The sequence below is a fragment of the Pleurodeles waltl genome, chromosome 6, assembly GCF_031143425.1.
Source record: "Pleurodeles waltl isolate 20211129_DDA chromosome 6, aPleWal1.hap1.20221129, whole genome shotgun sequence".
Taxonomy (NCBI): Eukaryota; Metazoa; Chordata; class Amphibia; order Caudata; family Salamandridae; genus Pleurodeles; species Pleurodeles waltl.
Window position 1 is genome coordinate 56,706,745 of NC_090445.1, and position 288,358 is coordinate 56,995,102.

Below are 288,358 nucleotides of genomic sequence, written 5' to 3' on the forward strand. Positions count from 1 at the left end.
GGTCCCAGTCACTGCTCTGAGGGACACTGGGGCTAGTCACACCCTGATGGTAGAAAGGCTAGTTTACCCTGGGCAGCACCCCAGCCAGGTATGTAGGGTGACCCTAGCCCACGGGCAGGACTTTTTCTGACCTATGGCCCTGGTATTCCTGGAGTGGGGTGGGGAGGTGACCCAGAGGAGGGTCATAGTTAGTCCCCAGATGCCCATAGACTGCATTCAGAATGAGTTACCCTAAATGGCAGGAGAACTGGGTGGGGCAGCGCCTAAGGGAGCCTTGCGAGTTCAGTTGTCTGGAAGTACCACTTCCCAAAGGGTACAGGAGCCCAGAAGTAGGGGCAGAGTGAGGGAGGACTCACCCCTATCCTCTGTTCAGCCTAAGGGTGCAGACCCTGGGTTGAAGAACCATTTTCAGAATACTACTACTGAACTGTTGGGATGTCGAGTGGAGAAGGGGTGCAAGACACCTGGGGGATATTGCCCTTACTCTGAGAAACCACAGAGGTCATAGACCACTGGATGGCCTATGGCACGGCTTTTGACACTGACAGCTGTCCATGGGCCTTGTTGGCGCCTGTTCTTGTGTACAGAGATTTCCTTGGGTTGGGGGTAGAAGTCTGATCCAAGGGATGGAATGGCCCACATCCCTTTGTTGGCCATGGTGGTACTATCTCCCTACTGGGATGCATCTGTGAGCGAATTAAGGTTAGGTGCTGCACCGATGTGGTCCACAGGTGAGGAGAAGGGTTCCCTATGGGTTAGCTCAGTGGCTCCCGAGAGCATAGACAGAGGGATCCAACTGGGTTCAGAAAGGCATACAACTGGCAAGACCCCGTGCAGTAGTGGGCCATTGTCCATGCTCTATCGCCCTAAGCAGGGAAGTGCAGCAAAGTATTGATTAGTCTACCCTGACGTTAGCCTGGAAAGGGGTTGTGTTAAAAAATGGCTCTCTGATAAGAGTCACCCCCAACATTTTGCCTTTTACCTTTCACTTTTTGCTGAATCTTTTTGTTGGCCTTAGGACTCTGAGCACTTTACTACTACTGACCAGCGCTAAAGCGCATGTATGTCTCCCCTAACATTGGTGTATCTGCAAATGGCATATTTATTTACTTGTAACTCCCTAATAAAGTGCTATACCATATACCCAGAACCTCTAAATTAAATACTACTAGTGAGCCTGCAGCATTAAGTTGACTTTTAAACATGTCTCAGTCTGCAGAGACTGTGGGGCATATGTGCCCAAAATTGGTGTAGTGTAACTCTGCAATTCTTTTTGAGGCACTGCCCTACGCCATTTTGAAAGGGCAAGAATGCACTGTATTTCTGATACACATTGCATTCCTGTCATTTCAGATGGTGCGCAATCTGGTGCCTAGCACCAATGCAGGCACCCTTACACTATAGTGCAAGGGTGGCTGTGTTGTTGGCAAGATTGTTTTTGTGCAGGAAGAGACACCTTGCTGCACAAAAACAATCTGTGGAGGGGGCACTCGGTGTTCAGGTGTAAGTGTCAGAAATAAAGATAAATGATATTTGATGCATTCTCAGGTTTACAGATCCTTGTAAATCTGGGAAAGCTTCAAAACCCATGGGTATTGCATGGGAAAACCTCACTGGTTATTGTACCGCTCACAGGCTTTACTGACATGGAAGCTTTAAAGGGTCCCTGCTCATTAACTGGGACATGGGGATATTCGGTGTATGTCGATTCCCCCAGGGGAAGGAAGGATTTGTAACATTGGTCCCTACGAAGGCCAGGTCGAGGACGGGCTGCAAATAAAGAATAGGGGTGTCAGCAAGATGTGGAGAAAGGGCAGGGAGATCCCCTCTCTAGGATTCTTCTGCTTGGGGAAAAGAGATAAGTGAGAAAGGAAATAGGCATTGTTGTTGTCTTGACCTTTCCGGTGTCGGACTTCAAAAGCAAAGGGCTGTAGGGATAGGAAACATCGGAATTTGCGTGAATTATTACCCTTGTTGAGACTCATCCAGGTTAAGGGAGCATTGTCTTTTTACAAGATGAGTTGGTTTCTTTCTAAGTAGTATCGCAGTTTCTCAACGGCCCACTTAATAGCACGCATTCTTTATCAATGACTGGGTATCTTTGCTCTTGGGGAAAAATTTTGCTCTTCTGAAAATCATTTTCTACTGATGAATAAAATGGGTATTTCCACTCCCTGGGGTTTCTTTTTGGACAAAACCACCCCTATCCACACATTGGATGTATCTGTCTGAAGGATCAATAGTTTATAATAGTTAGGGGAGGTAAGAATAGGGCCAGTGATAAGGGCTTATTTGAGTGTCTCAAAAGCTCTTGGGGAAATAATTTTGCTCTTGGGGAAATAATTTTCTACTGATGAATAAAATGGGTACTTCCACTCCATGGGGTTTCTTTTTGGACAAAAACCACCCCTAGCCACACATTGGATGTATCTGTCTGGAGGATTAATGGTTTATAAGAGTTAGGGGAGGTAAGAATAGGGCCAGTGATAAGGGCTTGTTTGAGTGTCTCAAAAGCTTTTATGTACTCTAGGGGAGGGATTTTCAAAATGGGTTTTTGGAATTCCCTATTTTAAGAGATTCATTAAAGGTTCTGCTATCTCGGAATACAAGGGTATGAACTTTCAATAGTAACTAAGAATCCTTAAAAAGGCCCTTACTTCTCTATTTGTCTTCGGTAGGGGCGCTTCCATTATAGCTCGTACCTTTTCTTCCTGAGGCTCGATCAAACCATTCCATACGGTATAACCTAATTATTTGACTTTACTGAATCCAAACCTGAATTTCTTTGCATTTATGTGCAGATTTGCCTGCTTTAACTCAGCAAAATTGTTTGGAGATGAAAGAGACGCTCCTCCTAGGCCAGATGACTACGCCTGATGTTTTTGTAACCATGCATTCATTAGCCATTGAAAAGTGGATGGAGCACCGTGAAGGCCAAAAGGCAACAATGTAAACTCAAAGAGCCCATCTGGTGTGGAAAAGACTGTCTTTGGTTGTTTTTCTTTTCTGAGAGGAGCCTGCCAGTACCCTTTTGTGAGATCAATGGTGGTAATGTACCTAGTGTCCCCGAGCTTTTCTATCAATTCGTCAACCTTGGGAAAGGAGTACGTATCGAATTCTGAAATACTGTATATGGCTTGAAAGTCAATGCAAAACCCAATGGAGCCATCAGGTTTTGGAAAAACATGATGGGTGAAGACCATTTGCTTTGAGACGGCCTCTTGACACCCATTAATTGCACAGCCGTGATCTCTTTCCTGATAGTTTCCCTTCGAGCTGGAGGAATTCTATGTGGTCTTTGTTTAATAACAACTCCCAGTTGGGTTTGAATGGCATGTTCTGCTAGGTGGGTGCATATGTGGAGGTCCGAAAACAGGGAAGAAAAGGTTTGGAGAGTCTCAAAAAGGGTTTTGTTTTGTTCTTCAGAAAAAGCCTCATTAATGACTAATTGATTGAGCGCCCCATTTGATGGTGTTACCGAATGTGACCTTGGACCTTGGAAGGTGAACTAACCACTTCTTTAGAAGATTTACCTGATATGTTTGTTGCTTTCTAGAAGTCAATGGCAATCAATATGAAACTTTGCCTATTTTAGCCACTATTTTATAGGGTCCCTTCCATCCAGCCCTGAACGTTTGAGTAGAGAAGGGCGTGAGGACCAATACCCAATCATTGACCTTCTATTCACGTCCTTATTTTCTTTATCATACACACCCTTTTGTTTGTTTTATGTTTTCTCTAGGTTGGTAAACGGCAGCCTACGCAGTTGACCTATCCGAGCCCTCAAGTCTTTGGCATAATCTAGTAACTCTCGGGCTTTGTCTTGGTTGTCTTTTTCATAGGCTTCCTTGGTTATCTCCAGTAGACTCTGTGGTTGTCTACCATATAGGAGTTCAAAAGGGGGACACCTTATGCTACTCTGAACCTGTCTTTTGCTAACATAGAGTGGCAAAGGTAGCAACTGATCCCAGTTGCGACCGTCCCCAGATAACATTTTCTTCAGGGTAAGTTTGAGGGGTACCATTACATCTTTCCACAAGATATTGTTTGGGGGTAGTAGACTGATGTTTTAATGTGGGAAAGATTCAGGATTTGGCAAACCTGTTTCATGTGATGAGACATAAATGGGGTTCCTTGATCAGTGAGTATTTCTTTGGGGAATCCCACCCTGGAAAATATCTCCGCTAGAACCTGCACGATATTTCTGGTAGTAACTGTTCTTAGCGGAATGGCTTCTTGATATCTCGTGGCGTAGCCTATAGGAACCGACATGTGCTAGTTCCCCTTTTTGGATCGGGGTAGAGGCCCAATAAAATCCATCCCTACTTGGTCAAAGTGTTTCCCTATAATGGGTAAAGGCTGTAGGGAGATTGGAGGTGAACTATTGGGTTTTCTTGTTGGCAAACTTCGCACTCTAAACAATATTTCTTGATAGTGGTGAAGATACCCGGCAATTAAAAATGGTGTAGAACAGTTGTAGGAAGTTGGCTCTATATGTACTATTTCAAAGTAAGAAATAGCATGCACAGAGTCCAAGGGTTCCCCTTAGAGGTAAGTTAGTGGCAAAAAGAGATAATTCTAATGCTCTATTTTGTGGTAGTGTGGTCGAGCAGTAGGCTTATCAGAGGGTAGTGTTAAGCATTTGTTGTACACACACAGGCAATAAATGAGGAACAAACACTCAGAGACAATTCCAGGCCAATAGGTTTTTGTATAGAAAAATATATTTTCTTAGTTTATTTTAAGAACCACAGGTTCAAGATTTACAAGTAATACTTTAAATGAAAGGTATTTCACTTATTAACTTTAGGAACTTTGAATTAGCAAAATATCATATACAGTTTTCACACAAATGGCAAATAGCTACTTTAAAACTGGACACTGCAATTGTCAACAGTTCCTGGGGGAGGTAAGTGTTTGTTAGTTTTGCAGGTAAGTAAACCACCTACGGGGTTCAAAGTTGGGTCCAAGGTAGCCCACCGTCGGGGTTTCAGAGCAACCCCAAAGTTACCACACCAGCAGCTCAGGGCTGGTCAGGTGCAGAGGTCAAAGTGGTGCCCAAAACGCATAGGCTTCAATGTAGAAGGGGGTGCCCCGGTTCCAGTCTGCCAGCAGGTAAGTACCCGCGTCTTCGGAGGGCAGACCAGGGGGGTTTTGTAGGGCACCGGGGGGACACAAGTCAGCACAGAAAGTACACCCTCAGCGGCAAGGGGGCGGCCTGGTGCAGTGTGCAAACAAGCATCAGGTTCGCAATAGGTTTCAATGGGAGACCAAGGGGTCTCTTCAGCGTTGCAGGCAGGCAAGGGGGGGGCTCCTCGGGTAGCCACCACCTGGGCAAGGTAGAGGGCCACCTGGGGGTCACTCCTGCACTGGAGGTCGGATCCTTCTGGTCCTGGGGGCTGCGGGTGCAGTGTCTTTACCAGGTGTCGGGTCTTTGAAGCAGGCAGTCGCGGTCAGGGGGAGCCTTGGAATTCCCTCTGCAGGCGTCGCTGTGGGGGCCCAGGGGGGTCAACTCTGCCTACTCACGGTCTCGTAGTCGCCGGGGAGTACTCCCTGTGGTGTTTGTTCTCCACAAGTCGAGCCGGGGGCGTCGGGTGCAGAGTGCAAAGTCTCACGCTTCCGGCGGGAAACGTGTGTTGTTTCAAAGTTGCTTCTTTGTTGCAAAGTTGCAGTCTTTGGGGAACAGAGCCGCTGTCCTCAGGAGTTCTTGGTCCTTCTAGATGCAGGGTAGTCCTCTGAGGCTTCAGAGGTCGCTGGGCCCTGTGGAAAGCGTCGCTGGAGCAGTGTCTTTAGAAGTGGGGAGACAGGCCGGTAGAGCTGGGGCCAAAGCAGTTGGTGTCTCCGTCTTCTCTGCAGGTTTTCAGCTCAGCAGTCCTTCCTCTTCTTAGGTTGCAGGAATCTAGTTTCCTAGGTTCTGGGGAGCCCCTAAATACTGAACTTAGGGGTGTGTTTAGGTCTGGGAGGGCAGTAGCCAATGGCTACTGTCCTTGAGGGTGGCTACACCCTCTTTGTGCCTCCTCCCTGAGGGGAGGGGGGCACATCCCTATTCCTATTGGGGGAATCCTCTAAAATCAAGATGGAGGATTTCTAAAGGCAGGGGTCACCTCAGCTCAGGACACCTTAGGGGCTGTCCTGACTGGTGGGTGACTCCTCCTTGTTTTTCTCATTATCTCTCCTGGACTTGCCGCCAAAAGTGGGGGCTGTGTCCAGGGGGCGGGCATCTCCACTAGCTGGAGTGCCCTGGGGCATTGTAACACAAAGCCTGAGCCTTTTAGGCTCACTGCCAGGTGTTACAGTTCCTGCAGGGGGGAGGTGTGAGGCACATCCACCCAGAGCAGGCTTTTGTTTCTGTCCTCAGAGAGCACAAAGACCCTCACCACATGGGGTCAGAAACTCGTCTCTCAGCAGCAGGCTGGCACAGACCAGTCAGTCCTGCACTGAACAATTGGGTAAAATACAGGGGGCATCTCTAAAATGCCCTCTGTGTGCATTTTTTAAAATAAATCCAACACTGGCATCAGTGTGGGTTTATTATTCTGAGACGTTTGATACCAAACTTCCCAGTATTCAGTGTAGCCATTATGGAGCTGTGGAGTTCGTTTTTGACAGACTCCCAGACCATATACTCTTATGGCTACCCTGCACTTACAATGTCTAAGGTTTTGCTTAGACACCGTCGGGGCATAGTGCTCATGCACCTATGCCCTCACCTGTGGTATAGTGCACCCTGCCTTAGGGCTGTAAGGCCTCCTAGAAGGGTGACTTACCTATGCCACAGGCAGTGTGAGGTTGGCATGGCACCCTGAGGGGAGTGCCATGTCGACTTAGTCATTTTCTCCCCACCAGCACACACAGGCTGGCAAGCAGTGTGTCTGTGCTGAGTGAGGGGTCCCTTGGGTGGCATAAGACATGCTGCAGCCCTTAGAGACCTTCACTGGCATCAGGGCTCTTGGTACCAGGGGTACCAGTTACAAGGGACTTACCTGGGTGCCAGGGTTGTGCCAATTGTGGAGACAATGGTACATTTTAGGTGAAAGAACACTGGTGCTGGGGCCTGGTTAGCAGGGTCCCAGCACACTTCTCAGTCAAGTCAGCATCAGTATCAGGCAAAAAGTGGGGGGTAACTGCAACAGGGAGCCATTTCCTTACACAAGCCCCCCGCAACCCACAGGCCAGGAGACTCAGCCAAAGCTGGGAGAGTCTTCCTAGTCTGTCAGGCGAGGAAGAGTAGAGGAAATAGGCTGGTTTGTTGCAGGGCCTACTCTGCCTTACATCCTCATGTTCAGGTCATTCCCTCTGGGGAACTGACCCACTTCCACAGTGATAGGACCTAGTCTGAATTGCCTCTTGTCTGTGCCTTTAATGTCTTTACCCATTCTCTCTATTTTGGGGTTAGAGGTATCCACCTCTGCTAATCTTATCTTAGCCAGTGTCGCCCCTAGCTTACCCAAAGAGGTTACCCAGAGCTGGAGTAACCCCACCATGACCAACAGGGTCAGGGGGTCTAACTTGCTATTTGGCATGGGGTCAGACCACCATGCCAATGATAGTGCAGCCATAAAGGCTAACACCCAGCAGAGGCAACTGACAGCTGTCAGTGCCCAGAACCACACCTTTAGCTCTTCACCTACAAGGGAAGGGGCTAAGTTACAGGCTTCTTTGGGTTCAGGGTGCCTGTCTGCTTTGTTAGAGTGGGGGGTTACTACATCTTGTAGTAAACACCCTTCTTCCACTCTTTCTTCTGTTAACTGAGGAGCCACCCACTCAGTGTTAACAGTTGCCTGACTAGCCAGGACTTCTTGTGGGTCAGGTTGGACTTTACCAGTGCCATTTTTGGAGTTCTCCCCTACTGGAGCAGAATCTCCTTGGCTTGCTGGAACCTTGGCTAAAGGTTGTCCACCTTTCCTACTCTGTTTTCCTTTCTTTTTCTTTTGGGGCCTACTTGCAGTTAGTGCAGGGGTAGCACCTCCAGAATCCTTGGGAGATGACTGGCAATGGACCAGTTCCACTCTTGGGCTCTGACTAACCTCTGGGTAGTCATTTCCAAGGAGACAATCAAGGGGGAGGTCTGTACTGACTACCACCCTTCTCCAGCTAAAAGTCCCTCCCACTTCTATGGGCACAAAAGCCACAGGCCTCTCAGTGACCCTGTCTGGGCTAACTCTTACTCTGGCAGTCTCACCTGGGATGTACTGGTTTGAGAACACCAGCGTGCCATGCACAATAGTGTGACTGGCACAAGTGTCTCTCAGGGCAGTGGCTGGGATTCCATTCACCAGTAGGTGGTTGAAGTGTCTACTTCCCTCTGGAATCTCCAACACACCTGTTGGGCCCTTTTTCCAGTTGAAGGCTATGAATACCTCCTCATCTGAGGAGTCATCACCAATGGCTACACTGGTCACCCCTGGGATTTTGCTAGGGGGTTTGTTTTTGGGACAAGAAGTGTCCTTGGTGTGGTGCCCTGTCTGTCTACAGGTTTGGCACCATGCCTTAGTGGCATCCCAGTTCTTACCCTGGTACCCACCTTTTTTTTGGGTCGTGTCTTGGGGCCCACCCACCCGCTCTGGTTTTTGGGGGCCTACAGAGGCCCCCAAAAACTATTTCTAGTGTCACCCACTTTCTCCTGGGGAGGCTTTGTGACCCCTTTCTTTTGGTCACCCCCAGTGGAAGTTTTGGTTACCCTAGTCTTGACCCAGTGGTCTCCCAATTCTTGGGGAGAAATTGGACCTAGGTCTACCAGATACTGATGCAACTTTTCATTGAAGCAGTTACTTAAAATGTGTTCTTTCATAAACAAATTATAAAGCCCAACATAGTCATGTACTTCATTTACAGTTACCCAACCATCCAGTGTTTTCACTGAGTAGTCTACAAAATCAACTCAGGTCTGGCTCGAGGATTTTTGAGCCCCCCTGCACCTAATTCTATACTCCTCAGTGGAGAATCCAAAGCCCTCAATCAGGGTAGCTTTCATGAGGTCATAGGATTCTGCATCTTTTCCAGAGAGTGTAAGGAGTCTATCCCTATACTTTCCAGTGAACATTTCCCAAAGGAGAGCACCCCAGTGAGATCTGTTTACTTTTCTGGTTGCACAAGCCCTCTCAAAAGCTGTGAACCATTTGGTGATGTCATCACCATCTTCATATTTAGTTACAATCCCTTTTGGGGTTTTCAATGTCAGGAGAATCTCTGACCCTATTTATGTTGCTGCCACCATTGATGGGACCTAGGCCCATCTCTTGTCTTTCCCTTTCTATGGCTAGGAGCTGTCTCTCTAAAGCCAATCTTTTGACCATCCTGGCTAACAGGAGGTCATCTTCATTGAGGCTGCCCTCAATGCTTCCAGAGTTGCTGGACTCTCCTGTGAGAGAAGCAGCATCTCTGGCTATCTCATTTGGAGTCAGGGTTTGAGAGACCCTGGGCTCCCTATCTAGGACTGGAGGTGGGAAATCCTCTATGTCACTAGGGTCCCCCTCTGTGAGGCCATCATCAGAGGGGTTGTTTTTAGCAAACTCTGCCAAAAGCTCCTGGAGCTGTACTTTGGTAGGGTTTAAACCAGTTTTAATCTTTTTGAGTTTGCAGAGAGACCTGAACTCTGACATCCTAAGATGCAGGTAAGGGGTGAGGTTGAGTTCCATCACTATCTCTTCTGCATTAGACATTATCTTTGTAAAAGTTGGAATACTTTTTAAGAATCTAAAACTATCTCTAGAACTTAATTCAAACTTTTACAAAAGTTTTAAACTCTAAAGGAAATGCTAACAGGGACTAACACAAGACCCTAGCAGGACTTTTAAAAATTTAGAAAAATAGCTAAAATTTCAAAAATCAGTTTCTAATGACAATTTTTGGAATTTAGTTGTGTGATCAGGTATTGGCTGAGTAGTCCAGAAAATGCAAAGTATGGACCCCACGGCTGATCCACCAATGTAGGAAGTTGCCTCTGTATGTACTATTTCAAAGTAAGAAATAGCATGCACAGAGTCCAAGGGTTCCCCTTAGAGGTAAGATAGTGGCAAAAAGAGATAATTCTAATGCTCTATTTTGTGGTAGTGTGGTCGAGCAGTAGGCTTATCAGAGGGTAGTGTTAAGCATTTGTTGTACACACACAGGCAATAAATGAGGAACACACACTCAGAGACAATTCCAGGCCAATAGGTTTTTGTATAGAAACATATCTTTTCTTAGTTTATTTTAAGAACCATAGGTTCAAGATTTACAAGTAATACTTTAATTGAAAGGTATTTCACTTAGGCACTTTAGGAACTTTGAATTAGCAAAATATCATATACAGTTTTCACACAAATGGCAAATAGCTATTTTAAAGCTGGACACAGTGCAATTTTCAACAGTTCCTGGAGGAGGTAAGTGTTTGTTAGTTTTGCAGGTAAGTAAACTACCTACGGGGTTCAAAGTTGGGTCCAAGGTAGCCCACCGTTGGGGGTTCAGAGCAACCCCAAAGTTACCACACCAGCAGCTCAGGGCTGGTCAGGTGCAGAGGTCAAAGTGGTGCCCAAAACGCATAGGCTTCAATGGAGTAGGGGGTGCCCCGGTTCCAGTCTGCCAGCAGGTAAAGTACCAGCGTCTTCGGAGGGCAGACCAGGGGGGTTTGTAGGGCACCGGGGGGGACACAAGTCAGCACAGAAAGTACACCCTCAGCGGCACAGGGGCGGCCAGGTGCAGTGTGCAAACAAGCGTCAGGTTCGCAATAGGTTTCAATGGAAGACCAAGGGGTCTCTTCAGCGATGCAGGCAGGCAAGGGGGGGGGCTCCTCGGGGTAGCCGCCACCTGGGCAAGGGAGATGGCCACCTGGGGGTCGCTCCTGCACTGGAGGTCGGATCCTTCAGGTCCTGGGGGCTGCGGGTGCAGTGTCTTTGTCAGGCGTCAGGTCTTTGAAGCAGGCAGTCGCGGTCAGGGGCAGCCTCGGGATTCCCTCTGCAGGCGTCGCTGTGGGGGCTCAGGGGGGTCAACTCTGGCTAATCACGGTCTCGTAGTCGCTGGGGAGTCCTCCCTGTGGTGTTTGTTCTCCACAAGTCAAGCCGGGGGCGTTGGGTGCAGAGTGCAAAGTCTCATGCTTCCGGCGGGAAACGTGTGTTGTTTCAAAGTTGCTTCTTTGTTGCAAAGTTGCAGTCTTTGGGGAACAGAGCCGCTGTCCTCAGGAGTTCTTGGTCCTTCTAGATGCAGGGTAGTCCTCTGAGGCTTCAGAGGTCGCTGGACCCTGTGGAAAGCGTCTCTGGAGCAGTGTCTTTAGAAGTGGGGATACAGGCCGGTAGAGCTGGGGCCAAAGCAGTTGGTGTCTCCGTCTTCTCTGCAGGTTTTCAGCTCAGCAGTCCTTCTTCTTCTTAGGTTGCAGGAATCTAGTTTCCTAGGTTCTGGGGAGCCCCTAAATACTGAATTTAGGGGTGTGTTTAGGTGTGGGAGGGCAGTAGCCAATGGCTACTGTCTTTGAGGGTGGCTATACCCTCTTTGTGCCTCCTCCCTGAGGGGAGGGGGGCACATCCCTATTCCTATTGGGGGAATCCTCTAAAATCAAGATGGAGGATTTCTAAAGGCAGGGGTCACCTCAGGCCAGGACACCTTAGGGGCTTTCCTGACTGGTGGGTGACTCCTCCTTGTTTTTCTCATTATCTCTCCTGGACTTGCAGCCAAAAGTGGGGGCTGTGTCCAGGGTGCGGGAATCTCCACTAGCTGGAGTGCCCTGGGGCATTGTAGCACGAAGCCTGAGCCTTTGAGGCTCACTGCTAGGTGTTACAGTTCCTGCAGGGGGGAGCGGTGAAGCACCTCCACCCAGAACAGGCTTTTGTTTCTGTCCTCAGAGAGCACAAAGGCCCTCACCACATGGGGTCAGAAACTCGTCTCTCAGCAGCAGGCTGGCACAGACCAGTCAGTCCTGCACTGAACAATTGGGTAAAATACAGGGGGCATCTCTAAGATGACCTCTGTGTGCATTTTTTTAATAAATCCAACACTGGCATCAGTGTGGGTTTATTATTCTGAGAAGTTTGATACCAAACTTCCCAGTATTCAGGGTAGCCATTATGGAGCTGTGGAGTTCGTTTCTGACAGACTCCCAGACCATATACTCTTATGGCTACCCTGCACTTACAATGTCTAAGGTTTTGCTTAGACACCGTAGGGGCATAGTGCTCATGCACCTATGCCCTCACCTGTGGTATAGTGCACCCTGCCTTAGGGCTGTAAGGCCTGCTAGAGGGGTGACTTATCTATGCCACAGGCTGTGTGAGGTTGGCATGGCACCCTGAGAGGAGTGCCATGTCAACTTAGTCATTTTCTCCCCACCAGCACACACAAGCTGGCAAGCAGTCTGTCTGTGCTGAGTGAGGGGTCCCTAGGGTGGCATAAGACATGCTGCAGCCCTTAGAGACATTCCCTGGCATCAGGACCCTTCGTACCAGGTGTACCAGGTACAAGGGACTTACCTGGGTGCCAGGGTTGTGCCAATTGTGGAGAAAATGGTTCATTTTAGGTGAAAGAACACTGGTGCTGGGGCCTGGTTAGCAGGGTCCCAGCACACTTCTCAGTCAAGTCAGCATCAGTATCAGGCAAAAAGTGGGGGGTAACTGCGACGGGAGCCATTTCCTTACAACAGTGTTTCCCAACCTGTGGTCCAGGGACCCCTGGAGGTCCGCAAAACCTCCTCAGAGGGTCCGCGACTGCTTCAAAAGTAAATATTACTAACAGATTATGTCCCCTGCTTTCAGTAATGACTCAGTGGTGGGGTCCCCGGATTCCAATAAGATTCAGTGGGGGTCCCAGGGCTTCCATAATGATAAAGTGTGGGTCCACAGAGGTCAAAAGCTTAGGAACCACTGATGTAGAACCATTTGGGTTAGTTTTTTAACCCCAGTATGTCCAGCCAACAAATGACAATGGGCAAAAAAAGGATCTGCTCCTGGAACTCCTGGGGAACTAAGATTTGTAGATCTTTAGTATCTTTCTCTACTCAATACAATAATCAATTTTTTATACAAAAGTGAGGTAAGAAGAGGTGGGGTGAAGCTGATTGGCTTGAGCGCTTTGGCAGGCATTACTCAATGTGGTGTCATTAACTTGGGCATGTCGAAACTTTGATCCCCGTTGGAAAACCAGACCATTCTTATAGAATAGTTTTAGATTAAACATGAACACACGCACATATGCAATACAAAATGCACACATCAAAACACTCATCAACAAGATAATATGTAAAAAATACAGAACAACCTTGGACATTTCGAATGGTTTCTTCTGCTTAAATTTAGCACCTAAAAGTCAGGACATTAGTGTTTTTCCATTTGGCTCACAAAAACGCTTTTGTCGTTTGCCATGGGGCTATAAGAACAGCCAAGGGTTGTTTTCAACCCGTGTGACATCAATATTACATGACATTGATCCTAAGGCGTTGTCCTATGTGGATGTCATCTATTTCATAGCTGACAACCTCATCATTCCTCTTGCCAGGGGTGATCGGATTGTATTATGATTTGCCTCCCTAGGCTACAAATTCAATTTTAGGAAAAAACTTGTCTTTCTCAGTGTCTTGTTTTTGGGATATCAGCTGATGAAAGCAAGAGCTTGGCCCTGCACTTTCTGAAAAATGTGCTCAACTTAACCACCAAAGACAATCAAGAAACTGCAGTCATTGCTTTGGTTCTTTAACTTTGGCAGAACATACATTCCTGATTATGCACAATATATAAAACCACTTTATGACTTAATTTGTCCAGCTTTTTCAAGCAGACATTGGACAGTTGAACACATGCACATCCTTCGAGGACTGCAGCAAGACACGGTATAAGCAAAACATTTGCACACATGTGAGAACAAAACAAACTTGGTCATCAGAATAATTGCTTCTGCCATTGGTTCACCTATGTCACTTTCAATGACGGTGATACCGTGCCCATAGAATACAAATCCCATTTATACTCAAAAGCAGAACAACATTTTGCAACCACACAAAAAATTCTGACTGCTGTACAGATGGCTGTCATTAAGGAGAGCTCACTTGCCCAAGGGCACGCATTACTGTTGTAACCCCGGTGCCAGCCTTACAGGCAGTCACCAAAGCTAGTGTTCCTAATGATAAAGCATTACATCCAAGCTGGATTCAATGGGCAAACTCCCTGACTGGCACTGATGTTGATTATATTTTTGACCCAAAATTACAAACACAAGAATTTCTCAAATATGAACAGGAGTACCCCACACCTACCAACATCATGTCACTTGATCAATTCCAAACTATCATTTTCACGGAGGGTTCAGCACAGCCAGTTGTTGGTGCTAAACATCAATACTCAGCCGCTGGCATAGCCATGAGCGGGGTGATGAGTGATGGTGTTTTCCACCCTCAGAATACCTACACGCAGACCCGAGGGGACTACACAGCACAGCTGGCAAAGCTTAAGGCTCTTATCTTGGCACTGGAACATACATATCCTAAGCAGCCCCACACTAATTGTGTATGATTTGTATTAATGTGTCCAGTCCTACAATGATTATCTTAATCACTAGCGTGTAAACGGGTTTAGAGACTCTGAAGGGAACACCATCAAACACAGAACTCTGTTGGGAAATGTAGCTGATCTCCAGACTACCAGATGCTCATGTAGTACATACACTGGGCCATCAATGTGTAGGAATACAGGTTGTAGGAAACACTTTGGCTGCCGAAGCTGCCAAATATGCAGTAGCTACAGCCTCTGTTGCTGCAATAACTCATTTTCACACGAGGTTGGACAATGAGACATTAGCTGCCGTAAAAGCTTTGGCTGACGGGCAGCCTTTGCCAAACGCATACCCTGCAAAATATCTCCACCATATCAGTGCACAGAATGTTGCATTCGGAACATTTCCAGGGGTGGATGATTGAGTGATCCCTAACCAAGACCAAAGATTAGATCTCATCAAAGGAGTGCATGAGGGTATCACTTCTGCTCATGCAGGTGTGGCAGCCACTGTTTCTCTTTTACAAAAATGCTTTTGGTGGCCAGGTCTGTACAAACAGACCAAGCAATATGTCCTTTGCTGTGACATTTGCCAGCAAATAAAGGAATCTAACATCAAACCTCCACTGCAGACATCCCTCTTAGTGTCCAGCAAGCCACTACAATGTGTGTACCTGGACAATTGCAGTCCCTTCCCTTACAACCTGATGATGCGTAAAGTACATCTTAGTTGCTGTTCACTCTTGTTCTAGATTCCTGTGGGTATGGCCACAATGGCCAGCTGACGCTCAAACTGTTATTAAAGATTTGCTGGACTTTATTGGTACATATGTGGTTGCAGCATTCCACTCGGACCAGGGCCCTGCTTTTGCCTTTAGGGCATTCAGGGACACCATGGGGACGATCGCATTGAACTCCATTACTCCTCCTCATATCATTCTAAAGGTAATTCTGTTGTGGAGAGGAGGAACCGAGACCTAAAGCAGTCCTTAACAGTGAGAGTATTAGGTTCAGGCTGTCGTTGGCTTCATCACCACTATGGGGTCCAGAGAGCACTGAATAATCTGCCAAGACAGTCCTTGGGAGGTCAAACCCCGTATGCGGTCCTATTTAGGATACCTATGTATGCCCCAGATCTTGATGGTACTGGTGTGGTGGTGGCAGATACACTGTTTGACATGAATAAACATGTTGCTGTTTTTCAGGAGCTACAACAATTTAGTGATGACAATTCATCCACCTGTGCCGCCACCTTGGGAATAAGGGATTCACCAGCAACATCTACAGGCTGGATTCCAAAAGTTGGGGATTTGGCTTGGGAAAAGATTGTTGTAAGGAAATAATTTGGCCCATCTTACATAGCACTAGTTCCAGTCCTGGGAATACCCAGTACCAGAACTGTCATTCTACCACCACTGCCTGGTTCCAAAGGGAACAGATTTGTCTCCATTGACAACATTCAATTGTACCACGTGGCCGAACCTGCACAGCAGAGCCAGAGGTCTCTTGGGTAGTACAGCCTCCCCTCTCACTACCCAAGAGGACATACCTCTACAAGCATTTAACGTTTCTGCAACTACCTGTAAAAGTAATAATGCTAGAATTGCCTCCTCGAGCATGGGGAGGGCGGAGAATGGGCTTCTGCTGATTCCTGTTACAACGTCTTCGACAAAAACTGTCTGAGATGTGGAACTATAGTACTCCATTTCAACACAGATAGACGGCACCGTCTACTATTAACCTCCCCAAGACGTAGGTCCATCCACCAGCTCTGCACTGGCTCCTGGGTTTGCACAGACTGCTTCTGCTTACTTCATCGACATTGATGACTTTTCTTCAACTTCATCAAATTCTGGAACAGAAACTGTTTCAAAGACACGTAAGCTGTACATATGGCTTAAGATAACTATTTTGTTTATCCATGGTATTATCTGTGGACATTATTGACATTGCCTACCTTTCTGCTATGGATTGTTTTTTTCATTGTTTTCTTTCTTTTGATAAATGGATATTATCTTCCTGAACACTCTGCCATTGAGCAGGTGGATGTGGTTTTAACACCTTACCTTTCTTCCCCTAAAGTTCGAAGGGACTTGTCCCTTGTGAACATTTCAGCAGTCCCTATTCCAGATGATTTAGTTTGGGATAAAGTTCCCTTTGACATAAACAGTCCTACTGAGGTCATTCAAATTCTGTACGTGTTTAAAATATAATTGAGTGATATAATTACACCTGGTGTGGTTTTTGATGACTGGGCGTTAAAACAGTTGAATCTATGCTTCCTGAGCTTGATTATTACACTGTATTTGAAAGTTAAGATGTGTATATGAGCACAGCAAATTATGGGGAATTATGGGGAAGTGTTCTGTTATCATCAATGGGGACATTACTTTCTGCACCAAGACAGTAAACCTAGGATAGTTCACAATTACACACAATTGGAACATTGTTCAACTCCGCCTGTGGGGAGTTCCAAAACATATGTAGAAAAGTTTGCCTATTTTACTGGGCATGACACTAGAAATGCAGAGTCATATTATTTCAAATTACCACCATCCAAGATATGGAAAATACTGCTAACTGACACAAAATTAATCCACTCAGATTCCCTTGTTTCCCAGCTCTGCTGTTGACGGCCTTGATGTTTGGAAAAACACTATTGATTTGAAGAGTGTATGGGGAACAAAATGTTGGGACATACAGGGTAGGGAAGCTTTGTTTAGAGCCTGACTTATTCCCTTACAAATAATATTTTTAAATGAAACTGTTCAGCAAACATCCTGCCTGGGATTAGCAAAAATAAAGGAAATGAACGTGCCCGGTATCCCCACACAAGCTAAATTTGACAATTGGCAAACTTTCCTAAATGTCACTGAAGAAGTACTAAATGCTTGGGTTCAGAATGGTATATTTAATTCCTTACTTTCCAGTCCCAGTGAGTGGGTATTGTGGCCAAAGGATACAAATGGATGCCAGGCACGTTTTGTTAATTCCGCAGGGGGTTTCAGGACTAGCCAGCCAGACTCTCGCTTTGTCTCGATTGAGCACTCAGGTGCCGTCACTACATACATTGTGGGTAAATTATGCCAACAATGGTTACGTACTTCCACCTTAGCAGAAAGTAAGGAACATCTAAGTCTCCTGTCAGAAGAAGTAGACGTACAAGATTTCTTGTTGGGTCAAGAAAGCCATGCTCAAAATGTTTCCTGTATGCCATACACAATTAAATTTGGAACCTTTCCAAAATCGAAGCTGCTGCACATTTAAGGCAGATAGATGGAAAGGCTTTAGCTGTTGTGGATAATGGCATGAACACTCTGTCCAACATAATTTACACCCTACATAATATTGTGATTGATATCATTCAGAATGGGATGTCCTTTTTACAACATGGATATAGTCAGCTGTGTTCCACCATGCAGATTGGACATTGCAGGTTCTGAAAAAACATTGATAGTAGCAATGTAGTTGCCACTTTTAATTTGTCCAGAGAACAACAGATAATGGCTTAGATGAAAACTAGTTACGCTATGCTTAACATCGAAAAGCTAGAAAAGCTGCCTTTCACTGTGGCAGAAATACCATCAGCTGTATGGTTAGTACATGGAGTAATAATCTGCCCACGCTATAGGCAGACATGAGCGACTGGGAGACAGTTACATCCACGAAGAGTGGGAGTTGCTTTTTAGATGTCTGAGCGGTGAAACTGAGGTCTTTCTTAGTGGAAGCAAATGTGAGACTACTGTTAGTCATTCAATGATCTGTAAGCAGGTGTCCTTGCACGGCCTTTGCAACTCTAAGGCCGTGAACTTGGCATGCTTTCTGAAGGGTACTCCTTTCCCTTTGATTCGTCCAGTATTTCATATACTTTCAAATTGAAATTATGTGGTTCCGAACGATCAAAGCTGCTGTGGCATGGAGTCTGGAATTGCCTATACAATTTCGGTTTCTCAAATTGTATCTTGTGGCCATGTTTTATTTCCCCATACAAGAGATGAAAGTAGCATGCATGTGGCCCTACATTTTTTGTTCTAATGTCAAAAACAAGTAGCACTGACATTAGCCAAGCAGACGTTCATCTCCAGCTAGCAAGATCATCTGCTGAGATACAGTCCCTATTATATGCCAACTTCGCCAAGCACTTTGGAGAATTGTTTGGCAGAATTTCCAACGCATCTGACACTGCAGGGATTGTTCACTTTTTTAAGGCTGTTGGTTCTGGATTTGTCAGCACCTTCCAGGCCGTTTTTGGATTCCTACCTTCAGCCATACATTCACTCTTTTTGAGTGTTTTTGGTGGATTTCCGATTACTTTGACGTTAATTGGCGGAATTCTGTTGCTGCTATTTTTGACACACAATGGCTGCCCTATCTCAGCAAATCAGAGTGATGAATCTACCACCAGCCCAACAGTATCGTGAACGCATGATGCAGTACTTCAGAGCTACCTCGGTAGAAGAGCTGGAGCGCGATTGGTCATTGCCATTCAGACCAATCTTATGGTGTGTGCAGCAGGTATTGCATTGCATCTGATGCCTCTTCAAATGCGCACCAATAGTGTGTCTTGCCAAACAGCCCGTGACACCTGTGGACAAGGAACTGTTAATGCTCCCAATTAGGGTTCATTCACAGTCATGCCCCTTGATGCTGAGATTGATTCGCGAGGCAAATTATGAGCTACCGCTTGTGAACCTCTTGGCTTCAATGACATCTGGCACAATGGATGGTGCTGCCTACGCAGGTCATTCTGTGTCTGAGGCTTCTGCACACTATTGCTCTGTGGATCCTTCTGCCAACCCACTGATCAATCTGACACCTGCCGAAGTGGAGTCCTTTCTGGTATCAATCTCCTTTAATGACATTGGAGACCTTCTGCAAGATCCCAATTATTGTTGAATTGGACCATTGGCTGTCTAAAAATATAAATTGTGACACCAAATTGCCTTCTCAATTCAGTCTTTCTCTTGGCCTGCTTTGCTTGCCACTTTCAAAATTATATAAATCTTATATGTGCAATTTGAATCTGCTTTTTTAATATGTTTTAATATGTTTTTAGGTTTTTAGTTTAGAGCATTTTTAGACTTGGACTCTTGCATCCTCGCTTGGCATCTTTGCTTAGCACCCTTGTTTCAGCATTGGGGAGTGTGTTGTAGGTCCATTTTAGTTCCCTGCCTGGGCATAGGAGTTAGCTTAGCTCTTAACTTGTAGGCCTGATGCCCTTTTTACATAGTCCCCTTTAACCCACATACCATGCTTTGTTGTATTCCATTTATTTATTTATTTCCTTCTAGCACTGCTTGCAGGTGCTTGCATTTTAGAGAAATGTTTTTATTTCATTATCAGCTGCCATTCAGAAAAAGTGTCAGTATCAGGGATGTCCCTTTTAGATTGGCATCATATTCTTTCGACCTTGCGTTGACAAGAACAGAGGGTGAACATGTCAGGTATTTGTTATGATATTGCAGACACAAGTTTGCACACACAATCTAATGTTTAGGTACATACCCGCATCAGGATTCCTGCACAAGCAATAGCATGTTTTTATAAATCCACCTCACAAGACCAAGTCCTTGGGGGGGTTCCACCAGGATATGCCATCTAGACTCCACGTCGCTTTGCAGCAGACCTCAGCCTTTCAGTCTACAATTCCTGATCTTGAGACTTAGAGCCAGATCTCGTCCCAAGATAACAGGGGCTTGAGGGCGTTTCTCATGGACACTGTACGGGAGATTAAGGCCCTCATTACAACCCAGTAAGCGGGATTTACCACCGTGCAGAAGACCACCAACACACCGCCGCAGGTGCAGAATTCCACCACAGCTATTACGACCCACAACTTGGAATCCACCAAAATCCAGACACCCACAAAAGTCTGCCACACCAAAGGTCAGTGATAAACTGGCGTAACAAAACCTCCACCGTCATGCCAACAGGAATACGCCCACACTATCACGACCCACGAATCCACGCAGCGTTCTTTCAACAGCGGTATTCCATTGGCAGTACACACCGCCACGCTCAAAATACACACACATTTACAAAACACTACCACATTGGACAATTCCAAATATTCACACCTGATGCACATACACACACCACTCCCACACACCCAATACAATATAAAACACACACCCACATTACCCACAAACCCTTACTACCCAAAATCTTGAAGGAGCAGAGAGACAGAAAAGCAAAGACCACACCAGCAGACAGAGGCACACAACACCATCACTCATACACATCCACACACAAAACAACACACACCCCTAAAGATAGCCCCACACATCACAACACACACCACCCCACACATCACCCACACGACCCCATGGCACCGCAAAGACACTCCAGGTTTTCTGAGGAGGAGCTCAGGGTCATGGTGGAGGAAATCATCTGGGTAGAGCCACAGCTATTTGGATGACAGGTGCAGCACACCACTGTTAGAAATGGGGTTTTTGGTTGGCAGTCAGGTTGCCCTCTGTCCAAGCAAGAACCATCACTCTAGTCAGGGTAAGTCACACACAATCCAAATTCTCCTGTGCCCACCCTCTGGTAGCTTGGCACGAGCAGTCAGGCTTAACTTAGAAGGCAATGTGTAAAGCATTTGTGCAACAAATCATACAATAACACAATAAAGCATCACAAAAATACACCACACAGTGTTTAGAAAAATATATAATATTTATCTGGGTATTTGCAGGTCAAAACGATCAAAGATGCAATAGGAATTTGTGAAGATATCACTAAAAAGTGATATGAAGTGTCTTAAGTCTTTAAAAAGTAAACAAAGTCTCCTTCAAGCACAAAGTACCTGGTTTGGAGTGGAAAATCTCCGCAGAGGCCTGCAGAAGAGGAGATGCGTGGAAAAATGGTGTGTGCGTCGGTTACACACCTTCGCACACTGACTTGCGTCGTTATTTTTCACGCGGGGAGACGTGTGTCGTTCTACGGGAGGAAAAATGGTGTGTGCGTTGGTTGCGCCCCGTCACACACGGACTTGCGTCGTTATTTTTCACTTGGGGAAGACGTGCGTCGTTTTCCGGCATGCAGACCGTCTCCTTCTATGGATCGCAGGATTACCAGATGTCCAAGGGTCTGCGCGTGGATTCCTCAGCTTGTTATCCGGCTGCGCGTCGTTCCGGGATGCTGTGCGTGGAATTGTCTTTCTCACAGCAGGCGTCGCGTTGATTTCCTCTCTGGAAGTCGGGCAGCGTTGTCTGCACACGAGCAGTCCAAATGAAAAAGAGAAGTCTTTTTGGTCCTGAGACTTCAGGGAACAGGAGGCAAGCTCTATCCAAGCCCTAGGAGAGCACTTTTGCAGCCAGACAAGAGTTCAGCAAGACAGCAGGCCAACAGCAAGGCAGCAGTCCTTTGTAGAAAGCAGACAGGTGAGTCCTTTGAGCAGCCAGGTAGTCCTTCTTGGCAGGATGCAGGTTCTGGTTCAGGTTTCTTCTCCAGCAAGTGTCTGATGAGGTAGGGCAGAGGCCCTGTTTTATACTAAATTGTGCCTTTGAAGTGGGGGTGACTTCAAAGAGTGGCTAAGATTCAATCCTGGGTCCCAGTAGGGGGTGTGGCAGTCCTTTGTGTGAGGGCAGGCCCTCCACCCTCCCAGCCCAGGAAGACCCATTAAGAATGCAGATGTATGCAAGTGAGGCTGAGTACCCTGTGTTTGGGGTGTGTGTGGGTGAATGCACAAGGAGCTGTCAACTAAACCTAGCCAGACGTGGATTGTAAGGCACAGAAAGATTTAAGTGCAAAGAAATGCTCACTTTCTAAAAGTGGCATTTCTAGAATAGTAATATTAAATCCGACGTCACCAGTCAGCAGGAATTTGTGTTACCATTCTGGCCATACTAAATATGACCTTCCTGCTCCTTTCAGATCAGAGGCTGCCACTTCAACAATGTATGAGGGCAGCCCCAATGTTAGCCTATGAAGGGGGCAGGCCTCACAGTAGTGTAAAAACAAATTTAGGAGTTTTACACTACAAGGACATATAAACTACACAGGTACATGTCCTGCCTTTTACCCACACAGCACCCTGCTCTAGGGGTTACCTAGGGCACACATTAGGGGTGACTTATATGTAGAAAAAGGGGAGTTTTAGGCTTGGCAAATACTTTTAAATGCCAAGTCGAAGTGGCAGTGAAACTGCACACACAGGCCTTGCAATAGCAGGCCTGAGACAAGGTTAAGGGGCCACTGAAGTGGGTGGCACAACCAGTGCTGCAAGCCCACTAGTAGTGTTTAATCTACAGGCCCTAGGCACATATAGTGCACTCTACTAGGGACTTACAAGTAAAATTAAATAGCCAATCATGGATAAACCAATCAATAGTACAATTTACACAGAGAGCATAGGCACTTTAGCACTGGTTAGCAGTGTTAAAGTGCCCAGAGTTCAAAAGCCAACAACAACAGGTTAGAACAAATAGGAGGAAGGAGGCAAAAAGTTTGGGGATGACCCTGTCAAAAAGCCAGGTCCAACAACCACCATAGCTAGGAAGATGGAGCTATGGCGCAGAATTGCGGACAGGGTCAACGCAGTGGGACAACACCCAAGAACACGTGATGACATCAGGAAGAGGTGGAACGACCTACGGGGGAAGGTACGTTCCGTGGTCTCAAGACACCAGATAGCAGTTCAGAGGTCTGGCGGCGGACCCCCACTTCCTCCCCCAGAACTAACAAAATGGGAGGAGCAGGTCTTGGCTATACTGCATCCTGAGGGCCTCGCAGGAGTAGCTAGAGGAATGGACTCTGGTAAGTCAAATCTTTAACTACTTCAGCCCCCACCCTACCTGCATGCTATCACATATCCCCACCCTCCCCCTCACCCCCATCACTCCAACTCCTCACATATGTCCCACTATCACAAACCACACATCCCAACAACAAGCCCTACATGCAACAACAAAGCATGGACACCCATCACCAATGCATGGGCACTGCACATACCCAAACCACCCTAAACAATTAACACACAATGTCCTACACAAGAATGCAAGCACTGGGGTACTGGGTCACCCACCCATTGCACACCATGGCACACATAGATGCAATAATCATGCCTTTACACCCCTGCAGGACCCCTACCAAGCTTCACCAGACAGGAGGTTCCAGACATGTCCACTCCCCCCACAGAAGAGGCCCACAGTGATGACAGCAGCTCTGTCCGACTGGATCCAGATGACCAGCCCGGCCCATCTGGGACCTCAGGACAGTCGGTTCCCCTCACACTAGCACAAGCCACAACAGAGCCTCCCCCCTCTGGAAACACCAGCACAGCACCCACCCAGCGGGCCCTTACCTCTGTCCCCAGGACATGTCAAGCAGCAGTGTGTCCACCTCTACAGGGAACCCAGGCTAACCCACCACCCCAACAACAGCAGGAACCTGGGGGCAGTGGCAGTGGGCACACAGTTCAGGGGACAGAGGCCCAGGAACACAGGGGAACTGGGAGGGCTGCTGTGTGACAGGGGGAGGACAGGACCAGGGAACACGCTCTCCACATGCCTTTTCCAACATCATGGGAGCCTACCACCATTCCTAGGAGACAAAGGCAACAGTACTGGCCAAGTTTCAGGAGACTCAGTGGCTGCAGGAAGAACAGTATTTGGGGCTCAGGGAGGAACTCAAAAACATCAATACCGCCCTGGGCACCATTGTAGGGGTGCTGAAGGAACCGCCAACACCAGGAGGGACACTGTGGCACAACAAGGGGCCCCTGACACTAGCCTGGATGATGAACTGCCCACCACCTCCGCCGGCGATAGTGGACAGGAGGCACCGCCACAGGACCATGACACCAGCACCCCACTCCCTGCAGATGGAGAACCACCCCGCAAATGATCCCTGAGATCCAGGACAAAGACAGAGAACAATACGAAGACCCCCGCCAAGAAATGGGACCACTCTGATTGTCATCCTTTTGTCCCACTTTGTCACCCTGTCCATCCATCAACTGCCTCAGCTCCACTTCCTATGCCCCTTTGGACAATGCACCTGTGAGACTAATAGACTGGACTCTGCCATGGACATTCCTCCACCATCACCCCTGACAATTTTACAACCCCCTCCACTATTTAGCACTTAAATAAACACCCGTAAATCACAAAACTATCTGGAGTCAGTCTGTGCTTTCGAAAATGTGTATTTGCAATAACTGTGGAAAAATGCTATATCCATTGTATTGTCAACATACCTATGTCACACAGCTCTAGTTCATGAGGAAACAAAGCAGATGTAACACAGTGGGACCCAAATCTGTGAAATTGAAAGGGAAAGTGACAACTCAGGGTCCGTACACTGGGTGAAAGTGACAGACAGATGAGATGTAGAACAAGGGTATCAGATGTAGCATGCATTGATGTCTTCTTACCTGTGTCTCATTGGAAGTATTGATGAGTCACCGTGTTTCTGTTGTCGATATCCTCTTTGTCTGCTTCCTCATCTTCACTGTCCACAGGCTCCACAGCTGTCACAAGACCTCCAGCTGGACCAACCTCCGGCAGAAAAGGCACCTGTTGTTGCAAAGCCAAGTTGTGAAGCATACAGCAGGCCATGATGATCTGGCACACCTTCTTTGGTGAGTAGAATAGGGAACCACCTGTCATATGGAGGCACCTGAACCTGGCCTTTAGGAGGCCGGAGGTCCTCTCTATAACCCTCCTAGTTCGCCCATGATCCTTATTGTAGCGTTCCTCTGCCCTTGTCCTGGGATTCCTCACTGGGGTCAGTAGCCATGACAGGTTCGGGTAACCAGAGTCACCTGCAAATGTCGAGGGACAACTGTTAGACACACACTAACTTTTAGGGACATCCCCAGACCCAGACACCTAGTCACACTGTATTGAGTCCATGTCCTCACCTAATAGCCACACACAGTGCCTCTGGAGTTGCTCCATCACATAAGGGATGCTGCTATTCCTCAGAATGTAGGCGTCATGCACTGAGCCAAAAAACTTGGCATTCATATGGGAGATGTATTGGTCGGCCAAACACACCATCTGCACATTCATCGAATGGTAACTCTTCCGGTTTCTGTACACCTGTTCACTCCTGCGGGGGGTACCAAGGCCACATGTGTCCCATCAATGGCACCTGTGATGTTGGGGATATGTCCCAGGGCATAGAAGTCACCTTTCACTGTAGGCAAATCCTCCACCTGAGGGAACACGATGTAGCTGCGCATGTGTTTCAGCAGGGCAGACAACACTCTCGACAACACGTTGGGAGAACATAGGCTGGGACATCCCTGATGCTATGGCCACTGTCGTCTGAAAAGACCCACTTGCCAGGAAATTGAGTACTGACAGCACCTGCACTAGAGGGGGGATACCTGTGGGATGGCGGATAGCTGACATCAGGTCCGGCTCCAACTGGGCACACAGTTCATGGATTGTGGCATGGTCCAGTCTGCAGGTGACAATTACATGTCGCTCTTCCATTGTCAACAGGTCCACCAGTGGTCTGTACACCGGAGGATGCTGCCATCTCCTCACCTGCCCCAGCGGACGTGCTCTATGGAGGAGAACAGCGAGCAGAGAGTCAGCCAACACTGAGGTACGAAAACACAACTTTATTCCACACATTTTTTAATCCGCTACATGCCTGTCTTAGTGTGTATGCAAGGACTAGATATGTGTGATACATTTAAAAATATTGCCATGTGGCCCCCTGAAATGGCGGCTGCCTGACCTGTAATGATGGACAAGGGGATATGAGGTAACTGTGCTGGCGTTGTACACCGTTGCGGTAGGCGGTCGAAGACCGCGGCGCAATCCTGCATTGGTTAACATTGGACCCTGCCAATGACGATGTACGCCGGTGGTGACGGTACGCATCGCCGCAGACGTGACCGACATTTTCTATCTGTTCACTCACTTAATACCTGATCTTCGACAGGAGAGGACCTACACTGCAAGTGCTGCTGTGACCTCTGGAAGAGACAATGGCTCATGTGTCTGGGGAAAGGGCCCCTGCCTTCAGCATGGAGGAGTTAGAGAAACTAGTGGATGGGGTCGTCCCCCAGTACACGGTCCTCCAGACAAACAGGTAAGTACACTGTGAGCATGCTGTATGGGCAATGCCTGTGTGGAGTGTTGTGGATGGAAGATGGGGGGGAGAATGAGGCGTGCATGAAACAACGGTGAGTGGATGTGCGTCATGGCAAGGGTAGGGAGGCGGCCCAATGACTGTGACGGTCCGGACGGTTATATCTTCTCCTTTTCCCCTGTACTATTCCTGTAGGTCAGCACCTACCAGAATAAGGTTATTTGGTGTGCCATCGCCAAGGAAGTCCGGATCCTGGGGGTCCACCACAGACGGAGCACCCACTGCTGGAAAAAATGGGAAGACATTCGCTGCTGGAGCAAGAAGACGGTGGAGGCCCAGCTGGGGATGGCCTCCCAATGTGGGAGGGGTGCCCGTCGCACCATGACCCCCCTGATGTCCCGGATCCTTGCGGTGGCGTATCTGGAGTTGGATGAGTGCTTGAGGGCATCACAGCAGCCACAAGGGGGTAGTACACTCTCATTCAGCTGACTCAGAGCACATTGGCAGTGTCTGGGTGCGGAGGTGGGTTGTGGGTTCCCCTAGGCCAGGGCGAGTTTAGTAGGCAAGGTCCCTTCGTAAGGCAGGCCATGTGGCACCCCACCCCAGAGCCAAGTACACCTAGTCAGGCTCCTGTGACTTCCATGTGTGCAGCAATTGGGCATAGGCCTTGTACCCCATGTCCCTGTGATTAATTATGGAACTCAAAGTGCACGGCGTAGTGCAGAGTGCTTCTGTGTCTGTAGTGTCCGCCAACAGTAGCGGTATTGCATGCACTGAACATGTCTTTCTTCTGTCTTTCCCCCCCTTTTTGTGGTCTCCCTGTTCTTGTGTGCAATGGCATCATCAGGTGGAGGAGCAGTGGCACCGGAGCAGGAGGGAGCATGCACACAGCTCAACACACAAGGGAAGGTCTGGCAAACATAATCACCACACATCCCACAGGCACTCACACAAGCATCATACACATGCGCACATAACAACATCCACTGCTTCCACTGTGTCCCCCTCCTCCTTGTCTCCCTCCTCCTTCCCTGTCTCTTCTCCACTCACACCTGCATGCACTACATCTTCAGCCACTACGCCATCACCAGCACACCCATCTCCACACACCGCTCATGTGCACTCACCACCCCCTCTACCATTCACACATCCCCTGTGTCCTCTCCCAGTGTTTCTGTGAGCCCACCTCCCAAGGTACAGACGAAGTCATATACTCAGCCTCCAGCCCATGCACCTTCACCCAAAGTCAGAAAGCGTACACCTCCTACAACCACTACCTCTTCCTCCACTCCCATACCCCCTCCATCTACCCCTCCCAGTGTGTCCAAAAAACGTTTCCTGTTCTTCCTTGACCTCATGCCCTCACCTCCCCACCCCTTCAGTCCCCTAGGGCCCGCCTTTCCAGGTCCCAACCCATCTCCTCAGCCACCACATCTGCAGGGACAGTGGTGCCAGCAGTAACCGGCTTCTGGTGTGCGCCAAGCAGCAGGGCAGCCAGTGTGCCAAGGAGCCAGACCACAGACAGTCCTCCACCTCAGAAGCATAAGAAGTTGCCCACTGCCCGGAGGGAGATGGGCAAAACACCTGCCACCAAGGGCTCTCCCAGGAGTACAGTTGGGAGTGGGAAGATAGCTGCGCCACCATCCAAGGTGGGCAAAGGGCACAGAAAGAAAGGCCAGTCGCCGCAAACCTGCACGGCAGAAAAGACCGCCACCAGCACCGCTGCCAAGGACTCCGCCACCACCAGCACTGCTGCCAAGGACACCTCCAGCACCGCTGCCAAGGACACCGCCACCACCAGCACCACTTCACAGAACACCGCTACCACCAGCACGCTCACTGAGCCACCCACCAGCACCGCAGGCCAATGAGCGCCACAAGCTCCGACACTACTAAGGCCGCCACGAGCAGGATGAAGCACTCTGGGCACAAAGCCCCCTCCAGAACCAGTGGAGTATCCCATCCACTACCTCAGTCCTTGGCAGGATGAAGCACTCTGGGCACAAAGCCCCCTCCAGAACCAGTGGAGAAAGGCATCCACTACCTTAGTCCTTGGCAGATTGAAGCACTCTGGGCACAAAGCTCGCTCCAGAACCAGGGGAGTATCCCATCCACTACCTCAGTCCTTGGCAGGATGAAGCACTCTGGGCACAAAGCCCCCTTCAGAACCAGTGGAGAATGGCATCCACTACCTCAGTCCTTGGCAGGATGAAGCACTCTGGGCACAAAGCCCCCTCCAGAACCAGTGGAGTATCCCATCCACTCCCTCAGTCCTTGGCAGGATGAAGCACTCTGGGCACAAAGCCCCCTCCAGAACCAGTGAGACTGTTATCCACTTGAGAGACTGTGGCTTTGCACTCCCCAGGATGAAGCAGTGGGCAAACAACCCACTGGAGTGACTTGAGAGACTGTGGCTTTGCACTCCCCAGGATAAAGCAGTGGGCAAACCACCCACTTGAGACACTTGAGAGACTGTGGCTTTGCACTCCCCAGGATAAAGCAGTGGGCAGACCACCCACTGAAAAGACTTGTGAGACTGTGGCTTTGCACTCCCCAGGATACAGCAGTGGGCAAACCACCCACTGTAAAGGCTTGTGAGACTGTGGCTTTGCACTCCCCAGGATAAAGCAGTGGGCAAAACACCCACTTGAGACACTTGTGAGACTATAGCTTTGCACTCCCCAGGATACATCAATGGGCACGGAGGCCCCTGGTGGATCTGCCGTTGTGCACTCATCCGGCTGAGGTGCTCCCCCTTCCCTTCCCACTGAGGTGCCTGTTGTATTTCTATCTGATGCCCCAGCAGTGTTCTCTCCGTTTTGATCAGGTATCTTGTGTGGGCCTCGCCAATGCATTTTTGAGCCTAGTGGTCCACGGACTATATAGGTGCAGTACATGGACTTGAAATCTTGGTGTGTATATTTGTAAATAGTGTATATATATATATATTTTTGAGTACTGGATTTCAATTGATTACAATCATTACAATCATTTCCTTTAGTCTTTGCATTCTTCCAGGGGGCTTTGAGGGTGTAAATGTAATGTTGCAGCATGTATTTGTGTGTATGTTGTTGTGTGTGAGGGTGGGGGTGTTGCATGTGTGCGTCACTCTCTTTTCCCTCTCCCCTCCCCTATGTCGTAGGTGCAGTACTCACCGTGGTCTTCGCTGCCGGCGTTCGTGCTCCTGGTAGAGGAACAGGAAGACAAAGGCAGGTAGTATATGGAGTTCGGGCTCCATGGCGTCCTGGTTCCTCGTGGGATGTGTAGAGGTGAGCGTTTCCCCTTCCAAGTCCTGTTTCCGCCGTGTTTTTGTTTGCGGTGAATCCGCCCCGGAAAAGGTGGCGGATTGGCCTGTTGTAATTCTGTGGGCGGTACATTGTCCTCAGCCTGTCTGTTGGCGGTTACCGCCGCGGTGTTTGTTTGTACCGCCATGGCGGTCGGAGTGTTAAAGTGGCTGTCTATGTTGGCGGTTTCCGCCATGGTCGTGATTCCATTTTTTTACCGCCGGCCTGTTGGCGGATTTACCGCCGCTTTAACACCGACCGCCAGGGTTTGACCGCCTAAGTGTATCATGCCCACCTCTCGCTTTACGGTAGAGATTAGGCCTTTTTATTAGAAATCGTATATTTCATATTTATTGCAATATGATGGGGTTTTCATATTTATCACTCTTATCCTCACCATTCTGCTTCTGTTATTTCTCATTGTCATAATCATTGTAGGACATGCATTTTATCGTAGATTGTAGTCTTTTCAATAAATGTATTGAAAACCATCTTTCATCTTCTTCATTGCCTGTGTGTGTAAGAGACTTATTACTAACGAGAGAAATGGATAAAGAGTTTTTACAACTGGACTTCCCTGGGAGGTCTCCAGAGTCCACACACTAGGCTTCCAGAAATCACCTTTACTATTCAGGTTTTGGTGAGGTGGTGCTAGAGAGCCGGGAGGTTTGGGTTGACAGCTTCCGAATGGTGTAGGAGTGACTCAGTCGCCTACAAGTAGAAGGGTTGCTGCCCCAAATCCAACAGTCTTGCTGAGGGGAAGAGTCATTCATGACAATGTCATTGGCCCTCTCCAATTGTAAACAGTCTTTAGCAATGCTCTGGTTTAACTCCACTTTAGGACTGGTCCACATCCTAATCCAACACGAAAAAGGAGCAAATGCCACTGAGATGTATCCCACTCCCATTTCCTCACATGACAATAAAGGAGGATGTTGTTTGAGGGATGGTAAGAAGGATTCTCAGAAACTTATTCTCCACTACCCATCTCCTCATATCCTCAGATACCCGTCCCATAAGAGACAATAGCTATACATTTAGCTGCATATACCTTCATTATATCTTGAACTGGTTTGGCCCCCAACCTTTTTGCAAAATCCAGAAATGCTGTTACCGCTCTTGATACATCAATTTATTTTTGCTCTTCTCTGAGGGACCCAAGAGCTCTTAACATCAAACATGACACCCAAATACAAAAATATGGATATCCTGGTTATTTCACTACCATCCCCATAATGGGTTTTCAACTTTCTGGATCTGCGGCCCAATGCCAATATATGAGATTTAGTAAAATTGGTGTTCAGATCCAGTGAGTTCACAAAAACACTAAAAGAACTGAGCAATCTTTGAAGTCCTATAGCAGTCCTCGCTAAGAGCACGGCGACATCCGCATACATGAGTGCCGGTATTAACTTTGAACCCGCACAGCGTATAGCCTTACTTGGAGAGTGTAATGCTAGACCCAAGTTGCTGATATACAATGACATCTGGGTCAGCATCCGAGTGGCCAAAAAGGTACATGGGAGTGGCCCCAAGAAGAATGATTCAGGTTCTCACCAACAGATTGAGGGGGAGGTCAGTGGAGGCCCAGACAAATCTCAGGTTAAATGGGCAGGAAAGGGTTCCCATGTCCCTTCTAAGAAGATGGAGGGAGGTTCTTGTGGGCGGTGGGCCAAGGCACCCCATTTCCAACCCAGCTGCTTAGATTGTTCCCAGGTAGGACACAGGCAAGGGGACTTTGTCAGTCCAAAGAAACTGCCCACTGGTAGGAACTCTACAGGAGTGGCTTACGTGGACCTAGAGGATGGTAGTCCCCAGGGGCAGGAGATTGAGCACACCCTAATCTCACTTAGCTGGGAAATAGACTCAGAGGGTGAGATGGTGAACCCCAAGGGTGGGAGTCGTCACTTCCACAAGGTAGAAGTGGATGGGGTTCCAGTCACTGCTCTGAGGGACACCGAGGCTAGCCACACCATGATAGCAGAAAGGGTAGTTTACCCAGAGAAGCACACCAACCAGATATGTAGGATGACCCCACCCCATGGGCAGGACTTTTTCTGACCTATGGCCCTGGTGTCCCTGGAGTGGGGTGGGGAGGTGACCCAGTAGAGGGTCATAGTTAGTCCCCATATGCCCAGAGACTGCATTCTAGGGAATGAATTACCCCTGGTGGCAGGAGAACTGGGAAGGGCAGCCCCTAAGGGCATCCTGACAGGTCAGTTGTCTGGAAGTACCACTTCCCAAAGGGAACAGGAGCCCAGACATAGGGGCATAAGGAGGGAGGACTCACCCCTATCCCCTCTTCACTTAAGGGTACAAACCCTGGGTTGAAGAACCATTTTCAAAATACTACCTCTGAGCAGGTGGGCGGTAGATTGGAGGAGGGGTGAAAGACACCTAGGGCTACTGCCCTCACTCTGAGAAACCACAGAGGTCAGGTGCCTGGCTCTTGACACTGATAGCTGTCAGTGGCCTCTGTTCGTGCCTGTCCTTGTGGACAGAGATTTCCCTGGGTTGGGATAGAAGTCTGATCCAAGGGGGGGAATGGTCCACATCACTTTGTTGGCCATAATTGTATTGTCTGCCTACTGGGATGCATCTGTGAGCAAATTAAGGTTAGGTGCTGCACAGATGTGGTCCACAGGTGAGGAGAAGGGTTCCCTCGGGGTCAGATCAGTGGCTCGCGAGAGCATAGAAAGAGAGATCCAAAAGGGTTCAGAAAGGCATACAACTGGCCAATCCCCATGCAGTAGTGGGCCACTGTCCATGTTCTATCACCCTAAGCTGGGAATGTCATCAAAGTATTGATTAGTCTACCCTTACTTTAGGTTGGAAGGGGTTGCATTAAAAATGGCTTTCTCAGAAGGGTCACCCCAAACATTTTGCCTTTTACTTTTCACTTTTTGATGAATCTTTTTGTTGGCCTTAGAACCTTGAGCACTTAACTACTGCTGACCAGTGCTAAAGTGCATGTATGTCTCCTCTAAACATGGCAACATTGGTGTATCCGCAAATGGCATATTTATTTATTTAAACTCCCTTATAAAGTGGTAATCCATATACCCAGGGTCTGTAACTTAAATACTACAGACCCTGGGTATGCAGCACTGATTTGCCTCCCACTTAAGCAGCCTTTTAAACATGTCTCAGCTTTGGCAGTGCGGAGCCTGCGGGGCATACTTACACAAAACTGGTGTAGCGCAGCTCTGTAAGTCTATTTTGCAACGCTGTCCTATGCCAAATTGAAAGGACAGGAATGCACTGTATTTATGAGATACGTTGCATTCCTGTCCTTTCAGTCGGTGCAAAATTTGGTGGCTAGCACCAATGCAGGCACACTTGCACTACAGTGCAAGTGTGTCTGTGTTGTTGGCAGAATTGTTTTTGTGCAGAAAGAGACACTTTACTGCATAAAAACAATCAGTGGAGGAGGCACTCGCTATTGAGGCGTAAGTGTCAGAAATAAAGATATCTTTCATTGCTACGCCTCCCCTGGCGAGTGCACGGTTTTGACACATTCCCAGTTTTACAGATCCTTGTAAATCTGGGAAAGCCTCAAAACCTATGGGTGTTTGAATGCCCTCCATATGCAGTTGAAGGCAACGTAGGAACTTGCACTGTGTTGCTTTACACCATACCTACAAGGCTTTGAAAAGCCATGCAAAGTGGCTTTGTGTGGCCTTGTAGATATGGGTCTGCAATCAGCAACACCGGAGCGTCAAAACAAATGATGACCCGGCAACACAAGGGGCTTGTAAATATTCCCCTTTATGTGCAGTTACACTGCCACTTCAACTTGGTATTTATAACCCCTTGCCAAGCCTGAAACTCCCATTTTATTACATATACATAACCCTAAGGTAGGCCCCAGGTACCCCATGGGGCAGGATAGTGCGTAACTAAAAGGTAAGACATGTACTTTTAAGTTTTACATGTCCTGGTAGTAAAAAAGGTGCAAAGTTGTGTTTCACTACTGTGGGGTCTACTCCTCTTGTAGGTCAGAATTGGGACTTCCTTAATGTACATTTAAGTTGTAATTCCTGATCAGAAAGGAGTAATGTAATGCTTAGCGGGATTGGACTAACACGGGCGGCAGTTTGATGGTGGTACAGGATTGTTTTATTGTTCCCTTAGTTTTCAAATATAAGGACAACAATACCTTAGTCTTTCTTCTTCTGTGGATCGTCCGTAGGGTCACCGGCACCAGGTATGGACTTCAAAAGAAGAAAGAATACCACTGGTAAGAGTCTGTGTGTAATAAAGTGAATCCACACCAGATGAAGATATGTGGTAGGAGGTATTTATTACAGCCTCAACCAACAGCCAGCATATCAACTGTCATGCAGAGAACCCTGCATGACAGAACCTCAGAACAAGCTGGTTCCATGCCCAGTGTTCTGGCATGGAGCCATGTTACATCATTACACTTCTTCCTCTTTACATTAGAACAGAAGTAACATGAGAACAAAAAACACATTTGAACAGAAAGAAAAAGAGGGTAGAAAGAACTACACAAAATCACGCAAATGTAAAGGAAACCTGCGTGTTCTGACACTCCTACGAGTATTATCAGACCTTAAATCAATGTCAGAGGGAAAACGATAAGAAGTATCATCTCTCCTGTCGGCCACACCACACCCCCCAAAATGTGCTACACGACTATGATTCCAGATGCGACCATCATCCGTCTTGACAGCATTTTTAAACAGCTTAATGATAGTTTTTGGAGAGGTATATTTTGACCAATTTTGACACCCAACAGGAGCTTTGACCTTTACTTTATCTCCAACCTCAAAATTTGTAACTTTCGCATTATTCCTTTTATCAACATAAATCTTCCTTTTGCTTTGCAGAGACACTTCTTTGTCTCTCCATTCCCCAATACCATTGTTTTTCAAACCCTTCCCAGCAACCATCCAGCCAGGACACAAACAAGTATTTGGAGACCTTCCCCTGAGCAGTTCAAAAGGAGTCTTCCCCGTTGATGCATGAGGAGTGTACCTGTAAGCTGTTATACGACCCTGCAGTTCTTTTCTCCAATCTAAACAGTTTACCTTTGCTAATTGTATACTCTCCTTTAAAGTCCTGTTAAATCTCTCCAAAGCACCATTCGCCTCTGGATGATATAACGCAATTTTTTTATGTACAATTCCACATTTTACAAAATACTCCTCCATCTGAGCAGAACAGAACTGCGGACCATTGTCAGAAAGAATAGAGTTAGGAAAACTCTCGCGTTTGAACACAGATTCTAAAAAACAGATCACAGATTGAGAAGTGATCTCTCTCACCAAACTCACCTCCACCCATCGTGAATACAAATCCAGCAACACCAACAGGTAAGGAGTCTGATGTTCTCCATGCAATGGCCCCACAATATCGATAGCTAATTCATCCCATGGACTTTTTGGTAAACTTCTACAAACCATAGGTGAACATCTTGGTTTGAGCACCTTATCACTAGCTTGACAAGGTGTACACTCCCAAACAGTACGTTCCACCATCAAATCTAATCCAGGCCACCAGAAATCCTGACGGATGCGCTCTTTGGTTTTAGAAATGCCCATATGCCCTTCATGAGCCATGTTCACGATGACTTCTCTCAAACTCAATGGGGGAATCATTCTTGTGCCCCTCATTAGAACACCATCAACAACAGCTAACTCATTTGCAACTAACGACCAAGGTTTAACCAGACTTCGAGACTTATGCTGTTCCAAAAGAGACATCACAGAACACAATTCACTATCCTTTTGCAACTCATCCCTCCATTCATCTTCCTTTACAGCCCCCAGCGTAACATCACAAACTCTTATGCCACACTCAGCATCACATTGATCATTTTCATCCTGAGATTTATCATTCTCTCCCACCTCCACCAATCTCGACAGACAGTCTGCCGTTACATTTGTCTTTCCTGGAATGTATTCAAACATGAAGTTATACTCCTGTAAGGAAATGACCCATCTCCTGATCCTCGAGGAAATTGAGTCCAAACCCTTCTTCTCAAAAATTTCTTTCAGGGGTTTATGATCAGACCTGACTACGAAAGAAGATCCCCACACAAATTTTCTGAACTTGTTTATGGCCCAGAAAATTGCCAACGCTTCCTTCTCTATAACAGAATAACCTATCTCTGCCCCTTTCAAGCATCTTGAAGCACAAGCTATTAGCACCTCTTGGCCCTTCCTGATCTGAAAAAGAAGAGCACCCAGCCCCTTTATACTCGCATCAGTAACAATGAAAGTGGGATTCCCAGGTACAAAAGCTTGTAAGTTTGGTGCATTCCTGAGATAATTTTTTACTTGTTTAAATTCTGTACCACACTCTTCCGTCCAAACAAACTCTGCATTCTTACACATCAACTTCCTTAGATTTACTGTCTTATCTGCAAAATTTCGTATAAATTTGTTATAAAATTCTGCCATACCTAAGAATGAAGAAACCTCATCTTTTGTACACGGTTCTTTTAACATTTCGATAGTGTCCACCAAATCCTTTTTAGGACTCACCCCCTGCCGTGAAATATGATGACCCAAATAGTCCAGTTCAGTGACTCCAAATTTACATTTGCTTCGCCTAAGAGATAACCCAGCATCAAGCATCCTTTTAAGCACAGCATGCACCCTCTCATCATGTTCTCTCACGTCTCTCCCACATATTAATACATCATCCTGGTAGCACTTTACGCCTGAAATGCCTTTAAAAAAAGATCTTCCATAATCCTCTGGAATACTGAGGCCGCAGAAACCAGCCCAAACGGCATACGCAAAAACTTGGAGGCCCCCATTGGCGTAATAAAAGCCGTTAATTCTTGACACTCTTTACTCAACGGAACCTGATGGTATGCTGATGCCATATCCAGAGTGGTAAAATAACAAGCACCATCCAACAATGATACTAATTCCTCAATATTGGGAAGTGGGAACTTGTCAACCACCACTTCTTTATTTAAGGCACGAAGATCCACACATAGACGGATTTCATTATTTGGTTTACGTGCCACAACAATGGGAGCTAACCACTCCGTTGCCTCTACAGGCTGTATAACACCAGTGGACAACAATTTATCTATCTCTTTTTGTACAGCGTCTTGGACACAAATGGGAATGCGTCTAACTTTTGCCACAACTGGTACTGCACCCTGTTTCAACTTAATATGGTGATTGTACCCCTTTAAACACCCCAAGGTGTCACTGAACAATTCACCAAAAGCTCTCACAAACTTGTTTTCGTCACCCTCAATAGATTGTACCTGAACAGATGGATGTGCATTAGGATTGAGAATGACACCTAAACGTGCTTGATGACTCCAGCTCAACAAATTATCACCCCTCTCAGCAACATAAATCCTAGCATCAGTGAACCTACCATTGTACTCAATGCAGTCATCAAAATAACCTAATAACTTAATTGGCAACCCACCATAACCTGTAGGTTTAATATTAGGTTTGAACAGTTTCTTCCTTCCTTGAAAATTCTTCATAAAAAGATCCTTTGAGAGAATGTTCCACCTCACTCTCACTAACTTGAAAACTGACTTCCTTTATTTCTGATCTAGAATCTCTCCTATTCCTCATCCTACAATTTTTTCCAAAATGTCCTCTTTTTCCGCAAACATTACAAGTAATCCTATTAGCAGGACACTCACTTGCATTAGCCATGTGTCCAAATCTTCCACATCTGTAGCAATTTCCTTGAAAAGGTGTTGCAAACCTCCTATTCCCCTGTGTCTTTCCTGCGCTATTTTCTATTACACCACCTTTCTCACGGACACCCTCATACTTTTTTTTCTTCTCATCTTTTTGTATGACTTGACACTCCACTTCTTGTGCTTTTACACTGACCTTGTCTTCTTTATGTGCTTTACTTAGTTCTCCAACACACTTTAACATATGCTCTACCCTTTTTGCAATACTAACAACCTCATCCAACGGTGGCTCGTCCTTTAGCCAGAGTTCTTCCCTCACTTTATCACTGCAACACCTCAGCACAAACTGATCTCTAATCCTTTCTTCTACCAACGCCCCAAATTTACAACTTGAAGCCAACTTCCGTAAAGCCGTAATATATTCTTCAACACTCTCCTCTTTCCCTTGCTCCCGCAAACCAAAATGGTACCTTTCCATAATAGTACTAATCTTTGGCAAGTAATGTAAATCTAGTTGTCTTGCACATATTTCATATTCATTCAACCCCCTCTGATCAGCTTGCGACAATGGAGGTAGATTTTCCAACACTTCCTGTCCTTCACCCCCTAAACAATGTAACAAAAGTGCCTGCTTCCTTTCACCACTCAAATTCGTACCACACACCCTGGCATAATTCTCAAAAATCTTTTTCCATTTCTTCCACTTAATAACCGGTTCTCCTGGATCTGACAAGAAAAACGGCGGCGCCGTAACATTCTGCATACTCACGAGAGGTGTAAAACACTTCTTCCCCACAATATATTCCAAACCCTACTAGTTACTAAAAGTACTTAAAGTCCAAAAGGTGTGCCAGTCACCGTATGTCCCAGCACGATGCCGCTATATCAAACACGGGTCTTCAGGTGTGTTTGTCACCGCAGAGACGACCTTTTCAGTTTAATTCATTTTACAACGCCCAATACTTGTATTCCACAAGTGCAATAAAGTTTCCAAAGAAATGTATATTCCCGTGACCACAAACCAATATAGTGATCCTTATCCAGTCTCCGTCTAAGTTTCAACTTCCAATAGACCGTTGATGTTCTTCTTCGATGTCCTCCAACAATTGTGCTGTAAAAAAAAAAATGTTTTTGAAAAATAAAAAAAAATCCTTCTTCCTCATCTAAGATGGCCGCCACGAAACATTTGGTCCGTTTTCTTCAGGCAGTTGGGCTTGCTTTCTCTTTGAGCAATCTCGGATCGTTTTCCTCACTCAAAATGGCCGCAACCAAACATCCAGTCTATTTTCTTTAGTCAATCTGGCTTGTTTTTCTCCTTTCACCACACTCAAGATGGCCGCCAACAATTCCCACAGCTTTCAGTCCTTTTTCAATTGCTCACTGACCTTCTGACGTCGTGAAGCATACATCTTCAGCCACTACGCCATCACCAGCACACCCATCTCCACACACCGCTCATGTGCACTCACCACCCCCTCTACCATTCACACATCCCCTGTGTCCTCTCCCAGTGTTTCTGTGAGCCCACCTCCCAAGGTACACAAACGAAGTCATATACTCAGCCTCCAGCCCATGCACCTTCACCCAAAGTCAGAAAGCGTACACCTCCTACAACCACTACCTCTTCCTCCACTCCCATACCCCCTCCATCTACCCCTCCCAGTGTGTCCAAAAAACGTTTCCTGTTCTTCCTTGACCTCATGCCCTCACCTCCCCACCCCTTCAGTCCCCTAGGGCCCGCCTTTCCAGGTCCCAACCCATCTCCTCAGCCACCACATCTGCAGGGACAGTGGTGCCAGCAGTAACCGGCTTCTGGTGTGCGCCAAGCAGCAGGGCAGCCAGTGTGCCAAGGAGCCAGACCACAGACAGTCCTCCACCTCAGAAGCATAAGAAGTTGCCCACTGCCCGGAGGGAGATGGGCAAAACACCTGCCACCAAGGGCTCTCCCAGGAGTACAGTTGGGAGTGGGAAGATAGCTGCGCCACCATCCAAGGTGGGCAAAGGGCACAGAAAGAAAGGCCAGTCGCCGCAAACCTGCACGGCAGAAAAGACCGCCACCAGCACCGCTGCCAAGGACTCCGCCACCACCAGCACTGCTGCCAAGGACACCTCCAGCACCGCTGCCAAGGACACCGCCACCACCAGCACCGCTTCACAGAACACCGCTACCACCAGCACGCTCACTGAGCCACCCACCAGCACCGCAGGCCAATGAGCGCCACAAGCTCCGACACTACTAAGGCCGCCACGAGCAGGATGAAGCACTCTGGGCACAAAGCCCCCTCCAGAACCAGTGGAGTATCCCATCCACTACCTCAGTCCTTGGCAGGATGAAGCACTCTGGGCACAAAGCCCCCTCCAGAACCAGTGGAGAAAGGCATCCACTACCTTAGTCCTTGGCAGATTGAAGCACTCTGGGCACAAAGCTCGCTCCAGAACCAGGGGAGTATCCCATCCACTACCTCAGTCCTTGGCAGGATGAAGCACTCTGGGCACAAAGCCCCCTTCAGAACCAGTGGAGAATGGCATCCACTACCTCAGTCCTTGGCAGGATGAAGCACTCTGGGCACAAAGCCCCCTCCAGAACCAGTGGAGTATCCCATCCACTCCCTCAGTCCTTGGCAGGATGAAGCACTCTGGGCACAAAGCCCCCTCCAGAACCAGTGGAGACTGTTATCCACTTGAGAGACTGTGGCTTTGCACTCCCCAGGATGAAGCAGTGGGCAAACAACCCACTGGAGTGACTTGAGAGACTGTGGCTTTGCACTCCCCAGGATAAAGCAGTGGGCAAACCACCCACTTGAGACACTTGAGAGACTGTGGCTTTGCACTCCCCAGGATAAAGCAGTGGGCAGACCACCCACTGAAAAGACTTGTGAGACTGTGGCTTTGCACTCCCCAGGATACAGCAGTGGGCAAACCACCCACTGTAAAGGCTTGTGAGACTGTGGCTTTGCACTCCCCAGGATAAAGCAGTGGGCAAAACACCCACTTGAGACACTTGTGAGACTATAGCTTTGCACTCCCCAGGATACATCAATGGGCACGGAGGCCCCTGGTGGATCTGCCGTTGTGCACTCATCCGGCTGAGGTGCTCCCCCTTCCCTTCCCACTGAGGTGCCTGTTGTATTTCTATCTGATGCCCCAGCAGTGTTCTCTCCGTTTTGATCAGGTATCTTGTGTGGGCCTCGCCAATGCATTTTTGAGCCTAGTGGTCCACGGACTATATAGGTGCAGTACATGGACTTGAAATCTTGGTGTGTATATTTGTAAATAGTGTATATATATATATATTTTTGAGTACTGGATTTCAATTGATTACATTCATTACAATCATTTCCTTTAGTCTTTGCATTCTTCCAGGGGGCTTTGAGGGTGTAAATGTAATGTTGCAGCATGTATTTGTGTGTATGTTGTTGTGTGTGAGGGTGGGGGTGTTGCATGTGTGCGTCACTCTCTTTTCCCTCTCCCCTCCCCTATGTCGTAGGTGCAGTACTCACCGTGGTCTTCGCTGCCGGCGTTCGTGCTCCTGGTAGAGGAACAGGAAGACAAAGGCAGGTAGTATATGGAGTTCGGGCTCCATGGCGTCCTGGTTCCTCGTGGGATGTGTAGAGGTGAGCGTTTCCCCTTCCAAGTCCTGTTTCCGCCGTGTTTTTGTTTGCGGTGAATCCGCCCCGGAAAAGGTGGCGGATTGGCCTGTTGTAATTCTGTGGGCGGTACATTGTCCTCAGCCTGTCTGTTGGCGGTTACCGCCGCGGTGTTTGTTTGTACCGCCATGGCGGTCGGAGTGTTAAAGTGGCTGTCTATGTTGGCGGTTTCCGCCATGGTCGTGATTCCATTTTTTTACCGCCGGCCTGTTGGCGGATTTACCGCCGCTTTAACACCGACCGCCAGGGTTTGACCGCCTAAGTGTATCATGCCCACCTCTCGCTTTACGGTAGAGATTAGGCCTTTTTATTAGAAATCGTATATTTCATATTTATTGCAATATGATGGGGTTTTCATATTTATCACTCTTATCCTCACCATTCTGCTTCTGTTATTTCTCATTGTCATAATCATTGTAGGACATGCATTTTATCGTAGATTGTAGTCTTTTCAATAAATGTATTGAAAACCATCTTTCATCTTCTTCATTGCCTGTGTGTGTAAGAGACTTATTACTAACGAGAGAAATGGATAAAGAGTTTTTACAACTGGACTTCCCTGGGAGGTCTCCAGAGTCCACACACTAGGCTTCCAGAAATCACCTTTACTATTCAGGTTTTGGTGAGGTGGTGCTAGAGAGCCGGGAGGTTTGGGTTGACAGCTTCCGAATGGTGTAGGAGTGACTCAGTCGCCTACAAGTAGAAGGGTTGCTGCCCCAAATCCAACAGTCTTGCTGAGGGGAAGAGTCATTCATGACAATGTCATTGGCCCTCTCCAATTGTAAACAGTCTTTAGCAATGCTCTGGTTTAACTCCACTTTAGGACTGGTCCACATCCTAATCCAACACGAAAAAGGAGCAAATGCCACTGAGATGTAACCCAAGAGCTCTTAACATCAAACATGACACCCAAATACAAAAATATGGATATCCTGGTTATTTCACTACCATCCCCATAATGGGTTTTCAACTTTCTGGATCTGCGGCCCAATGCCAATATATGAGATTTAGTAAAATTGGTGTTCAGATCCAGTGAGTTCACAAAAACACTAAAAGAACTGAGCAATCTTTGAAGTCCTATAGCAGTCCTCGCTAAGAGCACGGCGACATCCGCATACATGAGTGCCGGTATTAACTTTGAACCCGCACAGCGTATAGCCTTACTTGGAGAGTGTAATGCTAGACCCAAGTTGCTGATATACAATGACATCTGGGTCAGCATCCGAGTGGCCAAAAAGGTACATGGGAGTGGCCCCAAGAAGAATGATTCAGGTTCTCCCCAACAGATTGAGGGGGAGGTCAGTGGAGGCCCAGACAAATCTCAGGTTAAATGGGCAGGAAAGGGTTCCCATGTCCCTTCTAAGAAGATGGAGGGAGGTTCTTGTGGGCGGTGGGCCAAGGCACCCCATTTCCAACCCAGCTGCTTAGATTGTTCCCAGGTAGGACACAGGCAAGGGGACTTTGTCAGTCCAAAGAAACTGCCCACTGGTAGGAACTCTACAGGAGTGGCCTACGTGGACCTAGAGGATGGTAGTCCCCAGGGGCAGGAGATTGAGCACACCCTAATCTCACTTAGCTGGGAAATAGACTCAGAGGGTGAGATGGTGAACCCCAAGGGTGGGAGTCGTCACTTCCACAAGGTAGAAGTGGATGGGGTTCCAGTCACTGCTCTGAGGGACACCGAGGCTAGCCACACCATGATAGCAGAAAGGGTAGTTTACCCAGAGAAGCACACCAACCAGATATGTAGGATGACCCCACCCCATGGGCAGGACTTTTTCTGACCTATGGCCCTGGTGTCCCTGGAGTGGGGTGGGGAGGTGACCCAGTAGAGGGTCATAGTTAGTCCCCATATGCCCAGAGACTGCATTCTAGGGAATGAATTACCCCTGGTGGCAGGAGAACTGGGAAGGGCAGCCCCTAAGGGCATCCTGACAGGTCAGTTGTCTGGAAGTACCACTTCCCAAAGGGAACAGGAGCCCAGACATAGGGGCATAAGGAGGGAGGACTCACCCCTATCCCCTCTTCACTTAAGGGTACAAACCCTGGGTTGAAGAACCATTTTCAAAATACTACCTCTGAGCAGGTGGGCGGTAGATTGGAGGAGGGGTGAAAGACACCTAGGGCTACTGCCCTCACTCTGAGAAACCACAGAGGTCAGGTGCCTGGCTCTTGACACTGATAGCTGTCAGTGGCCTCTGTTCGTGCCTGTCCTTGTGGACAGAGATTTCCCTGGGTTGGGATAGAAGTCTGATCCAAGGGGGGGAATGGTCCACATCACTTTGTTGGCCATAATTGTATTGTCTGCCTACTGGGATGCATCTGTGAGCAAATTAAGGTTAGGTGCTGCACAGATGTGGTCCACAGGTGAGGAGAAGGGTTCCCTCGGGGTCAGATCAGTGGCTCGCGAGACCATAGAAAGAGAGATCCAAAAGGGTTCAGAAAGGCATACAACTGGCCAATCCCCATGCAGTAGTGGGCCACTGTCCATGTTCTATCACCCTAAGCTGGGAATGTCATCAAAGTATTGATTAGTCTACCCTTACTTTAGGTTGGAAGGGGTTGCATTAAAAATGGCTTTCTCAGAAGGGTCACCCCAAACATTTTGCCTTTTACTTTTCACTTTTTGATGAATCTTTTTGTTGGCCTTAGAACCTTGAGCACTTAACTACTGCTGACCAGTGCTAAAGTGCATGTATGTCTCCTCTAAACATGGCAACATTGGTGTATCCGCAAATGGCATATTTATTTATTTAAACTCCCTTATAAAGTGGTAATCCATATACCCAGGGTCTGTAACTTAAATACTACAGACCCTGGGTATGCAGCACTGATTTGCCTCCCACTTAAGCAGCCTTTTAAACATGTCTCAGCTTTGGCAGTGCGGAGCCTGCGGGGCATACTTACACAAAACTGGTGTAGCGCAGCTCTGTAAGTCTATTTTGCAACGCTGTCCTATGCCAAATTGAAAGGACAGGAATGCACTGTATTTATGAGATACGTTGCATTCCTGTCCTTTCAGTCGGTGCAAAATTTGGTGGCTAGCACCAATGCAGGCACACTTGCACTACAGTGCAAGTGTGTCTGTGTTGTTGGCAGAATTGTTTTTGTGCAGAAAGAGACACTTTACTGCATAAAAACAATCAGTGGAGGAGGCACTCGCTATTGAGGCGTAAGTGTCAGAAATAAAGATATCTTTCATTGCTACGCCTCCCCTGGCGAGTGCACGGTTTTGACACATTCCCAGTTTTACAGATCCTTGTAAATCTGGGAAAGCCTCAAAACCTATGGGTGTTTGAATGCCCTCCATATGCAGTTGAAGGCAACGTAGGAACTTGCACTGTGTTGCTTTACACCATACCTACAAGGCTTTGAAAAGCCATGCAAAGTGGCTTTGTGTGGCCTTGTAGATATGGGTCTGCAATCAGCAACACCGGAGCGTCAAAACAAATGATGACCCGGCAACACAAGGGGCTTGTAAATATTCCCCTTTATGTGCAGTTACACTGCCACTTCAACTTGGTATTTATAACCCCTTGCCAAGCCTGAAACTCCCATTTTATTACATATACATAACCCTAAGGTAGGCCCCAGGTACCCCATGGGGCAGGATAGTGCGTAACTAAAAGGTAAGACATGTACTTTTAAGTTTTACATGTCCTGGTAGTAAAAAAGGTGCAAAGTTGTGTTTCACTACTGTGGGGTCTACTCCTCTTGTAGGTCAGAATTGGGACTTCCTTAATGTACATTTAAGTTGTAATTCCTGATCAGAAAGGAGTAATGTAATGCTTAGCGGGATTGGACTAACACGGGCGGCAGTTTGATGGTGGTACAGGATTGTTTTATTGTTCCCTTAGTTTTCAAATATAAGGACAACAATACCTTAGTCTTTCTTCTTCTGTGGATCGTCCGTAGGGTCACCGGCACCAGGTATGGACTTCAAAAGAAGAAAGAATACCACTGGTAAGAGTCTGTGTGTAATAAAGTGAATCCACACCAGATGAAGATATGTGGTAGGAGGTATTTATTACAGCCTCAACCAACAGCCAGCATATCAACTGTCATGCAGAGAACCCTGCATGACAGAACCTCAGAACAAGCTGGTTCCATGCCCAGTGTTCTGGCATGGAGCCATGTTACATCATTACACTTCTTCCTCTTTACATTAGAACAGAAGTAACATGAGAACAAAAAACACATTTGAACAGAAAGAAAAAGAGGGTAGAAAGAACTACACAAAATCACGCAAATGTAAAGGAAACCTGCGTGTTCTGACACTCCTACGAGTATTATCAGACCTTAAATCAATGTCAGAGGGAAAACGATAAGAAGTATCATCTCTCCTGTCGGCCACACCACACCCCCCAAAATGTGCTACACGACTATGATTCCAGATGCGACCATCATCCGTCTTGACAGCATTTTTAAACAGCTTAATGATAGTTTTTGGAGAGGTATATTTTGACCAATTTTGACACCCAACAGGAGCTTTGACCTTTACTTTATCTCCAACCTCAAAATTTGTAACTTTCGCATTATTCCTTTTATCAACATAAATCTTCCTTTTGCTTTGCAGAGACACTTCTTTGTCTCTCCATTCCCCAATACCATTGTTTTTCAAACCCTTCCCAGCAACCATCCAGCCAGGACACAAACAAGTATTTGGAGACCTTCCCCTGAGCAGTTCAAAAGGAGTCTTCCCCGTTGATGCATGAGGAGTGTACCTGTAAGCTGTTATACGACCCTGCAGTTCTTTTCTCCAATCTAAACAGTTTACCTTTGCTAATTGTATACTCTCCTTTAAAGTCCTGTTAAATCTCTCCAAAGCACCATTCGCCTCTGGATGATATAACGCAATTTTTTTATGTACAATTCCACATTTTACAAAATACTCCTCCATCTGAGCAGAACAGAACTGCGGACCATTGTCAGAAAGAATAGAGTTAGGAAAACTCTCGCGTTTGAACACAGATTCTAAAAAACTGATCACAGATTGAGAAGTGATCTCTCTCACCAAACTCACCTCCACCCATCGTGAATACAAATCCAGCAACACCAACAGGTAAGGAGTCTGATGTTCTCCATGCAATGGCCCCACAATATCGATAGCTAATTCATCCCATGGACTTTTTGGTAAACTTCTACAAACCATAGGTGAACATCTTGGTTTGAGCACCTTATCACTAGCTTGACAAGGTGTACACTCCCAAACAGTACGTTCCACCATCAAATCTAATCCAGGCCACCAGAAATCCTGACGGATGCGCTCTTTGGTTTTAGAAATGCCCATATGCCCTTCATGAGCCATGTTCACGATGACTTCTCTCAAACTCAATGGGGGAATCATTCTTGTGCCCCTCATTAGAACACCATCAACAACAGCTAACTCATTTGCAACTAACGACCAAGGTTTAACCAGACTTCGAGACTTATGCTGTTCCAAAAGAGACATCACAGAACACAATTCACTATCCTTTTGCAACTCATCCCTCCATTCATCTTCCTTTACAGCCCCCAGCGTAACATCACAAACTCTTATGCCACACTCAGCATCACATTGATCATTTTCATCCTGAGATTTATCATTCTCTCCCACCTCCACCAATCTCGACAGACAGTCTGCCGTTACATTTGTCTTTCCTGGAATGTATTCAAACATGAAGTTATACTCCTGTAAGGAAATGACCCATCTCCTGATCCTCGAGGAAATTGAGTCCAAACCCTTCTTCTCAAAAATTTCTTTCAGGGGTTTATGATCAGACCTGACTACGAAAGAAGATCCCCACACAAATTTTCTGAACTTGTTTATGGCCCAGAAAATTGCCAACGCTTCCTTCTCTATAACAGAATAACCTATCTCTGCCCCTTTCAAGCATCTTGAAGCACAAGCTATTAGCACCTCTTGGCCCTTCCTGATCTGAAAAAGAAGACCACCCAGCCCCTTTATACTCGCATCAGTAACAATGAAAGTGGGATTCCCAGGTACAAAAGCTTGTAAGTTTGGTGCATTCCTGAGATAATTTTTTACTTGTTTAAATTCTGTACCACACTCTTCCGTCCAAACAAACTCTGCATACTTACACATCAACTTCCTTAGATTTACTGTCTTATCTGCAAAATTTCGTATAAATTTGTTATAAAATTCTGCCATACCTAAGAATGAAGAAACCTCATCTTTTGTACACGGTTCTTTTAACATTTCGATAGTGTCCACCAAATCCTTTTTAGGACTCACCCCCTGCCGTGAAATATGATGACCCAAATAGTCCAGTTCAGTGACTCCAAATTTACATTTGCTTCGCCTAAGAGATAACCCAGCATCAAGCATCCTTTTAAGCACAGCATGCACCCTCTCATCATGTTCTCTCACGTCTCTCCCACATATTAATACATCATCCTGGTAGCACTTTACGCCTGAAATGCCTTTAAAAAAAGATCTTCCATAATCCTCTGGAATACTGAGGCCGCAGAAACCAGCCCAAACGGCATACGCAAAAACTTGGAGGCCCCCATTGGCGTAATAAAAGCCGTTAATTCTTGACACTCTTTACTCAACGGAACCTGATGGTATGCTGATGCCATATCCAGAGTGGTAAAATAACAAGCACCATCCAACAATGATACTAATTCCTCAATATTGGGAAGTGGGAACTTGTCAACCACCACTTCTTTATTTAAGGCACGAAGATCCACACATAGACGGATTTCATTATTTGGTTTACGTGCCACAACAATGGGAGCTAACCACTCCGTTGCCTCTACAGGCTGTATAACACCAGTGGACAACAATTTATCTATCTCTTTTTGTACAGCGTCTTGGACACAAATGGGAATGCGTCTAACTTTTGCCACAACTGGTACTGCACCCTGTTTCAACTTAATATGGTGATTGTACCCCTTTAAACACCCCAAGGTGTCACTGAACAATTCACCAAAAGCTCTCACAAACTTGTTTTCGTCACCCTCAATAGATTGTACCTGAACAGATGGATGTGCATTAGGATTGAGAATGACACCCAAACGTGCTTGATGACTCCAGCTCAACAAATTATCACCCCTCTCAGCAACATAAATCCTAGCATCAGTGAACCTACCATTGTACTCAATGCAGTCATCAAAATAACCTAATAACTTAATTGGCAACCCACCATAACCTGTAGGTTTAATATTAGGTTTGAACAGTTTCTTCCTTCCTTGAAAATTCTTCATAAAAAGATCCTTTGAGAGAATGTTCCACCTCACTCTCACTAACTTGAAAACTGACTTCCTTTATTTCTGATCTAGAATCTCTCCTATTCCTCATCCTACAATTTTTTCCAAAATGTCCTCTTTTTCCGCAAACATTACAAGTAATCCTATTAGCAGGACACTCACTTGCATTAGCCATGTGTCCAAATCTTCCACATCTGTAGCAATTTCCTTGAAAAGGTGTTGCAAACCTCCTATTCCCCTGTGTCTTTCCTGCGCTATTTTCTATTACACCACCTTTCTCACGGACACCCTCATACTTTTTTTTCTTCTCATCTTTTTGTATGACTTGACACTCCACTTCTTGTGCTTTTACACTGACCTTGTCTTCTTTATGTGCTTTACTTAGTTCTCCAACACACTTTAACATATGCTCTACCCTTTTTGCAATACTAACAACCTCATCCAACGGTGGCTCGTCCTTTAGCCAGAGTTCTTCCCTCACTTTATCACTGCAACACCTCAGCACAAACTGATCTCTAATCCTTTCTTCTACCAACGCCCCAAATTTACAACTTGAAGCCAACTTCCGTAAAGCCGTAATATATTCTTCAACACTCTCCTCTTTCCCTTGCTCCCGCAAACCAAAATGGTACCTTTCCATAATAGTACTAATCTTTGGCAAGTAATGTAAATCTAGTTGTCTTGCACATATTTCATATTCATTCAACCCCCTCTGATCAGCTTGCGACAATGGAGGTAGATTTTCCAACACTTCCTGTCCTTCACCCCCTAAACAATGTAACAAAAGTGCCTGCTTCCTTTCACCACTCAAATTCGTACCACACACCCTGGCATAATTCTCAAAAATCTTTTTCCATTTCTTCCACTTAATAACCGGTTCTCCTGGATCTGACAAGAAAAACGGCGGCGCCGTAACATTCTGCATACTCACGAGAGGTGTAAAACACTTCTTCCCCACAATATATTCCAAACCCTACTAGTTACTAAAAGTACTTAAAGTCCAAAAGGTGTGCCAGTCACCGTATGTCCCAGCACGATGCCGCTATATCAAACACGGGTCTTCAGGTGTGTTTGTCACCGCAGAGACGACCTTTTCAGTTTAATTCATTTTACAACGCCCAATACTTGTATTCCACAAGTGCAATAAAGTTTCCAAAGAAATGTATATTCCCGTGACCACAAACCAATATAGTGATCCTTATCCAGTCTCCGTCTAAGTTTCAACTTCCAATAGACCGTTGATGTTCTTCTTCGATGTCCTCCAACAATTGTGCTGTAAAAAAAAAAATGTTTTTGAAAAATAAAAAAAAATCCTTCTTCCTCATCTAAGATGGCCGCCACGAAACATTTGGTCCGTTTTCTTCAGGCAGTTGGGCTTGCTTTCTCTTTGAGCAATCTCGGATCGTTTTCCTCACTCAAAATGGCCGCAACCAAACATCCAGTCTATTTTCTTTAGTCAATCTGGCTTGTTTTTCTCCTTTCACCACACTCAAGATGGCCGCCAACAATTCCCACAGCTTTCAGTCCTTTTTCAATTGCTCACTGACCTTCTGACGTCGTGAAGCATACATCTTCAGCCACTACGCCATCACCAGCACACCCATCTCCACACACCGCTCATGTGCACTCACCACCCCCTCTACCATTCACACATCCCCTGTGTCCTCTCCCAGTGTTTCTGTGAGCCCACCTCCCAAGGTACACAAACGAAGTCATATACTCAGCCTCCAGCCCATGCACCTTCACCCAAAGTCAGAAAGCGTACACCTCCTACAACCACTACCTCTTCCTCCACTCCCATACCCCCTCCATCTACCCCTCCCAGTGTGTCCAAAAAACGTTTCCTGTTCTTCCTTGACCTCATGCCCTCACCTCCCCACCCCTTCAGTCCCCTAGGGCCCGCCTTTCCAGGTCCCAACCCATCTCCTCAGCCACCACATCTGCAGGGACAGTGGTGCCAGCAGTAACCGGCTTCTGGTGTGCGCCAAGCAGCAGGGCAGCCAGTGTGCCAAGGAGCCAGACCACAGACAGTCCTCCACCTCAGAAGCATAAGAAGTTGCCCACTGCCCGGAGGGAGATGGGCAAAACACCTGCCACCAAGGGCTCTCCCAGGAGTACAGTTGGGAGTGGGAAGATAGCTGCGCCACCATCCAAGGTGGGCAAAGGGCACAGAAAGAAAGGCCAGTCGCCGCAAACCTGCACGGCAGAAAAGACCGCCACCAGCACCGCTGCCAAGGACTCCGCCACCACCAGCACTGCTGCCAAGGACACCTCCAGCACCGCTGCCAAGGACACCGCCACCACCAGCACCGCTTCACAGAACACCGCTACCACCAGCACGCTCACTGAGCCACCCACCAGCACCGCAGGCCAATGAGCGCCACAAGCTCCGACACTACTAAGGCCGCCACGAGCAGGATGAAGCACTCTGGGCACAAAGCCCCCTCCAGAACCAGTGGAGTATCCCATCCACTACCTCAGTCCTTGGCAGGATGAAGCACTCTGGGCACAAAGCCCCCTCCAGAACCAGTGGAGAAAGGCATCCACTACCTTAGTCCTTGGCAGATTGAAGCACTCTGGGCACAAAGCTCGCTCCAGAACCAGGGGAGTATCCCATCCACTACCTCAGTCTTTGGCAGGATGAAGCACTCTGGGCACAAAGCCCCCTTCAGAACCAGTGGAGAATGGCATCCACTACCTCAGTCCTTGGCAGGATGAAGCACTCTGGGCACAAAGCCCCCTCCAGAACCAGTGGAGTATCACATCCACTCCCTCAGTCCTTGGCAGGATGAAGCACTCTGGGCACAAAGCCCCCTCCAGAACCAGTGGAGACTGTTATCCACTTGAGAGACTGTGGCTTTGCACTCCCCAGGATGAAGCAGTGGGCAAACAACCCACTGGAGTGACTTGAGAGACTGTGGCTTTGCACTCCCCAGGATAAAGCAGTGGGCAAACCACCCACTTGAGACACTTGAGAGACTGTGGCTTTGCACTCCCCAGGATAAAGCAGTGGGCAGACCACCCACTGAAAAGACTTGTGAGACTGTGGCTTTGCACTCCCCAGGATACAGCAGTGGGCAAACCACCCACTGTAAAGGCTTGTGAGACTGTGGCTTTGCACTCCCCAGGATAAAGCAGTGGGCAAAACACCCACTTGAGACACTTGTGAGACTATAGCTTTGCACTCCCCAGGATACATCAATGGGCACGGAGGCCCCTGGTGGATCTGCCGTTGTGCACTCATCCGGCTGAGGTGCTCCCCCTTCCCTTCCCACTGAGGTGCCTGTTGTATTTCTATCTGATGCCCCAGCAGTGTTCTCTCCGTTTTGATCAGGTATCTTGTGTGGGCCTCGCCAATGCATTTTTGAGCCTAGTGGTCCACGGACTATATAGGTGCAGTACATGGACTTGAAATCTTGGTGTGTATATTTGTAAATAGTGTATATATATATATATTTTTGAGTACTGGATTTCAATTGATTACAATCATTACAATCATTTCCTTTAGTCTTTGCATTCTTCCAGGGGGCTTTGAGGGTGTAAATGTAATGTTGCAGCATGTATTTGTGTGTATGTTGTTGTGTGTGAGGGTGGGGGTGTTGCATGTGTGCGTCACTCTCTTTTCCCTCTCCCCTCCCCTATGTCGTAGGTGCAGTACTCACCGTGGTCTTCGCTGCCGGCGTTCGTGCTCCTGGTAGAGGAACAGGAAGACAAAGGCAGGTAGTATATGGAGTTCGGGCTCCATGGCGTCCTGGTTCCTCGTGGGATGTGTAGAGGTGAGCGTTTCCCCTTCCAAGTCCTGTTTCCGCCGTGTTTTTGTTTGCGGTGAATCCGCCCCGGAAAAGGTGGCGGATTGGCCTGTTGTAATTCTGTGGGCGGTACATTGTCCTCAGCCTGTCTGTTGGCGGTTACCGCCGCGGTGTTTGTTTGTACCGCCATGGCGGTCGGAGTGTTAAAGTGGCTGTCTATGTTGGCGGTTTCCGCCATGGTCGTGATTCCATTTTTTTACCGCCGGCCTGTTGGCGGATTTACCGCCGCTTTAACACCGACCGCCAGGGTTTGACCGCCTAAGTGTATCATGCCCACCTCTCGCTTTACGGTAGAGATTAGGCCTTTTTATTAGAAATCGTATATTTCATATTTATTGCAATATGATGGGGTTTTCATATTTATCACTCTTATCCTCACCATTCTGCTTCTGTTATTTCTCATTGTCATAATCATTGTAGGACATGCATTTTATCGTAGATTGTAGTCTTTTCAATAAATGTATTGAAAACCATCTTTCATCTTCTTCATTGCCTGTGTGTGTAAGAGACTTATTACTAACGAGAGAAATGGATAAAGAGTTTTTACAACTGGACTTCCCTGGGAGGTCTCCAGAGTCCACACACTAGGCTTCCAGAAATCACCTTTACTATTCAGGTTTTGGTGAGGTGGTGCTAGAGAGCCGGGAGGTTTGGGTTGACAGCTTCCGAATGGTGTAGGAGTGACTCAGTCGCCTACAAGTAGAAGGGTTGCTGCCCCAAATCCAACAGTCTTGCTGAGGGGAAGAGTCATTCATGACAATGTCATTGGCCCTCTCCAATTGTAAACAGTCTTTAGCAATGCTCTGGTTTAACTCCACTTTAGGACTGGTCCACATCCTAATCCAACACGAAAAAGGAGCAAATGCCACTGAGATGTAACCCAAGAGCTCTTAACATCAAACATGACACCCAAATACAAAAATATGGATATCCTGGTTATTTCACTACCATCCCCATAATGGGTTTTCAACTTTCTGGATCTGCGGCCCAATGCCAATATATGAGATTTAGTAAAATTGGTGTTCAGATCCAGTGAGTTCACAAAAACACTAAAAGAACTGAGCAATCTTTGAAGTCCTATAGCAGTCCTCGCTAAGAGCACGGCGACATCCGCATACATGAGTGCCGGTATTAACTTTGAACCCGCACAGCGTATAGCCTTACTTGGAGAGTGTAATGCTAGACCCAAGTTGCTGATATACAATGACATCTGGGTCAGCATCCGAGTGGCCAAAAAGGTACATGGGAGTGGCCCCAAGAAGAATGATTCAGGTTCTCCCCAACAGATTGAGGGGGAGGTCAGTGGAGGCCCAGACAAATCTCAGGTTAAATGGGCAGGAAAGGGTTCCCATGTCCCTTCTAAGAAGATGGAGGGAGGTTCTTGTGGGCGGTGGGCCAAGGCACCCCATTTCCAACCCAGCTGCTTAGATTGTTCCCAGGTAGGACACAGGCAAGGGGACTTTGTCAGTCCAAAGAAACTGCCCACTGGTAGGAACTCTACAGGAGTGGCTTACGTGGACCTAGAGGATGGTAGTCCCCAGGGGCAGGAGATTGAGCACACCCTAATCTCACTTAGCTGGGAAATAGACTCAGAGGGTGAGATGGTGAACCCCAAGGGTGGGAGTCGTCACTTCCACAAGGTAGAAGTGGATGGGGTTCCAGTCACTGCTCTGAGGGACACCGAGGCTAGCCACACCATGATAGCAGAAAGGGTAGTTTACCCAGAGAAGCACACCAACCAGATATGTAGGATGACCCCACCCCATGGGCAGGACTTTTTCTGACCTATGGCCCTGGTGTCCCTGGAGTGGGGTGGGGAGGTGACCCAGTAGAGGGTCATAGTTAGTCCCCATATGCCCAGAGACTGCATTCTAGGGAATGAATTACCCCTGGTGGCAGGAGAACTGGGAAGGGCAGCCCCTAAGGGCATCCTGACAGGTCAGTTGTCTGGAAGTACCACTTCCCAAAGGGAACAGGAGCCCAGACATAGGGGCATAAGGAGGGAGGACTCACCCCTATCCCCTCTTCACTTAAGGGTACAAACCCTGGGTTGAAGAACCATTTTCAAAATACTACCTCTGAGCAGGTGGGCGGTAGATTGGAGGAGGGGTGAAAGACACCTAGGGCTACTGCCCTCACTCTGAGAAACCACAGAGGTCAGGTGCCTGGCTCTTGACACTGATAGCTGTCAGTGGCCTCTGTTCGTGCCTGTCCTTGTGGACAGAGATTTCCCTGGGTTGGGATAGAAGTCTGATCCAAGGGGGGGAATGGTCCACATCACTTTGTTGGCCATAATTGTATTGTCTGCCTACTGGGATGCATCTGTGAGCAAATTAAGGTTAGGTGCTGCACAGATGTGGTCCACAGGTGAGGAGAAGGGTTCCCTCGGGGTCAGATCAGTGGCTCGCGAGAGCATAGAAAGAGAGATCCAAAAGGGTTCAGAAAGGCATACAACTGGCCAATCCCCATGCAGTAGTGGGCCACTGTCCATGTTCTATCACCCTAAGCTGGGAATGTCATCAAAGTATTGATTAGTCTACCCTTACTTTAGGTTGGAAGGGGTTGCATTAAAAATGGCTTTCTCAGAAGGGTCACCCCAAACATTTTGCCTTTTACTTTTCACTTTTTGATGAATCTTTTTGTTGGCCTTAGAACCTTGAGCACTTAACTACTGCTGACCAGTGCTAAAGTGCATGTATGTCTCCTCTAAACATGGCAACATTGGTGTATCCGCAAATGGCATATTTATTTATTTAAACTCCCTTATAAAGTGGTAATCCATATACCCAGGGTCTGTAACTTAAATACTACAGACCCTGGGTATGCAGCACTGATTTGCCTCCCACTTAAGCAGCCTTTTAAACATGTCTCAGCTTTGGCAGTGCGGAGCCTGCGGGGCATACTTACACAAAACTGGTGTAGCGCAGCTCTGTAAGTCTATTTTGCAACGCTGTCCTATGCCAAATTGAAAGGACAGGAATGCACTGTATTTATGAGATACGTTGCATTCCTGTCCTTTCAGTCGGTGCAAAATTTGGTGGCTAGCACCAATGCAGGCACACTTGCACTACAGTGCAAGTGTGTCTGTGTTGTTGGCAGAATTGTTTTTGTGCAGAAAGAGACACTTTACTGCATAAAAACAATCAGTGGAGGAGGCACTCGCTATTGAGGCGTAAGTGTCAGAAATAAAGATATCTTTCATTGCTACGCCTCCCCTGGCGAGTGCACGGTTTTGACACATTCCCAGTTTTACAGATCCTTGTAAATCTGGGAAAGCCTCAAAACCTATGGGTGTTTGAATGCCCTCCATATGCAGTTGAAGGCAACGTAGGAACTTGCACTGTGTTGCTTTACACCATACCTACAAGGCTTTGAAAAGCCATGCAAAGTGGCTTTGTGTGGCCTTGTAGATATGGGTCTGCAATCAGCAACACCGGAGCGTCAAAACAAATGATGACCCGGCAACACAAGGGGCTTGTAAATATTCCCCTTTATGTGCAGTTACACTGCCACTTCAACTTGGTATTTATAACCCCTTGCCAAGCCTGAAACTCCCATTTTATTACATATACATAACCCTAAGGTAGGCCCCAGGTACCCCATGGGGCAGGATAGTGCGTAACTAAAAGGTAAGACATGTACTTTTAAGTTTTACATGTCCTGGTAGTAAAAAAGGTGCAAAGTTGTGTTTCACTACTGTGGGGTCTACTCCTCTTGTAGGTCAGAATTGGGACTTCCTTAATGTACATTTAAGTTGTAATTCCTGATCAGAAAGGAGTAATGTAATGCTTAGCGGGATTGGACTAACACGGGCGGCAGTTTGATGGTGGTACAGGATTGTTTTATTGTTCCCTTAGTTTTCAAATATAAGGACAACAATACCTTAGTCTTTCTTCTTCTGTGGATCGTCCGTAGGGTCACCGGCACCAGGTATGGACTTCAAAAGAAGAAAGAATACCACTGGTAAGAGTCTGTGTGTAATAAAGTGAATCCACACCAGATGAAGATATGTGGTAGGAGGTATTTATTACAGCCTCAACCAACAGCCAGCATATCAACTGTCATGCAGAGAACCCTGCATGACAGAACCTCAGAACAAGCTGGTTCCATGCCCAGTGTTCTGGCATGGAGCCATGTTACATCATTACACTTCTTCCTCTTTACATTAGAACAGAAGTAACATGAGAACAAAAAACACATTTGAACAGAAAGAAAAAGAGGGTAGAAAGAACTACACAAAATCACGCAAATGTAAAGGAAACCTGCGTGTTCTGACACTCCTACGAGTATTATCAGACCTTAAATCAATGTCAGAGGGAAAACGATAAGAAGTATCATCTCTCCTGTCGGCCACACCACACCCCCCAAAATGTGCTACACGACTATGATTCCAGATGCGACCATCATCCGTCTTGACAGCATTTTTAAACAGCTTAATGATAGTTTTTGGAGAGGTATATTTTGACCAATTTTGACACCCAACAGGAGCTTTGACCTTTACTTTATCTCCAACCTCAAAATTTGTAACTTTCGCATTATTCCTTTTATCAACATAAATCTTCCTTTTGCTTTGCAGAGACACTTCTTTGTCTCTCCATTCCCCAATACCATTGTTTTTCAAACCCTTCCCAGCAACCATCCAGCCAGGACACAAACAAGTATTTGGAGACCTTCCCCTGAGCAGTTCAAAAGGAGTCTTCCCCGTTGATGCATGAGGAGTGTACCTGTAAGCTGTTATACGACCCTGCAGTTCTTTTCTCCAATCTAAACAGTTTACCTTTGCTAATTGTATACTCTCCTTTAAAGTCCTGTTAAATCTCTCCAAAGCACCATTCGCCTCTGGATGATATAACGCAATTTTTTTATGTACAATTCCACATTTTACAAAATACTCCTCCATCTGAGCAGAACAGAACTGCGGACCATTGTCAGAAAGAATAGAGTTAGGAAAACTCTCGCGTTTGAACACAGATTCTAAAAAACTGATCACAGATTGAGAAGTGATCTCTCTCACCAAACTCACCTCCACCCATCGTGAATACAAATCCAGCAACACCAACAGGTAAGGAGTCTGATGTTCTCCATGCAATGGCCCCACAATATCGATAGCTAATTCATCCCATGGACTTTTTGGTAAACTTCTACAAACCATAGGTGAACATCTTGGTTTGAGCACCTTATCACTAGCTTGACAAGGTGTACACTCCCAAACAGTACGTTCCACCATCAAATCTAATCCAGGCCACCAGAAATCCTGACGGATGCGCTCTTTGGTTTTAGAAATGCCCATATGCCCTTCATGAGCCATGTTCACGATGACTTCTCTCAAACTCAATGGGGGAATCATTCTTGTGCCCCTCATTAGAACACCATCAACAACAGCTAACTCATTTGCAACTAACGACCAAGGTTTAACCAGACTTCGAGACTTATGCTGTTCCAAAAGAGACATCACAGAACACAATTCACTATCCTTTTGCAACTCATCCCTCCATTCATCTTCCTTTACAGCCCCCAGCGTAACATCACAAACTCTTATGCCACACTCAGCATCACATTGATCATTTTCATCCTGAGATTTATCATTCTCTCCCACCTCCACCAATCTCGACAGACAGTCTGCCGTTACATTTGTCTTTCCTGGAATGTATTCAAACATGAAGTTATACTCCTGTAAGGAAATGACCCATCTCCTGATCCTCGAGGAAATTGAGTCCAAACCCTTCTTCTCAAAAATTTCTTTCAGGGGTTTATGATCAGACCTGACTACGAAAGAAGATCCCCACACAAATTTTCTGAACTTGTTTATGGCCCAGAAAATTGCCAACGCTTCCTTCTCTATAACAGAATAACCTATCTCTGCCCCTTTCAAGCATCTTGAAGCACAAGCTATTAGCACCTCTTGGCCCTTCCTGATCTGAAAAAGAAGAGCACCCAGCCCCTTTATACTCGCATCAGTAACAATGAAAGTGGGATTCCCAGGTACAAAAGCTTGTAAGTTTGGTGCATTCCTGAGATAATTTTTTACTTGTTTAAATTCTGTACCACACTCTTCCGTCCAAACAAACTCTGCATTCTTACACATCAACTTCCTTAGATTTACTGTCTTATCTGCAAAATTTCGTATAAATTTGTTATAAAATTCTGCCATACCTAAGAATGAAGAAACCTCATCTTTTGTACACGGTTCTTTTAACATTTCGATAGTGTCCACCAAATCCTTTTTAGGACTCACCCCCTGCCGTGAAATATGATGACCCAAATAGTCCAGTTCAGTGACTCCAAATTTACATTTGCTTCGCCTAAGAGATAACCCAGCATCAAGCATCCTTTTAAGCACAGCATGCACCCTCTCATCATGTTCTCTCACGTCTCTCCCACATATTAATACATCATCCTGGTAGCACTTTACGCCTGAAATGCCTTTAAAAAAAGATCTTCCATAATCCTCTGGAATACTGAGGCCGCAGAAACCAGCCCAAACGGCATACGCAAAAACTTGGAGGCCCCCATTGGCGTAATAAAAGCCGTTAATTCTTGACACTCTTTACTCAACGGAACCTGATGGTATGCTGATGCCATATCCAGAGTGGTAAAATAACAAGCACCATCCAACAATGATACTAATTCCTCAATATTGGGAAGTGGGAACTTGTCAACCACCACTTCTTTATTTAAGGCACGAAGATCCACACATAGACGGATTTCATTATTTGGTTTACGTGCCACAACAATGGGAGCTAACCACTCCGTTGCCTCTACAGGCTGTATAACACCAGTGGACAACAATTTATCTATCTCTTTTTGTACAGCGTCTTGGACACAAATGGGAATGCGTCTAACTTTTGCCACAACTGGTACTGCACCCTGTTTCAACTTAATATGGTGATTGTACCCCTTTAAACACCCCAAGGTGTCACTGAACAATTCACCAAAAGCTCTCACAAACTTGTTTTCGTCACCCTCAATAGATTGTACCTGAACAGATGGATGTGCATTAGGATTGAGAATGACACCCAAACGTGCTTGATGACTCCAGCTCAACAAATTATCACCCCTCTCAGCAACATAAATCCTAGCATCAGTGAACCTACCATTGTACTCAATGCAGTCATCAAAATAACCTAATAACTTAATTGGCAACCCACCATAACCTGTAGGTTTAATATTAGGTTTGAACAGTTTCTTCCTTCCTTGAAAATTCTTCATAAAAAGATCCTTTGAGAGAATGTTCCACCTCACTCTCACTAACTTGAAAACTGACTTCCTTTATTTCTGATCTAGAATCTCTCCTATTCCTCATCCTACAATTTTTTCCAAAATGTCCTCTTTTTCCACAAACATTACAAGTAATCCTATTAGCAGGACACTCACTTGCATTAGCCATGTGTCCAAATCTTCCACATCTGTAGCAATTTCCTTGAAAAGGTGTTGCAAACCTCCTATTCCCCTGTGTCTTTCCTGCGCTATTTTCTATTACACCACCTTTCTCACGGACACCCTCATACTTTTTTTTCTTCTCATCTTTTTGTATGACTTGACACTCCACTTCTTGTGCATTTACACTGACCTTGTCTTCTTTATGTGCTTTACTTAGTTCTCCAACACACTTTAACATATGCTCTACCCTTTTTGCAATACTAACAACCTCATCCAACGGTGGCTCGTCCTTTAGCCAGAGTTCTTCCCTCACTTTATCACTGCAACACCTCAGCACAAACTGATCTCTAATCCTTTCTTCTACCAACGCCCCAAATTTACAACTTGAAGCCAACTTCCGTAAAGCCGTAATATATTCTTCAACACTCTCCTCTTTCCCTTGCTCCCGCAAACCAAAATGGTACCTTTCCATAATAGTACTAATCTTTGGCAAGTAATGTAAATCTAGTTGTCTTGCACATATTTCATATTCATTCAACCCCCTCTGATCAACTTGCGACAATGGAGGTAGATTTTCCAACACTTCCTGTCCTTCACCCCCTAAACAATGTAACAAAAGTGCCTGCTTCCTTTCACCACTCAAATTCGTACCACACACCCTGGCATAATTCTCAAAAATCTTTTTCCATTTCTTCCACTTAATAACCGGTTCTCCTGGATCTGACAAGAAAAACGGCGGCGCCGTAACATTCTGCATACTCACGAGAGGTGTAAAACACTTCTTCCCCACAATATATTCCAAACCCTACTAGTTACTAAAAGTACTTAAAGTCCAAAAGGTGTGCCAGTCACCGTATGTCCCAGCACGATGCCGCTATATCAAACACGGGTCTTCAGGTGTGTTTGTCACCGCAGAGACGACCTTTTCAGTTTAATTCATTTTACAACGCCCAATACTTGTATTCCACAAGTGCAATAAAGTTTCCAAAGAAATGTATATTCCCGTGACCACAAACCAATATAGTGATCCTTATCCAGTCTCCGTCTAAGTTTCAACTTCCAATAGACCGTCGATGTTCTTCTTCGATGTCCTCCAACAATTGTGCTGTAAAAAAAAAAAAAATTTTGAAAAATAAAAAAAAATCCTTCTTCCTCATCTAAGATGGCCGCCACGAAACATTTGGTCCGTTTTCTTCAGGCAGTTGGGCTTGCTTTCTCTTTGAGCAATCTCGGATCGTTTTCCTCACTCAAAATGGCCGCAACCAAACATCCAGTCTATTTTCTTTAGTCAATCTGGCTTGTTTTTCTCCTTTCACCACACTCAAGATGGCCGCCAACAATTCCCACAGCTTTCAGTCCTTTTTCAATTGCTCACTGACCTTCTGACGTCGTGAAGCATACATCTTCAGCCACTACGCCATCACCAGCACACCCATCTCCACACACCGCTCATGTGCACTCACCACCCCCTCTACCATTCACACATCCCCTGTGTCCTCTCCCAGTGTTTCTGTGAGCCCACCTCCCAAGGTACACAAACGAAGTCATATACTCAGCCTCCAGCCCATGCACCTTCACCCAAAGTCAGAAAGCGTACACCTCCTACAACCACTACCTCTTCCTCCACTCCCATACCCCCTCCATCTACCCCTCCCAGTGTGTCCAAAAAACGTTTCCTGTTCTTCCTTGACCTCATGCCCTCACCTCCCCACCCCTTCAGTCCCCTAGGGCCCGCCTTTCCAGGTCCCAACCCATCTCCTCAGCCACCACATCTGCAGGGACAGTGGTGCCAGCAGTAACCGGCTTCTGGTGTGCGCCAAGCAGCAGGGCAGCCAGTGTGCCAAGGAGCCAGACCACAGACAGTCCTCCACCTCAGAAGCATAAGAAGTTGCCCACTGCCCGGAGGGAGATGGGCAAAACACCTGCCACCAAGGGCTCTCCCAGGAGTACAGTTGGGAGTGGGAAGATAGCTGCGCCACCATCCAAGGTGGGCAAAGGGCACAGAAAGAAAGGCCAGTCGCCGCAAACCTGCACGGCAGAAAAGACCGCCACCAGCACCGCTGCCAAGGACTCCGCCACCACCAGCACTGCTGCCAAGGACACCTCCAGCACCGCTGCCAAGGACACCGCCACCACCAGCACCGCTTCACAGAACACCGCTACCACCAGCACGCTCACTGAGCCACCCACCAGCACCGCAGGCCAATGAGCGCCACAAGCTCCGACACTACTAAGGCCGCCACGAGCAGGATGAAGCACTCTGGGCACAAAGCCCCCTCCAGAACCAGTGGAGTATCCCATCCACTACCTCAGTCCTTGGCAGGATGAAGCACTCTGGGCACAAAGCCCCCTCCAGAACCAGTGGAGAAAGGCATCCACTACCTTAGTCCTTGGCAGATTGAAGCACTCTGGGCACAAAGCTCGCTCCAGAACCAGGGGAGTATCCCATCCACTACCTCAGTCTTTGGCAGGATGAAGCACTCTGGGCACAAAGCCCCCTTCAGAACCAGTGGAGAATGGCATCCACTACCTCAGTCCTTGGCAGGATGAAGCACTCTGGGCACAAAGCCCCCTCCAGAACCAGTGGAGTATCACATCCACTCCCTCAGTCCTTGGCAGGATGAAGCACTCTGGGCACAAAGCCCCCTCCAGAACCAGTGGAGACTGTTATCCACTTGAGAGACTGTGGCTTTGCACTCCCCAGGATGAAGCAGTGGGCAAACAACCCACTGGAGTGACTTGAGAGACTGTGGCTTTGCACTCCCCAGGATAAAGCAGTGGGCAAACCACCCACTTGAGACACTTGAGAGACTGTGGCTTTGCACTCCCCAGGATAAAGCAGTGGGCAGACCACCCACTGAAAAGACTTGTGAGACTGTGGCTTTGCACTCCCCAGGATACAGCAGTGGGCAAACCACCCACTGTAAAGGCTTGTGAGACTGTGGCTTTGCACTCCCCAGGATAAAGCAGTGGGCAAAACACCCACTTGAGACACTTGTGAGACTATAGCTTTGCACTCCCCAGGATACATCAATGGGCACGGAGGCCCCTGGTGGATCTGCCGTTGTGCACTCATCCGGCTGAGGTGCTCCCCCTTCCCTTCCCACTGAGGTGCCTGTTGTATTTCTATCTGATGCCCCAGCAGTGTTCTCTCCGTTTTGATCAGGTATCTTGTGTGGGCCTCGCCAATGCATTTTTGAGCCTAGTGGTCCACGGACTATATAGGTGCAGTACATGGACTTGAAATCTTGGTGTGTATATTTGTAAATAGTGTATATATATATATATTTTTGAGTACTGGATTTCAATTGATTACAATCATTACAATCATTTCCTTTAGTCTTTGCATTCTTCCAGGGGGCTTTGAGGGTGTAAATGTAATGTTGCAGCATGTATTTGTGTGTATGTTGTTGTGTGTGAGGGTGGGGGTGTTGCATGTGTGCGTCACTCTCTTTTCCCTCTCCCCTCCCCTATGTCGTAGGTGCAGTACTCACCGTGGTCTTCGCTGCCGGCGTTCGTGCTCCTGGTAGAGGAACAGGAAGACAAAGGCAGGTAGTATATGGAGTTCGGGCTCCATGGCGTCCTGGTTCCTCGTGGGATGTGTAGAGGTGAGCGTTTCCCCTTCCAAGTCCTGTTTCCGCCGTGTTTTTGTTTGCGGTGAATCCGCCCCGGAAAAGGTGGCGGATTGGCCTGTTGTAATTCTGTGGGCGGTACATTGTCCTCAGCCTGTCTGTTGGCGGTTACCGCCGCGGTGTTTGTTTGTACCGCCATGGCGGTCGGAGTGTTAAAGTGGCTGTCTATGTTGGCGGTTTCCGCCATGGTCGTGATTCCATTTTTTTACCGCCGGCCTGTTGGCGGATTTACCGCCGCTTTAACACCGACCGCCAGGGTTTGACCGCCTAAGTGTATCATGCCCACCTCTCGCTTTACGGTAGAGATTAGGCCTTTTTATTAGAAATCGTATATTTCATATTTATTGCAATATGATGGGGTTTTCATATTTATCACTCTTATCCTCACCATTCTGCTTCTGTTATTTCTCATTGTCATAATCATTGTAGGACATGCATTTTATCGTAGATTGTAGTCTTTTCAATAAATGTATTGAAAACCATCTTTCATCTTCTTCATTGCCTGTGTGTGTAAGAGACTTATTACTAACGAGAGAAATGGATAAAGAGTTTTTACAACTGGACTTCCCTGGGAGGTCTCCAGAGTCCACACACTAGGCTTCCAGAAATCACCTTTACTATTCAGGTTTTGGTGAGGTGGTGCTAGAGAGCCGGGAGGTTTGGGTTGACAGCTTCCGAATGGTGTAGGAGTGACTCAGTCGCCTACAAGTAGAAGGGTTGCTGCCCCAAATCCAACAGTCTTGCTGAGGGGAAGAGTCATTCATGACAATGTCATTGGCCCTCTCCAATTGTAAACAGTCTTTAGCAATGCTCTGGTTTAACTCCACTTTAGGACTGGTCCACATCCTAATCCAACACGAAAAAGGAGCAAATGCCACTGAGATGTAACCCAAGAGCTCTTAACATCAAACATGACACCCAAATACAAAAATATGGATATCCTGGTTATTTCACTACCATCCCCATAATGGGTTTTCAACTTTCTGGATCTGCGGCCCAATGCCAATATATGAGATTTAGTAAAATTGGTGTTCAGATCCAGTGAGTTCACAAAAACACTAAAAGAACTGAGCAATCTTTGAAGTCCTATAGCAGTCCTCGCTAAGAGCACGGCGACATCCGCATACATGAGTGCCGGTATTAACTTTGAACCCGCACAGCGTATAGCCTTACTTGGAGAGTGTAATGCTAGACCCAAGTTGCTGATATACAATGACATCTGGGTCAGCATCCGAGTGGCCAAAAAGGTACATGGGAGTGGCCCCAAGAAGAATGATTCAGGTTCTCCCCAACAGATTGAGGGGGAGGTCAGTGGAGGCCCAGACAAATCTCAGGTTAAATGGGCAGGAAAGGGTTCCCATGTCCCTTCTAAGAAGATGGAGGGAGGTTCTTGTGGGCGGTGGGCCAAGGCACCCCATTTCCAACCCAGCTGCTTAGATTGTTCCCAGGTAGGACACAGGCAAGGGGACTTTGTCAGTCCAAAGAAACTGCCCACTGGTAGGAACTCTACAGGAGTGGCTTACGTGGACCTAGAGGATGGTAGTCCCCAGGGGCAGGAGATTGAGCACACCCTAATCTCACTTAGCTGGGAAATAGACTCAGAGGGTGAGATGGTGAACCCCAAGGGTGGGAGTCGTCACTTCCACAAGGTAGAAGTGGATGGGGTTCCAGTCACTGCTCTGAGGGACACCGAGGCTAGCCACACCATGATAGCAGAAAGGGTAGTTTACCCAGAGAAGCACACCAACCAGATATGTAGGATGACCCCACCCCATGGGCAGGACTTTTTCTGACCTATGGCCCTGGTGTCCCTGGAGTGGGGTGGGGAGGTGACCCAGTAGAGGGTCATAGTTAGTCCCCATATGCCCAGAGACTGCATTCTAGGGAATGAATTACCCCTGGTGGCAGGAGAACTGGGAAGGGCAGCCCCTAAGGGCATCCTGACAGGTCAGTTGTCTGGAAGTACCACTTCCCAAAGGGAACAGGAGCCCAGACATAGGGGCATAAGGAGGGAGGACTCACCCCTATCCCCTCTTCACTTAAGGGTACAAACCCTGGGTTGAAGAACCATTTTCAAAATACTACCTCTGAGCAGGTGGGCGGTAGATTGGAGGAGGGGTGAAAGACACCTAGGGCTACTGCCCTCACTCTGAGAAACCACAGAGGTCAGGTGCCTGGCTCTTGACACTGATAGCTGTCAGTGGCCTCTGTTCGTGCCTGTCCTTGTGGACAGAGATTTCCCTGGGTTGGGATAGAAGTCTGATCCAAGGGGGGGAATGGTCCACATCACTTTGTTGGCCATAATTGTATTGTCTGCCTACTGGGATGCATCTGTGAGCAAATTAAGGTTAGGTGCTGCACAGATGTGGTCCACAGGTGAGGAGAAGGGTTCCCTCGGGGTCAGATCAGTGGCTCGCGAGAGCATAGAAAGAGAGATCCAAAAGGGTTCAGAAAGGCATACAACTGGCCAATCCCCATGCAGTAGTGGGCCACTGTCCATGTTCTATCACCCTAAGCTGGGAATGTCATCAAAGTATTGATTAGTCTACCCTTACTTTAGGTTGGAAGGGGTTGCATTAAAAATGGCTTTCTCAGAAGGGTCACCCCAAACATTTTGCCTTTTATTTTTCACTTTTTGATGAATCTTTTTGTTGGCCTTAGAACCTTGAGCACTTAACTACTGCTGACCAGTGCTAAAGTGCATGTATGTCTCCTCTAAACATGGCAACATTGGTGTATCCGCAAATGGCATATTTATTTATTTAAACTCCCTTATAAAGTGGTAATCCATATACCCAGGGTCTGTAACTTAAATACTACAGACCCTGGGTATGCAGCACTGATTTGCCTCCCACTTAAGCAGCCTTTTAAACATGTCTCAGCTTTGGCAGTGCGGAGCCTGCGGGGCATACTTACACAAAACTGGTGTAGCGCAGCTCTGTAAGTCTATTTTGCAACGCTGTCCTATGCCAAATTGAAAGGACAGGAATGCACTGTATTTATGAGATACGTTGCATTCCTGTCCTTTCAGTCGGTGCAAAATTTGGTGGCTAGCACCAATGCAGGCACACTTGCACTACAGTGCAAGTGTGTCTGTGTTGTTGGCAGAATTGTTTTTGTGCAGAAAGAGACACTTTACTGCATAAAAACAATCAGTGGAGGAGGCACTCGCTATTGAGGCGTAAGTGTCAGAAATAAAGATATCTTTCATTGCTACGCCTCCCCTGGCGAGTGCACGGTTTTGACACATTCCCAGTTTTACAGATCCTTGTAAATCTGGGAAAGCCTCAAAACCTATGGGTGTTTGAATGCCCTCCATATGCAGTTGAAGGCAACGTAGGAACTTGCACTGTGTTGCTTTACACCATACCTACAAGGCTTTGAAAAGCCATGCAAAGTGGCTTTGTGTGGCCTTGTAGATATGGGTCTGCAATCAGCAACACCGGAGCGTCAAAACAAATGATGACCCGGCAACACAAGGGGCTTGTAAATATTCCCCTTTATGTGCAGTTACACTGCCACTTCAACTTGGTATTTATAACCCCTTGCCAAGCCTGAAACTCCCATTTTATTACATATACATAACCCTAAGGTAGGCCCCAGGTACCCCATGGGGCAGGATAGTGCGTAACTAAAAGGTAAGACATGTACTTTTAAGTTTTACATGTCCTGGTAGTAAAAAAGGTGCAAAGTTGTGTTTCACTACTGTGGGGTCTACTCCTCTTGTAGGTCAGAATTGGGACTTCCTTAATGTACATTTAAGTTGTAATTCCTGATCAGAAAGGAGTAATGTAATGCTTAGCGGGATTGGACTAACACGGGCGGCAGTTTGATGGTGGTACAGGATTGTTTTATTGTTCCCTTAGTTTTCAAATATAAGGACAACAATACCTTAGTCTTTCTTCTTCTGTGGATCGTCCGTAGGGTCACCGGCACCAGGTATGGACTTCAAAAGAAGAAAGAATACCACTGGTAAGAGTCTGTGTGTAATAAAGTGAATCCACACCAGATGAAGATATGTGGTAGGAGGTATTTATTACAGCCTCAACCAACAGCCAGCATATCAACTGTCATGCAGAGAACCCTGCATGACAGAACCTCAGAACAAGCTGGTTCCATGCCCAGTGTTCTGGCATGGAGCCATGTTACATCATTACACTTCTTCCTCTTTACATTAGAACAGAAGTAACATGAGAACAAAAAACACATTTGAACAGAAAGAAAAAGAGGGTAGAAAGAACTACACAAAATCACGCAAATGTAAAGGAAACCTGCGTGTTCTGACACTCCTACGAGTATTATCAGACCTTAAATCAATGTCAGAGGGAAAACGATAAGAAGTATCATCTCTCCTGTCGGCCACACCACACCCCCCAAAATGTGCTACACGACTATGATTCCAGATGCGACCATCATCCGTCTTGACAGCATTTTTAAACAGCTTAATGATAGTTTTTGGAGAGGTATATTTTGACCAATTTTGACACCCAACAGGAGCTTTGACCTTTACTTTATCTCCAACCTCAAAATTTGTAACTTTCGCATTATTCCTTTTATCAACATAAATCTTCCTTTTGCTTTGCAGAGACACTTCTTTGTCTCTCCATTCCCCAATACCATTGTTTTTCAAACCCTTCCCAGCAACCATCCAGCCAGGACACAAACAAGTATTTGGAGACCTTCCCCTGAGCAGTTCAAAAGGAGTCTTCCCCGTTGATGCATGAGGAGTGTACCTGTAAGCTGTTATACGACCCTGCAGTTCTTTTCTCCAATCTAAACAGTTTACCTTTGCTAATTGTATACTCTCCTTTAAAGTCCTGTTAAATCTCTCCAAAGCACCATTCGCCTCTGGATGATATAACGCAATTTTTTTATGTACAATTCCACATTTTACAAAATACTCCTCCATCTGAGCAGAACAGAACTGCGGACCATTGTCAGAAAGAATAGAGTTAGGAAAACTCTCGCGTTTGAACACAGATTCTAAAAAACTGATCACAGATTGAGAAGTGATCTCTCTCACCAAACTCACCTCCACCCATCGTGAATACAAATCCAGCAACACCAACAGGTAAGGAGTCTGATGTTCTCCATGCAATGGCCCCACAATATCGATAGCTAATTCATCCCATGGACTTTTTGGTAAACTTCTACAAACCATAGGTGAACATCTTGGTTTGAGCACCTTATCACTAGCTTGACAAGGTGTACACTCCCAAACAGTACGTTCCACCATCAAATCTAATCCAGGCCACCAGAAATCCTGACGGATGCGCTCTTTGGTTTTAGAAATGCCCATATGCCCTTCATGAGCCATGTTCACGATGACTTCTCTCAAACTCAATGGGGGAATCATTCTTGTGCCCCTCATTAGAACACCATCAACAACAGCTAACTCATTTGCAACTAACGACCAAGGTTTAACCAGACTTCGAGACTTATGCTGTTCCAAAAGAGACATCACAGAACACAATTCACTATCCTTTTGCAACTCATCCCTCCATTCATCTTCCTTTACAGCCCCCAGCGTAACATCACAAACTCTTATGCCACACTCAGCATCACATTGATCATTTTCATCCTGAGATTTATCATTCTCTCCCACCTCCACCAATCTCGACAGACAGTCTGCCGTTACATTTGTCTTTCCTGGAATGTATTCAAACATGAAGTTATACTCCTGTAAGGAAATGACCCATCTCCTGATCCTCGAGGAAATTGAGTCCAAACCCTTCTTCTCAAAAATTTCTTTCAGGGGTTTATGATCAGACCTGACTACGAAAGAAGATCCCCACACAAATTTTCTGAACTTGTTTATGGCCCAGAAAATTGCCAACGCTTCCTTCTCTATAACAGAATAACCTATCTCTGCCCCTTTCAAGCATCTTGAAGCACAAGCTATTAGCACCTCTTGGCCCTTCCTGATCTGAAAAAGAAGAGCACCCAGCCCCTTTATACTCGCATCAGTAACAATGAAAGTGGGATTCCCAGGTACAAAAGCTTGTAAGTTTGGTGCATTCCTGAGATAATTTTTTACTTGTTTAAATTCTGTACCACACTCTTCCGTCCAAACAAACTCTGCATTCTTACACATCAACTTCCTTAGATTTACTGTCTTATCTGCAAAATTTCGTATAAATTTGTTATAAAATTCTGCCATACCTAAGAATGAAGAAACCTCATCTTTTGTACACGGTTCTTTTAACATTTCGATAGTGTCCACCAAATCCTTTTTAGGACTCACCCCCTGCCGTGAAATATGATGACCCAAATAGTCCAGTTCAGTGACTCCAAATTTACATTTGCTTCGCCTAAGAGATAACCCAGCATCAAGCATCCTTTTAAGCACAGCATGCACCCTCTCATCATGTTCTCTCACGTCTCTCCCACATATTAATACATCATCCTGGTAGCACTTTACGCCTGAAATGCCTTTAAAAAAAGATCTTCCATAATCCTCTGGAATACTGAGGCCGCAGAAACCAGCCCAAACGGCATACGCAAAAACTTGGAGGCCCCCATTGGCGTAATAAAAGCCGTTAATTCTTGACACTCTTTACTCAACGGAACCTGATGGTATGCTGATGCCATATCCAGAGTGGTAAAATAACAAGCACCATCCAACAATGATACTAATTCCTCAATATTGGGAAGTGGGAACTTGTCAACCACCACTTCTTTATTTAAGGCACGAAGATCCACACATAGACGGATTTCATTATTTGGTTTACGTGCCACAACAATGGGAGCTAACCACTCCGTTGCCTCTACAGGCTGTATAACACCAGTGGACAACAATTTATCTATCTCTTTTTGTACAGCGTCTTGGACACAAATGGGAATGCGTCTAACTTTTGCCACAACTGGTACTGCACCCTGTTTCAACTTAATATGGTGATTGTACCCCTTTAAACACCCCAAGGTGTCACTGAACAATTCACCAAAAGCTCTCACAAACTTGTTTTCGTCACCCTCAATAGATTGTACCTGAACAGATGGATGTGCATTAGGATTGAGAATGACACCCAAACGTGCTTGATGACTCCAGCTCAACAAATTATCACCCCTCTCAGCAACATAAATCCTAGCATCAGTGAACCTACCATTGTACTCAATGCAGTCATCAAAATAACCTAATAACTTAATTGGCAACCCACCATAACCTGTAGGTTTAATATTAGGTTTGAACAGTTTCTTCCTTCCTTGAAAATTCTTCATAAAAAGATCCTTTGAGAGAATGTTCCACCTCACTCTCACTAACTTGAAAACTGACTTCCTTTATTTCTGATCTAGAATCTCTCCTATTCCTCATCCTACAATTTTTTCCAAAATGTCCTCTTTTTCCGCAAACATTACAAGTAATCCTATTAGCAGGACACTCACTTGCATTAGCCATGTGTCCAAATCTTCCACATCTGTAGCAATTTCCTTGAAAAGGTGTTGCAAACCTCCTATTCCCCTGTGTCTTTCCTGCGCTATTTTCTATTACACCACCTTTCTCACGGACACCCTCATACTTTTTTTTCTTCTCATCTTTTTGTATGACTTGACACTCCACTTCTTGTGCATTTACACTGACCTTGTCTTCTTTATGTGCTTTACTTAGTTCTCCAACACACTTTAACATATGCTCTACCCTTTTTGCAATACTAACAACCTCATCCAACGGTGGCTCGTCCTTTAGCCAGAGTTCTTCCCTCACTTTATCACTGCAACACCTCAGCACAAACTGATCTCTAATCCTTTCTTCTACCAACGCCCCAAATTTACAACTTGAAGCCAACTTCCGTAAAGCCGTAATATATTCTTCAACACTCTCCTCTTTCCCTTGCTCCCGCAAACCAAAATGGTACCTTTCCATAATAGTACTAATCTTTGGCAAGTAATGTAAATCTAGTTGTCTTGCACATATTTCATATTCATTCAACCCCCTCTGATCAGCTTGCGACAATGGAGGTAGATTTTCCAACACTTCCTGTCCTTCACCCCCTAAACAATGTAACAAAAGTGCCTGCTTCCTTTCACCACTCAAATTCGTACCACACACCCTGGCATAATTCTCAAAAATCTTTTTCCATTTCTTCCACTTAATAACCGGTTCTCCTGGATCTGACAAGAAAAACGGCGGCGCCGTAACATTCTGCATACTCACGAGAGGTGTAAAACACTTCTTCCCCACAATATATTCCAAACCCTACTAGTTACTAAAAGTACTTAAAGTCCAAAAGGTGTGCCAGTCACCGTATGTCCCAGCACGATGCCGCTATATCAAACACGGGTCTTCAGGTGTGTTTGTCACCGCAGAGACGACCTTTTCAGTTTAATTCATTTTACAACGCCCAATACTTGTATTCCACAAGTGCAATAAAGTTTCCAAAGAAATGTATATTCCCGTGACCACAAACCAATATAGTGATCCTTATCCAGTCTCCGTCTAAGTTTCAACTTCCAATAGACCGTCGATGTTCTTCTTCGATGTCCTCCAACAATTGTGCTGTAAAAAAAAAAAAAATTTTGAAAAATAAAAAAAAATCCTTCTTCCTCATCTAAGATGGCCGCCACGAAACATTTGGTCCGTTTTCTTCAGGCAGTTGGGCTTGCTTTCTCTTTGAGCAATCTCGGATCGTTTTCCTCACTCAAAATGGCCGCAACCAAACATCCAGTCTATTTTCTTTAGTCAATCTGGCTTGTTTTTCTCCTTTCACCACACTCAAGATGGCCGCCAACAATTCCCACAGCTTTCAGTCCTTTTTCAATTGCTCACTGACCTTCTGACGTCGTGAAGCATACAGAGACCACTTTGATCCTCAGTAAATGCTCAAACAGCTTTCCACAAAGCCCCTACAACCGCAATTTCACACTTTTCTCCGCTAGAACATGCTGCAAGACGCTCAATCCTCTCCCAGCACGTCTCTGTAAGTTATCTCCGTTTTTCTCTTAAATAATCCAAGCTCTTCCTTCTTTGTTGTTGTTGAGGCTGTCCCTTCCTCTGGGTTCCTTTCTCCGCCCAAGCGTCGCCAGTGTAATAAAGTGAATCCACACCAGATGAAGATATGTGGTAGGAGGTATTTATTACAGCCTCAACCAACAGCCAGCATATCAACTGTCATGCAGAGAACCCTGCATGACAGAACCTCAGAACAAGCTGGTTCCATGCCCAGTGTTCTGGCATGGAGCCATGTTACATCATTACACTGTGTATGTTTTTTTATTTTTATTTTTACAAACCATCTTTATTAGTTTTATATAGAACAACTTAGAACCCAACAGGTCACGATTGCAATTAGCAGAATGAACTGCACGGGTCTAAAGCATATAACCCTGATATATGTTCAGGAACCATCATGATTGTCAAAGACAAGGCGTACATCCTCCTTATAATGAAACAATGCCAGCTGCACAGTCTTCCCAAGTCTCCATCCACCTCCCCCACACTCTTTTATACTTAGCTGGACAGCCCCTCACTTTGTAAACCAATTTCTCTTGCTGGGCGCACCAGTCTACCGCTCTGCGCCACTTCGCCAGCGTGGGGACGGTCTCCATCTTCCAATTCACTGCAATGTCTCTTTTGGCCACTAAGCAGGCTGTCCCCACTAATGAGCAGTCCGCTCTGTTGGAACCTACCCCCTCAAGGACTCCCAGTAAAATAGGTAGCGGAGCAACCTCAACTTCCACCTGTATAACTCTGGAGATCTCTTTTACCACCGCCCACCAGTAAGTGGCTACGTGGGGGCAAGTCCACACCATGTGAAAAAAGTCTGCACTGGGGCTTGTACAACGAGGGCAGTTAGCCTGGGGCCAGAGGCCCGCTCTATGCAACTTGTCAGGAGTGAGGTATGCCGTGTGGAGAAAGTAGGTCTGCACCACCTGGAGACGGGAGGTCATAGTCGGTATCCGTGGGGCCATCAACGCATCCCTCCAGTCCCCATCCTCCATGGGACCCACCCACCGCTCCCATCGCTCTCGGAGCTTGTCAAGCAACTGAGTTGTGTTAGTGACTAATGAACGATAGATACGCAACACCCCCACTTTACCCAGAGTGCCCATCATTATCTTGGCCTCAACAGGGTTAAACTCAGGAAGAACCGTCCCTGCCTGAATGTGCACCTGTAAGGCATGTCTGAGATATTTATGGAACTGGGACTGATTCAGCGCAAACCGCTGCTGAAGCTCCTGGAAGGACCGCATGTGGGAACCCCCCCAGAAAACACCCAGCAGTGAAATACCTATGAGGTCCCATTTATGGAATCCCTGGAGCGCCGTGACCTCCCCAGCCACAGCCCCTGCCACAACTGCGTCTGTTGAGTGAGGCGGTGCCACCCCCGTCACCCGCAGTGCAGCCCCCACCCTGCCAGCACCACCCTAGTCACTTCTGGGATTTTATGTGGGGGGGTCACCGTACAGCATCCCCAGCAGGCCAGGAAAGCCCAACGTCAAGAGTTCCAACTGATAAGAGGGATCCAACCAACCCCCCCAACCAGTCATTAACAACCAATAGATGCATCACAAGGTGGTAAAGATAAAGGTTAGACATCCACAGACCCCCCTCGTAGACATCACCGTCACAGGTACGGAGAGCCAGCCGGGGGCGTGAGCTGTGCCAGAGGAATTGCTGCGCAACCGCCTCCATCTCCCTGAACCACCACCTGGGGATACAGTAGGGAAAGTTCTGAAGCATATAAAGGAACTGGGGAAGCACCATTATTTTATACAGCACAATCCGGACCAGGATATTGAGAGGCAGTGACCGCCAACGCTGGAGGTCCTCCCTGACTCTCCGAGTTAAGGGCCCCATATTAAGAGACCATGCCAGCTCGGGTAATAGCGCTATGTGCACCCCGAGATACCGGAAACTATTGGGTCGGATGGGAATAGCATGCTGCCAATCATAGCAGTCCCTGGTGGGGCTCAGCGGAACCAAGAAAGATTTACTGGGGTTAATTATTAGACCTGAAGCCTCAGCAAACAGCCCCAAGAGCTGCATCACCCGAGGTCCACTGCTGGCCGGATTAGCTAAGAACACGAGTACATCTTCTGCGTATAACGCGATGCGGTCCTCCCTTCCTGTGGGCCAAAGCCAACTGTCAATCAGGGGGTCCTCCCTTATTAGCTTCGCCAAGAATTCCATCGCTAGCGGGGACAGGGGGCAGCTCTGGCGGGTTCCCCTGCAGATGGGAATCTGATCCAACACTGCCCCGTTCACCTGCACCCGGGCTGTGGGATTAGAGTAGAGGAGCTCCACCAGTGCACGGAACCGCGGACCAAACCCAGCACTCGTCAACACCCCCGAAGGTAGGACCAGTCCACCCTGTCAAACGCCTTTTTGAAATCCACGAGAAGTAGCGCCAATGGAGAGGTCAAGAGGGCCCGGTTGGCCAAAGCCACGTGCAGTTGCCTAATAAAGTGCTTGGTACTCCTTGCTGGCATAAAGCCACACTGATCCCGGTGTATCAGTAAGGTCAACACTCTCCTCAACCTAGCGGCCAGAAGTGTATACAGTATCTTGATCTCGGTATTCAGAAGCGAGATGGGACGATACGCCAGTACAACTCCTCGAGGGGAGATTTGTCTTAGGAATCACCACAATGGTGGCCTGGTCGAGCTCTGGGGGAAACCCCCGGTCTTCTCCACCTCTTCAAACATGGCAAGCAAATGAGGAGCAAGGGTATCACAAAACTTGCTGTAGAACTCCGCCGGGTACCCATTGGGGCCTGGGGTCTTACCCGCGGCCAACTCGGATATAGCGGTCCCAATTTCCTCGAGGCCTATGGACTCATCAAGGTACTGCATGTCCACCACTGAAATTCTTGGGAGGGACACCTCCTGTAGCAAAGGGGCCTCCTTCTCCACCTGGGGTCTGGGAGCTCCTCATATAGCCTTGCATAATAGGCGGAGAAACTCTGCACAATCTCACAAGGCGACCGGGAAACCGCTCCCGACTCGTCAACGATCTCCGGAACAACTCTGCCTGCCATCGGGCCCATTGCAAGCCAATGCAAAAGCTTTCCGTTTTTATCCCGCCATCTGTATACACGGGCTGCGGAGGCCCGCCACATGTGCTTCGCCGTCTCAAGAGTGGCGTGCCTAATCTCCTGCCTGACCAAAGCAAGCTGATTCGTGACAGCGCATTTTGTGGTATTGGTAAGTTGGCCCTCCAGACGTACCGCCTGGGCCTCCAGCGCCGACACTTTCTGGTTAGGCAATGCCTGGCATGTCCCCTAAGAGTGGCCTTGCAAGCAGCCCAGATTCTACCCGGAGACGGGACCGATCCAAGATTAAAAGAAAAGTAGTCTGAGAGCCGGTCCCCAGTGGCCTGAGGGTAATCGCTATCCTGAAGATACCAGGCATTGAGCCGCCACAGTGGGCGCCTGACAGCATCAATATCATCTAACCGAAGCAGGAGTGGAGCATAGTCCGAGACCCCATGGGGGAGCATCTCCACCCCAGTAACTTCAAGGACCGGCACAAGAAAGAGGCCTATCCTGGCATGGGTGTGGTGCGCCGCCGATGTATGAGTGTATTGTCGCAGATGGGGATGTCATACCCGTCACACATCACAGAGACCAAGGCCCTCCACCCATATGAGCTACCCCGACACTCTGGTAGTCTGAATCAAGGATAAAGGCCCTCGAGGTTCCCAGGCCCCCAGGTTCATTACAGAGTTCAAATCTCCCCCCAAAATGGTTATCCCCAGGGGTAGCCCAGCCACCATGTCCCTGAGGGTCATAAGAAAACACTGCAGCGCCCCCGGAGGAGCATAGACACTGAGGATATTGATGGTGTGCCCCCGAGCAGTCCGGAGACCACCACGTACCGGCCCTGCGGATCCGACCAGGAGTCAGCAATCACCATTGGTAAGGAACGGTGCAGTAAGATGGCCACCCCGCGAGCCCCTTGAGAAACCTGTGTGGTAGACCCTCTCATATCCCCACTCATGAGCATAGGGCATCGAGTACCAAGAAGGTGGGTCTCCTGGAATAAGACCACAGACGGAGCAAATCGAAGGAGGGTACAAAAAAATGCTGGTCGTAATTTTATTCAGGAGCCCGTTAACGTTCCAGGAGAGGACCCACTTGGCCAGCTCTGGCATGAGTAGGAAATCAGAAGCAGTGTGTGCTGTGCGCCCGTCTGACATCCCCCTCGTGACCCACTAAACCAACCCTGGAAAGCATAACACATACTCAACCATAAAAGACTACAGCTGAACAACCCCCTGAACCCCATCAACTGCCCCCTCCCCAGACTTCCACCCCAGAAGAATCTGCTGCCCCAAACTGTAGAAACAGAGTGTCAATCGTTGGTATGGAGTGGTGGACCCCTCCATTGAGTCGGAGTTCTGCAATGCGGCCTTCCACCGCCCTATGCCTCGTGCACAGAGGGGAGCGCTCATCCATGCCCTCCCAGCTATGCAGGGTTCGTACAGGTCAGTTTCAGGAGAGCAAGGGAGATTGGCACATCTGGAGCTGGCCTCTTCTCCTCCGGACCGTCCGATGTACTCCCACTCCGGGAGGGGGCCAGGTCCGGCCATCCATCCTCCGCCGAACCGCTGCGCAGGCCGCTCTTCCTTCTCCGGCGGGACTGGGTATGCCTGCGCCCCCGACACTCCAGGGGAGCCAGTGGAGCCAGTTGCTGGGAGGCCACCCCCCGCCCGGGGGGGCCCTTCCGGTCACCCAGTGGTCCTCAGTAAGCCACTCCCACATGTCCTCCGGTGAGTCAAAAAAGAAGGATTTTCTGTCCATAAGGACCTTGAGGCGCGTGGGAAAGAGGAGCATGTACGTCAGTTGCATTGCCCGCAGCTTCTGCTTGACTCCCTCGTACGAGCGGCGCCTGGCCTGCACCTCGGTATAGTCAGGAAATATTAGGATTCTGTGGGTATCCTAGCGAAGGTCCAGGCGGGCTCTCGCCTCTTGAAGAATGACGTCTCGGTCTTTAAAGTTGAGGAGCCTTGCAATCATTGGCTGCCGGAGCCCACCCTGTGGGGGCTGGGGCACCAGAGGCCTGTGGGCACGCTCTATGACAAATCAGGGTGAGAGCCGCTGATCCGGGACCCCCGATCTAACCGAGCACTCCAGGAAGTCAGCCACGGAGCTCGCCTCCACACCTTCCGGGAATCCCACGAAACGCAGATTGTTGTGCCTGGAGCGGTTTTCAGTGTCTTCTGCCCTATGGTGCAGTTCAACCGTGCAAGCCTGCAACTGGGCGACCCTGGCCTTGAGCTCCGCGATCTCGTCCTCCGCCTGAGAGACCCGATCCTCAACGTCTTTAATGCAGCCCACTGCATTACGCAGATCCTGTCTCAACAGGCCCACATCCTTCCTTACTTCACCAACCTTGGTCTCTACTGCCGGCTGCGAGGATTGGATGGCCTGGAGGATCGTATTCACCCCCTCTGCTGCGGGGCCCTCCAACCCCGGATCCCCTGCCACTCGGGAGGCCGCCTGCTTGGCGAATTGATCAATGCGAAGCTGCAACGCCGGAGGCTGCTTACTTGCTTTGTCCCTCCCCAGGTGGGTTCTAGTCTGGGGCTTTGCTGACACCACCAGACCCCCCTCCAACAATCCAGTCACAAAAGGGCCCCATGGAGGATCCTCAGCAGCACACTGTTGACTCTGGGGAGCACCCTCGGTGGGCAAGCGGGGGCCCGACCGCCACAGCACCCAGGCCCACTCCGGCTCCTCCGCACAATGCACAGTTCTGCCCACGTCTGACCTCGGTCCGGGTCTCACCGGCCACCAGGGGCTCCCTCCTTAAAGCGCCTTCTCTTGCTGTCTTCGTTCTCCCCTGGGGCCCAGTCATCCCACCACAGGCCACTCCGCTGCTCGAGGGCCCCAGCCTCCAAATTGTGGGCCCCTCTGGGCCGCCGCTGACTGCAGACAGCCCAAACACCCGCGGCAGGCGGGATTAAGTGGACGGGGGTCAGTGGGCCCACCTCCAGAAGTCAACCGGGATCCATCTCAGGGTGCACCTGGCCCACTCGGCCCGTTCAGGCCGCACCCTCCTATGCCCAACTGGGAGCAACCCCCTCAGCCGCAGCGCCGGCCATCACCTGCCACCCCAGCCCTCTCCACCAGGTTGGGCCCACTGTAACCGCCAGTCGTGGGCCCCACCGGCCACAATCCTTCCACGGGGCAGGCAACGCCCCCGGCCTCAGGCGCACCGCTGCCCGCTCAGCACACCGCTCCTGGTGGCCGCCGGAGCCCGTCGGCAGCCCCCCTCATTCGTCCAGGCCACAAAGTAGGCCGCCAGCACTGGCCTCACTCGGCAGAGCCTATCCCAGGCTTCGCCGCAGGTTCAGTAGAAAGCCGAGCCCCCCAGCCGCCACCGCACACTCCCCCACACGCAGGGGCCCTGGTGAGGGCAAATCGAGCACAGGAACGGCGGGGCTCCTCAAAGCGGATGACGGAGGGGTCTGGAGCACTCTCAGAGTTCGACTGCCATCTTGACTCCCGTAGCCACGCCCCCTGTATATGTTTAATTGTATTATTCCTACTAGTGAGAAAACAAGCCCCATAGTTTCTCCGCTATGCGTGATCTCAGTATCCTTATTCCTCAAGTGTGACTTCATGCAGATAGGATGTCCTCAGCTAGTGGTCCTGAATCCGACCACTCACTTAGTGCTATCTCAAGTGTCTGAATCAAAAAGCACTCTCAGATACCTTCCCGTTTCACACACCGCTTGCTCCCTACACAGCTTCTTCGAGTGAAATTATAAGGAAGAGAGAGAAAGAAAAAACCCTCAGTGCAAAAGTTGGTATTTTAAAGCCCGCCTCCCTTTTCTACTCTCCCAAAATGAAACAGCCCAAGGAGACAGCCCCGTATCTGGGAATGCCACACTCTTCCTGGAGTGTGGTGAGATGTTGCACCTTTTTGGTGACCCTCACATATGCTCCGGATTCCCACTTTGTTTGGGCTGTGTCTCTTTTCCTCCGATATCACCTCAGGTTTAGTAGCTCCAGCTGGTTTGCTTGGGCAAGCTCTACGAAGTCCTTCACAAAAACCGGGCTCGGTATCCCTCTGTTCAACATCTGGGTCCTTCAAAAGCACAACTTCTCTTCTGGGCAGGTTCTTCTGTTCCTCTCTGTCTACCGTCTAAGCCCACCCCTTTACTTCCTGGTTTCTCCTCTTTGAGTGGGGAGACAGATCCTCATTGGTTATTATATCGCTCACGAGGTGTACTGACACAGAAGCTATAAAGGGTCACTGTTCATTAATTGAGATGTGGGGATATTTAGTGTATGTCGATTCCACCAGGGGAAGGGAAGGATTTGAAACATCTGTCACATCAGAGACCAGGTTGAGGACAGGCTGCAAATAAAGAATAGCGGTGTCAGGAGGATGTGGAGAAAGGGCAGGGAGATGCCAGGGCATATTCAGTATGTCCTCCTCATTCTTCCCTATCCCAGGTGGCGGTTCCTGACAAGTACCTACATCACGTTTCATATAATTAGAGTGGTAATGATAAATCCTCTTTATTGCAAAATTCGGCTTCAACATTATCATTTTAGAAATGCCAGTTTGATAAAGTGGGCATTTCTTTGCTCTTAAAGATCTGTGTGCCTGCAGCCTGTCTCCAATACACATCTGCGGTGGGGGACAGCTACACTGTGTACATTCTCTCTAGAAAGCCACAAACACAGGAAGGTTAGGTGTGTCTCAGCACTCATCTGCTTTTATCTGCATTCTGATGGCTTTTCCTGGGCAGGAAGGGTGGGGGGGAGCTGACACTTACACTTGAATAGCGAGTGCCTGTCCCCCACACAAATGGCTGAATACACCTACTGCTAGTCTTGAATCAGGGCTGAGGAAGAAAGGACCTATATGCACTTCAAAGACCCTTTTTGAAGTCACCCCACTTTAAAATCACATTTGGGCTTAGGAACTGGGGGACCCATTTACAAGAATCTGATGCATCGGCCCAGATTTCTTGTGCTGACCTACGATCCCGTAACAACTCCATAGAGAGCTCTATGGCGCACTTTTTCACAGATGCGTCAGAAATTCTGATGCATCTGTTGGTGCTAAATTCCTGCATTGCTGGAGTAGCATAGAAACAATTATGTTACTCCAGCAACGTGAGGAGGCCCCCATAGAGAAAAGTCCAGAGTCAATTTTACCCCTGCTCTGATCAGGCGGTAAATTCAGACGCAATGAAGTCACAGAATGATGCAGTAACATGTTGTAAATTTCACTGCATCAATTCTGAGTGGCTTTTCCTGTGGGAACGCCTACCCTACATACATTATACCTGACACAGGTATAATGTGACACAAGGGTTTACAAACTGACACATTGGGCCCAATGCTTCAGTATGTAAATCTGGAGCAGTGTAAAGCACTGCTAGCCCTACCACTGTGTAAAAATAAATTATGCAACAGTGGCACAAAGGCCTTGTAAATGAGGCATTGGGTCTCTGACCCTACCGCATTGAGTACACTACTGGACCAAGGAAGAAATCTGCCTGGAGTAAGGACTGCTGTGGTACAAGGACTGCTTTCCTCCTTGATGAATTACCCTGCTTCCTGCTGATCTCTGCCCAACTGAGGAAGGGCTGGACCCTCTCATCTGACCCAGAGTGACTCCAAGGGTTTGCTGGTTTGTCCCCTGTTCACCTGCAGTCTCAGGGGCATTAAAAATGGCCTGCGACTCTGCTCTTGCTCCTGGACTCTGTCATCTTTGAATACTACCCTTGCCTAAAGTGCCAGTCCAGTCCTGCCAGTCCTGGGCCTTGGAAGTGGGTTTGAAGCTGCCTGTTGTGCAAGAATCAAAGCGTCAGAGCCTTTGCGCCTCTTGGAACCAACACTGTACCTTCTGATTCATTGCTGATTCGATGATGTGGGAAACTGGCACTTTGTTGTAGTATCCCCCCTACTTTTTGCCTGGTTTCTGGATACAATTTTGGACTGGAGTACACTGGGACCCTGCTAACCAAGTTCCCAGTGCCAGTGTTCTTTCCCTAAAATTGCAGAAGTCATTTGCAACACCTTTAGCTGCCAATGTAAGTCCCTATTAAATGGCACTTAGATACCTGGGGCATGGGGTACTAAGGGTAGGCCCCTGAGAGCAGCAGCATGGATTGTGCCACCCTCTAGGGCCATGCATCCAGATGCACCCAGCACTGCCATAGTAGGCTCAGTGCCCTGGTGCAATCCTGTAATGCAAACTTGACATGACACAATGCCTGTGTGCTCTGTCCATTATACACTGCATACCATATAGGTAAGTCACCCCTGTGGCAGGCCCTTCAGCGCTAAGGCATGGTGCACTATATTGTATGTGAGGGCATAGCTGCATGAGCAATATGTCCCCACTGTGTCCTTGCCAAACCTGGGACATAGTGAGTAAACAGAACAGCCATTTTAAATGCATGTGCTGCACACTGGTTAGTATGAATTTCACAGCTACATGATGGCTACTCTGAACCCTGGGTTGTTTGGTATCAAACAACTCAGAATGATAAATCCAAACTGGTACCAGTACTGGATTTATTATAAAATGTACCCGGGGTCACCTTTAAGGTGGCCCTTGCAAAAGCTAACTACACTGGCATAGTTGCTGGCCGGTCCCATCCAGCCTGCCACCTCCAGACAAAAGCCTGAACCCCTGGGGTGAAAGCTCCTGCTCTCTTGGATTCAGAACAATGCCCTTCCTGCGTGAAGGTGCTAACACCTCCTCCCTCAGGAAGGTGCACTGCCCTGCTGGTGAACTTCAAAGGGCTTACCACCTTTGAAACTCGACCTCCAGGCCTGCTGCTAGCATCAAATGGTAACTCCCATGCAACCCCCCACTTTTGGCAGGAGCAACTGCGGGAAACTCTTACAAAGAGTAGGAGAAGTGGCACAACCTGGAATGCACCACCCCTAAGGTGTTGGCTGAGAGCTGGGCACTCCATTTCATTTTCCTCCATCTTGGATGGAAGGAAAATAGCCAATCAGGGTGGGGAAGCGACTGTTTCCACAGGAAGTGGTCACTGTAGTGGGTGTAGCCACCAAAAGGTAGGTGACCCATTGGTCACTACCAGGTTCCCCCTAAAACGCCCGCTAAATACAGTATTTAGTGGGCACCCCTAAATCAGGAAATCAGTTTTGACGGACAAAAGAAGACCAGCACTAAGAAGATCCAAGGCACGAGAACAAAGAAAAGGGGCCAACCCTCCCTGCTGCACCCAGAAGCTGACAATCGCAACTGAGGAGCTGCTGGACAACTGCAAAACACAGTAAAGAACCCAAGAGGACCTCCAGCCTTTGAAAATTGCCAAATAACTCCCTCTAGAGTAGAGGTACCACTCTACAACAACAAGAAACCAGCAAGCCAGTGAGGGTCACTTCACTAACCAGCCAATAACTCCCGAATCGGAAGTCGCAGCTGGACCCAACCACTCATCGACAACCTCAAGGTCAAACCCTGCAAGTGTGCCAAGTTTGGTGGCACTGCACCCTCCAGCGGTCAAACCGTATCAATACCCTGGTTACTGGTCAGGTAACGCCGGACACTGAGAAAACCAGCCCACCTGGGGCCAAAAAAGGACCAGGAGGAAGCCCCAGTAAAGGGACTTCAGGAACAGCCCCGACCTCCCACCAGAATGTCCCTGTTATCCTGCAAACGACCCTTGAACTGACTTACCTACAGCTCCAGAGGGCATCCTTGCGCACAGCTCCTGGCTCCCCGATTCGCTCTGCACCCTGCAGCGAAGAACCTGCTGTGCCCTAAGGGTCTCCACCCCTTGTGACCTTGACATTCTAAGGGGACCTCAAGGAACCATCTTCAAACTTACCTGTGCAGTGCTCTTCCAAGTGGTCCCCCGCAGAGGCCCTGCACAAGCTCCAGAGTCCTTTTATTGCTGCTCCCGCTGGAACTGGGAGCTGCTCGAACTACTCCAGCTGGCACAGTGTGCCCACCGATGACCTCGACCAACCTGCAAAAGGAGATCTTGGTAAACCAAATCTTCCATTGATTTCCATGGTGCGTAATTACACACAAAAAGAGTATTTTTATTAAACTTAACAAATCCATATCTCAAAACGTACTTAACAAATTTTTACAATTTTGGTCTTAAAAATTACATAAAAATCAGAAGTATTTTTATAAATTGGTCTCGAGTTATACCTCTGAGTGTGTGAGTTGCATGATTGATACTACGAGTACTACAAATGATTTGCACTTCTCCAAGATTGGCCTAACTGCTCAACCAAGCTACCTTAAAAATTAAAGCATTAGGTGATCTAGTTTTTAACCCTCTAAACCAGTGGTTCCCAACCTCTGGTCCGCGAAGCCTCTTCAGGGGGTCCGCGAAGCCTCCTCAGGGGGTCCGCGACTGCTTCAAAAAGTAAATAATGTTAACAGATTAAGGGGGTCATTACAACCCTGCCGGTCAAAGACCGCCAGGGCTGTTTTGGCGATTGCACCGCCATCAGGCTGGCGGTGCAATCTTGGGTATTTTGACCGCCGCGGTCGCACCGCCGGGGCCGGTGGTTTCCCACCACATTTGCCCCGGCGGTGATAATCCGCATGGGCAGCGCTGCTTGCAGTGCTGCCCAGGGGATTACGAGTCCCTGACCGCCAGCCTTTTCCTGGCGGTTTGAACAGCCAGGAAAAGGCTGGTGGTATGGGGAGTCACAGGGCCCCTGGGGGCCACATGCAGCTTTTCACTGTCTGCTATGCAGACAGTGAAAAGCCCGATGGGTGCAACTGCACCCGTCGCACGGACGCAACACCGCCGGCTCCATTTGGAGCCGGCTCCTGAGTTGCGGCCGAGATCCCCGCTGGGCGGCGGGCGGAAACCAGGTGGGATCTCATAATGACCGTGGCGGGAGTGCGCCTGCATTGGCGGGCGCCCGGCGGTCAGATCTGAAGCCGCCCGCCAAGGTCATAATGAGGGCCTAAGTGTATATAAATAAAGTGGCAAAATGTACAATTGAACACTTTAAAATGTACTGTAAATGTCAAGGAATTTTAAATTGGAGGCTAACAATTAGATTAGTATCCTCAGATTGATTCGTTAGAGCAGTGCAGGAGCACCAAACAGAACATAGTATGGGCTATGTGTGGCTTCAATTGAATTAAAAAAGATCCAGCCTTCATATTAACATGTTTTTTTAATTTATATTTGTTTGTAATTTAAATTGAATGTGTAATCATTTGTGTATGTGTTTGATCAGTGGTTGTTTGTGCACTTTTTGTGTATTGTTTTGCGCTTCAGATCATTAATGATGTTTCGGGCTGGGGTCCACGGATTCCAATAATGATTCATTGGGGGTCCCCAGGTTCCAGTAATGATAAAAATGGGGGTCCACAGAAGTCAAAAGGTTGGGAGCCACTGCTCTAAACCAATGTGTGGTTGCCTGGACCCCCTACACAGTTTGCCTAGCTTTGCACACTACATAGAGGGCCAGCCTCCTACAGATGACGTGGGACCCTACTGAGAGCTTCGACGGCGACACATTGCATTCAAGTCAAGTCAAAATAACTTTATTCGGCGTATTGCCATAAAAGTACACATACATACATAAAAATACAGTACTTATTGCATAATTCAATGGCAAGACTCTTCAATCTGCAAGTCTATGAAACCTAAGCATACCACTTAGGCCCACTAAATCAATATATAATAATAAATACTTATAAAATCGTATACAACAGTAAAACAGTATTTGAATTCCCTTAATAAATAGTCACGTTGCTAATTCATATCGATTCCTAATGGTGATAGCGGATTTGATAAATCTTAAAATAGAGCTGCACATTTGTTTGGACAAAAGGCTTTGAATGCCAATCAATCCTTCTTCATAAGAAAGGGTGTGCAAATTACGCAAAATAGGTAATAAAAAGGTTTCCCTAGGAGCTGAGTAGAGTGTACAAAATAAAATAAAGTGACAAGTACTTTGTTTCGAAGAATTGTCACAAGGGCATGGCGGTAATGTTTTTTCCCACACACATTTTGTCGGAAACGCCACTTTAAAATGAATCAGGTTAAATCTAAAAAGTACAAGTAAAGAATATAGGGAAGGGATCGGAAACCAAACAAAATAAGGTTCTATCGAATTCGATGATGAAATTTGTACATATAAATCAAAAGAACTCAATTTCTCTGCCACTTGATATCTAAGATTCGTAACATACTCTTTATAACGGAATTTAACAATTTCTTTCGCATTGGCGGGCAAGAGCTCTGGTTTGAAATACATAAACTCCAAGTCTAAATTTCGAAAACAGTTATGAACAAAATTTAACCATGGAATTTTGTTGTGGTTTGCTAACGAAATACAGTCTTTTACACAATCATGTGTTAAATTAGCTGCCGGATTTGACCATACTTTTATCCATAACAGAAGGGGGGCAATATCTATCAAATCTGTAATGTAGTGGATTCCCAACTCCTCATGGCATATAATATTCGATACGTTCTTGGGTACCATAAGTAGCCAGTGGAGAAATATATTATCTGCCCGTTGTAATATACTTGAACTGGTATATCCCCAAATGCCACCCCCATAAATCGCCACCGAAACACATTTGGATTTATAGAGCATGATGATCTGGTGAACCGGTCTATGCCCTAATCTACGGGCAAAGGAAAAGATTGCTTCAACATTTCTTTCCATTTGTTGGAGCTTAAAATTCAAATGGAATTTCCATGACAGAGTGGAACTTAGGTGTAAACCTAAATAGCAAAAGTATTTTACCTTTGTTAAGGTGTTCCCCCCCATTATAAAACATTTGGGGGGTCATTCTGACCCCAGCGGTCATGGACCGCCGGGGCCAGGGTTGGCGGGAGCACCGCCAACAAGCTGGCGGTGCCCCGCAGGGCATTCTGACCGCGGCGGTTCGGCCGCGGTCAGAAGTGGAAAACCGGCGGTCTCCCGCCGGTTTTCCGCTGCCCTTTTGAATCCGCCATGGCGGCGCCATGTGGATTCTGACAGCCCATACCGCCATCCTGTTCCTGGCGGTTCGCCCGCCAGGAACAGGATGGCGGTATGGGTTGTCGTGGGACCCCTGCAGTGCCCATGCCAATGGCATGGGCACTGCAGGGGCCCCCGTAAGAGGGCCCCACTTTGTATTTCAGTGTCTGCTTTGCAGACACTGAAATACGCGACGGGTGCCACTGCACCCGTCGCACCTTCCCACTCCGCCGGCTCAATTCTGAGCCGGCGTCCTCGTGGGAAGGGTGTTTTGCACTGGGCTGGCGGGCGGCCTTTTGGCGGTCGCCCGCCAGCCCAGTGCAAAACCCAAAATACCCTCATCGGTCTTTCGACTGCGGAGCGGTATTTTGGAGGGGGAAGTCTGGCGGGCGGCCTCCGCCGCCCGCCAGACTTAGAAGGACCCCCTTGGTGTGTGTGTTTTTAGGACCGCAAATCATAACATGTGACTTTTTAAAATTAACTTTCAAATCAAGCTCTTGTGTGTGCGTTAAAAAAAGATCCAAAAGGGTCTGTAGACCGTTGGCCGTGCAGGCAATTAAAATGGCGTCGTCAGCATACAATAAAATCGGCAATTGTCTAAGACTCATCCTTGGGAAATCCTTACCATTTTGAGCTAAATAGCTATATAAGCCATTTATGTACAACAGAAATAAAAAAGGTGCCAAAGTGCAGCCCTGTCTAACACCCCGATTGGATGCAAGGGGATGGGATCTTTCGCCGTGTTGTCCAAACTGAATTATGATAGTAAGGCCAGAGTATAAACGTTTAATCAGATCCAACAAATCTTGCTCAACCCCCATTGTGTCCATTATTTTCCACAATTTTACTCTGTTCACCATATCAAATGCACTGGAGAGATCTATAAAGGCTAAGTGGATAGATTCCCTTTTTGCAATAACATATTTGCTAAGGGTAAGGTGTAAGTTTAGGGCCTGATCCACTGTGCCTAATCCAGGCCTGAACCCATATTGAATTGGCGATAGAATGTTTGTCCTTGCCACCCACTCCTCAAGCCGGTTCAAAATGACGCTCCCCAGAATCTTTGCCGTGGAGTCAATGAGAGAAATGGGTCTATAGCAAAAGGGGTCAAGCCTATTACCCTTTTTAGATATAGGAACAATTATTGCCATTAGCCATGAGAAAGGGATAGAACTTTGAATAGCACAATTCAAAACATTTGTGATTAGTGGAACCCACAAATCAGGTAAAGATTTAAATAACTCCACTGGAACCCCGGCGGGGCCAGGGGCTTTCCTTAATTTCATTTTATTTATTGCTGTGGTGATCTCATATGTCTCAAGTAAAATTCCACTCTTAATTGGAATGGAAGTAGTCAGACGTAAGTGGCCACATACCTCCACACCATAATTAGGGTTATTTGCAGACTGAAATACAGATGAAAAGTGTTCTACCCAGTCCCCCTCTGGTATCAGACAGTAATCCTCCCTATTTGCCTGTCCTGAGAAATATGGGTGATTAACCACCTTCCAAAATTGAGAGGGGTCCCTCAATTCCGTGGCTGCCATGAGATCTTCCCATGCGCTAGTGCGTATTTCATTCTTCCTCTCCTCAAGACCTTACTTATATCGGCCCCTAGCCTGTTTAACTAATTCACGACTAAATGGAATAGTTTTAATAGCTGTTTTTAAGTCTCATTGGGCAGCCGTACAGGCCGAATTAAACCAACGTTGAGGTTTTACGCCTTTGAGATGTTCGGCACACGTCAGTGCCTCAGAAATAGCACAGCTTAAAGACTCAAAAGCAGTTATAAGATGGACGCAAGTGGATTGCAGAGACAAACAAGTATTAATGTGGACCTTATTTTGTGTTATAAGGTCCTCATGAAAAGTGTTAGGGTTTACTCTCTCCCATCTCATACGGGGGCCAGAATTTCTTTTAAAAGCCACTTTCCCCTTACGTACTATCCTAGGTGAAATTACCCTAGTTTTAAGAGCTAATTTTATGCTCAAGGGATTGTGGTCACTGGAGCAGTGGGATTTGATTTTAAAATCCACAATTGAACGTGAAAGTGAAGAGCAAATAAGGATAAAATCAATAATGCTACCATTCGTGCTCCCTGTATAGGTGGGTATTTCCCTTGTCCGACTATTTGTCATATCCCTTGCAAAAACAAGATCAAATTTATGGATGAGGGTATTCGAGGCATTACCTAAATTAGAGTGGATAAAGTGAGTAAGTGACTCTCTACCTTCTGTGGAAGCACCACATAAATAAGGTAATTCATAATTACACAATTGAACATTAAAATCTCCAACCCAAATCATCTCATCAGAGTTCGACGCAAATGCAGGACCTGACTGCGAGGCTCAGCACCGATGCATTGACCCAACTCTCTGGATCAGAACCACCGCATTGCCTCTGCATCACTCCACGATGTTGACGCTTACTCCATCTATGGTATCTTTTAGCGGGTTCTGCGTGAGTCCTGTAGCCCACTTGCCCTCCATCGCAGTCGGCCTAAACTTTTGCATTACCCCGAACTAGCACAGCCTCAAGTGAGCTTTCAACACTATTGACTTCTTAGCACTATTAAACTGATTGGATTTTTGTCGTTTTGGCCTTGTTTTACTCAGATAAATAATGTCTATTTTTCGAAACCTGTGTGGTGTATTTTTGTTGTGTTTTTATTGTTACTGTGCATGTTGCACAAATACTTTACACATTGCCTCTTTAGATAAGCCTGCCTGTTTTGTGCCAAACTACCAGAGGGTAAGCACATGTTATCTCTAAGTGTGTATTCAGCGTACCCTGACTAGAAGTGGAGCTTCCTACTTGTACAGGGTGTATACTCTGACAACCAGAAACCCTAGTTGTAAAAGTTGTAGATACTCTGTAACAGAAGTTACAAAAATAATGATCCTTGTGGAAGAAACCTATCTGTTAAATATTGCATGGCTCTAGCAAATGAGCATCCCTGAACTACTTATGCTGGTGTTTGTTTCTGATGTCTTGTGCTTGATGTATCGCTCGATGAAGACTCTGTAGCATGTCATCTGTGTGGGCACTTATCTCATCCACCCAAGGCGCTTTTGGCTACTACCAGTCCTCAGATGCTTGAATATTAGATCTTGCAAAGTTGCTTAAAGAGGAAGGTTTGTCAAGTATCTGCAAGATTTTTAAAATGTATAAACTACTGTAACAAGGTTGAATGTGGTGGCACTTGCACTTTACATCCCCTCATTTTGGGTTGTTGACACTGTGTATCTCTTGCGTTCAATTTAATTGAGTAGTAACTGTTGAATGCTGTGGCAAATTAGTATTTGTGCTTTATCAGTTTTCAATGCAGGATGTCTGCACCTTGTATTTGTTTTGGAGTTGCTATTTAAATGTGTATGAAAATGATGTGCCCCCTTTTGTTACCCCTTTTATGGTACTTAGATTTAAATAACCAGCAATTCACCAAATTCCTCAAGACACGCCAAATTGCTAAACCCATCCCAATCCAGATTCAGGAGCAACCACAGCACTCCTAGCAGCCACTGATTACATACGTGCCATACTAGACCATGGGGGTACAGCTGCACTCATCCTTCTCGACCTCTCTGCCGCATTCAACACATACTCCCACACCACCCTCTGCGCCCGTCTCCACTACGCCGGCATCTGAGATTAAGCACTGGAGTGGATCAGGTCCTTCCTCACTGGAAAAATACAGAGTGTCAGACTACCGCCATTCACGTCAGAACCCAAAGATACATGCTCCAAGGATCATCAATCAGCCCAACGCATTTTAATATCTACATGGCCCGCTAGCCAAGATCATCAAACAACACTGGCTAAACATAGTCTCCTACACCGACATTGCCTAAATGATCCTCACCCTGTAAAGGCCAAGAGAAATTTACACAATGGGATGAAAGATGTCGCCGCCTGGATGGAAGCAAGCTGCCTTAAACTCAACTTGGACAAGACAGAGATCTTCGTAAACAGCTCCACCCATTTCACCTTGAACGACTCTGGATGGTCCACCGCAAAATGCCCCCACTCCCATAACCCATGCATGCAATCTGGGCATCATCTAGGAATCCTCTCTTTCCATGACCCGCCAAGTCAACGCAGTCTCGTGGTCATGCTTCCACACCCTTCGACTCCTTCGAAAGATCTTCAAGTGGATCCCATCCAATATGAGGAAGACAATCACCCACGCACTTGTCACAAGCAAACTGGACTACCGCAACGTAGTCTATGCCAGCATCACCAAGAAACTACAATCAAGACTACAAAGAATACAGAATGCAGCAGCCGGACTTATACTGGACATCCCTCAACACAGCCACCTCAGAGATCTACACTGGCTTTCAGTCAACAAGCGCATCCCATACAAACTCCTGATCCACACCTACAAGGCACTACACCACATGGGACCGGCACACCTCACCCCCCGCCTCGCCTTCTACGTACACAACAGACAACTCTGTTCTTTCCAGCTCAGCCTCGCAGCCATTCCCAAAATCTATAAAAGCACAGCAGGAGGAAGTTCCTTCTCCTACCTCGCAGTCCGGACATGGAACACGCTTCCTCTCAATCTCAGGCAGACCGCATCACTGAAGCAGTTCAGGAAGGACCTCAAGACCTGGCTCTTTGACTGAGCAGCACGCCCGCAAACAGCGCCTTGGGACCCTATGGGTGATTAGTCGCACTTTAGAAATCACTGATTGATTGATCAATTGTTTATTTCTAAAGAATTGTGATGACTTGGGTTCTTTTAGCATTAATAGCAGCACATGGATTTTAATTATTTCCTATGTGCCTCCCTTTATTTCAGTAGACCTAGATGAGAGGGACTCCCTGGGTGTTTAGAGCATTTGCACTTTAATTTTTACTATTGTAGGATCCCTCCACCTCCATCACCTGGTTATCATTTAATAGAGCTCTGAAATTGTGATTTTGTTTTAGATCTATATCAGCTGCTTACTTTTAACTAACATTTAAGCATTTGGATTATAAAGGGTCCCTTGCTCTTTACAGTACTTGCACTACAACTGCCCCTACTGTGGGATGCCTCCATCTTTATCATCTACTTGCAGTTAAAATGAGCTATAAAAAACTGTGATTCTCACATCATTCTTCTTGCTGTTCTTACTCTTTCTTGCTACTTGGCTTACAGTGAACCACAAAGAGATCAGGTCCATGGCATTGTTTGAAACTTGTATTGTTGTCTTTTTTTTATAGTAATTGCATTGCTTTTAAATTGATGAATTTACATTAATTTTGATCAATCCTGCAAAAAAATTAAGAAACTGAAGAATCTGAATATCTACTCATTCCGTTTTTTGGTATATTGAATTATATATAATCGATCATCCAACTGCTCCTGCAGCTTCTTCGCTTTATTGATTCTATTTATTGATATCACAATCTGTATTTATGTTTATGTATCTAAAGTTTGAAAACATATTTAGAAATGTTGGTGATCAGAGTTAGGGGGATTCAATTATTACATTTATGCATAATTGTTTTCTGCCAGATGTCACAACAAATATGTACTTTTCAAATTTGGGTGTACTGTTGAAAATGGTGTATATTTATTTTTGTTGTTTCTTAGAGCCCTGAAAAGGTGACAGGGGTCGCAAAACACATATTTTCAATTTGTAACTATTAAAAAAATAATAAATTTTTCTTCATTCATTCAACGAACACTCACTGTATGAATTTCAAGTATTATGATTATCATGAAATATCTGCAACTGAACAAAAAGATTTTATGAATGTAAATGAAAGCACAATATTGCAATATGTTTAAGATGTCAGAATAAAAGAAAAACTATGTGAACTGGAGCCTGTATTCTGGATTTTAAAGAGTGCCTCTTTCCGTTTTTTGCTGTCAGAGTTATTTTATGCTGTCAGAGTTTCAATTACGTGACGCACGTTAGGCTTCAAAAGGAAGACAGTGAGCGGTTATATTTCAAACTATAAAGGTTTATTAAATGAATAGCAAAGTTTCAAATCCAAGCCATCAAATTAGTTATAAATCAATAATCAATAAATGCATTAATCGACATATTAAAAGCAAACCAAAGTCACTAAAGCCAAGATGAACTATGATAAAGTTGTCTCAAAATCTATTCTCCCATAAACAGAGCATCCTACTCTGCTAAGTTGGGAAAAAGAGTGAATGCTAGCAGTCAGGCAAAGAAGATGGCAGTGAACTTTCTGAGTTCTACCTATATTGCTTTAGCTTAAATCAAACAATTCTAACTTTTGAAACACACTTATCAACAACATGAGATACATTAGACCACACTGTACTTTGCAGGTGCATTACAGCATCTCATTAGCACCTTCTACAAATATCATGAAAAAAACAAAATTGTCATGAGAACAGAAAGCCAAGGGCACCACAAAATAGCACATGTAGATTCCGCTTCTCCTGGAGAAAGAAAGACAAGTTATGTGAAGCTGGACGGCAACCAAATGTTATTTGTCCTAAAATGTAGGCATGCTTTAGCTATGGTCAGTCAAAACAAGAATAATGCACAATCAGACATTTGTATGTTACATGTTAATGTCGATATGAATGCAAACTCTTAATGAGATAAATATCTCCATCAAGGATGCCACTTAAAATGGAAAGCACACAATGGCCAGGTGCTGCTGCAAGTGTAGGTAAATCACAGTGGGACAAACTGAGCACTACTCAGTCCTACTTGGACAAGGGTGTATACCTTTGCCAACTACAGACCCCATTTCTAACATGTGTTAATTGTGGCGAAGTGTGCTTCTGGCATGTACGTGTTGTGTTGTATGTGTTATGTTGTGTAGTGTATAGTGCAGGGGAACACATATGGCTAAGGTACAGTGTGTGTGTGACTTACTTCTATTCCATAGCCACTGCCACTGAACAATGTAGATTGTGTCCCGCAACTGTCTCTCTATGCCAGCAATCTGCCACCAGTACACTGCCTGCAGGACTGTAACATCTAAATATTGTCGGCGGGAACCCGACGTGACGGCTGGAAAGAGCACTCGATCGTGAAAGGCTTTGGCTCAGCCGCAAAACATCTAAATATGGTGGGCGGACCGCCGTCAGCTTGACGGAGTACTTGGGACTGTGGCCTCAGTGGATTAGCAGTAATACCGCCAACATCTAAATTAGGACTTCGTTTTATTGTTAATATCAACCTATTATAACTTTATTTCAGTGGTAATAGGTTACCTTTTTTGTTATGCATATTTATACATTATAAATCTATGAATTTTTTATCTCCCTTAATTATTCAGGACCTGTTTGCCGAATCTCCACACTATTTAGCATACTTTTTCCACCCGATTCATAATGGAAAGGGTAAAAGTTTTGTGGGATTTATTCAAGGAGTCCAAAGAAAACAGGGGGGTCCCAAACCATGGATTTTACATTCACTTTTGCATTTTCCGTTAAGCGAAAACAGTTGCATTTTCTTATAAGGAGGCAGCATTACATATTATAGTGCCCACATGATTATTTTGTGTAGTTTAAGCAGTTTTAAAGTATTTCAACTTCATCATATCTGTTGTTGCGGTATTTCAACGAACTATAAGGGTATTTTGAAATAGTACCACAGTACACAGTGATTACAAATCATTAGCTGACTGTCTAATCATTGACTTTACGAAAGTTAAATACAGCTATGTTGTTTTTAGGTACACTTTGCCCGTGTTTTGCGTTACACCTTCCGATGTATGTAAGATTTAGGTGTGGTATTTGTGCCCTAACTATTTCCACTTTAGTAACGTGGCAACAGGTAGATCAAAATATTTTTGTTTCTATATTTTTTTGAAAAATTAAGGAAAGCGCAGCCGTACAATGGTACCCCAGAAAAATGTAATACGTTTACCATTTTTCTTTTTTAATGTCTAGAAATTTTTATAGCAGTGTTCTCTAAAATGTGTTGGGTTTTTTAAAGTAGCATGGTAATTTTTAGTAATTAGTGTGGCACTTGAACCACTTTTTTATATATATTTAAAATAGGTAAACATTTGAAACTCCACACATTGATAAAATATAGTGTCCTATAGTGTATTTGCACTTACATAAATATTTTTCCTTACCTATTAACTCTTTACTAAAGTGATAATAGTTATGGAAGAATATCAAACCTAATGCTTACATTGAATGGCGTAACGCAGAACACACGGAAACTTGAACTGAAAGCAGCATGGCTGCCTTTAACTTTTTTAAAGGAAGTTATTATCCAATCAGCTAATCACTTGTCATCGCTGTATACCTCAGGAGTACCACGTTACTACTGCGGCCACAGATATAGCTAAGGTAAAAACACATAAAATGTATAAAATACTAACCCTACTTACCCACTATGCCCCAAAGAATCAACTGCGCACCATAATATAGAATCCTTTTAACTTTTGTAAAAATCCAACTGACAGTTTTCGCGCTGCGTGAAATACAAACGTCTACGGAAATTGCATTGGATTTTATGCCCGTTTTGGACCCCCCTTTTTTCTTTGCACCCCCTTGACGACATGCCAAAAAAGTGCCAGAACTTCAAGAGCAAAACAGGGGCAGTAGGTATGCAAACTTTCACGGACATTCGTCAAATGTGTAAAAAGGTATTAAGGGACATAAATCCTTATCTCCGGTCGTGTATACATGTGTGAGTGTCTGTGTGTGTATATATATATATATATATATATATATATATATACACACACACATATATATATATATATGAAATGTTATTTCTCACCTTTTAGTTGTACAATTATAGTAGTTTCTTGCAATATATGCTTAAGTATTTATTTTTCTACTGTGTTTTCAACTCATTACTTTGGAGGACAAAATGGGTTAGTGATAAACCCTAATTTCTTCTCTTAAATGTACCTTTTTTATTTGCAAACTGCTGAGGGTGTTTAAGAAACACAAATATTTCATTTAAAAAAAATAAGAATTTCGAGAATGAATCAAATCTCCCGTCGGTAATGTCTTGCAAACATTTTCACAAAAATATCTATACATACTTTCAAAATTAACTACTTTATTTTTTCTGACAAATCTCTCCGGATATCATTAAGGTCCTGTTAAAGTCCCTTGTTGAATCTGTAGTATTGAGAGACATGGAGCATAACCTTACCTCCTCACCTATAAATTATGTTTCATGCATGAAACCCTATGCAGAGGTCCACCTAAAGAGGTTTAGGCCTACACTGTCAATCCATCCTAGATACCCCAGAGCTGGGGCACAGAAACCTGACATTCTCTAACACCACAATGGCCTCCTCTTCTTCACAGAACCTCTTTCTTAAGCAATACAGTTACATCTGTGTTGTATAGGTACAGATTGAATATGTTTTTCTACTTGTAGTTTTGCAAAGTTCCTTATTTTCACCTTCCATGAAGGTTGCATATTGCACAGTTTTAAAAAAAACATATTTTATTGTAGTTTAATTTAACCATTGGTGGATAGACCTAATACAGTTGCATACCGCACAGTTTACGTCTGATTACCCACTTGCTAAGTGTTTCTGTGCGTTGGAAGTTTATTTTCATCAGATTTCATTTTTACTCTCATCGACCGCAGCCAAGCTTGAAATATATGCAGATCTGTTTTGGTTTATGTTTACATTTTGCACAGCTATTAAATATATGATGACATTCTTCAGAAGTTCACTAAGAGTCTCATTCTGAGCACCACCTCAGAGCTGGCTACAAAACACGTCAGGGATGTGTCCTTGTGCACAATATCAGGTCAGTTTTGAGACTCGTATCAAGTTTGCAGCAGTTCAACAGGAATAAAAAGCAGAAACTATTTTTCCCAACGCTGTCTAATACTGCACAGTTTTGCCTGCCTAAGGTTTTCCAACTAGTGCCTAGAGGAGATTATGCATTAAAAGCACTAGTACTGTGCACAGTAAGTGCAAAACAGGATTGGCTCTAGCACCGTTTCTACCTGATTTCACGATTGCCACAGCACTCAGAATGAGGATGTGACAATTTTTGGAAAAGTATATCTTCTAAAGCAGTGATTCCCAACCTATTGACCCCCAAGCAATTTGTATGATTTAATTTTTTGAACATTAAAAAACTAATGCGCAAAAAATATACAAACAAGTGCACACTAAACAAATATTTGAATTACGAAATATATAATTATTTTATATTGAAAAAATATGCAAAAAATCAACAAGTTTTAATGGGAAGGTTGGCGCTGTGTCTTGCTGGATAACTTTTCCACGTTTGGTTTTATTTAGGAACGTTGAATCCTCATGTCAAATTATAAATTTCCTAAGCGATTTATTTTTTTATTTTTTAGGTACATAAGATCTGAGAAAGCTTTTTCATATACATATGTGGTGGGAAAAGGAAGTAAAACCATAAGGGCCTCATCTCTCCATAGCCTCTCTGTCACATGTAATGTAATTCATTTGTTTTATAACACCTCTCATACCAGTGTAGGGTCTCCACTTTACAGAGAACTACGAGTTGTAAGATTCACGTCATCCATACTGGTAGGCCTCTTCTAACTGTGTTTGATCTGGAGAAGAAAAAACTCAGGATTCAGAACACAACACAGTGGCTAGCGTTGACTTTAATAATAAGAATATTTTTCTACGCAAGCAAACCATTTTTAGCATCATTAGGAACATGAAAGACTGCCATGTCCAGTAACAAAAGAATCTCTGTGACAAAAGCAGTAACCCACTGTGCTATGCACATAAAATACTGTTCTTTGCATGATGCAATAAGTGTTAAAATTAGAATATGCAAAACAAAAATTGTCGCAAAACAGGAATTCGGAAAAGAAAGACACCATATTTTTTATACAACAACCACTACAAACTGGCAGTATATGTCGCTTTCTTTCTTACAAGCTTGTAGGTGTTGGTCATTTTCGTCACCTGTGTAGTTATATCGTGTAAAAAACAAGCCATTGGACGCCTTAAAAAGCACTCTCCCTCTTTCATAATTAACTTCAAATTCAGTGAACGGTGGATTCTTTTGTGGGACAATACTTATGTTGTCCCGGAAGTCACCTGGTTTCAGAGCTAGATACCTATCCTTGTAGTCTTTGATTTCCACCTTTCCAGATGTGTTCATGACCACACGGAAGCTGCACGCGGGGTCTCTCTTATACCTACAGGTGATCATGGAATCGTTTGATGTCCAATACATGTCATTGTCCATTAAGAAAGCGATTTCGACGTCGGTGGAAATTGTACACTCCTCTCGTTCAAGTATATTAACGAAATGTGACAAATCCGTGCACATTTGTTGAGGCCAGTAAAAACCTAAAAAATAAAAAAATACTGTCACAAAAATGTAAAGGTCAATTTTAATAAATTAAAAAACAAACTCATCTCATCTATTGTTGTCAGTCGACGACATAACCTATGTTCGATCTAACTCCTTCCAACCTCAACATTAGGGGCACAAAAAAGAACAGTTAAAACTGGGTTCTGGTTCGAAACGCGCAAAACCACTGAAATGATATGCAACACGTCATGTTTAAACTCTTGTTCATCACCCTTTTTCCAGTGCCCTTTGAACATCAGTGTTTTGTACATGGCAGGCGACCTCAGTAATGGAGTATATTGTATGCACTGCACACCCTAACTAGTTTGACATTTGGGGCAGAGCCATAACTCATGAGCAGTACTGTTTTCACTGAATTTATTTTCTTTTATGATGCAATTTATTCCTAACCCCTTTTCTCACTGACTTTGATAGTGTACTGCAGGGGTTAACTGCAGGTTCTGGATTATGGCCAGGCCCTGACCCAACCTAATGTAGGCAGCCAACCCTTCATCCATGCACAGTGTGGGCTGGACTCATAGCTTGGTGGCTCTATAACCAATTGCTGCTGGCACACAATTTTCGCCTCATAGGGCATTTACTAGTCTCCTCTCTGTTATTTTTTCTCTGTCTCTATTGTTCCTCCCTGCTTCAAACCATCTCTGTGTAGTAAAGTACCCTCTTTCTTGGCATGGTTACCCCCTTTTTCTGTCTGATGTCAGTGTGTTTGACTGTTTTCACTGGGATCCTGCTAACCAGGACCCCAGTGATTATGCTCTCTCTCCTAAAACTCTGTATTTCATCCCACAATTGGCATACTGGTGCCCCCTTGTAAACCCTTAGTATGTGGTACCTAGGTAACCAGGGCATTAGGGTTCCAGGGGATCCTTTTTGTAACACTGAGTGTATTCTTTCATGTGTGTAAGTGCTGTGTGACTACAGTGGTATTGCATGAGATTTGCATGTCTCCTAGATAAGCCTTGGCTGCTTATCCACAGCTACCTGGGGAGTCTGGCTTCTAGACAATGCCTACACTACACTAATAGGGGATATTTGGATCAGGATAAGGTGTAAGTACCTTAGGTACCCACCACACACCGGACCAGCTTCTCACACTCTTTCAGAAAGTTGAGAATCATATTCAAATAGCAATTTATTTCTCAAAATGGTAGATAAGCTAACTAAAATGGTGACTCTCACGATCACAATATTGACTTGCAAGTCACTTGGGGCCATATTTATGACCAGTTTGTATTGCTTTTGCACTACGCAAAGTACCCTTGGAAAGCATTCAATTTTTGTTATTTTAAAATGTTAACAGCAATCTGCCAAAGAGGAACCTATTGTACTTTCGCCGGCAATGCATCGTCTTCTGGGGCGCCAGCCTCCAATGTAAGGAAGTAGTCCCTCAGTGGCTGTCAGATATCTTTATGCCTCGATGGGGGGGGAGGTTGCAGCATTGCATAGACCTTGCTGGTGCAGTCACAGAAGATCAGGTCCTGTAGCCAGTCAGTTTTAGTGAGGCCTCTCCTGCTACCCCAGCAAATTGGGTCACTTGGGGCCATATTTATGATCAGTTTGTATCGCTCTTGCACTACGCAATGTGGTGCCAAAGTGATGCAACCCTTAAGTCAGATTTTTAAGCCACGCAAAGCCACTTTGCTTGGCTCTGAGTGGCTCCAAAAATCTCATGTGATGCAATGCAGCACAAACTACTGTGTTACTCTACCCTGGGAAAGCATTACATTTTTGTTATTTTTAAATGTTAACAGCAATCTGCCAAAGAGGAACCTATTGTACTTTCGCCGGCAATATTTATGACCAGTTTGTATTGCTTTTGCACTACGCAAAGTACCCTTGGAAAGCATTCAATTTTTGTTATTTTAAAATGTTAACAGCAATCTGCCAAAGAGGAACCTATTGTACTTTCGCCGGCAATGCATCGTCTTCTGGGGCTCCAGCCTCCAATGTAAGGAAATAGTCCCTCAGTGGCTGTCAGATATCTTCAAGCCTTGATGTGGGTGGGGGGGTTTGCAGCATTGCATAGACCTTGCTGGTGCAGTCACAGAAGATCAGGTCCTGTAGCCAGTCAGTTTTAGTGAGGCCTCTACTGCTACCCCAGCAAATTGCAATCCTACATTTCGCCAGTAGTAGCGCCATGGAAGTAAAACTCCTCAATGGTAAGTGTGAGAAGGTAGCCTCTTTCTAGCCTTGTTACCCCCACTTTTGGCCTGTTTGTGAGTGTATGTCAGGGTGTTTGTCACTGTTTTCACTGTCTCACTGGGATCCTGATAGCCAGGCCTCAGTGCTCATAGTGAAAACACTATGTTTTCAGTATGTTTGTTATGTGTCACTGGGATCCTGCTGGTCAGGGCCCCAGTGCTCATAGGTTTGTGACCTATATGTATGTGTCACTGGGACCCTGTCACACAGGGCCCCAGTGCTCATAGGTGTGCATGTATATGTTCCCTGTGTGGTGCCTAACTGTCTCACTGAGGCTCTGCTAACCAGAACCTCAGTGGTTATGCTCTCTCATTACTTTCAAATTGTCACTAACAGGCTAGTGACCATTTTTACCAATTTACATTGGCTTACTGGAACACCCTTATAATTCCCTAGTATATGGTACTGAGGTACCCAGGGTATTGGGGTTCCAGGAGATCCCTATGGGCTGCAGCATTTCTTTTGCCACCCATAGGGAGCTCTGACAATTCTTACACAGGCCTGCCACAGCAGCCTGAGTGAAATAACGTCCACGTTATTTCACAGCCATTTTACACTGCACTTAAGTAACTTATAAGTCACCTATATGTCTAACCTTTACCTGGTAAAGGTTAGGTGCAAAGTTACTTAGTGTGAGGGCACCCTGGCACTAGCCAAGGTGCCCCCACATTGTTCAGAGCCAATTCACTGAACTTTGTGAGTGCGGGGACATCATTACACACGTGCACTACATATAGGTCACTACCTATATGTAGCTTCACCATGGTAACTCCGAATATGGCCATGTAACATGTCTATGATCATGGAATTGCCCCCTCTATGCCATCCTGGCATTGTTGGTACAATTCCATGACCCCAGTGGTCTGTAGCACAGACCCTGGTACTGCCAGACTGCCCTTCCTGGGGTTTCACTGCAGCTGCTGCTGCTGCCAACCCCTCAGACAGGCAGCTGCCCTCCTGGGGTCCAGCCAGGCCTGGCCCAGGATGGCAGAACAAAGAACTTCCTCTGAGAGAGGGTGTGACACCCTCTCCCTTTGGAAAATGGTGTGAAGGCAGGGGAGGAGTAGCCTCCCCCAGCCTCTGGAAATGCTTTGTTGGGCACAGATGTGCCCAATTCTGCATAAGCCAGTCTACACCGGTTCAGGGACCCCTTAGCCCCTGCTCTGGCGCGAAACTGGACAAAGGAAAGGGGAGTGACCACTCCCCTGACCTGCACCTCCCCTGGGAGGTGTCCAGAGCTCCTCCAGTGTGCTCCAGACCTCTGCCATCTTGGAAACAGAGGTGCTGCTGGCACACTGGACTGCTCTGAGTGGCCAGTGCCACCAGGTGACGTCAGAGACTCCTGCTGATAGGCTCCTTCAGGTGTTAGTAGCCTTTCCTCTCTCCTAGGTAGCCAAACCCTCTTTTCTGGCTATTTAGGGTCTCTGTCTCTGGGGAAACTTTAGATAACGAATGCATGAGCTCAGCCGAGTTCCTCTGCATCTCCCTCTTCACCTTCTGATAAGGAATCGACCGCTGACCGCGCTGGAAGCCTGCAAACCTGCAACATAGTAGCAAAGACGACTACTGCAACTCTGTAACGCTGATCCTGCCGCCTTCTCGACTGTTTTCCTGCTTGTGCATGCTGTGGGGGTAGTCTGCCTCCTCTCTGCACCAGAAGCTCCGAAGAAATCTCCCGTGGGTCGACGGAATCTTCCCCCTGCAACCGCAGGCACCAAAAAGCTGCATTACCGGTCCCTTGGGTCTCCTCTCAGCACGACGAGCGAGGTCCCTCGAATCCAGCGACACCGTCCAAGTGACCCCCACAGTCCAGTGACTCTTCAGCCCAAGTTTGGTGGAGGTAAGTCCTTGCCTCACCTCGCTGGGCTGCATTGCTGGGAACCGCGACTTTGCAAGCTACTCCGGCCCCTGTGCACTTCCGGCGGAAATCCTTCATGCACAGCCAAGCCTGGGTCCACGGCACTCTAACCTGCATTGCACGACTTTCTAAGTTGGTCTCCGGCGACGTGGGACTCCTTTGTGCAACTTCGGCGAGCACCGTTTCACGCATCCTCGTAGTGCCTGTTTCTGGCACTTTTCTGGGTGCTACCTGCTTCAGTGAGGGCTCTTTGTCTTGCTCGACGTCCCCTCTCTCTGCAGGTCCAATTTGCGACCTTCTGGTCCCTCCTGGGCCCCAGCAGCGTCCAAAAACGCCAAACGCACGATTTGCGTGTAGCAAGGCTTGTTGGCGTCCATCCGGCGGGAAAACACTTCTGCACGACTCTCCAAGGCGTGGGGGATCCATCCTCCAAAGGGGAAGTCTCTAGCCCTTGTCGTTCCTGCAGTATTCACAGTTCTTCAGCCTAGTAAGAGCTTCTTTGCACCAACCGCTGGCATTTCTTGGGCATCTGCCCATCTCCGAGCTGCTTGTGACTTTTGGACTTGGTCCCCTTGTTCCACAGGTACCCTCAGTCAGGAATCCATCGTTGTTGCATTGCTGATTTGTGTTTTCCTTGCATTTTCCCTCTAACACGACTATTTTGTCCTTAGGGGAACTTTGGTGCACTTTGCACTCACTTTTCAGGGTCTTGGGGAGGGTTATTTTTCTAACTCTCACTATTTTCTAATAGTCCCAGCGACCCTCTAAAAGGTCACATAGGTTTGGGGTCCATTCGTGGTTCGCATTCCACTTCTGGAGTATATGGTTTGTGTTGCCCCTATCCCTATGTTTCCCCATTGCATCCTATTGTAATTATACATTGTTTGCACTGTTTTCTAAGACTATACTGCATATTTTTGCTATTGTGTATATATATCTTGTGTATATTTCCTATCCTCTCACTGAGGGTACACTCTAAGATACTTTGGCATATTGTCATAAAAATAAAGTACCTTTATTTTTAGTATAACTGTGTATTGTGTTTTCTTATGATATTGTGCATATGACACTAAGTGGTACTGTAGTAGCTTCACACGTCTCCTAGTTCAGCCTAAGCTGCTCTGCTAAGCTACCATTATCTATCAGCCTAAGCTGCTAGACACCCTATACACTAATAAGGGATAACTGGGCCTGGTGCAAGGTGCAAGTACCCCTTGGTACTCACTACAAGCCAGTCCAGCCTCCTACATTGGTTGTGCAGTGGTGGGATAAGTGCTTGAGACTACTTACCACTCTTGTCATTGTACTTTTCATAAGAGAAAAATATACAAAACAAGGTCAGTGTATATACACATAGCCAAAAAGTTTTGCATTTCCTCTTTTCGCTCTTTTCTAAGTGCTGAAAAGTACTTCTAAACTTTCAAAAAGTTCTTAAAAGTTTAAAAAAAAGTTTTTTCTGTCTTTCCAAAAAGTTCTGAAAACTTTTTTCTCTTTTTCTATCACTTTAAATCTCTCTAAAAAATGTCTGGCACAGGAAAAAATGTTGAACTGTCCAAACTTGCATATGATCACCTTAGCTGGAAAGGAGCAAGGAGTCTCTGCATAGAGAGAGGTTTGAGTGTAGGGAAGAATCCTTCCTTAGAACTGTTAATTAACATGCTTAGAGTACAGGATAAGGCCATAAGTGCCCAATCTGGTGAAAAAGTAGCTAATGGTTCTCAATCTGATCCAGGGACTCCCCCAGGAAAAGATTCAGGAAAGAAACTTCTCAGCCTGCCCATTACTAGACAGTCTAGCATAGTTGGTACAGAGGTTGAATCACACCATACTGATGGTGTGCTCTCACATTATACTGTTAGCCAAGCTGTTAGGGTGCCCTCTGTAAGGGACAGGTCTCCTTCTGTTCATTCCCATCATACCTCTGTATCTAGAAATGTCCCTCCCACCCACCCTGATGACAGATTGTTAGAAAGGGAGCTCAATAGATTGAGAGTGGAACAAACCAGACTGAAGCTCAAGAAGCAACAGCTGGATTTGGATAGACAATCTTTAGAATTAGAGAAGGAAAGACAGAAGTTGGGTTTAGATACCCATGGTGGCAGCAGCAGTATTCCCCATAGTCATCCTGCAAAAGAGCATGATTCCAGGAATCTGCACAAGATAGTTCCCCCTTATAAGGAGGGGGATGACATTAACAAGTGGTTTGCTGCACTTGAGAGGGCCTGTGCTGTACAGGATGTCCCTCAAAGGCAGTGGGCTGCTATCCTATGGCTATCATTTAGTGGAAAAGGTAGGGATAGGCTCCTTATTGTGAAAGAAAATGATGCCAATAATTTTACAGTTCTTAAGAATGCACTCCTGGATGGTTATGGCTTAACCACTGAACAGTACAGGATAAAGTTCAGAGTGACCAAAAAGGAGTCTTCACAAGACTGGTTGATTTCATTGACCATTCAGTGAAGGCCTTGGAGGGGTGGTTACATGGCAGTAAAGTTACTGATTATGAAAGCCTGTATAACACAATCCTGAGAGAGCATATACTTAATAATTGTGTGTCTGATTTGTTGCACCAGTACCTGGTAGACTCTGATCTGACCTCTCCCCAAGAATTGGGAAAGAAGGCAGACAAATGGGTCAGAACAAGGGTGAACAGAAAAGTTCATACAGGGGGTGACAAAGATGGCAATAAGAAGAAAGATGGTGAAAAATCTCAAGATAAGCATGGGGATAAGGGTAAAACCAAAGATCCCACTTCAAATCTTAAACACTCTTCAGAGGGTGGGGATAAAACAAATTCTTCCTCTTCTTCCCAACCTGCACACATTAAAAAGCCTTGGTGCTTTGTGTGTAAAAACAGAGGCCATAGGCCAGGGGATAAGTCCTGTCCAGGTAAACCCCCTGAGCCTACCACCACTAATACATCAAGCTCTAGTGCCCCTAGCAGTAGTGGTACTAGTGGTGGGACTGCTGGCAACAGTCAAGCAAAGGGTGTAGTTGGGTTCACTTATGGGTCCATAGTGGAAACTGATGTAATCAGTCCCAAGACAGTTTCTGTCACACCTAGTGGCATTGGCCTTGCCACACTGGCTGCTTGTCCCCTTACAATGGATAAGTACAGGCAGACAGTTTCAATAAATGGTGTTGAGGCCTTGGCCTACAGGGACACAGGTGCCAGTTTCACTTTGGTGACTGAAAACCTAGTGCCTCCTGAACAACACATCATTGGACAACAGTATAAGATTATTGATGTCCATAACTCCACTAAGTTTCTTCCCTTAGCTATAATTCAGTTTAGTTGGGGTGGAGTTACTGGCCCTAAGCAGGTGGTGGTATCACCTAGCTTACCTGTAGACTGTCTCTTAGGTAATGACCTAGAGGCCTCAGGTTGGGCTGATGTAGAGTTTTATGCCCATGCAGCCATGCTGGGCATCCCTGAGGAATTGTTCCCTCTCATTTCAAGTGAAATGAAAAAGCAAAGGAGAGAAGGCCTGAAAACTCAGGATCCCTCTCCATCAACAGGTAAAAAGGGTATCACAGTATCCCCTAACCACCCTACCATTCAGGATACAATTCCTGTGGTGGGAGAAACCTCTCCTGGGGTGGCACCTGTTCCAAGGGAATCATCAGCTGCCAAAGCTGGACTCCCTGAGGTGGAAGTACCTCTCTGTGGGATAACTAACATTGGTGAGAAAAACAGCACCATTTTAGTTAACATGGAGCATCCCTCCAACCCTCCCAGAGGCACTTTAGTGCAGAAACCCTGCACTACCTCACAACACTTAGGACAGCATCCCTGCCCTAGTGTGGAGCTCATAGGACAGCATCCCTGCCCTGCTCCAACTCAAGAGAAACAGCATCCCTGTTCTCTCTTCCAGCCAGATGGACAAAGTTTTTGCCCAGCTATGGCTTTTCTGAGACAGCATCCCTGTCTGGCATTTCCATCACTACAAATAGGTTCAGTGGACAATTCACACTGCTCTAAACTAAAACTTACTGATAGAAACTCTGAAAATACATCTTCACATTGTTGGTTAGCTAAAAAACTTCAAACAGGGTGGTTTACATCCCCACAGGGAAGTAACCATATAGTGGATGATAAAGGGAGTAACCAGTCTATTGCAGAGCTACTCTCTACTTATCACCACTTAGACAATAAAGTCTCAACTGGCCAAGGTTAGCCTTATTGTCCTTCGTTTGGGGGGGGGTTGTGTGAGAAGGTAGCCTCTTTCTAGCCTTGTTACCCCCACTTTTGGCCTGTTTGTGAGTGTATGTCAGGGTGTTTGTCACTGTTTTCACTGTCTCACTGGGATCCTGATAGCCAGGCCTCAGTGCTCATAGTGAAAACACTATGTTTTCAGTATGTTTGTTATGTGTCACTGGGATCCTGCTGGTCAGGGCCCCAGTGCTCATAGGTTTGTGGCCTATATGTATGTGTCACTGGGACCCTGTCACACAGGGCCCCAGTGCTCATAGGTGTGCATGTATATGTTCCCTGTGTGGTGCCTAACTGTCTCACTGAGGCTCTGCTAACCAGAACCTCAGTGGTTATGCTCTCTCATTACTTTCAAGTTGTCACTAACAGGCTAGTGACCATTTTTACCAATTTACATTGGCTTACTGGAACACCCTTATAATTCCCTAGTATATGGTACTGAGGTACCCAGGGTATTGGGGTTCCAGGAGATCCCTATGGGCTGCAGCATTTCTTTTGCCACCCATAGGGAGCTCTGACAATTCTTACACAGGCCTGCCACAGCAGCCTGAGTGAAATAACGTCCACGTTATTTCACAGCCATTTTACACTGCACTTAAGTAACTTATAAGTCACCTATATGTCTAACCTTTACCTGGTAAAGGTTAGGTGCAAAGTTACTTAGTGTGAGGGCACCCTGGCACTAGCCAAGGTGCCCCCACATTGTTCAGAGCCAATTCACTGAATTTTGTGAGTGCGGGGACACCATTACACGCGTGCACTACATATAGGTCACTACCTATATGTAGCTTCACCATGGTAACTCCGAATATGGCCATGTAACATGTCTATGATCATGGAATTGCCCCCTCTATGCCATCCTGGCATTGTTGGTACAATTCCATGACCCCAGTGGTCTGTAGCACAGACCCTGGTACTGCCAGACTGCCCTTCCTGGGGTTTCACTGCAGCTGCTGCTGCTGCCAACCCCTCAGACAGGCAGCTGCCCTCCTGGGGTCCAGCCAGGCCTGGCCCAGGATGGCAGAACAAAGAACTTCCTCTGAGAGAGGGTGTGACACCCTCTCCCTTTGGAAAATGGTGTGAAGGCAGGGGAGGAGTAGCCTCCCCCAGCCTCTGGAAATGCTTTGTTGGGCACAGATGTGCCCAATTCTGCATAAGCCAGTCTACACCGGTTCAGGGACCCCTTAGCCCCTGCTCTGGCGCGAAACTGGACAAAGGAAAGGGGAGTGACCACTCCCCTGACCTGCACCTCCCCTGGGAGGTGTCCAGAGCTCCTCCAGTGTGCTCCAGACCTCTGCCATCTTGGAAACAGAGGTGCTGCTGGCACACTGGACTGCTCTGAGTGGCCAGTGCCACCAGGTGACGTCAGAGACTCCTGCTGATAGGCTCCTTCAGGTGTTAGTAGCCTTTCCTCTCTCCTAGGTAGCCAAACCCTCTTTTCTGGCTATTTAGGGTCTCTGTCTCTGGGGAAACTTTAGATAACGAATGCATGAGCTCAGCCGAGTTCCTCTGCATCTCCCTCTTCACCTTCTGATAAGGAATCGACCGCTGACCGCGCTGGAAGCCTGCAAACCTGCAACATAGTAGCAAAGACGACTACTGCAACTCTGTAACGCTGATCCTGCCGCCTTCTCGACTGTTTTCCTGCTTGTGCATGCTGTGGGGGTAGTCTGCCTCCTCTCTGCACCAGAAGCTCCGAAGAAATCTCCTGTGGGTCGACGGAATCTTCCCCCTGCAACCGCAGGCACCAAAAAGCTGCATTACCGGTCCCTTGGGTCTCCTCTCAGCACGACGAGCGAGGTCCCTCGAATCCAGCGACACCGTCCAAGTGACCCCCACAGTCCAGTGACTCTTCAGCCCAAGTTTGGTGGAGGTAAGTCCTTGCCTCACCTCGCTGGGCTGCATTGCTGGGAACCGCGACTTTGCAAGCTACTCCGGCCCCTGTGCACTTCCGGCGGAAATCCTTCGTGCACAGCCAAGCCTGGGTCCACGGCACTCTAACCTGCATTGCACGACTTTCTAAGTTGGTCTCCGGCGACGTGGGACTCCTTTGTGCAACTTCGGCGAGCACCGTTTCACGCATCCTCGTAGTGCCTGTTTCTGGCACTTCTCCGGGCGCTACCTGCTTCAGTGAGGGCTCTTTGTCTTGCTCGACGTCCCCTCTCTCTGCAGGTCCAATTTGCGACCTTCTGGTCCCTCCTGGGCCCCAGCAGCGTCCAAAAACGCCAAACGCACGATTTGCGTGTAGCAAGGCTTGTTGGCGTCCATCCGGCGGGAAAACACTTCTGCAGGACTTTCCAAGGCGTGGGGGATCCATCCTCCAAAGGGGAAGTCTCTAGCCCTTGTCGTTCCTGCAGTATTCACAGTTCTTCAGCCTAGTAAGAGCTTCTTTGCACCAACCGCTGGCATTTCTTGGGCATCTGCCCATCTCCGAGCTGCTTGTGACTTTTGGACTTGGTCCCCTTGTTCCACAGGTACCCTCAGTCAGGAATCCATCGTTGTTGCATTGCTGATTTGTGTTTTCCTTGCATTTTCCCTCTAACACGACTATTTTGTCCTTAGGGGAACTTTGGTGCACTTTGCACTCACTTTTCAGGGTCTTGGGGAGGGTTATTTTTCTAACTCTCACTATTTTCTAATAGTCCCAGCGACCCTCTAAAAGGTCACATAGGTTTGGGGTCCATTCGTGGTTCGCATTCCACTTCTGGAGTATATGGTTTGTGTTGCCCCTATCCCTATGTTTCCCCATTGCATCCTATTGTAACTATACATTGTTTGCACTGTTTTCTAAGACTATACTGCATATTTTTGCTATTGTGTATATATATCTTGTGTATATTTCCTATCCTCTCACTGAGGGTACACTCTAAGATACTTTGGCATATTGTCATAAAAATAAAGTACCTTTATTTTTAGTATAACTGTGTATTGTGTTTTCTTATGATATTGTGCATATGACACTAAGTGGTACTGTAGTAGCTTCACACGTCTCCTAGTTCAGCCTAAGCTGCTCTGCTAAGCTACCATTATCTATCAGCCTAAGCTGCTAGACACCCTATACACTAATAAGGGATAACTGGGCCTGGTGCAAGGTGCAAGTACCCCTTGGTACTCACTACAAGCCAGTCCAGCCTCCTACAGTAAGGGCTTGATGTACCCCAGCATTACCACCATAGGGTCCTAGTCAGTAGGCAGTTCCACCATTTCAGAAAGGGTGGCTAAAATCTGCGACCAAATGTCTGAATAACAGAGCAGTTCCATGTCAGGTGTGCAAAGTCTGCATATGTGGCATCATATTTTAGGCAGTGATGTGATAGGGAGGGATTTATCATGGCTAAGTGTTGTGGTATTGTGTATACTCATTGTAGGAATTTATAATGCAGCAACTTGTCGGTGATTGATGGACACAAGCTTCATTTGAGTGCAGCAGAAGCTCGAAAGATAGTGTTCTAAGGATGTCCACGCCCTGCCCACCGGCTTCAATGCTAGGCAGCATTGCTATAGATGGGACACAAGCCGTGAACCATCAGCCGATTCACTCAGCAAGGTCGGGGGGGGGGGAATCATCGGGTTTGATGGCAGATGATCCTGCAATGTGCCCTGGAGTCGTCTGTTATGAAATGGTCCATTTGGATGGGAGCATGGGAGCTCCTGTTTGTGTAAGCGTGTTATGTGTAATAACCTGCCAACTGGGGAAAAGGTCACCTAGCGTGGCCAGATGGTGTGTCTCGAGTGTGTGCTGTACGAGCTGTTCCTGTGTCAAGGGTAACTACAGGTTGTTCTTAAGTGATATGTCAGGGGAATACAGTCTGTCTACTCCTAGGTATCTCTGTAGTCTTGTCCGGGCCCAACTGATGGTAGCTAACGTGTTAATGTCTTTGGGGTCATGGGGTATGCCCAATGGTAGAATGGAGGACATAGGGATGCGGCCCACCGGATGTTGTTCCAGCTTGAGGTAGGGGAGGCGTGCATTGAGGTGGTACCAATAGTGCAAAAAGTGACACAGTGCCACTAACTAGCAAAGATGGAAATCTGGCAACTCGAGGCCCTCGCACTCATACAGGAGCATTAGAGTTTTCCAGCTGATACGGGGGTGGCGACCCACCCAGACTAGTCTAAATAAAAGGCTGCCTGAAGTGTCAAAGAAGTTGTTAAGTTGAGAAATTGGGATATTTTAAAACATATACAAAAAACGCAGGAGCACAACAACGCTCCCAGCAATGGATAGCGGCAGGACTGTTATTGAGGCAGATCTCCATCTCTTTCTGCTTGTGGAAAATAATGCCTAAGCATTTGGGGGAGTTGACGCACGACTTACGAGGGTAATCGACAAAACTGGGAGCTGTGGCATCAGTGAAGGGAAAAAGTTAAAACTTGTTCCAATTTATTGACAGTCCGGGCAGGCTGCCAAACCTTATAATTTCACAGATAAGTGAAGTTAAGTTAGGCCTGGGGTCCTAAAGAAACAGCAGAATGTCATTTGAATACTTGAAGATAAGTAGCAGACTAGTGCAAAACCACAACCCTCTATGCAGGTGGTCGTCCTGGAGCACCCAAACCAGTGGATCCAGGGCGATGATGAAAAGCAAGGGTGATTAAGTGCTGCCTTGTTCAGGCCCCCTAGTGATCCGTGCTTGGAAAGGAGTCTGTGAGAGTGCCATTCACCTGGATTCTGGCCACTGGGTTGGTATTCAGAAGATTAATAAAGCCCTGAAAAAACCATGGGGAAGTCCTAGTTTAGTCAAGTGGCCTGCAGGAATAGTCATTCTAAGGAGTCAAATGCCTTTTCGGCGTCAAGAAAAACAACCAATGCCAGGATAGATAAGGAGATGTAGTCAATGCAGTAAATATGGTGCAGAGGTTTACTGTAAGGAAGTGGTGCGGGACAAATCCTGTTTGGACAGGAAATATGACTTGTTCTAGGGAGAAAAACTTGTAGCGGTCACCTTGGGCAATATTTTGTTGTCTAGGTTCAGGAAGGATAGCAGCCTATAGGATGCACAGCAGGTTGGAACAGCTGAGTAATCACTGTCCTTCTTACGGGGAAGTATGCTGGTCTTGAGGGCCTGTGCACATACCTTCAAAAGTTGGGGGGTATAATATGTTTATAGGCCTTGTAGATGCACTCGGCTAGGCCATCCAGCCTTGGTGCCTTAGAGCCATACGCATATGTGTAGTTAAGGCAGAGACAAGACAGAGGGTGGTCTAGTGGTGCGGAGATAAAAGCAGGAAGGATCGGGGGGAGGATGCAGAGGGGTAAGTCAGGGTAGTTTATTTTTTAGGGGCGGGGTGGGGTTATCAGTGTAGTTTATTTTGTAGGGATTAGGGTGGGAGGGTCGGGGTAGTTTATTTTTTAGGGCTTAGGGTGAGTGGGGGGAAGGGTAGTTTATTTTTTAGGGGTGGGGGGTTGGGTTGGGGTAGTTTATTTTTTAGAGGCAGGAAAGTTTTAAGGAAGGGTGGGAGAATGGTGGAGAGGAGAGGATGAAGGATCGGGAAAGGAAGCAGTGAGGTAAGTGGGGCAGGATTTGGGGGGTAGTTTTTAGCGATGGAGCGGATTTAGGGATTAGGGTGTGTCGGGGTAGTTTATTTTTAAGGGCTTAAGGTGGGTGAGGGGTTGGAGTAGTTTAGTTATTAGAGGTGAGAAAGGATTTAGGGCTCAGGGTGGGCGTGGGGTGTCGGGGTAGTTTATTTTTTATGGGCAGGGTTGAGGTAGTTTATTTTTTAGGGATGAGGTTGGGGGTTGGGGTAGTTTAGTTATATGGGGAGAGGGAAGGTTTTAGAGCTCCTGTCGGGTGGAGGGTGTCAGGGTAGTTTAGTGTTTAGAAGAGGGGGAGGTTTTAGGGCTCAGGGCGGATGGTGGGGTCGGGGTAGTTTTTTATGTAAACAGGGGCCAGAGTTTTTGGAGGGGAGGTTTTTAAGGTTGGGGGTAGTTTTGGGCCTCATTGTGGTAGTTGTTTAGGTTGAGAGGGGGGTTGTATAACACAACCACGCATATTGTTTCGACATAGTCCTTCACAAAGCATACTTTTGCAACAACATTTGTTTAAAAGGCATGCATGGTAAAGGCATGCATGGAAAAGACGCGTCATGGTTACGACTGCATTGTTAAGGCATGTGTGGTTCCGTCATGCATGGTTTTGTCATACAACCCACCAAAACAACAAAAATACAATCAGTAGAACAGGAGTTATGCATTTTCAAAGATTAAGGTTAAAAATAGTGCAAAAAGAACATAAGTCAACCACAGTCATCTGGTTGCCCTTGAGCAGGACAAAGTCAAAATTTGAGGCTGACTGCAATGGGGCGTAAGTCAGATACAGGGACTAGCTTTGTCCAGGTGTCCAGGGCAAACCAGCAGGCTGTGTCAAAAGAGGGCTCCAAGTTGTTGGATAGCCGCTGGACAAGGTCTCTGTAAAGTTGTTGACTTTTGGCAGGAAAGCTCTGAGCAGTAGAAAATTTAATTACATTACCTATCATCATATTCCCATGACTTATGGCATTTAATGTAGTCTTTTGTTGAGTTTGACTGGAAAATTAGCTACCTTAGGTCTAGATTGGGAGCACAAAGGAAGATTGTGTATTTGGATGGAAAGATCAGAGGCTGATAATGTGTTTGTGGAAAAGAGTGAGTGTGGACACACTTTTGAACTTCTAGTGAACTGTAAGTTGTAGTTGGTTGGAGAGGACGCTGTTATCCCTGGCGTTTATTTTGTTTGTGGAAAACGTGCTTGTTTCATATTGTCATAGGGATGGTAACAGACATTTTATTTGGGAATTGCTTTTTCCCCAAACTTTATCATGCACAACATTTTGACGACCCTGTGTGGACTCAAGGTTGTAGATCTAAGTGAGGTGTGAGTGCAGGAGAAGTGGTTTGCAAGTAAGTAAATGACTTACAAATCCAGTCTTCGGGTTTTGAGGTCAACACCAGACAAGGTTCAAATCAGCACCAAGAGTGCACCCACTGTGACACGGTGGTGGCTGGATGCAGAGTTCGAATTCAGAGTCGAGTGCCCAGTGTTAACCAATGAAGACTGGGGGCGCACAAAGATGCACTGCTCACAGGTGAGTACAAGCGGCATCAGAGGTTGGTCTCCAGGGGTCGAGGTTAGCATGGGGGACCACAAGGCAGCACCAAATTACACCCTCAGTGGCACAGGGCGGCCGGGTGCAGAGTGCTGATACAACGTCAGGTGCCTAGGGTTAACCATTTGAGACAGGGAGTAACCGAAGATGTGCTGCTCCCAGGCGAGTAGAGCGGGGTCAAAGGTCGATATCCTGCAGCTGAGGTAAAAACAAGGGGGGCCAGAAGGCAGCACTAAACTTACATCCTCAGCGGCGCAGGAGCAGTTGGGTGGATAGTGCCAACACAGAGTTGGGCGCCCAATGTTATCCAATGGAGGAGATAGGTTTCAGAAACAGGCTACAGGCTCTGTCCAGGAGGCCGGGTAAAGACAACTCGCAGCTGCCCAGGTAAGTAGAGATGCCAGGAATCATAGGGATAATGATGGTCCAGCATCCCAAGGCCCAGGGGCTCCAGTTTCAGGGGTGTCTTTTGGTGCTAGTAACCGCTTACTGGACAAGTAGTGGTCAGGGGGAGACCTCGGACTGAGGCTACAGGCGTCGCTGTGGAGTCTGGCAGGGGCCAGCCCACAGTGGACTCTTGCTCAGAATCACTGGGGAACCTTCACAGGACCAGTAGGCCACTTCTTCTTTAAAGTTTGTTTCTTTTGGACAGGTCCGCTGTCTATGGGAGATCTTGGTCTTTTTTGAAGGCAGGCAGTCCTCCCAAGGCTTTGGACGTTGCTGTGCTGCAGGACAAGTCGTCTTTTGGCGCAGGTTCTTCAAGGGCTGCAGATAGGCTCGTAGGACTCGGCCCAAGTCAGATGGTGTCTTTAGTAATCTCTGCTGGTGCAACTTCTGTGGGCTACAGCTCTTCTTAGGTCGTCAGGAATATGAGGTTCTGGTCAGGGTTTGCCACCTAAATACTGTATCTATGAGGTGATAGGGGGAGTACCTGGTAGTGGCCAATGGGCCACCTACCTTAGGGCAGCTACACCCACTATGTGACACCTCCTTTGGGAGGTGGAAACAACCCTGACCCTAACTGGCTATTTCCCCTTCCATCCAAGATGGGGGAAAATGAAATGGAGGCATCACCTCACCTGCCAGACCTGAGGGGTGGTGCTGGCTGATGGTGGCCGATCCTCCTATTATTCTAGTTTTCTCAATGGTTTTCCCATCCAAAGTGTGGGCTGAACTGGGGGAGTTGCCTTCTGCTGGTAGCAGTGGAGGTTGGGGTCGCGTTCCAAAGCCGGTATAGCCTTTGAAGCTTCCTATCTGAGGAGGGTGCCTGCCTGGGGGAGTAAGTGTGACACCTCCACCCAGGAAGAGCTTTGTATTCTGGCCCCAGAGAGCATAGGCTCTCACCCCAGGGGTCTAGAATCCTCTCTGGTGATGGCAGGCTGGCTACGGCCATCAGCAACCATGCCAGGGCTGTTAGGTTTGCAGGGGGCACCTCTAAGGTGCCCTCTGGGTACATTTCATAATAAATCCAACACTGGCACCAGTGAGGATTTATTATGCTGAGTTGTTTGATACCAAACAGCCAGGGGTTCAGAGAGGCCATCATGTAGCTAGGGAACTCGTAGTGACCAGTGTCCAGAACATAAACTTACTATGGCTTCCCTGTACACTATGGCCCTCATTACAACCGTGGCGGTCGGTGTTAAAGTGGTGGTAATACCGCAAACAGTCTAGGGTAAAATAAAATGGGAACCACGACCATGGCGGAAACCACCAACATAGACAGCCACTTTAACACTCCGACCGCCACGGCGGAACAAACAAACACTGCGGCGGTAACCGCCAACAGACAGGCGGTAGACAAAGTACCGCCCACAGTATTTCAAGATGCCTATCCGCCACCTTTTGCAGGGCGGAACCAACGCAAACAAAAGCATGGCGGAAACAGTACACAGAAGGGAACCCACTCACCTCTCGACACCCAACGAGGAACAAGGATGCTATGGAGCCCGAATTGTAGATACTGCCGATGCTGGTCTTCCTCCTCTTCTATCAGGAGCACCAAAGACGGCAGCGACGACCACGGTGAGTACTGCACCTAGCACACAGGGGAGGGAAAAGAGAGTGACACACACACGCAACACGTAACACCCCCACCCTCACCCACAACACAATACACACAAATACATGCAGCAACATTACATATACACTCCCCCCACCCCCTGGAAGAACGCAAGAACAAAAGGAAATGATTTGAACGAATGTAATCATGTGAAATCTCATTGTCAGAATTCAAAATCCAGCATATACAATTATGTACACCAACTACACAAGTCCGGATAGTGCCTTTGAAGCTTCCTGTCTGAGGAGGGTGCCTGCCTGGGGAAGTAGGTGTGACACCTCCAACCAGGAATAGCTTTGTATTCTGGCCCCAGAGAGCATAGGCTCTCACCCCAGGGGTCTAGAATCCTGTCTTGTGATGGCAGGCTGGCTACGGCCATCAGCAACCATGCCAGGGCTGTTAGGTTTGCAGGGGGCACCTATAAGGTGCCCCCTGGGTACATTTCATAATAAATCCAACACTGGCACCAGGGAGGATTTATTATGCTGAGTTGTTTGATACCAAACAGCCAGGGGTTCAGAGAGGCCATCATGTAGCTGGGGAACTCGTAGTAACCAGTGTCCAGAACATACACTTACTATGGCTTCCCGTACACTATGGCCCTCATTACAACCCTGGCGGTCGGTGTTAAAGCGGCGGTAATACCTCAAACAGTATGGCGAAAAAAAAAATGGGATCACGACCATGGCTAAACCGCCAACATAGACAGCCACTTTAATACTCCGACCGCCACGGCGGTACAAACAAACACCGCAGCGGTAACCGCCAACAGACAGGCGGTAGATAAAGTACCGCCCACAGTATTTCAAGACACCTATCTGCCACCTTTTCCGGGGCAGAACCAACGCGAACAAAAACACAGCGGAAACAGTACACAGAAGGGAACCCACTCACCTCTCGACACCCAACGAGGAACCAGGACGCCATGGAGCCCAAATTGCAGATACTGCCGATGCTGGTCTTCCTCCTCTTCTATCAGGAGCACCAAAGACGACGACGACGGTGAGTACTGCACCTAGCACACAGGGGAGGGGGAGGGAAAAGAGAGTGACACACACACGCAACACCCCCACCCACAACACCATACACACAAATACATGCAGCAACATTACATATACACTCCCCCCCCCCTGGAAGAACGCAAGGACAAAAGGAAATGATTTGAACAAATGTAATCATGTGAAATCTCATTGTCAAAATTCAAAATCCATTATATACAATTATGTACACCAACTACATAAGTCCGGATGGTGCACCAATCATTGTTCGTGGACCACTGAGCCCAAAATGCATGGGCAAAGCCCACACTAGATACCTGACTCGAAACAGAGAGAACACTGCTGGAGCATCAGATCGAAAATACACAGGCACCTCAGGGGAAGGGGGAGGGGGACACTGGCTCTGGAGGGGGCTTTGTGCCCAGAGTGCTTCATTCTGCCAAGGACTGAGGTAGTTGATGTATTTCTCCACTGGTTCTGGAGGGGGCATTGTGCCCAGAGTGCTTCATCCTGCCAAGGACTGAGGTAGTGGATGTATTTCTCCACTGGTTCTGGAAGGGGCTTTGTGCCCAGAGTGCTTCATCCTGCCAAGGACTGAGGTAGTGGATGTGATACTCCACTGGTTCTGGAGGGGGCTTTGTGCCCAGAGTGCTTCATCCTGCCAAGGACTGAGGTAGTGGATGTATTTCTCCACTGGTTCTGGAGGGGGCTTTGTGCCCAGAGTGCTTCATCCTGCCAAGGACTGAGGTAGTGGATGTATCTCTCCACTGGTTCTGGAGGGGGCTTTGTGCCCAGAGTGCTCCACGTGCAGTGTGGCCGGTACAATGCACTCACCTCGGTGTGCGTGGCACGGTATTGGCGAGGTACAGGCAGCATGATACGCCATGGAGGCAGCGACATACCCCACACTACTGCGGCTTCGCCTTCCACCTGCAGGTGCCAACAGTGATGACAGTAATGCTTCATGGAAGCTGCTCAGAGTCCAAGACCTCTCTCCCAGCCTCGGACAACTGACCACTGGGGATGGTAGGCATTTCAGCGGTGGTGCCACTGTCCGAGGACGTCGCGGGGCCGCAGCCAGGGCTTGCGGCGGTGTCTGTGGCAGCGGGGCTTGAGGCGGTCTCTGTGGCGTTGGTTCTGGCGGCGGGGTCTGTGGCGGCGGTGCTGGTGGCAGTGCATGGGTCAGCATCTGCTGAGGGAGAAAGCAGATGTCTCCTGCAGTCTTGGACGGCTGCCCACCGGGGAAGAGGCTGGGGACTGTCGCAGCGGCTGTAGATGTGCCGGAGGCGGTGCAGGTGGCGGTGCAGCTAGCGGTGTTCGCCACCTTACAGGTTGGCGTGGACGTCGACAAAAGGTGTGACACTGGTCTCTCAGTCGGTGCCACCATGCCCTCCCCTGACCTGCCCTTTTCTGTTTGGCCCTTCCCCACCTTTGATGGTGGTGCAGTTGTCTTGCCACTATCCCCTTTCGTTTTCGCTGAGCCCTTGGTGGCTGGTAGTTTCAGCTTCTCCCTCCGGGATGTGGGCACCTTTTTCACTTTGGCAGGTGGCAGAATGTCCTTGCCCTCGGGACGTGGCACAATGGCAGCCCTGATGGTTGGCGCACTCGATGACCCCGCAGTTGCTGGCACCACTGTGCCTGGGGATTTGGTGGCAGAGGTGCTGGGCTGGGATCTGGAAAGTCTGGCCCGAGGGGAAGGACGGCGGGGGAGGTGTAAGGAAAAGGTCAATGCTTGCCAGGAAAAGTTTCTTTGACACACTGGGACGGGTAGATGGAGGGGGTTTGGGAGTGGAGGAAGAGGTAGTGGTTGTAGGAGGTGTATGTCTGCTGAATTTGGGTGAAGGTGCATGGGCCAGAGGCTGTTGTGAAGTGGATGGCTGTTGGGTGGGTGTGTGCCTGCGTTTGTGTATTGTGGGAGGAGGGCTCACAGACACACTGGGAGTGGACACTGGGGATGTGTGAATGGTAGTGGGGGGGTGATTGCACGTGAGCGGTGTGTGGTGATGGGCATGCTGGTGATGGAGGTAGTGGCTGAGGATGTAGTGCATGCAGGTGTGAGTGGAGACAAGACTGGAGGAAGGAGGGAGATGTGGAGGAGGGGGACACAGTGGAGGTAGTGGATGTTGGTATGTCTGCATGGGTATGGTGCTTGTGTGAGTGCCTGTGGGATGTGTGGTGCTTATGTTTGCCTGAGCCACTCTTGTGTGTTGATGTGTGTGCATGCTGGTCTGATGGTGTGCTTGGGATAGGCTGAGGTACAGGTCTGGGTGGAGCAGGTTGGAGGGGGGAGGCTGGACACAGGGACAATGGCTGCCATCAGTGCTGAGGCCAGAGCCTGAAATGCTCTCTGTTGGGCTGCCTAGCCAGAATGAATGCCCTCCAGGTATGCATTTGTTTGTTGCAAATGCCTCTCAACACCCTGGATGGCATTCACAATGGTAGACTGCCCAACAGTGAGGGATCTCAGGAGGTCAATAACCTCCTCACTGAGGGCAGCAGGGCTGACTGGGGCAAGGCCTGGCGTGCCTGGGGTGAAGGAGATGCCCACCCTCCTGGGTGAGCGGGCACGGGAAACACGCTGAGGGGCTGCTGGGAGGGTGGTGCTGGTAGGGGTGGCGGCGGCTGTACCTGTTGATGCGGTGGGCACAGAGGTGCCCGCCACCGCAAGGGAGCTCCCATCAGAGGAGGAGTTACTGTTACTGGTCTCTGCTCCTGTCCCCGTCGAGGAGCTCCCCTCGCCCTCTGTCCCACTGGTGGCTTCAGACTCCGTTGCTTCACCCTCCAGGGCCAAGTGGGATGCAGCTCCCTCCTGCTCTAATGCCAATTCTCCTCCGTCTGATGATGATATTGCACACAAGAACAGGGAGACCACAAAAAGGGGGGGAAGACAGAAGAAAGACATGTTCAGTGCATGCAACACCACTACCGTTGGCGGACACAACACACAGGGAGCAGCCCTCTGAACTACGCCATGCAATAACAGTTCATAGTTTTTTCACCTGACCATGGGGTACGAGGCCTAAGCCCAGTTGCTGCACACCTGGAAGTCACAGGGGCCTGACTAGGTGTAGCTGGCTCTTACCACTAGTGGGGTTGGGGTGCCACATAGCCTGCCTCCCAAAGGACGTTGCCTACCAAGTTCGCCCTGGCCTAGAGGAACCCACTGCCCACCTCCCCCACCCAGACACTTCGTAAAGCGTGCACAGTCACCTGAATAAGAGTGTACTCACCCCATTGTGGCTGCTGTGATGCCCTCAAGCGCCCATCCAACTCCGGTTAGGCCACGGGCAGGATCTGGAACATCAGGGGGGTCATGGTGCGACGGGCACCCCTTCCACGTTGGGAGGCCAGCCTCAGCTGGGCCTCCACCGTCTTCTTGGTTCTGCGCCACAGGTCCTCCCATCTTTTACGGCAGTGGGTGCTCCGTCTGTGGTAGACCACCAGGGTCCGGACGTCCTTGGCGATGGTACGCCAAACACCCTTCTTCTGGTAGGCGCTGACCCAGAGGAATGGTACAGGGGCAAAGGACATTACTCACCCGGCCGGACCATCATGCTCATTGCCCACCCATGCCATGACGCACATACTCTCAGCATCCGCACATGTAGGCCTCAGCCCCCCCATGTTTCTTCCAGCCACACCACTCAAAGCAGGCATTATCCATCCACCATGCTCACCTCCTGTTTGTCTGGAGGACCGTACAGTTGCGTGTACTGGGGGAGGACCCCATCCACTAGTTTCTCCAACTCCTCTGAATTGAAGGCAGGGGCCCTTTCCCCAGACACTCGAGCCACTTGCGCTTCCAGACACAGGTCACAGCAGCACTTGCAGTGTAGGTCCTCTCCTGTTGAAGGTCAGGTATCAAGTGAGGGAATAGAGAGAAAATGGCAGCCACGGCCGCGGCGGTGCGTACCATCACCACCGGCGTACATCGTCATTGGCTCCTGGGCCCCATAGGGCCCAATGTTAACCAATGCAGAATAGCGCCGCAGTCTTCGACCGCCCACTGCGACGGTGTACAACGCCAGCGCAGTTACCTCATATCCCCTTGTCCCACCTTATAGGTCAGGCAGCCGCCATTTCAGGGGGCCACATGGCATGGATAATAACTGCGTCACACCTATCTAGGCCTGGAATACACACAGTCACAGGCACATTGCGGATTAATAAAGTTTCAGCAAATTACAAATTGTGATACCTCAGTGGTGGCTGACTCTCTGTTCGCTGTTCTCCTCCATAGGGCACATCTGCTGGGGCAGGTGATGAGATGGCGGCATCCTCCGGTGTAAAGACCCCTGGTGGACCTGTCGACAATGGAAGAGAGACACACCATAGTCACATACAGACTTGATCGTGCAACAATCCATGAACTGTGTGCCCAGTTGGAGCCAGACCTGATGTCAGCTATCTGCCACCCCACAGGGATACCCCCTCTAGTGCAGGTCCTGTCTGTACTCCATTTCCTGGCCAGTGGGTCTTTTCAAACAACAGTGGCCATGGCATCAGGGATGTCCCAGCCAATGTTCTCTAACGTGTTGAAACACATGCGCAGCTACATCGTTTTCCCTCAGGTGGAGGATTTGCCCACAGTGAAAGGTGACTTCTATGCCCTGGGACATATCCCCAACATCATTGGTGCCACTGATGGGGCACATGTGGCATTAGTACCCCCCGCAGGAGTGAACAGGTGTACAGAAACCTGAAGAGCTACCATTCAATGGATGTGCAGATGGTGTGTTTGGCAGACCAGTACATCTCCCATGTGAATGCCAAGTTTCCTGGCTCACTGCATGACGCTTACATTTTGAGGAATAGCAGCATCTCTTATGTGATGGGACAACTCCAGAGGCACCGTGTGTGGCTAATAGGTGAGGCCAAGGACCCAATACAGTGTGAATAGGTCTCTGGGTATGGGGTTGTCCCTAAGGGTTAGAGTGTGTCTAACAGTTGTCCCTCGATCTTTGCAGGTGACTCTGGTTACCCCAGCCTGTCATGGGTACTGACCCCAGTGAGGAATCCCAGGACAAGGGCAGAGGAACGCTACAATGAGGCTCATGGGCAAACTAGGAGGGTTATCGAATGCACATTCGGCCTCCTGAAGGCCAGATTCCGGTGCCTCCATCTGACAGGTGGTTCCCTATACTACTCACCAACGAAGTTGTGCCAGATCATCGTGGCCTGCTGTATGCTGCACAACCTGGCTTTGCGATGGCAGGTGTCTTTTCTGAAGGAGGATGGGCCAGCTGGTGGTCTTGTGGCAGCTGTAAAGCCTGTGAACAGTGAAGAAGAGGATGTCACTGCTTCACACATCTCATACTATTGCAAGCTAGCATAAGTCTGTCATTTTCACTCAGTGTATGGACCCTGACTTGTCACTTTGACTTTCCATTTCACAGATATGGGTCCCACTTTGTGCCCTCTGCTATGTTTCCTCCTGGCCTACAGCTGTGTTACATTGGTATGTGTACAAGTAAATTGACATTGCTATATTCCATGGTTATTGCAATTACACATTTGTGAAAGCACAAACTGACTCCAGATTGTTTTGTGATTGAAGTGTGTTTATTTCTGTGTAATTAAGTGGAGGGGGTAGTAAAATGGGTTGTTGAAGATGTTAGACCCCCACCTCCTCCCCCACAACTAACAACATGGGAGGAGCATGTCTTTGGCAATACTGCATCCTGAGGGCCTCACAGGAGTAGCCGGAGGACTGGACTCTGGTAAGGCAAATCTTTACTACCTTACCCCCCCACCCCACCTGCATGCCATCACATATTTCCACCCTTACCCTCACACCCATCAACCCAACAACCCACAGATACCCCACCAACACAACCCACACATCCCAAAAACAAGCCCTGTATGTAACACAATGCATGAACACCCATCACCCAAGCATGTCCAGTACAGATACCCACACAGACCCCAAACCAACTATCACATAAGGACCAATACCATCTAGTATTCCCCCAGGTTTCCCGATAAAAATGGTACCTCACCTGTATTCCCAACAGGAAAGGGACCAAAATGCAATGTGGTGACATCAACATTTTCTGTCCAAAACATGCGTCTCATTTAGCAATGGGGGTAGCTGTTGTTTTTGGGCCCTGGGGGAGTCCAAGGTAGTGTGCCTCTCATGGATCCCATGATGTTTTATACCCACAATGGTCTGCAAATCACAAACATTGTCTAAGATTGCACATTTTCCTGGCATTTTGTGAAGTAAACTTCCATAATTGGTGGGGATTAACAAAATCCGTACCGCGTAGTGTTTCCCCACTTGTAGCAGCCCCACGTGTGAGGCTGGGTTCAATGCCCAGAACATGAACAAGTCAAAAGAGAATCAATGGGAGTTGCACCCCCCTCTGGAACTATGTGCAAACTTTACCTCGACTCTGTGAATCAGTGGATGTTTTCACTACTACTTCATCCACCGCCTTCACTGTTCTCATGTCAGCGGCAGGCATCGACTGCGGAACTCCACACTTTACAGCCATGTTAGTTACAACTATAACTTGAAATGGGCCTCGTCAGTGTTCTTCTAAGTAGTTCTTGATGACCACACACTTTCCAAGATTCAATAAGTGGCACTGAATTTCTTTGGTCAGTGCTGCTGCCAAATTCAACTGTTGAGAAACAGATTTCACTGTATCAGCCACACCTGTGCAGTAATCTAGAATGATTTAATCAGTGTAGTATGCAATCTTTGTTCAAATATTTATATGTATGTGCTTCGCAAGCCCATCCATGCGGATAAGGGCGCCATGAAGGCCAGAAAATCAAATGCAACAGCAGCGCCAGAGGAAGATGTGCTGATTCTATGCGAGCACGAAACCAGAAGGAGACACGCTAGAAGTTATCACCCCAGAATCGAGTGCGGTCTAGTGTGCCCCATAATCCACTGTGGTAGCACTGTTGCTGACAGCAAGCACTATTTTGGATTGGTTTGGGTTTAGTCTTATTGCCTGAACTACGTACTGGCGATACTTGAACACATTGCCATTTTGGATTGGAACTCTTTTACCTGAAGTACTTTCTTTGTTGCCATACTAGATTGGGCTTGGAAGCCTTGAGTCCAGAGTACTTTTGTCTTTAAGGTGTCAGCACTTAGCATATTTTGTTTTGCACAGCCTGACCATATTCCTTGCAGACTACAGAACACACCTGTTATCTATGCCCTGAGTGCTGCTCCTGGTATCAGGTAGGTCATTAATTTGAAATATTATGGTAACTGCACAGGGAGCTATAAAACCACCTCCTTTTCTTCAAAGAGCAGGCAGACCAGACATCAAGTGGAAAGAATGGATCTGCATATTTGAAAATTATCTTGCAGGTATTGATGCTAGCGGTTACAATCTTCCTAGGAAATTAGCATTGCTTTTTAATCATTTAGGAACAGCATGGCAGAGAGTTTTTGGCTCCCTACGCGTTATCCCAGCACCAGCTGAGGAGGGAGTGGCATGGAAAATGTTCTTGGAGGCTTAAGCAAGACTTGCAAAACAGTTTGAGGAGCAGTCTAGCGTCCTTTTGGAGAGACATAATTACTTCAAATGTAAACAATCAAATGAAGAGTCTGTGGAGGAATATGTTGTGGCACTAGGTGCTAGCTGCCACGTGCAAATCTGAAAACAATGTAGACATTTACATAAGGGACTTTGGGGGTCATTACAACCGCGGTGGTCTTTTTACAAGACCGCCGAGGGACCGCTGTGCTGAAGACCGCCAGTGCAGGCGGTTTTCCGCTCGGCGCATTATGACTGCTGGCAGCCCTCCGTCCTTTTCCGGACGGAGAGCCGCCAGCAGTTATACTGGCGGTCGGCGGGGAAGTAGAGGTTGCTCCACCTCCACATCAACAGAACACTGCCCACCGAATCACGTTCTGTTATTCGGCGTGGCGATGTTCTGTTGACGGGGTGCTGGCGGCGAAGCAGCCCCCATGGATCCCGTCCCCTCCCGGAGGATCAACGGACCAGGTAAGTTGATCGTCCGTTAGGGGAGGGGGCTGGGGGGTGTTGTGTGTTGTGTGCGTGCATGGGGGTGTGTGCATGTGAGTATGTAGAGGGGGTGTGTGAGTGCGTGTATGCATGCGGGGGTGTTGTGTGTATGAAAATGTGTGCATGTCTGTATGTATGTATGGATGTGTGCATGTATGTCTGAATATGGGTGTGTGTGTATGACTGTGTGGCTGTTGGCATGTTTGTTGGTGTGTGTGCGGGTATGTGTGTTGGTGGTGCCTGTGTGCGTGTGGGGTGTGCATCTGTAATGTTATGTTGGGGCTGGGAGGGGGGTCCTGCCACCTTTGGGGGGTGGCAGGGGGGTGGGGGGTGTCGGGGAAGGACTCGGGGGTGGGGGTGTGCGGTAGGAGAGACCCCTATCAGTGCCAGGGAAAGAATTCCCTGGCACTGATAGTGCTCACCGCCATGGATTTAATGGCGGTTTCTAACCCCATGAAATCCATGGCGGTCAGCCGGGTCATGATACCGCCGGCGGTATTGTGATGGCCACCGGGCTGGAGAACCAAGTCTCCACGGATGACGGAACGGATGACCATGGCGGTAACCCCCACGGTCATAATTCCCAAATTTTTACTGCCAGCCTGTTGGCGGTAAGACCGCCACTTCTCCGCCAACTGCCAGGGTTGTAATGAGGGCCTTTGTGTTCAACTGCTTTTCCAAAAAGGTCCAGGAGCTCTTGGTAATATGTAGGATCTCTTCTTTGATATAAACTATAGACATCATTAAAAGTATAGAAAGGTTTAGAGTAACGTCACAGGTCATTTCATAACAAGAGGGTTCATCTCCAGGGAGCTATGTCTCACAAGAAACATCAATATGTTCTGTGAATTTAAAAAAATGTTAGGCCTGAGAGAAATCAGTACATCTATTTGGGATGTGGCTCCAATGGGCATTTAAGAAAGAGCACTTCTTGTCCCGCACTGGGCAAGAAATATAACCGGTGTCGGAAGATGGGTCATTTCCAAGCAGCATGTAAAAAATAGGGGATGGTGACAAGGTCAAAATTGCCAATGTGAATCTGTAAGAGGATGAAAACATTCAAGAATGTGTGGGTAAGTTTACCAAAGTGTATCTAACGATAAATACGCCTAGTCTTGAAGGAAGAGAGAAGTACATCAAAGGGCTTTTGTGTCAAGTGACCATTAATGGTTGAGGTATAATTGTTATGGCGGACTCTGAGGCACCTGTTACCATTTTGGAAGACACCACCATTTATGAAATGTGGTCAGATTCAGTGAAATTGGATAAGCCAGATATTGGCCCCCCAAAACTTGGGGACAAGAAATAGTTTTGTTAGGCTATTTCCAAGCTAATTTAGAATGTTTAGGTAGACAGACGTGGACCAAAGTGAATGTGGCAGTTAGATGATAAAACATTGTGGGATGGCTGAACCTAGCCAAACTGGGCATACACTTGCGGCCAGGATGTGATCCGCCTACTTTGTTGGGATATTTAACAATTTTGTCTATTAGTTCTTGTGACAATGATATCCTTCAAGAACTGATTTCCAAGTTTCCTAATGTTTTAAGGATGAGATTGGGACTGTCAAGAATTTTGAACATAAAATTAAGCTCAAAGATAATGGTACATAAAGTCTGTCTAGTACGGTTGACGGTTAGGAGTGGTCTGAAGCCTCTTTGATTATGGGCTGAAGGAGTAATTCAGTCCACTGACTCCTCCGATTGGGTTTCATCAGTTGTTTTGACAAAGAAACGTTCAGTGAACCTTAGACTCTGTGTTGACTTGCGATGGTTCGACCAGAATATTTTAGTGGACTGCCACATTTTACCACACATGCAAGAGATAATAGCTGAGGGGAACTCTGAATATTTCTCCACTTTTGATTTGCGTTCTGTGTACTACCAGATTGCCCTGTGTCAAGACTCCCAAGCACTTACTACTTTTGTTACTCCTTTCGGGCATTTAAGTATTTACAGCTACTGTTTGGCCTGGCCTCAGCATTTTCCAGAACAGGATGGATGCGTTATTTGGAGCTATGCCCCATGTGCAGGCATTCTAAGATGAAATCCTCATTGTCACAACCAAAGAACAACATTTAGAAGTTTTGCATCAAGTACTACGTGTCTTACAGGAATTGGAGACAAAGCAAAATACATTTCTAAAAGCATGGGTGGCAGTAAGGAAGATGAACCAGCCATTATTTGAGTCAAACCTTGGAAAGATGAAGAAGTGCACATCATCTGTATTCAGCCTGCTTCTCTAACATTATCACCTGCGTCCATCTTCTCAAAATTCCAAAACAGAGCACCAACAACCCTCGCAAAAGCAAACCAACTCAGCTTCACCACTATTTCTGAGTTTGGCTCTGTAAGGAGCTTCGCCTCCCAGTCTGGAATCTATTCTGAGGCTGAAGGAAGAACAAATTGAAGTCTTCACAGTTTGCCACAAACCAGTCTATTTTGGGAAGTTTAGGCAGACATCTTGCTACCAGGGAACATTTGATCCATATGAAAACAAATCAATCCACACAGCACCTAAGAAAGATTATTGTTGCTGAGAGAGACAAAAACAATCTGATGGTCCTGCAACACATAGGGCCTGAGTTAGATTATGGGAGTAACAGGTACGTCGTCACTTTTCTGAGGGAAACCGCGTCCACCAGCTTGGCGGTCTGCTCGCCAGGTTTAGGTGTTTGCGGTCCTTTAAACGAGAACACGTCTGGGTCCCGCCGACTCCACCAAGAATTGCCATCTGCCGCCACAGCGCCATACGAAAGAGTGGCTCGCGGTAGGACTCCAGCCATACTTACCACCCAGCAATTTTGAATGTGCCTTACCACCAAGTAAAAATGTGGAGGCCCGGCCTCCACTTCCGAATTGGCAGATCGGGAGGAGAAAAGCGTGAAAACTCACCTTTTTTCCCCGATTCCACTTCAGTTTCTGGCTCGACACAACTGGACAATGCCCTCCAACACTGCTGCCACTTGACCACATAGAAAATACAACCCCCATCACTTGACACTAAGGTAGGGAACCAGCATTGGCTGTGTATGTTGGGGGGTCACTGCACATGAACTCGGGACCACTGCAGACATATACATATACTGCAGATTTACTGTGACACGCATATGTCGGGGACAGGATTGGGTCAGGCACAGATGGGGACACAACACATATCACACACATACACAACTGTCATTATGGTATTAGTATTCATTGATTGTCAAAAGAATGGTGGCACCATAATGATGGTACAGGGGACCAGTACCTGTCATGTTGTGCTCCAAGTTGTGTGTGTGAGTCAGTATGTGTATGTGTGTGTGCGATGCGATTGGCTGGGTGAGATGGAGGGACCTGGAGTGGGTGATGTGGTTCTGTCAGTATGTGTGCCACTTGCAGATGGTATTGATGTTATGTATGTTGTGTTGTGTGTTGTGTTGCTGCATGCAACATTCAGGTGAGTGTTGTGTGGTCGTCGTTGTCATGATGTTGTAGTTGTGATGTGTGAGTGTGTTTGTGTAGATGAATATGTAGTTGTGTTGGTTGTTGTGGTTGTGTTGGATGTGGGTGCAGCAACAATAGTGTATGTATGCTGTGTCATGGATGTACGTCAATGTATGTTTGCAGCATGTACATGGTGTGTGGTTGTGTAATTGCAATGGCTAATAGTGTGCATGTGGTGTGCTGTGTCGTGTGTGATGCAGGGGGACACATGTGGCAAAGGACCAGCATCTGTGTGCAACTTACCTCTATTCCACAGCCACTGCCATTGTTCGATGTCCATTGGGTCCAGCGATGTACTCCCTCCATCAGCAAACCACTGGCAGTACACCACCTGCAGGACTGTAACATTTAAATACTGGCGGAGGGAACCTGCTAGCCTAACAGCAAGGTAGAGCACTCCAGCGTGGTGGTCACAATACAATGCAATACATCTAAATATGGTGGGCGAAACACCATAGGTCTTCTCAGGCACACTGCCACAGTGGTTCGGCAGTAACACTGCCAAGATCTAAAACAGGCCCATAGCATGTATTCATCATCAACGGCGATCTCTGCTTGACACGTGGAAAAGGATTATATCGCCATCTCCCCAGAGTGTCCAAGCAGCCATATCCATGGAGGTCACTTGATGAGAGATTGCCACAAAAGACAACCTCAAGGCTGTGCTCAACAAGGTTTCTATCTAAACCATTATGTGATCCATTATATGCAATGAAAATTCAAAATGTTGGCACTTGACCAGATCCCTGTTTTGTTTATGGAAGGATAGGGGCCTCTCAAATTTGTGGAGGCCCTTTTTCCAAGCTGGACCTATGTCTCAACAGGCCCTGGGACTCAAGTGTGCCAGACAACCTGTTCCTTATTTAAAAACTGCATTTTGTACTATGTTTATTAGTACTACAATAGTGCTATTAATGTACTACAAAATGCTACTCACAAACCTAACTGCAGAGGTTCCAACTATTATATGTTCTTTTTCTGTGCAGTGGTGTCACCCCGACTGCAGTCTCTGCACACATTTTGACAGAAAGAAGTGGCAGGAAAATGAAGAATATTTACTGCCAGAGTGGAGAGGTTAACGTAGGAGTAAAGAGGGGTAAAGGAATTGTTAGGGATGGAATTAGGGAGGGAAATACACCCACCCACAAAAGAGTAAGCCTCTTCCTATTTACAAACTGCCCTTTTATATTTATTGCAGCCAAGAAGAACCCACCTCAGAGCTAGTTTCAGTCCAGCCCCATCCATGGCCACTCACTGAACCACCCTACTAAAGAAAATAATAGTGGTATGGATTTAAACTGAGACTCGAAAGGTACTAATGTTAAAATAAATTACATTATTGAAACAATGTGATTGCATTTTATTTCATTTTAAAAACAATTCTATACATCACTTTTGATAACAAAATACATAATAAACATATTTTTTACACTTTAGGTGAGAATTTTAGTTCAATAAAAGTCAGAGGGGGTCATTACAACCCTGGCGCTCGGTGTTAAACCGGCGGTAAGACCGCCAATAGGCTGGCGGTCTTACTTTGGGGAATTATGACCATGGCAGGTACCGCCATGGTCATCCGCCGGTTTTCCATTCCGTCCACCAGGGCGGAGACGACCGCTGGGCATGAGACCTGGGTCTCCAGCCCGGCGGCCGTCACTAGACCGCCGGCTGTATTTGGACCCGGCTTACCGCCGTGGATTTCCAGCGGTTTGAACTGCCATGAAATCCATGACGGTAAGCACTATCAGTGCCAGGGAATTCCTTCCCTGACACTGATAGGGGTCTCCCCCTACCCCAACTCCCTCCTCTACACCCCCCACCACCCGTGCCACCCCCCAAAGGTGGCAGGGCCCCCCTCCCCACACCGACCCCCAACATCACATCACCCATACCCACACGACACGCACGCAGGCACCACCTACACACTTACAAGCCCACACGCCGACATACATGCCAACATCCACACACATAGTCAGACACGCACACCCACATTCAAACATACACGCACACATCCATACAGACATACCCACAGACATACACGCACTCATTCCCATACACACAACACCCCCGCAAGCATAAACGCACTCACACACCCCCTCTACATACACACACGCACCCCCCCCATGCACCCACACAACACCCCCCCACCTCCCTCCCCTCACGGACGATTGACTTACCTGGTCCGTCGATCCTCCAGGAGGGGACGGGAGCCATGGGGGCAGCTCCGCCGACACCACACCAGCAACAGAACACCGCCACGGCGAATCACAGGACGTGATTCGCTGGGCGGTGTTCTGTTGGCGTGGCGGTGGAGGTGGAGCAACCTCCACTTCCCCGCCTCCCGCCAGTATGGCTGTTGGCGGCTCTCCGTCGGTAAAAGGACGGAGAGCTGCCAACTGTCATAATAGGCCGAGCGGAAAACCGCCACCACTGGCGGTCTTCCGCACGGCGGTCTTCAAAAAAGACCGCAGAGGTTGTAATGACCCCCAGAATCTTTTATTATAAATGTAATATGTTCTAAATAATTAAAATGTTAATATAAAATTGAGTTAGAACTGATTTAAATTAGTATTATATTATTCTACACTTAAACTAAATATGTACAATCAATTAACATTCAATATTTAACTTAAATATGTTTTATCTAATTTTTAAAATACTTAATAAACTCTTGAACTTTTTCCCAATAGCGGAGGTATTTGCCAAGTTTGGGGAATGTCAAATATGGTAATAAAGTCACTACTAGTATTAAATTTATGGTCATGTTTGTAGTTTTTACTGACGGCATCCCCTATTTCAGGACGTGGGGGCATGTAAGTGTATGCTTTTGAGTAACTTTATACATAGAAATGGTGAATAGCCCAAAGTAGTAAATGTTACTGAAAGAGTACAAGTAATCATACACTTAGGTTTACTCACGAGTGAGGTTACTCTTCTGAACAAACTCCATCATCTACTTGAAAGGGGTTATGAAAAGGCTTTCAGTTAGCACCATTAAAACTGACATTTGTACAGCATTTGTCAGCACTCAATAGCCCTAGGCACCCTTCCTCCGTATCCCCTGACATAAATTTAGCAACCTTACAAAGATAGTAAATCCTCTAGGGCATTAAATCCATGACTCCAGCACAGCTTACTATATTTTTACAGCACTCCTAAATGGTGTTGTCTGCTTTTCATCTGGAGTGCAGGTCCACTAGTGGTAGTTTTTTTGGCTGCAATTTATGGCCTGAAAAATGTTAAAAGAAAGAAGCAAAGACAAACTGATGTTTTTTAATAAGACTATTAAATTTTTTATGACTATCACTTTGACAATGTTTGAATTAATGAAATATATATTTGATTGTATTTATTATTGGTTTCAGACAATAGGTCTGCTTCATATATGTTGATAGGCTGTCCCGTTGATAAAACCAATAGGCCTACTATTTCGATTTTGGTGTTATGGCCTCATGACAAAGTCAGTAATTTTGCCTTATTTAATATTAACAGCATATATTGTAACATCACATAGCCTGCACCCAACCCCAGCTACACAAGGCTGAAAGCCTTGCACCCAAATGCATGCTCCACACAATCGAAGGATGTGAATTGTGGGAAATAGGGCACTTGCAGATGGATGAGTGTAGAGCCTGGCCGGTGACCAGAGCAATGCACAGGAATCAACATATTACATTACGTAAAAAAAAAAGATATTCACTGAAAAAACAAAGGATAAATTGACATTATAGCTAGAAGAAAATGTCAGTTAAAACTGTTTTAAACAAACAAAACCAGTGAAATTCACTAGTTAGAGTTATGTTAAGGAACTATGGGGGTCATTCTGACCCTGGCGGTCGGTGTTAAAGCGGCGGCCAACCCGCCAACAGGCTGGCGGTCCAAAAAATGGAATTCTGACCCTGGCGGGAACCGCCAACAGAGCCCGCCACTTTAACACTCCGACCGCCACGGCGGGACAAACAAACAGCGCGGCGGTCACCGCCAACAGCCAGGCGGGAGACAATGTACCGCCCACCCTATCACAACCCACCAATCCGCCACCTTTTCCGATAAAAACACGGCGGAAACAGACATTTCGAACGGAAAACGCTCACCTCTACACACTCCACGAGGAATCTGGACATCATGGAACCGGAACTACACATCCTCCCAGCCATTGTCTTCCTGCTCCTCTACCAGGAGCACGAACGCTGGCGCAGACGACAACGGTGAGTACTGCACCTACGACACAGGGGAGGGGGGAGGCAAAAAATTACGGGGACAAACATAGGCGACACACCCACCCCCACCCTCACCCACTACAACACACACATCAATGCAGAGCAACAACTCAGAGTGACACCCCCCAACCCCCCCGGAAGAATGCAAAGACAAAATAAAATGATCATTAAAATTGAAGTATATTATAGTATATGTGAAGTGAAGTGAAATATGAAGTATATAAAAAAATATATATAACATCTTTAACAATATATACATATGTCAAAAGTCCTGGCCATATTGGCTATCAGCCATTGTTCGTGGGCCAATGGGCCTAAACATATGGGCAAAGCCCACACAGGAGACCCGAATCCATTGCAGAGAACACTGCAGGGGCATCAGATAGTAAAACTACAGGCACCTCAGGGGGAAGGGAAGGGGGGGCACCTCAGCCAGATGAGTCGACGACGCCAGATCCACGAGGGGCCTCCATGGCCACTGTTCAATCCTGGGGAGTGCAAAGCCACAGTCTCTCAAGTCTCTACAGTGGGTGGATTGCCCACTGTACCATCCTGGGGAGTGCAAAGCCACAGTCTCACAAGTCTCTACAGTGGGTGGATTGCCCACTGTACCACCCTGGGGAGTGCAAAGCCACAGTCTCACAAGTCTCTACAGTGGGTGGATTGCCCACTGTACCATCCTGGGGAGTGCAAAGCCACAGTCTCACAAGTCTCTACAGTGGGTGGATTGCCCACTGTACCATCCTGGGGAGTGCAAAGCCACTGTCTATCAAGTGGATTACAGACTCCACTGGTTCAGGAGGAGGCATGGTGCCCAGAGTGTTTCGTGAAGCCCTGCCCGAGACAGATCCGGGCCTGCCCCTTCTGCCAATGGGCCAGTGGTGCTTGAGATGAAGGGCCCAGCGGAGCGGTGCTTGAGATGAAGGGCCCACGGAGCGGTGCTTGAGAGGAAGGGCCCAGCGGAGCGGTGCTTGAGAGGAAGGGCCCAGCGGAGCGGTGCTTGAGATGAAGGGCCCAGCGGAGCGGTGCTTGAGATGAAGGGCCCAGCGGAGCGGTGCAGAGACGGCGGTGCCCAGCGGAGCGGTGCTTGAGATGAAGGGCCCAGCGGAGCGGTGCTTGAGATGAAGGGCCCAGCGGAGCGGTGCAGAGACGGCGGGGCCCAGCGGAGCGGTGCTTGAGAGGAAGGGCCCAGCAGAGCGGTGCTTGAGATGAAGGGCCCAGCGGAGCGGTGCTTGAGATGAAGGGCCCAGCGGAGCGGTGCTTGAGATGAAGGGCCCAGCGGAGCAGTGCAGAGACGGCGGTGCCCAGCGGAGCGGTGCTTGAGATGAAGGGCCCAGCGGAGCGGTGCTTGAGATGAAGGGCCCAGCGGAGCGGTGCAGAGACGGCGGGGCCCAGCGGAGCGGTGCTTGAGAGGAAGGGCCCAGCGGAGCGGTGCTTGAGATGAAGGGCCCAGCGAAGTGGTGCTTGAGATGAAGGGCCCAGCGGAGCGGTGCTTGAGATGAAGGGCCCAGTGGAGCGGTGCTTGAGATGAAGGGCCCAGCAGAGCGGTGCAGAGATGGTGGTGCCCAGCGGAGCGGTGCTTGAGATGAAGGGCCCAGCGGAGCGGTGCTTGAGATGAAGGGCCCAGCGGAGCGGTGCAGAGACGGCAGGGCCCAGCGGAGGGGTGCTTGAGAGGAAGGGCCCAGCGGAGCGGTGCTTGAGATGAAGGGCCCAGCGGAGCGGTGCAGAGACGGCGGTGCCCAGCGGAGTGGTGCTTGAGATGAAGGGCCCAGCGGAGCGGTGCTTGAGATGAAGGGCCCAGCGGAGCGGTGCAGAGACGGCGGGGCCCAGCGGAGCGGTGCTTGAGAGGAAGGGCCCAGCGGAGCAGTGCTTGAGAGGAAGGGCCCAGCGGAGCGGTGCTTGAGATGAAGGGCCCAGCGGAGCGGTGCTTGAGAGGAAGGGCCCAGCGGAGCGGTGCTTGAGAGGAAGGGCCCAGCAGAGCGGTGCTTGAGATGAAGGGCCCAGCGGAGTGGTGCTTGAGATGAAGGGCCCAGCGGAGCGGTGCAGAGACGGCAGTGCCCAGCGGAGCGGTGCTTGAGATGAAGGACCCAGCGGAGCGGTGCTTGAGATGAAGGGCCCAGCGGAGCGGTGCAGAGACGGTGGGGCCCAGCGGAGCGGTGCTTGAGAGGAAGGGCCCAGCGGAGTGGTGCTTGAGATGAAGGGCCCAGCGGAGCGGTGCTTGAGATGAAGGGCCCAGCAGAGCATTGCTTGAGAGGAAGGGCCCAGCGGAGTGGTGCTTGAGATGAAGGGCCAGCGGAGCGGTGCTTGAGATGAAGGGCCCAGCAGAGCGTTGCTTGAGATGAAGGGCCCAGCAGAGCAGTGCAGAGACGGCAGTGCCCAGCGAAGCGGTGCTTGAGATGAAGGGCCCAGCGGAGCGGTGCAGAGACGGCGGGGCCCAGAGGAGCGGTGCTTGAGAGGAAGGGCCCAGCGGAGCGGTGCTTGAGATGAAGGGCCCAGCGGAGCGGTGCTTGAGATGAAGGGCCCAGCGGAGCGGTGCAGAGACGGCGGTGCCCAGCGGAGCGGTGCTTGAGATGAAGGGCCCAGCGGAGCGATGCTTGAGATGAAGGGCCCAGCGGAGCGGTGCAGAGACGGCGGGGCCCAGCGGAGCGGTGCTTGAGAGGAAGGGCCCAGCGGAGCGGTGCTTGAGATGAAGGGCCCGGCGGAGCGGTGCTTGAGAGGAAGGGCCCAGCGGAGCGGTGCTTGAGAGGAAGGGCCCAGCAGAGCGGTGCTTGAGATGAAGGGCCCAGCGGAGCGGTGCTTGAGATGAAGGGCCCAGCGGAGCGGTGCAGAGACGGCGGGGCCCAGCGGAGCTTGAGATGAAGGGCCCAGCGGAGCGGTGCTTGAGAGGAAGGGCCCAGCGGAGCGGTGCTTGAGAGGAAGGGCCCAGCAGAGCGGTGCTTGAGATGAAGGGCACAGCGGAGCGGTGCTTGAGATGAAGGGCCCAGCGGAGCGGTGCAGAGACTGCGGGGCCCAGCGGAGCGGTGCTTGAGATGAAGGGCCCAGCGGAGCGGTGCTTGAGAGGAAGGGCCCAGCGGAGCGGTGCCTGACTTGAAGGGCCCAGCGGAGCGGTGCTTGAGATGAAGGGCCCAGCGGAGCGGTGCAGAGACGGCGGTGCCCTGTTCAGCGGTGCTTGTCTTGAAGGGCCCTGTTCAGCGGTGCTTGACACGGTGGTGCCCTGTTCAGCGGTGCTTGACACGGCGGTGCCCTGTTCAGCGGTGGTTGACACGGCGGGCCCTGTTCAGTGGTGCTTGACACGGCGGGGCCCTGTTCAGCGGTGCTTGTCTTGAAGGGCCCTCTTCAGCGGTGCTTGACACGGCGGTGCCCTGTTCAGCGGTGCTTGACACGGCGGTGCCCTGTTCAGCGGTGCTTGACACGGCGGGGCCCTGTTCAGCGGTGCTTGACACGGCGGTGCCCTGTTCAGCGGTGCTTGTCTTGAAGGGCCCTGTTCAGCGGTGCTTGTCTTGAAGGGCCTTGTTCAGCGGTGCTTGTCTTGAAGGGCCCTGTTCAGCGGTGCTTGTCTTGAAGGGCCCTGTTCAGCAGTGCTTGACACGGCGGTGCCCTGTTCAGCGGTGCTTGACATGGCGGTGCCCTGTTCAGCGGTGCTTGACACGGCTGTGCCCTGTTCAGCGCTGCTTGACACGGCGGTGCCCTGTTCAGCGGTGCTTGTCTTGAAGGGCCCTGTTCAGCGGTGCTTGTCTTGAAGGGCTCTGTTCAGCGGTGCTTGACACGGCGGTGCCCTGTTCAGCGGTGTTTGACACGGCAGTGCCCTGTTCAGCGGTGCTTGACATGGCTGTGCCCTGTTCAGCGCTGCTTGACACGGCGGTGCCCTGTTCAGCGGTGCTTGTCTTGAAGGGCCCTGTTCAGCGGTGCTTGTCTTGAAGGGCCTTGTTCAGCAGTGCTTGTCTTGAAGGGCCCTGTTCAGCGGTGCTTGTCTTGAAGGGCCCTGTTCAGCGGTGCTTGACACGGCGGTGCCCTGTTCAGCGGTGCTTGACACGGCGGTACCCTGTTCAGCGGTGCTTGACACGGCGGTGCCCTGTTCAGCGGTGCTTGACACAGCGGTGCCCTGTTCAGCGGTGCTTGACACGGCGGGGCCCTGTTCAGCGGTACTTGATATGTGTCCCCAGGGCACCAGATCCGGCCAATATTTTGAGTTCACTCGCCATCCGACTTTTCGCTTGCGGGGCCCTCCTGTGCTGGAGTCCTGGGCCCGTGGGTGTCCTCCTTCACACCCGGAATGGGGCTGGTGGGGCCCTCCTGGGCAGCTCGCCTGCTGCCAGGCTTGTCGGCCGTGCTGCCCTTGCCATCCTTCCACGATTCTCTGGGGCCCTTGCCTCCCTTTGTGGATGTGCCATGTGACACCCCACTTCCTGACGGTGCCAGGGTAGTGCCTTTGGGGTCTGCCGTCTCTGGCCTCTCGCGCCGGCCCTTGCCTTTCTTTGTTTTTTTGCCAGGTGGTGGGCTGGCTGTCCCTTTACTGCTGGCCGATGTTGCTGCCCTTGAAGGTGGTGGACTCCAATATCCCTGTACTATGGACCTTGTAGGTCCAGGGGTTGTGGTGGCTGAGGTGCTGATTGGACTCGTACGAGATGGAGGGGGTGGGTCAGGTGATGGAAAGAGGTTAATTTTGGACAGGAAAAACTTTTTAGGAGCAGTGGGAAGGGTAGGTGCAGTGGGTATGGGAGTGGAGGAAGAGGATGTGGTTGTAGGAGAGTCAAGTGTGGTGTCTTTGGGTGCAGGTGCTTGTGACGGAGGCTGTCGTGAGGTGGATGGTTGTTGGGTGGGTGGCTGCCTGCGTTTGTGTGGTTTGGAAGAGGGGGTGACAGACACACTGGGAGAGGACACAGGGGACGTGTAAATGGCAGTGGGGGTGGTGACTGCACATGTGCGGAGTGTTCTGGTGGGTGTGCTGGTGATGGACGTACTGGCTGATGATGTTGTGCATGCAAGTGTGAGCGGAGACGTCACAGGGAGGGAGGAGGGAGACGAGGAGGAGGGGGACACAGAGGAGGCAGTGGCTGTTGGCATGTCTGCATGTGGATGTTGCTTGTGTGAATGCTTGTGTGATCTGTTGTGCTTATGTCTGGATGAGCTGCCCTTGGGTGTTGAGGTGTGTGCAGGCTGGTCTGTAGGTGTGTCTGGGATAGGCAGAGGAACAGGGGAGTGGGACTGGGATGAGGAAATTGGAGGGGGGAGGCAGGAGACAGGGACAATGGCTGCCTTCAGTGCTGAGGCCAGAGCGTTGAACGATCGCTGATGGGCAGCCTGACCCGAATGAATGCCCTCCAGATATGCATTGCTCCGGTGCACCTCCCTTTCTACACCCTGGATGGCATTCAAAAGGGTAGACTGCCCAACAATGAGCGTCTGGAGGAGGTCAATGACCTCCTCACTGAGGGCAGCAGGGGTAACTGGGGCATGGCCTGAGGTGCCTGGGGCGAAGGAGATGCCCGCCTTCCTGGCGGAGCGGGCACGGGGCGAACGCTGAGGGGCTGCTGGTAGGGCGGAGCTGGTGCGCTGGGTTGCGGCTGTACCTGTTGTTGCGGTGGGCACGGATGTTGCCGCCACCACAAGGGAGCTCCCTTCCGAGGACGTGTCTGTGTCGCTGATGTCTCCACGTGTCCCCGTTGTGGAGCTCCCCTCGCCCTCCGTCTCACTGGTGAACTCCGAGTCGGTTGCATGGCCCTCCGGGGCCATGTGAGATGCAGCTCCCTCGTGCTCCGATGCCACTTCTCCTCCGCCTGATGATGCTAATGCACACATGTACAGGAAGAGCAGCAAAAAAGGGGGGGGGAAATAAAGACATGTTGAGTGCATGCATTGGCGACACCGTTGGCGGAGAGGACAGACACAGAAGCCCCCTGCACTACGCCGCGCACTTGGTGTACACTACTCAATCATTGGGACTTGGCCTACAAGCCTATGGACGACAAATGCACACATAGGTGACACAGGGCCATGGATAGCTGTACTTGCCACCCTACAGAGGTGGGGGGCGGGGGCACAGGGCCATGCCTTACGGAGGGGCCTGGCCTACAGAAATCGCCCTGGCCTAGAGATACCCACAGCCCTCCTCCCCCACCCAGACACCTCCACTGTGCGCTAATATAGCAGAATGTGCTGGTACTTACCCCCTTGTGTCTGCTGTGATGTCCTCACGCGCCCATCCAAATCGGGGTAGGCCACCGCCAGGATCCGGGACATCAGGGGTGTCAATTGACGTGTGGCACCCCTCCTACGTTGGGAGGCCATCCCCAGCAGAGCCTCTGCGGTCTTTCTGCTCCCGCGGCGGATGTCCTCCCACCTCTTGCGGCAGTGGGTGCCCCGTCTGTTGTGGACCCCCAGGGTCCGGACGTGCTTGGCGATGGCACGCCAAATGTCGATCTTCTGATGGGCGCTGACCTATGTGACATGTACAGGGGGGGAAATAAAATATCATCATTTTCTGCATGCTCGATGTGAGTGGCCCCCCTCCCCACCCTTGCCATATGGCACATGCTCTCATCTGTCGTGTGATGCATGCCTCATTCGCTCCCCTCCCCACCATCGTTCATCCATCCCACTCAACACAGGCATTGCCCACAAAGCATGCTCCCAGTGGACTTACCTGTTGGTCTGGAGGACCAGAGAGTAGCGCATACTGGGGGAGGACCCCATCCACGAGTTTCTCCAATTCTTCAGAAGTGAAGGCAGGGGCCCTTTCCCCAGTCGCTTGAGCCATTGTCTCTTCCAGACCGAGGTCACAGCAGCACTTGCAGTATAGGTCCTCTCCTGTGGATGATCAGGTATCGAGTGATTAAGCAGATAGGAAATGGCGCACATCGTCATTGGCTCCTGAAACCCATAGGGTTCAATGTTAACCAATGCGGCTTTGCGCCACGGTCTTCGACCGCCTACTGCCACGGTGTGCCACGCCAGCACATTGACCTCACATCCCATTGTCGCACTTCACAGGTCAGGCAGCCGCCATTTCAAGGGCCCACATGGCTTAATTTATACTGCGTCACACATACCTAGGCCTTGCATCAACACTCATACAAGCCATTCAATGCATTGAGAATCGTGTACTGTGCAAGCTGTGGGAACGTACCTGTGGGTTGATTGACTCTGCTCCATGTTGTCCTTCCTAGGCACCGTCCGCTGGGACTTGCGAGGAGACGGAGGAATGTTCCCGTGTACAGACCGCTGGTGGACCTGTCGACAATGGAAGAAAGACATGTCATACTGACATACAGGCTTGACCGAGCCACTATACGGGAATTGTGTGCCCAGCTGGAGCCAGACCTGATGTCACCCATCCGCCAACCCACAGGGATCCCCCCTCTAGTGCAGGTGCTGTCAGTACTCCATTTTTTGGCAAGTGGGTCATTTCAAACAACAGTGGCCATTTCTTCTGGGATGTCTCAGCCTATGTTTTCAAAGGTGTTGTCCAGAGTGTTGTCTGCCCTGATGAAATACATGCGGAGCTACATCGTTTTCCCTGAGGTGGGGGATTTGCCTACAGTGAAGGGTGATTTCTATGCCCTTGGACATATTCCCAACATCATTGGTGCCATTGATGGGACCCATGTGGCTTTGGTACCCCCCAGAGAAAGTGAACAGGTGTACAGGAACAGAAAAAGTTATCATTTCATGAATGTCCAGGTGGTCTGTTTGGCTGACCAGTACATCTCCCATGTAAATGCCAAGTTCCCAGGGTCAGTGCATGAAGCGTACATCATGCGAAATAGCAGCATCCCTTACGTGATGGAACTACTCCAGAGGCACCGTGTGTGGCTAATTGGTGACTCTGGTTACCCCAACCTGCCGTGGCTACTGACCCCAGTGAGGAATCCCAGGATCCCAGTGAGGAATCCCAGGATAAGGGCAGAGGAACGGTACAATGATGCCCATGGGCGTACTAGGAGGGTGATCGAGCGGACCTTCGGCCTCCTGAAGGCCAGGTTTAGGTGCCTGCGTATGACAGGTGGATCCCTAATGTACTCACCAAAGAAGGTGTGTCATATCATCGTGGCCTGCTGTATGCTTCACAACCTGGCTTTGCGACGCCAGGAAGACGAAGAGGACGACACAGACAACAGGAACACAGTAATACTGCAGTATTTTCAATAACACACAGGTAACAATCAACACCGGCATATTACATTTACTTAATGACTACTGCCTCTCTACTGTCTGACCTTTCCCCCCAGTGTATGGTAACTGAGTTTGACTTTCCCTTCCAATTTCAGAGATGTGGGCCCCACGGCGTGACATCTGCTTTGTTTTCCCATGGACTACAGCTGTGTGACAGTGGTATGTTGTCATCACAATGTAACTGGACAATTTGGAACGGTTATGTCTCATACATTTGTTTAAAAAAACAGGCAGACTCCAGATGAATTTTGTGCAATAAGTGTGTTTATTAAAGTGCTCAAATTGGGGAAATGGTAGAAAATCGGTGATGGGTGATGGTGGAGGAATGTCCATGGCAGAGTCCAGACTCTCAGTCTCACAGGTGCATTGTCCATATGCCTGTGGAAGGTGGAGCAGGGGCAGTTTAAGGTTGGACAGGGTGAACATGTGGGACAGTGGGATGACATCAGGGCATATCCTTTCCTGGCGGGGGTCTTGGCATCCTACTCTGTCTTCTTACGAGATCTCATGCCCCGCTTGCGGGGTGGTTCTCCTTCTGCAGGGGGTGGGGTTCGGGTGTCCCGTTGTTGTTGTGTTGGGGCCTCCTGTCCACTAGCGCCGGCGGAGGTGGTCGGCTGTTCTTGGTCCATGCTAGTGACAGGGGCCCTTGTGGTGCCACATGGTCCCGCAATGTAGTGACAATCTGGTTGAGTGCCACTACGATGGTACCCATTGCGAAACTAATGTTTCTCAGTTCTTCCCGGAACCCCATGTACTGGTTCTCCTGCAGAACCTGGATCTCCTGGAACCTGGCCAGGACCGTCGCCATCGTCTCCTGGGAGCGGTGGTATGCTCCCATGATGGAGGTGAGGGCCTCGTGGATAGTGGGTTCCCTGGGCCTGTCCCCCCCCTGTCGCACAGCAGCCCTCCCAGTTCCCCTGTTTCCCTGGGCCTCTTTCCCCTGGACAGTGTGCCCACTACCACTGCCCCCAGGTCCCTGTTGTTGTTGGGGTGGTGGGTTAACCTGGGTGCCCTGTAGTGGTGGACACACCGCTGATTGACCTGTCCTGGAAACAGAGGCATGGGCCCGCTGGGTGGGTGCTGTGCTGGTGTTCCCAGAGGGGGGTAGGTCTGCTGTGGCCTGTGGCTGTCTGAGGGGAACCGACTGTCCCGAGGTCCCCGATGGGCCGGGCTGGTCATCTGGGTCCAGGGAGACAGAGCTGCTGTCATCACTGGGGGCCTCTTCTGGGGGTGGGATGGACATTTCTGGACCCTCCTGGGCGGTGTGGTGGCGTTCGGGTCCTGCAGGGGTATAAGAGTATGGTTATTGCTTCTGTGTGTGCCATAGCGTGCAATGTGTGGGTGCCCTTGTACCCCAGTGCTGGCATTCCCTTGTGGGAGGAGTTGTGATGGTGGTTTGTGGGGGGGATGGGTATGTGCAGTGGGCATGCTTAGGTGATGGGTGTCCATGGTTTGTGGTGGCATGCAGTGCTTGGTGTTGGGATGGGTGGGTTGTGCTGGTGAGACATTAGCAAGGAGGATGTGTGATGGGGATTGGGGGGGGGGGGGTGGGGGTATGAGTTGGCATGCTGGAGGGTGGGGGGGGTTGAAGTAGTTGAGATTAGACTTACCAGAGTCCATTCCTCCGCCTACTCCTGCGAGGCCCTCAGGATGCAGGATGTGCAAGACCTGTTACTCCCATGCTGTAAATTCTGGGGGTTGAGGTGGGGGTCCGCCGCCAGTCTTCTGCACGTTGCGTTCTGCGATGTTGTGTCGGGATACCATGGAACGCACCTTCCCCCGTAGGTCGTTCCACCGCTTTCTGATGTCCTCCCTATTTCTGGGATGCTGTCCCACAGCGTTTACCCTGTCCACTATCCTTTGCCATAGCTCCATCTTCCTGGCAATGGTGGTGTGCTGCACCTGTGCCCCGAAGAGCTGGGGCTCTACCCGCAGTATTTCCTCCACCATGACCCTGAGTTCTGCGTCTGAGAAACTGGGGTGTCTTTGGGGTGCCATGGGGTGGTGTGGATGAGGTGTGGGGTGGTGTATGTGGTGATGAGTGTGGTCAGTGTAGTGGTATGTGGTGTTGTGTGCGTGGATGTAGTGTGGGTGATGATGTTGTGTGCCTCTGTGTGATGGGGTTGTCAATAGCTGTGCTCTCTCTCTCGCCTTCTCTCTGAATTTCTGGTTGTAGGGGTTTGTGGGTGATGTGGGTGCGCGTTTTATAGTTGATTGGATGTGTGGGTGTGGTGTGTGTATGTGTTTCAGGTGTGTGTATTTTAAATTGTCCAATGTGGCTGTGTTTTGGAGCTGGGTGTGTATTTTGACCGCGGCGGTGTGTAACGCCAATGGAATAACCGCGGTTGAAAGACCGCCGCGTGGATTCGTGGGTCGGAATGGCATGGGCGTATTTCTGTTGGCGTGACGGTGGAGGTTTGGTCATCGCCAGTTTTTCGCTGCCCGTTGGTGTGGCGGACTTCTGTGGATGTCGGGTTTTTGGCGGTTTAACTGTTGCGGGTCAGAATGACCGTGGCGGTTTACCGCGACCGCGGCGGTGTTATGGCGGTCTTCTGACCGGCGGTAAGCGCCTTTTACCGCCTAGGTCAGAATGACCCCCTATATCTCATGCCCTAAAATAACTACAGCTCACTCCCTGGTCATGCAATGCTATTTACCTCAAATAGTACATCTTTTTAGACATGTTCTATGGCATCATTTATAACATCACTGCAACATCTTAAATTAGATAATTGATACCAATATTGTGCAGGCCGGGGCGCAGGTTATAGTTACGTTAGTTCACAAGTTATAGTCACTTGTGAAAACTATAACTGGTGAATTTATTTATTACTAATGCTAAATTCAGGTGTAAAACATAGTATAATACTAGCTGCTGCACAGCGGAATCTCTTTACATACTAGCAATCAAATCTTGTATTCTGTCTTTGATCACAGAAGCCAGATAATTCTACAGGTACATTCTTAATGCAAGCAAAAGGGAGTGCGGTGAGGTTGTCTGGGTGGATCATGTACGGGCCGCAACGGCTAATGATATGACTTCTTTGTGGCATATAATTGCCCACAGCAGCAGAGTGGGAAGTGCTACCACTGACCATTCGATCCACTCATCATTATGCATCTCCTATTTTGAGAGACTTTGGGCCTCATTACAAGTTTGGTGGGTGGAAAAACACAGTTTCTGCCCACTGGCCCAGCGGGAAACGTACAACAACATTAATGCCGGCTCAATGCTGTTGTGCGTCGGGTGCACCAGCACCCAATGCGCAAATCATGTCAATGCAAAGCAGACAGTGATTTGTGCGACGAGGCTGGCCAGGGGGGGTCCCTCTTTGGGCCCCTGGCATCCCATCTCCACCAGCCTTTACGGATTGATACCGCCGACAACACCAGGCTGTCTGGCCGCCGAAAAGTGGCAGTGCTGGCGGTAAAAGCCACGGTCGTAATGTTGCGGTTGGACTGCCGACCGCAACCATGAGGCCCATAATTCCCTAACATCTACACCAGAGATTAGTACAATTGTTCTCCCCAATACCCTGCAAGGCACTATTACACCCACACTTGAGGAATACCCGTTCATCTCTGTGGCAGATACTCAGGCTACTAATGACATGGTGAAGGCAGGTAAAGTCCCTGGCCTTAATACGATCCAAGGAGATCTCTTCCACCATGATGCCCAATTGTAGACTCTCCACAAGAACTTACTTTTTAACTCTATGATTGAGGGGGCTGAGATCCTCGACACAAGGCTGGGAGCCCAAAATTATTCCTGTCTATAAAAAGCTAGATAAATTAATATCAGGACTTATAAGCTATCTGGATAACCCTAAAAATATTTTTTCTAGACAATTTCTTAATAAACCTGAACAGTGGATAGCGGGCTACAACATTATATCCCCTTTTCAGCCTGGATTCAGAGCAAAAGTTGACGCTATTGAAATAATGTTTTGCTTCTCATTCATTCAATACATTAGTACTTTGAAAAATCACTTGTACATTGTCTTTGTTGATTTACATCAGCATATGACCTTATTACCAGACAGTTATTGTGGGAATCCCTCAAGTCAATGGGTGTGCCTGCTCAACAGTTGTCCACTATAATTAGACTACATGAGAACAATTATACTTCGGTCCGTTGGGGAAAACCTGGGCAGTTTACCATATCCCTGTGCCCTTCTACAGAGGTTAAGCAGAGGTGCTTTCTTGCCCACTGACTCTCTTTTCTATCTGTATTAACAATGTATTTGACACTCTTCTCGACTGTATTCATGACTCGCTCAAACAAAATTAATTATTTATACCTGCCCTATGTTTCGCAGATGACACCCCTCACTTGTCTAGAATTCCTACTAGGTTGCAAAATCTGTAAAGCAAAATTAAATTTTATTGCGATCATAACGACATAGAACTTAACATTTGAAACCAAAAAACATGGCTATGAAGAGAGACGCCACACAGGGACAACTCCCTGACGAAGGTAGAAAGATTCACTACCTGAGCATCAAGTTCACTACTAGATCACCTTGGATACCTCAAACAGAGAAGAGTAAATCTATTCTACAGCATAGGGCAGGTGATCTCTGAAAGCTCCAATGCGCAACAATTTCTAGATCTGTTTCTCACTCTCTGGAGGTATATAAGGTCAAAGCACAGTCAGCAGACTTCTATGGGGCTATGCACCTATATCAACATCGGCTGTAGCAGAAAATGGATTTGCCAGATCTCTTTTTAATCTTCCACAAAGCACTCCTTCAATCCCTCTGCTTTTGGACATTGGGTTACATAGAATTGAGCACTTAGCTAACTTGAGACCTCTTTTATACTGGGTACGAATATGATCAACAGAAGAACTAACTCCTTATAAGCAAGTCTTATTTACATTTTTAAACCCAATATTTCTAACACCTTACCCTGACTTTGCCAAATAAAATCTACACTAGGTATACTAGGATAACTGATGGACAGATCCAACATCCTTAACAGCTGTCTCCAAAGTCAGCATACAAAATCCTACCAGGACTGTGTAGTGGGCCAGCTACACTTGCAAGCCTAAAGAGGGCTAAATACTTAGAATTTAAACTTTTACCCTCTCTAGAGGTTTCTGTGGAATAAATGTATCCAACTGTAGCAAAGACGCTCTAAATAAAGTTTTGGTTTGAAATCCTCCACCTTTTAAGTTTTACAACTAATTGGTCCACTTCCCAATCTTTCAGCACTCATTGTTCACTTAGTAATCGCCAGGAAGTAGAGAAAATTGAATTTACTGTTTTTCTGTCGTTTCTATCTTGCACGAAGAAGTGGATTCCCCCCATTGGCTTTTCTTTAGGTCTTCACCAGCATTTGCCCTCTTTAACAATTTTCAAATCTGTCACTGCCCGCCCCACTGTGTTCTCCTTAAGCAGGTAGTTACATTACTATATTGCGGCCCTCTACCATGCAAACTGTTCTTACAAATGATGTCATTTAAGATCTCATGAGTGTTGTTATAACTGCTATGATTTAATATGCTATAATTAATTTAATATAAAAGGGTATAAGCAACACATGGGAAAGGTGCGAGTTTTAGTAAATGTATTGTGGCTAGCAAGTTGACAACACTGTGAATGGATGTGCACCAGTTTTAGTATGTTTACACCAGGGCAGAAATTATAACTATAAGTTATAACTATAACTTTATAATTTCTGACGTTTGTGTAGTTTAAGTCGGATTTGTATACAAAAAATTTATAATGTTTCCCTCACTATAACTTGTTCTTAACTTTTGTTTTTTTTCCATTGAATTTCAATGTATTTTTACAAAAATGTGTTTCAAATCGTAGAGTGGAGTATTGTTGAATGTAGTGTCATTAATTGGAGTGTCAGAGTACAGTGTAGTGTAGTGTCATAGTGTAGTGTGGTGTGCCGTAGAGTGGAGTGGTGTGTCGTACAGTAGAGTGGTGTGCCATAGAGTGTCTTAGAGTGGAGGGGTGGAGGGTGCTGAGTGGAATGGCACACAGTGTAGGGTCATGTCGTAGAGTGGAGTGGCATGGAGTGCAGAGTGAAGTGAAATGTCAAAGAGTGGAGTGGTGTGTCATAGAGTGGAGTGGCGTGTCATACAGTGGAGTGCAGTGCCATTGAGTGGAGTGGCGTTTTGGACAGTGTCAAGGAGTGGAGTACACTGGCATAGAGTGTAAAGGATTAGAGTATAGTATAGTAGAGTGCAGAGGCATAGAGTAGAGTGGAGTGTTGTATAGCAAAGTGGAGTGGTGTGTCATAGAGTACCGCGTCGGACAGTGTTGTAGAGTGGAGTAGACTGGTGTAGAGTGGAGTAGAGTGCTGAAGAGTGGGTGGCATAGATTGAAGTGGCATAGACTGGAGTAGCGTAGAGTGACGTGTCATAGAGTGTCATGTTGTATGGTATTTTTAGTGGAGTGGAGCAGGGTCAAGTAGTGTATCATAGAGTACAGTGGAGTAGAGTAGAGTGGTGTGGGGTTTGCACGAAGTGCCATACAGTGGAGTATAGTGTTGTAGAGTGGCATAGAGCGGAGTAGAGCATCAGAGTGGAGGGACATAGAGTGGAGTAAAGTAGAGGGTGTAGAGTGGAGTAGAGTGACATAGAGTACAGTAGAGTGGCATAGAGTGGAGTGGCATGTCATACAGTAGAGTGAGGTGGAGTGCCATTGAGTGGTATGTTGTACAGAGTCTTAGAGTGGACGGGCGTAGAGTGTAGTAGTTTGTCAAAGAATCAGCCATCTGTAGAGTACCCCAAGGCTCATCCCTTAGCCCTACCCTCTTCAACATCTACATGATACCACTCGCAGACATCGTCAGATCGCTTATCAACATCATCTCTTATGCCGACGACACTAAGCTCATCCTATCACTCTCAGCGAACCTCTGCCTAACAAAGACCTGATCTTCGGCAGATACACCTCCCTTTGGAATGACTCCTGGTGGCCACTGGGGCTCGGACCTACCCCCAGGACGAAAGACCACGCCCGCAGCCTTGGCATCATAGTAGACGGCAAACTCTCCATGAAACATCAGGTCAGCACTGTAGCCTTGGCCTGCTTCCACATGATCAGATTGCTCCCCATCAGCATGGGGAAAACTGTGACGCAGGCCCTTATCACCAGCCGGCTCGACTACGGCAACGCACTTTATGCCGGCACTGCCACCAAACTCATGCAGAGACTCCAGACAGTCCAAAACGAAGTAGCCAGACTGATCCTCAACCTGCCCGAGAGGACACACATCACCCAGTACATAAAAAACTTCCACCGGCTCCACATCCAGAAGAGATGCCAGTTCAAGCTCCTGACCCACGTCTACAAAGCCCTCCACAACCAGGGACCACACTACATAAATCCTCACCTGATCTTCCACTGGCTGACAGAAACCCTCTGCTTCGCACGCCTCACCCTCACTCAGACACCACGTATCCGCTGCAGCTCTGCCAGAGGACGCTCCTTCTCCTACCTCACCGCAAAGCCTGGCACACCCTCCTACTCAACCTCCGCACCTCATCCTCACTGAACTACTTCAGAAAGGCAGTCAAGACCTGGCTCTCTAACTGATACCTGCAGCACAGCGTCTGGATACACCCCAGGGTGAATAGCCATGCCACACAAATACTACTTGATTGATAGAATGGATCAGCACATCATAGAGTGGAGTGCCATGTGGTACAGTGTCTTACAGTGGACAGGCACAGAGTGGTCACGTACACTGGAATGGAATGTTGTAGAGTGGAGTGGCATGGCAGGTCATTGAGTGGAGTGAAGTGTTGTAGAGTGGAATGCTGTGTCCTAGTGTGGAGTGGTGTGCCATACAATAGTGCAGTGTTGTAGAGTGGAGTGGCGTGTCATACTGTCTTGTAGAGTAGATTGGTATACAGCATAGAGTGGAGTGCAGTGTTGTAAAATTCAGAGGCGTAGAGTGGAGTGGCATCTTGTAAACCAGAGTGGAGTGGCATGTCATGGAGTGGTGTGCTTTACAGTGTTGTAGAGTAGAGTAGATTGGCATAGAATGGAGGAGCATAGAGTGTTGTAGGGTACTGTGGTGTACAGTGAAGTGGCATGGAGTGGAATAGAGTGGCATGGCATCTCAGAGTGGTATGCTGTACAGTCTGTTACAGTGGAGTGCCATAGAGTGGAGTGGAGTAGTGTGTCACAGAGTGCAGTGGAGTAAAGTAGTGTGGAGTGGCATAGAGGGAGTTGTGTAGGGTGTCCTACAGTGACGTTTTGTGTCGCAGGGTGGAGTAGAGTGTCATAGAGGGGAGTTGCATAGACTGGAGTGGGGGAGACTGGAGTGGCATAGAGTGGGGTGGGGTGTCGTAGAGTTCACTGGAGTGCTGTTGAGTGTAGTGACATGTCATTGAGTAATGCGTCATAGATTAGCATGCCAATGAGTGTGTTAGAGTTTAGGTGTGTAAAGTGGAGTGTGGTAAGTTGGAGTGGTATGTTGTACAGTGGACTGGCGTGTAGTAGAGTGGAGTGGCGTGGAGTGTTGTAGAGTGGAGTTGAGTCTTACAGTGCAGTGGCATGTTGAACAGTGGAGTGGTGTGCCTTAAGGTGGAGTGGCGTGCCGTTCAATGGAGTACAGTAGAGTAGCATTCAGTTGACTGGCGTAGACTAGAGTGTTGTACAGTGTTGTGTTGTGGAATGTAATGGCGCAGAGTATTGTGGTGTATAGTGTAATGAAGAGTGGAGTGGCATAAAGTTGAGTGGCTCATACTGGAGTGGTGTTGAGTGCAGTGGTGTACAGTTGAGTGCACTGTCATACAGTACAGTGGTGTGGCATAGAGTGGAGTGGTGTGGAGTGTTGTAGAGTGTAGAGGAGTGCCATAGAGTGCAGTGGCATGTCGTAGAGTGAAGTGGCATTTCATAGTGTCTTTTGTCATATCAAATTTGTTTGGTTTGATTTCAGTAGGTACCGGGGAGTGGACTGGTGTGTCATACAGGAGGGGAGAGTACAGTAGCAGTGGCATGTTGAACAGTGGAGTGGTGTGCCTTAAGGTGGAGTGGCGTGCCGTTCAATGGAGTACAGTAGAGTAGCATTCAGTTGACTGGCGTAGACTAGAGTGTTGTACAGTGTTGTGTTGTGGAATGTAATGGCGCAGAGTATTGTGGTGTATAGTGTAATGAAGAGTGGAGTGGCATAAAGTTGAGTGGCTCTTACTGGAGTGGTGTTGAGTGCAGTGGTGTACAGTTGAGTGCACTGTCATACAGTACAGTGGTGTGGCATAGAGTGGAGTGGTGTGGAGTGTTGTAGAGTGTAGAGGAGTGCCATAGAGTGCAGTGGCATGTCGTAGAGTGAAGTGGCATTTCATAGTGTCTTTTGTCATATCAAATTTGTTTGGTTTGATTTCAGTAGGTACCGGGGAGTGGACTGGTGTGTCATATAGGAGGGGAGAGTACAGTAGCATAGAGTGGTGTGTTGTAAAGTCTCTTAGAGTGGAGGAGCATTGAGTGGATTGGTGTGCAGTGGAGTGGCCTGTCGTACAGTTGAGTGGTGTGTGATAAAGTGGAGTGGCATGTGGTACAATGCAATTATGTGTCGTAGAGTGGAGTTGCATGGAGTGACATAGAGCGGGTGGTGTGTTGTAGCCTGGAGTGGCGTGTCGCAGAGTGAGTGGCATGCTGTAGAGTGGAATGAAGTGTCATACAGTATGGAGTTTCATTTGCATTTTTCTTCAACTTTTTAGAAAAACGTATCAGCAAAATGGCTGAGTTCTTAGTTTCAACATAACATATACTTTATTACTATGTTTGTTAACCTACAGGAAGAAATGAGGCACTTTACCAAAGTGTGAATAGTTAGGGAAAAGTATTTTTATTGTAGTGTATATTTGTTTTAAAATAACAAAGCAGCATATTGGAAATGCTGCAGTACCTATTGAAAATAAAAACAAAAGATTCATGCCAAACAATAAAACAACATTTTTTGTTTTTGTTGTATTATTGTTTTATTGTTTGGCATAAATCTTTTTTTATTATTTTAAAAGGTAACATGGTACTTCCTACATAATATTGCAGTAAAATAAATAGAAAAATAGAATAGATTCCCTAACGTAGTAATAATGTATATCCGATGTACAAACACAGCCAAAGTATGTTTGTACTGGATTGAGGCAGTGCTGGAGACAATTGTGACAAGGATGCTTATGCAGGCTGAAAATTAATGCTGGTGAAGGAGGTGTAGTAGTCCTCACCTGAGATCTGGAACCAGTCGGTGTTGTTGACATTGCCATTTGTCGTTTAGAGAAGTAGCGGCAAAATGACCGAGTTTTTGGTTACTACATTGTAAGAAATGAGGCACTTTACCAAAGTCAGAATAGTTAGGGAAAAATGTTATTATTGTATATAATTTTTAAAAAGGTAGAAGAGTATTCCGGTAGTATGTTGGAAGTACTGTGGCACCTATTATCAGTCTTTCGTGCAACATAATGAAAATGATGATGGATGGCAATATGCTATAGAGCTTCCTGAACACCCTATCTAGGAGCAGAAGAAAAAGATGATGCAAATTCCATTGGGCCTGGTTACACCTAATGCTACCTGATTACTACAAATGCTTCCCAGAACCTCAGGCTTCCCACTGTAAGCGACAAACGTCAATGCCAACAACACCGACTGGTTCCAGATCTCAGATGAGGCCTATTATACCTCCTTCACCAGCACAAATCTTCAACCTATGGGCGCCATCTTGGAGTGGTGGTCACTTTGGGCGCCATCTTGGAGTGGTGGTCACTTTGGGCGCCATCTTGGAGTGGTGGTCACTTTGGGCGCCATCTTGGAGTGGTGATCACTCTGGGTGGGGTTGCTGACGAGCGGTCTAGCGCTCCGGCTGAGTGGAGGGACGCCTATTTAAAGCTCCCCCCAACGCGCAGCGGATACGCGCAGCGGGCGTGCCTTCGCTGTGCCAGAGTCGTGCCAGAGTCGTGCCAGAGTCGTACCCGTCTGCGCCCGTCCGCGCTAAGGAAGCGCGGCTCGTGGCAGAACTCTGGACCTGGTAATCATGACTGTTCGTTTGAGAACCTATAGTAGGTCCGATTTACTGGCCCTTCGGGGTCAATGTACACGTTGCGAGTGTTCGCCTGTAGGCCCGTTGTGTGGCCCATATCACTGTAGGTGCGGTGTATGGTCATTGGAACCCCCCTCCCTTATACGCTCCTTAGGGCCTGCTGTAAAGAGGATAGGACAACGGGACTTGAGTATCTGGAGCTTAAACGTCAGATCTGTGGTAAAGCACTATCAGGAGATTTACGACCTTCTTGCTGATGGTTCGCCGGATGTGCTTTTTCTGACGGAAACGTGGCTCCAGGACTCTGACTCCTCGATAACTAACTTAGCTTTTCCCCCAGAATATGCTATTTTTACTTTAAATCGTACGACTAGAGGTGGAGGTATTGCGATGGTCACCAAACGGTTTTATCCCTGTCAGTGGAAAGCCGCTGAACTTTTGGGGTGTGAGGGTGCCCTATTTAAAATAGCGTTTAGTCATCAGTTTACCTTCTCTGGGTTATTAATTTACCGGCCTCCGGGCTGTGATTCTGTTTTTAGGGCTACTCTTCCTGAGTATATTAGCATAGAGGCACTAGGATGCGCAAATTTTAATGTTGTGGGAGATCTTAATCTCCATTTGGACTGTCCTTCCTTACCTACTATTAGGAGCTTTTTGGCGGATCTTGAGGCTTTACAGCTCTCGCAGATGATTACCTTCCCCACACATAAAGGTGGTCATATTCTTGACCCGTTCTTCACAAATTTAGAAGGTCTCAGAGTTCTTGGTTCCTCTTAGTTGGTCTGGACAGACCACATGCTGGTGAAAATGGCATGCTCTCTGTCTGACTCTCCTTTTGTATCTCAGGATAGATTTGTTCTTAAACGACACTGGAACAAATTAAGTCTGGAGGATTTTTATCATCAGCTCGAGAAGGCTCCTTTAGGTCCGCTCACTGAGGTCGATTGTGGATACGACTCCTTCTGTGAGTGGATTTCTGGTGCCCTCGATTCTCTGATTCCTATGTGTTGGTCTAAGTGTCACCGGAAGGAGCCGAGCCCTTGGTATGACACTTCCTTGGCATCTCTTAAGAGGGTCTGTAGACAGGCCGAAAGATTATGGAGGAAGTCATATGACTCTGATCTGAAAATATGTTATCTTGCTAAAATCAAGATTTATCACAGGGCAGTGTGTCAAACTCGTGCCTCCTTTTATGCTCAACAGTTTCAGAATTCTACCAATCCATCAAAACTTATTTTTAAAGTATTAAAGGACCTGATGGCGAAGAGAGTAATTGCAGGGGAAATATGCTCGGATTCACATTGTGAGGGTTTGGCCTCTTTCTTTCATGAAAAAGTGCAAGCCATCTATCGCACTTTCCCAACGGGTTCCCTGATGCTAGAGCAGGTTGGTCGCACCTTAGGTGAGGGGGAATGTCTTTCCATCTTACCCCCCTTATCTCTGGAGATGTTTGACTATCTCAGCGCCAAAATTAAGTCTGGCTCTCCGGCTGACCCGTTGAAACCCGCCCAACTTAAGACTCTGGCACCGGTTTGCCGCTCCCCGGTACTGTCCTTGATCAACCTGTCTCTTTCTTCTGGAGTGGTTCCCGTTAGATGGAAGCAGGCAGTAGTTACGCCAATTCTGAAGAAGGCGACCCTTGACCCCCTTAAACCTGAAAGCTACCGCCCTATCTCCCTTCTTCCTTGGGCCACGAAAATAGCAGAGGCCCATGTGAATGCCACTCTTACAGACCACCTTGGTAGGTTTAACATTCTTGATCCTACCCAGAACGGGTTCCGCGCGGGTCATAGTACGGAGACGGCCCTCCTCTCGATGGTCGAGCATCTGCGCTCTGTGATGGATTCCGGTCGGACGGCGGCACTGTTGTTATTAGATCTTAGTGCCGCCTTCGACACGGTCTCGCACGGAATTCTGATTCGGCGTCTTGAGCAGGTGGGCGTTTCTGGCTCCGCCTTGCACTGGTTTCGTTCCTTCCTTATGGATAGGTCATTCCAGGTGGCGATCCCGCCCGGTAAGTCGTCACTCTACCCGTTAGACCAGGGAGTCCCACAGGGGTCTTCACTGAGTCCCACCCTTTTCAATCTGTATGTGAGACCGTTGGCTGCGGTCGTCAAGCGGTGGGGCCTAACCATGGTATCCTACGCAGATGATACGCAGCTGGCGGTCACACTGAGTGGGGACTCAGACCTGGAGGCTCCCAGGTTTTGTGATGGTCTGCGGGAAGTGGCTAACTGGATGAAATCCAACTGTCTCCAGTTAAACACCAAAAAGACGGAGATTATGGTGGTTGGTAAACAGGTGGTTTTGTGGGATGATAAATGGTGGCCTTCGGAGTTGGGTGTGACTCCCCTCCCAGCGGCAGAGATAAAAAAACTTGGGGGTATGGTTTGATTCTTCTCTGAGTTTCATCTGTCATACCAAGAAGGTGGCGGCTTCTTGCTATGGCATCATCAGAGGACTTCGACCTATCCTCAAATTCTTTGATGCACCTACAAGACAGCTGGTGGTTCAAGCATCAGTGCTGTCTAGGTTGGACTATGCCAACTCCCTACTGGCGGGGATAAACCAGTCAGAATTTCGGCGGCTCCAGCGGGTTCAAAACGCTGCGGCCCGACTGGTGACTGGTCTCCCCAGGCGATGTTTGGTGTCCAATACTCTGCGCTCTCTCCACTGGCTCCCTGTGCAGCAGAGGATTAGATTTAAGGTTCTCTGTTTTGCATTTAAAATCTTAAAGGGTACTTCCCCGCAAATCATGGAGAAATTGCTGATTCCTTATGTTCCCTCTCGCACTCTTAGATCGTTAGGCCAGAACTTAGCAGTGGTTCCGCGCTTTAAGCTGAGCAGAATTGGGGGCCGCTCTTTTCGAGTCCTGGCAGCGAGTTGGTGGAATTCTCTTCCTCCACAAATCCGGGCCATTGATGAGCTCCTTCAGTTTAGGCGGGCTATTAAGACCTTTTTATTTGTCTAAGCTTATCTGTTGTGTTTTGTCTTCTTTTGCCCGCTTTTAGTGCTGTGTTGTGTTTACCTTCTCAAAGCGCCGGGACGCCCCTTTGCTGGGGCAGCTGTGCGCGGTACAAATAAAAATAACATAACATAACATAACATAACATAAGCAGCCTTCTTACAACTGTCTCCAGCACTGCCTCAAAAGCTTCGACCACAACAGATACAGATGATAATCAGAAGGAGGGGCAGTTAACAGACATGGATAAAGACAATAAATGCAGTCTTTATGTGGAGCTTCCGAATGAAGTCTCTTTATCATTTCACACACTGGGCATTGCCAAGGAGCGTGGCCAACAGGGTGTCCAAGGGTGGAACGCTTGAATTAATCTTAGTCACTGGTAATTACTGAGGCTCAATCGCAGTCTATTGCTATTAAGCATTTCAGGCTAACTCAGGTTGAACCTAGCCATGTGCAAATCCGTATTGACTCTGCTCCAACAAGGACAGCCTAACCCAAACTGCCAGGCTGGGTCTTCCCTGAACTGGAACACATACAACCCAAAACTGGTTTTGCCCTGATTGGGCCTCTTCAGTTGGGCGAAGCTTGATTCCAGTGGCCCAGTGAGCAAGGCACGACTGGGCATACTTGTCACAAATAGGGTGCCAAAAAAGTGAAGGGTAAAATGCTTGAATTAATATCTGCCACTGGTAATTACTTGGGGCCGTATCCCAGTCCATCTTTATTTTGCACACCATGCTATCCTGGTTCGGACCCAGCAATATCCAAATAAGTCTTGACTGTTGACCCTCCACCAAAAGGAACAGTTCCTCACGAACTGACAGGCCAGTTCCTCCCTGAACCGGAACACAAGCAACCCAAGATCCAAAGCCTAAAGCCATGCCCAACTATGGATATATGGCAATAGCAGGTTGGGTGCAGGGCCTGGCCGAAGACTATGTGCTGCATGTTATGGGCACCCAACACCCTCTATGCACAAACAAGGACTGTGTGCACCGGTGGTTGACAATTTTGTACATCACTAAACATAAAACAACTCGAATTTGCCAGTGCACACAACATGTGACATGACTCACGGTTGTCCACCATGCACAAAACACCTATTCACCAACAGCAATGATACACAAAAACTGTTAACATGGTAGAGGGCCTTAATTTATGTCAGGTTGTGAGTGCATTCAAAAACGTAACCGAAAATGTCATTGATTTTACGTGGGTCATCCAGAAACATAGCTCAGTGTAAATATTGAGACATAGAACGAGCACCAAAGTGGAAAATGTAATGAGCACCTAGCGGGTAGGCCTAAAGTATTTAGGGAAATCTTAATATCAAGTGTTTAGGAAATCTCAATATCAAGTGGTACAGAAATAAACTTCCCTGGAGGCTCGAGTGCAGAGTCCATAATCAGAAAGCAGAATTATTCTAAGCCCCAAATGAACATCAAAATCATTAAGACATCAGTCAGCATCCCTAGAGGAACAAAAAGGAAGAATGGCTTTTCTGAAACAAAATCCACAGTAGAACAGAAAAGTCATCTGGCTCACCCCCAAAACCAAGGGGTTCTTATACAAAATTCTTGCAATTAAAATGAGAGAAAACTGAAGTCATCATGTCAAGACTGACAGTATGTAATATTGATCAGATCAGAGTATGAATTGCCATCCAAAATATCACTATCCCATTTCTAAGAAAGCGTCAAGCATATTTGGGATCACTTTGTCACAAGAAGTTCAACTAATATGCAACATTTCAAAACAATAGACTAAACACAAGTGGAATGGTGCTAACCCCAGCATACAGCACTGAGCACTTGCAACAAAAGGAATACTAGAAAGTTCATTCACAATACATGCACTTTTGGGAAAATTAATGTGACTTCGCTCTGCAGAGCTGTGGAAGTAAAATACACAGAGCATCGGGTAGAGAGGGGGAAGAGACAAGAGTTAGCAACAAACGACATAGAGATTTCAGCAAAATATGTTCTAACTAAAATATGTAAATAAACACACTTTTGAACATTATTGTAAACTCATTTAATCTGATTTCATGCTAATTATGTATTACCTCAATGGATTCATGATTAAAATCACTATTCAGGGACATTTATTTTCCATGAAAAAGCAAACCTTAAAAACACTTGAACACTATTTTCAGGTGCTCCAGTAAGTCTATAATTTATCATGTTTCCCTCACATGCATTCTAAGCCCAGGACGAGTTACACGAGACTCACCCCACACAAATCCAACATCACAGTAATAGAGCTTGTATACACAGACAAGGAGGAGTTTAAAATCACCTCCATTCATTTCTGCCTTTGACTCAGGTCAGACCCTACCTTGCGGGGTCAACCACAAATGCTGAGGACGATCAGCACAAAATCTTGTTCACCTGTTTACTTTTTATGAGACTCCAATACTCCACTGTATACAGTCAACAGATAGATACCAGGCCACAGATGATTAACTTATGTTTGAAGGGTGGATACAAGGAAGAGGTCTATTAATAGGTATTCTCTTAATTAATTATTGGAGCCAAAGATGAGTGAATTAATTGCAGCTGCTGAATGCTAATCATAATAGAGAGGGGAGACAGTGGCTTGACTATTTGGCGAGATACTAGGCAGTGGTAGGGAAATCATAGTGTTATACATAGAAATAGCATTTGAATGACTACCAAGATACTAAAGCTAACGGGCATGTGCACTGTTCGAAAATGCCCTTGTTAGAAATAGGGTCTTTGGTTAACAGTCAGGTTACCCCCTGTTCAAGCAAGGACCCTCATTTTAGTCAGGGTAAAAGAGAATCACCCTCAGCTAACCCCTGCTTACCCCCTTGGTAGCTTGGCAGAGCAGTAGGCTTAACTTCAGAACGCTAGGTGTAAAGTATTTGTACCAACACACACAGTAAATTAATGAAAACACTACAAAATGACACAACACCAGTTTGCAAAAATAGGGAATATTTATCTAAACAAAACAAGACCAAAACGACAAAACTCCGACATACACAAGTCAAGTTAAGAATTTTTAGAGACTAAACTCAAAAATAGCGCTTAGAAACAAAAATGCTTCGATGAGATGTTAACACAGCGTCGTGACGGAGTCATTCCCAACAAGCCAACACCAGCGGCGCCGGACAGAGTCGTGTAGACCCCCAAGTACAGTACCTTTGGTGAAGAGTGAAAACAAGCTGATGCGCAAAGTCGGGGATCGCGGCGTCTGTGCGAAACATTGAATCCACGCGCTTCGAGCGGCGTCGGTCACGACGGGGTGCGGTGACTTCCACGGAGTCGCGGACTTCAGCGGGGCTGCAGCGGCGTCGGGCCTGCGAAGAGCGTCGCGTTCCAGCGAAGGTCACGGCGTCAGGTGCAGGCGGCGTTACCAGATTCAGCAGCGGCGTCGTTCCGGAGTCACACTAAGTCGATTTCCTTGGATTTTCACCAGCTTTTCTTTCAAGGGCCCAGGGACTGGATAGGGCACCACTTGTCAGAGCAGGAGTCTCTCCAGAGACTCCAGGTGCTGGCAGAGAGAAGTCTTTGCTGTCCCTGAGACTTCAAACAACAGGAGGCAAGCTCTAACTCAAGCCCTTGGAGATTTCTTCACAAGATGGAAAGCACACAAAGTCCAGTCTTTGCCCTCTTACTCTGGCAGAAGCAGCACTGCAGGAAAGCTCCACAAAGCACAGTCACAGGCAGGGCAGCACTTCTTCCTCAGCTATCAGCTCTTCTCCAGGCAGAGGTTCCTCTTGGTTCCAGAAGTGTTTCTAAAGTCTGTAGATTTGGGTGCCCTTCTTATACCCATTTTAGTCTTTGAAGTCACCTTTCTTCAAAGGGGACTCACACCTACTTGTGAAATCCTGTCTTGACCAGGCAAGGCCTCAGACACACACCAGGGGTTGGAGTCTGCATTGTCAGAGGCAGACACAGGGGGTCATTCTGACCTCGGCGGTAAAAGGTGCTTACCGCCGGTCAGAAGACCGCCATAACAGCGCCGTGGCCGCGGTAAGCCGCCACGGTCATTCTGACCCGCAACTGGCAAACCGCCAAAAACCCGACATCCACAAAACTCCGCCTCACCAAAGGTCAGCGAAAAACTGGAGATGACGAAACCTCCACCGTCACGCCAACAGAAATACACCCATTCCATTCCGACCCACGAATCCACGCGGCGGTCTTTCAACCGCGGTAATCCATTGGTGGTACACATCGCTGCGGTCAAAATTCACACACCCTTACAAAACACTACCACATTGGACAATTTGAAATACACACACCTGATACACATACACACAACACTCCCACACACCCAATTAAATATAAAACACACACCCACATCACCCACAAACCCTTACGACCACAATAGCGACTGAAGGACAGAGAGAGACAGCACTGCTTAGAGTAGACCATCACACAGAGGCAAATCCAAACATCACCCACACAATTCCCACGCACAAAACACCATACACCACCACACACACCACACTCTACAACACATACAACATCCCTCACCTCATCCACACCACCCCATGGCACCCCAAAGACACCCCAGGTTCTCTGACGCAGAACTCAGGGTCATGGTGGAGGAAATAGTTTGTGTAGAGCCCCAGCTCTTCGGGGCACAGGTGCAGCACACCACAATTGCTAGGAAGATGGAGCTATGGCAAAGGATAGTCGACAGGGTCAACGCTGTGGGACAGCATCCACGCAATCGGGATGACATCAGGAAGCGCTGGAACGACCTACGGGGGAAGGTGCGTTCCATGGTATCAAGGCACAACATAGCAGTGCAGAAGACTGGCGGCGGACCCCCACCTACTCCCCCAGAATTCACAGCATGGGAGGAGGAAGTCTTGCACATCCTGCATCCTGAGGGCCTCGCAGGAGTATCTGGAGGACTGGTTAGTCTAATCTTAACTACTTCTTCCCCCCACCCCACCTGCATGCCAAATCATACCGCCACCCTCACCCCCACCCCCATCACACCAACTCCTTGCAAATGGCTCACCATCACAACCCACTCATCCCAACACCAAGCCCTGCATGCATCCACAAAGCATGGACACCCATCACCAAAGCATGCCCACTGCACACACACATCACCCCCACAAGCCACCCTCACAAAAGCCCCCACAAGGGAATGCCTGCACTTTGGTACACGGTCACCCACCCACCACAGGAAATGCCACGCACAGAAGCAATAACCATACCCTTATACCCCTGCAGGACCCGAACGCCACCACACCGCCACAGAGGGTCCAGAGATGTCCATCCCACCCCCAGAAGAGGCCCCCAGTGATGACAGCAGCTCTGTCTCCCTGGACCCAGATGACCAGCCCGGACCATCGGGGACCTCGGGACAGTCGGTTCCCCTCAGACAGCCACAGGCTACAGCAGACCCAACCCCCTCTGGGAACATAAGCACAGCTCCCACCCAGCGGGCCCATGCCTCTGTCTCCAGGACATGTCAATCAGCGGTGTGTCCACCACTACAGGGCACCCAGGTTGACCCACCACCCCAACAACAACAGGGACCTGGAGGCAGTGGTAGTGGGCACACCGTCCAGGGGACAGAGGCCCAGGGAAACAGGGGAACTGGGAGGGCTGCTGTGCTAAGCCGCATTGGTTAACATTGAACCCTATGGGTTTCAGGAGCCAATGACGATGTGCGCCGGCGGTCGCGGTACGCACCGCCGCGGTACGCACCGCCGCAGCCGTGACCGCCATTTTCTAACTGCTTAATCACTCGAGACCTGATCATCCACAGGAGAGGACCTATACTGCAAGTGCTGCTGTGACCTCGGTCTGGGAGATACAATGGCTGCTGCGACTGGGGAAAGGGCCCCTGCCTTCACATCTGAGGAATTGGAGAAACTTGTTGATGGGGTCCTCCCCCAGTATGCGCTACTCTACGGTCCTCCAGACCAACAGGTAAGTACACAGGGAGCAGGTAGTATGGGCTATGCCTGTGTTGAGTGGGGTGGATGTAAGATGGTGGGGAGGGGAGCGAATGAGGAGTGCAACGCACGACAGATGAGAGCATGTGCCACATGGCAAGGTTGGGGAGGGGGGCCACTCACAGCGACCATGCAGAAAAGTGATGATATTTCTTTTCCCACCCTGTACATGTCACATAGGTCAGCGCCCATCAGAAGATCGAAATTTGGCGTGCCATCGCCAAGGACGTCCGGGCCCTGGGGGTCCACAACAGACGGGGCACCCACTGCCGCAAGAGGTGGGAGGACATCCGCCGCGGGAGCAGAAAGACCGCCGAGGCTCTGCTGGGGATGGCTTCCCAACGTAGGAGGGGTGCCAGTCGTACCTTGACCCCCCTGATGTCCCGGATCCTGGCGGTGGCCTACCCCGATTTGGATGGGCGCGTGAGGACATCACAGCAGACACAAGGGGGTGAGTATCAGCACATTCTGCTATCTTTGCGTGCAGTGGAGGTGTCTGGGTGGGGGAGGAGGGCTGTGGCTATCTCTAGGCCAGGGCGCTTTCTGTAGGTTAGGCCCCTCCGTTAGGCATGGCCCTGTGCCCCCGCCCCCCACCTCTGTAGGGTGCTATGTACAGCTATCCATGGTCCGGCCTCACCTATGTGTGCATTTTTTGGTCCATAGACCTGTAGGCCATGTCACAATATTTGAGTAGTGCACCCCGAGTGCGCGGCGTAGTGCAGGGGGCTTCTGTGTCTGAATGCATGCACTCAACCTGTCTTTATTTCTCCCCCCCCCATTTTCTTTGTCTTCCTGTTCATGTGTGCATTAGCATCATCAGGCGGAGGAGAAGTGGCACCGGCGCACGAGGGAGCTGCATCTCACATGGCCCCGGAGGGCCATGCAACCGACTCGGAGTTGACCAGTGAGACGGAGGGCGAGGGGGGCTCCACAACGGGGACCCGTGGAGACGTCAGCGACACCGACACGTCCTCGGAAGGGAGCTCCCTTGCGGTGGCGGCAACATCCGTGCCCACCGCTACAACAGGTACAGCCGCCACCCAGCGCACCAGCTCCGCCCTCCCAGCAGCCCCTCAGCGTTCGGCCCGTGCCCGCTCGGCCAGGAAGCCGGCCATCTCCTTCGCCCCAGGCACCTCAGGCCCTGGCCCAGTTACCCCTGCTGCCCTCAGTGAGGAGGTCATTGACCTCCTGAGGACCATCATTGTTGGGCAGTCTACCCTTTTGAATGCCATCCAGGGTGTAGAAAGGGAGGTGCATCGGAGCAATGCATACCTGGAGGGCCTTCATTCGGGTCAGGCTGCCCATCAGCGATCGCTCAACGCTCTGGCCTCAGCACTGACGGCAGCCATTGTCCCTGTCTCCAGCCTCCCTCTTCAACCTCCCTCCACCCAGTCCGAGTCCCCTGTTCCTCTGCCTATCCCATCCACACCATCAGACCAGCCTGCACACACCTCAACACCCAAGGGCAGCTCATCCAGACATAAGCACCACAGATCACACAAGCATTCGCCCAAGCAACATCCAGATGCAGACATGCCAACAGTCACTACCTCCTCTGTGTCCCCCACCTCCTCGTCTCCCTCCTCCCTCCCTGTGACGTCTCCACTCACACCTGCATGCACACCCCCATCAGCCAGTACGTCCATCACCAGCACACCCTCCAGACCAGTCCGCACACGTGCAGTCACCACCCCCACTGCCATTTACACGTCCCCTGTGTCCTCTCCCACTGTGTCTGTCACCCCCTCTTCCAAACCACACAAACGCAGGCAGCAACCCACCCAACAGCCATCCACCTCACGACAGCCTCCGTCACAAGCACCTGCACCCAAAGACAGCACACTTGACTCTCCTACAACCACATCCTCTTCCTCCACTCCCATACCCACTGCACCTACCCTTCCCATTGCTCCTAAAAAGTTTTTCCTCTCCAAAATTGACCTCTTTGCATCACCTGACCCACCCCCTCCATCTCGTACGAGTCCAAACAGCACCTCAGCCACCACCAGCCCTGCATCTACTAGGACCATAGTGCAGGGCTATTGGAGTCCACCAGCTCCTAGGGCAGGAACATCGGCCAGCAGCAAGGGGCCACCCCCTGGGAAGAGGACCAAGAAAACAAAGGGCCAGCGCGACAAGCCTGAGACGGCTGCCACCAAGGACAGTAGCCTTACCCCCTCACCTGGCACATCAACAAAGGGTGGCAAGGGCACCAGAGATTCAGCGAAGGAGGGCAAGGGCAGCAGGGCAGACAAGTCAGGCAGCAGGCGACCTGACCAGGAGGGCCCCACCAGTCCCATTCCGGGTGTGACGGAGGGCACACACGGGCCCAGGACTCCATCACAGGAGGGCCCCGCAACCGATAGGTCGGATGGCGACTGAGCGGGAAGTATTGGCCAGGTCTGGTTCCCTAGAAACACAAGACAAGCACCGCTGAACAGGGGCCACTGTGAGAAGCACTGCTGAACAGGGCCCCGCCAAGACAAGCACCGCTGAACAGGGGCCGCCGTGAGAAGCACCGCTGAACAGGGGCCGCTGTGAGAAGCACTGCTGAACAGGGGCCGCTGTGAGAAGCACCGCTGAACAGGGCCCTGCCAAGACAAGCACCGCTCCGCTAGGCCCTTTCTGTCAAGCACCGCTCCGCTGGGCCCTTCATCACAAGCACCGCTCCGCTGGGCTCTTCATCACAAGCACCGCTCCGCTGGGCACTTCCTGTCAAGCACCGCTCCGCTGGGCCCTTCATCACAAGCACCGCTCCGCTGGGCCCTTCCTGTCAAGCACCGCTCCGCTGGGCCCTTCCTGTCAAGCACCGCTCCGCGGGGCCCTTCATCACAAGCACCGCTCCGCTGGGCCCTTCCTGTCAAGCACCGCTGGCCCATTGGCAGTGCCGGTTCTGTGTCGAGCAGGGCTTCACGAAGCACTCTGGCCACCATGCCTCCTCCATGACCAGTGGAGTCTGTAATCCACCTGATGGACTGTGGCTTTGCACTCCCCAGGATGTAACAGTGGGCAAGCCACCGACTGTTATCCACTTGAGAGACTGTGGCTTTGCACTCCCCAGGATGGTACAGTGGGTATGGAGGCCCCTCGTGGATCTGGCGTGGTGGACTCATGTGGCTGAGGTGCCCCCCCTTCCCTTCCCCCTGAGGTGCCTGTAGTTTATCATCTGATGCCCCAGCAGTGTTCTCTCTAATGGAATATGGTCTTGTGTGTGGGCTTTGCCCATGTGTTTGTGCACATTGGCCCACGAACGATGGAACTTTGGCAAAATGTGCAGGACTTATAGCCTATGTATATCTTTTTAACTATGTTCTTTATTTAATATGTATATTTCACATTTCATATTTCACATTACTTCATTTGAGCTATAATATACTTCTATTTTAATGATCATTTTATTTTGTCTTTGCTTTATTCCGGGGGGTTTGGGGGTGTCACTCTGACTTGTTGCTCTGCATTGGTGTGTAGGTATTTGGGGGAGAGGGGTGTGGGGGGGGTGGGTATATCGCGTATGTGTGTGCCCATAACCTTTCCACCTCCCCAGTGTCGTAGGTGCAGTACTCACCGTTGTCGTCTGCGCCGGCGTTCGTGCTCCTGGTAGAAGAGCAGGTAGACAATAGCTGGTAGGATGTTTAATTCGGGTTCCATGCTGTCCAGATTCCTCGTGGAGTGTATAGAGGTGAGCGTTTTCCCGTTCGTAGTCTGTTTCCGCCGTGTTTTTATCGGCGGTGCTCCCGCCCCGGAAAAGGTGGCGGATTGGTGAGTCGTGATAGGGTGGGCGGTACATTGTCTGCCGCCTGCCTGTTGGCGGTGACCGCCGCGCTGTTTGTGTGTCCCGCCGTGGCGGTCGGAGTGTTTAAAGTGGCGGGCTGTGTTGGCGGTTCCCGCCAGGGTCTGAATTCCATTTTTTTTACCGCCAGCCTGTTGGCGGGTTGGCCGCCGCTTTAACACCGACCCCCAGGGTTGGAATGACCCCCACAGTCCTTTCAGATGAGAGTGACCACTCCACCCCTCCCTCCTAGCAGAGATGGCTAATCAGGAAATGCAGGTTACACCCCAGCTCCCTTTGTGTCACTGTCTAGTGTGAGGTGAAAAACAACCCAACTGTCAAGCTGACCCAGACAGGGAATCCACAAACAAGGCAGAGTCACAGAACGGTTTAAGCAAGAAAATGCTCACTTTCTAAAAGTGGCATTTTCAAACGCACAATCTTAAAATCAACTTTACTAAAAGATGTATTTTTAAATTGTGAGTTCAGGGACCCCAAACTCCACATGTCCATCTACTCTCTAGGGGAATCTACACTTTAATCATATTTAAAGGTAGCCCCCATATTATCCTATGAGAGAGACAGGCCTTGCAACTGTGAAAAACTAAATTGGCAGTATTTCACTGTCAGGACATATAAACCACATTGCTATATGTCCTACCTTATCCATACACTGCACCCTGCCATTGGGGCTACGTAGGGCCTACCTTAGGGTGCCTTACATGTAAGAAAAGGGAAGGTTTAGGCCTGGCAAGTGGGTACACTTGCCAAGTCGAATTTACAGTGTAAAAATACACACACAGACACTGCAGTGGCAGGTCTGAGACATGATTACAGGGTTACTTGTGTGGGTGGCACAATCAGTGCTGCAGGCCCACTAGTAACATTTGATTTACAGGCCTGGGCACCTCTAGTGCACTTTAATAGGGACTTAACAGTAAAACAAATATGCCAATCATGGAAAACCAATTACGTACACATTTTAAACAGGAGCACTTGCACTTTAGCACTGGTTAGCAGTGGTAAAGTGCCTAAAGTAACAAAAACAGTAAAATCAGAGTCCAGCACACATCAACAACCTGGGGAACAGAGGCAAAAAGTTAAGGGAGACCACGCCAAGGATGAAAAGTCTAACATGTGTCCCCCCCAGCTAAAAGTGGGGAGCAACTACCCAACCTCATGGGAGTTCTCATCACTAAGGCGGAAGAACCTGGACAGACCATCATCACTGGCGTGCTCTGTACCAGGACGATGTTCCACCGTAAAGTCCATCCCCTGTAGGGAAATGGACCACCTCAACAGTTTTGGATTCTCACCCCTCATCTGCATTAACCATCTGAGGGGCCTGTGGTCGGTCCGAACTCGGAAGTGAGTCCCAAACAAGTAGGGTCTTAGCTTTTTCAGTGCCCAGACCACAGCAAACGCTTCACGTTCTATGGCACTCCACCTACGTTCCCTGGGTAGTAACCTCCTGCTAATGAAGGCTACGGGTTGATCTAGGCCCTCTTCATTAAGCTGTGAGAGTACTGCTCCAATACCATGCTCTGAGGCATCTGTTTGCAGAACAAATGCACATGGCAGCCTTCAGTGCATCAAAAGCGTTCTGGCAAGCCTCTGTCCAGATCACTTTCTTGGGTTGCTTCTTAGAAGTCAACTCAGTTAAGGGGGTAACAATGGTACCATACCCCTTAAAAAACCTCCGGTAATATCCTGTGAGACCTAAAAAGGCTCTCACTTCAGTCTGGGTCTTGGGAGGCTCCCAAGCCAGAATCGTGTCAATCTTAGGCTGTAGGGGTGCCACCTGGCCACTCCCCACCATTGTGTCCTAAGTACACCACAGAACCCTGCCCTATTTGACACTTGCTCACCTTAATAGTGAGGCCTGCCTTCTGCAGGGCCTCTAACACTCTCCAGAGGTGTTGCAGGTGTTCCTCCCATTTGGAACTAAACACAGCAATGTCATCCAGGTAGGCGGCACTGAACTCATCCAGTCCTGCCAACACCTGGTTGACCAACCTCTGAAAGGTGGCAGGGGCATTCTTTATCCCAAAGGGCATCACGTTGAAGTGGAAGTGCCCATCTGGGGTAGAAAATGCTGATCGCTCCTTTGCCCCCTCAGTTAAGGCAATCTGCCAGTACCAGATGTTAAATCAAACGTACTGAGATACTTGGCAGCTCCTAACCGAACAATGAGCTCATCAGCTCGGGGAATGGGGTGTGCGTCAGTCTTGCTGACCACATTGAGACCTTGGTAGTCCACACAGAACCTAAGTTCTGGAGTGGCCCCAGGAGCAGCAGCCTTTGGGACCAATACCACTGTGCTGGCCCAAGGACTGCTTGAGTGCTCAATGACCCCGAGGGTTAACATTTTGGAGAGTTCCTCCTTAATGCAAGCCCTGACCATGTCAGTCACCCTGTAAACCTTATGTTTAACAGGTGTACTGTCGCCAGTGTCCACATCATGTGTGCACAGGTGTGTGACTCCTGGGATCAGGGAAAACAGCGAGGCAAACTGTCCCAACACGTGGCGAGAGTCCCTCTGCTGTTCCTCAGTCAGGAAGGGGGAGAGGATCACTCCCTCCACAGACCCATCTTTCTCTCCTGCAGACAGGAGGTCAGGAAGAGGCTCACTCTCTTCCTCCACCCCGTCATCTGTCGCTAGGAGCATGGATAGCTCAGTTCGCTCAAAGTGTGGTTTGAGACGGTTGACATGTAGGACCCTCAAAGGGTTCCTGGGGGATTGCAAGTCTATCAGATAGGTGACCTCGCTCTTTCTTTCCACCACCTCAAAAGGCCCAGTCCACTTATCTTGGAGAGAGCTAGGCTCCACTGGTGCCATGACCCACACTTTTTGTCCAGGCTGAAACTCAACCAGAGTGGCATTCTGGTCATACCACCGTTTCATATCCTCCTGGCTTGCTTCTAGGTTCTCCTGAGCAAGACTCCTGAAGCGGGCAGTCTGGTTTCTTAGTGCCAGCATGTAGCTAAATACATCCTGGGGTGATTTACTAGGAGCTTTCTCCAAAGCCTCCTTCACCAGACTGAGCGGTCCCCTCACAGGGTGGCCATAGATGAGCTCAAAGGGGCTAAAGCCAAGTCCCTTTTGAGGCACCTCCCTGTAAGCGAACAGAAGGCATGGCAAGAGGATGTCCCACTTACGCCTCAAGGGCTCTGATAGGCCCTGAATCATGCCTTTCCAGACCAGACCATTACTTTGGGGGCGGTAGGGAGTGGTGAACTTGTAGGTTACCCCACACACCTTCCACAGAGACTTCATATAGGTGGATATGAAGTTTGTACCTCTATCAGATACCACTTCCTTGGGGAACCCCATGCGGGTAAAAACTCCCATCAAGGCATCACCACGGGGGCAGTGACCGTCCTTAGAGGAATGGCTTCTGGGTACTGTGTGGCATGGTCCACCAAGACCAGGATGAACCTGTTGCACAGGGCTGTCTTGGGATCCAGAGGCCCCACAATGTCAATTCCTACCCGTTCAAAGGGAGTACTGGCAACAGGCAAAGGCTGGAGGGGAGCTTTACATTTCCTCCCACTCTTGCCACTTGCCTGACAAGTCTGACAAGACCTGCAATGTGCATCTGAGTGCCTGCGTATTAGGGGCCAGTAAAAGTGGGTGACAAGCCTCTCAAAGGTCCTGTCCTGCCCCAAATGTCCAGCTAAAGGCACATCATGAGCCAACCCAAGTAGGAAGGCCCTGAAGCACTGGGGTACCACCAGCACACGGGCTGACCCAGGCTCAGGAACCTTAGGCTCGCTATACAGAAGTTCATCCTCCCAATAAATAAGGTGTGATCCTGGCTCCTTACCAGCCACCTGGTCTGCCGCCTGCTGCCGCAAACCCTCCAAATTAGGGCATGACTTCTGTGCTGCACAGAATGCTTCCCTGGTGGGCCCCCCTTCCTGCTGCTACTGCGACAGCTCAGGGACTTCCCCCAGTTCAGCCACCTGTTCCCCTGTAGGCTCCGGGGCATCACTCTCAGGCTCCACCTCCTCCCGGACCGTGGGAACTTCTGGGGCCGGTTTCCCGTGCCCCCTGCCCTTCCTCTTCTTGGCGGTCTCCTGGGCCACTGTTTCAGGCTCCGGGGGTCTTGACTACCCTGATTGGCTGCCATAGACCGGGTGGATACGCATACCCACCCAGGCAGACCCAACATCTCCAAGTGAGGCATGTGTTCCACCTCCTTCCAAGGGGAATCCTCCAGGTCGTTACCTAGCAAACAATCAACAGGCATGGTTGGACTCACAGCTACTTTCCAGGAACCTGAGATCCCCCCATTCAAAGGGAACCTGCGCCACTCTGCACAGGCGCTCAGAGTTGTCTACCGCAACTACTTGGTGAAGTATCCGGGGATCAATCTGCTCTTCAGACACCAGGTGACTCCTCACTATAGTCACACTGGCTCCTGTGTCTCTCAGAGCCTCCACCCTCTGTCCATTGATGGTCACCCATTGCCTGTACTTCTTAGTGTTATCAGGCACTAGGTTTCTCGTGACCATCTCACTGTCCCCTAGTGAGACAAGGGTCATTTCTGCTGGTTCCCACCCACCTGAAAGCAACTCCTCCCCAAGCGCTACACTGGCTAAACCCTGGGACGGTGCACCAGTGGGTGCCGGTGTACTTTTGGGGCATTTGGGTTCCCCCCTCACATGACCCACCTGGTCACGTGCATAACACTTACGTGGGGGACCACCTGCCACTGGCTTCCCTTTGGACAACCATGGCTTCTTTTCACTGGGGGGTTGGGAATCCTTACCCTGGGAATCAGTTTGGGGCCCTTTAGAGAACTCCCCCTGTTTGCCCTTACCCCCCCTTTCTTCTGAGAGGGACCCTGCCCACCCTTGGCGTGGTCTCCCCCATACCTCTTTTGGACCCTGGTGCTCTTCCAGCGGTCCGCTTCCTGCGCAAGCTTCCTGGGGTCAGTCAGCTTGCTGTCAATGAGGTTCTGGCGCAGCTCTGGAAAACATAAACTGTACAAGTGCTCCCAAGCAATTAAATTGTAAAGCCCCTCATACGTGTTTACCTTACTGCCCTTCACCAAACCATCCAGTGACCTGCAAAAAGAATCAACACATTCCAACCATGTGTGGGATTCCTTTCTCTTGTAGGATCTAAACTTCTTCTTGTACTGCTCAGGGGTGAGACCATACCTGGTGAGTAAGGCCTCCTTCATGACAGGGTAGGTGAGATCCTGAGCATCCCCTAAGGCTGTCAGTGTGTCCCTCCCCTCTGCCTCAAAATGCTTCCACAGGGCTGCCTCCCAATGAGCTTCAGGGACCAAGTTCATGTGGAGAGCTGACTCATAACCCTTGAACCACAAGTAGATATCATCCTCCCTCTTATAATCCCTCACAAGGTCTTTTGGGATGTGTACCATTCTCTCAGGCTGCACTGTAGGATTGCTGCCACCATCTCTACTGGACTGGCTTCTATGATCCATCTCTCTCAAGCTAAGCTCATGAGCCATTGCTAGCTTCCGCTCCTCAAGGGCTAGCCTCCTCTGCTCCAATTGGTACTCCCTTTCTGCCTGTCTGTCCTGTATCTCCTCAGGTGTCAGACCCTTGGATGAGACACTGCTACCTGCCCTGGAGACCTTCTCCCTGGACATAACAGGCCCACCCACAATACCATTGTGTACTAAACACTCTTCCTCATCCTCCTCATCTCCCTCATCCTCTGTGTGCCCTTCAGTGCTCTTGGCTGTCACCCAGGCCCGCAGCGCCTTTTGCAGCTCCTCCTTCCTGGATGAGCTCTTAATGGGACAGTCAAAACTTTTACAGAACTGCTTCAACTGAGCTTTGGTATAACTCTCCAATTTCTCAAGGTCAAAGTCAGCTCTAACTGATGCATCTCCAGCATGGTACATGATGAAGATTCAAAAACAAGTGTAAAGTTCCAAAGGCAGAAAAACAAGTTCCCAAATGAAGTTCCAAAGAAAGTCAATCAAGGAATCAGCAAGAAAAAAAATGAATGCTGAGCAAAAACAGTCCAAATAGAAAAAAACTAAAATCACAGGACTAGTAGTATGTGGTCTCGTAGTGGTCTGAACTCAAACAGTAGTGTACACTCAATTACCGTATGTCAAGCACAAATACAAGTCCAAATCCCAAATGCTGATCACCAATGTTAGAAATGGGGTCTTTGGTTGACAGTCAGGTTACCCCCTGTTCAAGCAAGGACCCTCACTCTAGTCAGGGTAAAAGAGAATCACCCTCAGCTAACCCCTGCTTACCCCCTTGGTAGCTTGGCAGAGCAGTAGGCTTAACTTCAGAGCGCTAGGTGTAAAGTATTTGTACCAACACACAAAGTAAATTAATGAAAACACTACAAAATGACACAACACCAGTTTGGACAAATAGGAAATATTTATCTAAACAAAACAAGACCAAAACGACAAAAATCCGACATACACAAGTCAAGTTATGAATTTTTAGAGATTAAACTAAAAAATAGCGCTTAGAAACAAAAATGCTTCGATGAGATGTTAACACAGCGTCGTGACGGAGTCATTCCCAACAAGCCGACAATAGCGGCGCCGGACACAGAGTCGTGTAGACCCCCACGTACAGTACCTTTGGTGAAGAGTGAAAACAAGCCGATGCGCAAAGTCGGGAATCGCGGCGTCTGTGCGAAACGTTGAATCCTCGCGCTTCAAGCGGTGTCGGTCATGACGGGGTGCGGCGACTTCCACGGAGCCGCGGACTTCAGCGGGGCTGCAGCGGCGTCGGGCCTGCGAAGAGCGTCGCGTTCCAGCGAAAGTCACGGCGTCAGGTGCAGGCGGCGTTACCAGATTCAGCAGCGGCGGCGTTCCGGAGTCGTCCGAAGTCGATTTCCTTGGATTTCCACCAGCTTTTCTTTCAATTGCCCAGGGACTGGATAGGGCACCACTTGTCAGAGCAGGAGTCTCTCCAGAGACTCCAGGTGCTGGCAGAGAGAAGTCTTTGCTGTCCCTGAGACTTCAAACAACAGGAGGCAAGCTCTAACTCAAGCCCTTGGAGATTTCTTCACAAGATGGAAGGCACACAAAGTCCAGTCTTTGCCCTCTTACTCTGGCAGACGCAGCACTGCAGGAAAGCTCCACAAAGCACAATCACAGGCAGGGCAGCACTTCTTCCTCAGCTATCAGCTCTTCTCCAGGCAGGGGTTCCTCTTGGTTCCAGAAGTGTTTCTAAAGTCTGTAGGTTTGGGTGCCCTTCTTATACCCATGTTAGTCTTTGAAGTCACCTTTCTTCAAAGGGGACTCACACCTACTTGTGAAATCCTGCCTTGCCCAGGCAAGGCATCAGACACACAGCAGGGGGTTGGAGCCGGCATTGTCAGAGGCAGGCACAGTCCTTTCAGGTGTGAGTGACCACTCCACCCCTCCCTCCTAGCAGAGATGGCTAATCAGGAAATGCAGGTTACACCCCAGCTCCCTTTGTGTCACTGTCTAGTGTGAGGTGAAATGGTGAAGAACACAAGTTTAACTTTTTTAAAGGCTTGTCACACTTCATATTTACAAGTGAAATCTCGAGGTTTCACTGAGGACTAGGAAATTATTGGTGGGATTCAATGGGTTTGCCTCAGATTTTAGATGTTTTAAACTGCTGGATTTGCTGTAGATTACTCCTGAGGCTCTTGAATAAGTTACCAGCAACACTGATAATCTGATAATGGGGCAAACATTGTCTGCAGAGAGGACTGCACAGAGGTGATAGAAGTCCCTAGTATGCCTGCGTGGTAAGGTCAGTCCGCACCGGTGCATCAGCAGGTGTGTCTAAGCAGTGTGTGACAGAATAGCTGCCTCTGGGCCAAGCATGACTGTCTACCAAGACTTTATCAGAAGATCAATACAGATGAAAGGGGTAAGGGCACACGACGAAGAAAAAGATGATGTTGTAGTCCAAGGAACCACAGCTACAGGACTGATCCCTTTATTACAACTAAGAAGAAAAACCTCTGCTACTTTTACTTTTACTTTGAGGACAACATGTAATGAACTCAGTTGTGTCTGGAGGTATCTTAGCCTGCTACCATTACTGCTACAAAAGAAAACATTCTATTGTTCTTTGTATCAGTACCAGCCATAATGTTAGTCAATTGCTCTATCAATGTTCCAGTATTGCATTTTTTGCCCAAGGCTTTTTAAGATAGTGACTGTACTTTGGTTGCTTACCTTTAGTTGTGAGAAAGTCATAATCAGCATATGTATTCGTCCTCTTACACAAACGAAACTTGCACAAGTTTGGGCTTTCTTGGTCAAAAGTGGCAGTCGCAGATTGGCACTCAGTTTTCTCCTTAGGCTCTTGCAAAAATTCAATATTATATTTACTTATCTTCTTGGGTACCTTCAGGAAACTGGAATGCAGCTGTTCAATCAGGCTTATCAAATTCCATGTTGCATTCATTGATATGATGTTGGTGGGGTCACTTGGTAGGGTCACCCATCGAGCCGTTACTGCTGACTGCCTGAACTCGTATGAGGTGTTAGGTTGTAGAGCAGTTACATTGATGGTGTTGTTTCTATCCTTGCTTTCCATTAATGTCCAGCTCTCTTCGCCCATCTGCCTGTACTCCACCCTATTTTTCAATATTGCATCAACTCCTGAAGGGCATTCTGCACACGTAACCAGTACACAGTCTTCAGATAGTCTGTCTACCTTGGGGGCATCCAGTCGAGGTGGGTGGAACGCTGTACTTTTCAGAACACCCTGTTCATACAAGTAAATGGAGGGCCCTGGAACTGCAGCCTTTTGATTACTTGGAGCTGAAACTGAAGATACAATAAAGCATATCTTCTTATTCAAGGTATTATTTTGTACAAAGTCGGTGAACTCTTTCACGTATGTTCTTGTTTTATTTATATCAAGTCCTGTTAACCAACTTTTCTCCATACATTTAAGGCTGATGGAGGTTGGACTGGAGGTTTGCTCCTTATAATGGGACTCAAGCCAGTATTTTAGCTCTTTTAAGTATAACTCTTCTTCTTGCATTAGAGGCAAATTAAATGAAACCACAGACTCAAACTTAGGATCCAGCAACACTTGGTTGAGTTGGTTTTCAGAGAACACAACTTGAACTTGCTTGGACTCCAGCAGTAAATTAAGGCAGTAGCTAAGATTATTTATCTCATCCTGCGTCTCTTCCATAAATTCACTGAGTTGCTGAGTATTAAATGGGGACCGCTCTTTTGCAGTTAAAATGTCCACTAGCACACTCTCCTCTTCTTCTCCTGCACGAATAGTGGGCAGAGCTCTAGCAAGGTCATTCTGGAAGATGAGCCTGTATTGCAAGCATACATTTTTGAATCGCTGAATTTTATGCTTGACCTTGGGGAAGTGTACTGCAGCTGGCTTGGTCAGCATATCATTACAATGCATGTTGATATCATTTAGCTCCTCTATTACAGATTGAAGATCTTCTATCAGAATGCTCGAAATGCTGCGCAACAGCTGAGAGGCTCCAGAATTCAGGTTCTTCAGCGGATATAGCCAGACCTTCACAGGAACTACCTTCTCTCCATTACTACTGATGAGCGATGGGAGACTTTTATAGATATCAATAGCCTCTAGATATGTAGAGGGATTGTTTGTTAAGGCGAAGTCCCCATGGAACGTGCAGCTGATCTTTTCTAATTTGTCCTTGTCATTGTCATTAATATTAACCTTTCCTTTCCCTTCAATGCTAAATGTTGGTATTTTTTTTACAGCTACTGTCAAATCTCCGTGAACTTCCTGCTTGCTATCAGAAGAGGAGAACTCGCGATCGAAAATAAAGAAAGCCTGTGCCCCATACAGCACTCCGGTCACCACATGGGTTGCCAGATCGTGGTCAAATACTTCTGGATAAGTGATATTGTGGGGACCTAATTTTTCCATAGTAAGTTGTTCAAACTTGGTAGTTGTTGAATATTGTAACGTGACTCTGGCCTTCTGCTTGGAGGTCTTCGTATCCTTCAAATATTTAGCAGCTCCTCCCACTTTCACCAAACCTCCCAAGAAACTCGCTTTTACAGAGGCAGAGATGTCCAGCACTGAAGCTTTGTCTTCAAGGCTGTCAGAGAGGATGATTTTGAAATCTGTGTTGGGCTGTTGTGTTACAAGCACATCTTCGTCAATTTTCTTTGTGCTCCACAGACTAACACCTGAAAATACAAGGAAATAGACTCTGATTATATGTCAGATGGAGATTATCCACACATTTCCTTTTCAGTATTATTCCCACCGATGGCATCAATACTCATCATAATGCAGGAGGTGGTGCAGGTAAATCAGAACAATGTGAAGCCAATCACGAAGGCATTAAGAGTACATACTATGGGAGTCCTACTTCTTCTACTTATGAAAGCCTTGGTGAATTGGCCCACATATCCTACTCCCTATTAGTAAAAGTGCAAAGAGGACACATCTTTTGTATTTGTACAGAGGATATCAATATTCCCTAATATTCACATTTTAGATGTTTTGGGGGTAATTCAAGAAGGCATTAAAGAGTGTTAAGTAGTACTGCAACAGTAGAATGTCCCCTGCTCATGAATTGCTTTGTGAATTAGTCCATCTGTTTGCAACATTTTGAATTATGACAAATACTTTTTACCAGTAGTTCTTCAATATTCAGGGCCTCATTTTGACTTTGGTGGTCCCACTGCAGGGCTGAACAATGGGAAAATTGTAATACACGTTCCCGCCAGTCAGTTGAGCTGAGTCCTATATCATAGTACAGAGGGGGCCGCCCAGTACTGTCCGAATGCGCACTGTCTACAAAGCAGACAGTGCGCATTCTGACGGTGCTCAGCAGGGGTGCCCCTGCACTGCCCAGCTGTGGGCATGGGCAGTGCAGGGGTCTCCCTGTTGCCCCTGGAACGGGCTTTCCACCAGCCGTTTCATGGTGGGTCCCTGTCAAGAAAAGACTGGTGGAAAGTGGGGTTGTAATCAGCCAGGCGGCACTGAGTTCAGCTCCGCCCTGGCCGGTTACAAGTCCAACCGCTGTCACCCCGCAGGGATCTATGATCCTGGTGCGGGGGGCAGTCTTTAGGCCGGTCCGCCTGCCAAAGTTGAATATGGGCGGTCGGATTGCCTCGAGTGCGGCTGTCTGATAGCCAACACAAGTGTGGAGGTCCTTGGACCACCACAGTGGTAATGAGGCCCTTCGTTTTTTTATTTTGTTAAACAGTATGTCTGTTTTGCAATCTTGCCATCCTTCCCAATTTAGGCGGTGGGGTACTGCTTCTGCACCAGTCCTAACACCTACCGATTTAAGTTATTACCAACATATTGTTGCTTTATTTGAAACGATTATTGCTGGGCACCTAAAGTGTATGAAAAAATGAAAACAAGCCCTTGCGTGGCCTAAAGAGGCTGCCTGAGACTGAAAGGTGCGCTAACATTCAATCAGCTGCAAATAAAGAGTATTCACAGCTTATCTGAGGCTACGAGAGTGGGGCATGGCATTGGAAGGCTTTCCTTAGAGCAGTCTATATGAGCCCTTTGACTAACCAGGTCTGCCGATCAGAGCCTTAGAATGTATGCCCAAGAGCCTCCTGCTGTTGAGAGTATCTCGTGCCAGGGGGCTCCTGATGTCTGTCACTCTGCAGGGAAGTCTTACCATGAAAGGGAGAAGCCACACAGTTTCCGCTCGTAAGGAGACTGGTTCTGCCTCCTTCTACCCATTCCTCAGGTTACCTGTCAAGTAAGAGGTCTTCTATGATCAAATTAGCCAGATAAGGACCACAGTCAGTCATTAGTGTTCACTAGGCCAAGGTTTGCTTTCTGAGTGCAGAATTCAATAGAGTGTGGGTGTATTATGGCTAACATTAAATTTTGCTTCAAGGAATGACAGGCCAAAGGTCATTTGTTTATATCATTGGAAGATGGTGCAGGACGGACATTTCTGCTACTTTGTAGCCATTACATTGTGGTACCTTTACTATGGAAAGCTGTTCATTAAAAGTACAGATTTACAAATATGGCACCTCCTGAAATGCATCGCACATTGCAAAAAGAATAAAACACACAAACCAATATAACACATAGCAGAATCAGTATACCATGTAAGAAAACAAATAAGATACACAGCAGCATGACTACTTTACTTAGTTAATTAACACGTGCTGAAGTGACTAAAACATCAACTAAAATATTGACACAGTCCCATATACCCCATCCGTCACAAGTTTGGAATACAAGGACCCCTTCCAGATCTGCACCTTTCTGACTGGCAGGACACAAGCAGTCAGTCTAGCCCCCTACACATCAGACGACCATAATCTACTCTGCGGGGTTCCGCACGGATCATCTCTTTGCCTAACCCTGTTCTGCACCTACATGAACACCCTGCAGTTGTGTAACAAAGGCCCTGCGGGGTGCTCCCCGGTGTTCCGGGGGGCCTCCTCAGCACAGAACACTGTGCAAGGATGAGGATGAGAAGCCCCTGACTGGGTCCAGCGGGGAGGGAGCCCCGCCCAGGTACTTTGCAGGGGGCCCTCAAGTTTTGTCAGGCCACTGTCACCTTGAACATCATCATCCATTTACAGGGCATCAACATCCTCTCCTATGCAGACAACATTTTACTCATACTCTCCCTTTCAGATAAAACCCAGTGGTAAATGACTCCTAATTATTACCCCCAATTTACCTTTCTGTGGTGTGGGGGGGAAGGAAGCCAACTAGAAACCAGGGGTTTTATATTTATAAAAAAGACTGGGGCGGCCTGCCCAGCATTGAACTGTACTCTCATTCCTAAAAGCAGCAATTAGAGCGTACTGTCCACAATGTGGCATCCTCTAGGAGGCAGCCCACTAGGTCCCACTGAATTTCTTATGTGTAAAAAGTAAATGGATGGCGGATGTACCACCCTTGCAACAAGCCGTAATGCCGCCCCAAACATGGGCTTACACACTATCTGCCCTCCTGGGGATGGAGGAGTGAAGAAATTCCACTAGACACCAGGGATTTATTGGGATTTTTTTATTTTTGTACATTTCAGTTAGGGGAGTGGCCCCTTAGGCAAGGGCCACTCCCCAGGAGGGCAAAATATTTAGAGGCTATTTCTGCTGGGGGGGGGGGGGGGAATGGGGGCAGAAAACCACTAGACAGCAGGGATAACTTTGTTGTTTGTTTATTTGTATTTTTTTATGTTTGGGGAGCGATTTATTTCATTCATACTTGCGCATAAGGGGCCGCTCCCCAGGGGGGCAAATGATTTTAAGGCAATTTCTGCCCCCCTGAGGGCAGATTGGCCTAATATTATTATGCCGATCGGCCGATCTGCAGAAAACCACTAGACACCAGGGTTAATTTTTTTTTGTTTATTTCAATTTTTTTATGTTTGGGGAGTGACCCCTTAGGCAAGGGTCACTTCTGGGGGGCCAAATTATTTTTAGGCCATTTCTGCACCCCCTAGGGGCAGATCGGCCTGGGGGCAGAAACCACTAGACACCAGGGATTATTTCTTTTATTCATACTCGCGCATAAGGGGAGTGGCCCCTTGGGCAAGGGCCGCTCACCAGGGGGCCACATTTTTTAGGCCATTTCTGCCCCCCTCGGGGGCAGAAAACCACTAGACACCAGGGATATTTTTTTGTTTGATTATTTTCATTTTTGTATGTGTGGAGAGTGCCCCTTTAGGCAAGAGGCGCCCCCCTGTGGGGCAAATTGTATTTAGGCCTTTTCTGCCCCCCTTGGGGGCAGATTGGCCTATTGTTGTTAGGCCAATCTGCCCCCCTTGGGGGCAGAAACATCTAGACACCATGGATTGTTGTGTGTGTATGTGTGTGTTTTGTTTGGGGGGGGCAGCCCCTTGGGCAAGGGTCGCTCCCCGTGTGGGCACATTACTGTTGGACATATCTGCCCCCCTTGGGGGCAGATTGGCCTATTTTTGGAAGGCCCATCTGCCCCCAAGGGGGGCAGAAAGCCCACCAGAGACCATGGAAGATTTTTTTTTCAAAATAAGAGGTTGGGGGTATGGCCATATCCCCACCCCAAATAAATGGGGCCAAAGTTGTTCTGCCTACCAGTGGGCAGATTGGGCAATTACCCCCGGTCCTCCAGGAGGACAGAATGTCTACTAGATGCCAGGAAATAAAACAATTAAAAAAAATAGTGGGGTGGTGGCTACCAACCAGTATAGGCCTGGTTATGCCCCCACCCTAACTGAAGGGGCTAACAGTCTTTCAGCTCTCCCCCGCACACTAAAACATCTTATCCCATGGCAAGCAAGAGGACATTTGATTATTTTTGGTTTTTGTTTTACATTTGGGCCATGAGCGCTTGTTAACTCTCAAAATCGTCCCACTTGGAATGGTGAGGGCTGCACTTTTTTTTACTTTGGGACGCTACCATGTAGAAAAATCCACAAGACCTAGACACATCTGAAAACTAAACATCTGGTTGATTCCAGGGTGGTGTGCTTCATATGCACCCTGCACCATTTCCTTACTCACAATGCCCTGCAAACTTGCAACTTTGCTGGAAAGCACACAATTTTGTGATGGAACCTTCCGGAATCTGCAGGAATCCACAAAATTCCTACCACCCAGCATTGTCTCATCTATACCGATAACATTTCTGCTGCACTTGTCAACCTAAAATTTTTTTTTTCAAACTGCCCTTTTGGACCCACTTTGGTTCCCCCTCAATTTCGACATGTTTTTGGCCCTTCCCTGTCACAAGCACTTGGCCCACCTACACAAGTGAGGTATAATTTTTACCAGGAGACTCAGGGGAACGTTAGGTGGTAGCAAATTTGTCCCGGTGCAGTGATTCCACACAGAAATGTGGGAAAATTTTGATTTTTTAGCTAAATTTGAGGTTTGATGAGGATTCTGCATAAGAAAACATTTGGGGATCCACGCAAGTCACACCTCCATTGACTGCCTCGGTTTTCAGAAATGTCTGGGTTTGGTAGGTTTCCCTAGATGGCTGCTGAGCCCAGGACCAAAAACGCAGGTGCCCCCCCCCCAAAAACAGGTAGTTTTGTATTTGATCATTTTGATGTGTCCAGATAGTGTTTTGGGGCAGTTCCTGTTGCGAGCACAAGGCCTACCCACACAAGTGAGGTACCATTTTTATTGGGAGACTTTGGGGAACATAGAATAGCAAAACAAGTGTTATTGCCCCTTGTCTGTCTCTACATTTTGTCCTTCCAAATATAAGACAGTGTGTAAAAAAGACGTCTATTTGAGAAATGCCCTGTAATTCACATGCTAGTATGGGCACCCCCGAATTCAGAGATGTGCAAATAACCACTGGTCCTGAACACCTTATCTTGTGCCCATTTTGGAAATACAAACATTTTCTTGATACCTATTTTTCACTATTTATATTTCAGCAAATGAATTGCTGTATACCCGGTAAAGAATGAAAACCCACTGCAAGGTGCAGCTCATTTATTGGCTCTTGGTACCTAGGATTCTTGATGAACCTACAAGCCCTATATATCCGCGTAACCAGATGAGTCCAGAAGACGTAACGGTATATTGCTTTAAAAAATCTGACATTGCACGAAAATGTTACAGAGTAAAACGTAGAGAAAAATGACTGTTTTTTTCACCTCAATTTCATTTTTTTTTTCCAGTTGTTATTTTCTGAAGGAAACCCTCGTAGGATCTACACAAATTACCCATTGCTGAATTCAAAATTTTGTCCACTTTTCAGAAATGTTTCTGGGATCCAGCATTAGTTTCACACCCATTTCTGTCACTGACTGGAAGGAGGCTGAAAGCACAAAAAAATCGTAAAAATGGGGTATGTCCCAGTAAAATGCCAAACTTGTGTTGAAAAATTGGGTTTTCTGATTGAAGTCTGCCTGTTCCTGAAAGCTGGGAAGCCGGTGATTTTAGCACTACAAATCCTTTGTTTATACCATTTTCAGGGAAAAAACCACAAGCCTTCTTCTGCAGCCCTTTTTTCCCATTTTTGTGAAAACAACAACATTTTCACTGTATTTTGGCTAATTTCTTGGTCTCCTTCAGGGGAACCCACAAAATCTGGGCACCTCTAGAATCCCTAGGATGTTGGAAAAACAGGACGCAAATTTGGCGTGGGTAGCTTATGTGGACAAAAAGGTATGAGGGCCTAAGCGCGCCCTGCCCCAAAATGCCAAAAAAGGCCTGGCACCTGAGGGGGAAAAGGCCTGGCAGTGAAGGGGTTAAAGCAAGAATAAAAAGCTACTTTTCCAACAAACGCTTGGGAAACAACCAGAACTTTCCAGAGTCCTTCTTTAATGTCCATGACAAGTTGTCAACAAAGTCCTCTGTCACTGCTTGTTCTCCCTCTTTCTTCGCTGGTGTTTTCTCTTTTCTCTGTGTATTTGAATTCACAACTAGAAACTTGCTTTATTAGGGGTTTTGTTACTAACGTCGAGCTGCAGTGCTTTTATTTCCCCTCCAGATTCCCTGTTTGTCGCAGGACCGCTCTGTGCTCCTTACACCACATGCCCGATTTCCTGATCAAGGTGTGGTCCTCCGCCCTTAGAGGGCACTGTGTAACAGTGAGACGCTCTGGCTGCACAATGCCTGTCTCCTGCACTGCGAGCCTGATGCACACTGTCAGAGCCTGAAATCGCTAGAGCCCTTTTCCCGGCTGCTCAGGGTGACACCCAGCAATTGCCTGGGTCGGTATTTCCCCCACAGATTGCATTCTGACGCCCCACCGGGGTCTGTATTAGTGCTTGCACTGTGAAACTCCTCGATGGGTCTGTATTAATTCAAAGCCTCGAAAGTCTGTGCTGGGACACAATTCCAGAGCAACCTTAGAACCCTTGGGAAGTATTATAAGGGTGTGCTGTGACCCCAGGGCTGGCACCCATGAAATTCTGTGCGTCTGGCCCACCCACATTTGCCTGGACCCCCTCCCAGCCATATAATCTTGACACACATGCGTATAGATTGATTTGCACATCGCCTTTCAAGCCCATTACCCTTAAGCTCCTCATCCGGCCCAAGGGCCAATACATTGTGTATAGACACTCTTTAATAGTGTGCAGCACTCTTAATTGTCAGGACCAAGATGTCTCAGCCTACCTCTGTGGAAGAAGACTCTCTGTCCTACTTCCAAGGAGATTAAGAGTTTTATGAGGCAATTGATACCTCAATATATAGGGCAGTTAATGAGCTCATAGGCCCCATTGAATATCGCCTATCTGAAAAAATTGTACAGGAGTGCGCACAAATTGCCCAGCCCAGTACCCCCACCCCAGGGAAGCATCCACTGGCTGACCAAGCTGAGGAGTCACTGCCTCCAAAGAGGAAGTGCGATGAGGGGGTTGACACAGGCGTGTTTGCATGCCTCAAGCAGGCGTTTTTGACTAAATCTTCCCCCCAAGAAGTTCATGAGGAACATTTGGAGGTATATAACGAACCTCTCTGCCTGATACCTCACAGCAACAGGATGGCAATTCCCCCGGAGAATCAGACGAAGAGGCAGGCTCCTCCAGATCATGACACTCAGCTTCAGACCCTGTTCCATTTCCAGAAGGGGATTCAGATATGCTTGATCCAGATTACATCATCCACCCCAGGTCAGCCAAGAGGACCCAGCAAATAAGGTGGCAAATTATGTGGCAGTGAGGCTTAGAAAGCTCCTAGAGAAGGATGACCGCAATCGCCTAATAGCAGAATGCCCCCGCCCTACCCTGGAGGGTAAAGTGACCCTCACTCCAGAAATGGACACTAGGATAGCCACCTTCCTGGCGAGATTTGTAAAATACCCCAAGAAGGGCATTGATAGGTCTTGGCGTTCCTGTCAAAACCAACTTCCGGATGACATAGGTCCTCTGACCAAGGTTTTAGATATGGCAGAGGAGGCCAAGGCCTCGGTTCCCTCATTGCCCCTGATGTCCTTTCCAACTGGGCGCAGTGAGCTATTGTCCTCTTGGGCAACATGAACTGCGCCCTGTGCACTGAACGCCGCCGCTCCCTCTTCATCAAGGTCACCTCCAAGCTTGGGGACCCTGCCTCTTCTGAGGCAGGGGCAGTTGCACAGGGGGGCTTATTTGGGGACCCTTTTGTGACAGAGCTGGGGAAGTTTGTGGCGATGCTTACGTTGCTGGATGAGGTGCAGGCCAATATTAAACGCGTCTTCATGCCCAGGTTTTCTAAGGGGCCGGTCATGGCAGGGGCCGCTTAGCTAAGCATTCTTCCTCTTTGAGGGGACAATGCTCTAGGAGCGGTTAATATCAGGCAAATCCGTGCTTCAATCATTTCTACCCGACTCAGGGACAATGCTTACGTGGTCATGGAGGTGCAAGGACAAGCGCAAGGACAATCAAGTGGTGCTGCTGGGAATGGTAAGTCTTCTTCCTTCTGCTCAGATAAAGGTGGGAGGGAGGCTGGTTCTATTCCTCTCAGCCTGAGCTTCCATTATGTCAGATGCATGGGTCCTCCGTAAGGTACAACAGTTCCAAATTGAGTTTTACAGTTCCTCCCATCAATTTGCTCACCCAAAGGTGCATCTGATTCTCTGTCCATGATTCAGCACTCAAAGACAAAGAGGTTTTAGCCCTCAGGCAGAAAAGGGCCATCTGCCTGTCGGTGGTGCATCCCAAGGGGTTCCTTAGCAACCTTTTTCTAGTCAATAAAGCTGATGGAGGCCGCAGGTCTGTGATCAATCTCAGGGACTTCAACCAGTGGCTAGTATACCGCCACTTCAAAATGGAAGGGATTCATCTTCTTAGGGACGTGCTGCTTCCCTCCAATTGGATGGTGTGCCTGAACCTGAAGGATGCATACCTAGTGGTGTCATTTTGTCCCCCACACCATCATTTTCTGCAGTTCTTGCAGTGCTCTCCAACCTTCAAGTTTCTCACTCTTCCCTTCTGCCTCTTGTCGGGCCCATGGTGCTTCATGAAGGTTCTCAAACCAGTGGTAGAGTTCATTTGTGCACAAGGTATCCAGCTTATCATCTATCTGGACGACATGCTCATCCTAGCCCAATGCCCTGAGAAATTGATGGCACACCTCTAGATAGCAGTAAATCTATTGCAGGGTTTGGGGTTTGTTAACAACAAAAAGAAGTCTCTCCTGATACGGCCTGTCGGAAGCTGTCTCTGTATATACTATATCAAAATGAGATATAGGCCCTCATTATTACTTCGGCGGTCTGCCAGCCACAAGACCGTCAGGGATGGCGGTCATCTGACCGCCATATTATGACTGCTGGTGGCTCTCCGCCAGAATTTGTGCAGAGAGCCGCCAGCCTATTATGAGTTGGTAATAGGCATGGCGGTGTTGTGGTGACGGGGTGCTGGCGGTGGAGCAGTCCCCAAGGATCCCGTTCCCTCCCTGACGACCACTGTGAAAAGGTAAGTGCCCATCGGATGGAGAGATGGGGTGTTGAGTGGTGTGTGCGTGCATGGGGGTGTTTGTTTGTGTGATTGGAGGGGGTGGTGCTTGTGTGCATGTCTGTGTGTGATTGTGAGTGTCTGTGTGAGTGCGTGAATGGATGTGTGGGTGGTGGGGTGTGTGAGGGTGTATGTGTGTCTGTATGAGTGCGTGATTGCATGTGTGTGTGTGGTGCGTGCATGCTTGGATGGGGTGGGGGGTCTCTACGGGCCTAGGGGGGGACTGTGGCTGTGTGAGAGGGGCTAAGGGGAGTCGCATACTGGCGACAGGAATGTAAATTCTTGTTGCCAGTATCCCTTCTGCCAGGGATTTCCTGGCAGTGTTGCTGCCAGGGAATCCCTAGTGGGGTAAAGGAGGCTCCAAATACCGTCAGTGGTCTATGGTAGACTGCCGGGGCGCAGGTGGTCCACCTTCGCGCCGGCGGCCTGACCGCCCTAGCGGTACAGGCGGTGAAATGGCTGCTTTGGAGCCTGTTCACCGTCGTGGTCATAATCTGGCGGTCCAGCACGGCAACCCCGTCGGTGGTATTACCGCCACCGCCAGTGTGGCGGAGCTGGACCACCAATGTTATAATAAGGGCCATAGTGTGCACAGAGTTCGGGGTTCCCCAGATGCTTAGCAGAGGCTAAAGTAGATAACTAATGCTCTCTTTTGTGGTAGTGTGGTCGAGCAGTTAGGCTTATCAGAAGGTAGTGCAAAGCATTAGTTGTACACACACAGGCAATAAATAAAGCACCTACTCAATGACTAACTCCAGGCTAATATATTTGTATTGGAAAAATATACTTTGTTACTTTCTTTCTAGAACCAAAAGGATCTTGTTGCAGGTAAGAACATTTGCAAGTAAGTATCAAGCATATGTATCAAAGACACTTTGGTGGTCATTACAACCCTGGCCGTCGGTGTTAAAGCGGCGGTAAGACCGTCAACAGGCCGGCGGTAAACATTTTGCAAATACGACCGTGGCGGAAACCGCCAACAAAGACAGCCACTTTAACACTCCGACCACCACAGCGGTACAAACAAACAGCGCAGCGGTCACCGCCAACAGACAGGTGGAGGACAAAGTACCGCCCACAGTATCACAACCTACCAATCCGCCACCTTTTCTGGGGCGGATTCACCGCGGATAAAAACGCAGTGGAAACAGGACTTCGAAGGGAAAATGCTCACCTCTACACACCCCACGAGGAACGAGGACACCATGGACCCGAAACTCCAAATTCTCCCTACGATAGTCTTCCTGCTCCTCTACCAGGAGCACGAACACCGGTGGCAAAGACCACGGTGAGTACTGCACCTACGACACAGGGGAGGGAAAAAACAGAGACACACACACGCAACAACCCCACCCCCACCCACTACAACATCCACACTAATACAGCATGATACATCACAGTTACACCCCCCAACACCCCCCAGAAGAATGCAAAGACAATAGAAAATGAGTGTAACCATTGTAATATATTAAAATCAAGTATACAAAAATATATATATATATACACACCATGTACCAAATATATACCAAGCATAGTAGTCCAGGTAGTGCTCCAAATAAGTCTGTGGAACACTGGGCCCACGCGGTATGGGCGAGGCCCACACAAGATCCCCGACCATGATGGAGAGAACACTGGAGGGGCATCAGAGAGCAAGAAAACAGGCACCTCAGGGTGAGGGAAAGGGGGGGCACCTCAGCCGGTTGAGTGCACGACGCCAAATCCACGAGAGGACCACATGCCCACTGTTCAATCCTGGGGAGTGCAAAGCCACAGTCTCTCAAGTCTCTACAGTGGGGGGTTGCCCACTGTTCAATCCTGGGGAGCGCAAAGCCACAGTGTCTCAAGTCTCTATAGTGGGTGGGTTGCCCACTGTTCATTCCTGGGGAGTGCAAAGCCACAGTCTCTCAAGTCTCTACAGTGGGTGGTTTGCCCACTGTTCAATCCTGGGGAGTGCAAAGCCACAGTCTCTCAAGTCTCTACAGTGGGTGGTTTGCCCACTGTTCAATCCTGGGGAGTGCAAAGACACAGTCTCTCAAGTGGATAACAGTCTCCACTGGTTCTGGAGGGGGCTTTGTGCCCAGAGTGCTTCATCCTGCCAAGGACAGAGGTAGTGGATGGATCTCTCCACTGGTTCTGGAGGGGGCATGGTTCCCAGAGTGATTCATCCTGCTAAGGACAGAGGTAGTGGATGGATCTCTCCACTGGTTCTGGAGGGGGCATGGTGCCCAGAGTGCTTCATCCTGCTAATGACAGAGGTAGTGGATGGATCTCTCCACTGGTTCTGGAGGGGGCACGGTGCCCAGAGTGCTCCATTCTGCCTGTGACGGACTCAGTAGTGTGAGTGCCCTTGGCGATCATGGGCCAGCGTTGCTTGAGATGGCGGTGTCCTGTTTAGCAGTGCTTGAGATGGCGATGCCATGTTCAGCGGTGCTTGAGAAGGCGGTGCCCTGTTCAGTGGTGCTTGAGATGGCGGTGCCCTGTTCAGCGGTGCTTGAGACAGCGGTGCCCTGTTCAGCGGTGCTTGAGACGGCGGTGCCCTGTTCAGCGGTGCTTGAGACAGCGGTGCCCTGTTCAGTGGTGCTTGGAGCGGCGGTCTCCTTTGCAGTGACTCAGCTGCTGACGGTCCTTCATGGCCCAGCGGGGCTTTTGCTGGCGGTCCTTCATGGCCCAGTGGGGCTCTTGCTGGCGGTCCTTCATGGCCCAGCGGGGCCCTTGCTGGCGGTCCTTCATGGCCCAGCGGGGCTCTTGCTGGCGGTCCTTCATGGCCCAGCGGGGCTCTTGCTGGCGGTCCTTCATGGCCCGGCGGGGCTTTTGCTGGCGGTCCTTTATGGCCCAGCGGGCTTTTGCTGGCGGTCCTTCATGGCCCAGCTGGGTTTTTGCTGGCGGTCCTTCATGGCCCAGCGGGGCTTGTGCTGGCGGTCCTCTCTGTGCCAGCTGGGCTGGTGCTGGCGGTGGCCTCCTGGGCAGCTGGGCTGGTGCTGGCGGTGGCCTCCTGGGCAGCTGGGCTGGTGCTGGCCTCCTGGCCAGCTGGGCTGGTGCTGGCGGTGGCCTCCTGGCTGGCTGGGCTGGTGCTGGCGGTGGCCTCCTTGGCAGCGCGGATGATGGCGGTGACCACCTGGGCAGTGGGGATGATGGCGGTCTTCTCCGCTGTGCTGCTCTTCCCAGACTTGCTGACTTTCTTGTGCCCCTTCCCCACCTTGGAAGGTGTGGTAGCTGACTCCACACTCCCACCTGTACACCTGGGAGCGGCTTTGGTGGCTGGAGTCTTCCCCCTCTCCTGCCGGGCACTGGCCAACTTCTGATGCTTCACAGGTGGGGGACTGTCTGTGCTGTGGCTCCGTGCCACACTGGCTGCCCTGGTGGCCGGTGCACTCCATATTCTGGTGACTACAGGCACCACTGGTCCCGGAGATGTTGTGGCTGAGGTGCTAGTTCGGGACCTAGGAGACGGACGGGGTGGGGGAGGTGTGGGAAAGAGGTCAAGGTTGGATAGGAAAAGTTTTTGGGAGACACTGGGATGGGTAGCTGGAGGGGGTATGGGAGTGGAGGAAGAGGTTGTGGTTGTAGGAGGTGTCAGTTTGATGACTTTGGGTGAAGGTGCATGCGCTGGAGGCTCTCGTGAGGTGGATGGCTGTTTGGTGGGTGTGTGCCTGCGTTTGTGTATCTTGGGAGGGGGCGTCACAGACACACTGGGAGAGGACACAGGGGACATGTGAATGGTAGTGGGGGTGGTGACTGCACGTGAGCGGGGTGTGGTGGTGGGTGTGCTTGTGATGGTTGTAGTGACTGTAGAGGTAGTGCATGCAGGTGTGAGTGTAGACGAGACTGGGAGGGAGGAGGGAGACGAGGGGGAGGGGGAAACAGTGGAGGCAGTGGATGTTGGTGTGTCTGCATGTGTGTGATGCTTGCGTGAGTGGCTGTGGGATGTGTGGTGCTTATGTTTGCCTGAGCTTCCATTGTGTGTTGACGTGTATGCATGCTGGTCTAGAGGTGTGCTTGGTCTGGGTGGAGGAAGGTGGAGGGGGGAGGCTAGGGGCAGGGACAATGGCTTCCATCAGTGCTGAGGCCAGAGTCTGAAAAGCTCGCTGAAGGCCGCCTGACCAGAATGAATGCCCTCCAGGAATGCATTGGTTTGTTGCAACTGCGTTTCTACACCCTGGATGGCATTCAAAATGGTAGACTGCCCAACAGTGAGGGACCTGAGGAGGTCAATGGCCTCCTCACTGAGAGCAGCAGGGGTGACTGGGGCAGGGCCTGAGGTGCCTGGGGTGAAGGTGATGCCCACCCTCCCGGGTGAGCGGGCACGGGGCAAAGGCTGAGGGGCTGCTGGGAGGGCGGTGCTGGTAGGGGGGGTGGCGGCTGTACCTGTAGATGGGGGGGGGCACAGATGTTGCCCCCACCACAAGGGAGCTCCCATCAGAGGACGAGTCCGTGTCACTGGTCTCAGCTCCTGTCCCCGCCGTGGAGCTCCCCTTGCCCTCCGTCCCACTGGTGAAGTCCGATTCCGTAGTGTGGCCCTCCATGGCCATGTGGGATGCAGCCCCCTTGTGCTCCGGTGCCACTGCTCCTCCGCCTGATGATGCTAATGCCCAAAGAACAGGGAGACCACAAAAAGGGGGGGGGGGGACGACAGAAGAAAGACATGTTGAGTGCATGCATTACCGCTACCGTTGGCGGACATGACAGACACAGAAGCCCCCTGCACTACGCGCGCTCTTGGGCTCCACTGTTCAATTCCTGGGAAATGGCCTACTAGGCTATGGACGACATCTGCACACATGGATGACACAGGGGCATGACTAGGTGTAGTTGGCACTCTACAGAGGTGCGGTGGGGTGCCACATGACCTGCCTTATGGAGGGACCTTGCTAACGGAACTCACCCTGGCCTAGGGAAACCCACAGCCCACCTCCCCCACCCAGACACCTCCACAGCGCGCAAAATCTGCAGGATGAGAGTGTACTCACCCCCTTGTGGCTGCTGTGATACCCTCAAGGGCCCATCCAACCCCGGGTACGCCACCGCCAGGATCTTGAACATCAGTGGGGTCATGGTGCGACGGGCACCCCTCCCACGTTGGGAGGCCATCCCCAGCCTAGCCTCCGCCGTCTTCTTGCTCCAGCGGCGAATGTCCTCCCATCTTTTCCGGCAGTGGGTGCTCCGTCTGTGGTAGACCCCCAGGGTCCGGACGTCCTTGGCGATGGCACACCAAATATATTTTTTCTGGTGGGCGCTGACCTACATGATTTGTACAGGGGGAAGACAAAGTTATTACCAACTGCACCGTCAAACTGATTGGCCCCCATCCCTACCCTTGCCATGTGGCACATGCACTCCCCGTTGTTTCATGCACGCCGCACTCTCCCCCCTTCCTTCTTACATCCACTCCTCTCCACACAGGCATAGCCCATACAGCATGCTCCCAGTGTACTTACCTGTTTGTCTGGAAGACCGTAAAGTAGCGTGTACTGGGGGAGGACCCATCCATGAGTTTTTCCAACTCCTCTGATGTGAAGGCGGGGGCCCTTTCCCCAGACACTCGAGCCATTGTCTCTTCCAGACCAAGGTCACAGCAGCACTTGTAGTGTAGGTCCTCTCCTGTCGAAGATCAGGTATCGAGTGATTGAACAGATAGAAAATGGCAGTCACGTCCGCGGCGGTGCGTACCATCACTGCCGGCGTACATTGTCATGCCTACCGCGATGGTGTACAATGCCAGCGCAGTTACCTCACATCCCATTGTCCCACTTTACAGGTCAGGCAGCCGCCATTTCAGGGGCCCACATGGCTACATTTTCTACTGTGTCACACATACCTAGGCCTAGACTCAACACACATACAGGACACTTTTTAGATTATGAATGGTGTTCAGTGTAAGCTGTGGGTACGTACCTCTGAGCTGTTTGACTCTGTGCTCGCTGTTGTCCTTCATAAGCACCGTCCGCTGGGAAATGTGAGGAGATGGCGGCATCCTCCGGTGTACCGACCCCTGATGGACCTGTCGACAATGGAGGAAAGACATGTGATAATCACATACAGGCTTGACCATGCCACAATCCAGGAACTGTGTACCCAGTTGGAGCCAGACCTGATGTCAGCTATCCGCCATCCCACAGGAATCCCCCCTCAAGTGCAGGTGCTGTCAGTGCTCCATTTCCTTGCAAGTGGCCATAGCATCAGGGATGTCCCCGCCTATGTTTTCCAACGTGTTGACCAGAGTGTTGTCCGCCCTGCTGAAACACATGCAGAACTACATCGTTTTCCCTCTGGTGGAGGATTTGCCTACAGTGAAAGATGATTTCTATGCCCTGGGACATATCCCCAACATCATAGGTGCCATTTATGGGACACATGTGGCTTTGGTACCCCCCCACAGGAGTGAACAGGTGTACAGAAACCGGAAGAGTTATCATTCCATGAATGTAGAGATGGTATGTTTGGCAGACCAGTACATCTCCCATGTGAATGCCATTTCACTGGCTCTGTGCATGATGCCTACATCCTGCGGAGTGGCAGCATCCCTTATGTGATGGGTCAACTCCAGAGGCACCGTGTGTGGCTATTAGGTGAGCACCTGGAAGCAAGACAGTGGGAATGGTTGTCTGGGGATATCCCTCCAGGTTAGTGTGTGTCTAACAGTTGTCCCTCGCCATTTGCAGGTGACTCTGGTTACCCCAACCTGTTATGGCTACTCACCCCAGTGAGGAATCCCAGGACAAGGGCAGAAGAATGCTACAATGAGGCCCATGGGCGAACTAGGAGGGTGATCGAGCGGACCTTCGGCCTCCTGAAGGCCAGGTTCAGGTGCCTCCATATGATAGGTGGATCCCTATTCTACTCACCAAAGAAGGTGTTCCAGATCATCGTGGCCTGCTGTATGCTTCACAACTTAGCTTTGCGACGACAGGTGCCTTTTCTGCACGAGGATGGTCCAGATGGCGGGGTTGTTGCAGCTGTGGAGCCTGTGGACAGTGAAGACGAGAAAGCAGAGGAAGAAGACATGGCAACAGGGGCTCAGTGATCCAGCAGTTTCCAGTGAAACACAGGTAAGAATACAGACCTGCCTTCTACATGTACTTAAACACTACTGCCTCTCTACTGTCTGTCGTTTTCACCCAGTGTATGGTCACTGAGTTGTCACTTTCCCTTACGATTTCACAGATCTGGGTCCCACAGTGTGTCATCTGCTTTGATTCCTCATGGACTAGAACTGTGTGACATAGGTATGTTGACATTACAAATAAAAGAGCTTTTTGCAACAGTTATTTTTAATACGGTATTCCGAAATCACAGTCTGACTCCAGATTGTTTTGTGCTTTAAGGGTGTTTATTTAAATGCTCCATATTGGAGGGTGTTGTAAAATGGTGAGGGGTGATGGTGGAGGAATGTCCATGGCAGAGTCCAGTCTATTAGTCTCACAGGTGCATTGCCCAAATGGGAATAGGAAGTGGAGCTGGGGCAGTTTGAGGATGGACATGGTGACAAAGTGGGACATTCAGGGTGGTCTTATTTCTTGGCGGGTTCTTGGCATCGTTCTCTGTCTTGTTCCTGGATCTCAGGAACCGTTTGCGAGGTGGTTCTCCCTCTGCAGGGGGTGGGCTGCTGGTGTGGTGGTCCTGTGGCGGTGCCTCCTGTCCACTAGCGCCGGCGGAGGTGGTGGGCAGTTCATCGTCCATGCTAGTGTCAGGGGCCCCTTATAGTGCCACAGTGTCCCTCCTGGTGTTAAGTACTTCCTTCAGCACCCCTATGATGGTGCCCAGGGTGGAATTGATGGTTCTGAGTTCCTCCCTGAAGCCCATATACTGTTCCTCCTGCAGGCGCTGGGTCTCCTGAAACTTGGCCAGTACCGTTGCCATCGTCTCCTGGGAGTGGTGGTAGGCTCCCATGATGGAGGAGAGGGCCTCGTGGAGAGTGGGTTCCCTGGGCCTGTTCGCCCCCTGTCGCACAGCAGCCCTCCCAGTTCCCCTGTGTTCCTGGGCCTCCGTCCCCTGGACTGTATGCCCACTACCACAGCCCCCAGGTACCTTTTGTTGTTGGGGTGGTGGGTTAGCCTGGGTTCCCTGTAGTGGTGGATACACTGCTTATTGATGTGTCCTGGGGACGGAGGTATGGGCCCGCTGGGTGGGTGCTGTGCTGGTGTTTCCAGAGGGTTGTAGCTCTGTGGTGGCCTGTGACTGGGTGTGGGGAACCGACTGTCCCGAGGTCCCCGATGGGCCGGGCTGGTCATCTAGATCCAGTTGGACAGAGGTGCTGTCATTACTGTGGGCCTCTTCTGTTGGTGGTGTGGACATGTATGGACCCTCCTGTCCGGTGACGTTGGGTAGGGGTCCTGCAGGGGTATAAAAGGATGTTTATTACATCGGTGTGTAGCATGGTGTGCAATAGGTGGGTGACCATGTATCCCAATGCTTGCATTCCTATGTGGGACCTTGTGTGATGATGGTTTAGGGGGGTGTATGGGTATGTGCAATGGCTATGCTTTAGTGATGTCCATGCGTTGTAGCATGCAGGGCTTGGTGTTGGGATGGGTGAGTTGTGATGTTGGGACATTTGTGAGGAGTTAGAGTGATGGGGGTGAGGGTGAGGGTGGGGGTATGTGCTGGCATGCAGGTAGGGTGGGGATGTAATAGTTAAGATTTGACTTACCAGAGTCCATTCCACCACCTACTCCTGCGAGGCCCTCAAGATGTAGAATCGCCAAGACCTGGTCCTCCCATGTTGTTAGTTGTGGGGGAGGAGGTGGGGGTCCGCCGCCAATCTGCTGAACCGCCAGGTGGTGTCTTGATACCACGGAACGCACCTTCCCCTGTAGGTCGTCCACCTCTTCCTGATGTCCTCCCGATATCTTGGGTGCTGTCCAACTGTGTTGCCCCTGTCCACTATTCTTCGCCATAGCTCCATCTTCCTTGCAATTGAGGTGTGCTGCACCTGTGATCCGAATAGCTGTGGTTCTACCCGGACGAATTCCTCCACCATGACCCTGAGCTCCTCCTCCGAGAACCTGGGGTGTCTTTTCCGTGCCATGGGCTGGTGTAGGTGATGTGTGGGGTGGTGTGTGGGGTGATAAGTGTGCTGATATGTAGTGGTGTGTAGTGTGAGGTGCGTGGAAGTTATGTGGGTGATGGTGTTGTGTGCCTGTGGATGCTAGTATTGTTGATGGTGGTGTCTCTCTCTGGCCTTAGTTTGTGAAATTTTGTCGTAGGGGTTTGTGGGTGATGTGGGGGGTGTGTTTTATATTGTATTTGATGTGTGGGAGTGGTGTGTGTGTGTATCAGGTGTGTGTATTTTGAATTGTCCAATGTGGCTGTGTTTTGGAGATGTGTGTGTATTTTGATTGCAGCGGTGTGTACCGCCAATGGAATACCGCGGTTGAAAGACCGCCATGTGGATTCGTGTGTCATGATAGTGTGGGCGTATTTCTGTTGGCGTGATGGTGGAGGTTTTGTTTTCGCCAGTTTATCCCTGACCTTTGGTGTGGCGGACTTGTGTGGGTGTCTGAATTTTGGCGGATTCCGTGCTGTGGGTCATAATAGCTGTGGCGGTTTTCCACGGTCGCGGCGGTGTGTTGGCGGTCTTCTGCACGGCGGTAAGCCACTTTTACCACCAATGTTGTAATGACTGCCTTTGTTTGGAACTTGTTTACAGGCAAATAACACTTTTCCGTTTCAAAATTAGGCAGTGCAATTTTTAGAACAGTCCTGGGGGGGAGGTGTTAGTGCAGTTTTGAGGTACGTACTCGACTTATAGTTCCAGTCTCCGGGGTTTAGGATGTCTACTGGTTGGGGCTCAGGATGTCCCCAAACCTACACTACCAGCAACATGGGGCCGGCTGGGTGCAGAGGTCAAAGTTGAAGTTGAGGGAAGATTTAGAATAGGATCCCATGGAGACTGGGAGCACTCGGAAACAGATCTGCTGGCAGATAAGTATCCATGACTTCGGAGGGCAGACCCGGGGTGGAGGTTAGGTGGGTGCAGGGTGCAAATGCTCCCAAGGCTTTCAATAGGGGGACCCCGGTGGTCACAAAGATGCTGCAGGCTTTGGTCCAAGGGGTCAGTTCCAGGAAACCACAGACTGGGCAAGGAGAAGAGCTTCCTGCTGAACATTGCTGGACTGGTGGTCAGATTTCCAAAGGCCAGTGGGCTGCGGGTGCAGGGCTACCTTTAGGCGTCAGGAATATTCATACGGTTCTCTCATGGTCAGGGGGGTCCTGCAGGATGCGTTGCCTTTTGGAAGCAGGCCATTAGGGCTGGGGCCAAAACTCTGCTGGGGTCAGCATAGCAGTCCTTCTTGCTTATTTCTTCTTCTTGTTGAGGTTGCCAGGGACCTGGTGAGCTAGGTTCAGGGGGCCCCTAAATACTAGATTTAGTGGTGTTACAGGGGTAAGAGGGCAGTAGCCAATGGCTACTGTCCCCGAGGGTGGCTACACTCTTCCTGTGCCCACTCCCTTTGGGGAGGGGAGGCACATTCCTAACCCTATTGGTCCCTGTCCTTCAAACAAAGATGGAGGATTCTGCAGGGAGGCGGTCACTTCAGCTCTGGACACCTTAGGGGTGGTCCTAGCTGTAGTGGTCACTCCTCACTGTTTTACCTAATTTTACCACCAGAATAGTCGCCAAAAGTGGGGCTTCGCCTGGGGGTGGGCATCTCCACTAGCTGAAGTGCCCTGGGGCACTGTAACAGGAGGCTTGATCCTTTGAGGCTCACCTCCAAGTGTTACAGTTCCTGCAAGGGGGAGGTGTGAAGCACCTCCACCCAGAGCAGGCTTTGTTTCTGACCTCAGAGAGCACAAAGGCCCTCACCCCATGAGGTCAGAAACTTGTCTTTTAGTGGCAGTCTGGCACAGACTAGTCAGCCTTACACTAAAGGATTGGGTAAGATACAGGGGGCATCTCTAAGATGCCCTCTGTGTGCACTGTACAATAAATCCAACACTGCCATCAGTGTGGGTTTTATAGTGCTGAGAAATTTGATACCAAACTTCCCAGCCTTCAGTGAAGCCATCATGGAGCTGTGGAGTTCGTAATGACAAACTCCCAGCCCTTGTACTCAATATGGCCACACTGCACTTACAATGTCTAAGAATGGACTTAGACATTGTAGGGGCATATTGCTAATCCAGTTATGCTCTCACCTGTTGTATAGTGCACCCTGCCTTAGGGCTGTAACACCTGCTAGAGGGGAAACGTACCTATGCCACAGGCAGTGGTTGGTGGGCATAGCACCCTGAGAGGGATGCCATGTCGACTTTAGCTTTTTCTTCCCACCAATACACACAAGCTGCAATGGCAGTGTGCATGTGCTTGGTGAGGGGTCCCTTAGGGTGGTACAATACATGATACAGCTCTTAGGGACCCTCCTGGTCACACAGCCCTTAGTACTACTGGTGCCTTATACAAGGGACTTTGCTGTGTGCAGGGGTGTGACAATTGAGGGAACAATGGTACAGTTTTAGGGAAAGAACACTGGTGCTGGGGCCTAGTTAGCAGGATCCCAGCAAACTCTCAGTCAAGTCAGCATCAATATCAGGCAAAAAGTGTGGGGGGTAACCATGCCAAAAGGGGCACTGTCCTACACCGCCTGAGTAGGCAAACTTCTTGGGGTTCATCATAGATTCCACCTCTTTCTCCCTAAGTCTCCCATCTCTGAAGATTGCGAAGATCAGGCACGAAGTCCGCCAAATGCAGGCAAGCCATGCACGGCTTTCAGACAAATCTCCTGTTTGGTGGGGATTCTCTCCTCTTCGAGCCAAGCTATTATTCCAGGTACTCTCCATTATGGGGTCTTGCAGCGATTGAAGGCTCATCGCCTGAGGACCGGCCTAACCTACCCTTAAGCGATTCAGCTGACGACGAAGCAAGAGAGGAGATTCAGTGGTGGCTTACTCATATGGAGGCCCGGAATGCAAGAGCAATCTTCAGTTCTACTCCTGACCTGGTAATAGAAGCAGACGCCAGCAGGTCCGGCTGAAGTGCCAGATGTGGTGATTTCTCCACAGGAGGAAGTTGATCACCGCTAGTAAAATGTTTACATATAAACTGCCTGTAGCTCCTGGCGGAGTCCTACGCGGTTCAGTGTTGGACAGAAGATTGCATCCAATCCAAAGTCCTTTTGAAGATGGACAATATTTCGGTAGTGAGATATATCAATCATTTGGGAGGCACCAGATCGCAAGCTCTGGCAAACATGGCAAAGGAGTTTAGGAATTTCTGCCTGGAAAATTAGGTATCGGTCACGGCGGAGTATCTCCCAGGTCAGGTGAATAAGGTAGCAGATTGGCATTCATGTTAGCTTTGAGACCCGTGCCAGGTTTTTCAATGGTTAGCAAACAAGTGGGCCCGTTTTTGATCGACCTATTCGCTTCACACCTCAATCATCAGTTGGCATGGTTCTTCAGCTACAGACAGGATCCCCTGGCGGAGGCGACAAACAAATTCCTTCAAAACTGGAGCCAGGAGAAGGGTAATGCATTTTCCCCCTCTCCAGATCACCCAGGCGTCAGCTCAGGTTCGCAGACAACAGGCGGAAGCGGTCTTGATAGCACTCATTTGGAAGTCTCAAGTGTGCTTTTCAGTTTTTCTGGAACTTTCTGGGGCTTCTCCAATCCAACTCATCCTCTTTCCTTACATTCAGCTGAATCCAGACCACGAGCTGCATCGGTTGGTGGCAGAGGGGTCCTTTACATCTTATGGCGTGGCGGATTACAGGCAACGCTGGAAGCTCCCAGGCCTTTCAAGCCAGGCCTATCCAGAGCCTGCGCGGACAGCACAACAAAACGCTACCATTCGTCTTGGACGAGATGGGTGTGTTGGTGTCTGACAGGGCGTGGATCACGTGGGATATGATGTAGTCCAAGTCCTTAATTTCCTTTCACGCCTAATGGAAGATGGACTGGCATATCGCTCCATTAACGCTTTTTGTTCATTGATTTCAGCAGGACATGCTCCTATAAACGGTGTCCCGGTTGGTGAGCAACCTTTTGTTTGCAGACTGCTTAGAGGGATTTGTCTCTCTCTCTCTCCCACCAGAACCACGCTATTCGGCGCTTTGGGATGTCAATGTGGTTTTGAACCTATTCTTGTCTTGGCAACCAAATCGTTTTTTGTCCCCGAAAGAGCTTTCAGCTAAGTTGGGAACGTTGCTATGTCTAGTCTCCTGCAGGAGGGTCTCAGACATGCGGGCCTTGGATATAACAGCCAGGGTGTTTTCCCCTGAGGGGGTAGTTTTTAGAAAAAGTAGACAAACCAAGTCCAGTACCTATTCCATGGCTTATCCAGCTTTTTCAGATTCTCCCAAACTATGTAAGGTTAAATGCTGAAAAGCATATGAGAAGATGACGGAGGAAGTTCACCCTCAGAGTGAGAGACAACTTCTCATTGCAATGAGAAAACTGTACAGAGGCATGTCATCACCTACAACAGCCAGATGTATTTGCTGGGTGATGCAAGAAGCTGGTATTGACACTAAGGTATTTGGAGGACATTCAACAAGAGGAGCAATGGAATCAAAAGCTTTTTGTCTGGGGACACACTTAAAAGATCTCATGCGTGCATCAGACTGGTCTTCAGGATCTAGGTTCAAGGTATTCTACTTTAAGTCATTGGTGAATATAGCCCAATTGGTGGTAAGCGCCTCTGTGTCCTTAATAGAATTTAAACTTACCTTCACTTCAACTAGGCACATTTTCATTCTTGGTGCTTATGAAATGCTTGAAACTAGACCAAAACATTTGGGGCCAGATGTAGGAAGCCGTTTGCATGGTGCAAACTGCGAAAATCGCAGTTCGCGCCATGCAAACAGCCTTATGTGATGCTCATTCACAATTTGCGAGTCGGTACCGACTCGCAAATTGTGAATGCGACTCGCAAATAGGAAGGGGTGTTCCCTTCCTATTTGCGAATCGCATTGCAATTCGCAGTTACCACCAGTGTCACACTGGTGGTAACTCATTAGCAAAAGAGAAGGGGTCCCCATGGGACCTCTTCCCCTTTGTAAATGTTGCCCAAAAGGTTTTTTCAGAGCAGGCAGTGGTCCAATGGACCACTGCCTACTCTGAAAAAACGAAACCAAATGGTTTAGTTATTTTTTGTATTTTGCAACTTGTTTTCCTTTAAGGAAAACGGGCTGCAAAATAAAAATAAAAAACTGCTTTATTTAAAAAGCAGTCACAGACATGGAGGTCTGCTGACTTCAGCAGGCCACCATCCCTGTGAGTGCAGGGACTCGCTATGGGGTCGCAAAATGCGACCCACCTCATTAATATTTATGAGGTGGGTTTTGCGACCCCATAGCGAGTCGCAGACGGTGTCTGAGACACCGTTCTGCATCCGATATTGCGACTCAGAAATTGCGAGTCGCACCGACTCGCAATTTCCGAGTCGCAATATCGGAAATTCGTACATCTGGCCCTTGGTTACTTATAATAAGGGGCATATTCTCGGTTTAGTCTTGAATCCCAACATCATGATTACTAAAGTTCAGATCATTCATGTTATTTGGTCTGACCACTCTATGATAACATTTACACTTCCCATAAGTTTGAAAAGAAGTGGCAGAAAATTCATTTTTAAATCTTTTCAGAAATGGCAGCATATAAGCAATGAAAATATGTGACACTCTTCTGAATAAGCTCCCACCTTGACCTACAGCACAAATGTGTCTGGAAAGGAATTCCCCCACTGGCTGGCAAGTGCTGGTGATCAAAGAGTTGTAATTTGTATAAAGCATGTACACTTGTTTTCCTATGAACTAAAAGAGGCCAAATCAAAACTTTGTCAGTTAGAACGACAATGGTGGAAGGATTACTCATCTGAAAAGCGAAGAATAGTTAAGAAAAGGATGACTGCCTATTAACAAACCTTTTTTAACAAAATATTATTGGACACAAACAAAATAGCAGAAGCTTCTAATAAGCAGAAGGAAATGGATGAAACATTAAATGACCTGTCGGCCTCAGATAGAGTCACCCAGAATATTGCTCCTTTTCAAGAATTTATAAAAAAAAAATACAGAAAGTATCTCTTCTAGTAGTATACACAATAGCTTAATTGTACAGGAGAGGAACTGTATCACTTTGCAATTCTTTTCTCCGATCAACGAATAACAGCTCCATACTTCGATGTCCAAAGTAAAACGTAGGGTACCACTTAACCCCTTCCCCCTAGCATTTTAAACTGAATGCTCTATCTGAAATTAAAAAACGTATGTTAACCGTATTGAACTAGTCCCTCCCTCAAGGAATAGCTCCCAACTCAATGCAGCTGTAATCCCTCTCCTGAAAAAAACCAAGGAAAACACAACAATTTTGAAGAATTATCGTCTGATATCTCTACCATTCACATCTAAAGAATATTGAAGCCCATGTGGCCCAAGAACTCTGCTGTTATTTGCAGTAGACTGATTACCTCAATCCTCTTCAACCTGGACTCCAGCCATCACATAGTACGGAATTTGTCATACTTTCAGTACAAGATACATGAAGTTGTAACAAAGCATATACATCTGCACTACTCCTATTAGTTCCATCTGCGACCTTCAACAGAGCCTACCATAAATATTTCCTTGGAAATGGCAGGCAAGACCTTTATCGTGTCCTATTTAAGGCTTCAGCAGTCCAAGTGAATTGTGATGGTCACTAGGGATCTTCAGTTTCCCCGCATCTGTTGAATATATACAGCAGGCCTCTTATCAAGACGTTGGGAAATACAGACTCTAAAAAAAAAATTCCGATGGAGCTCCTTCTTAGAATAGTGAGCACCACCATCTCCCAACAGAATTTTTAGCACATCAGGCGCTACATATGGGTGATGGATGGGTAATAATTTATTAAAATTAAACTCAGACAAAACTGAAATTGTGATAGTCAACAATAATGCAAACCTTTAGGACCATTTGTACTGGCCTACTGAAATAGGCCCCATCCCCATTCCCAAGTCAAAAACCAAAAGTGTAGGAGTATTAATAGATGGCAACCTCTTGTTAAAACCCCAAATTGGAGAGGTGATTTGTATATGAATAGTTACAATATACAATATTAAAAAGATCTCCTAATTTCTTACACAGGACACTTTCAAAACAATTACTATGGCCTTAGTCCTTTCTAGATTAGATTATGACAATTCAATCTATTGTGAACTGTTAGACCTGACAGCCTTAGGGTGGTCACCCCTAACGTTTTTCCTGCCTCCGTCCACTTTTTGGACACTGTTTTAGCTGTGTATGCCCAGAATGGTAATACAAAATCCTGCTGACTGGTGAAGTTGGATTTAATATTACTATTTTAGAAATGCCATTTTTAGAAAGTGAGCATTTCTCTGCACTTAAATCTTTCTGTGTCTTACAATCCACGTCTGGCTGGGTTTAGTTGACAGCTCCTTGTGCATTCACTCAGACACACCCCAAACACAGGGTACTCAGCCTCACTTGCATACATCTGCATTTTGAATGGGTCTTCCTGGGCTGGGAGGGTGGAGGGCCTGCTCTCACACAAAGGACTGCCACACCCCCTACTGGAACCCTGGCAGACAGGATTCAACTGAAAGGGGACCTGGTTCACTTCTAAGCCACTCTTTGAAGTCTCCCCCACTTCAAAGGCACATTTGGGTATAAAACAGGGCCTCTGCCCTACCACCTCAGACACTTGCTGGAGAAGAAACCTGAACCAGAACCTGCACACTGCCAAGAAGAACTGCCTGGCTGCCTAAAGGACTCACCTGACTGCTTTCTACAGAGGACTGCTGCCTTGCTGTTGCCCTGCTGCCTTGCTGAACTCTTGCCTTGCTGCAGAAGTGCTCTCCAAGGGCTTGGATAGAGCTTGCCTCCTGTTCCCTGAAGTTTCAGGACCAAAAAGACTTCTATCATTCAACTGGACTCCTTGTGCGCCGAAACATTTGACGCACAGCTTGCTCTGCGGTGAAAAATTCACAGCACACCGAACCGGAAAGACGCTGCTCGACCCGCAAGGAAAAGATCGACGCGACGCCTGCGGTGCGACCGGAACTTCAACGCACGGCCCGCCTGGACAACGCCACCCGACTTCCAGAGAGGAAATCGATGCAGCATCTGCCGTGAGGAAGAAAATTCCACGCACAGCCCACCAGAACAACGCGCAGCCGGACAACAAGCCTAGGATTCCACCTACAGACCCCGTGGCATCTGAAAACCCCGCAACCCACAGAGGAGACCTGTCCGCGTGCCGGAAATCGACGCACGTCTTCCCGCGTGAAAAATAATGACGCAAGTCCGTGTGTGAAGGGGCGAAACCGAAGCACACACCATTTTCCACGCATCTCCTCCTCTGCGGCCCTTTGCGGAGATTTTTCACCCCAAACCAGGTACTTTGTGCTTGAAAGAGACTTTGTTTGCTTTTTAAAGACTTAGGACACTTTGGGGGTCATTACAACCTCTGCGGTCTTTTAACAAGACCGCCGAGGGACTGCCGTGCGGAAGACCGCCAGTAGTGGTGGTTTGCCGCTCGGCGTATTATGACCGTTGGCTGCCTCCGTCGTTTTTCCGACGAAGAGGCGCCAACAGCCATACTTGCGGGCCACTGGGAAGTGGAGGTTGCTCCACCTCCACCGCCACACCAACAGAACACCGCCCAGCTAATCACGTCCTGTGATTCTGCGCGGTGGTGTTCTGTTGGGGGTGTGGTGTCGGCGGAGCTGCCCCCATGGCTCCCGTCCCCTCCCGGCGGATCGACGGACCAGGTAAGTCGATCGTCCGTTAGGGGAGGAGGGGTGTTGTGTGGGTGCATGGGGGTGTGCGTCTGTGTATGTAGGGGGTGTGTGAGTGCGTGTATGCTTGCAGGGGTGTTGCGTGTTTTAGAAATGAGTGCATGTATGTCTGTATGGATGTGTGCGTGAATGTCTGAATGAGGGTGTACGTGTCTGACCGTGTGTGTGGATGTTGGCATGTATGTCGGTGTGTGTGCGTGTATGTGTGTTGGTGGTGCCTGCGTGCGTGTCGGGTGTGTATGTGTAAGGTAATGTCGGGGGTCGGGGTGGGGAGGGGGACCCTGCCACCTTTGGGGGGTGGCAGGGTTGGTGGGGGGTGTAGGGGAAGGACTCGGGGTGGGGGTTGGGGGAGACCCCTATCAGTGCCAGGGAAGGAATTCCCTGCCACTGATAGTGCTTACCGCCATGGATTTCATGGCGGTTCCTACCGCTGGAAATCCACGGTGGTAAGCCAGGTCAAAATACCGGCGGCGGTATTGTGACGGCCGCCGGAAGGAGACCCGGGTCTCCAGCCCAGCGGTCGTCTCCGCCCTGGCGGGCGGAACGGATAAGCTGAGGATGACCATGGCGGTAACCAAAAAAAGGTTACACAAAAAAAGACCGCCAGCCTGTTGGCGGTCTTACCGACGCTTTAACACCGTCCGCCAGGGTTGTAATGACCCCCTTTATGTCACTTTTCAGTGATATCTCTACAATTTCATATTGCATCTTTTATTGTTTTGACCTGAAAATACCCAGATAAATATTATATATTTTTCTAAACACTGTGTGGTGTATTTTTGTGGTGCTATATTGTGTTATTGTATGATTTATTGCACAAATACTTTACACATTGCCTTCTAAGTTAAGCCTTACTGCTCAGTGCCAAGCTACCAGAGGGTGGACACAGGATAATTTGGATTGTGTGTGTGACTTACCCTGACTAGAGTGAGGGTCCTTGCTTGCTTGGGTAACCTCACTGCCAACCAAAGACCCCATTTCTAACATGAATGTTTATACACAGACTTCAGGTAATTCAAAACCTAGCAGCTCATTTTATTCATAAACTCCCATGGGGCTCAAATGTTAGCCCAGTACTGAAAGCCTTACATTGGCTTCCTATGGAGCAAGGAGTGAATTTGAAAGTCTGTTTCCTTACCTTTAAGGCTGCAGAGGACATTGGTCCCCAATTGATAGCCAAAAGAGTATTAACATTCAGGAGTTTATCTCCTCATTCGTCAATTTCCCGAATATACCCAAATTCTGGAAAAAATGAATTGGAGGACATAGTACCTCATTTCAAGCCCCTTCTCTTTGGAATTCTCATATCTGTGAATGGAAGTGGACTATAAAAATATAAAGGCCTGGCTATTCAAAAATACCTATTTTTGAGTTGTTCCGAAACCAATTGTGAATGTGTGCTATATAAAAATATCTAACATAACATAACATTAATGAGGGCACACACTGGGTGCCCCTTGCCAGCAGAGCTCTGTGATCTACTTTTAGAATATCAGATAACATGGAGCACTTCCAATAGACTTGGAGATTGTGAAGTCTACTCGGTGAAGTCACAAAGCCGGCCAGAGGAAAATCAAACAGGAGTAAGTGGTACAGCTTTCCTTGGGATGCAACAGCATCACTTCTACACCACAAACCACTGGCCAGTTGCCTTGTTTGCTATCCCTCAGACATTTCTCTTAACAGTATGGAAGTAACTCATTAGAATATATAGAATTGATTATATTATTAATCAAAATGGGCTGAAGTTAAAAGTATATCAAATATTACAGGCTGAGTATGGCTCCTGAATATCAACTCCAAAATCTTACTTGACCATGATATTGTGGTCAGACTATTATGAGCATAACAATAATGTGGGACAAGTTATCAAGGGTTTCTATACAGTATTATCAGTGTTTAAAATAAGGTTTAGTAAAACATTGTGGCATATAATATCCTTTTAACTGATGTATTTTTGTGTATTTTTGTTATACTTGTATGTAAAACATGTTTAAAAATAATAATTTTCTAACGGAATTTCTATATGCTTTTTTTTATTTCTAGGATTTATTGTGAGGATGGTTCGGTTTATCCAATATTTAATTTTCATAAATGTTTTGTATTTTAGGTAAATCAGACCCCCCCACCCAAAATACATTCTCTTTCCTCAGTGGTAGTGAGATTAGAGTTAGAATAATACACCTGACTCCCTGAGGTTCATGCACTTTGCTCATTGTTTGTGGGACCGGGGCCAGAAAAGTAAATCACACCACCCCACCTTAGTATGCACAATTTCCCTTTGTTTGTGGGATTGGAGTTATAATGTTAATACTCACCACCCAAATATGTGCACTTTCCATTATGAATGTGCTGCTTGAATTAGATCAGTAAATTTCAAACCTCAAATATATCCATTTTTCCTGGTGTTTGTGGAACTAGAGTTAGAACAGTAAATCTAACCTCATTTGTTTATGTAACAACTCCAGTGTTAGGTGTATTGACGTCTGAATTGTACATTTCATGCCATTGAATGTATACTGCTGCCCCAATGTTTGCTGGTTTAAAGTTATACTAGTAAATATTACCCTGGCATCAAATTACATATTTTTAAATATTTGTAGAATCGTAATAAATAAATATATTTTAGAATGTTTGGCAATTTTTTTAGTATTCAAATTATTTTGTAGTTGTTTATAATATTTATGAAAAATGCAAACATGTTTTGTTAGCATTATTATTTAAATTATGATGGGGAGAAGGATATGTCTTATTTTTATTGTGAAATGCTGTATTTATTGATGTAATTCATGTATATATTTTTTTGTATTTATTCATTTATGTTAGGGTTTTATGTTTATTTTAATTATTAAAGTTTGATGTTGGTACGTCTATGTTTAAAAATATTTAAGAAGGTTTATACTGCAGGAATGGATAACTTTCTTTAAAAAATACATTTAATATAAATGTATATTTCGTTAATTGTTTATGTTTTCAACGTATGTTTTTATTATAAAGCATGTATTTCCCTTTTTATTATCAAGAAAACATCTGATGCCATTTATAATGCTGCCATTTAGAATGGTGAAAAAGCTAAATTCCATTCAAGAATCAGGACGCTCAAATTCTTCCCTTAGCCAAACGCAAATAGAAATTTGCAAAACCAATAGGTCTCGCTGATCACTAAAAAAGTCAGATCTGTTGCCTTTGACAGTCCTTAATAATAACAATGCTCAATGATCGTTAGCTAGGAATTTGGGGCCAGATGTATCATCTAACCCTTTTGTGATTTGGTAATAGCGATTTTTTAGAAATCGCTATTTCTGATTCGCAAAATGGTATGTATCCTATTTGCAATTCTGTAATAGCGATTTCTTCAAAATTGCAAATGCTATTACCGAATCGCAGATAGCGATTTTGAGCCCATTCGCACCTATGGGCCTGTAGGCCCATATTTGCAATTTTTTTGCATTTCCCAGATTGCGAATTCCTAACTTGAATTCGCAATTTAGGAAATGCAAAACCCTAGGGTGCTGGGGGCCTAAGGCCCCCTCTGCTGCACCCCAAAAAAATATTTTAGGACTTGTAAGGCGCACACATGCCAAAGTGGCATGTGTGCGTTACATGTCAATTTTAAAAATGAATTTTTAATGCATTTTTTAATTTTGCACATGGTTACCACCAAGTTTTACTTGGTGGTAATTGCGATTCCTTAATGCCCAATTTGCATTAAGGAAAAGCTCCATACATGTGCTTAAGAAATCGCAAACAAGGATTCCTTATTTGCGATTTCTTATTTAGAGAATCGCAATTTGCGATTCTCTAAACGGGCTCGCAATTTTAAGGAATAGCTATTTTAGCGATTCCTTAAAATTGCATTGCCACTGCCTTTCACACATTCTGAAAGGCACTTTTGCATTCGCAAATGGCAATTCACACTGTTTGCGAATGCAAAAAGGCTTGATACATGTGGCCCTTGGTGCTGACACCTAAGTAACATTAAGGGCCTGATTTAGAGTTTGGCGGACAAGTTACTCCTTCACAAACATGACAGATATCCCGTCTGCCATACTCCATAGGATATTATGGAATCCTAGTTCGGCAGACGGGATTCCGTCATGTTTGTGACAGAGTAACCCCAGCCGCCAAACTCTAAATCAGCCCTACGTTGGGTAACAGTAGCACCCTATTGACAATGATCTACAATCACATAAAAGCAATAACAATTCCTATAAAAAAAGGTTGTTTTTATACATTTACTGTCAAAAAATGTGTTATTTGGACTGAATTTTCCATACACTCTCTGCATTTTAAGAATATTGTATTTGTATATTATCCCAAGGGATTGTGTTTGTGGTATTTGGGCAAATAGGGAGGAAAAATAATGTGTGGGCAAACAATTGTGTCAGAAATATCGAGGGGACAACTATAGGGAAGGTACGTTTCCATGGGAAAGCATGTTTTATTAAGCTTGACACCCCAAATACATACCTTGGTGATGTATATATCTTGAAGGTACATTTTTGCGGATTTAAGAACAGTAAATCTACACTTACCTATTTGTACTTACCTTCTTGATATTTTGGTCCTCTATATTTTAGACCCAATATTCTGTCCACACAATATTTATGCCACTTGATATTCTATCAGACGTCCGTGTTTGTTGAGATGTGTTTTTAATCACAATTACAAATACTTAACCAGCATATTGTGTGTGTTTACCTGGAATCATGGTATCGTTCCGACAGTCATACAACATCCCAAGCTGAAGAGGCCGACCCAGCGCTGGTAATACCTGGATGGAACACATATTGTTCGAATCTCTACAAAGAGCTGAAAAACAGAATCAAAATATGAATGTACACTATTCTCATTTCCTTCCGGTAAAGATATTTGTATACATAATCACAGACAGTGGAATTGTACACTCTCGACTGGGAAACGTCCTTAACAACGCGGGCTAAGCCTTGCGTGCCGTGTCCCCACGTTTTTAGGGCTCAGGTCAGGCAGGTGGGTGGGGGTAGTTTTTTTTTTTTTTTACAGGGGGCAGGGATTTAGGTCTCAGGTCGGGGAAGGGGAGCACTGTCATGCAGTAGTTGCACACATGGTGAAGTAAATGGGGTTGGGGCTGGGTTTAGGGTCAGGTTTTAGAGGTGGGAGCAGTTTTAGGGTTCATAGTCAGGGTAGAATTTTTTTTAGGGCTCAGGGCGGGCAAGGGGGCACTTATATGCATTAGTTGCACATCTGGCGAGGTAAGTGGGGCTGGTGCAGGTTTAGAGGGGATTATTTAAGAGTTGGGAGCGATTTTAGGGCTCAAGGAAGAAGAGAATGTCACTGTATTTTTTTTTTTTTTACAGGGGGCAGGGTTTTAGGGTGAGGGGCAGTGGTTGCACATGTGGGGAGGTAAGTGGGTCTGGGTTTGGGGGGGAGTTTTTAGCAGGGGGGGCAGTTTTAGGGATCAGGATCGGTGTAGGACTCAGGGTAGTTTTTATGTTTACAGGACGCAGGGTTTTAGCGCTCTGGGACAGAGAGTTGTATGACACAACCATGCATGCCTTTTCACACATTCCTTTACTAAGCATGCTTTTACAATGAGATTTGTTGTAAAGGAATGCTTGGTAAAGGCATGCGTGATAAATACGCATTTTGTGGTTCCAACTGCGTTGTTAAGACATGCGTGGTTTAGGCATGCATGGTTGTGTCATACAGCCCTCCCGACCTTGACCTCTCTAGACCAGCTAGTAATAAATGGTGAAAGATGCTGATGCCCCTGCAAATGTTGTCACAAGACTAGGGTAACTAGGAAATATCTGGTAGAGTACATGCACAACCGGTCAGTGTGGGAACCAGCATAAACACTGAGTGCCCTAAACCCCCATAACATTGCTGTCAGTTTTAGAGGGAGCACAGACCCCCAGGTGTCCTGGAGGTCAATGGAGCAGCTGTGACTGTGGGGACAGTGTAAGGACTGGTATATCATGAAACCTATGGAACAGCTGTCAGTGTGGGTGTTGGTATAAGGACCTGTATGGAACAGCTGTCAGCACAAGAGTTCAGTATAAAATCTGTACATCCAGAACTGCTATGGTATAATGAAGGCAGTAACCTCACACCTGTTAAAACGACTGTCACTATTATCCTTGTAGGAAGAATAGGGCTAAAGCGGAAAGGAAGTTCTGCCTAGCCTGGCATGGGTTTTTTATGTCACAGTATAGTTTGTTAAAATAATCTCAATTAGTGAACTCTATTAGGATTATAATGCTGTGAAATGAGAACACAAGAAAACGAACAGCTCCTTATGCTTAGGAAACACTCTCACAACACTGTAGTCACTGTATTGTAAAAGCTGAATGTTAAAAAATATATATTGATGCCATAAATTGTAGTTTTAAAGGGTGCTGGTATACAACTAACCAGTGGTTTAGTCAAGTTTCGGAAAGTACTTACAAGCGTTCCAGTTATCGAGACTATGCTGGATGCTAGCTTGTTTCATACATTTTGTTAGATTCTATATTGAGGACTACCATGCATCATCATTTGCCAGCTGAATGATTGTGAAAACCTCTGCTTTTTATGTAGATTACTCTGTATACCTTGTTCTAAAAGATACAATAGTGTTTAATAATTAGGCAATACGCTGTATCGTTCACTCTATTACTTAACATGTATTTACTAATATATACTGTGACATATTAACCCATAGGGTGCCTTGGACGAGATCACCTCGTCCTGCACCCGGGACACAGGGGGAGCGCTAACGCTCCCCCCATGGGCCCCCCACCCACACCCCCCGGTCGTGGATGGAAGGGGAATCCCTTCCCCTTCCACCCCCGACCCCCTCCGGCAATCTGATGACGTCAGCACGCTCACAGCGCGCCGACATCATCAAGTATTGTCGGGACGCGCTGGAAGCCATTTGCTTCCAGCGCGTCAAGGGAAGAGGACTTTCTATAGGCAAGTCCTTCACTTTTTGGGGGTTTGGGGAGGGAAACAGACACGGGGGGAAGGAAAGGGTTTTTCCTTTAGGGTCCAAGGGTCGCTCCCATGGGGGGCTATTTTTTTAATCCTATTTCTGCCCCCGGGGGGGGGGCGAAAACCACTAGACACCAGGGATTTCATTTTTCATATGTATTTTGGGAACGACCCCTTGGGCAAGGGTCGCTCCCATGGGGGGGGCTATTTTTTTTCCCTATTTCGCCCCCCCGAGGGCAGATTGGCCATGTTTTTGGACGATCTGGCCCCCAGGGGGGTCGAAACACACTAGGCGCCAGGGATTGTGTGGTGTGTGTGTGTGTTTTGTGTGTTTGGGGGCACCACTTGGGCAAGGGTCGCCCCCCCAAAGTGGGGAAATTTTGTATTGGCTATCTCTGCCCCCCCTTGGGGGCAGATGGGCCTATTTTTGTAGGTCCATCTTCCCCCAAGGAGGGCAGAAACCACCAATACGCCAGGGATTTCTTTTTTTGCTCCCCTTTTTTTGTTTTGTGCTGGGGGTGCCCCCTTTGGCAAGGGTCGCCACCTAAAGGGGGCACAGAGCTGTTGCCCATTTCTGCCCTCCTTGGGGGCAGATCGGCCAATTTTTTTTACAACCATCTGCCCCCAAGGGGTGCAGAATCCACTTAGGCACCGTGTGTGTTTTGTGTGTGTGGGGGGGGGGGGTGGCACCATTGGCAAGGATCGCCCGCCCAAAGGGGGCACATTAGTGATGCCCATTTCTGCCCACCTTGGAGGCAGATCAGCCTATTTTTGTTAGGCCCATCTGCCCCCAAGGGGTCAGAGAGTTTTTTTTTGGTTCCCTTTGTTTTTTTGTGTGCTGGGGGCACCCCCATTTGCCCCCTTTGGCAAGGGCCGCCCCCCAAAAAGGGTACAGAGCTGTTGGCCATTTCTGCCCCACTTGGGGGCAGATCAGCCTATTTTGTTAGGCCCATCTGCCTCCTAGTGGGGCAGAAGCCACTTAGGCACCAGGGACAGTTTCTAAGTTCTTGGTGGCGGGGTGTTTGTCAACTGGCTAAGTATTTGTATTTGTGATTATAACAGTTTATTTCTTCTTTTTGTTCTAGTTCAAAGCTTTTGCTTCCTTTGCTGTGGATCCTTGCGGTTTTGGCAGTAGTTGTCTTGCGGTTTGCATAGTTGCATGTTTTAGGTAAGTGAAAGCAATTTACTCCACAGGAGTATTGTTGACATGCATGAATGACATGTTTGTAGGTGGTGTACTAAATGCAGTATTGTGTGTGAAATTGTCCTTAGATTTGAGTACGATATTTGTGTTGTCATATGTTTAATTTGCTTTTTTCTTTTTAGTGGGATATCATTGGTGATTGCTGTGTCTATGCAGAGTAGTTGCTGGTGAGTAGCTTTTTCAGGAAAGTGAGTGGTATAGTTTTTTAGTACATAACTCTTTGTGATAAAGCTACACTTTGTTTATTACTTATTTTAGTGCTACTTCTTGTTGGCAATCCATTTTTTGTTAGCGAGGATCATGGCTAGCCGCAGAGTGACCGCTCAGCAGGTTGTTGGCATGCTCTTTGAGTCATCTTCAGACCATGATTACGAGACTGACTCTGCATCTGAGGCAGAGGAGGAAGTCAGAGATTCTGGCAGTGAGTTTTCTATCCGAGAGTATTCTTCTGATGAGGAAGCTACTCTCAGAGCAGATGAAGGGCCTGTAGTAGAGGAGGACATTGATGTGCCAAGAGTGCAGCAGCCTGGGGCTGAAGGGTTTCCCATTAGAAGACCTGACACCTGGATTGCCCCAAACATGGAGCAGCCACAGTTACCTGCATTTACTGGTCTCCCAGGGTGTAGAGTCAATACGGAAAACTTTTTGCCTGTCCATTTCTTTCACTTGTTTATGGACGATGTATTTTTGGAAGAGATTGTGGAGCAGACTAATTTGTATGCAGAGCAATATTTGATGGACAATGCTGCCAGACTTAGGCCTCAGTCTAGAGCTACTCAGTGGGTTCCCACATATCTGGAAGAGATTAAAAAGTTTTTAGGTTTGACTTTTTTGATGGGGTTGATCAGGAAGCCCTCACTGGCTTCTTATTGGTCTACTAGTCCCTTGATGGCAACGGCTATATTTCCTGCAACTATGATACGTAATCGCTATTTGCTTCTTCTTCGTATGCTGCATTTTGTAGACAATGCTTTAGCCTTGCCACGAGATCACCCCTGATTGTGACCGTCTTTTTAAGATTAGGCCTTTCAGAGGTCTATGTTCCAGGCAAAGAGATAAGTGTGGACGAGTCTTTGGTCCTTTTGAAGGGGCGTTTAGTTTTTAAGCAGTACATTCCTAGTAAGAGGGCACGGTATGGGATTAAATTGTATATGCTGTCAGAAAGCAGTACAGGATATGTGTATAATTTCCAGGTCTACGCTGGAAGGGATTCCAGTATTGACCCTCCTGGTTGTCCGGACACTTTTGGAGTTAGCAAAAAAATTGTGTGGGAACTTGGTAGACGACTGCTTAACAAAGGTCACCATTTGTACGTAGATAATTTCTACACTGAAGTGCAGTTGTTCAAGGATTTGTTTAGAGTGGACACTGTTGCTTGTGGCACAATCCGTTCTAACCGGAAAGGCTATCCAAGGGAGCCTGTCTGTAAAAAACTTGAGAGGGGACAGTGCAGTGCCTTGCGGAATAATGAGCTGCTAGATCTGAAATTTTCAGACAGGAGGGATGTGTACATGCTATCTACCATCCACGATGAGAGTACTTCCCCTGTGACTGTTTGGGGTAAGGTTGCGGAAGTGCGCAAACCTGCGTGCATTTTGGACCACAATAGGCACATGGGTGGTGTTGATAAAGTAGATCAGAGGATGGAACCTTACACTGCTCTTCGTTAGTCTTACGTGTGGTATAAAAAGTTGGCCCTACATTTATTTCATTTGGCAACTTTTAATGCTTTTATTGTGTTCAAGGATTGTTCACCTGAGTCAAGGATGACATTTGTTAAATTTCAGGAGTCAGTGATAGAGAGCCTTACTGTGGTGACACTGGCAAGAGTTCCTAGAGTAGAAGTGGTGGAGGAAGTGGCTAGATTGAAAGATTGCCACTTTCCAGATCACATTCCTCCCACTCCCAAAAAAGACTTGCCCACAAAGAAATGTAGAGTATGTGCCCGGAGATCAATCCGGAGGGAGAGCCGGATGTACTGCCCCGAATGCCCTTCAAAGCCTGGGCTGTGTGTGCCCCGCTGTTTTAGAAGTTACCACACTAGGAATTTTTTTTGGGAAATACCGTGAGCGTAAACTGCCTGTTTTATATTTTCATATGTTCAGTTTCATGGTTGGCATTACTGTCATGTATTTAGTTAGAGCTTTTGTGTTTGTAGTTTTGTACTTATTTTATAATTAGTTAGTGGTTTCTTTGTTGTTTATAAACAACAAAAAAAGTGATGGCGGTGTGCGTGGGGTGGCGCTTGGCTGGCGGTGTGCGTGGAGTGGGGCTTGGCTGGCGGTGTGCATGGGGTGGTGCTTGGCTGGCGGTGTGCTTGGGGTGGCGCTTGGCTGGCAGTGTGCGTGGGGTGGCGCTTGGCTGGCGGTATGGGTGGGGGGCGATTGGCTGGCGGTGTGCTTGGGGTGGCGCTTGGCTGGCGGTATGCGTGGGGTGGCGCTTGGCTGGCGGTATGGGTGGGGTGGTGCTTGGCTAGCGGTGCCAGCCAAACGCCAGTCCACACACTCATCAGCTGGTGTGATTGCTGTATCAGGCATGTGGGCGTATAAAAGTGATGGGCCCTTGACTGGCGCTGTCTGTCGATGCGAGTGTTGTAATGTGCTGGGCCCGTGGCTGGCGGCGTGAATGGTCTTGTGCATGTCATGTATGAAAGGTGTGTAAATGGACTGTAAAGCGGTTGGTGCCTTGCTGTGTCTTTACAGCTCACGAGCTGTGATCATTGGTTCAGTTTTTTGGCCTTTCAGTTATTACCAGTGCATTTCACTTTTGTGAAATCTCTTGTTAATAAAATTTGATCTACTGAACCATCACTCACCCTCGCTCCAAATCCAAACAGTATGTGTGGTACAAATGACAAAACCTGCTCCGCTGTAATCAGGCGTCGCAGCACACTTGTGAAACGCTAGGTGTCTCAGGTGGGACCCCGATGATAAAGCATGCCACCAACCTGGTTGGTGGGTAAGTGGTCTTTTTCACATAAGCTAAGTGCATTTCTTTTCACAATTTTAGTGTTTGGCACATCACAGACGTATGTGGACACATCAAAATGATATATTACAAAACTACCTGTGTTTGGGGGGAGGGGGCACCTATGTTTTTGTTCCTGGGTGTGGCCTTCATCTAGGGAAACCTACCAAACCCAGACATTTTTTAAAACTAGACACCCCAAGGAGTCCAGGGAGGTGTGGCTTGCGTGGATCCCCCAAAGTTTTCTTACCCAGACTCCTCTGCAAACCTCAAAATTTGCTTAAAAAAGCATATTTTCCTGACTTTCGTTTGTACGATCACCGCTCCAGCACAAAATTCCTACTCCTCAGCGTTCCCCTCAGTCTCCAAAGTAAAATGACACCTCACTTGTGTGGGTCCCCAAAGCAGAGTCAGCCTAAAGATGTATAAAAGAAGAATATGTGCTTATGAACTCGCTGTGCTATCCCCATAATCTCTACAAGTTTGTGGCCTTTTTCTGTTGCAGGCACCTGGCCCACCCACACAAGTGAGGTATAATTTCTATCGGGAGACTCAGGGGAACGCTGGGTGGAAGGAAATTTGTGGCTCCTCTCAGATTCCAGAACTTTCTGTCACCGAAATGTGAGGAAAACGTGTTTTTTTAGCCAAATTGTGAGGTTTGGAAAGGATTCTGGGTAACAGAACCTGGTCAGAGCCCCACAAGTCACCCCATCTTGGATTCCCCTAGGCCTCTAGTTTTCAAAAAAGCACAGGTTTGGTAGGTTTCCCTAGGTGCGGGCTGAGCTAGAGGCCAATATCTACAGGTAGGCACTTTGCAAAAAACACCTCTGTTTTCTGTCAAAAAATGGGATGTGTCCACATTGTGTTTTGGGGCATTTCCTGTCACAGGCGCTAGGCCTACCCCCACAAGTGAGGTATCATTTTTATCAGGTGGTTGCGGGAACGCTGGGTGGAAGGAAATTTGTGGCTCCTCTCAGATTCCAGAACTTTCAGTCACCAAAATGTGAGGAAAACGTTTTTTTTAGCCAAATTTTGAGGTTTGCAAAGGATTCTGGGTAACAGAACCTGGTCAGAGCCCCACAAGTCACCCCATTGTGGATTCCCCTAGGTCTCTAGTTTTCAAAAATGCACAGGTTTGGTAGGTTTCCCTTGGTGCCCGCTGAGCTAGAGGCCAAAATCTACAGGTAGGCACTTTGCAAAAAACACCTCTGTTTTCTAACAAAAAATGGGATGTGTCCACGTTGTGATTTGTGGCATCTCCTGTCGCGGTCGCTAGGCCTACCCACACAAGTGAGGTATCATTTTTATCGGGAGACTTGGGGGAACATAGAATAGCAAAACAAGTGTTATTGCCCCTCGTCTTTCTCTAAATGTTTACCTTCCAAATATAAGAGAGTGTGTAAAAAAGACATCTGTTTGAGAAATGCCCTGTAATTCACATGCTAGTATGGGCACCCCGGAATTCAGAGATGTGCAAATAACCACTGCTCCTCAACACCTTATCTTGTGCCCATTTTGGAAATACAAAGGTTTTCTTGATAGCTATTTTTCACTCTTTATATTTCAGCAAATTAATTGCTGTATACCCAGTATAGAATGAAAACCCACTGCAGGGTGCAGCTCATTTATTGGCTCTGGGCAGCTAGGGTTCTTGATGAACCTACAAGCCCTATATATCCCCGCAACCAGAATAGTCCAGCAGACGTAACGGTATATTGCTTTAAAAAATCTGACATTGCAGGAAAACGTTACAGAGTAAAACGTAGAGACAAATTGCTGTTTTTTTTTACCTCAATTTCAATATTTATTTTTTTCAGTTGTTATTTTCTGTAGGAAACCCTTGTAGGATCTACACAAATTACCCCTTGCTGAATTCAGAATTGTGTCTACTTTTAAGAAATGTTTAGGTTTCTGCGATCCAGCATTGGTTTCATGCCCATTTCTGTCACTGACTGGAAGGAGGCTCAAAGCACAAAAAATCATAAAAATGGGGTATGTCCCAGTAAAATGCCAAAATTGTGTTGAAAAATTGGGTTTTCTGATTCAAGTCTGCCTGTTCCTGAAAGCTGGGAAGCTGGTGATTTTAGCACCAGAAACCCTTTGTTGATGCCATTTTCAGGGAAAAAATCACAAACCTTCTTCTGCAGCCCCTTTTTCCCATTTGTTTTATAAAAAAAACTACATTTTCACTGTATTTTGGCTAATTTCTTGGCCTCCTTCAGGGGAACCCACAAAGTCTGGGTACCTCTAGAATCCCTAGGATGTTGGAAAAAAAGGACGCAAATTTGGGGTGGGTTGCTTATGTGGACAAAAAGTTATGAGGGCCTAAGCAAGAACTATTCCAAATAGGCAAAAAAAGGCCTGGCACAGGAGGGGGAAAAGGCCTGGCAGCGAAGGGGTTAACATGCAGATACTATTTTTGTAAATATATGACAAGTGTTGTTATTTGCTGTTGCACTTAAACTTTTCATAGCACGATGGCTGGAGTCTTTTAGCCGCTATGCTCACACCCTATACAAAACTACATCAATTAGAAAGCCCGTTATACCCCATCATACATTTGACCTCATACACAAATGTTTTCATCATTTCCATATCACACCTTCTTGGACGTTGTTCTCCAAAATGTTAGGAGTGGAGGAAGTGACATCATATACTTTTTAATCTCCAGATGACACCACAGGAAGTGACATCAGATGGTCATTGATGTGTTGTCATTACTGGAATTGTCTTCACTAAAATAAAACTTTTACAATATGTGATAATGAAAAAGGGTGGTAAAGTAGATAAAAAATAATTTTAGTTATTGTTCAAATATTGAGTGTGCTGGTGTCATGATATGCTATGGGTATATTTCAAAGGCTGGCTCAAATGGCCAGTCAAAGCCTCGGATCCAAGTTCCAGCCATCACTTGCTAACTATAACCATCTTTTAATTAGGCGCACCATCTGGCTAGACACCGCTTAAAATGCACATGTACAACCAAGGCGGCTACTCTGCTATGGCGGAGGAGCCTCGCCCCCCTGCCAGCAGCAGCTGCAAATCTTTAAACATAAAACGATAAAAAACAGTGTTTATTATCGTTTTATTATTAAAGGGGAGGGGCCATGGAGATGACGAGCACTGAGGGGAGTGTACAGAGCAGACCCTTGAGTGTGCATGTATGTTTCGCAGGACGTCTCCAACCCAGCACGGTGTTGCCAAGTTGGAGAGAGCAGGCCTAGGATTGCAGTCTGCATTGGCGCACCCAGCCAGGGCACTCCAGCCAATCATAATGCTGCTCTGAGCAGCGTCATGATTGGCGCAGGGCAGGCTGCGAGCCGGTGCCTGAATTGCGGCAGAAACCTTAAGGTAAGTTTAATTTTTTTAATATATATTTTTTGTTTTGCTCCCACCACCTGCCTCTTTGCCCAATTGCCAGCCACGACTGCGTACAATCTGAAAATCCCCGGCAGAAATACCACAAGTGAAGGCAAAACCAATAAATGGCAAAGAATAATCCCCTATGATCAGTGGTATTCCGTAAGAGCATAATCATTAAACACAGGGTGATCCTGGGTGTTACACATGGGTGGCACCTTCTTATCAACTCCAGTCTGCACACAGGCCCAGCCCTGTGCACAAATGTGCCCACCAAACATGCAGGTATTCATCTCACATACAATTTACAATCCTTTGTCTTTCTTCTCTCATAACTGCCTGTGTGCACAGGAAAGGTGAGTGCCTATTGTATGAAGAGCATGTTTAGATGAAGAACTGATTGGTGGGTAGGTACCTAACCTGTGAATGCTGATTATGATCCCAAACTTGTTTCTAAATGTGTCTGAAGCATTCAACATAGGTCAGAGGGGTTTGTTCTAGGACATGTTTCTCAAGTAAACATTGACTCTGTAAATATGTTGTAGATAGATTAATTGCATGTAAATTTATTTTACGTTCACAAAAATCAGATAAGGACCCTAGCCTGCCTGCTTATGTATTGGACACCCCTGATATACATTATTTTTTAAAGAATGCCACAAACTGAATTTAACTTGGTACTTTGATAATCAGTGTCACCAAACATAATACATTTTGTTTATTTAACATCTGTGTGAACCTAGCCACATCTCACTTGTGTGAACCACATACACACCTAACCAAGATCAACAAGTGTGCACCTATACACCTCTTGACTGTGTGATCCTAGCTGTCTGACATCTGCATTCACTAAGCCATTTGTCACATGTGTACCTATAATGAAGGCCCCATGCTCATGTGTGTGCCCATATGCCATACTCTTGCCTGCGTGAGCATAGCCCCATGTGTGCCCAGCTCCCTCTCCCTTCTGTACACTGGGACTATTTTCACTGTGTGTAAATACTTGCATCATTTCATCCACCTAACACTTCTAATCTGCACACACATAGATTGCCCTCACCTATACAGCCTAGCCCTCACATCTATACCTTGCTTTCTCTCACCTGTATACACATAACACCTTCCACCTGTTTACACAGAACCACTCTTGATTACACAGTTAGATTTGCACCTACATTTTCAGGTTCCACCAAGATCCTCTCATGTCGTTGCCATCTATCCTGTGTTTACCAAACCCACTCTCATATGTGTAAACACAGGCTCCACTTACCTCCTACGCACTGTTCATACGTGGACATGCAACACTTCTTACTGTGTGCATATAGGGCCTGCTACCCTGTAAGCACCCATCCTTCAGTGTCCCATTGGCACCTAGCCTCTGTCACTTATTGTTAGACATTTCATCCTTGGCATGGTCTCTCTTAACTTTTTGCCTCTGTTCTCCAGGTTGATGTGTGCTGGACTCTGATTTTATTGTTTTTGTTACTCTGGGCACTGTACCTGCTAACCAGTGCTAAAGTGCAAGTGCTCCTTTACAAAATGTGTATGGGATTGGTTTATCCATGATTGGCATATTTGATTTATTAGTAAGTCCCTAGTACAGTGCACTAAAGATGCCCAGGGCCTGTAAATCAAATGCTACTAGTGGGCCTGCAGCACTGGTTGTGCCACCCACATAAGTAGCTCTGTAATCATGTCTCAGGCCTGCCACTGCAGTGTCTGTGTGTGCAGTTTTAACTGTAAATTTGACTTGGCAAGTGTACCCATTTGCCAGGCCTAACCCTTCCCTTTTCTTACATGTAAGACACCCCTAAGGTAGGCCCTAGGTATCCCCAAGGGCATGGTGCAGTGTATGGTTAAGGTAGGACATATAGTAATGTGTTTTATATGCCCTGACAGTGAAATATTGCTAAATTCGTTTTTCACTGATGCAAGGCCTGTCCCTCTCATAGGTTAACATGGGGGCTACCTTTAAATCTGATTAAAGTGTAGATTCCCTTTGGGAGCAGATGGGCATGTGGAGTTTGGGGTCTCTGAGCTCACAATTTAAAAATAAATCTTTTAGTAAAGTTGATTTTAAGATTGTGTGTTTGAAAATGCCACTTTTAGAAAGTGAGCATTTTCTTGCTCATACCATTTCTGTGACTCTGCCTGTTTGTGGATTCCCTCTCTGGGTCAGTTTGACAGTTGGGCTGGTTGCACCTCACACTAGACAGTGACTCAAAGGGAGCTGGGGTGTAGCCTGCATATCCTGATGAGCCATCTGTGCTAGGAGGGAGGGGAGGAGTGGTCATTCATACCTGAAAGGGCTGTGCCTGCCCTCACACAATGCAGTCGCCAACCCCCTGGTGAGTGTCTGGGGCCTGGCCTGGGCAAGGCAGGAGTTCACATTCCAAAGAGACTTTACTTTGAAGTAGGCCTACTTCAAAGGAGAAATTGGGTATAAGAAGGGCACCCAAAACCACAGACTTTAGAAACACTTCTGGAGCCAAGAGGAACATCTGCCTGGAGGAGAGCTGAATAGCAGAGGAAGAAGAGCTGCCCTGCCTGTGACTGTGCTTTATGGAGCTATCCTGCAGTTGCTGCTTCTGCCAGAGTAAGAGGGCAAAGACTGGACTTTGTGTGCCTTCCATCTTGAGAAGAAATCTCCAAGGGCTTTATCTAGAGCTTGCCTCCTGTTGTTTGAAGTCTCAGGGACAGCATAGACTTCTCTCTGCCACCACCTGGAGTCTCTGGAGAGACTCCTACTCTGCCCTGGGTGCTCATCCAGTTCCTGGGACCCTGAAAGGAGAAGCTGGTAGCCTAAAGACAAGAAAATCCACGCACAGAGCTCCTCAGCTGAGAAACGACGCTCGCAGGAAACGCGACCGAAGAATCGACGGACGGAGCAGGAGAAACGAAGCGCAGCATCGCTGACGGAGGCTGGGAGATCACAACCTGCACTGCGGGATTTTCGGATCATCGTGCGGCTAGATTTTTGACTCCCGTACTGCCGTGCAGAGTTATTTTTGACACACACCCGCCCGTGCGGGGTTATTTTTAATGCGCACCAGGTACATTTTCCCTCTAGCAGCGCTAGTGTGTTTTTAAAACTACTTAAAGACTCTTTTTGATTTTTAATTGATAACTTGACTTGTGTATGGTGGATTTTTGTCGTTTTGTTCTTGTTTTGTTTATATAAATATTTCCTATTTTTCTAAACCTGTGTTGTGTAATTTTGTAGTGTTTTCATTAAGTTACTGTGTATGTTGGTACAAACGCTTACACCTAGCACTCTGAAGTTAAGCCTATTGCTCTGCCAAGCTACCAAGGGGGTAAGCAGGGGTTAGCTGAGGGTGATTCTCTTTTACCCTGACTAGAGTGAGGGTCCTTGCTTGAACAGGGGGTAACCTTACTGTCAACCAAAGACCCCATTTCTAACACTTATGTACACCTAATTTTTAGGAGTAAAGCTAGCCCCATCTTATCTCATCTGCATGCTTGTAGCCCTCAGCTCACTTGTAAGCACTTAGTGCCCTTTTATACATGGGCCGAAAGCCTCCTCTTAATTATTTGTGCAAATCTCTCTCTCACCGGTATGTACTGGTTGCTCTCTCACCCACTTGCCCAGGCCCCTTGCTTCTTTATATCTAGGTTCCTCTCAAAATAAATGCTCTGCCACTTTTCAGGGCTCTACATGGTTATTTTGAAAATGGACATGTGTAAGAATGCCACTATAAATAGGTCTCCAAATTTAAACAGTCTCCATCAGGCAGGGGCAGATAGAAAATCTTCTCCTCTTCAAATCCCTGCCTCTCTCACACTCACCCCTCTAAGCTTGCTTTGTCTCTCCAGCTCTGGAGCTCTTTCATCTCTTCACTCACCTGTTTCTTCTGTTTCTCCCTTCTTCTCTCACTGTCACTGAATGAATATTTATCTTCCCTCAAATTCTCCATTCTCTTTCTCTCCTATACCTCTTTGCAGTCCCCTTAAACCTGCAGCTCGCCTTTGTGTACTCTTATTGTATTGCCAGAAAAATAAAATGTAAATAAGAGAGAGTGCCTCAACTCCCATGATTTTGGCAGCATTTTGCTCTTTTATCCAACAGATTCCCACCAGCTCAGTTTCCCTTAAATCATCTCTTTCTTGCCTTCTCCCTTTTTGTTCCCTTCATCCTTGCCCCCTCAACTGACATTATACTTTACTTTCAGTTTCACTTTCTTCTTTGCTCTTTGCGTCCTTTTTTCAGTCTCACAAGGTGCCTGACTGAGCTCTGGATCCTGCTACCTTTAAAATGTTCACCACATTAGCTGAAGACTGAAAACCAGGGAAGAGTCAACGCGAAGGCCCACACCTGAAGGGGGCTACAAGGGTCAGAGCAGAAACCCTGCTAAGGCACATGAGAAAGCACTCCAGGACCTCAGGCATGGGCACGCAAGGTGTAAACAGGAAGTGGCACCCCCACTCCCCTTTTCATGGGAGATCGCAAAGCGCTCCGTCCATTCTGTAATCTCTCTTTGGGCTTCAAACCACACCCATGTCACATTAGTCACTTACATTGGTTTGTGGGCTTGCCTTTTAAAATCCGCTTTCTTTCATTTGTGAAAGGCATGCATATGTCATGCCTTTCCTGGTGTTTAGACCACCTACACAGCACCGGTAAACTACTAAAAACATACGAGGCTGGATGTTTTCAGTCTGGGGTCCGGACTACTTTATCTGTTTATTTTCCACGTAGCGCAATCGCACTGCATTTTACATAGTGCAATCACGCAGTGTTTTTTTTTTCTTTACAAGGCTAATAGCTCGAACTCGAGCAAATGCGAGACCCGTTGCATTGAAAATGCTTGTTCTTTTTGTTACAGGGAGGAGGTTGTGAGGGGGGCAAGGCGTTGAACAAATAGAAAAGGGAATGAACCCCGGGGCCAATAGGAGGCCATGTATTGATTTGAATTCCCCCACCCCCTTGGGCATTTGTGGAGGACATAAAAATAGTGTCATGCCTGACCAAACCCTTCTTTTCATCTGGGCAGCCAGGCAGCGATCAGCAAAGAAACTCACCCACCTGCACCAACCAGAAGACACCTTGGAAGTCACAGCCTAGGGAAAAAGAGGGTGCAGCAACGAAAGGGTGTAGAGGAACATAAGAAAGATGGGGAGGCCACACCTTACACAGCGGGGTGTCAGGATTACTAAACTTGGGATGCCTTACGACAGGGTAAGGGGGTACATGAAACACAGCGCTCGCAGCCCAGGTCCGCTGAAGGGCTGGACCTAAGGAGTAACCAGAGGTAGGGAGTTAAACCTAAAAGGTAAAAGGAGTACCCCCCTACCCGAAAGGACAAACGCCAGCACCAAGACGCAATGTTCTCAAAGGACTAACTGTTTGATTGATTTATGGCTAAGTGATTTATGGTCATGTGATATACAAATGTCAGAATGATTTATGATAGGCCTGTGAACAATGATTTATGACCCGTAATTCTCATAAATGTCAAAAGTGATTTATGACAGGCAAAAAATGATTAATGGCCCTAATAAAAATACAAGGATGCTATTGCTATAAACCAGTGTTAATAAACTGCGACAATATTTTTCAAAACCACATAAAGGTCTCAGGTATCGTTATTGTTCAGGATTAGGCCACATGCAGGGGTTTACTCCATCAGCAGCAGGGACCTCAGCAGAACAACAGGCTGGTTGTTGTATTGTGAATGTAATGGCTCGCGCTGGTAGCGCGAGCCGGGGAAGGGTAGAATGTTGTGGGGGAATGTTTGTGTATGAGTGTGCGATTCAGTGACGGTTGAGCGGGGAGGAGACAGGACGAAGGACGGCGGCTTTGTATGCGGTTGGGGCTTCATATTATGGAATGTATTTGTATTCTCTAAATTATTTTAAGAATAAAGAAGTTACCTACCATTATCGTCTTTGCGGCTTGAAGATACTCAACAAAATTGGCGACGAGTTGACAAGTTTGCCCCGTCTGCATCCGGTTGTGATCCTCTACTTCACTATCGCACTCCTACGTGCCCACGCAACTCGACCTACGAACGCTTGTGAGTGTTATTGTCAGCCTAAAGTGCTGAAACATTGTTTTTGCAACTTGCGTTGTGCTAGTTTCTTTGGGCGTCTCTTAGCAACGTTCATTTGCTTTTTCAATAACTATACCGCTGACCTTCTTACGGCCTGAATAACCTTTGGAACTAAGGAAATATACCGGCAATTGAATTTCTTGTGGTTTTAAGGAGGTTTAAGTGAATTTTCACTTCGTTACGAATATTTAGACATTGATGTTATATATTTTTGAAGTTGAGGCACGCATTTATGGCTTCTAATAACTTGAATCTTCCACCTCCTCAACCTTTTATTCCTGGTAGCAGTGATGTTTCTATCAAATGGCAAGAATGGCGAGAGTATTTTATGAACTACATCTCTGCATGCGATGAAGACAATGACTTTTCAGGAGAAAAGAAGAAGAACATTTTATTGCATTGTTTAGGGCCGCACGGTCTTAAAATTTACAACAGAATTGAAAAGAAACAAATAGACCAGGGAGATATTTTTGTTCATGCATTAGAGGATTTAGACAGATACTATTCTCCAACGGTGTGTGTGGGAATTGATCGCTATAAGTTTTTTCACAGGAAACAAAACAAAGAGGAAACGATTGAGGAATACGTTTCAGCCTTAAAAAATTTGGCCTTAACATGTAGATTTGGTACCTTACATGACGAGTTCATTAGGGACCAGATAGTTATGCACGCTGCCAACCAGAATATACAGGACTGCTTATGGACTAAAGGAGAATCGCCCTTACAAGAAGTAATTGAAGTGGTCAAGAAAGCAGAACTTACAGGAAGGTGTGCAAAAGCTGTTCTACTGGGGAATTCTAAAATAGATGATTCGATTGGAGAAGCACATAAGTTGGTGAATAGAGTTATAGAGTCAAAAAAATGTCCAACAAAGGAGTTTTCGAGGAAGACCAGTTCTTACAGGAACAAGAAGTCAAAAAGAAATACTTCTAAGGCGGAAGTTACTTGTTTCAGATGTGGTTTACTGGGCCATTATGCAAATGATAAAAGCTGTCCAGCACGCAATCAGAAATGTTCCAGTTGTGGTACTGTTGGCCATTTTATTAAGGTTTGCAGGAAAAAGAAAGGCATGGCAATAAAGTTGTTAGAGGATGCTTCTGAATCAGCTTCATCCTCAGACAGTGAAGACAAGAATATGTGGGTGCTTAACATAAGGAATGCTGGAACAGGAACGCCAGATGGACTGCGGAAAAGACCAAAGTGTGACATATCTATAGAAGGTGTTACTATTACGATTACCGCAGATTCAGGGTCACCTTATACAATCGTTAATGAACAAGTTTGGTTAAAGAAATTGAAACGTACTGTTGGTGGGGGTTTGGACACACCTGATATCTCACCTAAAAGCTTTACGGGGGAAACAATCCAGCTTCTTGGCTACAAAAAATTGTCATTTGCATTTAAGGATCGTAAAGCTGAATGTAAGATGTATGTGTCAAAATCAGGACCATCAGTTTTAGGTTGGTGGGACCAAGGTGCACTAGGAATGGTTTTAAATCCCAATGGTTCAGAACCTGTATCGGTGGTTCAGGAAGATTGTGTGTGTGATGCTACCATGAAGGACATGTATCCTTTGGTATTTTCAGGAACTGTAGGAAAGTTAAAAAGTTTCCAGCATAAGATAATACTTAAAAAGGACGCCATTCCTGTTGTTCATAAGGCAAGGAATATTCCTTTTAGCATCAGGAATGAAGTTTCAAACGAGTTGGACAAGTTATTACAAACTGGTATCATTGAACAGGTTGAGTCATCAGATTGGATTTCTCCCCTGGTGGTAGCCAGACGTTCTAATGGCAGATTGAGGCTGTGTGTAGACCTAAGGGACCTTAATAAGAATATTTTGGTGGATCAATTTCCTTTGCCAAAGATCAATGAGGTTGTAGCACTAACTAAAGGCAAGGAATGGTTTACCACGATAGACCTTACTTCTGCTTATCATCAAGTTCAGTTACATCCTGATAGTCGTAGATTAACCGCATTTATTACGCCCTTTGGTTGTTACCAATTTGTTAGAGTTCCATTTGGTTTGGCTTCTGCAGCGGCTATGTTTCAAAGGCTGATGTATAAGGTTTTTAGTAAAATGCGGGATGTGTTGTTTTTTCAAGATGATATTTTAATTATGGGGGATACGAGATATGACCATGACATTAGAGTTAAGAATGTTCTTCAGATATTAGAAAATAATGGACTTAAGGCTGAGCATAGCAAGTGTAAAATAGCCATGAAAAGCGTCACTTATTTGGGACACGAAATAAGTGGCAAGGGTGTTGAACCAAAGGCTAGTCTTGTTGAAGCTATTAAGAATTCACCAGCCCCTACTAACAAGGACGAAGTTAGAGCTTTTTTGGGTCTAGCAGAATATTATGCTAAGTTCGTGCATAACTTTTCTCACAAAACGTTTCCTATTAGACAATTGTTAAAAGGGAAGTGCATTTTTAAGTGGTGTGAAGAATGTGAAGCAGCATTCAAATTGATTAAAAATGATATTATTAATGCACCAGCCTTACAAGGTTTTGACCCAAATTTACAATGTATAATTACAACTGATGCAAGTAATAAGGGTTTAGGAGCTGTTCTTACACAATTGGATATGAATGATAAGGAATGTGTAATTGCATTTGCTTCTCATTCTATTACCAACGCTGAAGCAAAATACTCAGTAATTGAAAGGGAGGCCCTTGCATGCGTGTGGGGTTTGGAACATTTCAGATCATTCGTTTGGGGTATGAATGTCATCTTGCGTATCGATCACAAACCGCTTACCAAAGTGCTTACAACAAAAGGATTATTTAAAGCCTCCCCACGTATTGCTCGGTTATCCATAAGACTGTTGGACTATAAGTATGAAATACAATATGTACCCGGGATTAAGAATAAGGTTGCTGATTTCTTAAGTAGAATGCCATTGGTAAATACTGTGGAGGGTAAGAAGGAGTTGGAGGATTGTTGTGTAGCTGAAGGTATACCCACAACTTTTCAGGGCATCTCAGAAGGTGATTGGGATAAAGCCATGGGGGAAGACGAAACATTAAATAAGGTTCAAATTTTGTTAAGGGAAGGTTGGCCTCTTAAAAAAAATTTAGATGAAGATGTGAAGAGGTTTTGGGAGGTTAAGGAGGAGTTGTCTGTGGAGCATAATAGATTATTGCGCAATGGTAGAGTAATTCCTCCAGAAACACTCAGATGGAAAATTCTTAATTTATGCCATGATGGACATTTGGGCATATCTAAAACGAAAAGTAAAGTTAAACAACTATATTGGTGGCCAGGAATTGATTTAGCTGTGGAAAGGACAGTAAGGAATTGTGTCCTATGTAATGAGTCAGAAAAAACGTTATCCACGTTCAGACCACCGTTAGTTCCTATAGGATGTCCAGACATGCCCTGGGAGAAGATTGGTCTGGACATTACTGGACCAATACAAGTGGAAGACGGTTATAGATATATTGTGGTAATGTTTGATCATTTCTCTAAATGGCCTGAAATTGGAATAGTGTCTAAGGTGGATTCCGGGGCCATTGTAGAATTTTGGGATAATGTTTTTTTGAGAGAGGGTCTACCCAAGACCATTATCACTGACAATGGGGTACAATTCACATCTGACAAATTTAAAGCTTTCTTAATGAGGTGTGGTATTAAACACATTACGACTTCCAACTATCATCCAGCTGGCAATGGTGCTGTGGAACGCTTCAACAGAGTGTTAAAAAACAGTATACAATTGGCTGTATGTGCAAAGTTAGATTGGGAAAAGGAAATTTGGAAAACAGTTTGGTCATACAGAACTACACCGTGTAGCTCTACAGGTCACAGTCCATTTGAGATTATGAGAGGGAGGGTTCCACTGAGGAAAGATAATGTTGGTTGGATGATTGATGGTAGGGAAAGTTGCTGGACAAGTGAGAGTGTTAGGAAAAATATTAAGAGGGCGCAAATCCGTTCGAAGGAATTTTATGATGCAAAACATAAATGCAAAAGTGTAAATATACAGGTGGGTGATTTAGTTAGGGTGAAGGTTCCAGGTTTTAAAAAATGTGAGAAGGGAAGGTTCTATCCTCCTTTGAAAGTCACAGAAATTTTGTGTAATGCTGTACAACTTGAAAACGGGAAAATATGGCACTTAAGCAGAGTTTCCCCATACAAAGGTTCAGGTGGAGAAAAATCGATTGGAACTGACTGGCTTATGCATGACGATACAGGGAAAAAAAGGGGTTTGCAAACTGCCAATGTTGCACAGACTGCGCTGGGCGGAAGAAACAGTGTTAGTCCTGCAATTGTGGAACACAGAACCAAAACGATGGCTGAAGGTGACAATGCACGGAATGGTGACATGACAAGTGTGAGGAACAATATTAGCAGATGTGGTAGGAGGATTGTAAAACCGGGAAAACTCAATGACTATGTTTGCGACTGAGTAACTGTAAGGATTCAGGAACCAAATTAAGAAATTACAGAGAATGAATAACATTTAGATACTTATGAAATATTCGTAGGATTTATTTAGTAGATATTACGTTGTAGTTTTATGCTTCATATAACGTTAGGATATTGTATTTGTATCATTTCACGTAGCGATAGAAATATAGTAGTGGATGTTCTTTATGTTATTGTTATAGAAAGGAAATATTGTGTAAGTGGGAAGATGTGTTGTATTGTGAATGTAATGGCTCGCGCTTGTAGCGCGAGCCGGGGAAGGGTAGAATGTTGTGGGGGAATGTTTGTGTATGAGTGTGCGATTCAGTGACGGTTGAGCGGGGAGGAGACAGGACGAAGGACGGCGGCTTTGTATGCGGTTGGGGCTTCATATTATGGAATGTATTTGTATTCTCTAAATTATTTTAAGAATAAAGAAGTTACCTACCATTATCGTCTTTGCGGCTTGAAGATACTCAACAAAATTGGCGACGAGTTGACAAGTTTGCCCCGTCTGCATCCGGTTGTGATCCTCTACTTCACTATCGCACTCCTACGTGCCCACGCAACTCGACCTACGAACGCTTGTGAGTGTTATTGTCAGCCTAAAGTGCTGAAACATTGTTTTTGCAACTTGCGTTGTGCTAGTTTCTTTGGGCGTCTCTTAGCAACGTTCAATTGCTTTTTCAATAACTATACCGCTGACCTTCTTACGGCCTGAATAACCTTTGGAACTAAGGAAATATACCGGCAATTGAATTTCTTGTGGTTTTAAGGAGGTTTAAGTGAATTTTCACTTCGTTACGAATATTTAGACATTGATGTTATATATTTTTGAAGTTGAGGCACGCATTTATGGCTTCTAATAACTTGAATCTTCCACCTCCTCAACCTTTTATTCCTGGTAGCAGTGATGTTTCTATCAAATGGCAAGAATGGCGAGAGTATTTTATGAACTACATCTCTGCATGCGATGAAGACAATGACTTTTCAGGAGAAAAGAAGAAGAACATTTTATTGCATTGTTTAGGGCCGCACGGTCTTAAAATTTACAACAGAATTGAAAAGAAACAAATAGACCAGGGAGATATTTTTGTTCATGCATTAGAGGATTTAGACAGATACTATTCTCCAACGGTGTGTGTGGGAATTGATCGCTATAAGTTTTTTCACAGGAAACAAAACAAAGAGGAAACGATTGAGGAATACGTTTCAGCCTTAAAAAATTTGGCCTTAACATGTAGATTTGGTACCTTACATGACGAGTTCATTAGGGACCAGATAGTTATGCACGCTGCCAACCAGAATATACAGGACTGCTTATGGACTAAAGGAGAATCGCCCTTACAAGAAGTAATTGAAGTGGTCAAGAAAGCGGAACTTACAGGAAGGTGTGCAAAAGCTGTTCTACTGGGGAATTCTAAAATAGATGATTCGATTGGAGAAGCACATAAGTTGGTGAATAGAGTTATAGAGTCAAAAAAATGTCCAACAAAGGAGTTTTCGAGGAAGACCAGTTCTTACAGGAACAAGAAGTCAAAAAGAAATACTTCTAAGGCGGAAGTTACTTGTTTCAGATGTGGTTTACTGGGCCATTATGCAAATGATAAAAGCTGTCCAGCACGCAATCAGAAATGTTCCAGTTGTGGTACTGTTGGCCATTTTATTAAGGTTTGCAGGAAAAAGAAAGGCATGGCAATAAAGTTGTTAGAGGATGCTTCTGAATCAGCTTCATCCTCAGACAGTGAAGACAAGAATATGTGGGTGCTTAACATAAGGAATGCTGGAACAGGAACGCCAGATGGACTGCGGAAAAGACCAAAGTGTGACATATCTATAGAAGGTGTTACTATTACGATTACCGCAGATTTCGGGTCACCTTTTACAATCGTTAATGAACAAGTTTGGTTAAAGAAATTGAAACGTACTGTTGGTGGGGGTTTGGACACACCTGATATCTCACCTAAAAGCTTTACGGGGGAAACAATCCAGCTTCTTGGCTACAAAAAATTGTCATTTGCATTTAAGGATCGTAAAGCTGAATGTAAGATGTATGTGTCAAAATCAGGACCATCAGTTTTAGGTTGGTGGGACCAAGGTGCACTAGGAATGGTTTTAAATCCCAATGGTTCAGAACCTGTATCGGTGGTTCAGGAAGATTGTGTGTGTGATGCTACCATGAAGGACATGTATCCTTTGGTATTTTCAGGAACTGTAGGAAAGTTAAAAAGTTTCCAGCATAAGATAATACTTAAAAAGGACGCCATTCCTGTTGTTCATAAGGCAAGGAATATTCCTTTTAGCATCAGGAATGAAGTTTCAAACGAGTTGGACAAGTTATTACAAACTGGTATCATTGAACAGGTTGAGTCATCAGATTGGATTTCTCCCCTGGTGGTAGCCAGACGTTCTAATGGCAGATTGAGGCTGTGTGTAGACCTAAGGGACCTTAATAAGAATATTTTGGTGGATCAATTTCCTTTGCCAAAGATCAATGAGGTTGTAGCACTAACTAAAGGCAAGGAATGGTTTACCACGATAGACCTTACTTCTGCTTATCATCAAGTTCAGTTACATCCTGATAGTCGTAGATTAACCGCATTTATTACGCCCTTTGGTTGTTACCAATTTGTTAGAGTTCCATTTGGTTTGGCTTCTGCAGCGGCTATGTTTCAAAGGCTGATGTATAAGGTTTTTAGTAAAATGCGGGATGTGTTGTTTTTTCAAGATGATATTTTAATTATGGGGGATACGAGATATGACCATGACATTAGAGTTAAGAATGTTCTTCAGATATTAGAAAATAATGGACTTAAGGCTGAGCATAGCAAGTGTAAAATAGCCATGAAAAGCGTCACTTATTTGGGACACGAAATAAGTGGCAAGGGTGTTGAACCAAAGGCTAGTCTTGTTGAAGCTATTAAGAATTCACCAGCCCCTACTAACAAGGACGAAGTTAGAGCTTTTTTGGGTCTAGCAGAATATTATGCTAAGTTCGTGCATAACTTTTCTCACAAAACGTTTCCTATTAGACAATTGTTAAAAGGGAAGTGCATTTTTAAGTGGTGTGAAGAATGTGAAGCAGCATTCAAATTGATTAAAAATGATATTATTAATGCACCAGCCTTACAAGGTTTTGACCCAAATTTACAATGTATAATTACAACTGATGCAAGTAATAAGGGTTTAGGAGCTGTTCTTACACAATTGGATATGAATGATAAGGAATGTGTAATTGCATTTGCTTCTCATTCTATTACCAACGCTGAAGCAAAATACTCAGTAATTGAAAGGGAGGCCCTTGCATGCGTGTGGGGTTTGGAACATTTCAGATCATTCGTTTGGGGTATGAATGTCATCTTGCGTATCGATCACAAACCGCTTACCAAAGTGCTTACAACAAAAGGATTATTTAAAGCCTCCCCACGTATTGCTCGGTTATCCATAAGACTGTTGGACTATAAGTATGAAATACAATATGTACCCGGGATTAAGAATAAGGTTGCTGATTTCTTAAGTAGAATGCCATTGGTAAATACTGTGGAGGGTAAGAAGGAGTTGGAGGATTGTTGTGTAGCTGAAGGTATACCCACAACTTTTCAGGGCATCTCAGAAGGTGATTGGGATAAAGCCATGGGGGAAGACGAAACATTAAATAAGGTTCAAATTTTGTTAAGGGAAGGTTGGCCTCTTAAAAAAAATTTAGATGAAGATGTGAAGAGGTTTTGGGAGGTTAAGGAGGAGTTGTCTGTGGAGCATAATAGATTATTGCGCAATGGTAGAGTAATTCCTCCAGAAACACTCAGATGGAAAATTCTTAATTTATGCCATGATGGACATTTGGGCATATCTAAAACGAAAAGTAAAGTTAAACAACTATATTGGTGGCCAGGAATTGATTTAGCTGTGGAAAGGACAGTAAGGAATTGTGTCCTATGTAATCAGTCAGAAAAAACGTTATCCACGTTCAGACCACCGTTAGTTCCTATAGGATGTCCAGACATGCCCTGGGAGAAGATTGGTCTGGACATTACTGGACCAATACAAGTGGAAGACGGTTATAGATATATTGTGGTAATGTTTGATCATTTCTCTAAATGGCCTGAAATTGGAATAGTGTCTAAGGTGGATTCCGGGGCCATTGTAGAATTTTGGGATAATGTTTTTTTGAGAGAGGGTCTACCCAAGACCATTATCACTGACAATGGGGTACAATTCACATCTGACAAATTTAAAGCTTTCTTAATGAGGTGTGGTATTAAACACATTACGACTTCCAACTATCATCAATTGGCAATGGTGCTGTGGAACGCTTCAACAGAGTGTTAAAAAACAGTATACAATTGGCTGTATGTGCAAAGTTAGATTGGGAAAAGGAAATTTGGAAAACAGTTTGGTCATACAGAACTACACCGTGTAGCTCTACAGGTCACAGTCCATTTGAGATTATGAGAGGGAGGGTTCCACTGAGGAAAGATAATGTTGGTTGGATGATTGATGGTAGGGAAAGTTGCTGGACAAGTGAGAGTGTTAGGAAAAATATTAAGAGGGCGCAAATCCGTTCGAAGGAATTTTATGATGCAAAACATAAATGCAAAAGTGTAAATATACAGGTGGGTGATTTAGTTAGGGTGAAGGTTCCAGGTTTTAAAAAATGTGAGAAGGGAAGGTTCTATCCTCCTTTGAAAGTCACAGAAATTTTGTGTAATGCTGTACAACTTGAAAACGGGAAAATATGGCACTTAAGCAGAGTTTCCCCATACAAAGGTTCAGGTGGAGAAAAATCGATTGGAACTGACTGGCTTATGCATGACGATACAGGGAAAAAAAGGGGTTTGCAAAGTGCCAATGTTGCACAGACTGCGCTGGGCGGAAGAAACAGTGTTAGTCCTGCAATTGTGGAACACAGAACCAAAACGATGGCTGAAGGTGACAATGCACGGAATGGTGACATGACAAGTGTGAGGAACAATATTAGCAGATGTGGTAGGAGGATTGTAAAACCGGGAAAACTCAATGACTATGTTTGCGACTGAGTAACTGTAAGGATTCAGGAACCAAATTAAGAAATTACAGAGAATGAATAACATTTAGATACTTATGAAATATTCGTAGGATTTATTTAGTAGATATTACGTTGTAGTTTTATGCTTCATATAACGTTAGGATATTGTATTTGTATCATTTCACGTAGCGATAGAAATATAGTAGTGGATGTTCTTTATGTTATTGTTATAGAAAGGAAATATTGTGTAAGTGGGAAGATGTGTTGTATTGTGAATGTAATGGCTCGCGCTTGTAGCGCGAGCCGGGGAAGGGTAGAATGTTGTGGGGGAATGTTTGTGTATGAGTGTGCGATTCAGTGACGGTTGAGCGGGGAGGAGACAGGACGAAGGACGGCGGCTTTGTATGCGGTCGAGGCTTCATATTATGGAATGTATTTGTATTCTCTAAATTATTTTAAGAATAAAGAAGTTACCTACCATTATCGTCTTTGCGGCTTGAAGATACTCAACACTGGTTCACACTTTTCCAGTCGTATATGGAGCTTGGTGAAGACCTCCCAGAGGTGTCTCAGCGGAGATGCAGAGCAGGGCATTCACTTTCTGGCCTATGCACCCCATGTACTGCACAAAGTTGCAATGTAGCTACTGATTGAAGAGGAAGGCTACAGGCCAAGGAACGTGCACTGGGGCTGTCAAACCAGAGGTGTGAGGAAGGCCTTTCACCACATATGGCTGTGTACTGCGGCTGCATAGCACACAGAATGATCTAGTTGTGGCAGGGGTCACAAGCAGGACAACGCGGATCGCAAGCTGAATCGCATAGGTCACAGCTGTGACCCCTGCCGGCCTCCAAATTACATTCTTGCCCCTCCAACGTGCCCTCTTTACTTGTGTATGTACTGAAAATTAAAAACAAGTATAAGAAAGAGGGGCAAGATTAAGGAGCACCTTGAAAAGAAAAAACAAACAAAAAGCAAACAAGGGCGCCATCAGCCTTCAGAAAAATATTTTAAACACACATTTGTTTGAACCTAAGTGGTAGGGAGGCTGCTGAAGGAAGCTCAGAGCCCTTCTAGATATCGGCGTCCTTAAGGTCTGCCAAGCCTGCACTCTAAATCTTGTGAGCATTGAATAGGCTGTGCATTAAGTTTGCACAGGGGCGGCTCCTCCAAAATGGCGGAGGAGCATAGCTCCCCTGGCCAAGAGCCAGAAGATGAAAAATAAAACTATATTTTAATATTGTTTTATTTTGTATCTGCTGGCTCAGCCAGCAGTACAGGGAGGGGTGGGGTGGGGGTGAGCCACAGGGAGTTGGGAGACGGAGAAGTGGAGTGCACTAAGTATGCATGTCTGTTTGGCCGTCCATCTCAGGCCGGCCAAACACACATGCGCACTTAGGTTTCTCCAGCCCGGCTGTGTTTAACAGCCGGGCTGGAGAAACTGCACAGACCCCAGGGCTGTGTCTGAGCAGCAGTCACTCTGCTCAGACCAATCCTGATGCTGCTTTAATGCTAGCTTTAGCATGAAAGCAGTGCCAGGATTGCTGGGGAGCCTGTGCTAGTGTCCTAGAGAATGCCTGAACACCAGAAGAGGAGCGAGGCGGCAGGGGATGGCGGGCGCCAGCGACGAACCCGTATTTAATTTATTTTTTTCCCCTGTTTCCCCTGTCCCTCCAAAGCAAACCCCCCCCTTGACATTTGCAGCAGCCACCGCTGGGTTTGCAGTGAGCCCTGCCCGTTTCTTAAGGGAGCAGAAGTTGTTTTGCTGACACTAACATGCGATCTTAATTTCTAAAGGAAGCCCCCCTGATAAAAGAAAACAAACCTGCGGCTCCCGCCTGCTGCAGGAGCATCACTGAGCTGCTGGCCTACCTCACCCCACTGCTCTGCATTGCCAGCTCTCTCTCGCCCTCTGGGTGCCACCTCTGTCCCCTAACCCGTGTGCCATCTCCCCCATTCCTCTGCAGTGCCATTGCTATGCCCCTTGGGAGTGCCACCGTGGCCTGTATGGTAACTAGGCAGTGCAAGGGTGAGGGGCGTAACCCAGGCCTCCCAGCCCCTGCCCATCAGAAGCCACCCAGCTCTTCAGGGGGCCCCATTTAGCCCAAAACGAATGAGGATCTAGGAGATATGTGGCGCAAAGGGCCTCTGCAGTTAGCAAGGGCTGATCTGACAGGTCAGTGTATGGGCCCCCGCTTTGTGGGCCTATTCTATGGTTTGCTGCGCCGATTTATTCTGGTAATTTCCCCTCTATTAAGGTAAAATCCATGCAGTCTTCCATACTTGCAAGAGTTGTCTGTACACATTCAAAACTGTTTTAAAAGTGAAAACATCGTAGGGCGAGCAGAAATTTTAAGCCAAAAATCGGGACATTTCACAAACAAAACAAGTTTACTTCAGCCGAGCGCACAGAATGTCAATGCTCATCAGCATAGAATTACAGAAGAGGCACTAAGAACATAATTAAAATGAGAGTTTTAAAGTCAGTGTGATGTCTGTTAATTGAATTGGTTCCTGGTAACACTTGCTAACTATCTCTGCGCTGTAAAACCAAAAAAATCACCTCCCACCATTTTCAGGCGACCCTCTCTAAAAACCAGGACATGAGTTACATTTCCCGAAATCTGCAAGGACAGCTGGTGGAAAACCGTGATTGTCCCGGCAAATCCGGGACGCCGGGTCACCCTAAAACATCGGTCACTTATTTTGCTAATTTGCTAACGGGGAAAGGGGGCATTTTTATTATGTTTATGGTACCCGCGTTCTTTTCTGCCCCATTGCTCTGCAGTTACTGACCTTCGTGGTTTGCTGCTGTCCGGCTGTCCCAGCACGGGAGACTGTTGTGCGCTGCTGGACGAGGTCTGCTGTCTGCAGCCCCCCGAATGAAGCTTCGCAGAGATATACTGAGCTACCCGCCAATCAAAAGGGGCATTTAACCGGGCTTGGCGGAGGGCTCGTTTCTGGGAAATCATGCCGAAGAAAAGCAGCGCTGCGCCCCCACCCCGTCCTCCCCGGAGCACCGCTTTTTTTCCAAGTCCGTGAACCAGTGGAGCACGGTCCCAGGCCCGTGCCATTTGAGAGTGAGGCTAGTCGGCAGAAGATTTTCTAGAGCGTTCTTTTTATTACTAAAATTCAAAGCAAATTTAGCGCCGGTATTCTGACTGACAGAACACCGGCGCCGAGGATAGAGCTTTAAGCTGAACTATGGCAGATAACTCTCCCACTTCGATTTCATTTATTAGGCACTTTCGGCGCACAGCGCTGATAAAGGGAAACACAATTACACACATTCAGCGAGGAATTATACATCAAGATCTGGTAAAGCCATTAGGTCTGGATACTTCATAAGTGGTTTTTCCTTTGTGAGTTCTCTCTGTAGTGTGGGTGCTTTATGTGGCTGAAGGTGACAATGCTTCAAGGATTTGATGGATGGGAGAGTGCATAGATGCATCAGTAATTATTGTATGAATGAGTACATGGATGAGTGGATGGGTCGATGCAGACAGTTTCAATCAAATTTCCCAGCTCCAGACTCGAACCTACAAGAGTAAGAAGCATTTGCAATGCAATGGGTCTTGCGTTTGCTCGAGTTAGAGCTATTAGCATTGTAAACTGGTAACTGGGCTTTTCTTGCCACATAAATTAAAAATGAAAAGTAAAACTGTCACCATCAGCCCAAAGCAGAAACACAAAGGGAAATAAAACTTCACTCACAGTGAAACTTATTGGCAAAAGTGCAACTATCCATGTGTTACAAAGTCATCTTTTTGACCTGTTCATCCCCATTTTTTTGTTGTTGCTGACTGGTGCTGATGATAACTGACTCTAACTGTGCCCTGGACTCTGTTAGCCAGGCCCAGGCCAGTGCTATGTTGAAACACACACTTGTAGTAGAGTCACTAGGTATTAGGGTACCCTTTCGATTGTCCTGACAGACCCTGTAAGGGGGCAAGGGTGTACAATCTGCCTATAAGCCCCTATATAATAGGGCATGGAGATTAAAGGCCCAGCAGAATTTTCTGCACTTGCTTGTGTGCACTGCTGTGTACTTCCTGTACTTTTGAATGCAGACCTGCCTTGCAGCCTGTCTTTAAAAGTTACTTTCCTACCATTTGCATGACAGTCCCTGTAGGTCCCTAGTAAACAATGTGGCAAGGGGGTGCCAACTACCTATAAGACTCTCGTACAAAATAGGGCATGGAAGTAGAGACCCAGCAGAATTGCTGGCCTTTGCATTTGGGCACTGCTGGAGGTTTTCTGTCATTTTAAAATGCAGCCTGACTCTGCAGACTGCATTTACATGGAAATGGTGTCCCAATTCGAATTTGGGGCTGTGGGCACTTTAAATGTGATGATCTACCTTATTTTCACATACTAGGTACCACCAGGATCTCCCCTAGGTATCCCCCTGGGGTCATGTAACCATAAGCAGGGGCCTTATAAAAGATGTTTTTTTAAACCCAGGTAAGGGAAAAACTGATCATTTGATTCCCCCCCACTACAGATACTGGCCTTCATAGGCAATCATTGCTATATTGTATTTTCATGGTAATAATAGCAAGGAAAAGCGTTGAAGGACTTAAAAGATTCGTTTTGATAAATCCAGCAATTTGACATTGGTGAATTTATCACAACTCGTACAGAAAATAAGTTATAAGGCTTTTCTTTCTGTAAGCCAAAATCCAGCCTTCTGGCTGTCCCCTCTGATTGGTCAGTGCTAACAGGATTAGCAGAGCTGCTTGATTAAGTGATAAGTGGCTGTCCAGGGGAGAGCATATCTGGTGAAGGGCAGCTCGGGGGCTACACAGGAATGCATGAGCAGGGTTATAAAACATACAGCCTCAAAGGAGAGCAAGACAGGAGAGAATGCCAGATCACCTAACCCGCACCTTCTGGTCCCCTCAGCCAGATTCTAGGCTTAAGGAAGGAATTTGCAGATGTTAGAAGGAGGAGAGCTATGGAAATGAGCCACAGTGGAGGATGGTTTAGTCAGCTCTTAGTTTCAGACATCATGGATTTTGGAAAAATTGTGCTTTCTGGGGCAGGAATATGCCACACTTTGCAGAAAGTGGTCATGCATCTGGGCGTCACTCTGCATTCTATTGGTTGGGTGCCCCCCTTCCTGATGCCTAGGAGCTGGGAATAAATATGTAAGAGGTGCATAGCCTCTCAGATCTGCTGCCTGAAACTACAAGAGAAAGAAGGACTGCCCTGCTGGAATCTGGATCTGCACCCTTGGCCTACACTTCTGAGTGAACTGTGCCTGCTGCACAATCTGGTACTACAGCCCTGGGAACAGTGCCTTGCTTCAAGAATGACTCAGGAGTGGACTCCCTGCAGCTCCAGGTTAACAGATCTCCAACAGCATCATCCCCAGCAAAAGTCCCCACCCTGGAGTGCATCCGGTGGACTTTTAAGGATTTGGCCAGGTGCATTGTGGGAATTGTGGTCCAACTTTCCACGGACCAAGGTCCAAGGACCATCCACGAGATTCCAGACCCTTAGATTTGTGCATTGGACCCTCTGTACCTGCAAGGAGGACTTCAGGAACACCCTCCTGAAGATTGGACAAGTTAGTGTTCATTCTTTTAAACTTAATATAACCGCAAAAGTGCAATTATCTATGTAACCGGCAAAAATGGAATTACCTATGTAACAGGATCGATGTTATGCAAATCGCTTGACTACTGCCCAGCAAGATCGCGCTGCTAAATAAAGAGAAAAAGTAGTCCAGAAACCGGAGGGAAAACATTGAGCCTCATATGTTTTCAGCAGTTGGTTGGTGCGCTCGAGGAGGGCTAAACACCGGAAAAGGCATGACATATGCATGCCTTTCACTAATGAAAGCAAGCGGATTTTAAAAGGCAAGCCCACGAACTAATGAAAGTTACTGACATGACATGGGCGTGGTTAGAAGCCCAAAGAGAGATTACAACACGGGACGGAGCGCTTTGCGCTCAGCCCTAAAATTGATAAGGAAATGAGGAGAACTATCAATTGAATGTCAGTGTAAGGATTACACCAGGGCTGGGCTTGGGGCTAGTGGCGTCAGGTGCGTCATTGTTTATTGGCGCCCCAACCAATGACCACCTTCCCCACGGATTCCCTCACTACTACCCATTAACAGTGCCCGCAAGTCTCCATTACCACTCTCTCTCAGATGCATTTAATTAGTTATATAGCGCCACTCATAAAAGAAGTGTAGGGTGTCGGAGCACACATCTAAACACTCTAACCTATACCTTGCAGTTTCCGGTCAGCTCTGCTGAGAGTATCTAGCTCACTGTTCTATGTTAGGATTTTAACTTATACACTGAAAGTAACAAAAGAATATCTCCAACAAAAGCAGTATCCCACAAATCTATTTAGATTATATGCAGTTTGTGATCTGCATGGTACACGTTATTTGCAGTAGGCATATTAACCCTCTGCACTACCTTATGATGAGTTAGAACTTCAACTAAACAAAACTCGATCTCTCTCCAGAAGAGCCATTAATCACTGGAGTTAACTTGACATTCTAATTGTTGAAAATTGCTGTAGGCAACTAAGGCAGCAGCAGGTACTTTAAAAAACCATAACAGGTGCCCCTACCGCAGTCAATGCCCAGGGCAGAGCGGTGGTTCTGGTTGCACTGCCCTAGAGCCGGCCCTGGGACTAGGCACTCTTGTGATAAGAACACTCCCAATGCATGAAGAATTTCTACTGTTTTTTGCAGTTTTAGATTGCACAGGCTTAGCCCAGGGGGAGAAAAGTATACTACATAAGAATCAGATTACATTACACAGTTTTTGAGGCACAGGGATATTAAGTGATTTGCCCGGAATCACACAGTGTCATACTCACCTGGGATTTTATTTCCCTAATTTCAAAGTCAGCTACTCTAGCCGTTAAACCGCGTATCCACGCAATTGGTACATGAATGTCATCTGTATGGTACACAGGTGTGTTCCCCTGCCCTGAGTGCCAGGCCAGATTGAATGTTTTTGGTATGTTGACTTTTATTTTTGGCCCAGGCATCAGACTAATGTAGCATGTAGGAAGAGGCCTAGACCTGTCCCTGGCTATCTAAGGTCCTGGACTTGTTGTGTGACCTGGAAGGCACACCAAGTGTACCCTCATTTACTGATAATGGGCGACTGCCTGTGTCATGGGCTTACAGTGCCTAGTGGTGGTGACTAGATGTGTGTGAGTGAGGCAGAGTAATGGAGGCTAGTGGGATCTATTTTCAATATCCCTTGCCTTCCTTGCACATTATGGCTGTGAGGACTGTGCTCCCAAACAACTGAAGTGTATTGCTTCAACTGATGCAGTTGTACGGAGGAGGCCTAGACACTAAGGTGAGGAGAGAGGCGACTGGGCTCCTTTAGACATTCTATAAGGCCTTTTGGTTAACAATGAGCTACTACTGATTAGTCGTCCAGAACACTGCCATCTTGCAGCAGCAACAGCTAGCCTTAGATAGGGAGGCTTTAGCAGTTTAGAGGGAAAGGCAGGGGTTGGGGCTAACACCCCATGGTGGCAGCAGCTCAGGTTTTAGAGGGCACAGGGTCAGGGTGGACTCTTTTGACTCTAGAAACCTGCACAAAATTGTTCCCTCCTACAAGGTATGGGATGATATTTATAACTGGTTTGCTTCACTTGAGCACTTGAGAGGGCCTGTAAAGTCCAGAGGGTCCCTCAAAGGCAGTGGGCTGCTATCCTCTGGTTGTCCTTCTCTGACAAGGGGAGGGCTATACTTTTCACTGTCAGAGAAGAGGATGCAGACAACTACAATATACTTTAGTCTGCACTCTTAGATGTATTTGGTCTCACCACTGAGCAATATAGAATAAGTTCAGGGAGACGAGAAAAGAGTCCGCACAAGGCTGGATAGACTCTGTAGACTGTTCTATGAAAGCATTGGAAGGCTGGTTATATGGCAGCAAAGTGTCTGAATATGAGGGCCCATACAACTTAATTCAGAGACAGCACGTACTTAATAATTGTGTGTCTGATTTGGTGCACTAGTATCTAGTGTACTCAGATCTGACCTCTCCCCAAGACTTGGGAAAGAAGGCAGACAAATGGGTCAGAACTAGGGTGAGCAGAAAAGCTCATACAGTGGGTGTCAAAGACAAGAAAAAGGAAGCAGGTAAGTCACATGACAAAGGTGGGGGCAAAGATAAAAACAGAGTCTTCATCAGGCCCGCAAAACTCTTCTGGGGGTGGGTCTAAAACCTCTTCCTCTCACAATCAGGTGAAAAAGTCTTGGGCCCATATTTATACTTTTTTTAGCGCCGCATTTGCGTCGTTTTTTTACGCAAAATCGGCGCAAACTTCCAAAATACAATTGTATTTTGAAAATTTGCGCTGCTTTTGCATCAAAAAATGAGGCAAATGCGGCGTTAAAAAAGTATAAATATGGGCCTTGTTGTTACATGTGTAAGAACAAAGGCCATAGGCCAGGAGACAGCTCCTGCCCTACGAAAAGCACCAAGTCACCCACCACTACAACACCCACTCCTACCCCTAGTGCCCCTAGCAATAGCACTAGTGGTGTGAATAATAAAAACAATAACCAATCCAAGGGTGTAGCAGAGCTAACTCTGGGAAGTGTAGTGGGGGCTGGTCTAGTTAGGGAAACAACTGAGTCTGTTTTAGTCTCTGATGGGAACATTGACTTTGCCACCCTTGCTGCTTGTCCCCTTAACATAGATAAGTACAAGCAGCAACATTTGATAAACGGTGTTCAGGCAGAGGCCTACAGGGACACAGGTGTCGCTGTCACAATGGGGACTGAAAAACTGGTGTCCCCTGAGCAACACCTACTCGGTCATCAGTACCAAGTGACAGACGCCCATAACACTGTAAGCCACCCCAAGACAGTTGTTGATCTCGGCTGGGGGGGGGGGGCCGGTGAAGGAGCCTGGTCCTAAAAAAGTTGTAGTGTCCACAGACCTACCTGTAGCGTGTCTACTAGGCAACGACTTGGAGACGTCTGCTTGGGCTGAGGTAGAGTTGGAAGCCCATGCAGCAATGCTTGATATTCCAGGGCACTTCTTGGCTTTGACAAGGGCTCAGGCCAAAAAGCAAAGGGAACAGGATAACTTGGATACTGAAACCATGGACCAAGAACTTCCTAAAAGCAAGTGTAGAAAGGGTAAGAAATTATCACCTATCCCACCCTCCACTGAGGATTCCCCCTTTGAGGAGGAGGAATCCATCCCGTGGACAGAACGTACACCTGAAGAACTTAAAGCTGACACAGCTGAGCTCTTGGGTTCAGGGGGAGCTGCCAGGGAGGAGCTAAGTGTGGCTCAAAATACTTGTCCCACACTAGAGGGTTTGAGACAGCAAGCTGTCCAACAGGAGACAGGGGATGTCAGTGGCACCCACAGGTGTAATGGGAAGATAACCTTCTGTATTCAGAGCCAAGGGAACCCAAACCTGATGCGCTAGGAGATTGGTAGTACCTATGTAATACAGAGAGTTTGTATTGACCCTTGCACATGACATTCCCCTAGCAGGTCAGCTGGGGCAAAGTAAGACTGCGGACGTACTAGTCCCTCGCTTTTACTGGCCCCATATGTCTGAAGACACAAAGGAGTTTTGTCACTCTTGTGCCACCCGTCAAGTCAGTGTCAAGAAAGGTGGTACCCCAGAGGCCCCCTTAATTCCAATACCAGTGGTTGGGGTACCCTTTGAAGGGGCAAGGGGTTGACATTGTAGCCGCCCTAGACCCTCCCACAGCTTCTGGAAACAGATGTATACTGGTGGTGGAGGACCATGCCACCAGGTATCCAGAAGCCATACCTCTAAGGACCACTACAGCTCCTACAGTGGCCAAAGCCCTCCTGGGTATTTTCCCCTGAGTGGGCTTCCCAAAAGAGGTACTATCAGACAGGGGTAGCAGCTTCATGTCTGCATACTTGAAAGCTATATATATGTAAAGAGTGTGGGGTAACTTATAAATTCACTACGCCTTACCATCCCCAAACAAATGGGTTAGTTGAGAGGTTTAACAAAACTCTCAAAGGTATGATAATGGGATTCTCTGAAAATCTCAGGGGATGGGATGGCCTATTACCATGCCTCTTTTTTGTCTATAGGGAGATCCCTCAGAAGGGAGTGGGCTACAGCCCCTTTGAGCTTCTGTTTGGACACCCTGTTAGGGGTCCACTTGCTCTTATGAAGGAAGGTTGGGAGCAACCCATCAAGCCCCCTAAACAAGACATTGTGGACTATGTACTTGGCCTCAGATCAAGGATTGCTGAGTACATGAAAAACGCGACTAAAAACCTTCAGGCCGGCCAAGAACTGCAAAATCAGTGGCTTGACCAGAAGGCTTTCTGACTGTTTACCAGCCAGGGCAGAAAGTGTGGGTCCTGGAGTCTGTGGCTCCCAGGGCACTCCAAGATAAATGGAGTGGTCCCACACTATAGTGGAAAAGAAGGGTGAGGTCACCTATTTAGTTGGCATGGGTACTCCTAGAAGCCCCCTCAGGGTGCTTCATGTGAACCACCTAAAGCCCTACAATGACAGGACTGACTTAGGGGGTTCTCCAACCACAATAACATTTTGAAATAAATGGATTCCAATAGTGGATTTTACACCACATATTTACTGAAAAAAGGGTATTCAATATAGCATTTTAAAGCACAAGTAAAAAGAAAACACTAGAAACAAGTCAAGAATTTGCCCAAACCTCAAATGGGTCTGCTTGCAAAATGGCACCAGAGCCAAGCAAATCCAACTAACAGAAAGAGGCACTCTGAGGCCGATATTTAACAGAAAATCACGGAGAGCAACATTGCGCCAAAATTGGCAAAGCAGTGCTCCATAATTTTCACTACGCAGGGATGTGCCGTATTTAATTGAATATGGTGCACCCCTGTGTTGTCCCCTGCACTGGTGCTAAATTGAGCTATCTAGCGCCAACGCAGGCATCCTTGCACCATTGTGCAAGGATGTCTGTGTTTAGGGGTTTGATTGTTTATGTGTGGGAAGGTGTCCCTTCCTGCACATAAACAATCACTATTGGTGATTTGACACTTTTGTTTGTGCTGCAGAATGCAGAACACACAGGTGGGCCAAAGTGTCACTTTGAAATGATTGTTTATGTGCCGGAAGGGACACCTTCCCGCACATAAACAATCATGTCTGGCATTTTGCTCTTTCTATGCGTGCTGCAGAATGCATCACACATAGAAAAAGCAAAAAACGAGGAGCAATAAACGTATGCCTCCTTGTTGCGCCTTGTTAACTCCACCCCTGGGGTGGTGTTAGATTTTGTCGCTGCCACATGTTTATGAAAACTCGTAAAGGGCTGTATGTGATGAGGCCGTATTTACACGGTGGCATTAAGCAACAAAAAGTGGCTTAACACCACCTTGTAAATACAGCGCAGGGCATAGCGCCACCAGAGCGTCATGAAAAGTGAAACTCTAGTGGCGCTAGGGACACTTAAATATGCCCCTGAGTGTTTCCTACCTGTATCACATCTCTGCCTCTTTACTGTATTGGTTGATCAAGTCATCAAGGCCCAGACCTTTGGTAACATCACACATTGCAATACTTTAAAAGTTAGATGGCGAAAGACGGATCCATCCATTACATTTCGTCCTTGAATTTTTAATATTAGTCAGACAAATAGAAATAATATTTCAGCAAAGTGTGTTTAGTTTGTAAAATATAACATTTAGGGCCAGATTTAGCAAGCGTTTTGCATGGTGCAAATAGCGAATTTCGCTGTTTGCGCCATGCAAAACCCACATCGCGATGCTCATTCCCATTTTGGAAGTCGGTAACCTGGTTACCGACTCGCAAAATGGGAATGCGACTCGCTAATAGGAAGGGGTGATTCGCATCGCGATGTAGTATTGCTTTGTGACCGCAAACGCGGTCGCAAAGCAATTCACACTTAGCACCCATTTCAAATGGGTGCTAACTCATTCGCAAAAAGGAAGGGGTCCCCATGGGACCCCTTCCCTCTGAAAAAATGAAACACAAACTTTTCATTTTTTCGTTTGTGTTGCAACTCGTTTTCCTTTAAGGAAAGCAGGCTGCAATACAAAAAAAACCTGCTTTATTGAAAAGCAGTCACAGACATGGTGGTCTGCTGTCTCCAGCAGGCCACCATCCCTGTGAGTGCTGCGAATCACAAGGGGGTCGCAAATTGCGACCCACCTCATTAATATTAATGAGGTGGGTCTTTGTGACCCCCTTGCGATTAGCAGATGGTGTCAGGGACACCATCCTGCATCCGGGTATTCGACTTGCAAATTGCGAGTCGCTCAGACTCGCAATTTGCAAGTCGCAAAATCGGATTTTCCTACATCTAGCCCTTAGATACTATAAATTTACACACACAGATGATCCGTATAACGAGATGTATGCGCTGCACTATAGTGCAGTACATACCCCTCGGTGCCCTTACCTAAGTATGTAAGGGCACTGAGGGGTATCCATTCCAGTGCATACCCCTCGTATGCACTGAAGGGTATCCACTGCATTCCAGTGCAGCGCATACCCCTCTGTGCCTTACATACTTATGCTCATGTAAGGACAACAAGGGATATGCACTGCAATGCACTGCAGTACATACCCCTCAGTGCCCTTACATAGCTATGTAAGGGCACCAAGGCCCTTACATATTTATATAAGGGCACCAAGGGCTATACAGTGCACTCTAGTGCACTTATGCAAGGGCACCAAGGAGTATGCATATTGTTTGTGCCCTTACATATCTATGTAAGGACCCTTGGTACCCTTACATACATATGTTAGGACAGTCCAGTGCAGCACATATCCCTCAGTACCATTACATACTTATGTAAGGGCAACAATGTGTATTTGCTGCACTTCATTGCAGTGTATTCCCCTCAGTGCCATTACATACTTTTGTAAGGGAACCAAGGGGTATGCAATGCGCTCCAATGCAGTGCATACCCATCAGTACCCTTAAATACTTATACATGCACCACACTATAGCCCCTCTCTCATGTGTCTAGTTTCGTTTATAGTGCTACCCATCCCAATATAGGGTGTGGAAGAGCTTTACATCATACACAAATTACATAGACAATGAATCATATAAGTGTGTAAATCAATATACAGGAAATGTTACAAAAGAAAACGAGGACTACAGGGTGTGTGACCATTGCCATCCACACCGTTGGGCATTAAATATTACTTAGCCTGGAGAAATACAAACTTGGGAGTTAAAATATAGTGCAGTGATTGGGATTTAAATCATAACAGTTACTGGAGTTGTCTTTATTAATGAGAAAGTATTACTTTTGTACCCATTTTATTAGCAATCCTAGACTAATGTAAGTTTGTAAGAAAAATTATAAGGTTCTGAACCTGTGCTTTGCACTTTGCATGCATCTGTTTGATGATTGCTCATAGCTTGCTTTGCTATACCAGGACTGTAACTTATGAACTGCAGTTAACAAAAAGCTGTATGTGACAAAAGTAGTAACCTGGCGAGCTATCCACATAAAATACAGTTATGTTATCTAAAAACGTTTTTGCAGTTGTATATTGTGCAAACTTGACCTGAATGTGGAGATTAAATAATATGTCCAGAATCATAGTATGTTGAGCCGACGCTGAGACTCAAACCTGGTCCCCCAAAAGCAAAGCTGACAGCTTTGGCCTTCATGCCACATCCTCTACAGGGAACATTAACCCTGTTCCCCACTTATTGATAAGTCAAAACTGCATCTAAAGAAAAATCTGATCTCTCCTGCAGGTTCATTATTCACCAGTCTTATCTTGAATTTTTTATTAAGCACCTAGAATTGGCAACATAAGGAGCTCTGCAATAGATGGCTTTAACCCATTGATGTTGCAAACTGCAGCCGACCTCACCCTTCTCAGCTTGGCCCCAGTCCTGTGCCTTAAAACTAGCACTGGTTGAGAAGTGGAAGTGATGTGTAAAAGAGTGAACTACAGCAGGGCCCAGTTCTGGGAGTTCATGGCTTAAGTATTAGGCCCTCCAACACCCATACCTGCCAACGTGAGAGGAAAATTGGCTATGTGAGGAAGGGGTGTGGCTTTGGAGGGGTGGGTCTTTATGCTGAGAACTTCCTGAAGGGGCCTTCTGTCGCACCTCCTGCCCCATCAACCTCCTCCTTACACCACTAAAAACAAGAACACATGGTTGTTGATGCAGCTACTGATGTCATTGGGTGTTCTAACACCTCTTAATGGACATTGCCTGCTTGCAGCCTCAAAAGTTGAGGGGAAATCCAGTCTCTGCAGTGATTTCCAGCTCACCTTGCCTACCACAGTGTTATTTTGGCTCCTCACCAGGTGACTGTGTAAAGGCAGGCAAAATTGTGTGAAATACGGTGGCACCGTGAGAGTTGGCAGAAATGCGCACCGGCCTTTGATGTCTGCTGGTTTATTTGCACACAGTACACAGACAGAGAAAGGCTTGCAGGACCCAGCTGTTCCCCTGGCTCCACTGTGAACATCTATTGTTAAAGACATGCAGGGATGTAGCTGGCGGGGTGTGGGATGGAACACCCCCCAATATTTACAGTCAGTCAGGAGCATGCCATAGCTGACTGGCTGGTCAGATCACCTAATAGACTAACTGTTCCTTTGGCTGTAAAGAACAATGTTGTGATGAGGCCCAGGACAGGATGCTCCTGTAATGTAATACTGTGTGGTGGACAGTCCCTGTGACAGTGTCCCAAGGAATTGCATTACAGAGAACATTGGTTGGGGCACACACAAGAATCCTGTGCATGATTTCATGATGGGGACAGGTATTCCTTTTCACCTGCACTACAAATCCTTTTATCCTGGGCTGGGCCTGCAGGGTGCACATGGAGTCAGCACAAGTCTTCTCTGTGTCGGAACAAGGGAGTCTGGACAGAGGCATCCTTCTCCATCATTCCAGCAGCACTGTCAATTTGGTCTCTGCATCCCCAACTTCCCTGCTGCTTTTAAGCAGTGTGTGCCTTTTGGTGGCACTTGGGTTAGGGAGAGAGGTTCTTACTGTGCTCCACATATAAAGTATGACCCTTAAACTAAACAAAAAAAGTTTTGAATGCTGATGATGTGTGCATGCTTGAAAGTGTGTGTGCTTGTGTGTGTGTTTACATTTGTGTGTCTGTATGTGTGATATATGTGTAGGGGAGTGTGAGTGTACATGAGGATGTGTACATGTTAGTGGTTGTGCATATGAGAACGTGTTTGTTAGCATCTATTTGTGTGTGTCTTTATGTCACCAAGTGCCAACATAACTGTGTGCACATGTATGTGTGCATGTACAGGAATCTGTGTTTAACCTCATGGTTACAGGTTCAGATTCTCAGGAGCCAATCACCCTTGTACATTCCAAGATCAGTAGAATGAGTAGTTTTGAGCTGGATAAAAGTAAATGTGTTACTCAGAGCCAATCTATCCCAAACGGAGATCATGCACTTTCACAAATGTTATATGTTATGTGTGCATGTAGGTATGTGTGTGCCAGTAGCAGCTCTCAGGACACGGAAGGGGCGGGGAGGTGCAGGAGGAGGGGAGGAGGGAGGAAATAAATGTTAATTTAATTTTAAAAAACAAAAAACACTTACCTTCTCTGACGCTGCTTGCACCTCAATGCTCCTCTGCCTCTGCAGCCACAGGCACCCTGCCTGCCCTGCGCAAATCCTGACGCTGCTCAGATCAGCATCAGGTTTGGCTGGGAGCTCCCAGGCAGACTGGGAGCCTGTGCATGCTCTCTCCAGCCCAGCAACTGTGTTGCTGGGCTGGAGAGAGCCTACAGCGCATGTGTGTTTGGCCGGCCCGAGACATCCGGCCAAACACACCTGCTGTGTGAAGGGGCTGAGCACTCCCCCTCAGTGCATGACACCCCACCCCTTTCAAAGAAAACAATAATAAACATAGTTTATTGTCGTTTTCTTTAAAAGGTTTTGCAGCTGCCGGTGCAGGCGGGGGGGGGGGCGACGCTCCTCCACCCACAAGGAGGAGCCGCCACTGGTGTGCGCACGAGTGTGTAGCTGCATGTATGCGCACATGATTGTCTATGTCCGTGTTTATCACAATGACTGGAGTAACACCCAGCAGTTTAGAACTGAGTTCATTGGCAAACGTTTTAGTGAATAGAATGATATTGAATGCTCCAGGTCGCTGCTGCTTGGGTGTTAATTACCACAGCTGTGTGTGACCTGGCTGGATTCCATTGGGTGTTTGAACTGCAGGAGTGAGCTGCATTGTATGGGGTATGGGTGACAGTGCTGACATCCAGAGGATTATCAATGTCAGAAAAGTGCCCCTAGAGAACTGTGTTAAGGCCGAGTTCTGTACCTAAACTTGAACCCATAACATTACTTTCTTAGTTGCATTGTCACCTACTTTAAGTATGTAATCAGTATATGGATAATGCAAACCTAGCCAAAATACAGTAGAGTGCTTTACAGGGGAAATGGGAAAGGTACAGTCAACAAGTGATTGGAGATGAACGCTTTTGAAAGCAGAAGTGGACTTTTACTATGTCATAATATAGTTTTTTCTAAAGAGATGTGTCTTCAGTTCTTTTATAAATTGGGGCATGGTTGGGCTCATTCTGATGGATATCAGTTGTTTTGCCAAATCATGGGTTGGAGAAGGTCTGATGCCTTTTTTTTTTCAAATTTCGCACTTGTTTATCTCCAGTACTGGATGTGTGGATCCAGAGGTGGGGAGTTTTTTGGGAGGAATGGTTTCATTTTCTTAAGTAGGGTAAGTTGCTAGTAAGTTGTCTTAGTTTCTTGGTGTTGCGGGATGGTAAGGTCACGCTCTAGTGTGAATCGGAGTGATCTGGGCCACAGCAGGGGTTTGACTCTTTTGAGGTTCAGGTCAGCCTCCCTCAAGCTATCAAAAATTCCAACAATTAGATCACCTCCTGCTCTGACTTCCTGGCCCCCTTCCAACACAGCAATCCAACAATATCTAGACGTATGGAGAATGAGCTGAGGCAAAATCGACAAATCCGTCCAAGTCCATGCAGTCACCGCCTCATGCTTCCATACCCTGAAGATGCAGAGGAAGATTTTAAAATGGCTCCCAATCAGCACATGGAGAACCACCCCACATGCTTTTACCAGAAGCAAGCTGGACTACGGGAAGACCCTCCATGCCAGGACCACCAAAATGTCTTCAGAAAGCTGCTGACCATTCAGACCTCTGAAGCAGAATCACTCTCATCCACCTATGTCACACTAACATCACACCACACCTGAAGGAGTTCCATTGGCTCCCCATACACAAGCATGCACAATTCAAACTCTGCACCCACACTTTCAATGCACTACGTAACACTGTCCCAGAACACTTCAACAATCGCATCTGCTTTTGCAAACCTTCCAGACACCTACATTCGTCCAGACTCCTACTTGCACACATTCCACACATACACACATTCCACACATTCAGAAAACTGGCATTATTTCTTCTACATTGCTTCTAAAGCTTGGAACGACCTTGCAGTACACATAAACGCCTCATCCTCACTTCTTGAATTCTGTAATAAGCTTAGAACCTGGCTTTTTGAGTAGTTCCTCTACCCCTTAGGTTTGGCTACAATCACACTTGCTCTGTGCCAGAACACCCTCATGGCTTATAATGCGCCCTACAAATCTGCATAACATAATGAAATAAGTCAATGGGCTACCATGGTCTTACAGATTCATATGTACATTATGGTAGATGCCCAACATCTGAGTGGTGGCAACTCCTATGTTATGTTGTATGCATGATTATTTTAATGTGGAATGTGTAACCCTTCATGTAATAGCTGATATGGGGATAGAATACAAATTCTGCTTTAAGATTTGGACTAATGCACCACTTAGTGGCACTTATTTATCTGCTGTTTGAGCCCGTAATATATGAGAATAGTGTAATTAACCTGTAATTGAAGAATGTAATGGCCCTCTAGCCTTCTGTATTACCTGTGATTGCTAAATTGTGTATTTTTGCTATTCTGCCCCTTTCAAGAAGATTCTCAGTTACAAAAAGGAAGTCATTTGTATAAATATAGTTAGATGCTAAGGTTAATGATAGGCCAATGAACTCAGCATTTTATAAACAATATCAGTTGTAGCGGATTAGAAATTCTGCTGAAAGTTGCAGCTCAATATCACTAATTTCTGAACATCAGCTCAGGGAAAATTAATCTGCAACACTTTCAGGGAGGGCAGGGTTGTATGGTACTCTTTGTAAGTACTGGAAAATTGATCAAGTGCCCTTCAAGAACATACAGCATTTTAATAAATTGTACTACTGTTAATCCCTTCGCTGCCAGGGCTTTTCCCCCCCTGTGCCAAGCCTTTTTTGGCTATTTGGGGCAGTTTGCACTGAGGCCCTAATAACTTTTTCTCCACATAAGCTACCCATGCCAAATTTGCGTCCTTTTTTTCCAACATCCTAGGGATTCTAGAGGTACCCAGACTTTGTGGGTTCCCCTGAAGGAGGCCAATAATTTAGCCAAAATACAGCTAAAAAGGGCTGCAGAAGAAGGCTCCTGGTTTTTCCCCTGAAAATGGCATCAACAAAGGGTTTGGGGTGTTAAAATCACCATCTTCCCAGCGTTCAGGAACAGGCAGACTTGAATTAGAAAATCCAATTTTTCAACACAATTTTGACATTTTACTGGGACATACCCCATTTTTACTATTTTTTGTGCTTTCAACCTCCTACCAGTTAGTGACAGAAATGGGTGAGAAACCAATCTGGATGCCAGAAAGCTAAACATTTCTGAAACGTAGACAAAATTCTGAATTCAGCAAGGGGTCTTTTGTGTAGCTCCTACAAGTGTTTCATACAGAAAATAACAGCTGAAATATAAGAATATTGAACTTGAGGTGAAAAAAACAGCCATTTTTCTCCACGTTTTACTCTGTAACTTTTTCCTGCGATGTCAGATTTTTTAAAGCAATATACTGTTATGTCAACTCGACTCCTCTGGTTGCGGGGATATATAGGGCTTGTGGGTACCAGAGCCAATAAATGAGCTGCACCTTGCAATGGGTTTTCATTCTATACTGGGTATACAGCAATTCATTTGCTGAAATATAAAAAGTGAAAAATAGGTATCAAGAAAACCTTTGTATTTCCAAAATGGTCACAAGATAAGGTGTTGAGAAGCAGTGGTTATTTCCACATCTCTGAATTCCGGGGTGCCATACTAGCAAGTGAATTGCAAGGCATTTCTCAAATAGACGTCTTTTTTACACACTGTCCTACATTTGGAAGGGAAAACTGTGGAGAAAGACAAGGGGCAGTAACACTTGTTTTGCTATTCTGTGTTCGCCTAAGTCTCCCGATAAAAATGGTACCTAACTTGTGTGGGTAGGCCTAGCGCCCGCGACAGGAGATGCCCCAAAACACAACGTGGACACATCAAATTTTCACAACGAAAACAGAGCTGTTTTTTTCAAAGTGCCTAGCTGTGGAATTTGGCCTCTAGCTCAGTCGGCACCTAGGGAATCATAGCAAACTTGCACAGTTTTAAAAACTAGACACCTAGGGGAATCCAAAATGGGGTGACTTGTGGGGCTCTCACCAGGTTCTGTTACCCAGAATTCTTTGCAAACCTCAAAATTTGCCCAAAAAAACACTTTTTCCTCTCATTTCGGTGACAGAAAGTTCTGGAATCAGAGAGGAGCCACAAATTTCCTTCCACCCAGTGTTCCCCCATGTCTCCCTATAAAAATGGTAACTCACTTTTGTGGGTGGGCCTAATGCCTGCGAAAGGAAATGCCCCAAAACACTACATGAACACATCAAAATTATCAAATACAAAACTACCTGTTTTTGCGGGGGGGCACCTGCGTTTTTGGTCCTGGCCTCAGCAGCCATCTAGGGAAACCTACCAAAACCCAGACATGTCTGAAAACTAGACACCCGAGGGAGTCCAGGGAGGTGTGACTTGCGTGGATCCCCCAATGTTTTCCTACCCAGAATCCTCAGCAAACCTCAAATTTAGCTAAAAAAATCTAATTTTTCCCACCTTTCTGTGTGGGATCACAGCACAGGACACATTTCATACCACCCAATGTTCCCCTCAGCCTCCCGCTAAAAATGATACCTCATTTGTGTAGGTGGGCCAAGTGCTTGTGAAAGGGAAGAGCCAAAAACATGTTGAAATTAAGGGGGAACCAAAGCGGGTCCAAAAGGGCAGTTTGAAAAAAAAAATTTTTAGGCTGACAAATGCAGCAGAATTTATGTTGGTATAGATGAGACAATGCTGGGCGGTAGGAATTTTGTGGATTCCTGCAGATTCCGGAAGGTTTCATCACAAAAACGTGGGAAAAATGTGGTATTTCCAGCAAAGTTGGAGGTTTGCAAAACATTGTGGGTAAGAAAATGGCGTGGGGTGCATGTGAAACACACCACCCTGGAATCACCCAGATGTTTAGTTTTCAGATGTGTCTAGGTCTTGTGGATTTTTCTACATGGCAGCGTCCCAAAGTCCATAAAGTGCAGCCTTCACCATTCCAAGTAGGACGATTTTGAGAGTTAGCCAACCTCTCATGGCCCAAATGCAAAACCAAGACCCAAAATAATCAAATGTCTTCTTGCTTGCTGTGGGATAAGATGTTTTATAGTGCGGGGGAGAGCTGAAAGACTGTTACCCCCTTGAGTTTAGGTGGGGGCATAACCAGGTCCATACTGGTTGGTAGCCACCACCCCACTATTTTTTTTTATTTTAATTCCCTGGCATCTAGTAGACTTTCTGCCTCCTTGGGATGTGAATCAGGGGTAATTGCCCCATCTGCCCACTGGCCATACTCCCTTCCTCTTATTTTGGAAAAAAAAACTTCCCTGGTCTCTGGTCTCTGGGGGGCTTTCTGCCCCCCCTTGGGGACAAATGGGCCTTCCAAAAATAGGCCTATCTGCCCCCAAGGGGGGCAGATATAGCCAACAGTAATGTGTCCCCATGGGGAGTGACCCTTACCCAAGGGGCTGCCCCCCTAAAGAAAACACACACATACACACACACCAATTCCTGGTGCCTAAGTGGTTTCTGCCCCTGAGGGCAGATTGGCCTAATAGAAATACGCCGATCTGCCCCCAACGGGGGCAGAAATGGCCTAAAATAAATTTGCTCCCCCCCCCCAGGTAGCGACCCTTGCCTAAGGGGTCGCTCTCCTTGCGTGAAATTGGTGTAAAAAAAAAAAGTCCCCGGTGCCTACTGGTTTCTACCCCTCTTGGGGGCAGATTGGCCTAACAAAAATCAGCCGATCTGCCCCCAAGGGGGGCAGAAATGGTCTAATTACAATTTGCCCCCCAGGGGAGTGATCCTTGCCTAAGGGGTCGCTCCCAACCCCTAAAAACAAAAAAACTAAAAAAGATCCCTGGCGCCTAAGGGTTTCTAATAACAATAGGCAGATCTGCCCCCGGGAGGGCAGAAATGGCCTAAAATAAATTCCCCCCCACCGGGGGAGCCACCCTTGCCTAAGGGGTCGCTCCCCTTGCGTGAAATTGGAAAAAAATCCACGGTGCCTAGTGGTTTTCTCCGATTTCTCAGATTGCCTAACAAAAATGGTCTGATCTGCCCCCAAGGGGGTAGAAATGGTCTAAATACAATTTGTCCCCCTGGGGAGCGACCCTTGCCTAAAGGGTCGCTCCTCAGCTCTAAAAAACAAAACAAAGCAAAAAATACATAATAATAATCCCTGGCACCTAGAGGTTTCTGCAGATCAGCCTAATAACAATAGGCTGATCTGCCCCCGGGGGGCAGAAATGGCCTAAGATACATTTTCTCCCCCCTGGGAGCACCCTTGCCTAAGGGGTCGCTCCCCTTCCTTGAATTCGCCATTAAAAAAAAATCCCTGGTGTCTAGTGGTTTCTGCCCCCCTTGGGGGCAGACTGGCCTCAGAAAAATAGGCCGATCTGCCCCCCAGGGGTCGCTCCCCAACTCTAAAAAAATAAATAACAAAAAAAATGATCCCTGGCGCCTAGTGGTTTCTGTCCCCCCTGGGAGCAGATTGACCTAACAACAATAGGCCGAGCTGCCCCCAGGGGGGGCAGAAAAGGCCTTGAAAAATATTGCTCCCCTTGGGAGCAACCCTTGCCCAAGGGGTCGCTCCCCTTATGCCAATTTCCATTTCTAAAATTAATCCCTGGTGAGTAGTGGGCATTTTAGAAGCCGGATCGCTTTACGATCCGGCTTCTGAAATGCTCTGAGAGACTTCAAAGAGAAGGAAATTCCTTTTTTTCCCTTTGAAGCCTCTCAGGCCCCCATCACATGATCAGAAGAGAAATGCTGAGGGGAAGTGGCCTCTACTGAGGTCAGCGCGAGAATGCGCGCTGATGTCATCAGACGTCACTGGGGGTTTCGGGGGTGGAAGGGGAAGGGCTTCCCTTCCATCCCTGCCTTAAGCCCACCGTGCAGAGGACGTAATGGTTACGTCCTCGGCACAAGAGCACTGTGCCGGTGGACGTAACCGTTACATCCCCGGCACAGAAGGGGTTAATCTTTCCTATTTTATCCCTGGAGTTTTGGGTCTGTCATGCTGTTTCATACTGCTAGGTATTCAGCAACATTTCCTGCTTTTTCACAATTTTCACCACGCACAATTTAAAACACATAGGGGGTCATTCTGACTCCCGCCGGCGGCGGTTACCGCACGCCCGGCGGGAGCCGCCGAATGACCGCACCGCTGTCAAATGACCGCGGCGGCCATTCTGGCTTTCCCGCTGGGCCGGCGGGCGACCGCCAGAAGGCCGCCCGCCGGCCCAGCAGGAAAGCGCCTTCAACGAGGAAGCCAGCTCCGAATGGAGCCCGCGGAGTTGAAGGCGTGCGACGGGTGCAGTGGCACCCGTCGCGATTTTCAGTGTCTGCTTGACAGACACTCAAAATCAATGTGGGGCCCCCAGGGGCCCCACAACACCCGTTACCGCCATCCTGTTCCTGGCGGTGAAAACCGCCAGGAACAGGATGGCGGTAAGGGGGTCGGAATCCCCATGGCGGCACTGCAAGCAGCGCCGCCGTGGAGGATTCCCTGGGGCAGCGGGAAACCGGCGGGACACCGCTGGTTTCCCGTTTCTGACCGCGGCTGTACCGCCGCGGTCAGAATGCCCACAGAAGCACCTGCAGCCTGTTGGCGGTGCTTCCTCCAACCCCAGCCCTGGCGGTCCATGACCGCCAGGGTTGGAATCAGGGCCATATTTCGATTTAGCCCCAGAAATTTCTTTTGGTACCGCCAGTATGCTTCTATTCTGGGCCTGGCCTCTCTGAGTCATCGTCCCAAGGCCTGGTCCGCTTAGAGACTGCCCTCAACTATGTCTGTACTTGCTGTCGCCATCAACCAAGGCTACTTGTGCATGACCAGGGCTAGTGCTAGGCCTGCTACTCTTGTCATCCCACCTATGATACATTACTGTATCAAGGAATGGGAATGGAGTGGACAACATCATCCACCATGGCCCAATATCATCCCTTTGCTGACTGGCTGGTCTGCCATCAAACTAGGATTTTGTTGTGGCCTGCCCATAACAAGCTTGAGTTTAGGGAAGAGAACAGTTCACTGTCCTGTCTTCAAATACAAGCTGGTGGCACCCGGTGCAATAATCTTTTTTGCACCCCCCCATGACATCCTCCTCTGATTCCCTCACTGTCACCCAGAAAATGTGCACCTCATCACTGCACAGCCCCTCTCTCACGCACATTTCATTTTTAAAAAAATCATTAGTTAAGGTGAGCTTTACTAATCCACTCAGATTAAATCTCTCAGCTGGAAGGCATAACCGCATAAAGTGCATATATATATAATTAACCAATTATTTATAATCTAAAAGGGGGTCTAACTATAAACATTAGCATGCGATATGATCATAATTGGGACCAATCCAATGAATACCCTACTAGATGTCCCCCATTGTTTTCCTACTGCGGATAGCCTGTTTCTAGAAAATACACACCCCAATGCAAACTGTCAGGATTTACAGGAGGCGCTGTCTCTCACAAACCTCCTATGACGATCTATCTACTAAAATGCATGCCTGCTACATTCTCTCTTGCAGCAGGCCACGCCTTTCATCCCAACCTTGTGGCAAATCACATCTTCCTGGAGGCAGTGCTAAATGGGGGATACGGTGCCCTCATTCCTATTCTGAGTTTGCATCTTCAAAGTGGGACTTCCCAACAACCTCCACTGGCGGCCATGTTGGGGTGTAGCTCAGGTATAAATACCAGCCACACCCGGTTTCCAGCGCTTACTATTCTGGAAACCTCCCGCGAGTGAGACTTCTCTGTTGTTCCTCCTGCCGTCTGACCGAGGAATTTCCTTGGAGCGAGTGGACGGACTCGGTGCTGGTGAGTTCGTTCCGACGGGGCCTCTCCTGCCGGCCTTTGTGATTCTTTAATGGAAGCTTTGTTACTTTGTTTCTGCTCTTCCTTTGAATCTCGGAGGCGAGCAGCTTTGCTATTTTGTTTCCGCTTCTCCTTGGGTTTCGCACGGGAGCGGTTTTCGGAAACTTTGTTTCCGCTCCTCCGTTTTGATTTCGGAGACGAGCGGTTTTGACAAATCTAATAATTACCAATGTTGTTTAGTTTTATTTTCAGCTGGCTTTCCTCTCTGAAATCTTGATTCTGTGTTGAAATTCTTGATATAGAAGAATCAGGTTCGTTTTGTAGGAGAACGCTATTTATGTGTTGACGGACACATATCTTGTTGAGATTTTATTTGTATGCTATTAAGAAAATACATTACGCTATTTCAAGTGAATGTTCTTTTGTGTTTTTAGAAGAGATCGTGAATACTCTAATTCAGAGTACTCTTTGTTATAAAATTTTTGATTGCTAAATACAAAAATGTTTTATAAAGAATTGTAGTGTTCCTTCTTGAGCTCCTGGCATACGTTCTTTGGAAGGATTCAGTGACAGTATTTTATCGCAGTTCTTTTGGCTTGGAGTGCCATGATCTGGGTTTAAGTTATTTTTAAAAATGTGTTCTTTATAGCTATTTGGCTAATTTCCATATTACAAGCAAAAGTGTTTTCTTGCATGATTTTAAAAACAACAAAAGATTATTGTTACTGTTGTTTTTCTTTGTACTTAACCAATTCCTTTTCAGATCTCCTTCCTGGCTGTTCCTTTCCTGCTTTCCCTTCCCCCAGCCTGGCCTCACCAATCTTCAGCGCCTTTAAGGCGTCTGAATTGGTGCTGCCTGGAGGAGGGCTCTTGATTAGCGTCGTACAGATCCCGAGGAATTGGGCCTTGACACAAACATCTGTATTACCTAACAGCTGAAGAAAGATTAAAGCCTCTTTGCACATTCAAATAGCTGATTTTCTTAACAAGGGCTTAAGGCATATCTGGAAAAATCTCCTGTAGTAAAAACAGAAAAACATAAAATTAAATAGCGATTGTTTTGCCCTACCGTCGCAGGGACAAGGTGGCAGCAAAGTACCCCAGATGTCATTTCCATCATTAAAACAGAGTAGTCGCCATACTGTACCCGACCTGAACCTGAGAAGTATCGATCTCTCCCATCTTGATAACTCTAACCTAAAGTAGAAGGGAGTGTCACCAACCACCAGAGATAAATAAAAATTACTGATTTGCTAAGAGCGTCCTGAACCCTCTGTCAGGTGGTGTACTCCTCAAATCTCTTCCTCACCACCCTCTTATCTGATTTAACAATCACATCAGGGTTGTTAGACAAGTCTGGGAGGCCAATATTGGTCAAGGAATTAGCTATGTACTTTAACCATGGGATAGTGGGCCCTTTATCCAATTAAGAAAAATCCCTAATTATTTCCCTGTTGAGACTCGCCTTATTATTGCACCACACACTAACCCAGAGCAAGAGAGGTGCCCGCTTTATCACATCCAGAATGTATTCCATATTCGGTTCGGAGTATAAAATAAAACTGCACTCCAAGGCGGGAGGTTCAGTATACGCCTACAAATTCTATTTTCTTCCACCTCGATTGCTGAGGAATTTTGATAACCCCATACTCCTGCGCCATAAACCGCAGTAGGTATACATTGCATTTTGTAAATTTTCATAAATGGTATGATCGTGGACCTACCTACTTTCCTTACTAAATTAAAAGGCGAGCCAGCAGATCTACCCAGTTTCCGGCGGGCTACAGATACCTGATTTGAACAGGAATTGTTTGTAGAAAAATCCAGGCCCAGGTAACAAAACTTCCTGGCAGCACTGAGGGAATTATCTCCCACACTCAAGGCCAGTGCTGGTCTTCTTCCATGCCCAATGGTCATAATATACGATTTACTAAAATGAATGTTCATGCCTAAGTTATGCATAAAGGTCACGAAAGTCTCAACTAAGATTCGTAAGACGCGCAGCGTTCTGGCCAACAGAACCGCGTTGTCTGCACACAACAGAACCAGCACAGGGAGATTAGCAGTTAACAGTACATTCTGTGAGGAGCTGGAGAGACTGGAATTTAACTAATTTATGTAGAGGACAAAAAGGACCCCCCCCCGACACACCCCTGACGGACACCACTTTCTAGGGAAAAGGTGTCCCACAGTTCATCCTGCTGACCATAACGCACCCCAGCACCTAAGTTGTCATGTAGACCATGTGAAAAGATCAATAGACCAACATACACTCCTAAGCTAATTAACATTATTCAAAGCTTACTTCTGTTTACCCTGTGGGAACATGGTGGACAGATCCATAAACGCCAGGTACATTGGGCTGTGCGTGGCAACAGTATATTTGTTTACAATGAGATGTAGATTCAAGCACTGCTCTACAGTCCCAAGACCTGGTCGAAAACCATATTGACAGGGAGACAGCATTTTATTCTCTGTGGTCCAAGCCTGCAAACGATTAAAAACAACTCCCCCTATTATCTTAACAGAGCTATCAGATATGGGCCTATAAAATTTGGGTGATCCCCTGTCTCCTTTTATAAAAATTGGGACAATTGTAGAGAGTGACCAAGACTCAGGTATCCTGTTGCATAATGAGGTATTAAATAAGTTTGCAAATAGTGGTCCCCAAAGACCCAGATGACATCTAAATAGGTCCATAGGAATCCCATCCGGGCCACCAGTGCTCGAAACGATATCAACCTCCTGAACTGTTACTTGTAGCGGGACAGCTGATGCAAGTGCCCTCCGCAAAACAGTCTCTAGCTCTCTATCTACTCCCTGTGAGTAGACATTTTAAAGTGTATTACCCAGTCATTACCTGAATACTGCTTTGAGGCACATCCCTTTGATAGAGCCTATTAACTTTCTCCCAGAACACCTTGCGATTGCTTTGAGCAGCAGCCGTTTCCAACATTTCCCAGCTAGACACTTTTAAAGTGTATTACCCAGTCATGACCTGAATACTGCTTTGAGGCACATCCCTTTGATGGAGCCTATTAACTTTCTCCCAGAGCACCTTGCTATTGCTTTGAGCAGCAGCCCTTTCCAACATTTCCCAGTCCTTGCTAAATAGAAAGTGCTCCCTTTCTTTTATGGCCGCATTGTAAAAGCGTTTCGCCTCTTGAACCTCTTTTGTATCCCTGGAAAGCTTCTCTAACGCTGATCTCAAGTGGTGATTAGCAATAGAACACTTTGCATCAAACCAACGGGGACTATTTATTTTAGGTTTAAAAGGTTGTGATAACATATTCCTGACCGCTTCACACAATAGCATATAGCACTGGAACAACTCAACCCCGGATCCTTCCTCTAGACAGCGCAAAATAATCGAGAGATTGTCTTTAATGAAGCCCGTTAGCATCGCTGTAGGGTCTTTTAAATGCCACACTACTCTTAAAACATTCCTGGTATGTTTATTGATGCTATCAGACACTTGGACTGGCATCCTTGTTCAAGAGAAAACAAGCATCTAGATGGATAGCATTATGGTCACTCCATAAAGTTTCTATCACCATGCTATTTTTACACCACTAAAGACAGTTTTTTGTGACAAATATATAATCAATCACAGAACCATGACCCCCTCCTCTGTACGTTGGCTTATCTGTGCTGGAGCCTTGGAAAAAACTAACTACATCTATCAAGTTATATTGGGCTACTAGATTTTGCAGCTACAATCCTCTCATCACAGGGTACTTCTTCCGTAACCATACTCCTTAGCCCAAAATCCATATTATCAATGCCCATTTTAGCATTAAAATCGCCACAAATTAAGGTGCTCAGTTGTTGAGTGGTGCTCTTCCCATAAAGCTTTAGGCGTCCAATAAAACTAAATAGCTCCTCCAACAGGTCACTATAAGTATTGGAAAAATTGTTATTATAAAAATGTACTAAATATAAACTAAAAGACCGCGTATTGTCTCGGATAAATAAGGCCTGATAAGCAGAACTACCTGTATCTAGAACTGTAACAGTAATTCTGATATTAATCTTCACCCAAATAGCAAGACCTCCACTTGCTCTTCCGAACTGAGCAACAACAGCAGGGCAGAAATAACAGGGAAAACCATTTGAGACTACAGAAGTGGTGTGCCAGGTTTCTTGAAACATGATAAAATCATAACCCTCAATGAAAGATAACCACTCTGGGTTGGAGATCTTGTTTCTTAATCCGGCCACATTCCAACTTAACAGGGAAAACTGTCTGTCCCCTCCATGGCTATTACAAGGCACCTCACTTCCCTGACCCCTTTCCCTCGATAAGGTATTTAACAGAGGGAAGTGAGTGGTGGAAGAGACCTGTTCTAAAACAGGCTTGACATGATGTCAAAACACACTATGATAAGAAGCGGGTCTAAAGGGGACACCCCCGTCCAATTCCGTATCCCTGACACATAAGACTACCTTTTGCAGGCCCCTATACTGTCAATCCACCTCGTTAAGATCTACCAATGTACCAAAGCGGTTTCGACATCTACCGCTGGAGACACCTGGAGGGGACTGTACTAGGCGGGCCAAAGAAGGAATCATGGGCTTTCGGGGGTTATTTGGTCTATAGAAAAAGCCAAGAGGTATCACACTAATTTTACCCGGGTTGCCAAGAGATTCAAAAGGCTGGGAAAGAATCTTCTCTGCCAGGTGTGGATACCTAAAATTAACAATAATACAGTCACCAGGGATACATTTACCATAGGGTCTGATCCAGGCGACACGGCGAGTCAACAAGTTATTTCCATAAACATGGACATCAAACTTGAAATGGTTCACTATCGAGTGGCAAACCTAATTTTGAAGTTGGGAAGTAGACTCTGGATGTGATTTTGACACAGAAGGAACACCGGCCTAAACATCAACATATGGACAGCAAGCAGGAGGAAGATTAATCACTGGTAAGTATAAGGATGATGTAACTGCTAAAGACTCCTGTGGCACCACATCAGAAACTGCTGAAGATACATTGGCAACAAGTAGTTTAACTATAGGAGCTAACATGGATGCAGGCCGCTTATCTTGCAAACAGAGGCCAGGACGCAGTTGACTGCTTCCTGCTATCTCTTCCTGACTAGTACTTTCCAGGGGGAGATCATTCAATAAAAAAGGGTGTCCCAAAGGGGTCTTTTCATGGTTACTTGTATCAACTATAGGCCCCCTCGGTGGCAACCTTAACATTTTCCGTAATGCTACTTCTAATTTCCCCAATCTATCTCTCAGGGGGGTTAAACACTCATTCAGTGAAGTTATAAAGTTTTTGACGACTATATCCCAATCCCAAGTATTTGTTCAGTACCCAAATTGACTGTGTCACCTTGCTCTCCTACAGTTGACCCTCTCATTGGAGGTGAAAGGGCATCAATAGTCCTGGCTTTTCTCTTATGCTTAGTGACAAGTGAGGTTTTAGTTATAGTTCGGGTTGGGTGCTTCACATAAGGGGTAGATGTCATACTACTGACCATAGGGGAATCTGAACTAATTAAAGGGATAGGGCAGTTTAAGTCATTGATAGCCTGTCCTCCTATCTCAGTTTCTAGGTTGGGCGTCCCTATAATAGCAGTGTGAGGGGAACCTGCACAGCCCAAGTACAAACGCCTCTCTGCCAAATCAATCTCCTTGGAGCCAACACTAACTGCTTGTGCCAAAAAGAAATCAATGGTTGTAGAATTGCATCCTATTTGCATCTTACTGCAGGCTACCCTCTTCTTGCACAGGGTTGCTTTCTAACCAGATAAAACACCCTACCAATGGTTGTAGGCTAGATATGGTCCTGTAGCAAACTTTATTCCACACCTTACTTTGCACACCACTTTCTATACTATATGAGTCAACATTTAGTGACTAAACATGAAAAAGGAAAAAAAACAAAAAAGTGTGGGCCCAGCCCAGCCTCTTTTGGCCACTGCCAGGTGCAGATGGGCCTGCCTTTGTCCCGATCAGCGGTGATTTGCCCACGCTTTATAGTGCTCGGTGGTCCCAAGTGTGAGCTGGTCCCTAAGATGGCCACCCAAAAGGAGTCTGGGTTATGTAGTCCCCCCACAAGTGGTTCAGCGCATCCTGTGCAGAGGTGATCTGCCCTCACTTTATAGCACTCGTTGGTAGTCACAAGTGTGAGCAGCTGGTCCCTAAGATGGCTGCCTCCAGGGGCCAAAAGGAGTCTGGGATAGTAAACTATTGCTGAATACAGCACCTTCCTCCAGGTCAGCACCCAGTTCAGCTGCATGGTTCGCACCCCCCTAAAGCCGGCCCTCCCCAGGTCAATACCTAGGCCCATATTTATACTTTTTTGTGCCGCATTTGTGTCACTTTTTGATGCAAAAGCGGCACAAACTTACAAAATACAATGATATTTTGTAAGTTTGCGCCGCTTTTGCATCAAAAAGTGACGCAAATGCGGCACACAAAAAGTATAAAAATGGGCCCTTGTTTTTCTACAGGAGACGGTGGAAGTAGGCTGAGAGCATAAGAGATAAGGCGTCATATGTACTTTTTTAAAAATGTATTGATTTGTTTATTGATTTTCACAGCTGTAGTTCATCATGCATAGGACACAGTTGCCCTCCCACAAGGCCCACAATGTTGGTAAGCCACGTAGAGTCAACTGTTAACGTTTCTACAAGTTTCCAAAAGAATATTCATCAATCATAAAGGCAAAACAAATTAAACCTCTGCCAAAGGGTGGTGAACAGTGTGTATTTTGTCAGTGCTGCTGTGGTAGCCCATCTCTACAATATTGTCTCTACCTATCTCTGCATGCAGTAGCAGCCAGTGGGGGGTTTCTAGCCAGGTTTCAGCTAGTACAAAAGATACATTTCAAGCACTCATCACTTACATCAAGGTATAGTACTGAAGTAAGTCTTCCATCAAAGTTTCTTTATTTTCTTATTTTATTTAACTTGGCAAAAGTTGTAAAGTAATCCTCCGAACAGGTTTCAACATAAAGTAGCATCCAGAAACAAAGCCAAGACATATTTCTTCCATGTAGATGATATAACTGCAGACTTCATCAGGGCTAACATTAGGGTATCAAATATTATGTCTATTCAGGTTGCAAATACCCAATAAATAAATAAAGAAACTTTGATGGAAGACTTACTTCACTACTATACCTTGATGTAGCAGTGGAGTGCTTGAAATTTATCTTTTGTACCATGACGGACTTCCTGGCTTCAGAGGAAGAGGTGGCTCTCCTGCATTTCAAGCAACCAATATAGTTTTGGACCTGAGATCGTTTTTTGCGAATTTAAGAATCTAATACTGAGAGTGTGCGTGCGCTGTTTTCCCAGCCATCAATCTTCTTTTCAGGTGTCAGCTAGTATCTTGTGCCTCAAGGGGTCCTTGATGGACAGGGGATCCTTAGGATGAATCCTCTGCCTCTGCACTTACTTGCTGTGTTTCTTTAAGTGGGTTTCAATACACATCTGATTCTCCTAAATGTTTTGCACAGTTATTTGGCATATGTGTAGGAGGCTGGCCCTCTATGTAGTGTGCACAGCGAGGCACACTATGCAGGGTGTCCAGGCTACCACACGTTGGTTTATAGAGGTAAAAACTAGACCACCTAATACTCCAATCCTTGTTGTAGCTTGGTTGTGCTGTTAGGCTTATCTTGCTGAAGTGCAAAGCATTTGTTGTACTCACAGTATCAATAAAGCAAGTCACATACTCAAAGGGATCACTTGAGACCATATAAATATGTCAGATTTAAGATCAAGATCATCAAGATTGGTGGAGTACTTTGAGAGATATGAATTTTTGAAGCTTAATAAAAATAATCTTTTTATGTGCAGTTATTGTCAGAGTCACCAGATCCTCGGGGTCTGCGCACATTCCCAACATGTCCACCAGAAGACTGCTCCAATACTCTGATTAGAATGTCACAGAGTCTTTGAGCGTCCAAGTGGGGAAAAGGAGATTAGGTAGGGAACAGCTGGGAAGGAGACCTGTAGGAAGCAAAAGGTTAAACAACACAACATCAGAATAAAATACCATTGACTTTCACTAGGCTATGGTTCTAAGTATTGTCTTACTGTAACCATGGATACTCTAAGAAGTGACTTTAACTAGACCTCAAGAACTCTGGGTACCTGGAACAAATCAAGAATGATTAATGCAATGTTTCATATGAGCTTTTCATAACATGTCACATAGGGCCAGATGTACGAAACTTTTTGCATGGCGCAAACAGCGAATTTTGCTGTTTGCGATGTGCAAAACCCACATCGCGATGCCCAATTCACGTTTTGCGAGTCAGTAACCTGGTTACCGACTCGCAAAACGGGACTGCGAGTCGCAATTAGGAAGGAGTGTTCCCCTTCCTAATTGCGAGTCACAGCGGGTTGCTGCATTGCTTTGCAACTGCGAACGCGGTTGCAAAGCAATCGCAGTTACCACCAGTGTCACACTGGTGGTAACCCATTCGCAAAAGGGAAGGGGTCCCCATGGGACCCCTTCCCCTTTGTGAATGGCATGGAAAATGTTTTTTCATTTTGTAATGCATCTCGTTTTCCTTTAAGGAAAACGGGCTGCATTAAAAAAAAAAAAAAAAAACTGCTTTATTTAAAAGCAGTCACAGACATGGTGGTCTGCTGTCTCCAGCAGGCCACCATCCCTGTGAGTGATGCGAGTCGCAAGGGGGTCGCAAATTGCGACCCACCTCATTAATATTAGTGAGGTGGGCCTTTGCGTCCCACTTGCGAGTTGCAGATGGTGTCAGGGACACCATCCTGCATCCTGAATTGCGACTCGCAAATTGCTAGTCTCTCTGACTCGCAATTTGAGAGTCGCAATTCAGGAATTTCCTACATCTAGCCCTTAATGTCTAGAAATACAAGAACCTTCTAGAAAACTGTTTCAGAACAAACACTGCTTTTTTAACATGAGGACTAAAGGCTATCTGAAAACAATCCCTGGAAAACAATTGGAATTGTACTAGGAACTTAATATGCAGAAAGAACGTCACATTTAGGATTTGTCATCTTCACAGGATAAAGATGTGCACTTCAAAAACATTACACTTCAAAGTTTTTTGTATGGCCATGAAATGATTGCGCACACTGTGGCCGATCTGGACATCAAGTTTTACATGTGGGAAATGAATTGCTCACTCTGCTGATTCCAACAAGAATATGTAAGTGTCATGAAATGATCGCGCAAGCCTTTGCCAATCTGACCACCAAGTCTTACATGCGGGAAATGAATCACGCACATTGCAGATTCCAACAGGAATATTTAAATGCCATGAAATGATCGCGCAAGCCTTTGCCGATCTGACCACCAAGTCTTACATATGGGAAATTAATCGCGCACACTGCTGATTCCAACAGGAATATGTAAATGCCATGAAATGATCGTGCAAGCCTATGTCGATCTGTACACCAAGTCTTACATGCGGGAAATGAATCGCGCACACTTCCGATTCCAACAGGAATATGTAAATGCCATGAAATGATCGCGCAAGCTTTTGCCGATCTGAACACCAAGTCTTACATGCGGGAAATGAATCGCGCACACTGCCAATTCCAACAGGAATATGTAAATGCCATGAAATGATCGCGCAAACCTTTGCCGATCTGAACACCAAGTCTTACATGCGGGAAATAAACCGCGCACACTGCCGATTCCAACAAGAATATGCAAATGCCATGAAATGATAAAGCAAACTTTTGCCGATCAGAACACCAAGTTTGACATGCAGGAAATGAATCGCGCACACAGCCGATTCTAACAAGAATATGCAAATGCCATGAAATGATCGCGCAAACCTTTGCCGATCTGAACACCAAGTCTTACATGCGGGAAATAAACCGCGCACACTGTCGATTCCAACAAGAATATGCAAATGCCATGAAATGATAAAGCAAACTTTTGCCGATCAGAACACCAAGTTTGACATGCAGGAAATGAATCGCGCACACAGCCGATTCTAACAAGAATATGCAAATGCAATGAAATGATCGCGCAAACCTTTGCCGATCCGAACACCACGATTAACATCAGAGCAATGCTTCACATACTCTGAAAGTTTCAAGAGAAGGCCCAAAAATTCAAGAGTCTTTTTAGAACGGGGTAGGGGGCCCAGCACAACCTCCGCCTTACCACCCTGCTCAAGGATCACCAAGATAATGCGGGGCAGGCCTGGAACTTCAAGGTAGGCCTCCGGAAAAGGAGCTCAGGAAATTGCTGCTGCTCTGCACAAGGACCTCTGAATAGTGAGCATGTGGAACTGGGCTGGCTCCCTTATATAGAGTCTGGCCCAGCCCACAGACCACACCCAGTCATGCTGCAGAGAAAGCTTCTAGAAGGTCCTAGAAAGGGACCACACCCTAACACACTCAGTAAGTCTGCAGCAATACCTTGCAAATCAACTGTTACTGCAAACATCATTAATAGTGTTTTTTCAAGGTTAAAATCTGCATTGCAAAAAACTGCATATAAACACAATGCATGAATTATGCTCTTGCATAAAGGCTGGATTTTTGCATTTTCGTCGCCCAGAGAGCGCGCACTGTCCTCATGTTGACAGTTATGCACCATAGGAATCAATGGTGGATCACCTTTAAAAATCAGGTGGTGCAATTACCAAGTTCTCCTTTGGCAGGTAAGTTGAGGTTGTCGCTGGCCACTATTGGTCAGAGGCAGAAGTTCAGGCAGCTCCCAGTTCCAGCGGTAGCAGTGGGAAGTGGTCTTTGGAGCTGGTGCCTGGCCACTGCAGGGAACCTCTTGGAAATGGCTGCACAGATGGATTTAAAGATGAGTCCAGAGGGGCCCCTTGGAGTATCGAGGTTGCAAGGTTTGGGGGACCCTTAGCACACAGATGGATCTTCGAAGCAGGCCACAGGGCAGCCGGGTGCAGAGTGAATCGATGAGCCAAGAGCTGTGCGTCAGGATACCCTTGGAAACAAGAGGTAGGTCAGTTTGAGGGTCGCTTGCAGGTCTGCAGGGGCACTCTGGTGGGAGGTCCTGATGGTTTTTGAAGTCCCTCAACTGGGGCTTCCTCCTGGTCCTTTTACAGTCTGTTGCAGGCTGTTTTTCTTTGTGTCTGATGTGAGATGACCACTACCCAGGGTAATGGTGTGGTTCAGCCGCTGAAGGGCTGAGTGCCACAAAACTTGACACACTTGCAGAGATTGTTTTTGCAATCTGTTGGGTGGAGTTTGGTCTGGCTGTGGCATCTGGTTTAGCAGTTAGCAGCCGATCAGTGAAGTGGACCTCACTGACTTGTTGGTTCTTTGGGGATGTAGAGTGATGCCTTCACTCTGGAGGGCGTTCTTTGGCAACTTGTGAAGAGTGGAGGCCCTCTTGGAATTTCCAGAGTCCTTCCAGTGTCCAAGCAACCCCTCAGTTGAGTCCTGGTTGCAGCAGGCAGGGGTTGGTGCCTTTTCTTTGTGCAGCAGGTCCTCAGTACTTGTGCCTTGGGCCTTCTTTGTTGTTGGTCTTCTTGTGTCATTAGAATCAGATTTCTTGGTCTAGGGATGCCCACTAAATACTGAATTTAGTGAGCCTTTTAGGGGGTACCTAATAGTGACCAATGGGTCACCTACCTTGGGTGGCTGCACCCACTAAGTGACCACTTACTGTGGGCAGAGGTCACTTCCCTACACCTGATTGCCTTTTTCCCTTCCATCCAAGATAGAGGAAAATGAAATGGAGAGGTCATCTCGCTACCAACACCTTTGGGGTGGTGCAAGCCAGGCATGACAACTCCTTCTGACCTTTGTCTGGTTGTTCCGTCTTTGCTCCTGCCAAAAGTGGGTGTTTGCAACACAGGCAGCCATCTGCTGCTAGCAGGAGGCCTGGCAGTTGAGTGTCAAGGGTGGGAGGGGGTGTTAGCACCACCACTCAGGAAGGGCTTTGTTCTGAATCCCAGAGAGCAGGATCTTTCACCCCAGGGGTTCAGATTTGCGTCTGGTGGTGGTGGGCTGGTTGGGACTGGCCAGCCGCCATGCCAGTGTAGTTGGCTTTGGCAGGGGGCACCTCTGAGGTGACTCCTGGGTACATTTTATAATAAATCCAGTACTGGTACCAGTTTAGATTTATCATTCTGAGTTGTTTGATACCAAATTTCAGAATAGCCATCATGTAGCTGTGAAACTCATACTGACCTGTGTCCAGCAGATGCATTTAAAATGGCTGCTTTGTTCACTCACTATGTCCCAGGTTTGGCAAGGACACAGTGGGGGCATATTGCTCATTCATCTATACCCTCACATACAGTATAGTGCACCCTCCCTTAGGGTTGGAAGGACTGCCAGAGGGTGTCTTACCTATATTGCATGCAGTGTGTAGTGGACAGGGCACAAGGGCAGTATGTGCCATGTCGAGTTTGCATTTTAGGATTGTACCAGGTCACTCAGCGTCCAATGGCAGTACTGGGTGCATCTGGATACATGGCCCTAGAGGGTGGCACAATCAGTGCTGTTGCCCTCAGGGGCCTACCCTTAGTACCCCATGCCCTGGGCTCCTAGTACCATTTACTAGGGACTTATAATGGCAGCTAAATGTGTTGCCAATTACCTTTGCAATTTTTAGGGAAAGAGCACTGGCACTGGAACCTGGTTAGCAGGATCCCAGTGCACTCCAGTCCAAGTTGCATCCAGAAATCAGGCAAAAAGTGTGTGGGGGAGGGGGGTTACTACAACAAAGTGCCAGTTTCCCACAATGTGACTTTGCAATAAACGTTTTTTAAACTAGATCCCACTTTAAAGAACCCAGTTGAAAAAATGCACAGTTCAGTGACCCAAGCCAAATACACAACATAATTCTAAAGTGGCACAAGTCCAGCCTTGTGCATATACATACTAGCGTATGCAATGTCATTATTGTAGGAAAGTACCATCTTGTCTGGCATGTTCCCCCCATTTTTACATGTATGTAAGTTTGTTTTTGCCTCTCTCACTGGGATCCTGCTAGCCAGGACCCCAGTGCTCATAGTTTGTGGCCTGAATGTGTATACCTGTGTAGTGACTAGCTGTGTCACTGAGGCTCTGCTAACCAGAACCTCAGTGCTTATGCTCTCTCTGCCTTTAAATTGTCACTATAGGCTAGTGACCATTTTTCCCTATTCTAATTGGCACACTGGAACACCCTTATAATTCCCTAGTATTTGGTACCTAGGTACCCAGGGTATTGGGGTTCCAGGAGATCCCTATGGGCTGCAACATTTTTTTTGCCACCCATAGGGAGCTCAGACAAATCTTACGCAGGACAGCCACTGTAGCCTGAGTGAAATAATGCACGTTATTTCACAGCCATTTTCACTGCACTTAAGTAACTTATAAGTCACCTATATGTCTAACCTTCCCTTGCTAAAGGTTAGGTGCAAAGTTACTAAGTGTGAGGGCACCCTTGCACTAGCAAAGGTGCCCCCACATAGTCCAGGGCCATTTCCCAGGACTTTGTGAGTGCGGGGACACCATTACACGCGTGCACTACATATAGGTCAATACCTATATGTAGCTTCACAATGGTAACTCCGAATATGGCCATGTAACATGGCTAAGATCATGGAATTGTCCCCCCATGCCAAATCTGGTATTGGGGTGCCAATCCCATGCATCCCCGGGGCTCCACTATGGACCCCGGGTACTGCCAAACCAGCTCTCTGGGCTTTTCTCTGCAGCTACCACTGCTGCCACCCCACAGACAGGGTTCTGCCCTCCTGGGGTCTGGGCAGCCCAGTCAAAGGAAGGCAGAACAAAGAATTTCCTCTGAGAGAGGGTGTTACACCCTCTCCCTTTGGAAATAGGTGTTAAAGGCTGGGAGGGGTAGCCTCTCCCAGCCTCTGAAAATGCTTTGAAGGGCACAGATGGTGCCCTCCTTGCAGAAGACAGTCTACACCAGTTCAGGGAACCTCCAGTCCCTGCTCTGGTGCGAGACTGGACAAAGGAAAGGGAAGTGACCACTCCCCTGTCCATCACAACCCCAGGGGTGGTGCCCAGAGCTCCTCCAGTGTGTAACAGACCTCTGCCATCTTGGATCCATAGTGTAGTGTGGTCAGTTTTATGTATCCTTTGCGCATTAGCTTCAGGCTTTAGGCCTTTGTGCACTTTGCCCTGGATGTATTTTATTCCTTTGCTTGCAGCTTAGAGCCTCTGTGAACTTTGCTCTACATGCTTTTTATTCGGCTTCGTACTGTTATTTTTCAAATAACCAGTTCTACGGTCTTGTTTTATTTTTTATATCACAATGTTTAGCCTACTTCAGCACTGGAGTTCTCAATAACACATTCCTGTTCACTCTGTGCTTCAGTCAAGGATACAGTCTGGTACATTGCCGATAGACGTGGTAGGAGTTTAGTCTTTGGCATTCTTGCGTAGGGACATTTTGTGATCACGCTGACATGTTAGTTATAAAACACTTCCTTGTCCAAATACATGCAAGAGGGAGATTCCGACCAGGGAACCACAACTAGAAGCTGACTGCCTCGTTGCAGATGCTGAACAAGATCACAGGCCTTTGCTCAGGTATGAGGGTTGATGTCTTCCCAGGAACTCTGAAAGGCAAGTAAGAAGCTTGACATGCTGTGCTCGAAATAGAACTAGCTGAGAGAGAGTAGAAATTGTTAACACCATGATAGCGTTATTCTTATGTTTCACTCTCCTCGTGACTATTTCAATCCTACTGTGTTGTATGGTTCTGGTTATTGCGGCTCACGCCTTAATATCTAAAATGCAGTCGTTTTATTAAAACAATATATAAAACTTAGACTGCCTTTGTTATTTGTATATGAGAACATACTGTAAATGAGAGAGCTGGTTTGGATCTGAGTGACCACGACTTCCCTGAGAAGTTCTAAAGATGTCATGCTCTCGGCTGCCCAATCATCCCTTCCCCATGGGAGAGATGAGGCACTGCTAGTTAGCCGGAGCAAAACCGGATTTAGGGTGACAGAGGTCCTTCCAAGTGGGTCAGACTCAGTCCCCCACATCGTGAACGATCCTGCTTTTTTTTTTTTTTTGATAAAGAGTATTTATTGATTTTGCAAGAAACAATGATACGTACAATTAACATGATGCCAACGGGCATCGAACAGTGATCGAACCCATTGTCCCCAGCAACACATTGAAGGTAAAAGTTATACACAATCTAGAAGCCTGCTACGGCCTCCCACTTCCCCCATATCTTATTATGTTTATTTAAGCATCCTCTGGCCTCATAATCAAGTTTTTCACGCTGCTCACACCAGTCCATCCCTCGTCTCCATTTAGTCAGTGCTGGTGCATTCCTGGCCTTCCAGTCCGCCATTATATCCCTCTCGGCCACCAGGCATGCCACCCCTAGGAATGTCCAATCCGCTCTTCGCAGCCCAGTGTCTCCCATGACCCCCAGAAGGAGGGGCAGAGGCACCCTCTTTATATCTTCCTGTAGGACCCCAGAGACTTCCTGCACGACAGCTTCCCAGTAAGTCACCATGATTGGGCAAGCCCACACCATGTGGAAGAAATCAGCCACGGGGCTCCCACAGCGGGGGCACTCCGCTGTGGGGCAGAGGCCCGCTCTGTGTAATTTGGTGGGCGTGAGATAGGCAGTATGAAGAAAGTAGGTTGTATTAATCGGAAGTGAGTGGCCATTGTAAGGGCATGCGGGGCCATCAGTGCTTCTGCCCAGTCCATCTCTTCCATGGGGCCTACCCATTCCTCCCATCTTTGGCGGAGCCCCCCCAGGGAACCCGCAGTGACGGTGATTCGGGTGCGATATATCTGGGATACACCTCCCCTGCCCAGGTCTCCCATCAATGCCTTTGCCACCATAGGGCTATACTCGGGTATGGTGTCACCTGTCTGGACATGTACTAGCAGGGCATGGCGAAGCTGAAAATACCGGTGGAACTGTGTCTTGTTTAATGAATAGTGTTTCTGAAGATCTTGGAAGGACCGCATGTGTGACTCTCCCCAGATGTCACCCAGTGTGGAAATACCTATGTTACCCCAGTTCTGAAAACCCTCCGGGCCCGCCACCTCTACCAACTGCCTCCCGTGCCATAGCGGGGTCTGCTGGGTAAGACGCCCCCACCACCCCGTCAACCTCTGAGCCGTCCGCCACCCCTGTAAGACCACTTTGGTCACGCCTGGGACATCTCGGGAGATCGGGTTCCCGTAGAGGGCGCCGAAGATCCGTGAGTAGCCCATTGTCTGTAATTCCAGTTGATATGCGGGATCTGTCCACCCACCCCCCTACCCAGTCATTAATCACGAGCAAGTGCATCTCAAGATGGTAGTATTGGATATTGGACATGCCCAAGCCACAGTCGTATATATATCTCTCTGACAAGTTTTGAGCATCAGTCGTGGACGGGTGCCGCCCCATATGAATTGGCACGCTAAAGAGTCCATCCCCCCGAACCATCTCTTGGGGATTGCAAGTGGAAAGTTTTGCAAAAGGTAGAGGAGCCTGGGAAGGATCATCATCTTGTAAAGCGCTATTCTGCCAAGCAGGTTCAGGGGGAGGGCCCTCCAACGCAAGAGATCCGTCTTGATTTTCCTTGTTAGCGGCGTAATGTTAAGCTCCCATGCCAACTCGGGAAGAAGTGAGATATGTATACCTAGATATTTGAAACTGTTCCTTCGCACTGGGATGTTTCATTGCCAATCCATACAGTCTCGAGAGCAATGTAGGGGAACCAGCAGGGACTTGGCGGGGTTCAGGATCAGTCCCGAAGCTTCCGCGAAGAGGCCTAGGATCTCTAGAATGGGGGGGCCGCTCTTGGGCGGGTTAGAAATATACAAGAGAACATCATCAGCGTATAACGCCACACAGTCCTCCAAGCCGGAGGGCCAGAGCCAGCCCTTGATCAGTGGTTCGCCCCTCAGTAGTATCCCAAGGGCTCTATTATTAGCGCAAAGAACAGGGGGGATAGTGGGCATCCCTGTCGAGTTCCACGGCCAATGGGGAATGGGTCAGAGACCACGCCATTCACCCGGACTCGGGCATTCGGGTTGGAATATAGGAGTTTCACTAGTCCTCGAAATTTGGACCCGAGCCCGTATTTTTGCAGGACCTGTTCGAGATAAGACCAATCCACTGTGTCAAAGGCTTTTTCAAAATCAAGTAGGAGTAGTGCCAAAGGTGTATGTGACAGAGTTTTGTGGTGCACCAGGGCCAGATGTAACCGCCTGATGCAGTGCCTAGTACTACGGGTCGGCATGAAACCACATTGGTCAGGGTGTACCAGCGTGGGTATTACCTCCTTCAGTCTGGAGGCAAGGATCGAGGAGAGCACTTTGATCTCAATGTTTAGGAGTGAGATGGGCCAGTACGCCGAGCAATGTCGCGACGGCGGTTGAGTTTTAGGGATCACTACAATTGTCGCTTGGTCGATCTCAGTGGGGAAGCGGCCCAGGTTTTCAGCTTCCTCGTACATGTTAAGCAGGTGGGGACCCAAAATATCGCTGCATTTGCTATATAACTCTGCCGGGAAACCATCAGGGACTGGGGTCTTGCCCGATGCCAGATTGGATATTGCATTGGCGATTTCTGCGAGGCTAATGGCTTCCTCCAGCTTGCCTCTTGCCTCCAGGGACACCCTGGGAAGGGTAATGTAGTTTAAGAGGGGAGTCTCTCTCTCAATAACGGGGCGGGGGTGTTTGGCATATAGGCGGGTGTAGTAGGAGGCGAATCTTTGTGCGATTTCGACAGATGTTTTGGAAAGGGAGCCCGAGTCCTCTAAAATCTCGGGTATAATTCTGTTGGCCAGGGGGCGGGTGGCGAACCAATGCAGAAGCTTCCCATTTTTGTCCCCCCATCCATAAATTCGGGCTGCTGAAGCTCTCCGCATGTGTTTGGCCGAATCCAGCATTATGTGCTTAATATCCTCTCTAACCCTAATCAGCTGTCTCATGATAGAGGCCGACGCCGAGTTCACATGCTGGCGTTCCAGCCTTAAGGCTTTGGTCTCCAGCTCGGAGACCTGAGAGTTCCGGTCTCTCTCGCGGGATCGGAGGATATGTTTGGCGTGCCCTCTGAGGGTAGCTTTACAGGCAGCCCATATTGTTCCTGGGGATCGAACCGATCCTAGATTCAATTCAAAATACTGATTGAGGTGATTCCTGATCTCCTGAGTGTAGTCTTTGTCTTGTAAATGCCATGCGTTCAGGCGCCACATCGGGCACCTGGTGGGATCTGCTCTTCCCAATCGGACACGTATTGGCGCGTGGTCTGAGACTCCCTGAGGGAGAATCTCCGCCCCTGTGATGTTCGAGAAGTCCAAGGCAGGCATGAACACAAGGTCTATTCTGGATTGTGTCTGGTGGGCAGCCGATGTATGTGTGTATTGCGTTCCCTGGGGTGCCAGGTGCGCCACACCTCACATAGGCCGAGGCTCTCCGCCCAGTTGCTTAGGGCTGAAGCCCGGTTGGATCTACTAGCGGTGATCCCACCAGACACGTCCAGGTTGGGGTCAAGAACAGCATTGAAGTCTCCTCCAAGCAGGGTGGCCCCCTGGGGAAGTCCTGTAGTCACCCGGTGGAGCGAAAGTAGGAAGGCATCCAGTCCTGACGGAGGAGCGTAGGCGCACACAAGGTTTAATGATGACCCTTGGAGAGTCCCGGTGACTACTACAAATCTGCCCTGCGGGTCGGACTGCGTGGTTGTGATCACAATGGGTAGAGACCGATGGAGCAGGATGGCCACTCCTCTAGAGCCTCTGGAAAATCCCGCGTGATATACTCTGTCGTATCCTCCTCGCGCAAGCATGGGGCACCTAGACCCGAGGAGGTGGGTTTCCTGTAGGAGGACCACTGAGGGGGAATATCTACGGAGAGTGCTAAATACTGCTGATCTCTTGATCTTGTCTAATAGGCCGTTTACGTTCCAGGAAAGGACCTGGGTCATTGAGGGCCAGGCGTGGGTTGTGTAGGTGCTATACAACGCTGAGTGTGTGGCTGCGGACCTAGGGACGACCATTTCAAACATATCGGTGAAACATTAAAACTACTAACAAGGCTAACTAACTTGTTGCCCTCTAAACCTATTTCAACCCCCCCCCCCAAACACCCCCCACCCCATACTCCCACCCCGGAAGCATCTGTCGCCCAAGTACCCAACCAGAACCAGACAGCCAATAGGACTGTCATTGGGGTGGAGTGGTGGTCCCCTCCTTTCACTCGGATCAATTGCAATTAATGGTCACAAGTCGAGCTTTAGGCGCCATGCAATAGTAAGTCTCAATGTCATCAATGGTAGCCCCTCCGGGGCCCATACGAGCAAGTCAAACAAGGTGAGTCCCCGCCCGCATCCATCGAAGGGGCCACACACATCATGTCAGCCGAGCACCGGGGATTGGCTCAAGCGATTGTCTTCCACCGTCTTGGCTGATGTCCGAGGCCCAATGGGGGCAAAAGAGATATTCTCTGTCTGTGAACCAGAGTCTCGGGCCGCCTCACCGTCCGCAGGAGTGTCCGGGTCTTTCTGCCTACCTCTCCGGGATCTGGTACGCCGCCGGCTCCTCTTGGGCCCTCCCGAGGGGGAGGGTTCGATATGTGGGGTCTTTCCGGCGGCTCTCAGGGAACCCCTCTGGGCTCCAACACCCTCCTCTGTTAGCCAGTCTCATGCCTCCTCCGGTGTTTCAAAACCTCCGGTGTTTCTCTGTCTGTGAACCAGAGTCTCGGGCCGCCTCACCATCCGCAGGAGTGTCCGGGTCTTTCTGCCTACCTCTCCGGGATCTGGTACGCCGCCGGCTCCTCTTGGGCCCTCCCGAGGGGGAGGGTTCGATATGTGGGGTCTTTCCGGCGGCTCTCAGGGGAACCCTCTGGGCTCCGACACCCTCCTCTGTTAGCCAGTCCCATGCCTCCTCCGGTGTTTCAAAAAAGTATGCTTTCTCAGCCATAAGGACTTTGAGCCGCGCGGGGAAGAGGAGCATGTACGAAAGTTGCATTGCTCTAAGTTTTTGTTTAACAAGCTTGTACGACAGGCGGCGGGTTTCGACCTCTCGGGTGTAGTCCGGAAAAGTTAGGATTTTGTGGTTCTCCCATTGAAGATCTTCTGACCGCCTAGCTTCCTTAAGGATATTGTCTCTGTCTTTGAAGTTAAGGAAGCGTGCAATCATCGTGCATTTTGGTCCGCCCGGAGGAGGGCGCGGGGCGAGCGCCCTGTGGGCCCGTTCAACCGCAAACCAGGGCGAGAGGGACTGGTCCGGCATCCAGGTTTTGATCCATCTCTCCAGGAACTCGGAGGCCCTGTCATCCTCTATGCCCTCAGGAAAACCAATGAAGCGCAGGTTATTGCGTCTTGACCGGTTCTCAGCGTCCTCCGCACGGCGGTGAAGCTCGCTGGTTCGAGTCTGCAGCTGGGCCACTTTGGTTTTGAGGTCAGACAGATCGTTTTCATTCTGGGAGACTCGGGATTCAACCTCGGTGATTCGGTTCACTGCATTTCTGAGGTCTTGCCTAATAAGGCCCATATCCTCTTGCACTTCTCCGATTTTGGTCTCCACGGCCGTCTGCGATGATTGGATAGCCTGGAGGATGGCGCTCACTCCGTCCGGTTCTGGGCCGCCACTAGCCGCGTCCCCCCCTCCCCGCTGGCCCGTCATCGTCGTGAACTGGTCGATCTTTTGCTGGGAGGGTGGGGGTTGTTTGTTCGCTTTATCCTTCCCCATCGTGGCACCTGGGACGGGGGTCAGACACGTTGCTCCCACCGTACCACGAGTCAAACCTAAGTCCTCTGTGCGCTTTCGGCTATCATGGGTCTAGGAAGGAGACATCACGGTGTGGTCCCTCCGTGATGGCCTATCCAGGAGGTCCTGGCGCACAGCGCAAGGAAGTTGGGAGGTCACAGTCTCAAGGGCACTCTCCAGTCTCCTCCATGTTCCTCTGGGCCCCACGAGGGCAGCCCCTTTGCCGGCTCCGTGGGGAGGGCCAAGCCGCTGGTCCTCCTCCGACAGACCCCTCCCCACCCTCTCCACGCAGGGGGGAAGGAATTCGCTCCAGTCTAGGGTCCAGCTCCCCTCATTCCCAGGACCCGGCAGTTCTGCAGCAGGTCCAGTCTCACCTCAGGCAGGCCGCTGACTTCCAGTATCCTGTTCGACAAGGACGGATTATTTGTGATTCAGAGTCTTGATTTTCAAGCAGTTCTGGGAAGCCCTCCTCCACATCCCAGATCCTGGTCTGTTCCCAGCAGCTGTTGTGGGCTATGGCGAACCCCATCCGGGCAAAGGTCTGAGGGGGAGCGGAAAACCGGCCACCGGGTCTCCCATCCGTTGTTTTAGGGAGGGGAGGGGGGGACTACCTCCATCTCCGCTTTCCTCCTCCTCCTCCCCCTCTCTCTGCCTTCAGGCTGCGTCTGCGCCCCCACGGGGCCGCGCCCGACCTTTGGCCCGGTCCCGACCCTCCACGTGTTCCCGGCACTCACCCCGAGTCAAACGGGCGCCATGGCCTCCCTGGCTGGTGCCCGCAAACAGGCGCGCAGGGGCAGCACCGCTCACCCGGCGCTTTCTTCTTGGGTCAGGGCCGCGCCGGCCCCCCAGCCAATGGGGGTCCACGGCCGGAGCACGTGCCCAGATTCCAAGGGGGACCCTCGCCGCTCCTTCGGCTCGCGGCGGTTGCATCCAGAGGAGCCGCTAGTCCAACCTCAGCCCAGCCTGGCGCACCCAGCCGCGGCCGCCATCTTTTCTCTCGGACTGGTCGGACCGCCGCGAGGACACGTGGTCTAGGATCCGCGCTCGCTCACTGCACCAAGCCCTCCAGAGGATCCTAGGGCCACAAGGATGTCTGGAGAGGCGTCTTTCGCTCAGTCAGACCGCATTAACCACGGGCGGATGACGGAGGGGTCCAGAGCACTATCAGAGTGCGACCGCCATCTTGACGCCCGAAGCCACGCCCCCGTGAACGATCCTGCTACCTAGGAATCCAGTAGTCTCATTTAGGATAATGAGAGCCCACGCGACATGGCGCCGCCAACGATTGGTCTGGCTCTAATTTTCGGGTCCGGCTGACTCTCTCGGTCTCATATATATATTGACTCCTCGGTTCCGTAAACAGAGACGTCCGTGGGACTGAGGATTTCCGCCACCACGAGATAGGTACATCCTATTCCTTAGTGGTCAGTTGTTCAAGCTTGAACTTTGAAAGGAAAACCACGTTATTGGTGTGCCTTCTCTGCCCTAGTCCTATTTTTATAATGGCGAATCCTCAAGTAGTGAACATATCGCTTAATATGCGGCAACCGCTCACGGGACATCTGATAGCACATGGTCTCACAAACCAGGGGGGTCCGGTCACGTTTGTGGTGGACGCCCATGCAGCTTATAGAACAGAGCAGAGGCGAGGGAGAGGTGAGGGCACTCTCGAGGGCTCTGAGTGGCCAGTGCCAGCAGGTGACATCAGAGGCCCCTCCTGATAGGTGCTTACCTGACTAGGTGGCTAATCCTCCTCTGAGGGCTATTTAGTGTCTCTTCAGTGGGCTTTTCCTCAGATAACGACTTGCAAGAATTCCCCCCAGTTCCTCTGCATCTCTCTCTTCGACTTCTGCAAAGGATTGACCGATGACTGCTCTAGGACACCTGCAAAACCTGCAAAACTGCAAAAGCAAGAAGACTTCCAGTAACATGGTAGCGCCTAATACTGCCGGCTTTCTTGACTGTTTCCTGGTGGTGCATGCTTTGGGTGCTGCCTGTCTTCATCCTGCACTGGAAGCCATGAAGAAATCTCCTGTGGGTCGACGGAATCTTCCCCCTGCTGCAGCAGGCACCAAACTTCAGCATCGCTGGTACTCTGGGACCCTTCTCATCCCGATGAGCATGGCCCCTGGAACACAGGTGGTGGACCCAGGTGACCCAGACTGTCCAGTCGTCCAACTGTCCAAATTTGGAGGAGGTAAGTCCTTGCCTTCCCTCTCCAGACAGTAATTCTGTGCACTATGTGAACTGCAGCTGCTAGGGCTTCTGTGTACCTTTCCAAGGAATCCTTTGTGCACAGCCAAGCCCAGGTCCCCAGCACTCCGTCCTGCATTGCTCAACTCCCTGAGTTGACCTCCGGCTTCATGGGACCCTCTTTTGTAGTGTTGAGATGACCGCAATGTTCAGTCTTCTTGAACCTGTGTTCAAGGACTTCTGCGGGTGGTACCTTCTTGTGCGTGGGTTCTTTACATTGCTGAGGGCCCCCTCTGTCTCCTCTCCCAAGTGGCCACATCCTGGTCCTTCCTGGGCCCAGGCAGCACCCTTTTTCTTCAACCATGACTCTTGCAGCTAGCAAGGCTTGTTTGGGGTCTTTTGCCAAAGAAACAACTCTGCATCCTCCAGCACTCCATGGGACATATTCTGCATGAAGGAGAAGTTCCTAGCACCGTTCGTTGCTGCAGAATCTTTCACTTCTTCCATCCGGAGGCAGCCATTTTGCACCTTCATCCGGGGTTTAGTGGGCTCCTGCCCCCCCCTGGCCACTTTCACGACTCTTGGGCTTGGTCCCCTTCCTTTGCAGGTCCTCAGGTCCAGGACTCAGTCTTCAGTGCTTTGCAGTCTGTTGTGGTCTTTGCAAATCTATCTATCACGACTTTATTGTGTTTCTGTGGAAATAGTAGTACTTTACTCCTACTTTCCAGGGTCTTGGGGTGGGGTATCTTGGACACCCTTAGCGTTTTCTTACACTCCCAGCGACCCTCTGCACACTACACTAGCCTAGGGATCCATTTGTGGTTCACATTGCACTTTCTTAGTATATGGTTTGTGTTGCCCCTAGGCCTATTGCATTCTATTGTATTCTAGTGTTTGCACTACTTTCTGACTGTTTTACTTACCTGATTTTGGATTGTGTGTATATTTTGTGTATTTTACTTACCTCCTAAAGGAGTATATCCTCTGAGATATTTTTGGCACATTGTCACTAAAATAAAGTACCTTTATTTTTAGTAACTCTGAGTATTGTCTTTTCTATGATATAGTACCTATCTGATATAAGTGGTATAGTAGGAGCTTTGCATGTCTCCTAGTTCAGCCAAAGCTGCTCTGCTATAGCTACCTCTATCAGCCTAAGCTGCTAGAACACTACTAATAAGGGAGAACTGGACCTGGCACAAGGTGTAAGTACCATCAGGTACCCACTATAAGCCAGACCAGCCTCCTACAATTATGAAACACAGCACTATGTCATGTGCTTGGCATATTAGATATATATTTTCTAGTATTTGTTTAATATTCAACTGTCTCTGGTCTTTGAACAAGTTATCGCTTGGAGTGCGAAATTGTTTTGCCAGTAGAAAGACCTATCTGTATATTAATGCTACAAGGAATACGCCTTAATTTTCTGAGCTACAAACTAATTACCTGAGCTGCACTCACCCAAAATGATGCCCAGTCCACCACAGGTCCTTTTCAGTTGGGTACAATCTGTTGCTTGTTGGGATATTTCAAACTCACACCCCCTAATATTTTTGCCCAAGCTGCACCCCTGAAAACATGGCTCAAGAAATGTTTAGAATGGCTGAGAAGAACTGGAAAAACGGTCTTCAGTAACCAGAATGTACTAGGGTCGAACAGAAGACCAGTACTTAATAAATGATGTGAGTGCACTGCCGTAACGCGGTGTACTCAGGGAATCCAACATATTCACAAATCCACTCAAGGGGGTCGTATCAAGGACAAGCAGCAGAGCAAAAGTGACTTGCATGACTGGTCCTAGAGTCTATTTTTATACCCAAATGTGCCTTTGAAGTGGGGGAGACTTCAAAGAGTGGCTTAGAAGTGCACAGGTCCCCTTTCAGTTTAATCCTGTGTGCCAGGGTCCCAGTAGGGGGTGTGGCAGTCCTGTGGGTGAGAGCAGGCCCTCCACCCTCCCAGCCCAGGAAGATCCATTCAAAATGCAGATGTATGCAAGTGAGGCTGAGTATCCTGTGTTTGGGATGTGTCTAAGTGAATGGACAAGGAGCTGTCAACTAAACCCAGCTAGACGTGGATTGTAAGGCACAGAAAGATTTAAGTGCAGAGAAATGCTAACTTTCTAAGAGTGGCATTTCTAAAATAGTAATATTAAATCCAACTTCACCAGTCAGCAGGATTTTGTATTACCATTCTGGCCATAATAAATATGACCTTCCTACTCCTTTCAAATCAGCAACTACCATTCAAACAATGTATGAGGGCAGCCCCTATGAAGGGAGCAGGCCTCACAGTAGTCTAAAAACGTATTTAGGAGTTTTACACTACCAGGACATGTAAACTACTCAGGTACATATCCTGCCTTTTACCTACACAGCACCCTGGCTTATGAGTTACCTAGGGCACACCTTAGGGTTGACTTATATGTAGAAAAAGGGGAGTTTCAGGCTTGGCAAGTACTTTTAAATGCCAAGTCAAATTGGCAGTGAAACTGCACACAGGCCTTGCAGTGGCAGGCCTAAGACAAGGTTAAGGGGCTACTGAAGTGGGGGGCACAATCAGTGCTGCAGGCCCACTAGTAGCTTTTAATCTACAGGCCCTGGGCACATATAGTGCACTCTACTAGGGTCTTATAGGTAAATTAAATAGCCCAATTAGGTGTGATCCAATGTTACCATGTTTAAAGGGAGAGAGCATATGCTCTTTAGCACTGGTTAGCAGTGGTAAAGTGTGCAGAGTCTTAAAACCAGCAAAAACAGTATCTCAAAAGTGGAGGGAGGAAGGCAAAAAGTTAGGGGTGACCACCCTAAGGCTGTTAGGTCTAACAGCTTCCTATTAGCCCTGGGGTTCGTACCCTTTTCTGTTTGTTCAACACCCTGCCCCCTCTCACAACTTCCTCCCTGTAACAAAAAGAACAAGCGTTTTCAATGCAACTTGTCTCGCATTTGCTCAAGTTAGAGCTATTAGCGTTGTAAAAAAAAATAACGCAGCACAATCGCACTATGTAAAATGCAGCGCGATCGCGCTGTGTGGAAAATAAACAGATAAAGTAGTCCGGACCCCAGCCTGAAAACATCGAGCCTCGTATGTTTTTAGAAGTTTACCGGTGCTATGTAGGTGGGCTAAACACCAGAAAAGGCATGACGTATGCATGCCTTTCACAAATGAAAGCAAACGGATTTTAAAAGGCAAGCCCACAAACCAATGTAAGTGACTGACGTGACATGGGCTAGAAAAGAAGGGAAATGAAGAGAGGACCATTCAGATACATGGAAACTAACTGGCAGTGAACAGAGCAGAAGCACGCAGGTGAGGGCATTGGGGCACAGGTAATGTTGGACTTAGTTTGGAGACCTAGGCATGTATTGGGTCAAGAAATTAACTAATAATAACGGGAACCGTATAGTGACTCACGTAACGAAGCGGGAAAATAGATGGGACTCACGATTTATAGAAACACTAAACACAGTTACCAGGCACATACGAACGGGCCACCATTATGGAGTACGGGGTGCACACTGGAAATTATAATGCACGTAAGGAAAATTAGAATTACAGTATAGGTTATGAACCTGTAGAGACTTATTTTTATACTGGAACTTATGAGTAGCCAATAACGGGTAATAGTTTTGAATATCTCACTTAATAAAGCGGGTCAAAGGGATGAGTGCTACGATGTGTAGAAGCGAGCAATATGGGGCCAGATGCAGGAAACACTTTGCGACTCGCAAATGCGTGTTTCCAATGCAGAAATGCATTCTGCGAGTCGGGACCGACTCGCAAAATGCATTTCAGAATCGCAAATAGGAAGGGGTGTTCCCTTCCTATTTGCGATTCCTAGTGGTATGCAATACAATTTGCGACCCAAAGCATAAAATTCTCCCTTCATAGTGGCCAAAAGGAAGCAAGGACTTCTTGTAGCACACCACTGAAAGTTGGCTGGGACATGCCCCCAGATCAGTGCTTGATTTTTGCGTGTTGTTTCCAGTGCGGAGCACCGGCACTTATTTTTATAGGCCGGCACCCATTTTTCTGCCTCAAACATTTACTGCAAGCAAAAGACACATATGGGAAAAGACGGAGGAAGAGAAAAACGAAAAAGCATCACAATGGGAGAAAGAAAAAAGCTGCAAGAGTGAGCTGAAGGGGCAGGGAGGGGCTGTAAGTGGACTGAAGAGGCCCGAGATGGATTCAGGTTTATGCTGCCTCAGTATTCCGTGTTCACACAATTAATCGCAGCAGCTGCTTGTTTAAGAGGTGGGCTTTGGGCACCTGCACATTTTTATTCACAAATAAATCACTGCCCCAGATAGTGCTACAGTGTATTGAAAGGTGTCTGTGGCTACAAAATGGAGTATGCAATGAGTTCTACTATTGGGGTTATGGCTGTTGGGTTCACATTATATGGCAGGAGATCAAACTCCAGCTGCTGCCACAAATGCAGGATGGTTTGCCTTAGATGATATTGCTTTATAAAGTCCCTTTCCTCCATGATGGCAAGGTCTGTCGCCTCCTACCAATGGCTGGGTTCAGACGTCTGTAAGTATGGGAAAGAAAAGATCAGATGAAACGAATACACCACAATTTTAATGTCAAAGCACATCTAACTTCTTGGTAGAAATGTCATTGGGTAATTCATGTACACACATTGACATCAAATATTTGGACTTCAGAAATTTGAATAAAAGCTTATTTTAATTGTTTTGTCATTATGTGCAAATAATACATTTGAACTGTATTACTTGCAATTTTTTTTTTTTTTAAATACCATCAACGGAGGTAGTTTTTTCCCTACAACACTTTTGTTGTCAAACACAGTCAAGTTTCACATTTTATTGTGTCATATCTTTCCAAGAAAAGTGTTGTTAGCATCTGACATTTAGAAATGCACTAGCCTGCGTTTAGAGTGCTGGTGATGCACTTACAACTGAAAAATGCACAGCTTCACATCCTAAAATGGCGGCTGCCTGACCTTGCCATCAGGACATTGGCCACCGAAGGCCTTCAGTGGAAGTTGACCACGTACTAGGTGGTAGCCTCCATGACAGGCCCTTCCATAGGCCAATGTGTGTGCTGGCTATGCACGAAGGCTTATTGCTGTATCTATCTCCGTCACAGATCGTGTCTGCCTTGTACTTGTAAGCTGTGTTGTGAAGAAACACTCCCTTATTTCCCAACACTGCAGCCATCAAGAATTCCTCATTTGTTGCTGATGGTACTGACCTCTGGAAGCCAGGATGCCAGGCAAAGCAGGTGACAGGGCACCTGCCTTTTCCCCTGAAGAGCTGGAGCTCTTTCCCAGGGATGTTCTGTCCCTGTACAGCCAACTCTTTGGGACCCCAGCGGAAAAGGGTAAATGTTTGACTGGGGAATGTCTGACTGAGTAACCCTTTCAGATTCACAGGCTATTTGGTTCCTTTTTGGTTATGTGGGTAGTGTTATGATTGGAGTTAAAAGAATGAAGTAGCTGGGGCAGATTCGTTTGACCAATGTCTAAAATGACTGTGCATGGCAAAGTTAAGTCACCTGGAAGTAGAAGCTGTTATGTGTGCCCATCTCACACACAAATCCTATTTGATCACACATACTGCAGGTCACTTTAGTAGCTCACAATGATTATGAGTAATCAGGGATGGCTCTCACAACATGATAGGTTGCATAGCTCTGGCCATGATGATGTTGTAGTCCTGATTTGGTAACATGAGAAGCTAGCACATATTGATGGTGCACATAGGATCACTGCATATCAGTAGTTCTACCTGTAACAAATGTCTGGTAAAAAAATCCAGTAAGTGTTTGGTGAATGTATGTGTGAATTTCCAAAATGTAATGTCACAGTAGTACTGCCCAACACTAATATTGAATTTTCTTTACTTGTTCTTTTATGTCATCTATACAGGTCAATGCCCATCAGAAGCGGGAGATCTGGAAGGTCATCACAAAAAAGGTGTGGACCCTGGGGGTCCACAAACTGCATAGCCTGCACAGGTGGAAGAGATGGGAAGACCTGCATTGGGCAACAAGAAAGTCAGCTGAGAGCCAAGTTGGGCAGTCCTCCCAGCGATCCAGGTGCGTGTGCCGCACACATCCCCCCAACAGTCTGCATCCTTCTCGCAGCTTACCCGAAGCTTGATGGGCAGTTGAGGGCCCTACAGCAGCAACATGGGGGTAAGTCATTGTCTGTAGATATTGTTGTGGTTTAACCTATTTACTTTCCAGCTATGCTATATGCCATCAACTTTGAGGCTGACACACATCCAAAGCCCATGAGGATTTCTAGAGGTGTAAGTTGATAAGACACATTCTGATGCTGTGTGGTGTATTGTTTTGTGCTGAAGGATACCACTAGATTCTTCCTCACAAGGCAGACACATGGCTGCATGCAAACAAAGGGATTGCCAGCATTTTCACAATTACATGAGAGACAGTTTCACAAAACATGCTCCGTGTCATGATTGGGTCAGGTGTGATGGTACGTCACAAATATGTGTAGTGAATGTAGGCTTCATTACCGGTCACTGTGGTAAACTGCACAATTATGATGCAGCTCGTATATCAGACTGGACATTGGTAAGTTGGTGCTATGACAGTATGAGAATGTGCATCTGCACCAAAAGTATTGGTATTCTGTGTGCAGTGGGATCATTCCTTATCTGACACGGTTAAAAGCTGTTAGTCCAGCAAATGTCTAGTAAGTTAATGTGGAGAGTGGCAGGTGGACAGGGAGGCTTTAGTCCTTCACAAATGTGCATGTAAGGCAGTCTATGATTGCCAGCATCAATTTCTATGCCAAACTGCATTGTTTGCAACAGACAGGAATGTGTCCACATTGCTGAGAGAACACTGCATCCCACAGACAACATTTTGGTGTCCTTAGTCCTTCCCAGAGGGAAAATTGATGATGGAGAGCAATGCAATACTAAAAGGGACAGTTGCATATGGAAGGTAACATCACCTAGATGTTGTGGTGTTCCATCTTGAACAGTCAATTTCCATCCAAAAATCTTACCCTTTGGGAGAAGTGAATCACTTCTAGCTCTGTACTGCAGTGGTACAGAGATGTAGCCAGGCCTATTTGTTTACTCATGCTGTTGAAACCCTTTGTTATGAAGTGAACTACAAGTGTATAAGCGACAAAGGCATACATGAGATGGGAGATGAGATAGGGATTACTGAACTTGTTGCAAATGTTGCATGATTTACTTTAATGTCCAATTGTATTCTCACAGATACCCTATAACTGTTGCATCTGTGTTTTCAGCATCAGCTGGGCGAGGTGAAGGTGAAGGTGACAGCAGTTACATCGGCGGGGATGAAGCTGGCCAAAAAGAGCTAAATTCTCCATCAAATCTAGTAGCAGAGTGATGGCTCCCTCAGTGAGAATAAGAAGTTAGATGGTTCCCTCAGGGAGATTAGGGAGTTAGATGGTTCCCTCAGGGAGGATTAGGGAGTTAGGGCATGTCATTTTGAAACTGCCCAAATCCAGCCCAAATTCTGAGCCCATGATTAATTTGGATGACTAATGGAGTTTCAGCTTCATTACAACTCAGCGGATGTGTGAGTATCAATAGGGTTCAATCAATAGGGTTGGCTGTTGAAATTGCTTATGCTTAGGTTGCAGTGTTTCATGGTGAATGTGAAGTGTTTTGCAGAGAAATGTTATTTTGTTGTGTGAATGTGGTGCTTATTGCAAAGTTGCGATGGTTATCAGGTCCGTTGTGGCCTATAATCCTGTGATATATGAGAAAGGTGTTGAATATACTGTGTTGTTCTTGTCTGTTGTGTTGCGGTACTTGTCGTGAGACGTTATTAACAATACTATTAGAAAGGGATCTCCTTTTGGGTAATTGTGAAAGTTTGGTATAGTGACTCTCGGGCATACAGGGAGAAACTGTATAAATCCAAGTGAGACCCTCTGGTTGAGGTTTTATGTGAGTGTGTATGAGAGTAGATCAGAAAGTTTCACTCCGAACAGTTTCTTGAAGTGACTGAATACCCCATACCTTTAGAGGAGAAGACAAAGTTGTTGTTGAAAAATTGCTTGCACTTCTATTTACCACATTGATTTTTAGTGAGAGAGTGATAACAAGAGGAATTGTAAAGGAGGTGAGCAGCTACAAGGGGTGAGATTGATGTTAATTAGTGCCGCCCTGGTATTGGTCAGCTGGTGTAAAGCCATGCTGGTATTGGTGGACCACGTCATAGAGAGACACTATGGTATTGATTGTAAACTCCAGACAGCGGAGTGTGGATGAAGAATTACTTCCTGATTGTAATTGAAAAGTCAATTGGGTGAAAACTGCAATTTGATTGAAAAATGAAATTCCTTAAAACATTACAAAGTTTAATGGAGGGAGATGTGATTATACTTGTTATGTGGGAGAGGAGACGCCTCCCGAAGGTATGTCCGGTCATTATATGGTGATGAATGTAGGGCTTCGCACATGTCTTTGGCTTGAACAATGATGCAAGATGACTGAGAAAGAGAGTGCACTTGCGTTTCCATGTTACGGATAACATAATTTGAGGATCAGTGAAAATTTAACACCAATTTAGTATGAGACATAGTCACCTCCAAGACCCACACAATATAAAGCATGTAATGCTTGGGAACCCATAGCTCATCAGAGACAGAAAGAGAAATATGAAGGAAAGGTCAGGAAAGTGCTTAATATTTGTTATTTGTGCAGATGCTAGATGGGACAATCAACAAAAAGCTTGGAGAACAGATATAATTGAGAGGACTAGACTGTATCCTGCCTTGAATAGTGAAGAAGAGGGAACAACTAAACTAAAAGAAGGAAAGAAGAAGGAAGAGACAAAGGACACTGAGAATAGGGTTGAGGACGGTGATATTGATTTGGAAAACAATTTCTTAAACAAGGAGTTGTTGAATCATCCACCACCATATTACATAATCCATACAGGAAGAAAAACTGAAATAATGGAAAATTAGAATTTCAATGTATCCACCAGTAGAACTAAATTCAAATCAGACAGGAGGGAAATTAGAGAAGACAGTTCCTCAGAGCTCAAATACTTTAGCTACTTCAGATGCACTAACTGTTCCTGCTGCAATTGGTCCTGTAGTTCCATTGCATATACTGGGAATGACAGGTAATAACACACATACACTAGCTGTTGCTGTAGAAAGGGGTATCCTTGAAAATAACAATTCAGGGAATGCAACAATAATGAAACTTCCTTTAGTCCCAATGCAAAGGAACTCTGCAGGTATTACAACCACAGATCCGGGCAACATGGATGCCGTTTGGCTGTGAGGCGCGTTTGCCCCGCCCACCCCGGAGTTCGAGGCTTGCAGTCTGCGCCGCGTCCGTGCAGCATGGGACGCAGAGACGGGGGCAGAGAAGCCGCTGCCTATTCTCAGTATGCCGGCGTTGATTGTCTGTAAGCGGAGACAACCGCGGCAGCAACGGCAGTGGCTCAACGATTCCGCACATTTTTTGAGTCGGAGAACTGCCGCGAGCAGGGTGGCTTGAGCTCCGGCCGCAGATACGATCATCACAAGGCTGGGCCACAATGGCCCCTTAAACCTGATCTTGGGCTTGAGCAGGAAACGCCATAAGGAGGATGAGGCCCCTGCTGTGCTGCTCGATTTTATCCGGCCAAACCAAGTAAGAGAAGGAGGCAAGGGGAGTGAGATACTGGCTCTGGTCGGACTTTTGGAGCATTGGACAGTAAATTAGGCACCAGGATCCTAACAAAGGCTTTTTTGGTGGTATCTGCCTTAATCGAGCTGCTCCTTATCTGACTAACAAGCAGGAAAAGCAAAACCAAACATAGTCAATGATACTATAAGTACACCACCGACTGCAACGTTAAAGAACTGAAATTGAAACTGAAAAGTGGCTTTATTTTAAAGGAGATTAAGACATTTATTAAGTGAACCAAAGGAATCACCATTGTTTAGTACCTGAAACTGTTACTAACCTTCACTGCAGGGGTCTTCTTACTTGTGGGGGTACTTTAAAGAATCACAAAATTTCTGCTGGAAAGGTTAACGGCCATAACGCAAAAAACGAGTGTTTGGTGCCCCAATGTTGTTTGATATACAGGCCGGCACAGTTATGTACCCGCACCCTCCCTCTCAGCCTGTAAGGAGTGTTATCAAACGGGTGATATACGACGTGATAGCGGCAGTGGCTGGACTAGCTGGAATTGTGAGAGTGCTACCTAACGCCCTGAAAATAAGTATGGCACCAAAAACTGCTCAGAACTCTGGAGATAAGATTGATGGATCCAAAATTACACGTATAGGAAGAGATAAAGGAGATCTAATTGGAGCAAACAGGCGCCCCGTATCGACGACGGGCAAACCAATTGGGAAAAATTTGTCTGGCCCAGGGAAAGACGCCAAGACCAGTGACATTGCCACCCCCCTGTTTTAGGTCAGGGGGAAAGGCAAAAGCCAATCTACTATTATGTCTTTTCTGGCAGGGGGTGCACAAGAAAGCTGTTCTGTACACATAACTCTCCCCTCCAAAAGCAATTTGACAGTGGCAGAAATTATCCCCTCGGATACTTGCAGCGAGAAGACTCTTATTGAAAGTGACTAACCCCTTATAAAAGCTAGACAAGGTAGTGAAAACAGGGGCCCTAGGCAACAGGACAGTAATAAGAAGGAAGGAGAGGGGCCCCCTCGCCGGAAAGGAACAGCCCCAAGCGCAGCCTCAAGCGCATCGATCTGAGAACCAAACCAGGGTAGGAGCTACGAGTGCTCCAAGTGTTACGGGTATCAAAGAATGGCAAAATGTGCCAACAAACCCAAAAGGGTGGGATAAGGTAACTGAAAAAGATCTGAAAACCTCAGATTGGGCTAAAGACAGTAGCGACAAAGTTTACTCTCTGACAGAAGAATCTGACCTCAGTA

General features: G+C 47.4%; 1 protein-coding gene across 1 annotated transcript; it reads right to left on the minus strand.

Annotated features, from left to right (window-relative positions):
• Positions 1-96,301: 96,301 nt before the first annotated feature.
• LOC138299188 (stonustoxin subunit beta-like) lies at positions 96,302-233,254 on the minus strand. The gene is made up of 4 exons (XM_069237285.1): positions 233,126-233,254; positions 205,060-205,170; positions 171,463-173,430; positions 96,302-97,279 (listed from the first exon to the last, which is right to left on the minus strand). The coding sequence occupies exons 2-4, from the start codon at positions 205,145-205,147 to the stop codon at positions 96,810-96,812; spliced, it is 2,526 nt and encodes an 841-aa protein (XP_069093386.1). The 5' UTR covers positions 205,148-205,170; positions 233,126-233,254; the 3' UTR covers positions 96,302-96,809.
• Positions 233,255-288,358: the final 55,104 nt, after the last annotated feature.

Excerpts from the sequence above, each read along its gene's own strand:
- LOC138299188 (XM_069237285.1), bottom strand. The coding sequence starts at position 205,147 with ATGTGTTCCATCCAGGTATTACCAGCGCTGGGTCGGCCTCTTCAGCTT. Across the intron at positions 173,431-205,059 it reads GAACGATACCATGATTCCAG|GTGTTAGTCTGTGGAGCACA; the intron begins GTAAACACACAC and ends TTGTATTTTCAG. Across the intron at positions 97,280-171,462 it reads TGACTTTCTCACAACTAAAG|GTTTTTACTGGCCTCAACAA; the intron begins GTAAGCAACCAA and ends TTTATTTTTTAG.